Source organism: Eulemur rufifrons, chromosome 17, assembly GCF_041146395.1.
Source record: "Eulemur rufifrons isolate Redbay chromosome 17, OSU_ERuf_1, whole genome shotgun sequence".
Taxonomy (NCBI): Eukaryota; Metazoa; Chordata; class Mammalia; order Primates; family Lemuridae; genus Eulemur; species Eulemur rufifrons.
This window is the reverse complement of record NC_090999.1, coordinates 11,568,788-11,857,145: the sequence shown is the minus strand read 5'-3', so window position 1 is coordinate 11,857,145 and position 288,358 is coordinate 11,568,788. Positions and strand designations below refer to the sequence as shown.

General features: G+C 42.9%; 1 protein-coding gene across 1 annotated transcript; it reads left to right on the top strand.

Moving 5' to 3' along the window:
• Positions 1–57,023: 57,023 nt before the first annotated feature.
• Positions 57,024–264,524, top strand: MYO10 (myosin X). Its single transcript, XM_069492016.1, has 41 exons — positions 57,024–57,341; positions 102,461–102,559; positions 149,019–149,177; positions 164,178–164,365; positions 173,037–173,171; positions 174,642–174,766; positions 175,371–175,384; positions 175,507–175,591; positions 176,180–176,283; positions 183,565–183,694; positions 185,043–185,161; positions 186,060–186,206; positions 186,386–186,486; positions 186,595–186,661; positions 187,196–187,288; positions 187,701–187,769; positions 188,036–188,118; positions 190,526–190,634; positions 192,933–193,013; positions 227,042–227,166; positions 227,263–227,377; positions 232,676–232,782; positions 233,590–233,823; positions 234,828–234,873; positions 235,594–236,478; positions 237,332–237,455; positions 241,829–242,072; positions 245,870–245,965; positions 248,492–248,585; positions 249,355–249,410; positions 251,268–251,410; positions 251,675–251,869; positions 252,886–253,043; positions 254,990–255,113; positions 255,696–255,993; positions 256,952–257,159; positions 258,023–258,159; positions 259,026–259,146; positions 259,563–260,018; positions 261,608–261,799; positions 263,255–264,524. The coding sequence occupies exons 1-41, from the start codon at positions 57,321–57,323 to the stop codon at positions 263,354–263,356; spliced, it is 6,189 nt and encodes a 2,062-aa protein (XP_069348117.1). The 5' UTR covers positions 57,024–57,320; the 3' UTR covers positions 263,357–264,524.
• The last annotated feature ends 23,834 nt before the right edge of the window (positions 264,525–288,358 follow it).

The window sequence follows — 288,358 nt, the reverse complement described above, 5'->3', positions numbered from 1 at the left end:
TTTCTAACAAGTTTCTAGGTGATGCTGACACTGCCAGTCTGGGGATCCCATACAAGGGCCACTGCCTTATACACAAGATGCCTTAGAGCTGATTATTTCTCCTGAAGGAGCTACGGATAACTAGAGTGTTTCAATTACACCACCCATCGAACTGCAATGGAAGTTTCATGTTGCACAGGGAACTGTTAACACATTCTTCTGGTGCTGTGCTTTGTTCAACTATCCAGTCTATGCTTATTAAACAGACTGCAATAAAAAGTTTAGAATCTATGCTTGGAATGACATGAAACGTCCAGAACACTGATATTATTAGCATCAAGTTTTAAATGACATTTGTTTTAGGAGTTTCAAGGCTACGTTTGGTTCATCGACTTCCTCCTAGTAGCGATCATTTTATCCTTAGCCTCGGGAAGCAGAACAGTGACACAGCTTGAGACTGTGTAGCAAGCAGTGCAGGATGGAGCTGTCTATCTTCTGCCCTTTCTTAGTGCCTAGAACGCAGTAAGTGTGCAAGAAATGTCTGTGGAATTGTGAAATTGTTGGAGGAAGGAGGGAAAGAGCGAGGGAGACACAATTCCAGCAGCATAAATCTTCAAGGTCATCCGTGGGAGTCAGAACTGGGTCCTCACATTGCTGAATTATTTTGCTACTCTCTGAAATTCCCAACTTCCCTTTTCCTGGGATGAAGTCGCTCTGTGTACAAAGGTGGTTAGTATCATAGCCGATGTCCAGGAGAGGCTAAAACAAAAGCCCAAAACAAAAGCTATTTTTAACAGCTGGTGTAAGCAGGATGTAAAAGTCATTGTTTTAAAACCAAATCACCCAACAAAGAAAAATAATCTTCATGGAGCATGTTGTTTTGGGTTTTTTTTTTTTTTTCCCTGACTTGCTCACAATACTATCGCCTCATTTTCTAACTGGCCTAGAAACTTAATTTCACCCTTAGTATTTTCTTGGGTTATTATGCTTTTAAATAACCTTGAATGGAATTAAGATCCACCACTTGCTTTTTAATTTTACCCATATTAAACAGGACTGTCAAGCAGCATCTCCCTGTCAGGTTTCAGGGTCATTTTGCAAACGCCACCCCAGAGGTCCCCTTAGTCCAACTTATATGACCGCGACAGGGATGCGTCAGCAAGTTGGAGCCCAGGCCATGTGCCCACAGTGTATACACAGGCCCACGGCGCTGCCTACACATTTTGTACATTCCTTCCTGTCTGTAGCCTACGAGCTGGCCAGGTGTCAGAGGTTTGATTTCTGTTCGGTGGTATTGTTTGATTTTTCTCCTATGGGTCTGATGGCTTTTAGAGTCAGTGGTGACAGGCATTTTAGAAATGAGATGTGTTTAGAGGGCTTAGGAGTGTATAAACCATTCTGGGGATTTAGTGCAGCCATTCGTCCCTGACTCTCAGCTGGCTACGGGCCTCAGGGTGAGCCGTCCCTCAGGCGACTGATCAGGGCGATGGGACTCAGGTCCTTATTTTATCCTCTGTCTCATGAAAAAAAAAAAAAAAAGATCCTCTTTATTAAAAAAAAAATTGTTGTTTCTAGAACTTGGGATCTTATGTAATAGCTGATATTGCTGATGGCTACTGTTTATTCAGATTCCCTCACCTGTCAGAGGATGCCCTAAGCACTCTGTCTACCACGACCCCGGAAGGTTCGTATGATTGGTTCCGGGTTACGTAAAGGAAGTCATGATGTAGCGAAGCCAGGTGACTTTCTCTATGAGACTTAGTGGCAGCCAGTTCTGTGTCCAATAATAGCTAATGTGTATCGAATTCTGTATGTGAATCCCTCTATGCGTATTATTTCTTATTGAAATAAGGAAGGAAGTATCCAGGTCACATAGGGAGACTGAGAAAGCGCCTCCAGTTCCCAGTCCACTTGTGTCTTTCTCTTCTGTGACACAAAGTTTTCCGTGGAATTGGAGTTCTAGGGAGGAGTCAGCAGAAAAATTGGTCCTTAATATCAAGGCACTGTCCCTCGGTGGTTAGGTGTGGGCTCTGGAACCTGCTGCTTGGGTTCAAGTCCCAGCTCTGTACCCATCTAGCTGTGTGACCTGGAGCAGGTTACTTAACCTCTCTGTGCTTCCATCTCATCCTCTATAAGTGAGATAATAACAGTATCCTCCTCAAAGGGCTGTTGTGAAGATCATTCTAGTAAAAAGGTGATCTTTTGATCAATTATTATTTCTTATATAAAAGAGAAAAGATATAGTAGATTTTTCCTCATTTTTTCTGTTCTGGAATAAAACAAAAAGGATGTCATAGAAAATGTTCTCGTTTTCCTCAGACAGAACTTGATGAGATTCAGGTCATTGGGATCATTTAAAGAACAGGTAAGATACTAACTAAAGAAATTAGGGTAAGTAGCTAATTAAAGTCTTGAAAACACCACATAGAGATCAGGCCACATCTACAAATTCCAACTCCCAGCATCCCTAGGGTTCTGAGTCTTCTAGAAACACCAGTAGGAAAGGACAATCCAGAAGAATTGTCCCTTTAAGAGGGAAAAAAGTGAAGCTCAAATTGAAGAGATTTACTAAAGTTGGGACTGGTGTGAACTAAAGTATTAATAATTGGGCACTGGTATAAATGGTGACTTTAACATGATGACTGATACATGTATGTATGCCATTTTCAAGGCTGCATGACATAGGCTTTTGGAATAAACTGTTAAAACCAAACTAGGGGATAGTGGTGATGGTTGCACAACAATGTGAACGCACTTAATGCTGCTGAATTGTACGCTGAAAAATGATTACAATGATAAAAATAAACCCAGCTCACTCTTGTCCGTTCATGTAGAATTATACAAAGGAGTTTGCCCTCACAGCACAGATTCTCACACTCAAACGTCCAGCGAGACCTGAGCTTGGGGGTGACAAATGTTGTACAGTAGTGAGCGAATGAATCACAAATCAAACAGTTCCTGCAACTCCTCTCACATGTTTCTGGACGAAGTTTAACTGGTCACTACCCTGAGATTGCAAAATGAAGTGGTTGTAAAATGTTTGTAATTTTCTCTTATTTAGCCATATCAGTCAGGATTTTTCTCGATACTGTGCAGCCAGCACAAAATGAAGGCATAAGCAGAGCCCCGAGGCTGACAGAACATGGCCAGGGTCATCCGTGACGCCCAGTTTCCTATTTGGGGGTAGCCAAATAGTCTCATTTTATTGTCTGCTAGTTTTATCTAAAGTTGTTATAAATCTGAAACGTATATATCTTGTGCTAATAAAATGTCATTTGAATGATTATTTCTAAAACCAAAGTAGGACAAATTAGACAGTAGTTAATTGTCTCAGCAATTCATCAAATAATGATTTATGTAGTCAAAGAAGAGCTATGTGTGCTGAAACCCCGTTTTTCACCCCTCGGGATAATCGTACACCTCAAACTTGAGGCCCAGCCATTCCCCAAAACTGCAGTAAAAGGGACCAGGAGGAAACAATCAGCTCCCTGGGTCACTGCTGCAGAAAAGGGCACAGATGGAGTGAGCTCGCCTGAGATGCCAGCCTGGCCCTGGGAGCGGGGTCCAGTTGGGAAGTCTCGGTCCATGTATGAATTCTCCGAATGGGGATAATAATATTGCAAATTTAAAAACAAATGAAGAGGGAGGGTTTTGAAATTTAACTTCCATGTAGAAAAAAAAAAAAAACCCTTTCTTCCTTTTTTTCTTTCTCTCTCTTCCTTCTTTTCTTTCTCTTGACTTTAAATTTCTCTGTGGCAACAAGATGACAGCACATTTACTTTGGATTCTTCTGTGTCTCCAGGGAAGTAGGAGAGCCACTGGACAATGGGGGACCATTCACATGGCTCATTTTTTTCATTGTCAGTGCTGTATGATTTGGGGTTATTCTGTAAGCCAACGTTTGTCATTTAACTTTGCCTGGTGGTTAGGCTGGACAGATTAAATAAAGGTAATTTACAATGGGAAATGATGTCGGGGGCTAATTCTTAGTCTAGAATCAAGGGTGGCCTTGGAAAGAACTCAAAGCCCTGTCTTGCCCTATTGTAGAAGTTTCTGAGGGAAGTGTCAAAGGGGCATTTGCTGATGGGGGTGGGAGGATGGCACCATCTAATCATTGCTCTCAGGAGGAAATTCTGGGGCAGGGGGGAGGAAGAACAGCCTGATACTGCCCTGATCTCACCTGGGGGATGATGGGGGGAAGGTGTTTTCTCAAGCCTGACTGTGAAGCCTACTGAATAATCAGGCAAAGAAACCCGGGAAGAAATTCAAGCACCTCTCTACTCTTCTCCCCACCCAGAACTCTCTCCTCCCCTGGGTTGAATTAGCAAAAAAGGTAAATAAATACACTCCACTCCTAAGCAGGAGTGCTGATCAGGATGGGCCAAATGCTAGGAAATTATATTAGCCCCCGTCCTAGAGCTGGGGTCTTCCGGGGGATACAGGTGACAGTAGCTGTGGTGGTGTGGATTCTTCCTTTCCCTGAGGCCACATTTTAAGCAAACTTAGCCTTCTTTTCTGTAACTAGAGAAAAATTCTATAGTACTTATTTAGCACTCACTATGTAGGGCAGCGTTCTACCCCCACGGGACAGAAACCATCATTATCATCCTCATTTTACAAATGAGGAAATTGAGGCACAAAGTGATGGAGTTGACCAAGGTCACAGAGCTGGGATGCAGACACACATCATCTGGCTCCTACGTTTGTAACCCTAACCACCGTGCTATACACTAGGTCATCACGCTTTACTGAAATTATTTTTATTCATTTATTTCTTATTTTTAGAGATACAGTCTCATTCTGTCACCAACGCAGGGTGTAACCCCGAACTTCTGGGCTCAAGAGATCCTCCCACCTCAGCCTCCTGAGTAGCTGGGACTACAAACACATGCCACCATACCCAGCCATTTTTTCCTATTTTTTGTAGAGACAAGGTCTTACTATGTTGCTCGGGCTGGTCTCAAACTTCTGACATCAAGCAATCCTCCCAACTCAGCCTCCCAAAGTGCTGGGATTACAGGCATGAGCCACCGTGCCCAGCCACAAATAAATTGTTCATAGCCGTGTATCAGTGTTCACAACAAGGACACACTCTTCATTCCCCTTCCCTAATTAATGTTTCTATAGCACTTACCTCCGTGTAACGTATTATATATTTTTATATTTATCTTTTTTATTAGTTCTCCCCCACCACCACTAGAATGTGTGATTCACAGGGGCAGTAATTTGTGTCTGTTTTGTTCACGACAGTGTGTCACTTAAAGGTCATTCCATTAATGTTTGTTAAGTGAATGATCTATGTACACTACTCAGTACAGCTCCTCATTTACTACTGTTGATACTGTTCACAGTATATTTTGTTTACTGTTTACTACTCTTAATAAAAATAATGTAAAAACTAAAATGTTTATGGAAAATATTTACCAAGATGAGATAACCCAAGGCAAGAATGGGAAGTGACTACTATGGGACATGGGGTTTTTATGGGAGGGACAAAAATGTTCTAGAACAGGATTGTGGTAATAGTTGTACAACCCTGTGAATATATGAAAAAAGTAGATTGCACACTTTAAGTGGGAGAATTGTTTCTATACAATGCTGTTAAAATTTTTAGCAATAGGAACCATTCAGTTCTGCTGACAAAAATAGCTAACTTTATGTTAACTTTAGTTTGTTAACAATTAATGGCTTCTGGGGAATGGAGGGGTATCAGATGGTCATTTCTAGTCCACTACTCAGAAGAGACCACTTCACTGAGCTCGGCCTCCAGCTTCAGCTAGATACATAATTTTAATCCTCCTTTTTAGAAACTGACAAAAAAAATCAAAATAAATAACTAAATAAGAAACTGCTTATCGTCAAAAGTAAAGTAATTATCCATGAGAGCATCAAATAACGTACCCTTGGATGGAAATATGTCCTTCTGAGATCACAACAAATCCTGTGTGTGACCCGGGAGCCCATTAATAATACCTGCTGCTCAACTCTGTTCCCCAGCGTGTTATTAAACAACTTAGTGGAGAGAGACACCCTGGAAAGAGCCTCCCAGGACTCGTACCTTCTTGGTAGCATGTTACATGCCTATACAGACTCCTCATGAATCCCACAGTTTATTTTAACGGCCTCCCCTTGCAATTTAATGCCTGCTCAGAGTTGATGAATTGTCACCTATATTAACACACACAGAGATTCAGCATAGCATGTCCCAACACTGATACTTGGGAGCTCACTAAACGTAACACATCTTTTCATCTGATAACTTTTCAAAAGAAAAACTGAAGTCTACAAGCACTTATACAGACTATTCCAGATAGCTCCTTTGGACAAGGATGTGTTTGGATATGGTATCATTTTCCTGGACGTGCAGTGTCAGATCACTATGTTTTAACTTATGTTTTATGAAAGTTAGGTTTTCAGAAAACATGTTTTCTGAAAAGAGTGCTGTGTCTTCTAATCACTACCACATAGACAGTGCTGCCCCCGAGGCCAGCAGGTCTGGCTGTAAAAGCAGCTCGTGGTGACTTATGGACTCAGGCTGTAGCTAATTAAGAATTTCAATTAAAATATGCGACACTGGATACAGCTCCAGCACTGGCCTCTTTCTGGCTATTGTCCCCGGTTGTTAAGGGTATTGCTGTTTCAGAATCGTGGGAAGAACAAAGGTTAATTTACTGGTCCTTTTTCTTTCTCTTTAGTGTCAAAACTTAACAATTACAGGAATTGGGACTGGACTTCTGGACCTTCTATATCATTTTCAGTTTTTAACTTCATACAGAGTTAGCAGCTGTAAATGTCTTAAAGTGTTTCACTATGGTTCTCATGAGAAGTGAGGTTATTTGAGCACACCATTGAAGGCTGTCTGTCTCTGCTGTTCTCCAAAAGTATTCCACTAGGTTGTTTTAAAAGTGAGCATCACATTAAAAGATATAATTTAAATTGCATCACCTCTCCCCATAGAACGTAACTACAGCCTCCAAATTAAGCAGAACAGAAAGATCAATCATGTTTGCTTGATGCTATGATAGAGTGATTGGTCAATGATTTTCCCCTCACCTTGTTCCAAATTGGATTTTCCAGTTTCTAAGGAGAATCCTTTAAGAGGCAGCCCTCAACTTATCCTGGCTTCCTTATTCATTGTGACAGATGAACCAAGTGTGCTTAACCTCTGGTCCGTAGATAGGACTATGTTCCCCAAAACTAGTGCAAAATTTTGTGTGCACTACCTTTTTCTGGGAAAGGAGTCTATGGTTTTCATCAGATTCTAAAACGAGTTGGAAACCAGTTTGAGGATATCACTGCTCACACATGGCTAAGAGCAACAGCGTCTCTTGGAGTTTCCTTTTGGACCTGATCACTCCAGACCAAACAGGGGCGAAGGGTTTCTGGATAAATGATGGGGGGAGCCAGGCCACCCTCTGTCTCACTGGGTTAGAGCCTCTGTAGAGCCCTTTTATTTGTTGGGCAAAATTTCTCTGCTCAATTAGCCCTTACTCTAAGTAATGACAAATTCACAGTTCAGAAAAAAAGCAGCTCTTCAAGAGCCCTGACTTGTTGAACAACTTAAGATATTAGGAGACTCATTTTGGAGAGGCTGCATTCCCCAAGCAGAAAGCTACTCGGAAGCCTCCTTCTAGGAGTTAGAAGTCCAGGTGTTTTAAGAGCTAAGTGTCACTTTCCACCAGTCCATGACTTGTATGCACCATCAGTGTTGTGATAATCCCACCCACTTCTACCACCAGCGTGGATGGTCATCACACTTGTATCCTACTCATCAACATGACACTTGATATGCATCAAATTCAATCTTCAAGTGGGGAAAATGTCTCAAAAAGACTGCCCAAGGAACACTATGTGAAAAGCAGGACTCAGTGTTGGAGATCAGGAATTTGAAATGGGTGGCTTCTATGGACTGCATGTTTGTGCCCCACCTCCAAAATTTACACAGTAAAACTTTAATCCCCAACATAGCAATATTTGGAAATGGGGCCTTTAGGGAGTAATTGGGCCATGAGGGTGGAGCCCTCGTGTTGGGATTAGTGTTCTTAAAAGAAGCAGCATGGGAGAGCTTGCTTCTCTTTCTGCTCCCCACCATGTGAGGACTCAGCAAGAAGGGTGGCTGTCTGCACACCAGGAAGAGAGCCCTCACCAGACGTGCTGGCATCTGATCTTGGACTTCCAGCCTCTAGAACTGTGAGAAATAAATTACTACCATTTAAGGCACCCAGTCTATGGTATTCTGTTATAGCAGCTTGAACTAAAACCGTGGTTTGGAGATTGAAGCACAGAAATCTCTTTTTTCACATCAGCTACTAGAGTCCCAGACTCCAGCAGCAAATGGACTTCTCACGTGGCTGGACAGAGTCCAGCATGGAGCCTGAGAAAAGACAGCTAACACTGAGATTAAGAATTCCCACCATCTCCTACTCTTTCTTACCTCTCTTCTTTCTCCCTCTTAAATGTTACAAGTACAATATGGACTTAAATGTTGCTTCCAATTCTTCTATTTATTGTCATTTAATTTCTCTAGGCCTTTTAGTTTTTCATCTGAAAATAATAATGCATACCCTGCAGAGGTGCTATAAAGGATTAAGTGTAACAATGTACATAAAGCTGTTGGCATACAACTTGGCACTTAGTAAGGGCTCACAAAGGCTATTATATTAAAGTTAACTTCCAGCCAATTCCAAATTGAGCCCTATTCCAAATTAGGTGTTACCCTGCTCCTTCCTCCAGAACAGCTCCACACATCCTTCTTCCCACCCGCCCTTTTCCTGTCTAACCCTGATTCACCCTTCAGCTCCGGGTTTACATGTAACTTCCTTGGAAAAGCCCTTCTAGAAACTCTAGTCCAGATTATGCTGCTTGTGATGCTAATCCATGGCCGTGGGATATCTTGCCATTTTCTTCTATAGAACTACACACAACATTGTTTGTTTATTGCTGGGTATTCCCCCTTTCCTCTACTCCACTCTAAACTCACTGAGGGTAGAGATTAAATCTTCTGAATTGTCTCCCCAGCAGTGAGCGGGGTGTCTGGCATTTAGTGTTTGCTTAATAATTACTGGTTGCAAGAATGAGTCAATGAATGGATGAATCAATTCTTACTGAAGACTGGGCAGTTGTGTGAGCCTCAGCCTGTATATGCTAGTTGTCCTCTATGCCTCCCTTTCAGTCCCCTCCCCAAGTATTATGGGAACATTATTTCCCCATTTGAAGCTAAGACACTTGATACTGGACATCAACTCAAAAAATCCACCCACTCTGGGAGGCCGAGGCGGGCGGATTGTTTGAGCTCAGGAGTTCGAGACCAGCCTGAGCAAGAGCAAGACCCCATCTCTACTAAAAATAGAAAGAAATTATATGGACAGCTAAAATATATATAGAAAAATTAGCCAGGCATAGTGGCACATGCCTGTAGTCCCAGCTACTCGGCAGGCTGAGGCAGGAGGATTGCTTGAGCCCAGGAGTTTGAGGTTGCTGTGAGCTAGGCTGATCCCATGGCACTCTAGTCTGGGCACCAGAGTGAGACTCTGTCTCCAAAAAAAAAAAAAAATCCACCCAAAAAATCATCACATTCAACATAGATATTAGTTTGTCCTAAGTCAGTCCAGAATGTTTTATTTTCCTTGTCCTTAAAAAGGCTCTGTGGACTATTATAAATAGACACAGGTAAGCAATAGGAGACCCTCCTGCCCTCAAGCACAGGCAGGAGGCCATGCATCTGAGAGCCAGGGGTGCCTCCCGGATGTTATGACCCCCGAGCTTCCTCCAGGGTGGGGATTTTCCTCCACCGCTTCTGAGTTTGTCACATCTCAGTGTGACCAAATAATCCTCTTAGCTTGTAATGAGGGATTTTTCACCGGGCCCAATTCCCAGTAAATGGCTCAAAGTTAAAACTAAAAGTAGAGTGGGTATACCCAGTCTTTGGGTACGCCATCCGCGCATGGCCCTAACGAAACAGTGAACATCTCTTTGGCCCTTTCCCTACTCTTATCAGTTCCTTTCCCCTTTAAGAATGTACTTATTTTTTCTACATCAACATGTAGCACTAACATATTAAATGAATTACCTGGCTCTTTACTTTTTCTAGGAATAGTCTTCATCCAAGATCTATCCACAAACCCCTTGAGAAATAGCCCTCCTCTTACCTACACAAAGAAGTAATTTGAAATCTTGCTTAGTAGTATTTGACTGATTTAGTCTATATAGGAATAATGGATAATGTAGATATTAAAAAATCTATTTGGGTTAGAAATCATTCAGGGTCACTATTAACATTAATAAAAGTAGATGAAAATAGTCTAGCATCTTAGCAGCAAACTAGACTTGTAAATTTAATAGAGGTTTAAAACCCATCCAGTCTCAATTTACCCATCTTTAAAATAAGCACAATAATTTAATTGATATAAAGCAACTCGGTTCAGTTCATAAATAATAACCGTTGGCTATTGTTATAATTGTCATCGCCCTAATCCTCACTAAATACCTACAGTTCAAAGGACGCAGCCCACATGAGGAATTTGGCTATTATTCACTTTACAATATGGAATGAGTTTGCAGCTGCCTTGAGTTTTCAACTAAATAAACCACCATCCATTATTAAATTCCAAATGCTCAAACTGATCACAATTCATAGTTAGGAAACTATTTAACTGGTTGTGCAATATTTAGCAAAAAGGCACAGATATTTTTGAGGAGTTGTGGGTGTAGGAATCTAAGAACAACTCAACAAATCCACACTTAGGATACAAAAATAGTCCCCCAAATTGTCAGTGCTTTGTTCCTGCATAATTTTAGTTCTAAATTTAGTATTACAAATATTACCAGATGGCATAGATTAACACTAAGCCCACAAAGGTCACGTTCTTACAAAACATTTCTGAATTCTCGGTGGAAGTTGTGGCCACTTCAAGTATCTTTGCAGACCTGCCTGGTTTGGGTTGACTATAGCTAACAGGCATTCATGGACCTCTAATCCAAATGAGGCTGAGTGCATTAAGGCTGGAGAGAGCTGTCCTGTGTGTTAAGTTTTTATCAAGAGAAGTATGGAAGTAACATTCATCGGGTATTGGGCAGGTGGGAATAGGCAGAAAGACATGGGTATATTCACATCTAATGGGTGTGGTGTGCACTGTCTGGGGGATGGACATGCTTGTAGCTCTGACTCGGGCGGTGCAAAGGCAATGTATGTCACCTAAACATTTGTACCCCCGTAATGTTCTGAAATTTAAAAAGAAAAATTTATTAAAAACAAAAAAGAATGCAAAGACATTTTGAACCACATGACCCCATACCCTGCTTATCCTATAAAGCAGGCAATTGATACCCTATAAACATATCAACCAAGTAGTCCATGCCACGTGCCTGGGATGCCCCCCAGCTTCCTTCTCTGACAAACACGTGTTCACCCTCCAAGACCCAGCCTAAGTGTGACCTCCTCCTGATGCCTTCCGCAAGTCCCTCAGCCAGAATTAGCTGCCCTGTTCTCATTTCGGTCAAGCCTTTCATAAGTTCCTCTGTTATAAAACTCACAACAGTTACACATTTGCCTGCCCTAAAACTCTGCCCCAGTAGTGTGCTGATAAATATTTATTACCAAGCCTACGGCGAATGCCCCTTTCCTTCCCAGAAGCTAGCACAGTGCTGCAAAATTGTACATTCTCAAAAATTCTGAGCTGTTCTCATTTGCTGATAAAGGGGTCACATTCAAGTTCAGCACTAGGGATACCATGAAGTAGAGCATAGGATTGTCTTTGGGAAACTCTCTACTTTGTATATTCTTTCTTTTTCTTGAAGGTTTTGCTCTTCCTAAGGCTCATCCTGGCAGTAAAACTGATTCAATAAACAGATTCAAAGAAGACGTTAATGAAAAATCTAGGTGTTAACAAGTAAAAATATGCAATACAGTAGTCACCTTTTATCCGAAGTTTTGATTTTCACAGTTTCTATTACTGCAGTCAACTGTCATCATCACGGCTCAATGGTCCTACTTCTGACACATAGTCAGAAAGTCGATCACAGCCTAATGCTATGTTACAATGCCTACGTCACTCAACTCACTTCATCTCATCTTATGGGTTTTGTATCATCTCACATCAGCACACAAAAAAAGGGTGATCGCAATACAATAAGATATTTTGACAGAGAGAGAGAGAGACAACATTTACATAACTTTCTTCCAGTATTTTGTCATAGGTTTTCTATTTTATTATTAATTATGGTTGTTAATCTCTCACTGTGACTAATTTATAAATTAAATTTTATGATAGGTATGTGTGTATAGGAAAACACATAGTATATATAGGGTTTGGTACTATTCACAGTTTCAGGCATCCACTGGGGTGTTGGAACATATCCCCCAAGGATAAGGGGGGATGGACCACTGTAACTTAAATAGAATGCCCGTACAAGGCCATGCTTAGTCCCAAATCACAACTACTCAGTAGTAGAATTTCATGCATTTTATTTACATCATTGAGGTAGAAATATGGAGCCTAAAAGTATTTTTACCAGAATACCTCAAGTCATATAAAGCAGCGATAGTTACGCTGTATGATAGTCCAATGACTGCATTTCAAATCTGGAAACACAATTAGCTTTGTAAACCCTATAGCAGAGTAGAAGTAGAAGCTCTCCCAGTGGACTGCCACTTAACCAGCTCGTCTGGGTTAAACAACACTCTTTAATCTATCTGTAAGGCAAATTGATCAGGATCACAACACGCAGAAAGCTTGAAAACTAGTAGGCTTCCCTCTGGTGCACGACAGACACAGGTAACATTGATAAGCACACAGCTCACCTATCAAAGTCAGTTATGCTTGTACCCAAGTATTTCTATCTGAAATGGACTTGTTATTTTAATTAAGGATTTCATCAAATCCAACTATTATGAAAACGAATGAATTATCAGTGCAAAAAGAATGATAATTGTTTTTTCTATGAAAACAGCGAAATACTTTTCAAGGATGGAATAAAAACTAACAACACCTGCTGTCAAAGTAAATTTTGGTGAAACAGCCATAAATGACAAAAGGTGAGCTGAGTCATGAAAATCTAGAAGAATTATGTACTTTGATTATTTCTCAGATGCCTTTAAATTCTATGTTATAAGGAAACTGAAGTTAAAGCTCATAGATGACATATTAGGGGATATCATTTATTCAAGAAAGATGACACTGTATTCCAATCAGTGGGCCCAAACTAAAAAAAAAACAAACAGAACTCCTTGGTCCTACATCAAAAGATTGGCAAAGGAATGTACACATATATATTTTAAGTAAAAACATTTAAAAGAAATTGCATTACTCTAACAAAAGGGATTCCCTGTTCCTAACACAAAGGAATGATAAATGCTTGAGATGATGGATACCTCAATTACCCTAATTTGGTTAATACACATTGTATGCCTGTATCAAAACATCACATGTACTATATAAATATATACGGCTATCATGTACCCATAATAATTAGAAATAAAAATTTTTTTGAAAAAGGGAACTGCTTTAGTTCCCTTCTTTAATTAAATGAATATCCTCTGGTTTCATGCAGTTTCAATCACACCAGAAGAGGGGTCCTATAAACTCCTTAAATTTATCATCATCAACCCAATACTCATGAGAGTTATTCTCCCCAGCGTTTGGCTCTAATCTCTGTCCATTTCCTTATCACCTTTCTTTCTCAGATCCCCAACCTCCAAAAGGAAGAAAGGGTAGGAAGGGACTTTTTGATTACTTTATTCCTCCAAAGTGTGACTCAGCTGTGGCCATGTCATTCCACACAAACAAGACTGCTTTGGAATTGAGGAACAAGAAAGAGGAAGCAACAGAACCAAATGGCTGAGAAAGACAAACTGATTTGGCAAGGCAGTGAGGAGGAGGATGAATAAAGAAGTTGGGAAAAAAGGGACTCAGGTATACTCAAATGCAAAATAGAGATTTAATGGAAAGGGTGAGAGACTGTAATTGGAAGCCTAGAAAGAAAACAATTTTGTATTTTTTTTTTTTTTTTTTTTTTTTGGAGACAGAGTCTCACTCTGTTGCCCGGGCTAGAGTGAGTGCCGTGGCGTCAGCCTAGCTCACAGCAACCTCAAACTCCTGGGCTTAAGTGATCCTACTGCCTCAGCCTCCCTAGTAGCTGGGACTACAGGCATGCGCCACCATGCCCGGCTAATTTTTTTTTTGTATATATATATTTTAGTTGTCCATATAATTTCTTTCTATTTTTAGTAGAGACGGGGTCTCGCTCTTGCTCAGGCTGGTCTTGAACTCCTGACCTCCAGCGATCCACCCGCCTCGGCCTCCCAGAGTGCTAGGATTACAGGCGTGAGCCACCGCGCCCGGCCTCAATTTTGTATTTTGAGTGTTAAAAAAAAGCTTTAGACAAATTCAATTTAACAAAGTTTAATTGAGCAAAGAATGATTTGTGAATCAGGCAGCCCCTGAACCAGAATAGGTTCAGAGACACTCCACGTTGCCCTGTTATCTGAGAGGATTTGTGGATAAAGGAAAGTGACATACAGAAAAAGGAAGTGAGAGGCTGGGTTCAGTGGCTCACACCTGTAATCCCAGAACTTTGGGAGGCTGAGGTGGGAAGATTGCTTGAGGCCAGGAGTTTGAGACCAGCCTGAGCAACATAGCGAGACCCCATCTCTATAAAAAATAGAAAAATTAGCTGGGCATCATGGCACACTTCTGTAGTCCCAGCTACTCTGGAAACTGAGGTAGGAGGACCCCCTGAGCCCAGGAGTTTAAGGTTGCAGTGAGCTATGATGATGTCACAGCACTCCAGCCTGGGCAACAGAGTAAGACCCTGTGGGGGAAAAAAAAAAAAAAAAAGACAGGCAGGAAGGAAGGAAGGAAGGAGGGAAGGAAAAATGGAAGTGAGATACAAAAACAGCTAGATTGGTTACAGCTGTGTGTTTGTCTTATTTGAACACAGTCTGAACAGTTGGCGCCTGTGATTGGCTGAAACTCAGTGACTGGTACCTGAGTAGGTTACAGCCCATTTACATAGCCAGTTAGACTACAGTTCACTACTGCAGAGAAACCTGTAGGCCCAATCTGAATTTACAAGGAGGCAGCTTTAGGCTAAACTTAACAAGTCTCACTCCCATTTACCCAATTGGCCTCCTAGTCTTGAAGGATCGGATATAAATGGATCCTACATTGATACTATAGGCTTCCTTCAGGCTCTTCAAACTCTTCCTTTTACTCTCATTCAGTCTAATTGATAAATTACCATACTTTTGAAGTGTCACAAAAGTTAAAAAACAACATAGGCCGATTAGTACAATTGAACATAAGAAAAGTCTACTCAGGTGGACCTTAAAAAATGGAACTAAAAGTAGAAAATTCTGGTCTGAGAAAAGGCTGAACTCAGCAGCCCACATAGCTTATCTTCTTGGCTGGGGTGGTAACTAGTAAGCCAAAATAAGCTCTCCGGGAGACCTCTCTCATCCTTAGCCATTTGTCATTTGGATCATGTCTTCTTATAATCATGGCAATGCTCTCAGGAATCAGGTAACATGTGCCATTAGCCCCATTTGTCCAAATTAAAGTTTTACAATTTTTCCAACATTGAAAACCAAGGTTCCATAATTGGAGCACAGCTGATGGACAGGACCCAGGACAGCAAGCAGGAAGAGCCAGAAACTTGCCACATATTGACAACTTCCAGAACAATTCTATAAGCCTTTCTCTTCCTAATGTATCTTTTCTCAATGACTTGTTTAGGGGGGAAAAAATTTCTTTGAAAGCAATTATCCTTCATATTTCTTCCTCTTTGGTTAAAGTCTTAGGTAATATTTAGTACTGCAATTATTGGAATTTATTTTAAGAGATAGTGGACACACATATACAATTCCTAAATATCCATTTTTGGAGAAATGGCTAACTGTCCAACCAAACCTGGGCTTCCTCTCATTGTATAACTTGGTGGCTAAGAAGTAGTTGGCAACCAGGGACTGGCTTCCCAGCCTCCCTCAAATCTCAGTGACTGGAGCTCACCAGTGGAATGTGGGCAGAGATAAAAGATGCCACTTCTTCACCAAATTGGTAAGAAGCAGTGTGCCTTCTCCTCCCAACCCCGCCCAGTCTGCCAGCTTGATACAGCTGAGCCCAGGGGCCTGGAAGACACAATGAAGAGGGCAGAGCTGCAAGATATACAGAGCCTGGATCCCTGGGTCATTCTTGGAAGTAAGCCACAGAAATGTCCATTTTAGACTTTATGTGAGTGAGAAATAGACTTCTATCACGGTTGAGCCATTGTATATTTTTGATTTGTTTGTTATAGCAGCTAGCATCATCCTTTCTAAAACATTACTCCTATTCAAAATACATCACTGTCCCTAATAGTATGAGCTTAATTGCTGATCCTAAAAACAAATATTTCAGGGGAATAAAAGTCATCTGTTTATTGGGGGGAAAAAAGTTTCTAAACATAATAAAGGAGTATTTATTTTAGAAATAAAAACCTCTCTGTCTTTTCTGTCTAATCATCTATGAGCCTCAAGAACATTCTGTTGGACCCTCAAATTACGAAATTACGTTAGCACATGACTTATTCTCAATGTTTATTCAATCCTCTGCCATCATCTTCTCATACTTCTAATAATACTCATGCCAGTGACACTTTTAATACACAAGTCTCACAATACCTCAATTTCTTCTTTAATAACTTTCATGTCCATTTCATGTAAGATACCCAGTAAAGGAGGCCATCACTGGAATCCATCAATCACCAAGATATTATACTCTAATATTCCTTGTCTTCTACCTTTCTCCCTTCTCGTGTGCTGAATATATTCTATCATTTTGAAATCTAGTCCTTTACCCCAATTCATTATCCACATGTATCCTTCTAGTCATAAATGCCAAGCTTACAGTTCACCCCAGTGACTATTTTACTATATACTAAGGGCGTAAGAATGAGACACTCAGCACCCTGAGTCACAGGTCTCTACAGAGGAAAGAAAGTTCTAATACATATCCAAGATAAAACAGCGTACTTTCCCCTTACAACCTCAAAAGCTTCTACCCTTTCTCCACCTCTCTCTTTCTACCCTACAGCGGGGAAGAGTGCTTTATCCAGATGACCCCAAGTGGAGAGCAGTCACTCTTCCTGTTCCCAGGTGGGAGGGACACTGGCTCAGAGTCCCAGGCCAGCTCTCTTTCTGTAAACAGACCTGGAGGTCCATGTCTACAGCTCACTCTCTCCAGCACTCAGTGTGGTGTGAGGCAACTGGTGCCCAATATGGAATCAGCATTACTCCAAATGGGTCTAAGGTCTAGGCACATGGGACTATGTTTATGTGGGATTAGAGTAGGGTTTAAATAATTTTCTGAACCAAGATGGATCTACTCTGCATGTCCCAACAAAGCACATCAGAAGTCTTGTAAGTGGTGGTAGAAGGCATATGTCAGTCTCTGATTCTTACTTGAGGCCATATCTGATCAGGACCCCAAGAACAACAACAAAAAAAAGAACCGTAGTCCCTGACCTAATATATGGTCTCATGGGAGACACAGACATGGAAATCAACGGTTATATTAGCATGTGTGAGTGTGTGTGTATGTGTATTAGATGTGATAATAGCATATGCATTCATTGCTATGTAAACTAAGGAAAAGAGAACAGAAATTCCCTTTGCCCAGGAATTAGTGGGGAACAGGAAAGAAGAAAATATCAAGACAGGCTTTCAAGATACATAATGCCTACATTTGAGTCTGCAGGACATGAAAAAGTTAGCAGGGAGAAAGGGAGAAGGACTTACCAGGCAAAGGGAACAGTATGTGCAAAGTATAGAATCAAAGGAAATCCCAGCACTTCCAGAAATTTGCAAGTTGTTTTGAATGGGGCAATTTTTAAGAATCAGTAGTAATAATCTAGGCATTGTATGGCATTTTTATCAGAATTTTTTTCAGAAAATGCTGCATACATTTCTTTTTTGCCCATAAAACCCCCAAAGGAAATATATAGCAGAATTTTAAAAGCTATCCAAAGAATTTTGCAAAAGCCTCAATTCTCAAGCAGCATGTGGTATTAGTCTAAAAGTATTTACGACCTTTCAGGGTGTCTTGGGTCTTTAATTAAAAAAGAGGTATTAATATAATATGAGTCTGAGCCCATTTTGGCGTTGACCTGCTGACAGCTTTTGAGTGCCAGCACTCCCCTTCCCTTTCTTCCCCATACCTGGGCAAGCTGATGAGGAAGCCAGGCGCTCCCTCTTTGACACCAGCAGAAGTTCAGACCACACAAACTCTGGGATGTGCCTGGAAACCCTTACCCCGCCACCTCCTAATCATACAAAAGGCCAAGCTGCTCTCCTCTCCCTGCTCTGTCATGCCATTGACCTACCTGCCTGGGGGTCTGCCGTGCCCTCCCGAGAAATCCCACTATGTGAGTGACAAAGCTTTTCCTACCCTCCTGGTGCTGGTGCGGTGCCATCAGTATTGATGGCCGAGCCAAATTTTGGATAGGGTCCCATCGTGTCTCCCCAGGATGACCACAATGAGGTGACACTTTTGTTTCTTTTGTTTTCATGAAATACACAAGAAAAACTCATTTGCCAGGTGATCCGCACTTGTAATTACGGTACCATCTCACAAATCACCCTGACAGGCCTGTGCCTGGAAGTCACTTCCTTTGGGAAAAAGAGACCCATCTGCTGTCAACGTCCGTTTGGTTCTGGCCTATTTTACTGAGTTGGGACAATAGTAAGATGGCCCGTCCACTTCTATCTACTAATACACAAACACCAGAAAGTTTTTGGAGGCCTGTGGACAGCTCGTTAATAATGCAGGACAGATTTGAGACAACCAATCAGTCCTGAAGGAAAGCATTTCGAACGGTCTATCACTGGAAAAAAACTCTGACAAAGCAAGGATTAGAGCGGGCTCTAACCCTCAGGAGTTCTAACGTAGAAAAGAGCGCAGCTGCACTTTAAATCATCAGAGTACCTACATTATTTAGCAACTCCTTTTGTAACTATTTGCACTGCAGGTGCCATAAAAGGAGGTTAATTTTATATGCCGGGGCATTGCCATTTGGTATATGGGTGTGTCATATGATTCATTCTGAAAACCCTAGCTTGAAAGCCCTAGTTAAGATGTTTCTGTCAAAGTTAAACTGGAACAAAATACTTTTATTCCATTCCATGGTGAGGGGATACTCCGTCGTGTAAGGCAGGGAATTTTCTCATTAATATTTCTAAGCTCTGTAATGCTTCCATTTTCAGCTGGGCTAAAAATAAAAGACATCATAATAGCGCCCACAAAGTATTTCTATCAGGGCAAGAGTAATAAGCGACCGGAGAGGCTCTGCTGGGATTATCATATTACATCCACGGCAAACCACCAGCGCAACCCAGGCGACATTCAAGTTTGCCGTTAAAAGTAATATATAGTTGTCTTGTGCTGAGGTCAGACTAATCTGGATAAGAAAGAAAAATGCTCTAAAGAAAATAAAATGAAGAATGGAAAGAAAGACAATATTCCCCTTGTTGGCTTGTTCCTCGAGTTGGGGCCAGTCCAATATGCACACCCTGCTGCTTCCTGCTGGCATATTCGGGGGGTGAGAATCAATCCGCTCTTTGTAGATATTAAGAAATTGTGGAGGCATTAAAAAGGGAAACACTGAATAGATCTAATGTAGTGGGAGACAAAGGATTTAAGTGATGTGGAGGAAGAGGGCAAGAGGAGAGCTGGTCAAGATCTAGGGCGACCTGTGTCCCATTGGAGGGAACGGGGGACTTGAGGTCACCCGGGAGTCTACCCTGCAGCTCAGAGGTGACTCTTGTTTCTACTCCTATTAATTAATGTTTTGTGTCACCAACCAAATGCAAACAGCTGATATTACTTGGAACTAGATTTAAAAGGGATTTTTACAAAATACCTAAAACTCTATGTTTCTTAAATGTTCCATTTTAAATTAGTGTTTGCGGGGGGGCAGGTGTAGTTCACACATCCTATATACAGTGGTGGGAATATATTCTCCTTTGCCTTTTAAGAAACACAAACTCTGTATACATCAGGTCTAAGATATATATGTATTTTAGACTTGAGGAACAAAATTGTTTTAATGGTGACGTAACTGTGAGCCAATTTTGACTGTTAAAAGTTTTCACTCTATGCTAGAGAATAAAACAGATTTTTTTTTCCTAAGTGAACGACCAAAACGTTATTTTGCTATAGCAATAAACCTCAGCTATAAATCATGCCATGCAGGAAGTAGGTCACTGAAAACTAAAATGATATCAGATGTAGTCTAGGATTTCAGTTTAGCAAGATTATCTTTTGTAATTGCTATTAAAAAAATACAAAAACCTGTTTTTACTAAAAGCTTGGGAGAATGCTTGAGTGTTTTTAAAGCTATGTTACAGCACACAGATCTTGCCTTTAATTAAAAAAAAAACAACTATATTACAGAAAAACAGTCTTCTTTCCATGACAAGTATTTATAAAAATGCATCAGTTCACCTCCCTGATTTAGTAAAATTGTGTGCTGGATAGAATTTTGACTTTAAAGGTCATAAGTTTGGGGTGCCACAGGGCCACTGTTAGTAAGGATTTTCTATCAGGGACTGTCATGCCTTTCCTGGAAGTGCTACACCATTGAGTAAACAAAGAGAAAAGGAAGGGAGGTTTTTCTTTATAGGATTTCAGCTAAAGAAAAAAACGAGAGCATTTGAGTAGGACCACTTTACAACCCCAATAAATGAATGGCCCATTGAGCACCAAGGGCTGAGACCATCCCAAAAGGAGAAACCACCAGACATATGGCAACGCCCCACACTGTCTATGGAGTAGTCTTGCCCCATCCTCCCCAACCTCTCCAGAAAATTGAACCTTAATCTGAACAAGATTTTGGACTTAATTAGATATTTATAGGAAATATAAGAAATAGCAGATAAGATAATGTTATAGGACACCATGGAGATGCAATCAGCAAAACCCACTACGGAAAATTTACAAGCAAATAAATTACAAGGAATTAAAAAAAAAAAAAGATGAAGGGGACATGTACATAGATAATTAAGAGACATATATCCATCACAAGGTGTGCCCTCATATGCATCCTGATTCAAACAAACCAACTAAAAGATAATATGATATATATAAGATAATTGAAAACTGCCTGGAAATTTTATTATAGTTAAGCAACAATTGTTATTTGTTTTAATAGTAATAATAGCATTTTGGTTATGCTAAAAGAGAGAAAAATCCTTATCTTTTAGAGACAGAGTGAAACATTTATAGATTTTTTAAAATTAATTTTTATTTTACAAAGCAGATATTTTCTGAGATTACTTCCTCCAAGAATTCTGACTATTCTTCCCCTCCTTTTTCCCACTGCAAGCCGAGGTCCCCCTTCATCGTGTCTCAGTAATACCTTGTACATATCCCCATCTTTGCACCTGCCTGTTGTAAAATAATCTCTTCATGTGAGTGTTTCTACCACTAGACTGAGCGCCATCAGGTCCACGGTCATGCCGTAATTGGCTAGGTGTCTCCAATGCCTGACAGCGTGGTCAGTCAATAAATGAATGAATGCAGGAATAACTCATGAAAACCAACATTTTATTTTCAGCTCTACATGCTTAGAGCAACCAGGAGTTTTGAACTCCTTAATGCAAATGCTAAATGCTCTCTCATTCACAAATTACAGAACTGCAGTACCAGCTTTCACCCTCACTGTTTTAGCCATGTCCTCCTCCAAAGAGGCAACAACAGTCACCAGAGCTAACTTTTACAGCCCACTTCCCACATACCAAGTGCTGTTCTGAGTATTTCACGTTTTAAGTAATACTTGCACTACAACCCTATGATGTGAGACCTATTACAATCATTCCCAAGTTAGAGATGAGAAACTGAGGCACACAGATGTGGGTAAAGGTCCAGGGTCTCATCTTATAGAGGCAGACCTGAGATTCATGCCCAATGTCTGGCTCCAGAACATCTTTGCGTAACCATGCTCAACAGCAGGCCTAAGAGAACTAGATCCCTGCCCACAGAGTAGCTCTGGACTTCACAGAAAACGGCAACTCTGGGCCATGTCAGTTCCAAGCACTTGATTCATAAATTATCCCTTTTTCCCAGAAAACACTCAGAAATAAAGGCATCCTTAGGAAGGTAAATCGGAATACCGTACCAGAATAATTTAAGATTTTCTTCAGACATCTAGCCAATCAAGTTGCTTCACACTTCAGTCCAGATACATTGCCCAGCTGGTTAAAGAGTGTCTTTTCCCGGACTGAGACCAGATGTGGCATTGACTCCACCCATAGGACATCCATTGTCTGACTGGGTACAGAAATGGATTCCCGACTTGGCTCTTCCCTTCTCGCCTCTTGTCCCCATTGGGGTACTCCTTCTTGCCTGGAATAATAGCACAGTTAGTCAAGGTTACAAAAACACTGAACATTCCTCCCTTACTTGAGGAATTTGGGGTTGGCCAAAATCATTGTTGAACAAAATATCCAAAACAGAATGGAACAGAATTTACTCGATCCTTCCTTTTTTTCTTTTTCCAAGGAAGAAAGAGTCTGACTGACTCCAGGATTCTTGGCTCAGCCATTACTCAAGCCACAAATACTTCAGTTATCCAATGAGTCAGCGGCCTTCAACCGCACTTTAAATAAAGGCCTTCTATCATGATATTTTTCACATGTGTTTCACTCCCAATTGCATACCCTATAAATGCTAAGCTGTTGAGGCTTTTTTCATCATTTGTTTCGGGAGAAATAGGCCTGGACAGTTCTTTCAAGAGGACTATTGCTTGTTTTCTAGTAAGTCTCAAACAACAAACATTCTAGTTAATTCAACTGGTAGCTTCTTGTAGCCAATTCCAGCATTACTCTTTTTTTCTTTTTTCTTTCTCTCTTTTTTTTTTGCCTGTGTTTATTGTGGTGCAATATATATACGTAATATCTACAATTTTAGCCACTTTGAATTGTACAGTTCTGTAGCATTAAGTACATTCACCTCGTTGTACGGCCATGGCCACCCCCATCTCCAGAGCTTGTTTCCTCTTCCCAAACTGAAACTCTGCCTCGCTAAACACTAACTCCCCATTCCCCCACCACTGGGGGGTTGTCCCAAGCAACCATCATTCTACTTTCTATCTCTATGAATTTGTCCTTTGCCTTTTTGATGGTTTCCATAAATATGATAATCAGTATAAGGGCAGTGGGTTGCTTAAAAAAAGAAATCTATATCTTTTTATCTTTAATTTTGATTTTTTTAAACCTTCAATTTTTAAATTTGTAAATGACCCTCACTTTTGATTCTCTATTTCAATCCATTTGCCAGACTAGCTTAGGTTTTTTGCGGTTTTTAATATAATCAAATATTGGGCAGGAAAAGGAAGGGGCCCTAGTTTAAAAAAATAAATTTAAAGTGTGCTGGAGAAGCATGTTCCATCATCGGTTTACTGACAGTTTTAAAATTATATGTATTTTGGTGACATCTCTCTTCGTGGACATTATTAACCATAGATAATTAAGGATTTTCTAAGTTTGAGGCAGTCGATTGATTTCCGGCAGAATAGAAGCTTTTACTCATTTATCAATTTAAAAAAATAATAACTTTTTCTTTTTCTCAGATGTCTCTGAGCTGGCACATCAGAAAACAGGCAAAACGGTGAAACTGGGAAGGGAATAAGCAGGAAGAATGAAATAAGTCAAGAATGAGCAACTGGCAAAGCAACTTCTCAGCACCCAAGGGCGGGTGTTGAGGGAGAAAAGACTCCAGCTCTGTTTTCAGAGCTACGCGGGCAGAAGGCAGAGCCCTCGGGAGGAGCCCCTGCCACACGGCAGACACACGAGGGGAGCCCCGCAGGCAGGTGAAGAGCCGGCAGAGTGGGACACGCGTCACCTTGGTCCTGAGGATCAACTGTCACAAGAAAGAGTCATTTTTTTTCTCTGATACAAATAGAGAAAAATACAGTTTAAATAGTAAAATGTATCCCTATTCCCACCCCCTCAACTCTCTCATAGAGTAGAAATTTTTTAGAAAGAATCAATCACCTAGGGTTAGTGGGGAAGTGGCTCTCCAGTGAGTTCTCAGGAGCCTAATTTAATAAAATACCTTTTGCTACCATTGGTGTCTTGTTTTAGAAAACTCGGTTCACCCCCCAAATCTCATCTGGGAGACAGTGCATACACATGCTTAAAATCTTTAAACAACCTTTCTACGCATTTTGTGTTATTAAATGCATTGTGATGCATAAATAATGCATTAAATATAATACATACATTACACATGGTGGAGAGGAGGGATGTGGGGAGAGAAAGAGAGACCTGAAACGTGACCACTTCAAAGAAATCAACAAATGAACCACTGCTTTTTGGATATTGCTCTCTTGATATGCAAAATATGAGGAAAGGGGATTTTGGCCTTGGTGAAATTCTCCTTAGGATAAGAGGCCAAACGTTGATCAATCAACAGTTCCACAACCCCTTTAATAAAGGGGAAAAGATGTTCTGAGTACATTCCTAAGAGGGTAATGACAAGGGACTTTCTACCAGAACAGTCTCTGCTTGTCTTTCTACACACTAATTATCCTTCCAGGGAGTGGGGTTTGCCTGAGGTCCCTCCACCCAGACCCCCAGCTGCTTCCCTCTGAGGACGGCATTCATTTCCTTCCCGCCCAGGCCTAAACTGTGTCATATTGTATTGCCCAGGGCTCTTAACAAGTCCAGAAACAATCACATCTGTGGTGTGAGGATCCCTGGAAGGCAGAGAGGAGAAATGGTATAGAGCCCCCAAGCTCCTTTCTAATGACAACAAAAAAGCCATTGGTCTTAAAAAGTGATGAAAATCCAACAGTTTAAGAGTAAAGATGTTACCCAAAACCACCAAATACTTGCTGAAATGAAACAGAATTTTGAGAAAAAAACTCACCAACCAAACTAAAAATATGAAAACATTTGATGGTGAACGTGTACAAAGCCTAGAGCCCTTCCATCTACTTAGACAAAACACGTCGATTTTCCTTCCGTAAACTGGACACAGCTAAGCTGTTTCTGCCTTCTGGAAGTGGTTTTTTTTTTTTTTTCCTCCTTCCTTATCCTAACATCAAAATGTAACCACAAAGAGAACACAACATCTCAAATCCCAAATGTTGTTTCCCTGAAAGATCCAGCGCTCTCTCCAGCTGAGAAGTTCATCATATCCCAATTTAGTAGCCATTCTTTTCCAATCTGCAGTAAACATCGTAATAGACACAAACACACAGTACAGGTAGTGAGAAAATCACTGCCAAAAATATCACAAGCACCCCCCAGGCAAACTTCCTTTCTCTGACTTTCTTTAGTACTTCAAGGACCTGCATGCGGCTGCCTGCCACCCAGCAGAGCACACTGAGGCCTTTTATGGAGGAACGTTCCTCTCTTTCCTGCCCAAACTACTGTGTGTGTCGCTGAAGGCCGGAAGCCCATGACCTGGGCCAACAACAAGCCCTTGTGGCTCAGGGATGACTGCCCATTAAGAGGAGAGAAGAGGTCACTGGAAAAGGAATTCTGCTAAGTGTCTTGCTCAGCAAGATGTAATGAGTATCTCATTCACCACACAGAGATCAATTTTTACAACAGTCTACTGGAGAACAGAACATTAACAGATTTGGAAAGGAGGAGAAAATGTGCCTTTTCTCCCTCCCCCTATCTGCCAGCACACGTTCTGCCTTCTGGCTGGAGAGGAGGGGACAGTGCCCAGTGATTGTCTCCCCAGCCCTGGGCACCTCCTTAGCCAAGGGATCTCCACAAAGCCCCCAGCCCGAGCTGCAAGACAGAAAAGGGATTTACAAGGAATGAAGCAAAAGTTTTAAACATATTCGATTTTTAAAACTCACTTGAAGCACGTTAATAGAGAAGTAAAAAATTAACCACTTCTAAAAGCTCTCTTCATTGTATCTCAGGAAACAAGTGTAGCCAGAGACACATGTGTCTTTCTGTATTTTTTCATCTGATTTCTACTCTTCATTCTAAATTCTTGAAGGACAGAGACCAAAACTAATTGATCTGTATGGTCCGTGGGGTACTGCCAAAAACATTTGCATATAGTGTATTCTAAGTCAATCTTCGTTTGTTCCCTTCTTAAAAATCAAAGTAAACCTTTTCCTTTTCTTTCCCATTTTCTCCATTTTCTCTTCCTTCCATCTCAGTTCTTCCTCCTGTTTTCTGTCTTCTTTTGATTCTCCTTGTTCACATCCACCTCCCTCTCCCCTTTTCCTTCAATTTGTATTTCACAAGCAGACTTCCTTCTAGAATTAACTCGGGCTTTCAGAACAGATCTGACTAGTTATGAGAGAGCCAGCAGGTGCTCATTGACGGAATTGATGGTTGGATGACATTGCCATCCATTCAGACACCTGAGTCTGCTCTAGACCCGAGACAGAAGAATGAGAGGGAAAGTAGCTGGAAAGTGAAAGAGGAATGGAATTCTCTTGGGAAAGAAGTGGAATTCTGTTGGGAGAGAAGACCGGACACTTCCCCTCTGTCCTGTTCTCCTGCACGAAGAGGAAGAGGAGCGGATTGCCGTATTGAAATAATGGACAAGTCACGCCCGCCTGCAGGAAATGAGCAAGCGCATAAGAAAAAGTCCCTCAAATAAAAACGACAGGAAAAAATGGTTATACGCCAAACAAAAGTTGCCAGCTCTCCAGGAAAAACTCATTCATCAGTTGGAACAAATTGGTGCTCATCTACTTAAGGGCCTAGGAAGAGCTTTCTGCGGGTAACCTGTGCTACAAAGACCACAAGCACAAAAGACCAACAGAGGGACTTCCGTGAAGTGCCGCAAGTGAGAATGAAGTCACTTCACGCAGCCAGGCAGGAGGCCACCACCACACAGGTGCCTCCTGTATACACCCAACCATCAGAACAGATGTTACAATGTTCTGTACTGAGAAACATGAGTGTTTTACCAAAGCAAGAGCATTATATCCTGTCCAGGGAAGAAAACCTATTTCCCTTTTCTTTCGTTTTCTCATTTTAACGCAACTGATTGCATTGTTGCGTCTTCATGTTCTGGGCAGTTCCGCGAGTGGTCAGCACCAGGTATCAGGGGTCATTTCTGCCTGTCCTGCCTGTATTCCACTGCCACACCCCAAATTAGTCACAAAGCTCAGCAGAACACCAGCCTATTCGGAAGCTGACAAGCAAAATTCATTCCAGGAGGCCTGGTTTTCCCTCCCACCGACAGTTAGAGTCATTGTGGTCACATCTAGCCATAAAATCCTGCCTTTCATCCGCACTGAAAATGAGCCCATGTAGGTTGTGGTGGGGATGAGATTAAGGGGAGAGATGGAAAAAGGAAGAGTGAATGGAAAGAAAGATCATGTGTCTCCATTTTTTTTTCTTATAAGGAAGAAATGAGAAAATAAGTAAATAAGGTCCTTTCTGAAAATTCATTGATATAAACCTTTTTTCTTGGCAAAATAAAAATAAACATTTGCTAATTCTATGGCATATACCCCCACACACATACTTTTTTTTTTTTTTTTTACATTTACTCCTCTGTAATATCTAAAAGACTTAGACCACGGGCTCCACACAATTTCTCAAGTGTTTTTCTTCCAGGCAGAACATGAATTTAATTGCCATTTTTTTAAAAAAATCATATCAGCTTCACAGGTTTTCAAATGATGACAATAACTTCCAAAAAACAAATGCTCATGGAAGGAATACACTCTTATCCATTACACTGTACTCTGGGCTAGACTTTTTACTGACCCTCTGTTTCCTAAAAGTGTTTACTTTAAAATAAATCTTGGGAGAAAGTTGAATACGCTCCAGAGGGAGCCCCGCTCTGTAGCTGGTGGTAACTCATACTTTCTAAAAAGCCATGTCTCCAAAGATAAATGAAAAGTATTAATCCTGAACTACTATGACATTTTAAATGATTCCATTTTAGGCTAGATTAAGCCCACTCAGGGATCATTTTCCTTCTCAAAAAATCAAAGTGCTTTATAGAGATGAACAAATTAAGCCTCACAAATCTGCTTTTTGAAGGTGAAAAAAAAAATCACACTTGCTTACAGAAGGGCAAAATGTTGATTTTCCGTTCTTTTTTGTTTCTTTCTGGTGATAAAGGCAGAGGGTGACAGGTGGGCTTAGAACTGTGCGATGTGCTGGAAAGAAGGTGGTGGATAAGACCACTCTATCCACTCACTAGGAAATGAGCCAGGCTGCCCCACACCTTCTCTGTGCGCAGAGAAGAATGGCTCAGAAAGTTTCCCAGGAAAACCACTCTGGCTGGCAGTGAAAGTCTCAGAGTCATCGGACTCCCAGGCTTGTTGAAACTTGGTCCATTGGGTTCCTAAGGGACTTTTTCTTTCTTTCGTTACCTCAGTCTGCATTTTGCAATTCAGGGCCTTGCTGGAGGTTGCGTTTCTGTATTTCCTTGTAACTTTTAAGTTTGCAGGCTGCTCCTACCCCCCAACTATATGCAATGTATCCGTAAGAGGGAGGGAGCAAATCTTTTAGAAAATAGACCAATTGTCTTCTCATACTTTCTTTCTCTTTCCCCTATGCCCTGTACTTAAATAATCCCATTTATTCTCTCAATATTTCAGTGTCATTTAAGAAAATGCTCTAAGAAGAGTTAATATGTTAAGTGCTTGGGAACCTTGGATAAAGGGTCTAAGACGAACAAGAAAAAGGAAATGCAAGCACATCCCATAAATTGTTTCAACATCCATGCTGAGAGATTATGAGCGGGCAGAGAACAAAAGGGCCCTATGAAGGATTTAAGAGGACTTGTGTCCAGATCTACAACTGTAGAGTTGTTACAAAGGGTTCTTTAAACATTTCTGATGGGAATGAAATGAATTATGGCTAAGGAGAGGGGGAGGAGGCTGGAAAGGGCAGATGTCAGGTAAATGGAAGTGCTGCATTTCCTCGTCCACCCCACCCGCTTCGCCTTGTCAGTGAGCTCTTTTTCCCTTTTTAGTTAAGACTTGGAAGCTAATTTTCCTTTGCATATTTTGTTCCTCACCTCAATGTAATCTCATTCAGAATTGCTTCTGTTTTGATCACCCCCAAATTTCATGCATTCATGCACAAATCCATTTTCATATAATTCATTAAAAGACGTTCATTTTTGGAAGTTTGGAAAAGGCTCTCACCACTCATCATTGATGCGGTCATTGGACAAGCTTTTATACAGAACCACATATATGCCAGGCCCTGTGCTGTGGGCTGGATTTCCTAACACCCCTGAATTACGTTATAATTGGAGTCATTTTTATCGAGACCTGGGCTGCATAAAATCCATGCTAAGAATAAATCCAGCATTGTCAGTAACTAACATTTGAGAACTATCTGCATTATCATTTAATATTCACAACAACCCTTAGGAAAATGAACATCTGTTATTCTACGCTGCAGAAGTGGAAACTGAGGCACAGAGTCGCTAAGTAATTTGCCTAACGTCACGTGGGCCACTTACCCCGCTGTGTCTGAAAAACCCACGCTTTCCTTCACTGCTACCCACCTCTTTGCCAGAAATAGTGGAGAAAGGCCAGATCCTGGATCTTTAGTCTTTCAATCCAACTTGAAGCAACCCATTTAAAATACTTAGATAATTTTAAATTTCTGATGTTTAAAATTTAAAATGACCATGCCACTACTTGGCACCAGGCTTTTCTGGGTTTTGTTTATGGTTAATTTATTTGTTTTAACCAGGAAAAGGAAAAGCAGTTTAAACTCTATAAAGTGTTTTTTCTTTCTTTCTTTCAAGAGGTCAACAGCAGAATATACGTGTAGAAACCCACTGGACCTGCGCATGCCTGGAGCTGCCTCTCTGCTCACACTTCTGCACATTAATCCCGGAGTCAGGGAGCTTTTTCTGTCTAGGGCCAGTTAGGAAACATTTTAGAGTTTGCAGGCCGTAAAGTCTCTGCCACAACTACTCAGCTCTGCATTTGGAGCTCAAATACAACCACAGATAATATAAATGAACAGGCGTGGTTGTGTTCCAACAACTTTATTTAAAAAACAGCCTGAGGACTTGATGTAATCCACCCTCTACTGCACTCAGTTATATGATTATCTCTACAAGATCTCCTTTGATGTCAAAGTTCTTAACATGGGGTCCATACGCTTCAAGGAGTCTCTAAACTGTGAAATCATTTGCAAGATTTTGTTTATATATCTTTTTGTTTGTATGGTCATTTTTCAGTGGGTGAGGCCTGTCACTCTCACCAGATTCTCAAAGATTCTGTGACTCAGAAAAGGTTAAACCTGAGACCCACAGTTCCCATACCAGCTGCTGCCTGCAGGGTGAAGTCACAGAAGGGCCCTCACACTCTGCTGTGTTTTAGTTACTTTTCCCTGTGATTTATGGGCTCTGCTCACACTACACTATTATCTGCGTCCCCAAAACACCTTGCACAAATTCCTTGTCTCTGAGCCTTTGCAAATGCTTTCCAAGCTGTTTGACATGAACCTGCAATTTAATCCAATTCAATTCATGAACAACCATTTATGAAGCAGCTCCTCCCAGCCAGGCATGCGTGTGTCCTGGGACCAGGGACCCAGATCCTGGGTGGGAGACAGTCAGATAAGCAAACGTGCAACTGCAGTTTGGCATGTTGGGGAGAGTTAAAGGTACTGTCACGCTCAGGAGAGGTGTCTACCCCAGATTTGGGGGTCAGGAAATGTATCCTGGAGGAAGTCTTCATTACCCTGGGGCCTAAAGCATGCATAGGAATCTAAATCTGGAGCAAGAAGTTTGCTGAGTGAAGAGAAAGAGTGTGGGTAGAAGAAGACACATGCCAGCATCCGTAGACAAAGCACAATTGAGTCTGTGGGCACATAGAGCAGGGTGAAAGTAGCCAAAGATTAGACGGCAGAGGGGAGAGCGGTTGTATCATCTATGTACGCCACTTAAGTGTTCATACTTTCGGATAAAGACCATGAGGAGTCCTCTTATAGAGATACACGCCCGCTACTCGGTGTGGTCAGACGGCTAGCACCTTTGGCATAACTGAGAGCTGGTTAGAAATGGAATTCTGCACCCAGCCCAGACCCACTGAATCAAAATCTGCATTTTAACACACCCCAGGGTGATTCATGTACACACAGAAGTTTGAGAAGTTTCTTTATCCTGAGTAAACCCTATCCCCCATTTCAAGTGACAAACTCCTACGTACTGAGGTTTCCCAAATGGCCCAAGGGTCAAAATTCCCCAGGGTACTTGTTAAATTTACAGAATTCTGGGCTCTCCCTGGGAACTTCTTATTCAGTAAATCTAAGCTGGAGCTAAGGAATATGTTCTTCTAGCAAGCGTTCAAGGATGATTCTTAATTTAAGAAAGTTTGAGAAAATACATTTTCTGATCCTCAACTTAGCAAAATGAATTGCATCTATGTGCTCCTAGCACTTATGAATATGATTTTACATATCTGTTTTCCTTGGTAGACTCTTCCCTGTTGACTGCTTGTGTGTTGCCAGTGCCTGACACAGTGCCTGGCAACTCAATAAATGCCCAAGTGCATCTGTGAATAACCATGTCCACCACATGGCCACTGATGAGTGTGAGTCCATTGGGCTGACCAAAGGTCAAACGTGGCATTAAAACGAAAGTAGCTTCAGTTGGAATGAGCAATTCATCAGTAAGATTTTGTTCTGAATATCCAAACCAAGGTCAAGAGTATGCTCCTGTTACCAGTTCAAGCTGAAACTTTTCTTCGCTCTAAAACTGGACATTTTGTTCCCTCTAGCAGCTGACAATTAGGGTAGCTCCTTCCTGCCACCCAAGGTGACGCTCCCTTCCTCCAGCAATCACCCCCTGAAAACGCCCTCATTTCCCTGGCCTTCCAAGCCACCCAAGGACTGCGTTTGACCATTTGACCTTCTGTGACAGCAAATTCCTCCTGCTGACCACAAGACACAAGAAGAAGTTATTTCCTTTTATTTGTTCTAAATTTCCTTTTTAACCCATTGGCCTCCTATAAAGGAATAACTTTTAAAGGAGAAATTAATTCCATCGTTGTATTGTTGTTGTGGGGTAGGAGAAGCTGGTCAAGGGATGTAAAGATTTTTTAAAATCCCTTGCAGCTTCTCTGATTTAGTTTTAAATTATATATATATTTTTTTCCTGGACATGTAAATAATACTTGTTCATTTTGTAAAACAAAGAAAAATGTAAAGAATATACATCCTACCATCTAGATTGTTATATTATATTATCTATGAATAGAATTTAGTCTTAAACGGTCACATTAGCATTTTCTCCTATGTAAATGCTTTTGTCATCTAAGCCTCACGCAGCCAGAATCAGAGACAGGGCCGTGCAATGCTTCTGATGCCTGACGGGTCCCTGCCTTCCAGGCAGAAAAGTGACATGAGGGACTCGACCAAGTCAATTCCGGCTGAGGCTCCAAAGGAAGGCAAGGGACAGTCTAAACTCCCAGAAAGAATTCTTACTTCGGGAATGAACCTGCTAGGAGGATTTGTCACTCCAGGAAGAAATCAAAACACAGCTACAACAGTATGAAAAATCTAGCTCCCTTCCCCCATGTTCTTGTACTTTCTAAAATCTGTGTAAATTCTTCTTTCCCTCATTGATCACTTCTCACTCCCAACCTCTTGAGCCTCTGAAAGAGGTATTCAGTTAGTTAGACAAGTGATAGCATACTCTCTGTTTACTGTTTTACAAGGAAGAAAACTCACATGGTGATGAGTCACTTAAATTAGCCCATGGGAGAGCTAGGATTTTTTTTTTTTTTTTTTTTTTTTTGAGACAGAGTCTTACTCTGTTGCCCTGGGTAGAGTGCAGTGGTATCATCACAGCTCACGGCAACCTCAAACTCCTGGGCTCAAGTGATCCTCCTGCCGCAGCCTCTGGAGTAGCTGGGACTACAGGCATGCACTGTGATGCCCAGCTAATTTTTTCTATTTCTAGTGGAGACAGAGGGTCTCTCTTTTGCTCAGGCTGATCTCTAACTCCTGAGCTCAAGCGATCCTCCTGCCTCTGCCTCCCAGAGTGCTAGGATTACAGGTGTGAGCCACTGCACTGGCCAGAGCTTGGTTTTTTGATTGGCAAGCTAGGATCCCTTTCCTAAGGAGGCAAATAAAAGGGCTTTCTCAAGATTGGGTTTTTATGGGCATGTTTCTTTCTCTTAAATAAGAATGACTTTATTGTTTTATTCTTTAAAGGCACATACACATTGTAAAACACTTAAGTGATGAAGAAGAATGCAAAGATTAAAATATGAAATCATTTAACACCCAGCAACACCCAGAAAAACTACTGTTAACATGAAGGTGGCCCTCATTCCAGACAACCCTAGACTCATATATTCATGTATTGAAATATCAAATAAATGTTGACAAGGGTGTGCCGAATTAAATGGTTATTCAAATTAGATTATGATAATAAAGTATTTTTCATGATTTTAGCAGAAGAAAAAGGAATTCTCATGAAACAAAAGGAAATGCTAACTTCAATCTCCCCTCCCAAGATTTTGATAATTATACAATTATATTTTGTTTTGTAAAGGCTTAAAATACTTATTTTTGCCTTTGTAAGCATAATTTCCACAATTCTTTAGTATTAGTCCTATCTTTATATGAATTTAACACTAATCATAGGATTTCTAGGCCAGCATATTCTTCATATTTGAGAAAGACTGCTTCCTTTGGACTTCAATAACAACTTGGCATAAAACATCTGTGTCCTACTTTCCTTCCCTCAGAACTAGCAGGCATTTCTCCTGTGTCTCCTGACACTACCTTTGCTGTCAAGAAATATCAGGTCATATTTTCTCCTTGTAGGAGACTTATTCTCTACCTGGATGTTCACGAAACCCTTTCTTTATCCTTGAAATGCAATGATTTAATCAATATACGCTTTAGAGTTAGTTGTTCTACATGAAAATTTCCTGGCAAACAGAGTAATTTTCCTAACTGTAGATTTAGTTTTTCTTTTATTTCAGGAATATTCTCTGTTGTTATATCTTTGAATATTTTTTCTATCTCACTTTTCACTTCTCTGCAACTAGCTATTCTTATTTTGAACCATGTTTGTCCTCTGTGTCTATTACCTACTCTTTTAATAAGCTTAAAGCTATGTCTTCTCCCTTCGCATTGAATGTGATTGTCACAAGACTTTCCTCCATGTAACTAATTTTGTTTTAGGTCTGGCCTCTTCATTCACTCCTGTGTTAGTCATCGATGCTCTAATTGTAATGATTTGATCCTCAATTTGTCTTATCAGTGCTGTAGTCTCCCTTATTTTATTCAATTGTTTATTATTACATTTTTGACAACTTGCTCAACTACTTAAATTATTCCAAAGCATAATAAAGATGTTTAAAACCAGGCCTCTGAGATTGGACTACATAGGTTAATTGACCACCTCTGGCTGTGAGTGATTTAACCTTACTTGGTCTACAAAATTAAGATAGGCATACTTACTTAACAGCATGTACAAGGATATAATATGTAAAGAACTTGAAACAGTGTCTAAAACATATTAGACACTCAGTCAATGTAAGCTATAATCATAGCGCAAACATACTAGGTACATTCTCTTGTTACTTGGGTTGACAATGGTCATCTATCTTTTCCATGCTATGCCTCTTACTTTCTTCCTGTAGCACATTTGCCTAGTTGCCTGACCATATCTGTTCCTTTTGCTAATGCCTAATTTAGGCAACTCTGTTCGGAGCTCTCATTTTTCTGATATAAGGAAGGTAAATTCTCTGTGATTTGCCTTCTCACCTTTTCTGAGACTTGTGTGTTACATGTCCTTGGAGCCGCCAAGGTCTCAATGTTATGCTAGTGAGATGATGGTAGAAAAGAGAGCTCAGCTAGAGCCGACCAACCTGGGCTCTGCTCTTCCAGGTCGGACATCCCTAGTAGTCCCTGTGGCTCCATATAGGATGTGCTATTGAGCCTCTTCATACTGCTTATCTCATTTGGAAACAAAAGAACACTTGCTTAAGATAGTGTTTTAGTTTTCTATTGCTGGTATAACAAATTACCACAAATGTAATGGCTTAAACCAACAAAAATGTATTATGGTCCATAGAGCCTGTTACACAGAAGCTGCTAAATAAATCCTTGTTTATAGGATTAATCCGTCCATAACAGAGCTGATTTCATGGAAATGCCTAGAACAGTTCCATTCTGGAGGGCATCACAGAGACTACCTAGCACCAGTGTCAAGTAAGGCAGCCTTTTGGATATTCTTACCAAGGTCTCTGGTGTCATAATTTATCCTATTTCTTCTTCCATACTTGAGATAGATGAAATTTATTATATAATTTTTTAAATCTTATTTGAAGGCTTAGTCTTTCATACAACTTTCTATATCTAATTGCTTCAAACCAGGAGAGAGATTTTTTTTATTAAGTCTTGTCTTAGGGTTTACAGCAATAGTAGGTCAAACATGGAAGTATTACAATGCATGATGAAAGTGCATATTCAGTAGAGTCAGCAATTAAATGTGACTAGATTCAATATGAATTAAGACTGTCAGTTTTCCATGGAGGATGCAACTGCTTAAACTTTCTCTCTATTCTGAAAGACACCTCCTGGAATTTGTACTCCACTCCTTGACAACCATCTTAATGCCCATTTGGAAGATCATGGCTGCTGTGGACTGAATGTTTGTGTTCCCCAAAATTCATGGCTTGAAATCCTAACCCCAAATGTGATGATATTAGGAGGTGAGGCCTTTGGGAGGTAATTAGGTCATGAGGGTGGAGCCCTTGACTTAATTACTCAGAACCTGACCATGCTGCACCCTGATCTCAGGCTTCCAGCCTCCAGAACCATGAGAAATAAATGTCTTTTGTTTATAAGCCACCCAGCCTATGGTATTCTGTTGTAGCATCCCAAACTAAGACAATGGGTGTTGATGACAGAAATCAAAGGAAGAGAATCTTCTGCTAAGTATTACAGAGCACCACAACCAGTCCAGCAGTGACTTAAGAACCTCGTTTTAGGAAAGATGGAGTAGTGAATTCAGAGCACAAAATCATTCTCTTATCTATTTCCTCATGGAATGGATGAAAATTAATAAAAGTCAGCCAAAAAAAAAATTTACTGCCAACAGCCAAACAAGGAAAAAAGTACAGCCTCATGCCGTTACCTTCACAATGGAGTTGGAGGCCAAGAAAGGGGACAGAAGATTCTGGAATAGTTTTGCTCAGCCACTAAGAATATTCATCAAGCCTTTCCAGTTTGGAAAGATGGGGATGGAAAGGGTAGGTCCAGAGGAAAAATAAGAGAGAAGTTGCAGGAACCAAGGTCCTACCTTACCACTCTAGCTTTTAGCAGAGAGCAAAGGATATGTTAGGGTTTTCCATTTTCAGGGCTTATTACTGAACACTGGGGCTGAGCTCCATCCTGCATAAATCTCCATGAACATAGGCCACCCCCAATGGGTGGAGTGAACCTTGACATGGACCATTTAACATGAACTCAGGAGAGCAGAGCCCAAGTTGGTCGGACCTAGCTGAGCTCTCTTTTCTACCATCATCTCACTAGCATAACATGAGACCTTGGCAGCTCCAAGGACATGTAACACACAAGTCTCAGAAAAGGTGAGAAGGCAAGTCACAGAGAATTTACCTTCCTTATATCAGAAAAATGAGAGCTCTGAACAGTTGCCTAAATTAGGCATTAGCAAAAGGAACAGGTATGGTCAGGCAACTAGGCAAATGTGCTACAGGAAGAAAGTAAGAGGCATAGCATGGAAAAGATAGATGACCATTGTTTGGGAAGAAAAGCAACCCAAAAAATAAGAGAATGTACCTTCTATGTTTGTGCTACAATTATAGCTTACATTGACTGAGTGCCTAATATGTTTTAGGCACTGTTTTGATTTCAGTTCTGGAAGTTAGAAGTATGAAATGAATCTTTCAGGGATGAAATAAAGGTGTCAGTAGGGCAGGTTCCTTCCTTCCTTTCTTTCTTTCTTTCTTTTTTTCTTTTTGAGACAGAGTCTTGCTCTGTTGCCTGGGCCAGAGTGCCATGGAGTCAGCTTAGCTCACAGCAACCTCAAACTCCTGGACTCAAGCGATCTTCCTGCCTCAGTCTCCCAAGTAGCTGGGACTACAGGCACACGCCACTATGCCCAGCTAATTTTTTTTTTTAATACTTTTAGTTGCCTGGCTAATTTCTTTCTATTTTGAGTAGAGACGGAGTCTCACTCTTGCTCAGGCTGGTCTCAAACTCCTGACCTCAAGTGATCCTCCTGCCTCGGCCTCCCAGAGTGCTAGGATTACAGGCATGAGCCACCACACCCAGCCCCTTCCTTCCTTTTCAAAGCACATCACTCCAATTTCCATTTGTCTCCCTGTTATGTAAGGACCCTTGTGATTACATTAAGGCCCACCCAGATAATCCAGGATAATTGTCCTATCTCAAAATCTTTAAGGTAAGCACAGATGCAAAATCTTTTTTGCAATATAAGGTACCATTCACAGGTTCCAGGAATTAGGACTTGGATATCTTTGGGGACATTATCCAACCTACAACAGATACTTCAGTCAATGCACTCTAAGACTGCATTACCATTGCCATCAACCATGTCCTTCTTGGCCTATGTTGCTTTTGCCATCAACTAAGACCAAACCCTCCGCACTATTTTTGACACGAACAGCTATTGTGCGGGTTTAACCTTTGATGATCATTAGGGCTATTCTCTCTCTTTCTGGACACCGGGTAGCAGTGTTCTTCCCCTGCTTTCTGTAGAGTTAGGTGTGGTCATGTGACTTGCTTGGCCAATGTGATGTGAGATGAAATGTGTTACTTCACAGGGAGCTTTAAGAGCTATTATGAGATTTACTCAGTGGCTGTTTTCCTCTGTCGCTGTGAGCAGCAATGTTCAGATGATAGCTTTCCATGAGCCTGGATCCTAGAGTGAGGAAAATGGGGAGCAAAGGTTCCAGAGGACTCAGGGTCTTCTGGGATGTGTAAGGTGAATTAGAAATAAAACTTTGTTGCTCATGTCACTGCAATTTGGGGAGTTATCTGTTACCACTGTATAATCTAGCCCGTCTTAACTGATATAAACTCTTTCTATAGATAAGTCAATGTTAAAAATCAGAGAATTTCCCATTTATTCTCATTAAATTTCATATTTTCTGTAGTGACCAAGTCTTCAAGGCTTTCATAATGTCCAGGAATCTTGATCCAATTATGCTATATACAATGAATACTTTATCATTTCAAAATCTGATAAAATATTTTCTGTGGTTTTATCAAAATTATTCATTTGAAAAAAGCTTATTAGGACAAAGCCGAGTGCGTGAACTTATGGCATGCCACTTGAGAACTCTCCCCAGATTGATATTGATCCAAAAATAAAGCTCTTACGATGTGGTACCTATGGACGCATTGTCATTCGGCCTGTTTCTTCTTCTTAGCCATAACCATAGGATTTTCAAAATGCTTAGTACAAATTCCTTATCAGAAAATGATCAAGTTTGGCAGAATATTTCCATCATCATTCTAGTAGTCCTTTAAAAAATTAGTTTAGTATAGCAATTTTGCTCTTTAGAAATCCAGGCCAACTCATAGCAATCGATATGTTTCTTATATTATACTAAGTGTTCCTGGATCATCTGATTAAATAATCATTCTAAAATTATACAGGGGTTCATGTAAATATTATTAATTTATATTTTCTGAGACTACCTAAAACATCAGGTGTTATAAAACCATTTCTTTTTTGTTGTTGTTTATTTTTTACTTTTATTTATTTATTTTTAAATTTCACCACTATACAGTACATAAGATCATTTCTTAAGACTTGGGACAGCAAAGTAAAATTATGTTCCACTCTAGTTCTTGCCAGTGATTTTAGCTTGAGTACAAAAATCCTGAGCAAAGGCCAATGACATTGGACTTGTCATACTTGACTATATTTACCTTCTTCTATACTTCCTTTTACAATTCAAACATAGCAGGTACCCAGGCATAGTCATCCTTGGGAAGAAAAGGAGGAAAGACCCAGGCAGAAGCCCCTTTTTCTAATCTTAATCTCCATATATAGTAGCTAAAAGAATTGTGTTACTTTAGTAGACTCTTGGAGAAGCAAGTGTGGCACAGTGATTAAGTTCAGTGGGTTCTAGAATCAAAGTACCAGGGTTTAAATTCTGTCTTTATCACTCTCAAGTTTTGTGAGTTTGGACAAATTTCTCAAACTTTAACACATAGTTTCCTCATCAGTAAAAGATAACAATAAAACCCACCTCAGTGTTGTTGGGAAGATTAAAGTAGATAATCCAGGTAACTTGCACAAAATGAAGTAAGTGTCTTTAATGCTACATAAGGTTTCCTCTCATATTGCAGGGCATGGAGAGAGATAATCCCTAAATTAATTTACTGGTCAAGAGTACATAAAAAATGACCACCTATTTCTCACCAAACTGTTACAAGATATAAGCAAAATAATGAAGAGTTAAGTCTAGATGTTTCCTAGTGAGTGCTTGGGCAATTTGGCTGCAAATTCCTTTAAATGTGAGTTTACATGCCTTTGCAATTCTTTCTTCCTGACAAATGGCACTGATTCAACATTACCCAGGTTGCAAAGACTAGACACATTTTGATTACTTTCTTTGGTGTCACCTGGCTATCTTAACTGATAGGAGATCAAGAGCAGCAATCACTGCAGAAACCCAGGAAATCTCCCCATTTCTCTTCGTTTTCTCTCTCTAGGGAATCCAAGTTTTCTCTGTAAAGACATATTTTGGATTCCAAAAGAAAGAGGAGGAAAAAGAACTTTCAAAGTCACCAGTCCAAGATAGTTCATTGTTACTTTTAGGGTACCTTTAAAGAAAACAAACCTTTAAAAATTGTCAAAGGAGCAAAATACTATTAAATCTGATATTTGTAGGCTTACTTAAATTTCCATAAAATATTTATGTTAAAAAAATCTAAAAGGATGAGACATGATAATTGAGCTTATTTTTATTTTCTTGATCAGTTAAAAATAAAGTCCTCTTAAATATCCTTCAGACTAAAGTTTTTGCTGAATTTTTGGATGAAAGAAATAATATATAATCTTTCATATTTAACAATATCAATGATATAAAGTCTATTATCATTATTTTCATTTATAATTTTTTAACTATATTTGTGAGATGTTTTATATTTACTAAAAAAGAAACCTCATCTGTCATAGCCCTGTGCTCTCTCCTTTAAAAATTTTTTTTTTGTTTTTGGTATAGAATATCTGTCATTCATTTGGGTAGGAGAATGCTGAGACAGTTATATTGAAAGCCTGAGCCTCCCCGCTCTTTCATCTTTGTACTTATTTTCTGAAGTGCAATCCTTCACAAAATCACACTCAGCCCCACCTTTCCTAAAATGACACTGTGACACTTTAAAATCTGCCTCAGCCCTCCCCCTCTAACCTAACTACACATAAAACTACTGTGGTGTAGTATCGAGAAAAGTGTGCTGTGAGGACTGCCACACAATTTATAGGGCCCAGTGCAAAACGAAAATGCGTGACCCCGTGTTCAAAATGCAAGGGAAACATTACCAATAAAAGTACTGTTATAAATAAAAAGCTTTTTCCTTTCTTCTGCACTGTCTCCCTTCACTTGTCATGGTGTTCTTTATTTGCTCTTTAATGTCATTCCAAGTAAGGAAAAAATAAACTTTTAAGTTATTAGCAGGAATTTCATCGTTCATCTTTGTATCATGCCATGCCAATTTTAAATGAAAATATCAGAGCATTTTACTCATGTGGAATCACCAAATTACACACTTCACATTTAATTCCTTGTATATGCATGGGATGTATTTTGTTCTTCCAAGAACAGTGGGAACGCCACACAAAACTCCCTTGACCCTTTTCATTTCACTTCTTGATGCTCGCACCTTTTCCCACCGCTCTCTGCCTTACCGGTGAGCAAGGAAGGACTCGAGGACAAGAAACCACGCACTGCCTCATCTTTCCTTTCTATACCACTGTCAGCACGAGCACTGCAGTTGGCTAATACAGGCAAGTAGCATGATTAAGAAGGGATATGATGGAGCTCCTTGGTTTTTCATGTTTCTATTAATAAAAATGCCATTGCCTTCTTTAGGCATTCAAAGCAGTTTGGGTTTGAACAGAAGTAGGGCGTCTTGGCGTAGAGCCTTGCTTAGCCGTAGGCATCACACGCTAACCTTATGCTCACTTTGAGCCTCGCGGAACTGACTTCTGGCATCCTGGGTCCTTCTGACTTCCATGCTCAGCGGGCATTGTGGATGCTACACAAAAATGCTGCAACAAGGGGTGGCTGGAAACACACACACTGTGCATTTCTCCTCTGCTCACATGCTCCATCATCCCATCAGACTTCACTTGCAAAATGCAAGTTCAAAGATAAAACTATACAGAAATTCAAGCCTGGGCCCTTATCAACTAGAGTCCTGTGCACAAGTCACATGGCCAAGAAGCCAGGGTGCTGTCCTGTTGGTGCTCAGTGGCTGTTCATGCAGAACATCATGACCACGTTAGTTAGGCTGTAAAAAGAGAATAGAGAAGGAGGACACCACCACCTGCCCTGGGGGAATGATGTCTTTCAGTCACAATCACTTTACTTCAGGGCCTGGTCTGCAACTCCTTCTATCTTCTGCTTCGCTCTGCTCTCGAGGTGGAAGGATCCTCAAGTTAAACATTTTCATCACTTCAGTTATGACATGTGTGCACCAAATTTGTGGACATGGATTGGAAATAAATTCGGAGAGATCGATTTTGATAGTTCACAGGATTCTTTTTGAACAATGATTTAAGTGCCTAAAATAACACTTTCTCAAGTCTAGAGAAAGTTCACTTCCTTTAACATGCATACAAATCAATACAAATCACCTGAGGAACCTGCTGAAAGGCAGTGTTTGTTTTGGGGTTTTTTTTGAGATGGGGTCTCCCTTTGTCCCCTAGACTGGAGTGGGGCGACCACAGCCTTCTGCAACCTCCAGCTCCTGGGCTCAAGCAATCCTCCCGCCTCAGCCTCTCGATTGCTAGGACTACAGGTGTGCGCCACCATGTCCGGCAGAAAGGTATATTGAATGAGACCAACTCATACTAAAAAAATCACTCATTGCTTATTTGAAATTCAAATGTAACTCAACATCCTAAATCTCTATTTGCTAAATCTTGCAACTCCATCCCTAGTGATTGTGATGCAGATGAGCCGCTTATAAAATCCTAAGTTTTCATGAGATGGAGCCATTTATAACTCCCTGAAAGCTTCTGAAAAGTAGATTTGAGATTCTTTTTTTTTTTTTTTGAGACAGAGTCTCACTTTGTTGCCCAGGCTAGAGTGAGTGCCGTGGTGTCAGCCTAGCTCACAGCAACCTCAAACTCCTGGGCTCAAGCGATCCTCCTGCCTCAGCCTCCCGAGTAGCTGGGACTACAGGCATGCGCCACTATGCCCGGCTAATTTTTCTATATATATATTTTTAGTTGTCCATATAATTTCTTTCTATTTTTAGTAGAGACAGGGTCTCGCTCTTGCTCAGGCTGGTCTTGAACTCCTGACCTTGAGCGATCCACCCGCCTCGGCCTCCCAGAGTGCTAGGATTACAGGCGTGAGCCACCACGCCTGGCCAGATTTGAGATTTTTGACAGTGCTGTGTCTGAGGAGAGTGGCTCTGAAAGGCATCATGATGAAGTCCCAGAGACTTCCCTACAGCCGGCAATATTGTTCCTCAAAATATTCCTCTCTCTGTCTCTGTGTCTGTCTCCGTCTGTTTCTGTCTCTTTCTTGCTTCCACAAGTCCTCCTAGTTTCTCTCCTTCCTCATTGGATCCTCCTCGTCAGCCCTACACAGGGTGGATCCACGTTTTGTGGGGCCCACAGCCACCCTGTGCAATTTGGGGGACTCTCTTTCTAAAAAATAATACACAATTACAAGTACAAAATTAGTCCAAAAGTGAGTACTATGTAGAATAAATAAAGAAATCACCACAAATTGCAACTTTTAAAAAGCTTGTTACTAGTGAACACTCATCCATAATAATATTTTCCTACAATTTTCTGGCTGCATCTCCTTAACCACTTCTTCAAACGATAGCTTGCTTTGTAATAACATTTTCTATAGACAGAACAGAATGACAATTCAGTCTTGCCTCTAGCATGATGAAGAGAAATTTGCTTTCTATTGTTGATAGTATAGGAGAGTTTCTCTCTGCAAAGAATAAATAGGGATGTCATGAATATTTTTAGGATTGTTGGCAAATTTGGGCAGACTGCATTCAAATTTCTTTTATACAGGAGCTGTCAGATTTGGAAGAACTTTCCACAAACTTGCTTTGTTTATCTCAAACCTACTTTCTCCCCCACTTCTGGTGCTTGTCTTGGTAAGAGCGCTGGCCATGTGTTCCCAGGTCTCCTCCTGGTAGCGTCACTGATGTACCAGGCGGGAATGTTCACTGAAGCAAATCCTACACTCAGGACAGCTAGCATTCATTTAAATACAAACACAATATATTTTAAAACACAAAAATATATCCCACGTGTAATAGCTCATTTTATAGGTCAACTTGGCTAGTCCATGGTGCCCAGATATTTGGTCCAACGTTATTCTGGATGTATCTATGAGGGTGTTTTTGGATGAGATTTGCATTTAAATTGTGGACTCTGGAAAAGCAGATTGCCTCCCTCATGGGGGTGGGCCTCATGCAATCAGATGAAGGCCTTACTAGGACAAAGACTGACCTCCCCGAACAAGAAGGAATTCTGCCAGCCGAGAGCCTGTGGATTTGAACTGAAGCTCTTCCCTGGGTCTCCAGCCTGCTGGTCCACCCTGCGGATTTTGGACTGACTAAGCCTCCACAATTGTGTGAGCCAATTCCTTAAACCAAATCTCTTTCTATATATATACACATCCTGTTGGTTCTGCATCTCTGGAAAGCCCTGACTAATATGCTACTAAACTCCCCCTTACTCAGGTCTCAAAAATCCTCCTGTCTACTCCAATGTTCCCAGGATGTGGGTGAACTTTGAGTGGAAAGATGCAGCAATCTTAAGGTAAATTATTACAAAGAAAATAGCTTGTAAAAGATTTTCAAAACCATTGGAACACATTCCTAAGACCCCGCCTGGAAGTACCTGTACCAGGAAGAGGCCCTCGAGCTGAAGTCAGGGGAGTTCCTGTCCCACCTCCAAAGCTGGGGGGCTCTTTGCCTCTCTAAGGCCCTCCCTCCTAGACAGGTCACACGCTGTGCGATCTGGGGGCCAAATCCCCTCCCCTCTCACCAACTCAAAGGCATTCCTTCCCCCATCCTTCTCTCCCTTGTATCTACCCACTTCCCCTCTCAACTAGTCCATTCCCATCAGCAACCAAACATGGGTTCTCTTCCTTAAAATTGAACCTTTTGTGTTTGCCTTTCTCTCCAGGTACCTCCCCATTTCCCTGCTTTCCTTTATAACCAAACTCCTAGCAAATCTGAACTCAACGCAATCTGGTCTTCTTCTTCCAATGTCCCTTAAATCCATTCCAATTAGCTTGATAGGAAGTAAAGGCCCTGGAGGGCCCCAAGAGCCTCGGAGTCCCTGCACCAACCCTAGATGGTTAGTACCTTATTTTAATGAGAGAAGAAATAGACTTTGGCTTATGGAAGCCCTGATTACTTGGGTTTTCTGTTTCATTGTGTGTTCATGTATGGCTGGGCTTCATCTGTAAGAATCCTTAGGACATTGGGATGAGGAAGAATTCTTCCCTAGAGGATCATATCTTTTTGATTTTAGTTTTATTTTTTTGTAGAGATGGGGTCTTTCTATGTTGTCCAGGCTGGTCTCAAACTCCTGGCCTCAAGCAATCCTCCCACCTTGGCCTCCCAAAGTGCTAGCATTACAGGTGTCAGCCATTGTGCCCGGCCACCCCTAGTGTCTTTCTGTGTGTTCAAATTTCCTCTTCTTATAAGGACACCAGTCAGATTGGATTAGGGCCTGCCCTAACAGCTTCATTTTAACTTAATCACTCTTTAAAGGACCTATCTGCAAATACAGTCACATTCCCAGGTACTAGAGGTTAGGGTTCAACATATGAATTTTGGGGGGGTGAGGGAACATAACTCAGCCCATAACAGCATATATTCCAGCAGTAAACCAGAATAAGAGCTGCTTATGTTTATGAGTTCTTAGGGGAGCTTCCATGTTTTATACCAAATCAAGGCCTAAATTGACAAATTATCTTGTCAGGACCTTTGACAGGAGTTGGAAAAGTCAATGTTATGAGTTTCTGGGAGTGTCGTCCCTTGAGGGTCCCTGCGTTATGCAAGAATCTCAGCTCCGGCTGTTCCTTCACTCCTCATCAGCTGGGGAACCACTTGCCATTTCAGGTTTTGTGGTGACTCCCTTTGGGCCTTTGCAGATTCCCCTTACTTTCCTGTGAGCAGATTTATGGATTTTTAAAGAACACGCTTTGGGGAGAATAACTTTAGATTTACAGAAAAGTGGCAAAGGCAGTACAGAGAGTTCTTTTTATTGTACTGACATCCTACATTACTTTGGTACATTTGTCAAAACTAAGGAAGCAATGTCGGTATGTTACTATGAACTAAGTCCCAGGCTTTATTCAGATTTCACCAGTTTTTCCACTGACGTCCCTTTTCTGTGCCAGGATCCCGCATTACATTTAGTCATCGGGTCTCCTTAGCCTCCTCGGTCTGTGATGGTTTCTCAGTCTTTCCTTATTTTCAATGACCTTGACAGTTTGAGGAATACTAGCCAGGTATTTTGTAGAATATCCCTCAATTCGCACATTTGTGCACGTGTGAATTTTAAAGGATGCCTGTTGGTCATATCCAACACATCAAGGTGTATGCGGGAAGAGGTGCTATCTAATAATTCAACATGGTACTGGGAGAGGAAGCCTCTCCTCTCTCATTCTGTAAGCTGCCCAATAATCTGCATGTAAATTCATTCTCCCAGCTTAAGTTTGCCAGGGTTGGTTTTTCTTGCTTAATTCAAAGAGCCCGTGACTAATCCTCAACCCATAATATATTACCCATAATATATTACCACAGCCTCCTCACCCCATCCCCACTCAATACTCTTTGCCGGCAACACCAAATTTATTACATTCTTAACATTTTAGGATTCCTGCAAAACTCATCAAGACTTTCCCCATTTGCATCGTTTTCTGCGCTTACTCAAAGGCCAGTGCCAAGACCGCAGGTAGTTGTATGGCCTGCTGGTATGGCTTTCTGTGTAAATTTCTGCGCTTGTCCTGGAGCAGTGATTGGGACAAGGGTACTCCTATGGGAAGGTGGAGGCAGAAGCCTCAACAGAACTCTGTCTCAAGCGCAAAGCAGTTGAAGGGGTGAGATTGCTTCCAATCGAAATTAAAGGGCCAGGGTCAAAGAGGAGAAGGCTGCGAGGGAAAGGCCTTGCCAGGTTTCCAGCCCAGCTGTGAGGACACAAGCACATCCCCTTTGCCAGGCAGGAGAGCTGCCTCAACAGCTTTCCACCCCCACCCTGCATAAGGGAAAACTTGTCCTAGTCATTGTCCTAACAAAGAGGGAAGGGAACTGACATTTTTGACCACCCACTCAAAGCTGAAGGAAACACTCGTGCAAGGGTCCTGAGGCAGGATCAGGCTCGACGGGTAGGAAGTGGAGGGGAGAGAGGCAGGAGGCAGGTCCTGCAGGGCTTTGTCATCCTCAAAAGCAGCTGGCGTTTCATGGCAAATGTAAGGGAGTCTCTTGCAGGGTTTAAGTGCAGTAGTAAAGTGTTGCTGGTTCACGTTTGAAAAGATCACTTTAGCTGCTGTGGAGCAAAGACATCATCACTCCCATTGGCAGTGGAGAGGAGGGAGGGCTGAGGAAGAAAGGGCAGGAAGGTGGCGGAGGTAGCCGGGAAGGGAAACGCTTTGGAGCTCTGGGCTGTGAAGACAGTGGTGGGAGCTGGAGGGTGATGCGCTTTAGTTGAGAGGTTTAAAGATGGGGTCGCTAGAGCATGTCTTCTGCTGCTCAGAAGGGTGGGGAAGAAGATGACGCTAGAGTGAGAAAGGACAGGACAATGAGAAAATATGGGACCCAGAGAGATCGGGGTGGAGGTGATGATGTCTGGCGGAGCTTCGAAAGGGAAGGTAGAGGGACGAGCCCCTATGGGGTGCTTCTGTGAACTCAGGGAAGTCTGGGGTCCCCAGCCGGGCTTTCTGCATCTCCTTCCTTTGAGGACTTCCCATATGTACCTACCCAGACCTGGTCCTGAACCACCATGGATATTCTGTCTTTCCCGTCCCCACCCCTCTCACCCAGTGGTTTGTACTTGCCAGAATCCTTTCTTCTCTCACTTACTCCCGTAAGGCTGCATTGCTCTAGCTTTCAAGATAACAACTAGTTAGCCTAGTACATTGATCAGAGCAAATTATGCAAATCACCTTATCTTCTAGTTGACTAAGAAGCTGAGACCGTATAGGGCATCCAATTAGAAAACTCCTTCATTCATCTCCCTTTCCATCTCACAATCTCCTCTCTCGCTACCTCTTTGGAGCCTTACATCTTTCTTATCTTCTTCCTGCATTCCCCAAATTACTCTTACCTCTCTTCTTGAAGGATCCTCTCTGTGATGGTTGAAATCACCACTACAGCCACAATCATATCAAGTTCCTTTTTTAACGTGTGTGTGTGTGTGTGTGTGTGTGTGTGAGACAGAGAGAGAGAGAGAGAGATCTCTTCAACCAGATAAAAAGCATTTATCATGTGTTATTTTTTAAGTCCTAACCCACCAAGCGCTAGCATAATAACCCATGAAATAGTAGATGTAAACAGGTGTGTCCTCATACCAACTCACGAGAGCAGATTGTTAAATTTCCAGGAATTTTGCAAGCTGGTTGGTAAACACAGCCATTATTCAAAATTAAGTTACATAAACTTACAGTTAAATAAATTCTATTAAAACCAAAGGTTGTAAATACTCAAAACTCATTGTTTCCAAATTATTCTGGTACCCATGGCTATTATCTATGCATGCAAGGTTATGATGTCTATTGCACCTGTTACAATGGAAATGCTAAATGATGCTGTGCTAACTGTGCATCTCTTCCCAACTTTGCATTTGGTGAATCATGTTGGTAGCTTGAAACCGCCCATGGTGAGAGTATTTACCCCAAAGAAACTGGTGATGTTGTAAATCAGAGCTAGCCTCCCCAAAGAGTCAGCTGTTAAAGATTTCCTAGCATACTACTAATTGTAACCTAACTTAATGGAAGTTTAAAGCAAACTTTCCAGGTTTGTCTCCTATAGCTCCACACATGCTCTCTCTGCCCTAAGCTCTGTGATCTTGGTACCCTTTGCTGCAAATGCTTATATTTATAATATCTTTGAGTCTTTCCATATGCCCTTTGTCTAGAATGTGCTTTCCTCTTTGCAACGTCTTGTGGACTGCTCCTCATCCACTGAGCCCTCGTTCGAGTGCAACTTTCTCTGGGAATTTCTTTCCGACTGCCCTGTATTACTTCGGTAGGACTGCCACAGCAAAATGCCACAGACCGGATAGCTTATACAACAGAAATTAATTTTCTCACCATTCTGGAGGCTAAAAGTTCAAGATCAATCAAGGTGTTGACAGGTTTGGTTTCTCCTGCGACCTCTTTCCTTGGCTTGCAGATGGCCACCTTCTCTCTGTGTCCTCACATGGTCTTTCCCCTGTGCACGAGCGTCCCTGGTGTCTCTCTGTGTGCCCTCATCTCCTCTTATAAGGACGCCAGTCAGGTTGGATTAAGGCCCACCCTAACTGCCTCATTTTAACTTAATCACCTCCTTAAAGGCCTATTTGCAAATAGTCACATTTTGAGGTACTGGATATATTAGGGCTTCAATATATGAACTTGGGGGACACAATTTAGCCTGTAAAACTCCACAGGCATCACTTTTTATTTTGATATCCCTTCTAGGTTTGTGCTTACTTTTATTACAGAAATTTTCATAGTCATTTTAAAATTACCTCTTTGTAGTTGGTCTTTCAATTCCCTTAGCAGTAGAGACCCAGCCAGGCACCCCTGCCTGTAATCTCAGCACTTCAGGATGTCCAGGTGGGAGGATTGCTTGAGGGCAGGAGTTTGAGACTAGCCCGGGCCACATAGCAAGATGTCTACTCTCTACAAAAAATTAGTCAGGCATGCAGCTGTGTGCTTGCGAGTCCCACCTACTATTTTGGGAGGCTGAGGCAGGAAGATCTCTTGAGCCCAGGAGTTCCAGTCTGAAGTGAGTATGATCGGGCCACTACACTTCAGCCTGGGCAACAGAGTAAGACCTTGTCTGTAAAAAAAGAACATAGGAGAGACCCTGTATAAATCATCTTTATATTTCTTAATGCCTGACATCATAGACACAAAATGTGTATTTTTTTAATTATTCAAAGGAAGAATAGACGGATGAAGTTCTGCTGTTAGAGAAGAAATGTGTATTTTAATTGTCAAAATAAAAATGACTTTATGATTGCATAGATATCACCAAAAAATCAGAAATATAGAAGAAGGTAAAAAATAAAATGTAAATTGCCTTATCCCCACCATCTGGAGATGACATCTGTTAGTCATTGTCTGCTCTCACTTCAAGCTCTCTACACATTTAATCTTATCACAACGGAAGACACAGCCAGTTGTCTCCTAATATCTCTTCTTTCCTTCTTCTAAGTATTAGTTTTTAATTGAGTAAATAAAAATACAGAATAAGTATTACATTTCTCGGTATTCCCTGGGCAATGGAACATGAGTACCTATGAGGTGTGACAATTTCTCGGCTTGGTCCTTAAGAGACAGCAGGTGGGTTCACTGTCCTTCCTGCTGCCGAGGAAGCAGAGGCCGCCTTCCTGAACTGCGGGGCTGAGGCCCACATGGGACCACTGCTGGGAGCCTGCAAGGAGCCAGCGCCCCTGAGCACCTTGGGGACATCCAGCCCTCCCAGCTTTGTCTGTGAGAGAAAAATAAATGTCTGCCTTAGGCCACTGTGTTGCAAAAAAAAAAAAAAAAAAAAAATTCTGTAAGGTACAGATGAACCATGTCATTCTGTCACTTTTCTTTTACTTATTCATATCTCCACATCAATACATATAGATGTACTTCATCGTTTTAGCTGCTTGATAGTACGTTGCATCAAAAATGGCCACAAAGGAAAACAGTATGGCAGTTCCTCAAAAAGTTAAACATAGAATTACCATATGATCTAGTAATCCCACTCCTAAGGATATTCCCCAAAGAATTAAAAACAGGTTAAATGGATGTTCACAGCTGCACTATTCACAATAGCCAAAAAGTGGAAACAACCCAAATGCCCATCAACTGAGGAATGGATTTAAAAAATGAAGTATATTCATATAATGGAATATTATTGAACAATCAAAAGGAAGTACTGATACATGCTACAACATGAATGAAGCTCGAGAACATTATGCTGAATGAAGGGAGCCAGTCACAAAGGTCACCTACTGCATGATTCCATGTGTATGAAATACCCGGAATAGGCAAATCCACATAGACGGCAAATTAGTGATTGCTGGAGGCTGAGGGCTGATGGGAATCAGAGTGATGAGCATGGGCTTTCTTCTGGGGTGATGGAAATATTCTGGAACTGGGTGGTGGTGATGGCTCGCATAACATTGTGGATCTCCTAACGGCCACTGACCTGTATACTTTAGAATGGTGTCTTTGGTGTTACGTGAATTTTACTATCTGTCCCACAGATTCTTTGCAGCTCCTTTCCTCAAGAGAGTCTGGAATCTGGGCTGGCCTTATGTCAGGCTTTGGCCAATTAAAGGTGGCAGAAGCAACATCCTGTGACTTCTACACAAGTTCTCAAAGGTCTTGCAGCAGGATTCTAATGGAATCCTGAGACCTCCATGGTATGAAGAAAGACCTCTTGGAGAGAGTGGAGCAGCTGTCCCAGCTGTCCCCACAAGGCTCTGGCCACGTGCGAGAGGCCGTCTGACTGCAGTCTCCCAAAAGATACCCGCACAGCAGTCAAGCCCAAAATTCAAGCTACAGAATTTTGAGAAATATTAATAATACGTCATTGTTGTCTTCAGCCGCTTGGTTTTAGGTGGCTTGTTACACAGAAAAATTCATAGAAAGATTATACTGCTATGCACATTTACCATAGTCTACTTAACCAATCTCCTTCAGAGAGGCATTTAGGTTGTGCTTAGATTTGTAACTATTCTAAACAGTTCTGTCCTAGATATTCTTATATAAACAACTCTGCACTTATCTGATTTTTTCCCCCTAGTGCCCTCAGCAGCGGCACACTTGCATTCGATGGAAGCTTTAGGAAAAAGAAAATCCAAACATATTCTCAACTCATTCAAGAAGTAAAATTGATAGTGGTGACTTTTTAACAATTATAGGTGAAGAAAATAAGGCCTTGCCAAGGTTGCTAAAAAGAGCTTGCAAAAGGTCAGGTGCAGTAGCTCACATCTGTAATCCCAGCATTTTGGGAGGTTGAGGTGGGAGGATTGCTTGAGGCCAGGAGTTTGAGACCAGCCGGTGCAACACAGTGAGACCCCATCTCCACAAAAATTTTAAAAACTAGCTAGGTGCAGCAATGTATGCCTGTAATCCCAACTACTCGGGAGACTAAAGCGGGAGGATTGCCTGAGCCCAGGAGTTTGAGGTTGCAGTGAGCTATGATTGTGCCACTGCCTTCCAGCCTGGGCGACAGAGTGAAACCGTGTCTCTAAAAAAAAAGGAAGAAAATATTTGCATAAAATCAGGCCTATGGTGTATTCTGTGAATCACACCCCCAGGTGCCTCACTTAAGTGGCTAAAATTTTGTTGTTTTTTTGTATTCCTCTTTATGGCTTCCCTTTGAGTGTGTGGGACCTGCAGACAGACAAAATTTGATTAAAAAACATAACAAAAATGTGCCTCTGCCATGATCTGAACCACCAAAGTTGGTGCTCTGAGCCTCCCGTTTCCTCATGTAGTTTGTTCCCGAGATCAAACCTTGACTGTGTGCATCGATCAATAAATCTGAAGTCACGCATTTGGGACAAAGGAGGCTTGGAATTGTCCGTTGGATTGAAGGGATTCACAGTTCTGGGATAGATTCGCATATGGATAAGATCATCACAAGTTTTAGGGCAGTTCTGAATGACAGATATCCTCTCATCAAGATTTGACTGGATAATGATTATTCCATTAATAAATACAGGGAAGTTGGTAGAAGTTGATGGAAGAGTGAAGAAGGTTTATTCTCAACAGTGTGAAGTACGAGCAGAACGTCACTAGGGAAAATTCAATAGATAATTGGAAATTCGAGGCTGGGGCTCTTTTAGGCTTGTTATCAATGTGGGAATTATGTATGGAGAGACAGTAGTTGAAGTACAGAGAATTCACAGGCAGAATGTAAGACAGGGAAAGAACACATGCTGGGAATGACCACATTTTGCAGGAGGGAGGGAGAAGAGGAGCTTGCCAAAGAGACAGAAAGATGTCAATGAGATGGGAGAACCAGACAAATACAGCATGATAAATAACAGCTAAGATGGACCAGCTTCATTATTTGTGGGGCCTAGTACAAAATAAAAAGGCAGGGCCCTTCGTTCAACAATTCTTAAGTATTTTAAGGAAGCAGCAACAGAGTATTAAACCAAGCACGGGGAGCATAGGGCTCTGCACAATTAACCATACGGGTTGCACAGCTATGAGGTTGGCCCCGAAGCTAAGAAGTTAGAGAATTTTGAAAGAGGAGATGCCGAGGAGGATGCAATTTGAGAACAGGTTGTTGAATTTGATTATTTTGAGATCACAGTGACCTTCCAGAGAGTGGGGTAGGGACAATCATCAGATTATGAGTGGTTGAAGGGTTGATTGCTTGGGGGATGAAGTGTAGACAGTGAAAAGTTAGGAGTTTGGAGAGAGATGGTCTGGCAGTTCAGAGAGCAATTGGGTGAAGGAACAGCTGTTTGCAAATCGAGTCATCACAGTCACGTTTCTTGGCTTGGATAAAGAGCGGGAGAGACTGACGATGCAAGCAAGGGGACTAAACGATGGCACAAGGTTTGGAAGTGGCAAACGTGATTAACAACAGCGGTGGAGAGATGATAGCCTATGAGCCAGTCTGGAGTAGTGGAGGAGAGAGGGGCATGAAAACACAGGAAATTAGGAGAGAAGGGACATGCCACACATAGCTCCAAGCGGGCTTAATATATATCATTGCAGAGCTTTTCAGTTTTTCAAGAATTTTTATATTATTTATTTATTAAACTCAACAGGACCAGCACCACGCGCAGAATGGATTAATTTATGAAATAACATGTCATGCCTGTGTGGGATATCACTTTAGAAAGCATTCTTGTAGTTTGAAGGGACAGGGATTTAGTTAGAATTAACTACTCATGGAACGTTCTCTGATGAGGTGAATTACACTCTAGACTTAGCTCGTCTTGTTTAGAAAAATGACTGCTGGAAAAATGAGTTCTTTGAGTGTCTTATTCTTGTTTTATTTCTGTGCTTATTTTTCCATACTTAACTAATTCTATTACAATGTGAAACACTTCAGGTATTTTTCCCCCAAAATTTATTCTTTCTACAGAAATCATTCATAACTGTTTTCAGTTTCACAGGAAAAAAAATCTCTTTGAGGATTTTTGAATTGTAAGTTACAAAACGTAAAAGAAATACTTGTCTAAAAATTTAAAGAACATTTTAAAAGGTCCCTTCATTTTTGTTTGTTCAAAAAGGCAAAAACAAGGCCAGGCGTGGTGGCTCACACCTGTAATCCCAGCACTTGGGGAGGCCGAGGTGGACAATAACTTGAGGCCAGAAGTTTGAGATCAGCCTGGGCAGCACAGTGAGAGCCATCTCCGTAAAACAGAAAACCAAAAAGGCAAAAACTTTTGATGTTTTAAACATCTAAGACTATAAGTGAGCAGAAAGGATGGACAGCTGTTTAGTTAAGCATGAAAGGATTTTAGAATGGTCAGTTATTAACTTCTAATTTGTGTGAAAGAAACTTTCAAAACTTTCCCTTTCTGTAGCCAGTAATTAACCCATTACTGTGACTGGAGCAATTAAGAGGTGAGTATTTAATAAAAATAAAGATAAGGGAAAAGGCTCGACACCCTAAATACACATCAAGATTAGGAATGGCAGTAGCAGCAATAACAGCAACAACAAAGGAATTAAATTTGAATCTACGAAGAAAATTAGACAATCCATTTCAACTAAAAACAAACAAACTGTTGGCAGAGAACAAAAACAGAGGAAGATTATATTACTTAACTCATAAATATACATATATAACTCTCCTTTAATGTGGGGAAATGATTCAATCTACATTAAAATAAAATTTTGTCAATTATAGATTAATTTATGACACTAAATAAGAAACCTTGAGCTTTTTATTTTGGAAATGGAACACCTCATTAGCCTGGTATCTCTGAAAGATAAGTAAGTAGGATATTTGAGAAGGAACTTTGCCTCGGAGAACTGTACCCATCCTGGCATTAACATTCTTGAGTCTTTGTCACTCTCAGAGGACAAGGTTTAACCATTTTAGGCTAAACTGCTCTCTCCTGTGGGTAGCACGACTCCCTCAGAGGAAGCACTTAGCTTCTAAAAAATGGCAACGAGAGTGGATATTCTTAGAAATTGATTGATTTTAAAAACTTCCCTGTCTCTGTCCAATCTTGTCAAAATCCTTGTAAATTTCACAGTCCTTTTCTTTTCTTTTTAAACATAGTTCTTTTTAACAACTGATTCAAAAATACTTGAGGGTTAGATACTCTATTTAGAGTGCTTAAAATAACATGCACTTTAGCGTTTGTTCAGCAAATAGAATCTTACTGCTACAGTTTATTTTTACACCTTTTTGAGAATACGGGTGTATACAGAAAAGCTGATGAATTCTAATAACCTAAAGCAGCCATTTTCAAACTGTGCTGATTAAAATGCAAATTGAGTGGAAAATACAGAGAGCTCATAGGCCCACTTTATCTCTCACCCTCAGTGTCCCGTGTTTTTAACATGTTGGCATTAGTGTGGTACATTGGTTACAATTGACGAGCCAATATTGGAAACAGACTTTTGAAGTGACATGGCAAGATTGCCCAATATATCAGTGGCGGGGCTGACGGTGGGAATGAGGCCACACCCATACACTGTCTTGAACAAGCTCCCAGGCAATTTCTCTTGCAGAGATGTTGTGTGCAGATTAATACCATAATGACTGTAATTGTTCTGCTCCAGTATCTGATCACAAGTGGCAGCAGGACTCATTTGACTAAGTACTTTGGTTGGTGCCTGGGATTGTTAGTATTTATCCTGACTCCATCTTCATTTTCCTTGCAACCTTGGACACAAGCTTTAATGGCTGAGAGCCTTAAGTGTTGTAAACCTGTGAAACAGAAGTATAGTGTTGCATAATATAACGAACTAATTTATACCTTGACTCTTTCCAAAGGGAAGTGAGGTGGGAGCAACAATATTAATGCCGAGGAAATGTATTGGGATAAGTTACAAATATGCTTGAATTTTCATGTAAATAACACAGAAAGATGATTCATTTATTCATTCATGTTCTGAGACCTAGTCTGGGAATACAAATTTTAAAGCACAGTTCCTTCCTTCAAGGGGCTTCTATTCTTCAAGAAAAAGACTCTTATAACATGATAAAGTTTCCTCAACAGTCTTAGAAATAAACCCCAAAGAATGGGCATATTATAGCCCACTGGTTAGATAGAGCTTGTGGTAGGGTGAGTGGAATATCTTTGGGAAGGCCTCCCCTGGAAGATGTGAATTTCTGAGCTGAGTTTTAAAGGTTGAGCAGTAGTTGGCAAATTCCCTACAGGGAGCGTCTCAAACCATTTGTGGTGAAGAACCAGTCATTTTTGTTCCCCATCTGCCAGGTACCAAAATGCTGTGGTGCCAGGTATGACTCACCACGTGAGTCTGACAACACCCAAACTGGTTTATACTAGGTTCAAAGAGTCCACTGATCATGTGCTTGATGACGTGGCATTGTTAAGCCGCTACCAAAGTTTCTAAACCTTTACTCTTAATTTCTCTACTTGTTACAGACAGGCTTTATTTAGTTTAGCATTGGGCCAGGTACCATTTGAGGGGAACCTGGAAGCCTGTTATTAATAGAAAGGTTCACCCTACGGAATCCCAGTCTGCGGTCTAACGAGATCCCCAGGCGATTCCTGTGCACGATAAAGTTCGAAGAACTGACCTAGAGGAAACCAGGACTCGTACCAGGGGGTTTGATCATTCATCCATCTCAACGCCATCTGCCATCTCTGCTTCCTTGAGGTTCCGGAAAAGGGTCACGTTTTTAAAGGTGCTATGGCCCATGTCCCCTTCCAGTTTACAAAACTACATTTCCATGCTGTTATGAAAATTTCTTTTAACCTGACTGCAGGAGAGAAACTCAACCCGGGAAGGCAGCTTCCAGAAATTCTGATTCGCCTCCGTTTTCGGCTTTGATCTGGCCCCGCGGCCCGGGCAGCTCCGCGGACCGCGCTTCCTTCCCCGGCACCGCTCATCCACCGAGCCGCATTTATGAGATCCGCGTTGAGCCGGAGCCAGGGTCGGCTAAACATCAAAGGCACAAAAGCAGCCCCCAACCCTGCCCCTCCTCCAGTGCCTATTTAGTCTCTATCAGCAGAGGGAAGAGTCAAGCACTCCGCGTGCGCCTGGGTCGGGAGGCGGAGAGACCCTGGGGAGCCGCGCGGTCCTCCCCCCAAGCTAGTCCCGGAGCCCGTCCGGGTGGGAGCCGCAGAGTGGGCGGGGCCTGGGTGGAGGTGGGGGCGGGAAGCGCCGGCCGGGCGGGGCCAGACGGTGTGGCCGCGCGGAGCGGGGCAGGGCTCCTAGGGGCGGGGCTGGGGCTGTGAGTAGGCGTGGCTTTGCCCCGGTGGGGCGGGGCCGGGAGCGGGGGCGGGGCCGGGCGCCGGGCTGCAAGTCTCTGCGGGCGTGAGCTGGCTGAGCCGCGGCGCGGGAGTGCTCGGCTCGGCGGCGCTCGCACGGGGAGAGCGACTCTGGATCGCTTTGTGGCCGGCTGTCCTCCGGCCAGCCCCGAGTGCCCCGGCCGGAGCGCAGAGGAGGGGGCGCGCTCGCTAGTCCCCCGCCGCCCTCCCCCAGCGCGGGGGAAGAATGTGCCACCACCAGCTGTTCTCCGCTCGCGAGCGCTTCGCCTAGAAGTGAGGAACTTGGAGGAAGAAGAGACAAAGGCTGCAGTTGGGACGGATGAGTTAGAGACTTGGGTTTGGGCAAACAAAAGGTGAGAAAGAAGAGAAGGGATCGGGCGATGGCAGCGGGGCAGCCCCGTGGGCTCGCGTTCCTGGGGGTCGCGTCGTGACACGCATGGTTTCCCCGGACCTGCCGCTGCGCTGACTTCCGCGAGCTGGGAGCCGGACTCGGCAAGTTGGGGGTGCTCTGGAACAATGGATAACTTCTTCCCCGAGGTGAGTGCGCTCCCGGCCCGACCTGGCGTCCCGAGCCCGGGGAGGGAGGGTGGGATGTGCCCGCCGCGCCGCCCGCACGGGGCACCTTTCCCTACGCCCGAGACGGCTCAACTTTCTGGGAGTCGCCTGAAATCAACCCTCCCCACCCCCCAGTCTCCGATGAGTAAGCCGAGGCAGGTTTTGTTTTGTCCCGCGCTCCCACTTTGCTCGGCGAGGTAGGAGGTGCGTTTCCTCTTGCGCGGGTGGCTGGTCTCGGGTGCCCTCGCGGCGCACCTCGCCAGGTGAGCGCCGGGGCCCGGGCCGGGGGACACTGCCCGCCCGGCTGCACGGCTGTAGGAAGCCCCATAAAATGTTCGATGGGGACGTGCCTTTCTCCAAGAAAGGTCTGGTCTGGTATTTCCTTTGCAAAACGTGCCGGCTTCCTGTGCAGGGGTTCAAACACTTCCAGAGGAGACGGCTTAATGAAGTGTGAGAAGAGGAGGCTAGGGTTTAATCGGTCACCGTTTTCTCTGCCTGCCGGACCTCGGAGTCTAAGTTCTGTGCTCACCCAGAAGTGCGCTTTTAGGGCTTGGGGCAATTCCAGAGGGTGGTACCAAAAGACCACATGTATTTGTACTGACTGGCCTGGGCAGATTTTGAATTCGAATAGAAAGAAAATTCGTTTATGGCAAACTGGTTATTTTAGAAGATGAAACTGATGCCCTCTTTTCGGTCCTGGAGGGCGGGATCCCGAAACTTGACTTGAGAGCGCTTTTTCCCCCCTGGGATCGAGAGTTGCTGTGGTTTCTTGGCTCCTTTTCCTTTCTTGGTTGTGTTTATTTAATAAATTCTGTTTAAGTTTGAGGTTTGAAGTGGCTCAAAGTAAACTTAGTTGACTAAGAGAGTCTGATGTGACTTTCGTTGAAAGCCAGGGAATGTTTTGTGAATCCAGAAGAGTCTTGGAGTCTCCCAGCAAATCAGATGGTGCGGGTTTGCCCCTGTGTGACCCAATTTGCTTTATCTCGCTTAGTGGAATATAATATTTCGAATAACTCTGCTTTCTGGATGCGCACTTACTGTGTTCTCAGACAACTACTTACAACGGCAAAAGCAATGAATACATTTTTGTGTTACAGTAATATCCAGTTTTTCAAAATGGTGTTTCAGATGTGATATCCAGATTCATTGTGGAAGGAAGACTTGAAAGGAATTAATCATCCATCAAAATATATTTCCTCTTTTTAAAAATATATGTATATAATTGTGAGACGCTAGTATTTTCTAATCCATAGAACTTTGTTTTTATGCCTGTAAGAAGGCACCAGAACTTTTTGCAAGGGTTGCAGGTTGACTAACGGTAAAGGACCCTGGGGCTCCAGTGTGTTCCGGTTTTTAATTGCTTGCATCTGTAAGAAAACTGAGGTTCTGCCTCTAGGGCAGTAATTCTTAACTTTGGTTTTGTGTTCTGGGTCCCTTTGAAAATCTGATGAAAACAAAGAATTTGTATTCACTCTGTTTGGGGTCCCAGTCCTCCTGAGGGCTGTCAGAGCATCGCAGGGGGCCGTGGCCTCCCGTTGGGAAGAACTCTGCCCCCTAGTGCAAGTGGGGGGAACTTCAGGTTAACGTGCTGCAGTTGCTCTGTCCTGACCTCACGTTCCGGTTGGACTTTGAAGTCTCAAAGTCCCCCCCTTTTTTTTTTCTTGCACTATAGCGTAGTTTAGTATGAGACCTGGTTGTTGGATTTTACTTCAGTGATTAATATAATATTGAGTTAGCGATCATCTACTCTATCCTCTTGAAGAGCTAGCTTGTTGAATCCAGAACCAATTTCCTTTGCCACTGGTGACTTTGGTATTTCTGGGAAAGTTTCATTTATTTAAGTTATACTTTTAATTTTGTGACATATTTGTATTACAGTATTAATTTCTAATTAGCCTTCAAAGTTCCACCCTTAAACATTATCACTTTCAATGGGAAGCAAGCAGGGCTTGCTAAACTGGTGTATTAATTGGAGACACCTGACATAGATCCCCTTTCCTCTCTCGCTCTCTGTAATATCTTATAATAGAGCATCCTTTTGTTAAACTGTCCAGTGAAGAAAATATTGTCATGTCCTGTAAGAATAGAAGCAGTGAGCATGGAAGTGATGTATATTCCCAAGGACAGCTAAATTGCAGGGCCTCCTTATCACTAAGTAGTATCACTAAGTAGTCAGTTCTTTGCTGACTTTTCCCATTGTGGTTTAGGGATAATGACTTGTTGCTTATTGGACAACAATTTGAAACTAATGCTAACAATTGGTAAAAAGAAGTACTGAACAAGATGCTGCATGTATTAGCTTTATGTGTGAACAACCAAATGGTAAGGAAATGGAAGCTACTTGCAACTTGCAGCTGCTATTTAGAGCTAGACTAGGGTTTCTCAAACTGGGTACCATTGCCAGATAATTCTTTGTTGTGAGGGGCTGTCCTGTGCACTGTAGGACATTGAGTAACAACCCTCATGAGATGCTTCCCACCCCCAGAAGCTGTGACAACCCAAAATGTCTGCAGACATTGCCAAATGAACCGGGGGAGCAAAATCAATCCCAATTGAGAGCCACTGAGCTAGACCCATGAAGCAGTTGCCTAGTGGTATTAATTCCTGTGCATGTTGCAGACACTGCCTCCTTGTCTGCACTTGCCTGTTTTAAATAGGATCTTGCTGCTGGCCAGCGGGGAGCTTTCGAGGCTTGTGCCAGTCAGCTGATGCCTGCTGACTTCAAAATGTTCTCCAGGATTGGAGAAACTGAGGGTGCCAGACTCCCGTTTCAGTTTCTTCATGGTCTTCATTAGATTTTTATGGCTTCTCTTGAGTTGACTGTGCGTGCACTTTGGGGGAACTTGTTTTTTCAGTATTTCTAAGTTAAAAAGTTTACTTCAGGCAGAAACTGAGTTTAGGTATGTCTATTACCAGAAGCAATTAAAAAAAACAGCAAACTTTTCTGTTTGGCTCAACCCAGCAGAGTGGCAAGATTACTGTGCAAACTTGTTGATGTTTTGAAGTGGACGCTGTTTCCACATACTCAGGGCCAAGTACAGTGCCTGGAATACAGTAGGGGCCGGTAAGTACCAAATGAACTCGACTTTTTCGTTTTCCATTTTAGGCAGAGGTGTGGCATAATGGTTGTTCGAGCACCCTATCCTTTGAGGATTATTAATGAGACATAAACTCTTTGAGATTCAGAATAAATATGTAAACTGTACACAAATAGATACTCATAAACACAAATTAGAAAGCAGGTATTAGTGTTTAAGGGATAAATTGTCAGTGGAAAATATTCCAGATGTACCTATTTCTTACAGCCTCGTTCCCTCTGGGTTGGAACAAACTCAACTCGACAGTTGTTGGGTGGAAACACCCGCCTCTTCCACTTAATTTGACACAGGATCTTGGTTTTGGTTGTTACCTGGAGTTGTTCAAATAGCTTTTTAAGCAAGAAATAGAGTTTCCAAGCATATTTTTCTCCCCATTTTGTAGCATATTTTTTGTTTGTGATTTATTGCCATTTCTTTTCTTGTTAGAAAAAAATTGAGACATTGTTATTTTTGGCAGCCCCTCCTCCAATCAGCTCTGGAGGGATGGAGGGGAATTGCCAAGGACTTCCTTGTCCCACCAAATCCTGAAGGCAACCTCTTCGAAGACTGTACAGTCATTATCAGGAAATTAGCCGGGTCCCTTTTCCTTTTCTCACAATGGAGCTTTAGCGCCTTGCCTTTTCTGTGTAGTTCAAAAGATTTCTGTTGTCAAGTACTCATTTTTTTGCTCCTGCCATGTTGGGGACAGCAAAGCCAGGGGAGCAGCTGCAGCAGGACAGTTGTTGCTAGCACAGAGTGATGAGCTCCGGGCCAGGGCCGGCACGGAAGGACGGCTTCTCCCCCATATCATGCGGCCTGCTGTTCTGGCAGAATCAGGCACAAACCGGCATGGGCAGGGCCTTCACTGTGTAACCGGAGTGGTGGAGGGAGAGAGCAGAGTGTTTGCTTTTCCAGCTCCACTGGCTTTAAGTGGCTTCACCTTTGAGGACATGAACCTTGAATGTGCTCTTGGCTGTTGGGATTGACAGGACATGGAGTACCCTATTATTAATGAGTTTCAATATTTTGCATTCAGAGTACTGATATGTAACATTTTCATGTCACTAATTTGCAGGTGACTTTCAAGAATGAGCCACCAGTGAAATCTATATTAAGCATTGCCCCTAGCCTAACTGCCCCAATTGGCTGAGTGAAAAGCACCCTCCACCTGCCCCCTCCCCCCATCTTAGCGGAGGAGCCAGGCTCCCCGCTCACCTCCTATGGGATATGGGATCGCAGCCAGGTTATCCGACCTTCCTGGGCTTTAGTTCTCTGGCCTGTAAATGAGCACGAGAGTGTCTACCTTGCATAGTTATTAGCAGAATTTAAGATAAGATTTACAGAGCACTTGGCACATGCTAGGTAAGTAGTAACGAAAGGTTAGTTACGGTAACTATACTTAGGAATTAAGACTGAGCGGCCCTTGATGGTGAATGAAATACCAATCCTTGTGGGTGCAGGGAAATCTCCACCTTACAGCTGGTTCTTCCCCAGGATTCTTTCCTGTGCTGGATTGCATTTATTTCTTTTCTTTTCTTTTTTTTTCAGTTTGTATACTTCTGGCAGATTTTGCATTTCCAGAATTCTGTCTAAAGCATGTTCTTATTGCTTATGAAATCAAACTCTCATTCCTTAGCCTGGTATCCAAGGCCTCCTGATCCCGTAACTCACTCTTTATTGTCTCCCCACACATGATCCTGTCCTGAGGCCCTGTTACCCAGTCCCTCTCCATCCTTTGTGCGTGCGGTCCTCCCTGCCGATCGGGTGTCCTACCTGTCTGGCTCCTTTTTGAAACTGTCAGGTCTAGTTCACGGTGACCCCTATTCTCTTTCCTTGTTCTCTCTCGGTCTTGTTAGATGGAGTTCACCACTGTTAGGTAGAGGCTTTGCTTACTTTACAGACCTCTCCCCTACTTTTCAAATGAGTAAACTGAGGTTAAATATCTCATTTATAAATAAGTTTTATCACCTTATTTACACTGAAAGGTCCTCAACGTTGGGATTCAATCTTTGCATAGCAGTTATTTTCCCCAAAGGGCAGATTATTTTATGGGGGAGGAAAGATGCTTTTAATCTCGATTTTGAGGCATTTTACAGTTCTTTGAAGGCAATGATAAATATGGCTAGCGTGTATTGGATACAGTCAGCCTTTCGTATTTGTGGGTTCCATGTTTGTGTATTCAACCAATCTTGGATTGAAAATAACTAGAAAATAATTGCATCTGCACTGAACATGTATAGACTTTTTCTGTGGATTTTGGTATCTGTGGGAGGTTCTGGAACCAGTTCCCCAGGGATATCAAGGGACAACTGTACTCATCATGTGCCAGGCACCTTGCTAAACACTTTACATTTAGTAACTCATTTAAGCTATTTAACAACCCTGTCAGTAAGGTTCTTAATTATAACCACTTCATAGATGAAGAAAGTGAGGCACAGAGAGGTTGAGTAACCGGCTCGGTGTTACACAGCTAGAAAATGATAGGATTTGAACCCAGACAGGCTGTCTCCAGAGCCATGGGAAGTTCTTCACTGCCATGCTTTTCTGTCCTGTTGGTGTCATTTGCCTTAAACATGCATCATGTCTTCTATTAATAGGTTCTTTGATGAAGTGCCCTATACAGTAGGCAGTTAGTATTATAAATGATTTTTTTTCCAGGTATTCAGGAACAATAAATGATTTTGGAGTTGAAAACTGCATGGGGGTTTGGGAAAAACAAGTTGTCCATGCCCCAGAAATACTGAAAACCCAGCAGGAAAATGTTATTCTGCTTTTGAACATGCCATTAATTTTTATTTGGTTTGATTTTTACTTAGGGAAGATAAATACCTTCTGTTTCCTTGTAAAATGTGGTTTCTAAAGTTGATGGCCCCAACCTCGTGAGAATAGTAGGAAGATTTACATAATAAGGCACTTAAAAAACTAAATTTCTGAGAAGTGTTTATTGTATTAAAAGACAAGGTAGGACTCATTTGTCTCCCCAATTCTATCAACTATTGCTGTATTCTTTGAGGTTTTCTGATAGCATCTTCTCTTTCAATTAAAGGTTCTGACTGCTTTGCCAGTTTCTTTGTATCAGTTGTCTTTTATTTGTCAGTTTATTAATGCCCGTGGAGCGATCATGACAGCACATTGGATCGTTTCTCAAAGAGCATTCCTTGAGTAAAACATTTTGCTGCTTTGCTAAGAGATATTCAGAAAGTATGTCTGCTTGGCCTAAAGTAAATCTAGCATCTCATGTCATATGACATCGTGTCATCTGACTCTGCCAGTTACAGGAAAAGGTGATAGAGTTCTTGGGGCAGAGCTAGGACACGTCTGTTGACTTACAGCCAGAGCAGGGTAGTAACCAGGGAGGTGTACAACTAATAGCTCCTCCTTCACCCAGTCTTCCGTATCTGCTCGTAAGGATTAAAATTTCCTCCATATAAAAGCATTTTAAATTATGGTAATTTAAAAAATGACATAGTTATGTTAGAAAAGGTAGGCAAGGTTGAGTTTTTGCACTTTGGGGTGGGGATATTTATCTTTACCGTCTGTTGGTGCTTTAAGGGCCAAGATAAGACAAGATGTGGGGATGCTGGAATAGAATGGAGATTTTTAAGCTGGATTTTCACTCAGTATTGACTTCCAGAAGAATGCTATTATTTTTTAAAATGTCTTTTGTTTGTTTGTTTTCGGGGCGATCAGTCAATAATATGTGAGTGGTGCCATTGACAGTGGCGTACACTGTGGAGGGAGGTGGACTTGTCTGTGTGAAGAATCTATGCTTATGAGATCTACTTTGTGTGTTAAAATTCTGTTTAAAAGAAGTTCATCCAAGAGGCTGCAAACAGATTCATTATATTTTCTTCACTGTACTTTTCCATGTCATTCTTAAATTCATTTTTATCTTACCCTACCCCTGCAAAGAATATGTAATAAGTTTAGAAAATTTAGAAAATGCCATAAGCAAAAGACAAAAAGAAACTTTCTTGGTCCTGCTCTTAAAGTTTTGTGGTAAATGCTTTGTGACTCTATGCCTCTGTATATATGTTTCTTTTCAAACACACTTATAATGTTTTCCACTTAATAGTTGATTGAAAAGCTTTAAATACCAGGAAACTTGCAGAGGTATAGGCAGCCCCTGTCATTGGTGGGGCCAAGGGCCCCATATCACATATCTAAATATTTAAAAGTTATAAACCAAGCTCACAAATTGGGAACTAAACTATTTTCTATTCTACCTTGACAAATAAAGTTTCTTTAGTATAGAATCAAAAAACATGTTTAAAGTTATGGGTTTTATTGCTGCAAGTCAGCAAATATCAAAGATGAATGAATTTAATTATAGTTGCACATGTCTGGGTATTCTGTTGATGAGCCAGTGATATTCGCATGAGTAATAAATATATGTACTCCATAATATAGTTTCCATAAATCTATTTTTATTGCCCCATTTTAGCAAAATCACTAGTTATGTGACTATTACCAAGATTTTCATAATAATTTATGTTTTATGGACAGTAATGCCAAAGTGAAAAACCTTTCTTAAGTCATTGTAGTTCTTAGATTGTTCTTTTATTAATTTAAATCTAGAGAAGGCCTGCTTTTCTAAGGCAAGACAGTAGTTGCTGATATTGTCAACAAAATTCATAAAGCAATATTTAGATTCAAAAATAAAGGGTAATTACATCTGAGAGATTATTGATTGTAAAAATTACTACAAAATATTTTAATTTCATTATACAGATTGAGTATCCCAACTGAAATATCTGAAATGTGAAATGCTCCAAAATCTGAAACTTTAAAAAAAATTATTTATTTTTTATTTATATATATATATATATATATATACACACACACACACATTAGGTGTACATATTTTCAGGGTACATGTGATGGTTTGTATATTCATGTAATTAAATCAGGGTATTTGGGATATCCATTGCCATAAATATTTGTCTTTTCTTTATGCTAGGTATATTCGAATTACTCTCTTCTAGCTATTTTGAAATGCACAATTGATTAATGTTAGCTATAGCCACCCTCTTGAGCACTGACGTGCCACTCAAGGGAAAATATTCATTAGAGCATTTTGGATTTTGGATTTTTAGATTAGGGATGCTGAACCTGGTATCGTGCAAATATTCCCAAATTTGAAATGCTTCTGGTCCCAGAAATAAGAGTATCTCTTATTTCGGATAAGAGATACTCAGCTTGTATAAGTCACTATCAATTATATTGTGATTTTTCACCATTTCTTAAATAAAGGATTTCCTGAGTTCTTTATACTTTTCAGAGCTGTGTACATTATAACGAAAACTGAAAACAAAAGTTAATTCACTAAAAGTCTGTTTTCAGAGGAGCCTATAGCTTAATGCATATTGACTAGAAAATAGTCTACATGAAAATATGTTTTGGGATTATGTCTGTGTGACTTTCCTTCCTAGTCATGCAGATGTTTTTGTTTCTTTATTCTGATTTTTAAATATGTTTTTGAAATATCACTTTTGTTGCATGTTTCATATGCAGTTCCTTTTTGATTTGAGGAAAAAGTTTTCTCTAAAATTATTAAAAACATGTTTTTAAAGCGAAATGGCCAAATTAGTTCTGTTTGGGGTTTTGGGAAGCTTTTGCCAATATTATTAATAGTAAATGATAATTTATACTTAATAACTGCTCCTAGTGCAAATTCAAAATTAATATCACTTTCCACCAAAGACCATGATTTGCACTTTATTTGAGGAACTTATGCTTATTTACTTACTTTTTGTCTGTGTGATGTGTGGGGCACTCTGAAGTCTTCAGCCCGGGACAGAGGTCCTAGATGTCCAGGTGTAAGAGTAGCTCTGTGAATTCTTCCTGGGAATACATCATCGATTATATTACAATTTTAGGTTGTTGCCAGAGAAAAACAGCACATGAACATATTTGTACCTAGATCATTGCACACATGTTTATTTCTTGAGGATAAAATTTTCCAGGAGTGGAAATGTTCTGTCAAAGAGTTTGCAGATTTTTACTTGGATTATTTGGTAGCAATAGTTTTATGAGAGCTGTCAATGCAGCTTGTAGTAGGCACAGCCGAGATAACCCCATCATGATTAATTTAAGATCTCAGGGATTTTATAACTTCTTATTAGAATCTTAATGAAATGCATTGATTAGTGGAGGAAGTTAGCTCACGATACTAGATTTACACATCTACTCTTAGGTCTTATGTGAGACCCAGTGGAAGAGAGAGGCAGTTTTTTTCTGTTAATTATAAGCAAGGCTGTTGATTTGCAGACTCCGCATCCCCCACCCCCAGCCTCCCCATCCCAGCGTAGTTAGGAATAGTCATTTAAGGCCAAAGCACACTCAGAGGGCTCGGCTGTGCATTGCTCAGGGAGCCATTGGACATTTATTTGGAGAATTGTTTGTATGGGTTTTTCTTTTCATTTTTACTTCTTTGCATTACAGTATCCTTGTGAGTTAACCCTGGGCAATAACAGTTGGTATGTGGTTGCTGTTCTAATTGTGGGGATTTAAGTAACATACAACAGTGTTGGGGTGTGTGGGGGGTGGTCAGGGTGTGTTTAAGGCTGATTATTTATTAACCCTGGAAATTTGTCCATGGACTTTCCTTTGACGACGTATATACCATCGTCATTTAATACAGATTTGATTCTATGTATTTCCACCTATGTTTTGTTCTTTAAGCAAGTATTGTTGTAGTGTTGTGATCCCCTGGGGATTTAGCAACTTGAAGGCTGAAGAAACTAGAACTCACTGTTGCAGAAAAGAGCAGAAGTTCTCAAAACCTCCCTGCTATGGGCGTGGCTGAGCTAACTATTCTCAGAAGCAAAACTGCAGCCCCAGAGCGGACGTGTTAACACCTTGCCTTGGCACAGTGTCCTGACGATGGTGACCAGGGTCCCGCTGGCTGGCTTTGCTTCCCCTTTCGCCTGCTGCGGCTCATACTCTCCTGTCCTTGACCGTGGAGGCTGCTGAACAAATGGCCCTTTGCACACACCCCTTTTTTAGACTGACAACAAGTTGAGCAGTTTCAGCCTTCCCCTTACACTTCATTTTCTAGAGAGCCTCTTATTGTTTTGGATCTTGACTTACAGCTTCCAAAATTTGGGGGTGGTGTTTTTTTCATCCCTCTGATCTTTTGCTGCCACTGACTAGATTCTCTTTACATCTGATTGTCTGATGACTGTAGGAGGCCAGAGCTGAGGGCCAAGGTGTGCAGCCCTCAGATTTTCAACCTCAGATTTTTGCATGTGGGCAAGCGTGCCATCTATTTATGTCTTCTCAACCTCAGCACCCTTGACATTTTCAGCTGGGTCAGTCTTTGTTGTGTGTGGGGTTGGGGTAGCGATGAGTTGTCCTCTGTGTTGTAGTATTTTGAGCAGCATCTCTGGCATCTAATCACTAGATGCCAGAAACACCCCTCACCTGCTGGTTGTGACAAAATTGCCCCCAGTTAGGAAACACTGTGCTGTGTCTACACTCTTAGGGCTGCAGATTAAACTAGGATCTTCATAGGACTTTTTTCACGCTTCCTCATCTCTGGTCTTTCCTAATAGTCTTTCACATTAGGAAATGTGTGGAACACCATGCATTTATCAGTGCTGAATTTTTATTCTATTAGGGATCCAAACTCTCTCCATGAGGTTTCGGCATTGACAATCATTGTTTACTATCCAAGTCATGTTACATTGTTCAGCCTAGTTAAAATATTCCCAGCCAGCCGGACCCTCTGCCCCTAAGGCTGTCATTGGTCCCCCCTCTGGGACCCCTCACCCCCCAAGTGCTCTTTGAGATCCTCTCCCTAGAGCGTTAGAGAAATATTTATTATGCTGAGTAATTAAACTGACAGTTGTTCTCCATTAGGAAAAAGAAGGTTGTATTCTCTCATGAAGCTTTGGGGGTGTGTCAAGGTAAGTCATAGCTACTGTCCTCCCTCTGTGTATTTGTATAATTTTATTCTGGTATACTTTTAAAAAAATATATAGACTCAGAAATTGCCCAAATAGTGCAGAGAGATCCTTCCTGTGTACCTGTCACCCAGTGTCCCTGGTGGTGCATTTTACATAACAATAGTACAGTGTCAAAACCTTGGTGCAGTCTACAGGCCTTATTCAGATTTCACCTGTTTTACATACATGCACTTTGTATGTGTGCATATGTAATTCTAATTATATCTTCTAATGAATCAAGCATCATACAAGATATTCGTGTAACAAAAACACTTGTACCCCCTTAAATTAATATTTTGAAATTAAAAAAAAAAGTGAGTTTGAGTTAGTCATTAGTGGCGGTGGCAGGGAGGGGATCATTCCAGTAAAAGCTGTGACAAGAAAAACTAGAGTAGGCAGGGGACAGTCTGCCCAAAGGCTTGCCACTCTGCAAAGAGCCGTGCCACTCGGTCCTGAGAACGTGTGCTGCACAGGGAAGGAGCCTCTGCAGGACGTGTGGGTAAGATGCTCTATGAGGGGAGACGTGGAAAAGCGTCCCTTGGATTCTTTAGGTCACTCTGGTCCTGGGCCTTGCCTGCTTGGGAGGAATGCCCGTGAAGGGGAGCCTGGTGTGGCAGCCAGGGGAGTATTTTTCCCAGTTCTTTCTTACGGGGCAGGGGCTTTTTCTTATTGCCCACTTCTGACTGCTTCTGGCTCCACGCCTTTAAAAAGAGAGTAGTTTATTGGGCACAGGGCAAAAAACAAATAAACAAAAGCAAACAAACAAAAAAAAACTTAGAGAGACACATCCCACTCAAGAGAACTCTAACTTTTTAAATTCCCCAGGTGAGGGCCACTGCCCAGCCTGGGATCGGGCCGTCCCAGCTACCCCAGTCCTAGAACTCTCTGTCTGAGCTGCCCTAACCTCACTGCCGATTTCTGAGCCAGCCTCCTCCTCCTCCTGTCTCCATTAGATAGATCTCTCTTCTTGCTTCCTTTTCCCTTCGAAATTAAAATCTAAGCGGAGATTGGTTGGAGCCCTAGGGAGACACCCTGTATTCTGCTCTCACCACTAGGCTGTATGTCAAAGTCAAGTCAAAGAATTTCTCCACATACTTTTCTTTCGTAATAACTCCCTGTTTTATATGAAATATGCCTATTTGCTCTTGCTTTTTTCCACCAAGTATGTGTATAAAGTGTGTCTGGTGTTTCAAGTAGGTGAGCTGTTCTCTCTCAAGTATAAAAGAGATACAGACTTTTTGTTTAAATAGTTTGTATGTTTATGATAAATGTAATATATATCTTGTGTGTGTGTGTGTGTGTGTGTGTGTGTGTATATATACATGAGATCTGTCTGGAAAGTATCCAGCCATGTGCTATGTTCTTGTTATATTAACAATGGCTGGATACTTTCTGGACAGACTTCGTGTGTGTATACATACGCGCACACACATTAGATTTAGTACTGGGCTTTTAGGGTTCTGGCTGAGACAGTCACAGCTGTTGGCATGGGATATGCAGTCTCTTACCAAGGCCATGTTGCCTAAGGGTTTTTGCCCACATCTAGCAGACACGCTATTTGTTGTAAAGAAGTGAACAGAGTATTAAGTAGGCACTATTTCTGAGTTGCTTGTGGTTTTCTAAAAGACAAAAGCAGCCTCTCTACCTTTTTATACACACTTGCCATGTTAGGATAGGGTCATCAGAATACTGTTTTGTCAGTCCTAGGAACTGCGTTTCCAAAAGATTTTCATTTTTTAGGGATTCTCTCAAAAGTAGGTGTCAAGCACAACTGCAAGGATATGAAGTTCAGGTGTAGACTAAATTCTGGCATTAATTTTTTCAGAGCTTGAAAACCAATGAAATTCACCAATGAAATTTTTCTCATGGTGTCTTTTCAGGTATAACAATCTCCTTCTTGCCTTTGGGCTGATCTGGTAGGTTAGCTTACTATACTTTAGTTTCTAAAACCATGTCCACTTAAAGGTTCTCTTAGAAAAGGCCAGTGCATCTTTGATGTAAAATATTTAAAAGATGGAATCTCCTGTTGTTTTTAAAAGTATGAACCAGAAAAAAAAAAAATCTGATGAAATGAGCTCTTGGTTATGAAATCAAGAGGATTAGATTCTGCCATATAATATTTTGCATATGTTGTGAAAAGTAATTTCTGCAGCTGTCTTTTCACCAGGGTTATTATTTTCCAGTGTTTTACCATAAAAAGTTAAAACATGAGTTGTCAGTTCTAAGAGTAAAAATGGAAAGCAAAAATAGTTCTAGCATGGCTGCCTTAGGCTTGTGGATTGTGTGTAGTGTTAAGAAAATGTGCTTCTAAAATTGAAAAATCTCTTTCAAGGAGTTCAGAGGGCTCTTAAGGGAATGTAACTTTATCTTTCTTCTCATGTTATCTTTGAGATTTCAAGTAAATTTCTTTTACTCTGAGCCACCTGAGCAAGGTTACTTTACCCAAGATCCACCATCAAATGATGGGGTCAGAAATATAACTTAGGTTGTTGTGTCCTCTGAGTCTCTTAAAATCTCCGTTGTCACTTAAACCTCCACCAGATCCCTAAATGTGAATCTTCAGAGTTGGCATGCGCCTGTGAAATAATGAAATGAGATATCCTCAGAAGCATTAAAGGCTCATGTGAGGGTTTTCTTTTGCCTTGTTATGAAATGGTTGATGAAGTTGAATAGCTATTCCCTCATGAAAAGCAGAATTTTGGAAGCGTATTTTAAGAGATAGTATATCCTGTCTTTATCATAACTCAGCTTAGGAAAAATTACCTTTTTAAAAAAAATGAAATTTTTGTACTTTAACAATACTCTCTGATTCAAGTTAATGGTTTATTTGTCAAGGGAAGGAAATATGGTGTATACTTAGGATTTGATATAGTATGGGATTTTGGTAGCAGTTTGAATGAATGGAACTGCCTCGTTCTGTTCATTCAGCCTCCATGCATCTGCATTTTCATTTATCCATTTTTTAGCTTGTGCAGATTTATAGAGCACTTAACCACGGGCTGGGACTGTACAGAATGTTTTACATGAATTAATTCCTTTAATCTGCCCGGTAGTCTTTACGCAATTGTACTGTTTTCATCTCTGTTTTACATGTGAGAACACAGAGTTGTAGAGAAGTTAGGTAACTTGCCCGAGTTCGCACAGTTGGGAAGTGGTAGAGCCAGGATAGGGACCACAGAGGTCTGGCTCTAGGGAGCATGACTTTCTTTTGGGGAGGACGGCAGGGGTTCTTGGCGGTTTGTGAAAGAGGGGAAGATTCCATCTGTGTGGAAATCTTTAGGAGCGTGTATGTGTTTCTCTGTACGGAGCAGACCAAAGTCATGTAATACAAGCCCAAGAGGAATTATCTGTTTTTGCCAGCAACAGGAACAAGGAATAGAAATTTTCCTATAATTAAACAAAGCAAAAACAGACCTTCTGCTTGTTTTTGTGGTGGCAGCAACTGCACACTCCTCCTGAGTGGTCGGAATAAGTAGGAATTCTGTTCTGCATGAAGATTCAAGGAAGAGTTCCAGTGAAATGTTTGTATGTTTCCGGGCAGAACCCCTTCCGAATGCTAAGGGCACATGGAATGTCCTAAATCATTTTTCTGGACTCCGTCTGTTTTCTGGTAAACTCCAGATTCCCATGAGGTGATGTTAAGAGAAAGTGTGTTTGCTTTGGAATCTGTGAGCAGCTTGTAAATTTTGCTTGTAATCTGCCGAGCTGATGCTTCTGTCTGCCTTGAAGACGTAAGTGACACTCAGCTGTCTAGTCACAGCTTTGGGCTTTGGGATTGTTCACGTCTTCCTCACCCAAGATGGATAAAAGCGCTATTTCATTCGAGTTTAGTGATAAAAATTTTAAGAAGCCATTTTGGAAATTGACTCTCCTCCTATCCATGTACATACAATTTTAAAAGGTAATGGATAGTTTAATAAGCAAATGGCTAGCGTGGTTAGATCAGCAGATACATTCTTTGCATAAAGTGTGTAGCCTGGATGTTGCTAAGGGATGGGTACCTCATTGGGGATGGGGTTAGAGTTATGTTTCATATAGAAGAGTAGTTCTCAAGTGGGGGCAATTTTGTCTCAGTGGGAACATTTAGCAATGTCTGGAGACATTTTCAGTTGTTACCACTGGTGTGGGGAGGGCACTGCTGGTATCTACGGGTAGAAACTACCGATGCTGCTAAACGTTCTTGATTGTACAGGACAAACGTTCTTGATTGTACAGGACAGTCCCCGAAGTGAAGATTGATCCGGTCTAAAATGTCAGTACTGTCAGGGTTGAGAAACCCTGATACACAAGATTGACTTGTTTCTATGAGAGTCTACCCTATCGTACTTTGTCATTTTAATTTTCTGTGTTTTCTAAGTAAAATTATTACTCCTGAAGTAATTTCCTGGAGTGTACTTTTAGAAGTGTGTGTGTGAATGATGCATTCATCTGATTTTTATTGATTTTAATATCTTCATTATATTTAGCATAACTTGGCTATATATCTAGATCTCTAGCTATATCTTAGTTTTATTAATTCCAACATTGATTTCTGTGGTGTTAGTGAATAGTTGGGATATAAAGTCATTTATTTTCTAGGCCTTCTTCTTGAATATGAGGTTTCACATATCCTAAGAAGCAAAGGAATAGGCAATAGAAATCCTATATGTATATTTCTGAGATGGAAAAAAAGTAGAAGGCTGGCATTTAGCAATCTTATACTCTCTGCACTTCTTCGTGTCATTTGGTCATTTTAGTTAATTATCAGATACTTGGGTACCCGCCCTGATAATGCAAGAACCGCCTCTTTGAATGGGGTAAGTGAACCTTTCCAAACCAGCTCCACACCTTCTCTTTTCTTTTCCTCTTCTCCCGAATTTTGATGAGTAAGTGTATGATTTTTCCTTCTGCTTAATTTTCACCAAGCATGTTGTTTTCTTGCCAGCCACAGTAATGAATCACTCTAAAAGCTTGGTAAGGGCAGTTGAATCAGCAGGCAAAACTCTTATTTGCTGAAAATAAATAGAGGACTGCTTATAAATTCACACCTTTATTGCTCTCATCAAATCTTCAGGCAGGAGAGAAATGAAGTTGGACCATCTTAAAATTACTGGATTTAATCTATGATTTAGGAGTGAGTTCTTTTCCATGTTCCTTGCCTGTTTTCCCTTTCTAACAGGGGGAGAAAAAACGAAAATAATTTAATCTGACTTGTATTGATTTCATGGCTTTTTTTTTTTTTTTGTTGAGACAGAGTCTCACTCTGTTGCCCAGGCTAGAGTGAGTGCCGTGGCGTCAGCCTAGCTCACAGCAACCTCAAACTCCTGAGCTCAAGGGATCCTCCTGTCTCAGCCTCCCGAGTAGCTGGGACTACAGGCATGCGCCACCATGCCCGGCTAATTTTTTCTATATATATTTTTAGCTGTCCATATAATTTCTTTCTATTTTTAGTAGAGGTGGGGTCTCGCTCTCGCTCAGGCTGGTCTCGAACTCCTGAGCTCAAACGATCCGCCCACCTCGGCCTCCCAGAGTGCTAGGATTACAGGCGTGAGCCACCACGCCCGGCCTATTTCATGGCTTTTTGACATTGGAAGATGCTAAAAATCAGACATCTTTCTAGGTGAACTTTATTGTCACACCCGCTTTGTTGATTGAGAAAAATATAAATGGAAAGACTCCTTAGGACTCACAATGGGATATTTAATTTGTTAGAACAAGAGTCTGTACACTGTCCATTCATGGTGAAATTAATTTGCTAAGTGACTAATTTGTTGAGCATTAGCTGACCTTGACGTGGCAGAATTAAGGTCTCTGGAGATGGTTCACGGTAGAAATCTGGGCTTGATGGGATGGTAATGAGGTCTCAGTGATGACATCTTTACCACGGCTTGGACTTAACACTCAGGGGACTGAGTGATTCTACCGGTAAGGGACATGCCTCAAGTATTTATCACCTGCTCTGTTAATCCAGATTAATGATAAGAAATGTGAGTATGGCGAGTCATTTCTGTGTTTCATCGATCACTGCTCATTCAAGACCGATGTTGGTGGCATTCACTGTGATTCACTTGTGCCACGGGACCTCTGGAGGACTTGGCATGCTGTGAGACCAAGGCTGTCCTGGCAGCTGGGAGGACACCCACCCCTGCCATCTCTGAGACCACCATGCTGCAGAGGGGTAGTCAAGGATGCCAAGGAAGTGTGATTGATTAACCAATGCACCTTGGAAGGTCCCTCAGATTTATCTAGAAACTATAAACATCTAAAACAAATAACAGCAACAATAATAATAGAGGACACCCATGGGGCACTTATTTGGTGCCATTTGCTGTGCAAAATGAGCCCTCGTTATACAGATAGATACACAGTATCCTGTCAAATCCTCTGCATGTTAGAAACCATCGTTAATCCCGTGCAAGTTGAACAATCTGTAAGTACCTTGCAAAGTCACACAGCTAGATGGGACTCCAGGTCTCTTGGCTCCTCTTGCACCTGTGTGTTTATTTCTCCTCTCCCAAGTTGATATCTTAAGAGCTTATCACAGCTCTTATGGGCGCGTGGCTGGCCCGTCCTGAGGACTGATGGTACCCGTGTTTGGACTTTTTCTAGTGCTGTATGATATCACACTAGGCAGCAATTATATTTCATGGTTATTTTCATGGCTTGAGTACCCAATTGAGGGCTTGTTTTGTCTAGAACTCCCTCAAGTGTAGGACAGACATGTCTTGGGCTAGAAACTCATCATTTATACACAGGCAAAAGAAAAATAGTAGACTCAGCAGAAAGAAAAGGTCTGCAGAATTAACAGTGGCATAGATGGGCCATGTTGCTTTTGTTTTGGACAGCACTGGTCCCAGTGAGGTGATGGTTATGGGATGTATTGATTTGCTTTTCTGGTGGCTGCTGTTTGATGGTGTAGGCTTACCAGTAATGGCTATTAGGTTCTCATAAGGGAAGGGGTCCTGCGGGCTTCATAGGATATTCCAGCATAAGCTCCTGAAGGTCCTGGGAAGGTTGTCACAGGTTGGAATCCCGTGGAGTGGCAGTGAAGGAAAGCCACATGGCCAGCAGGTGGGTTCTGCAGAGCCGGCTGTGGGGGTGGGCGCCCTCAGCCTGGCTGCCCGCATGTTCCTACATGTCTGATAAAGCACCTTGGTCTGTACCCAGCTTCCCCTGGTGTCGTCTTAAACACGTGGTCCAGCTCATGATACCATGCTGGAACATTAAGGTCTTTATTGTTTGGTCAAGATCAGACAGAGTGCTCATGTGCCTTTGCCTTTCCTGACCCTCCTTGCCACCAAAGCCGATGTCCCCAGGTGCCTGTTTCCAGAGAGGAGCTCATGCTAGCTGAGTGTGTTGTATTGTTTCTTACCTGAACGAAATCCTCTAAAAGGTACAGAGAGTAGTAACTCACGTGGTCAAGGTCAGTGTTCCTTCTCCTGGTGCCTCTTGGCTCTCTCCTTGTCTTTTTGAGCAACTGTATCCTGACCTCCTCCCAGCCCCTACCCACCACCCCTTGTTCCCCTGTAGTCTAGGCTCTGCCTTGCCTGTTGTACTTGAACCCCTGATTTTTGACCACTTTGTTTCTGAACTTCAATGTGTACCTGTGTATCATAGTTTTAACTTGACTCTCTTGTTCTGACTCGAGGTGTTGTGGTTCCTGGCCATGCCCAAGTCCCACATTGCACACCTGCCCCTGCCCCTGCCACACTGGTCACTGCCCCGGGTTGACCCTGCTTCTGTGCTGGACTGTCCTCTACTCCTTGCCCTCCCTGGCACTCCCTACCCTAGTCACCTCCACAGTCCATGACTTGCTGCCACCCTGGGGTCCTGGTAATGACATGTCTTCTCATCGTCCTTCTTCAGCTAAACGATCACCCTGCAGATGCAATTTTGTAAAAGATTATTTCATTTACAAACCGGTAAAGAAAGAGATTCTCCAATACCAGGGTGGAACTTGAAATTGATCATTCAGTCGTGAGTTTCAGACAGCCATACAAGGAGAAGCAGGGAGTTGTAGTTTATGACGTTCACAGCAATTCGTATTCTAAACGCCTGGGTTCCTTCGGAGTAACCGAGTGTGCAGCCCTCTGCTTTGTTGCAAGTGAAAGAAGACTTGACTGTTACTCAAGATTTGGCTTTTTTAAAGAATCAATTGACAAGAATTTTAAGAGAATATTGATAGCTGCTTGTACTTTTTTGATTTAATGAGGTTTTAGCACCTTTGAATGCTGAGTATGGGAATGGTTTGTTTTATAACTGGGGAGAAAGAAATGATTTATATTTGTGTCTGACGTCAATCACAAAAGAAGGAAAGCACTGTGAGAAATGTAAGCTCCTTTTTGGTGAACTTTATTAAAACCAACGGGAAGATAGAATCGGCTTTTATTTTTCATTTTTTTTGAGGAGCACACAGAATTTCCTTGCGTTCTGGTGTTCAGTTGGCAGGTGGCCAGACAGCATGCCTATGGCTTAGGAATCATCCCAAACCAAACTAACGGAAAAAGTCTGACTTGCTGGAGGCTGAAATTCAATATCGAGGAGGTGACATGGGGTGTGTGTGTGTGTGTGTGTGTGTGTGTAGGTGGTGGGGGCAGGGTAGGAGGTGAACAAAGTCTGGAAGCCTTGCCCCTTGGCAGCTATAAATAGAATACTTACTCACTTGGGTGGCTAGGGTTTTTATTCTGCCATTTGGTCAGAATTAAGGTATGATTCAATATAGTATGTCCAAGACTGGCCTAAAAACATACTCATTTTCCTTTTGATTTGAGCCAAGTTTAATCAAGAGCACTGCTTGACAAGCCCATTAAATAACTGAAACTTCCTTTCAAAAGCTTACTCTGAATGGAGGCATTATGTACAAGATAATGCATTTTTTAAAAACCAATATTGAGACCCGGACTGTGTGAGGCACTGTGTAAAAGGTCACAGTGCGTTACATAGTCTGGCACGGTTACCTTTTTTACACAGAGGCCAGCAGCTAAGGAAGATGAGGGAAATGAGCCAGGTTGTGGGCAATAGAGAGTGGTGGGGATTGTGGTTAACTGGAGCTCACAGACCTGGGAGAATTAGGGCTCAGTGTTGCCAGGCCTTCTCTCATTTTTAAAGAGAGACCAGAAATCTAGATTTCTGTGAAATGTTCCAATTTGTGACATGTTGACAAGTAATGTAAGATGTTTTGGTTTTTACTGAGTGGGCCAAACAAAACTTGGCTGGGGCTCGAACTCTCTTTAGATGGTAAAGAAGTGCTGCTTCTTAGCCTTGGAGCAAAGGAAGGGAATGGAATGGCTTATAGTTTGCTTTGGGTTAGTTTAGGTTAGTTTTAACCTGCTTCCGAAAAGTAATTACTGCAGGGTAAAGCCATTTTGAGAGAGTGGTATCTCGGTTAAATTTCTGCATTTTCAGGTCCCTTTTGTATTTTGGCTGATTTGTGTTTCATTGGGTAATAAAAATTGGGATAGAATTTGGGATAGAAATTAGATAACCTTGACTTTTGAAGGGGTGGAAGTTTTACTTTTCTATTTTAAAAGTTTACTCAAATTCTTTGTTTGCAGGGTTGTGAGGTTTAGAGGACTGGGTGTCATACTAAGATTCTGTCGCATACTTCTGATGACTTGGCATTCTTTTTTTTTTTTTTGAGACAGAGTCTCACTCTGTTGCCCAGGCTAGAGTGAGTGCCGTGGCGTCAGCCTAGCTCACAGCAACCTCAAACTCCTGAGCTCAAGGGATCCTCCTGTCTCAGCCTCCCGAGTAGCTGGGACTACAGGCATGCACCACCATGCCCGGCTAATTTTTTCTATATATATTTTTAGCTGTCCATATAATTTCTTTCTATTTTTAGTAGAGATGGGGTCTCGCTCTTGCTCAGGCTGGTCTCGAACTCGTGAGCTCAAACGATCCGCCCACCTCGGCCTCCCAGAGTGCTAGGATTACAGGCGTGAGCCACCACGCCCGGCCGACTTGGCATTCTTTTAACAACGGAGTGCCTCCTCCATAGAGTGCCTCTGACAAAGTGTAGCATAGATAGGAAGGTTCCAGAAGCAGAGCACCTGGCTTTGAACCCTGCCTGAATGCTTGCTGGGTGTGTGGCCTTGGGGAAGCCACGTCCCCATTCTGTGCTTCGTGCTCCCATATGCAAACTGGGTTTGATCCTAACTGTACCCACTCCATAGGATTGATGGGGAATGAGATAATGAATGCATTTACAATGCTTAGAGAAAGGATGGACACATAGTGAGCACAGAAGAAGTAGTAGGATTTATTATTATTAGTTTTTACTACTAAGATGTTAATAAAATATTTGAGAGCCCATTTAGAGTAGGACATTATCATAGGCATTCTCACATCATTTACACGTGATCTTTACAACTATATGAACAAATTATCGTCTCCATTTTACAGATGTCACACTAGTTTTTATGGGAAAAGAACATAGGGCAGGAGACGTGGGCGGAGCTCTGATCCGTCAGTTACCAGCCGTGCAGACCTGGGCAAGTCACTGTCTTCCTGGACCCAACTCAGGTTCCTGTGTGTAAATGGAAAAGCTGGACTTCATCGCCTCCGAGGATGCTTTCAGCTCTGATTTATAAGCGTTTTGTTTATTTTTTGAGGTGAAATTCATATAACATAAAATTGACCATTTCCAGTGCATAATTCAGGGGCAGTCAGCGCATTTGTCATTGTTGCGCAGCTACCACCTCTATTAATAATTTCAAAATGATTTGTTACCCCAAAATAAAACCCCATACCCATTAAGCAGTCACTCCCCATTCACTCCTCCTCCCAGCCCTTGGCAATCACCAGTTTGCTTTCTTCTCTGTGGATTTACCTGTTCTGGATATTTCATGTAAATGGAATCATAGGACAGGTGACCTCCTCTGCTTGGCATCTTTTACTTAGCACCATGACATTTTCAAGGTTCACCTACATTGGAGCGTGTGTCGGTACTTCATTCCTTTTGGTGTTTGAACAGTATTCCTGAGTTGGCTCCGGTTTTATATAATGTGTGTAAAGCACATTGTAAAAAAATACTTATTTAACCATTTTATATACATAATGTGTATATTTTTATATTTACGTTGACTTTTATCTGGCAAGAAGGCCTACCTTTAAAGAGATTGGAAAAGATCTATTTTTATTAATGTCATGGTACCTTTTCCAAAGGCTCTGCTTTGTACCTCTATTTTCAATGAGTTTACCTTACAAACTTATTTTAAACAGTTTATTCTGCCCCCCCACCCCAATACTCCAGTAGTAAGAGCAGTTTACATAACCTTATCTTTAGAAACTTAATGGTAATTCTGTTCACTGAGCCTGAGGCCCATGTTCCAAGGGCCGGCTTAGCTGGATGTGCATGTGTGTGATTGAACACGCACCGTCACGTGGCTGCATGTTGATGACGTCATTCACCTTAACTGTGTGCCAGTTGATAGGAATATACAGACACTCGCTTGAAACAGCTTAAGAGAACATTCAGAGATGATTTTTTGCTTTGGTTTTAAGTGATCATCAGTGTTTTGCTTTTTTAATAAAAGATAAATTTTTATAATGCATTTTCGAGTAAAATGTAAAGCTGAGAAAAAGGAAGTCACATGTGTATATGCTGCACTCACCCTCATTTCCTTCTCAACAACTGAGATCTGGAAATGCCAAAGCATAGATGTCCCATTTTTTCCATAGTAATTACATTCAAAACCACACCATAAAGATACTTTGCTTGCCTTTTTCCACACTGAGTTGTGTATTCTGTGGGTTGCTTTTTAAAGAGGAAGTATGTGTCTCCTATGTAAATGTTGTAACAAAGTATTTTTTAATATTGTCTGCATAATCCTTTTGGATATGGTAGTACTTGGAGCTCATTTCAGGCTGGATGAAACTGTCCTCTTGCGTAAGCTTTTTGGTTTTTGTTTTTTCTCTTTTCAAGAAATCACTGTAAATGAAAATGCAGTCTCTGGTGACCTGCTGATTGACAGACTTAGTGATCAGTGGTCTTTTCTTTGGTCCTTTCTCTGGCATTTGGTGCTTTGTCCTTGGCTCTTCTGAGCCTGTTGGGCTTCCTGTGACGACACCATCCTTTTCTGGTTCCCTTTGTTGCCTTGCTCTGTAATTACAAGAGCATGTGCCCTGGAATTACTTCTGTTTGGAATCCTGGCTCTACCATTTAATAAATAAAAGTTGCAAAGAGGCAAATAAAGAACAGAAACAGAGGAAGTGAAGTTTTTTAAGTGGCTTATCAGAAATGGCCATGTTCTTCAGGGTTCTCGAATGTAGGTGTTTTTTTCCTTCTTCTCCACATTAACCTAGGGGCTTGAGAGGAGAGGGGATGGGTCAGGAGACATCGCCAGGGAAGGGCTGATGGGATGGACAGCATCTGGCACCTCTTGGGTGTGGGGGAAGGGAGTGTTAAGAATGTCCCTTTTCTAGCTTGGCCAACCCAGCGTGGGTGGAGACCCTCAAGATGGGTGTGGAGGAGGAGGACGTTTGGAGAGATGACAATGAGGTGGTTTTGGCGGAGCTGGCTTCTGGCTTCTGATCCAGCCCTCGGAAGTTAATGATTTAACAGTTTCCAGGTGGGGTGTCACTGGGCCTGAGGAAGCAGCCATCTTTTCTTTAGACCTGGTTCTCTACCAGGTGATTTTGCCCCCAGGGGACATTCGGCAATGTTTGTAGATATTTTTGCTTGTTGCAACTCGGGGCAGGGATTATCTAGTGAGTAGACGCCAGGGTTGCTGCTAAACTTCCTACTGTGCACAGGACACAACAAAGAATTACCCAGCCCAAAATGTTAATGGTGCCACTATTGAGAAACCTGCTTTAGACCCTTCTTGAACTAAAGGACTCAGGTTCCTTTAGTCCTAGGAGCGACCTGCTGGCTCCTCATCTCAGGAGATAGTGTTGAGGGGTGGGGGGCCCATTCTGGCCCCTACTCCTAGCACCCAGCAGGGATGCCCTAGAAGTCTGCTAATGGCATGGGGGCTGGGACAGCAGCTGTCCTGCCAGGCAGTAGTTTTGTTAATGGATATGAATTCTGTATGTATGACACTGTTATCACATTTGTAAAAATGCCGCCTGTAAGAAATACCGGGCCAGACACAGTGGCTCATACCTGTAATCCCAGCACTTTGGGAAGCCAAGGCAGGAGGATCCTCAAAAGAAGCAGACAGAAGATCACTTGATGTCGTTGGGTTCTTGAGGGCCATAAAATGTATTTGAAAGTGGGTTGCATCCAAGGTAACCATCTTTTTCTTTGGCAGACCCTAGAATGGAACTTTCTAGTTTTGTGGCACTTATCAGTGGAGACCTGAGATGGGTCCATGGCCCTGGCAGGCTGGGGGCAGTTGGGTTTCTGGGAGGCGGCTTTGATTGCAGGGAGAGCCGCTGGCTTGAGGATGGGAGAGTTTTCCTTCTGTTTATCCTTCCCTGCAGCTGTGCCCCTCCCTCTCTCCTGGTGAGAGCTGTAGGGCTCTGGTTCCTGGAGCTTGCTCAGTCCCACACAGAGATGGTTTGGGAGAAGAGGGCTTCAGGGTCAGTGAGGGAGAGTACTGCCCTCAGAAGACAGCAGTAAGCTTTGCAGAAAGAGACCAGACTAGGAGGTGAGGTTGAGTCTGCCAAGAACACTAAGTCCACGCTTGGGGGTGTGTCCCTGGGGGGGGTTGGGAGCCACATGTGTGTGGGTTAGGTTACAGATCATCAGACCGTCTCCAGGACAAGGGATGCAGAATGCTTTCTGTGTGCCCCACGTGCAAGACTCACGCTGTTGATAGAGGCACCGAACTGTTCTGATGTCGTTTGTGCTTTGAGCGATTTAGCCCAATATTAAACTCAGCATTCTCAACTCAAGACTATAGAGGGATACACAAACTCAGTTCTCCTACTGTGCCCTCACAACATGCTTCCGACCCCAGCTATGGGGGTGGGGGGGTTTCTCCAGCCACCAAGCAAGCAATCAGTTCTGCAGTGGACACCAGCTGGTTTCCTCCAATTCAGTTCAGTTCTGACACTGTCTCCCTTGAGTCAGATCCCGCAGGCTGAGGGCTTAGTCCCTCAAGACTGCCCCTACCTTCAGTGCCAATCCCTGGCCCCAGGTTGTTTCACCTGTGCTCCTGACTGACACAGGCTGTGAATCGCGATTCCCATACCCAACCCACTTCTTAGGTTTGATGAATTTGGAGAGCAGATCACAGAACTCAGGGGAACCCTGGCTTGGGTTTACTGGTTTCTTACAAAGGACATTGCAGAGGAGGCCAATGAACACCAGCTGAAGAGGTGCACAGGGCGCGGAGCTCCCATGTCTCTCTGGGTGCCCCACCTTCCAGGAACCTCCACGTGTGTAGCTGTCCAAAAACTCTGACCTTTTGGGTTTTTATGGAAGCTTCCCTACACAGGCATGATTGCTTAAATCGTTGGCCATCGGTTAGCCTTCAGCTCCTCTCTCCTCCCTGAAGGTTGGGGATGGGGCTGGAGATTATCACCCTCGGATCCTGCCTGGGTCTTCCCGGTGACCAGCCCCGCCCAGAAGCTACCTGGGGGCTGCCAGACCTCAGCCGTTCATTAGCATACAAAGGCACCACTTGGAAGATTCCAAGGATCTCAGGAGTTGGAGGAAGGGAGGTAGACCAAATATTTATTTCACAGTATCAGACAAGCCAGCCTATCATTTCAAATACTTTGGCTCAAGGAAAAGCCTACAGGTCCTCACTCCCATTTAAACACACAATTGCCCTTTGTATTTATGTGCACTTCTTGTGTGATTTCTCTCTCTCCGCATTTTATTATGGCTATTTTCTGTATTTATGAGTTTTGTTTCTGATTAGATTAAGCTCTTTGAGAGCAGAACCGGCCTCTGTTCACTTTGCAGGCGGTTGAGCAGTTAGTTCCCTATGCAGGCTCTAGGCTGGGCGGACTCACTGACCTTCATTCCCTTATTTAACCCCTGATTGCTGGGTGGATTCGTGCTTATCATCTGCGTTTTGTGCAGTAGGAAGCCGTGGCTCAGGAGAGCTAACTGATGGGAGAGATGGAATTGCCTGGCGTTGCGAGGATGGACTTGCCTGGGTTCAATTAATTTTATGGTATGTAAATTATGCATCAATAAAGCTGTTTTAAAAAACTGAAGAAAAACCAAACCTGTTCTACCGCCTGTTAGCTCTGGGACCTTGGGCAAGTTCTTTAACTGCTCTGTGCAACCTGTAAAATGGGAGCTTTATTAGTTACTTGCTTATAGGGTCTTGTAAGAATTAAACAGGTTGGTGCGTGTGAGATGCTAGGACAGTGGCTTACACACACACACACACACACACACACACATCTGCTGTTACTATTGTTCTCCAAGGTTACGCAGCCAGTGGGGAATGGGGAGTCTGATCTACTAGATTCTGAAGCCCGTGTCCTTGTCATTGAATCCTGTGTCTTCTTGGCCCTGACACCGTGCCTTGTCAGCCACGAGGGCTAAGTAAATATTTGTAGCATGAATGAATGCATTTGGAATTTTTGATGGTGGTGGTTCTCCAGGTAAAATGAATTTGCTGAAAGAGAGAACACACCTTGGAATGCATGAAAGAAGCAGAACCCCAGGTTAGAGTTCTGGAAAATACCTTTGCATACCTTACTTAGCCTGGGCTGAAAAAGCAAACAGCTTCTCAAATCAGTCGTTTTAAATTAACTCATGCCTGTGTGGAAAATATGGCTTCATGATGGTCTGGCTTTAGAGGCTGCCAGGGAACTGAGGAGTAGGGGTGGGGGCAGGAATCCCTGTTGCCTTCGCTGCATCTAGAAAATGAGATTCTGCGCTGGGGTTTGCACAGGCGGGCAGGGCTTGAGTGAATCAGGTGCTGGTATGTATTGAAGGGAACCCTAAAAGACGGTGGATGTCAGTAGATAATTCAGGACAGGATGTGTTTTTAAGGTGTAGCTATTATCACCTTTATTATTGGTTTCTATAAATGAGAACCTTACAATCTGTAATAGGAGTCTTCTTACCTATTTAAATGCTGTAGAGGTAAGTTTGGGAAAGTGAGTTGGATACGAAAGGTCAAGGTCATTGTTAATAGGGCAGGGCTGGTAAAAGACAGATACCCTCTTCTGGCAAAGTGCTGAAGTGGGTGGAGTTTATGCTAAAGTCTACCAGGTTCTTGGATCTTCGTTATAAATTCTCCCTCCCTCCCTTCTTCCCTCCTTCCTTCCCCAGGCACAACTCAGTGTGCTGGGATCCAGGGACGAACTAGCAGAGGTGGTTTAGCAGGGAGGGCTGGCATCAAAGGAGTTATTTATTTACACACCGATTTCTCCATCAGGGGACAAAGGTGCAGAGCCAACTCGACTGTGGTGGGAAGCCCAGCAGGCAGCGAGGGCCTCCCAGAGGTGAGGATGCCTCGGTGTTGTCGGCAGAGCCACAGGCAGCGGCTCGGGGCAGGCTGGGGTGAGACCTGAGAAAAGTCCCCGGGAGGGCGGCTGTGACCAGGCTGCAGGGGTGGGCAGGGACCAGGTCGTGCACAGTCTGTGGGCTGCTCTGGAGGGATTTTGTTAGAATAAACAAGGCTTTAAGCAAGGGAGGGGTATAGGCTTGGTGGCAGAGACTGAAGCGGGATGGGGTGGGTGTGGGGGGCTGGGGTGGGGGTTCGACCTGGGAAGTCGGTGAGAACAGATGGCCTGGCTGGCCTGCTACTCCAGCCAATTGTCACCGGATGAAGCAGCCCCCGTCTTTGAAAAGCTAATTTGCTTCTCTTGAGGCTGCTCACCTCCCTGCGGGTGCTGTGGGGAATTTACAAGTTTTTCTGCCGTTAGTGTTCCCATCAGCCACATTCTGGGCTCCAGAGCGGGTTTTTTCTGTTCAGGCACACTGCGGCGTCCAACCTCTAGCCTGTGGAAACGCCGATTAAAAACACATTTGCCTTAGGCCGCTGTTACTAAGTCTGCAAGACTCTTTCCTCTTTTTGTTATCGCATTAAAAATATCCGAGCATGGTTAGGAGGTAGAAAGGGCAGTTTTGAGGTGAAAGCCCATACTTTCTGCTGCTTGGTATGTAATTAATTGTCTAGTTTTATTTGTCTTAACCTTGAACCACCAGTAACTCAGATAACGAGCTGACATGTGCAATTAAGAGTTCAGGAATTTTAGAAAACATTGCTGCTTACACGGCCGTGAGTTTTGTACTGCAGTACACACGTATGTTTTCCTGCCTCCCTTTGGTAAAAAATGTCATGGGGCAATTTATGTACTGAGTTTCCCAGAGCTGTTTAAATCATCTTACACAGTGGACATGTAGAATTTACATTCTTGGAGCAATTCTGATTTATCACATTCTTGTATCATTTCCGAGGTAGGGAAAAGGTTTTTCTGCTTCTCTCCTCAGGTAAATGTTGAACTAAAGTAGATTGGGGTGAGGCAGGAAAGAGGATGAGTAATTCATACGTACCTTTACTGGTTGTCACTGGGGAATTTGGTACAAATGTTCCCTAAAGTACGGAAAAGCAAACATAATAAAAATATTGCATTTGTGGCTGATATCTTTGCTCATACATTTCCACCTTAGCTCATCTCTAGATTCTGGAGTCTAGAATTGAGCTGTGCGATACTTTAGCCATACGCCACGTAGCTTTTGAGCACTTGAAGTCTGAATCCAGATGTGCAGGGTGTGGAAAATACACACCAGATTTTGAGAATGAGTGGGGTGGGGAAGAATGTCAAATCCCTCATTGATACATTTTTTTATATTGATGACATGTTGAAGTGATAATATGTTGGCTCCATTGGGTTAAATAACATCATATTAAAAGTAGTCTTACCTGTTTCTTTGTAGTTTTTTTTTCCCCAAAAATGTGGCTACTAGAAAATTTAAAATGACATACATGGCTTGCATTATTTCTGCCAGACAGCGCCGATCTAAAGATGCATTTACTCTGCAGACAAGGAGGGTTCCTAGGGAACCGATAAGCGGTAAGTGTTGAGCAGGGAGCTCCAGAAAGTTTTATCTCTGGGGCCCTGGAAGCTGCTTGTAATCAGTGGAGCTGCTGTTCCCCCAAGGAGAACCGCTGTGCAACTGCCTTCCTGACTCAGCCCAGCTGCTGGGAGCCTCCCTGCCTGCCAGCAGCGCTTTGTAGAATTCAGTTTATCTCCCAGGCTGGGATTGATGAGAGCAAGAGGGCACGCACCCCTATGTCTGTAGGTCAGCTCTTTCTTAGGACAAAAAGAGTTCAAGGAGTTCTTGAGATTATAAGGGTCTGTGGAGTTTTAATCACACCCTTGAAATGCTCCAAAGCAGTAAGTGGGTAGTTGCTGAGGATGGTTCTGAGTTCTGTTAGCCACCTACGTGGTATTGGTTTTTGCTCATTTTTCTGTGATACATTTAATTTTAAACCTCTTCTGGGGGATACTCAAATGAGGGATTTCAACCCTTTCGGCTCTACCCTTCTAAGATCATGCTAGATCTGGTAGCCCAGGACAGAATGTCCCCAGGGAGAGTGGTCAGTCTCGCCTATAGATTGAGGCCACGGAGATGACTAGTGGTTTCTCTAGATTTCCAGGGTCTGTTGACAAACCTCTGTGGCACTTGTATGGAGAACAGAGAAGTTTGGATTGTGACTTACGAGGCTTTACAGTTTGCTGGTTTTAGCAAGAAAGAGCAGCACATCCGCATTCTATGGGAATCTGCAAGGAAGATTTATTGCCCTTTGAAAAGCTGAGGTGTGGGCTTACACACAGATTTACAGTGGACTCTTCCAGGGGTGCTTGCTTCAAACACCAGTAGGGCACATTTGCATATGTCTTGGAGTAAGATGTTATGGTGTTTTATTGGAATATTTGTAGTGATATGGCAAAGTCCCTAAATCATGCTTATAAAGGACACTTTTTTCCTTACAAAGGGTAAATTTCAGAGGATATTTAGTACACATTTTATTATAAGTGTATTCTTGTAGGAATGTCTAAAATAATTTTTAAATGACATGTTTTAAAATGACTGGCCTTTCAACTAAACAATTTCAAAACAAATACTTGGATTGCAGTGAGCACTAATTATCGGAGTAAATCATAACCACCGAGGTGTATACCAGCATTTTGTAGTAGATTACTCAGAAGTAGTGCATTCTCTTTTGCAGACAGAAAATCTATGTCTGTGGTCCCCAACCCCTGGTATCATCTGTGGCATGTTAGGGACCTGGCCGCAGAGCTCACCACCCCCCCGCCCCGCCCCCTGCCCGTGGAAAAATTGTCTTCCATGAAACTGGTCTCTGGTGCTAAAAAGGTTGGGGACTGCTGATCTATGTGATTTCCTTCTTTCCTTCCTTCCTTCCTTCCTTCCTTTTCTTCTCTTCCTTTTTTTCTCCCCCCCCTTCCTTGTTTATTTGGGTACCATTGGAGGGCTCAGCGCACAAATGCTTTTCTACCCTGACTGGGCCCCAGAACGATGGGGGAGCTGCTGGAGAGCCAGCCCCTGTCAGTCCACTAATGCCCATCTGGAGTGGTTCCTGGGCCTGGTCCTCGGTACTGTTGATTCTGCTGTGAAGCCCCCCTTCTAGACCATTCCCAGCCCGTGAGAGTATATTGGAAGTGTGCCTGACCATTGGTGATTTCGGCATCTGAATCATGACCTTACTCTGTAGCATCTTTCCTTCCACGAAGCCTGTGAAGGAGAGAACGTCTTCCCTGGAGTGTTGAGGCGGAGGGGCCAGGAGCTGGGACTGCAGTCCCTGGGCTTAGGAGCTAGTCCTGACTGCCCCGTGGAGCTCTTGCCAGCTGGTGTGTAGCTCCGGGTCCCTCCTTGGCCCCACCCTGTTGTACGGGAGGATCCCCTCTTCCTTAAGGGCTCTCCCTGGGGGGGGGTGGCGGTTACAGGTTATTGCGGCATGCCCTTGCTTCTAGCTAGGGCTGGGGGTGCTAGAATCCACCCCTGGGAAATTCCTTTGGGTTCCCCAGCATTTTGCTGGGGAAGGGGCTTCCTAGCTGGCTTGAGTGTGCTGGTGGTTCTTCCCACGTGTCCTCAGGTGTAGAGAGGCTTCGTGGGATCAAGAAAGGGGAAGCAGAGGCCTGATTCTTCTTGGGCCACGGCCACTGTGGTCTGGAGGGGGCCTGTCCCCATGGTGGAGGAGAGGCTGAGGGGGAGCTCCAGGGAGGGAGCCGGGAGGAGCTCTCCTTCCTTAGCTTCAGGCCTCAGGAACTTGTTGGACAGGCCTCTGACCTCCACCCCCTGGGCTCCACGTGGTCTCTGTTCACCCCAGTGGGGTCTTAACAGCAGCCCTGGCCCCTGCTTCGCCCCCCATCATCCATTCTACTGGAGGGGATCTTGACAATTCCCAAATTTTGAGTGACTAAGGGTCTTTTGAACTGAGAAACAATTAATAATTGATCCTTCAAAATGACTCGGCTACTCTGTGTGTGTGTTTTTAAACATAATTTGAAAAAGGTATATTGGATTGTAAAACGAAGTAATTTTGCCCACGTTTTATTGGTCGGGGTAGAGGCAATTTCAGTCCTTAGTGGTTTCCAGAGCTTGGCGGATTCGAGGCTGAGACTTTTTCCTTGGACGGGACAAAGGTGAATGCCTTCATTGTTTAGTTGTGTGGAGCTGTTAATAGTTTATGGATGGTGATTAAGTAGAGCTGCAGAAGCCAGTTTCCAGTGTGTCTCAGCCTACGCCGGCACTGGGCAGATCTGCAGAAAATCGGACCTTTCCGCACGAGGCTTCCTTCCTCTGCCCGGTCACCCCTCGGCACCCTGCCCTCGGGAGCCCCCTCATTCCTTGACAACACTCCCAGGCTCCGGTACTCTGTACAGATCCCCAAATTACAGGCATCACGTTTAAATGATCTGTTTAAACTCCATCCTTATCGGACTGCAGGCCTCTGGAAGTGAGATTTTTGTGCTAGTCTTCGCACCAGTGATCCTGGCATAGCGTCTGTGTCGCTCAACTGGGAATCAGTGGCCACCGCTGCTCTCCATGGAGACTTTCTGGTTGTCCACGCACCATCCTTCTCAGAGTTGGCCTATTCAACCCGCACAGTTCCTAGGAGGTAGACTGTATTTATGTTTCCCCTTCTGTTGAAAAGGAAACCCAGGCCCAAGGAGGTTAATTTGTCCAAGGCCATGCGGCTAAGACGTAGTAAAGCCAGGCAGTGGGACCCCCTGGCTTGGGCCGTCACTGAAAACCACGCACTCCGGTCTAGCCATGAGAAAAACTTCTGACAGTCCCCAATGGCTGACAGAGCAACATTCTACAGAATACCTGACTGATACTCCCCAAAACTGTCAAGGCCATCAAACAAGGCAAGTTTGAGAAAGTGTCACAGACCGGAGAAGACCTAAGGAGCATGATGATTAGATCCAATGTCCTGGAAGAGGGCCTGGGACAGAAAAAGGACATTAGGGAGAAACTGGAGACATCTGAATGAGTGTGGCGTTGAGTTCACAGTAACGTGCCTGTGCGTTGGCTCCTTAGCGTGATGCATGTGCTAAAGTAACGTCAGATGTTGACAACAGGGGAACCGGGGGAGGGATGCACAGGGGAGACTCCCTGTATTAACTTTGCAACTTCTCTGTAAAATCTAAAACTGTTCAGAAATGAAATGGTTAGTTCACAACAGCAACACCCCCACTGACCCCCTGCACCTCACTGTCACGCTCCGGATGTCCTCTCGCTCCTCACTGCCTGGTGCCCACACACCCTGGAGAGGCCATGTCCTTGGAGAAGAGTCTCCGATGTCAGCACACATTAGTGACAGTCACGGGGCTGTCGAAAGTGCTGCCTTTTATTGAAAGCAGTGTCAGTCTGTTCCCAAATCTCCGTAGAACCCAAGAGGAGATGGAATATCGAGAGAAATGAAAACGAATGTTGGTGCAGGAGTGAAATAATTTTATGTAGGTAAAATGTTGGTAGATTTTAAGAGGAACAAACAGGCATTTATGTCATTTAAATGTTTCCCGTCCTCTTCAGCCTCCCCATCACCTTCCTGTTGGGGGTGGCTCATATGTGCACGTTATTTTTGAATGCTTTGTGTCTGGAAAGCAGCTGAGGTTGTAGTTTTTGGTGGTTTGGAGGAAAGGTTGGTGCACATGTTAAAACGAGGCCTGTGCATTCTTTCTTTCTGTAGCAAGGCATTCAGAGGAAAGTTAAATTAAAGCAATGCCATGGCTGAAAGCCATCTGGGTGTGACCCGGGAAGCTCCCAGTGGCAAAGACCCCAAATATAGATACCAAGCCATAGGGTTGAAGAGCCCTATGGCTTTGAAGCACTTTGATACACCATCTCATGTGGTCCTCACTTGCTTGTTTGTCAGAAAAACTAGGTGTCAGCTCCTTTTGTGCAGAGAGGTCTTACGTAATTAATAATTGTGCTGAGCTATAGGTAGCAGATCTGGAATTTGAGTACCTCTCTGCTGGAGGAACACCCAGTGCCATCTCCACGACCTCATCCTGAAATCTTCCTGCCTGTCTGTGAGCAGCACGGTTCCTATAGATGCTCCCGAGCATTCACTAGACATTCGGCAGAGACCGAGATAAAAGTTGGGACTGAGAATGAATGAATGAAATACGTAGTCCTCATCTCACGTGTCTGGCCCTGTTGTAGGTGCTGAGGATTCAACAGCAAGTAAAATAAATCCACTTCTGCCTCCCATGATACAAATGACATAAACGTGATCTACATACTAATATAACATACAGCAAAGCACTGAAATAACTTGTTTTGGTGTTCTACGGAAAGCATATTAAAAACCAGTTGTGGGCCTTCCAAATGGGTCTCTTGATGAGTGTGAATTGCTTTCCAGATGTTTTCTGAAAGTCGTAATATTTGTGTGTGACAAAAAGTAGCTAAGTCGTAGTATTTGTGTGTGACAAAAAAATAGCTGATAGTCCTTTGTAAATGACGGATGCTTAACAATAACTTGTGTGAACTGAACGGAGTACTTTGTGGGCGTGTATTAATATACTGTGGAAGGTCAGGGATGAAGATGGCGCTTGATGGCTGAATCCAGGGAGGGGATGAGGTCAGACAGGCATCTGTTTTTCTGCATAGTTGTTTGTCTCTATCTCTCTCCCTCTCTCTCTCTTTTTAAAATTAGTGATATAATTCACACATCATGAAATTCACCCTTTTAAAGTGTGCAAATCAGTGGTCTGTGTAGTATCTTCACAGAGTTGTACAGCCAGCACCACTATCTAATGTCATCACATTTTCATAACCCCCAAAAGGAACTGCATACCTGTTAGCAGCCACTCCCCGTTCTCCCCTCTCCCAGCCCCTGGCAGCCACCAGTCTGCCATCTCTCTGTGTGGATTGATGTCTGGACATTTCCTGGAAATGGAATCATATAACACGTGGCCCTTTGTGACTGGCTTCTCCCACTTAGCATGTGTTCAAGACTCATCCATGTCGTAGCGTGGATCGGTTCTTCCTTCTTTTTTGTTGTTGAAGAATAGCCCATTGCATGGATGGACTACATTTACAGAAAACTCTTCATCAGTTGATGGGCATTAGGGTTGTTTCCACTTTCAGGCTATAGTGAATAATGCTGCTATGAACATTTGTGTACAAGTTTTTGTGCGGACATGTTTTCATTTCTCTTGGGTATATACCTAGCGGTGGAATTCCTGGGTCATATGGTAACTCTATATTTAACTTTTTGAGAAACTGCCAAACTGTTTTCCGCAGCAGCTGCACCATTCTACATTCTTACCAGCAATATAAGAGGGTTCCAGTTTCTTCCACATTCTTGCCAACACATTATCTGTCGTTTTGATTGGACTAGATTATCTTTCACACACCCTTTAATTCAAGGAGTGTGATTTAATTAAAAAAAAAACAGTAACTTTTTGAAATTTAATAGAATTCTGCAAAGAAATTAATATGGATGGGACAGAAATGAGAAATAGCTGTTTCAAGTATATTTATTTCCTACTGTGTTCTTGGGTCATTCATTTTTATGGAGTAACAACAAACTCCTGTTCTGAGTAAGTTTGTGTATTTTTTCTAAAAACAGATGGTAGCCAGAACACAACCAGGGTTTCATTAAAGATAATCTTATCAGTTTTTTTATTTGCAGGTTTTTTTTCCCCCAAAACATTATTCTTGTCGAGAGTAGGAAAGGACAATAAACTGTAGGCAATAAGAGGTGGAGGATCTCTGGCATTACATTTCACGCAGAGTGCAAACATCTTGTGAGGGGCTTTTTATTGCCCTTTCTGTTTTGTACCTCCTACTGCTTCCACTGAAAGGAAGAGTGGAATGCAGTTCTAAAACTAGCTGTTTTGTTTTGTGTCCCTTAAAGAGGGTTTCCCACTAGTTTTTGAGAGTTATTAAAATTGGAACAGTTTTCTGCATTTTATAAAGTCTGTATGCCATTGCCCATTTACCTGCTTCTCTCTCTTGCCTTGTTCTACTGCTTCTTACATTACATAATTATTTCCTGTGGAACAAAGAGACCAGATAGGGAAGGAAGAATAGGCTTAGTTTAGGCTTTTGTGCTGTTTAGAGCTAGAACTACTTTATATGTTGTCAAATACTTTTTTTTTTTTTTCTTGAGACAGAGTCTCACTTTGTTGCCCAGGCTAGAGTGAGTGCCGTGGCGTCAGCCTCGCTCACAGCAACCTCAAACCCCCGGGCTTAAGCGATCCTCCTGCCTCAGCCTCCCGAGTAGCTGAGACTACAGGCATGCACCACCATGCCCAGCTAATTTTTTCTATATATATTTTTAGTTGACCAGATAATTTCTTTCTAGTTTTAGTAGAGACGGGGTCTCGCTCTTGCTCAGGCTGGTCTCAAACTCCTGACCTCGAGTGATCCACCCGCCTTGGCCTCCCAGAGTGCTAGGATTACAGGCGTGAGCCACCGCGCCCGGCCTCAAATACTTTCTTATGCCTTGTACATGATGGGGGCGGGTGTTAAAAAATATTCTTTGGAAAGATGGGCAGAAGGATGGGTGGGTGGAAGGATGGATGGGTGGGTAGATGGTGGGTGGATGGATGGGTGGGTGGATGGATGAGTGAATGGATGGATGGAAGGACAGGTAGCTGGATGGATGGATGGAGGGATGGATGGGTAGGTGGATAGATAGATGGATGGGTAGGTGGATGGAGGGATGGATGGGTGGGTGGATGGATGGATGGGTGGGTGGGTGGTGGGTGAGTGGGTGGATGGATGGAAGGATGGGTAGCTGGATGGAGGGATGGATGGGTAGGTGGATAGATGGATGGATGAGTAGGTGTATGGAGGGATGGAGGGATGGAGGGATGGATGGGTGGGTCGGTGGTGGGTGAGTGGGTGGATGGATGGAAGGATGGGTAGGTGGATGGAGGGATGGATGGGTGGGTGGATGGATGGATGGATGGGTGGGTAGATGGTGGGTGGATGGGTGGGTGGGTAGAGCAATTTACAGACGGACAAATGAATTTTAGGTATGTTGGCTGATTCTTTAGTTCCATTTTCTCTTTTCTTTTAAACATTTGTGTTGGCTATATGATGGTTCACTAATAGATGTACTAATTTGATTTTGTTCCTTGTATGGTCACATTTCTACAATGTTTGAGATGGTCTTGGCAACCCAGAGATGTCTCAGTTCTTTCAGTGCTAAATTATATCTGGGATTATTTCTAGTCACTATAGTTTAAAAGAGTAACTGAAAAGGGGTTTTAAGGAATTGTGGGGAAAATCAGAATATAAAAATCAGGGCTGAATCAGTTGGCAAGTTGGAATCCCATAACCATGAGAATAAACTCTTTACAGAATCATGCATTCATAATTGAGGCATCTTGACATTAGCACAGTTAGTTTTGCTTTTTGCTTTTGATTGGGAGTGTGGATGCCAGTGGATCTTTGTATCTTTTCCTGTGAAACATTGGCTAAAGGTTAGTTTATTGTTGGTGACACCTTTTACCATTTGTATTCCTTTTTTTCCTCCCTTTCCACCTCCTACTATTCATAAACTTTTCATATTATCCTCTGGATGGAAGCTGCTCTTCCTAGTGGTGACAGAGTGTGACATTAGGGGCAGGATAATGGGAAAGAAGGGGGGTGCCATGTGGTCCTTCTCATCGAGTGCACCAAAGACACGGGACAAAATTGTCTGTGAACTTTAGTTGTGAATGCAGGCGGGCCTCAATTTACAAACATACCATGTTTTTCAACCGTGTTTGTGAGTTAGTTTGGAACACTACACGTCTTCTGTGGCAATAGTGTTATAAAGGATCCTTAAGCCTATAGGCAACTTAAGAAATGATGATGATGATGATGTAGCTGAAAGCTACAGATACATTGTAGCTGCAAATAGCTGAAATACACTTCTTATAAAAATGTGTAGTATTTCAGCAACACCATTAAAGACTTCTGTAGGCCAGAGAACTCACAAATGTTCTCTTGTTCATGAATCTGTAATGAGAACCTGCCCCACAGAATGATATTTAAAATCTGTCACCATCTCTTGGTAGTTACCCAACACTTGTGGCACAGTCCTTGAGGAAAAATCATGTCCGAGTTCTGAAGCAGGATGGCAGCAACGTGTCTTCTACTGAAATTTAATGGTGGCATCAGCTCTGCTGGGCACAGGCAGTTCTTGGGGTTGCCTCGACAGAACACAGACACCTACTGAAACCACCCGTGTTCCATTCACAGCCTGCATGGCCATGGCTGAGTGCAAGCTGTCCCCGTTGGAGCTGGCTGCAGTTGTTCAGAAATGCTTGCCAGCCCCAGGTGTAAAACCCGGTAGTCAGGAGACAAGGAGATGAGTCAGGGGGGCTTATTAGCTGTCGTGAGACCCCACTTTCCACGCGTACTGTATGGCAAGGGCATATAAAGGCCACCCACTGCTGTGTGAGATGCCTGGGTGTCCAGGGATGCTCTGGAGAGAGTGGCTGCTGTCACCTCTTCATGTGATTTCCAGGTCCCCTGTTGAGAGTGTCTGTCTCTGCAGGGGAGAAGTCTGAACATTCCACCTTCCCCTCTCGATTCTAAATCTCTTGGTTCTGTCCCCAGCAACTTATCCTTCTCTTTGCTCCTCTCTACATTCTGGTCTCACCGTGGCCAGGCTTTTTGACAAGTTTTGCCTTGGAGCTTGCAAGCATTTGGGGGTTGAAAGAGCGCCAGGGGTTAAGGAGCACAGCAGACAGGTTCTGTATGGTTCCAATCAGCTGCATGAAAACCTTAAAAGTCAGTTCTCCATTAAAAGAAAAAAAGAACACAGTGGACAGAGAAGAGAAAAAGAAGAGCGTTCCTCTAGCACCACTGGCAAGCCATCCGCCTCTGTGACCTTTTCGCTTATGTTTGTCAGAGGGCTTGGATTATGCTACAGAGGCCACTCCTCTTCCGTGCACACCCAGCTTTAATGATTCCAGAAGCTAGGTCTGCCCCAGGTGTACTTTATATGGGTTGATTCTACTTCTTGAGGTTGTTGAAGTTCATAGAATTCAGAGTAATGAAGTCTGCTTGCAGTTAATTAGGTCACTGCCAATGAACGGTTTTAAAAACTCCTGCAGTTTGACATGGTTCTAGAACTTTGTGTTACTCTAGAATAGAGGTTCTCAACTAGGATGATCCCTACCCTCACCCCCCAAACCTAAAGAATTATCTAGTCCAAAATGTCAATAGCACCGAGGTGGAGAGACCTGTTTTAGAACCTGGTATTATAAAAGCCATGCGTCCCTTCAAGTGGGCTTGATTAACAAGAATTAGAAAAAAATAGCATCTGTCAAGTTGGAAAGGCTCTTCTATTGCCAACAGGAAAAAAAGAAAGACTATAAAGTAGGAGAAAAAGTGCTGTTTAAATCCTTGGTGCTATAATATATTATCCATATCTAGTTTCTGGAATTCATCAAAAACAAAGACCCACACTCCGTAGGCTTCTACAGCAGATTTTCTAAGCCAGGTGACTTCCTCACTAAGTAACTTCAGGCAAAAAGAGGAAAACTTTCTTTTGGCTGGTGAGTTTACTGCAGATTTAAACAGCCACAGTAATTTATCTTATGCATTGAGAAATTATTTTACCGCTGTGTCTTTAAAAAGAGAAAAAAAGCAGGTCACATTTCAGGAGCAAATTGTGATCTTGTCCTGTGGGTGGCTACAGCATCCCAAACCACAGTACTTAGGGAGGCGAGGCGAGGCGAGCTGTCGTGGGAGGTGACAGGGCCTGTTCTGGGGCTGAGACTGGGTTGTGTGTTTGGCTAAAGAATGTTCTCTTTCTCGTGAATCTGTAATTAGAACATGCCCTGCGGCACGGTATTTAAAGTCCTTCATTATGTCTTTTTAGAGTTGTTTTTCTACCTTATTTTTGAACTTAATTTTTTCAGTCAGAGTTCAGGAAAGAAAATCAACTTTAAAATCGGAAGAGAAATATAATAGTTTTTAAAAGGGCAATAGTAGGCTGACATCTATGATAATGAGACTATCCTCTTTACGTTAAAGCAGGGCCAACAACCTTTTTGTGTGTACAGGGCCGGGAAGGTCAGTATTTTAGGCTGTGTGCAGGGACTTCCCTTTGCCTCTGGGTGGGAAGGAGCCACCGACAGTAGGTGACTAATGGGCCAGGCTGGGGTGGCGCCGCCTGGCCGGGAGTTTTATGATTTTCTTCCAGAGAGGGGGATCATTGAGCACCATGATACGATCTACCACAACCTCATCCTTGGATTAGCTTGGGCAAGTCTCCTGTGTGGTCTCCTGGACCCCCAGTCTTGTTAATGGAGAGCAGGAACTTGATGAATTTAACATGGCTCTTCAGTTTTAACACAGCATTTGGCCCTTACATTTAATCATTATGTGTTTTGGGGGTCGTAGGGAGGGTATGTTCCTTGACACCTCGATTGCTCAATCAATTACAGAAACGGGATTGGATTTTCCTACTGTGGAGTGGTTAAGAATGTTTGTGTACAATTGAGAAGCATGCAGGCTGGAAAATCAATGTTTGAAAAGTGTTTTTAAATTTGTTAAATGATTTGAAATTATTGAGGTGTAATTCCATATAGTAAAATTTACCCATTATAGGTACCCAGTTGAATGATTTTTAGTACCTTTATACAGTTGTGGGGCCATCACCATGGCACCCCGGAAGTGCCTTCTTCCCCATTCAGTGTACCTCTCGTACCTAGCTATGTCCCGCCATTTATCTACTTTCTGTGTCTGTGGCTTTGCCTTTTCTAGAAACTTCGTTGAAAGGAACCCTACAATATGTCATCTTTTGTGTCTGATGTCTTTCACTTACCATGATGTCTTTGTGGCTCATTCTTGTTAGTGAAGGTATCAGTGATTCATTTTTTCATTACTGAAGAGTTCCATTGTATAAATTTACCACATTGTGCTTATCTCTATACCAGTTGATAGACATTTGAATTGTTTCCAGTATTTGGCTATTATGAATAATGCTGTTATGAATATTTGCATACAAGACTTTAGAAAAAATTTCTTTTGAGTAGGTAAATATCTAGGAGTTGAGTTGTTGGGACATATGGTAAGATTATGTTTAACTTCTTAAGAAACTGCCAAACTGTTTTCCAAAGTGGATGTACCATTTTACATTCCCACCAGTTTCTCTACATCCTCACCAACATTTGGTAGGGTCAGCCTTTTTTATTATAGTCAGGAAATCATTTGTTGGCAATAGAAAATGGAACCTCTATGAACCTCATTTATGAAGAAAGGGATGGTATTACTTTCCTCTCTGTCTTATAGGATTGCTCTAAAGATCAAAAGAGATGGCAATTTATGTGCAAGTGCTTTGTATTGCAAAAATGTTACTGGTGATTATGTGCAAAAAAATTTTTAGCTGTGAAATTTAACACCCACGTATCCATCTCAGAGAATAAGATAAAAACTTGTCCAAGTTTTAATATAATGTGTATGTTTTGATCAAACTTGTTCCACCTGCTTATAAAGGCAATTTTTAATCAAATCGTGAGCTTTCTCCATATGCTAGGTTGCCTATATTGTGTATTAAATTATCAGCCTTATTTAACAATGACAGAATATAATGGTTTGCATATGGTGGGTAAGTTTTTCTTTCCCTCTCAAACTTGGATGGTCTGGTAAATGTCTGCCTGTGATTTGTGTTCAGATGCTTGTGGGTGGCCTCTTTTGGACCTGGGCACATGTGTTCTATTCTAATAGAATGGAAGTAGAAAGTTTGGGGGCTCAGAGAAAACGCCAAGGACAATCTATGTAAAAATATCCATGTCAGCGGTTTGACTTTGCAATTCTGATTCTATGAAAATTGCCAGTTTATACTTTTTCAAAGAACAAAGGGAGTGTTTTGAATATGTTTCCCTCCTTACCTGTGGAAGACAGCTGTTTATTATAGATCTAAGGAAACTGGCCAGTGGCCTCTAGATTTGAAATCTGGGCTGTATTTTGTAAAACTCGCTTATCAGCAGCTCTTCACACCTGTTGGAAAAGACCTTTGGACTACAGAAGCTGAACTGTGTGTTTGATCATGTAGCATTGTGTCAACAAAGGGCTTTGTAGTACTTTCAAACGAGAAGGCAAAGAGAGCCACAACTAGACGCTAAGCCAGTCAGAGAAACTGCATGCTGGAGTGAAAATATGCTCTGGGTGGCCTCTGGAAGTTGGGAGGTTCATATTAATCCTGGTGACAGTTTATATTAATTTGGTAATGTTGCATAATCCTAATTTCATTCTTATTAAAAAGTTTTAATAAATTGGGAAACAGGTACTTGAAATCCTTTTTTTGTTTGCTTGTCTGTTTCTCTTTATTTTATTTTTAAATTTCAGAATATTATGGCAGTACAAACATTTTGGTTACATATATTGCCTTTGCACTGCCCAAACCAAAGCTACAAGCGTGCCTATCCCCCAGACGGCATGCTCCGCATCCATTAGTTGTGAATTAATTTACCCATCCCCTCCACCCTCCTCCCACCTGCCTGTCACCCGATGAAAATTACTTTCATGTGTGCACCTAAGTGTTGATCAGTTAGTACCAATTCCATGGTGAGTACATGTGGTGCTTGTTTTTCATTCTTGTGATACTTCACTTAGTAGAATGGGCTCTAGCTCCATCCAGGATAATACAAAAGGTGCTAGTTCACCATTGTTTTTTATGGCTGAGTAGAACTCCATGGTATACATATACCACATTTTATTAATCCACTCACATATTGATGGGAATTTGGGATGTTTCCACATCTCTGCAGTTGTGAATTGTGCTGCTATAAAGATTCGAGTACAGATGTCTTTATTATAGAATTATTTTTTTTCTTTTGGGTAGATGCCTAGTAGTGGGATTGCTGGATCAAATGGTAGTTCTATTTTTAGTTCTTTGAGGTATGTCCATATTACTTTCTGTAGAGGTTGTACTAATTTGCAGTCCCACCAGCAGTGTAAGAGTGTTCCTATCGAAATCCTTTTTGACGAAAATGATGCCGGTGATGGTGGCAGCAAACAGAAAGCTTTAGGCTCAGGATTCTGGGGTGGAGGTGCACTGGGAGTTTTTTTTTTTCTGACTTTAACTTAATGAGTAAAAGTTCTCACCTTATATGGCTTTGAAAATATTCATTTGAGTGGGAGTGTGTGTGCACGTGTTATGTTTGGAGGTACATATTTCAAAGCTTTCAAATGTTGCAGTCTGATACGTGAATTAAAAAGAGGATGAAAAAAGTCATCAGGCACTTGGAAGTCTTTTTCTAGAGCATTACAAATAATGTGGTTTGGGTATGGAATTATATTTGTGAGAGCCATCTTAACGGATGCCTGAAGTCGATGTTGTTTTTGGAAGCAGCTGTTTGCTAATAAAGAAATCAGGACTGACAGGCGGTTGTGTCATTCTTTCCATGTGCCACCAGCATTTCTTCCCAAAGTGGGAGTCAGAGGGAGCATGTTGGACTTGTGTAGAAATGGGAACTTGGCCCCTGTTGGTGTTAATGTGTGTTCTTTAAATAGGCGCAGGCTTCAGCATTTATATAGAATACTTCATATTCATCTTTGATGCTGTTTTCCACTTTGGGGACATGGTTGAAGAACTATGGATGGGGTCAACAAGTTAAAATCCCCATGATATGGGGGAAATGAGTGCACATGGAGAGGGCCTTGTATAGGGTTTTGTCATGGGGGATGCTAGGAGAGCTGTAGAACCTGCAGGGAAATTGTCTGCGTTGGTCAGTGGGGGAAAGGGGTCTGTTCCATTTCAGTCTTGGGGTCTCCAGCCACCTTGATCTTCTTGGAAATGCTTGTAGAACCTCTTTCTGGGGCCCCAGGGTCTAGCTGGCTGGCTCCAAGTGTTTTTATCCAACTCAAGGTTGACTTACTAGGGATCCCAAGTAACAGGGGAGACAGCCGGCACTGGAAGCCCTGGCTGGTGGATTTCAAACAGGTTCATCACTGGCACTGAGGGAGTAACTTTTAAGTCAGATTTTTATATTGTCTTAAATTTTCCCTCCTAGGGGATGAGAGGGAGCAAATACATGATACGTGATAACTGGCCATTTAAAGTGACCTCTGTGTTGTTAGATTTTAATTGTTGACTGATTTATGAATGCATTTGATTTATTTATGAATTATTTCCAGGAGACAAACAGAGTCAGCACGATGTGTAGAAAGAGTGTGGGATTAGAAATTGGAGAGACCTGCCCAGGTCACTGGCTGTGTGGTTTTGGGCAAGGCTAAGCCCCAAGCTTCAATTTCCTCATGGAGGTGGGGGGTTCCTGTCTTACTGAAGGTTAGTATTCAATAGAATGTCACTGAGGCTCTTAGCACACGAGTGTGATACATCACGGGCGCTCCTTTACTGGAAGCTACTATTTTTGCTGTTGATCAACGCAGTTGAGAATAGCAAAAAGTGATGAGTTTACTTGTATGTTATTTCTCACCTGCCACCCCGCGTCAAGAATGGAATAGTAGCCTTTTCAACTAGAAATTGAACATACTATAGCCAATATATTTCAAATCTTTCACTTATTTCAAATCAAAATGGAAATAAAATAGGAATAAATGAAGTTGAAAATTTTAGAAAAAAGAGTTCAATTGAAATGTCATTTCCAGTGATAATTTTGTTACAGTACAGCCACATTAATACACTGATTCATGAGGATGTGCTCCGTTAGTGTCCTTTCTGTTGGAGTTGACGAAATTGTTGTGCAGAGTAGAAGTAGTTTAATGAGATACTAAAGCTCGGTGTTGCAGTCCATCCTATGGGGACACATCAGGCGTCATAAAGGTAATTCTTGATCATTCAAATGACCAGTGAACACACAGTAATTTCTTCAAACTTTATCACTTGTCTTTGGAAATGAACGGTTTCACGCTGTGAAGCCAAAGAAAGAGGAAATTGAGCATCGAAAAGCCAAATATTATGATATCTCATTGTTCAGTGGAGAAGTGAAAAATGGAAATGGAATCAATGCTCAGGGTTAAAACAATCTGGTTAAAGTACAATCTGGAAATTGCTATTATATTTTTTGGGCTGTAGTCCTAAATTTTGAAGTTCGTTAGGTGTCTGGTATAATCCTAGCACAGCTCATACTGGCAGAGTTCTGATATTTATCAGAGATTTCAGTCTCTCTTTTGGAGATTCCAGTTGCCATGCGGATTTTGGGACAGTAGGATGTCAGAGGAGTTGGTCTAATGTCCGCCAGGTGGGCAAGTGTATGGGGCTTTGACCTGGGAGGATGGGAACCACTAGGTCCCAAATGGTTCTCGAAGAGGGTGAAGCAGTGCAGAGACCTGGTTAGACTTGTGGTTTCTGGAGCCACCTGCCTGGGTTCAAGTTCTTGCCCAGTCTTGGTGATATTGGGTAAGTTACTTTACCTCTGGGCCTTTGCGTCTCCATCTATAAAATGGGAGTGATAATGGTGCCTGCCTTACTATCTCAAATGAGTGATCCACTTAAACTGGTTGTATAGTAGGAACACAGGGGCTACTGTCTTCTTAGTCCTGTCTTTGCTTTCTTTGTCTGGTGGGGCTCTCTCTGTGTCACATTTGTGGATAGTAAATAAAGGCTGTGGATGATGCTTCCCGAAGATTTGTTCTTTGTTTGTTTGAGAAAGACATTTGCCTTTCAAAATGTTTTTTTTTTTTTTAAAAAGGAATGTAGGAGTCATGATAATTTTGAGGGTGGTGTTTTGCCACAGAATGCAATTCAAACTCATAGTTAAATCTTGTTTGTTTTGTTTACAGGGAACACGGGTCTGGCTGAGAGAAAATGGCCAGCATTTTCCAAGTACTGTAAATTCCTGTGCAGAGGGCGTCGTCGTGTTCCAGACAGACTATGGTCAGGTGAGAGCAAGTCCCTGCAGCTTCCTGCCATCTGTGCTCTGCTTTATAGATGGTCTTACCCAAGGGTGCGCGTGCTTGCCCCCCTCCTCCCCCAAACACCTTAAGTCATGTTTCTAAGTGATAAATCACAGTGGGATTCCCACAGTCCCAGTGGGAATGTAGGATGTACACATTGTGAGTGTGTGATGGATACTCTACAGTTCTCCCAAATGGACCACAGCAAGGGCTCCAGCCAGTAGGGACAGAAGAGCACACACTGGCCCAGTTTCCTTCCTGAGTATCTTTTCCACCTTCTTGCACCTTTTTCAAGAATCAGAAGTGTAATTTGAGACAAAATTCAAATATATTGATAATTGCCAATTGATTATCACTTTCTCTTAAAATTCTTAAACTTTCATAGTGCCTTAGTCAGCGCCTTAGTCCTCTGATGGAATACCATAAACTGCGTGACTTGTAAGCAGCAAACATTTATTTCTCACGGTTCTGGAGGCCGGGAAGTCCAAGATCAAGGCACTGGCAGTACGGTGGCTGGTGAGGGTCCCGCTTCCTGTTCATAGACAGCCAACTTCTCACCGTCCCTCAAGTGATGGAAAGGGCAAGGGAGCTTTCCCAGGCCTCTTTTAGAAGAGCACCAATCCCATTTGTGAAGGCTTCATCTTCATGACCTAATCACCTCCCAAAGGCCCCACCTTTTACTGCCCTTGCATAGGGGATTAGGATTTCAACATACGAATTTTGTGGAGGACACAAACACTCAATCCGTCACACAGAATTTTGGAAATACTGGCATGCCAGTAGACTTTAGAGTGGTGGCATCCTGTCACTGTTATAACAAGACTGACTCACCCAGTTAAGCTGAGCTTAGTTATCTACCTTGCTGACCAGCTGAAGAAGCGTCTTCTGTATAGGGAATGACACTGCTCCTGTTCCCACTCTTTAGTGTAAAACGCATGAAGACCCATTTCCCTGAAAATAAAAGTGAAGGGAACACAATATAGAACAATAAAATAAAAAGGAACACAATAGATAACAGTATAATTCATTTAACAAAACTGTGTTCCTGAAAGCATTGTAAAATAGATTTTTAATGGAATTCTTTTCCTTTCTTATTGAATTATATATTATTTTAACCCCATAGCCTTTCCTCTAATTCTTTGCATAAAAAAAATTTTTTTTTTTGGTAAAAAACATACAACATTAACTTTACCATGTTAATTATTTTTAAGCGTATAGTTCACATTATTGTGCAGCAGATCGCCAAAACTTATTCATCTTGCAGCACTGAAATTCGTGCCCACTAAACACTAATTCCCTCTGCCCTCTACCATTCCTCTTTCCGTTTCTATGATTTTAATTACTTTAGATACTTCATATGGGTGGAGTTATACAGGATTTGGCCTTGTGTGACTGGCTTATTTCACTTAGGTTTCCATTTCTGTCTAGCTAAGCCTCGGTTGGCAGAGGCTCCTAACACGACTCCCCCAGTCCCTCAGTGCGACTGCCTTTGCGTCTCAGTCAGCAACCTGTGCCACGTGAAGCCCTTGCTGACCACAGTCGATGGGCAGCTCTCGGTGAGGTTGGAGTGGAATGGGTTGGTTAGGTCAGTAGTTCTGCTCATTTTCGACAGTATTTATATGGATTGTGGGTTTAGAAAGAACTAAACTGGAATAACATGTACTGGAAAACAACACTGAACCTTGACCTCTAATCTTCGGTTGGTCATCAAATACTTGGTTTTATGTTGTCCAGTCTGTCATTCCCAAATATACCAATTATAATTAGCCTGGTGATTCGTGTAGGAATTGTAGGGTTTACAGAGGAAAAATGAGGCCAGATTTTAAAAATTGGGGTCAAGCTTGGATCAAGAACTGGCACTGGCCAAAATACTGTAGTTTCTTTTTCCACTGACCTGCATAGTCCTCCCCCCTTACCTCACAAGTTCACTGTAGGACGTACAGGATAACAAGTTCAATAACTGGTCCTGGTGCCCAGGACAGGAACACCTGTGCTTTAACTGGGCAGGGACAGATTCTTGAGGGAATCAGGGTCAAAGATTTAGAGCATGGCCTTGTTCTGGTCAAGCCCATCTCTGGTTACTTTTTAAAATATTAGTTAATTTTGACTCAGTTTGGTATGTTATTAAAGGATGTTAAGATACTGGTATTTCTGGAGGAAGGGGAGAATGGCAAGTTAGTAGTGTTTAATGGGTACAGAGTTTCAGTTTTGGAAGATGAAAAAGTTCTGAAGATGGTGGTGATGGTTGTACAACAGTGTGATTGTACTTAATGCCACTATGCTGCACTGAAACACATAAGCTGATACATTTTGTGTTAGTATATGTATATTTTACCTCCCTCCCCTTCCCACAGACTCACCAAAATATGTCAGTCAGGGTTTGAGGTCAAATGGTAACTGGCAGAAATTGTCAAATGGCTATTTGTAGGTTTAAAAAAATTTCTGTGAAATTTTTACATTACCGAAATATGACATCTTAGAGTCCTTAACTGGCTTACAAAACTAGTAGTGTAATTTTCCTTTGACTTAGAGCAGTGCATCTGAAATGTTACTGCGTATGGGTCACCTGGGGAACTTGTTAAGATGCAGATTCTGACAGGCAGGTTGGGGTTTGGCTGGAGAATCTGCATTTTTCACAAGCTCCGTAGTGACATTGATGTGCTGGACAAACCACGTTGGAGTAGTAAGGATTGAGAAGATATTCCTGAAAAACACCTTAGGGTCATGGTTACCTAAAATGAAGAGCAGGAAGCACGCAATCCCCTACATACACCACCAGCACTTCTGTTTTGGAGGAAGCAAAAATAATGACAAGGAGGAGGGCTTTGGGCAAAGTTTGGAAGTTTTTTTCTGGCCCTTCGAAGCTTTTCCTCTCTTTCTCATTCTCTGTGCCCTCCCTTCCAGTGACCATTTCATCTCGAGTGTGGCAGGGGGGTTGGGCTAACTGCAGTATAATAATTCTCAAGTGGATTAAAGAGCACTTAAAAAAAATCCTCTTTAGCGTTAGAGACCCAGCAGAGCTATGCATAACTAAAATCCTAAAGTGCAACCGCAGGGACACCGGGTAGGTGGGAGATAATAGTGTTTTGTTTTGCATGAGACCATGAAAGGGCACGCTTTCTTACTTCGTTCAGTCTTGTAGGAGAATTTTGCACATTCATTCAACTGTCCTTTTTTTGCCAAGGAGATCATTTTAATGTTAATTTAAAATTTCATGCTACTCTGAAATTTAAATTTAAATTACTGTAGGTAATTCGAAGGCCACAGCACACAGGCAGGTCAGCACATGCCCTGCAAGTTAGAGAGTAGTTGTCTTCTTGGACAACACGCTTTGGACAGAGTTTTAGAAGAGCAGATTTTTAAAAGCACCATAGTTCTGCTGGGCGCAGACTCAGCTGAAAGATCAACTTTTATGAAAGGAGAAGAGGGAAGATGGCCCTGAACATTTGTCTTCCGGAACATTCAGGAGGTGCACAAACAATCACTATAGCACCCTTTAAGAACATTGTAGAATTGAGTAATAAGTTCTACATTAGACTTTTCACATTGAGAGTTTGAACTATTTTATTATCCTTTTCTGGAAAGAGTCTAATTTGATTGCTCTGAAACAGCCTTAGAATGACATCAATTTACCTAATTGTATTTTAAGGGGTAGTTAATTCAATTTACCACAGGAATTTAATCAAGACGATTACATTGTGCAGTGATTTCATTTGGTTTTCTGTTTGACTTATCTCTATATGGGGTCTTCCAAAATATTTACTGATTGGGAATTTGATCGTCCTCCTCCATGCCCCTCTCTTTTTATTTGAAACAAGTATAACTGAACTTGGCTTTAAAAGTTGTTCTCGTTTTATTAATTCACAAAAAGGCCATTGGATTGCCTAGTACTTTCAACTTGTCCCCGTCCCCTAAGAAAGTCAGACATCTTCAAGCCACACTGGGAACACAGTCCTAATTACTTACAATCACATCTCCCGCTTAGAGCCATCTCTCACCCCTTTGGGTTGACATTCTGGTTTTGGCTTGTTGGAGTTAATGTCACGGACCCAATTTTGTGAAACTTAATAAGGAGTTAGTTAGTGTGGTGACTTTTCACTTTTCATTGCTATTTTTGGTCATTTTCGCACACTTTCTGCCCTGTTCAGCTGTTTTTCTCTTGCTATTTTTCTCCCTCCACTTGGCCACCATTGGCGTCTTTTTTGTGCTTTGAATGTCTCGTGGATGTGGGCCGCCTTTTGACCTCTTTCCAACGGCCTTCTCAATATACCGTCTGTGCACACTCCTGTCTCCCGGAAAAGTCTCAAGCTTGTTGAACGCAGGGGAGTGGTCAGTGGGGGACCGCCCAGCAGGGGTCCCCTTTCAGAGCTGACTCCCACTGAAGCCTCGGGAATTGGGCAACTAGAACCCAGCTTTTTACATTTCAACTTTAAGTGGCCAGAGAAGTGAGATCTGACTGCTGAGGGGAAGTGGTGGATCCTAGATATTTGAGCAGAGTGAAAAATCTCCTCCGAGAGCCCAGGAGGCTGGAGCTTTCCCCACAGCGGGGGAAGCTGCATTCCAGGCTTGTCACGCAAAGCCCTCTGGGCAGCTGTGGAGGGGCCATGATCCCACTAGCTCCTGCGTGGAGCCCAAGAGGGAAGTGAGCAAGCAGCTGGCCTGGCCCCCCAGGTGGGACAGCCAGCAGGAGGGGACCACCTGGGGTCCGGAGGGGAGCTCCACCTCCTGGGAAGATTGGCTGGGCTTTGAATTGTGCAGGGGGTGAGGGGACCGGCATCCAGGCAGCTAAACTTGTGAAGATGGAGGAGAAGGAATTTGGGGGCAACATTTATAATGCAAAAGAAGTGTCCCTAGGACACAGTGGCTCTTTAGAACCAAGCTCTGGCACAGAAGAGATAGATTCTTTCTAGTCAGCTGGCCTGGACATAATTGCCTGGCTTTTATGTTTTGTTTTGTTTTGTTTTGTTTTTTTAAATGTATATTCTGTCCCCTTCTCAGCTTTTTTTAATCTTCTTTTTTTGTGTATGTGAAGGAGAATATTTTCATTTACTGGGGACATCATACCCATTTTTTTCCTCAAGAGGAAGGGAACGTAGGGTCATTTACATTTGGGTTCACAGCGCCTCTCAAGTCTCCAGTGTCCCATATATGGCAATTGCCGCTTCCAACCAAATTAACTTCTGGGTTCACCTGGACCATGTGAAATTACAGTTTCTAGAGGTCTTGAAGGGTTGGATATTGGCAGTTATGTGTGATTCAGCGTAACAGCTTGTTAATGGCCCTTCATTTTAATTTTGTGATTTAGCTTATCAGTGATCTGCTTATGATTTAAAGATGGGATTTTTCTGATGGCTTACAGGAACGCTCAACAAAGTAGCAGATTTTTTTGCCGTCTAGTTGAGTGGCAAAGCATATTCCTAAAATAGTACGCCAGCTTTCATCCTGTTGCTGTTGCTGTGTGTGTACATTTTCTAGCAGCTGTAACGTTGGTATTCCTTCTGGGGTTTTCGCTTTTTCTGGTGGGTGTCTAAAGGGTTTGCTATGATTAGTCTCCTCTGCAAATACCCAAATTTGAGTTGAAAGAAAAATGAATAAATACACAATTTTTTTGGACTGGAACTTGGGTTTTCCTCTACTGTTCTGTGTGTGTTTATTGGGATAAATTGACATTACGTAAAACTTAGCATTTTAACCATTTTAAGTTTACAGTTTGGTGGCATTAATGACATTCATCGTGTTGTGCCATCACATCACTATTTCTAAAACTTTTTCACTACCCCAAAGAAAAACTCTGAACTCATTAAGCAGTAACCCCCTTTGTAATTTATTTTTAAACTACTTTTCTCTTGCATGTCTTTTCTTGTGCTGCTTTAAAAAATAACAGCACATTGGAAATTCTGGTTTGTATCTTTTCTTAAGGAATAGATCAAGGAAGATCGCTTGAGATCCCGCTCTGGATTCCTGGAATGGAGAATCCAGTGGTCCAGCTTAGGTCCCGGGACCGCTCAGCCTTGGCCACATGCTGTGCATGTAGGGGTGGATGGTGCTACCACTGTGGATGGATGAGGGGCCTTTCTCAAGAGGAAAGTGACTTGCACAGCCATCCTAAAAGTAAGGGGAAATAGGGGTATGCTGGTGACAAGTGACAGATAATTTTTAAAAATTAGATGTACACTCTTTGGCTTCTTTTGTTGAAACTTTAGTAGGGCTCCATCTGTTTCCTTGGAATTCACTTCAATCGAAACAGTGCAGCTGTATTAAAAAGATAGCGCTGAGCCGTGAAAGCTCTTAAATTCTCTTTGTTTTTCCCACGTTTTGGTATTGCTCCTGGAAATACCCCTCTCTGAGATGGACATTAAACACCAGCTTACGGAGTTTCTTAGAGTCAGAGGTCTGTGCTCCGGAGACTGACACCACTGGGACTTTTAGTCTTGCTTTCAAGACCAATTAACATGCAACTTGTCCAACTAACTTAGTTTGGAGCTAAAAAATGTTTTTACGCTCTGAAATCCATGTGGTTCTGACTCTCTAGACCTCTTCCAAGAATTTGGTTTGGCATTTTGTGACTCAAAGATGGAAAGTCAAATGTTTCCATTAATTTTCACTCTGGGACTATAGAAAAAAAAGTTTGCTTGTTTATTAGTGCACTTAGCTCCAGGAAAAACACGTGCGTGTTTACAAATCCGCGCAGCTCTGCATGGAAGGCTCACTTAATGCGATCTGGGAGGAGACTCCGCTCAAGCAGGCCAAGCCCTTGTTCTTTCTCCCACCGGGAATCTGGTTCCTGCAAAGATGTGTCCACCTCCCCGGCCTTCATTCAGGGATGAACGTGCTGATGTGATCTTCTCAGAGAAGCCACCTCCACTTGAAAGAGCCACCTTATCGATAATTTTCTGTCTCTCCTCACCCAGGTTTCTGAGAAAGGGGACTTGTCACTGCGGCGTTCCTAGCACCCAGAACCAGAGCCTGGCCCAGGAATGCCCTCAGTAAATACTGAATGGATGAATGAAACTCCATTTGTAATCAGCACGAAGCCAAATAAGTCATTGGAATGCTGTGGGCTTTGTTAAGCACGTTATTTTATGACATTTTAGTAAACAGGTTAACAAGTCTTAAGGGACTACAGATGACCAAAACGAAAAAAGAGCTGCAAATCATAAGAGTCATGGTGGGAGTTTCACTACGTTACTTCTACCCTGGTAGTGTGTAGACCACCATAGACCACGGGACCAGAATGAAATAAAGAGGGTGGAAGAAAGACTTTCTCAAGGGAATTCTTTTACTTGATAGACTCTAGACACATAGAAATTGCATTTTCATTTCTTAGGGGGAGGGGTGGGTGTGTTGACTTTGGTTCAGGGTCATTTTTCAAAGTCTGGCATTTTCAAAACCTGAGATTGTTATTCCATACACTTCAACAGTCACACTGAAACAGGAAACAGTGACAAACATTATAAGCTACCTTTCTGTCCTAAGGAATGTGGCTGTGCAAGGTGTTGCAGACTTTAAGCACGCCGAAGGTGTACACTGTATTCCCAGCACCGATGAAAAGCCCGCTGGTAAGACCTCCCGGTCTCTGGGGCCTGTTTCCTGTTTCTTTAAGTGAATCCAGCTTACTTCTGACCCTTTTTTCCAGAGCATGGCTTTTGTCTTCCCATCTCAGTCCCTTTGGACTGAACAGGTGGGTTCCTCCCTGCCTGGCTTCCCCAGAGGGTTGGGTGGATGGGTGGGAAAGGGGATTAGATCTCTGTTGGCAGCATTTACTGGCCCTGGCAAGGCTCTAGCTGAAGACGCACACATTAGCTACTTTTGCAAGGAGAGCAACTGGCCTCTGCCTGGGTCATGACCTTCTTTGGCCTCCTGCCCCGCTTTGGGCCCACTTGTTGATTTTTTCCCTTAGTGGATTTTCCTGGACTTTGGCCTCCTTTTTCCTCCCTATGTCCACTGAATGTACCTCTTTTTCCCAACCCTTAGGGATGGTCTGTTTATCTGGACTCAAACATGCCTCCAACCTGCCTGAGCCTCCCATCTTTGTTTGACGTCCAGATTCCAGGCTCAGCTTCTAGGTGGCTTGGTCCACTCACACCTGTGCAAGCCTGTGGCATTTCCAGTTCCTTCCTGCAACCAGCGAGGCACCTGGTCTTGCAATGCTAGTGTCCGGGCACAAAGAGAAGCGCTGATGTCTGGTGCCATTGGCCCCACTGTTGCTTTTGATTTTGTGTTTCATTTTAAAAATTAAATTGCTCACATTTGAAAAGAAGTGGGATACTATCATGTATTTTTGATACCCAGGAATACTGAAAATAATCAACTAATTAATGCCAGGTGCTAAGCTCAGGCCAGTCAGCAATTTATGACTGGAAGACACGAAATAAAAAACTGGTTAAATCAAACTGAATTCTTTTATTTTGAATGCTTAAATAAATACTATAGCTTTATTATAAGTAACATTTTGTGATAAATGTGAAGACCTTGTTTGGAAACAGAAACGACTCCAATTATCTCTGGGAATCAGATACGGCATCATTTACTGCCGACTGCTGGGTGTGATTTCAGTAGAAAAAGCAGAGGCAATTTGTTGGATTTAGGCAGTTGTCCGTTTGGGAATGAGTTGCATTCCATTCTAAAAATTCATTTATAGGCCTGTTATTTGGAACAAATTTTTCCAAAGACTCAGATATACATGATGAATTGATTATCCAGCTGGTCTACACAGACCTCCTCGGGCATCCACAGCGTGCCCGGAGAGGGCTGATGCTAGTCCTCTATTGCCTGATTCTGACTTTAGCCCTGTTCAGATTCCAACCTGGGATGCCACCGCGTGACAGTAGGGAATCCCATCCTTGCCATGACCCCCTCCCTGGTGAGCGGTGGGAAAAGGGGCACCCCGGTTCTAAACCATGTCCTCCTCAAGGTTGATGAGGATGAAGACCTCGTCAGGGTGGCCATTTCAGATGGGGAAAGGGAAGAGGATATTTGCTGGGTGACATCTCTCCATCTGGCACCATACCGGTGCCGTTCTGTTTGTCCTGTTAATCCTCAGAACTGCCCTGTGAACCAGCCACACTGCAGTGACACGGCAGTCGAACTTAGGTGTGATGACAGGTCCAAGAGTCCACGCTTGGCCTGCAGTCAGAGCCAGAGCTGGGGTTTGCCTCCCGAGTGTGTCATCTCTCCACTTGATCATGTTCGCGCCTCAGGAGGGGCGTGAATAAGGCAGGGTCAGACTGCTGGGTGGTTGTTGGCTCCTTTGCTGTGTTCATTCCTTTCCTCTCTGTGGGCCCCAGGCAGTTAGTGTACTCTCCTGTGCTTTCTTGTCATGACATTTATGCTCTCTCAAAGTTACTCTTCAAGATTGGCAGGTTCCCATGCCACCTCTCTGCTTCCCTCTACTTTGTGGTAGCTTTTTTCTTCATTTGGTTTAATTGCTCTAGGGAAACAGAAGGGTTTCCTAGGCTTGTGTTCAAGTCTTGCATCCACCATGCTCCCTTAGGCACGGTGGCCCCCAGCCCCGGCTACACGCTGTCATTCACTGCGAAGCTCTCCCCGACAGCCTTGGCCCTGCCCCAGAACCAAAATATCAGAATCTCAGGTGAGGCTCAGGCCATGGTGTGTTTTTAAAAAAAGCTTCCTGGGTGCTGTTTAATGAGCAGCCAGGTTCAGAACTATGTCATGGACTGAATGACCATCGTATCAAAACATTACTTTAAAAATTGTTGAAAAAGCACAACTTTTGCAGGCTGGACTTAGAAAGTGCCTAGCATTGCTTAATAGCTAGGCCTTGGTTTTTCCCAGGGAGCTTCTTTTTTGGCCATCTTTTCTGTGCAGTAGCTCCTTCTGTCTGTCTGTCTGTCCACCGGCCCACCCATCCATCTGTCATCCGTCACTGGACCCTTGTCTGCAAGGGGCCCTGGAGTTCATCCTTGTGCTCTCTTCAGAGCCTCGACCTGCTTTTGATCTTCCCGTCTCCCCCTTCCTTCTCCCACCTTCTCACGGGACACTGTTAGAGTGGGATGTTTGGGTTGAAGCCTCCCAGCTGCTAACGCAGTGTTTCTGCAAGAGTGAGTCTCTGGCCTGCTGCTTCAGAATCACTGGGGCCCTTGTGAAAAAGTTCCTTGGCCCCTTCCACGTTGCCTGAATCCAGCTCTTGGTGAATTGGGTCCTGGAACCTGCATTTAACAAGCTGCCCAGATTTTATTCACACTGACTCAGTGGGTACTTTGATCTGAGGTGAATTGGAAAGTTCTCCTTCCTCTTCTCAGCCGCACTTCTCACCTACTTGCCATTTACTTCAAATGGGGCTACTCCCTGCCCCGGCGGTAGTGGCTCTGGGGGGAGGCCAGCCTTCCTCATGGTATAAATCTTCAGAGAGGTTTGAATCTTTCATTTTTTCCCCTCTCTCTCTCTTAGGCTCTTGCCCCCTTTTCTTTCTGTGTCTGAAACAGAACTTGATGTTTGGACACTTCTTGGGAGAGACTGTGAAGGTTTTTCTAATTTGTGTTTAGAGACATCCAGTGGTGAAGCGGCTTCCCGAAGTCCGGCCGTCAGTGGTCTTTGGGTTCAGATAACTCAGTTAAGTTCTATTCATGTTCCCGAGGGGAACCTCGCCTGTTTGTATCTCAAGGAGAGAAGGGGGACTAGGGCCTGAAGGAGGGGCAAGGCCTTGGGAGCAGGTGGGACAGGGACACTGCTGAGGAGAGGACAGACCCTGGGGGTGGGTGAGGGTGGTGTCTTGTGAAAGGCGTCTTTGCTATGGTCTGAATGTTTGTGTCCCCCTAAGTTCTTATGTTGAGATCCTGACCCCCAATGTGATGGCATTAGGAGGTGATGCCTTTGGGAAGTGATTAGATAGATCATGAGGACAGACCCCTCATGAGTGGGATTAGTGCTCTTATGAAAAAAGCCTGAGGGAGCTTGTTTGTCCTCACACCACATGAGGACACAGCTAGAAGGTGCCATCTATGAGCCAGAAAGCAGCCCTCACCGGACACTGAATCTCCTTGTTCTTGGACTTCCCAGTCTCCTGAACTGTGAGAAATGCATTTCTATTGTTGAGAAGCCACCCAGTCTATGGAATCTGCTATAGACCACGGCTGGCTTGTTTCCTCCACTCTCCTCCCGTGGAGCATCTGCCCTCCTGGGCTTGGACTAAAGGAGAGTGCAGGGTGGAGAGCTGGTGTGTAAATCCCAGGCAGCCCCCCCCCCCCCAACTGGGGAGAGAAGGAAGCTTACGCCCAGTGGATGCCCATTCTGGTAACTTCTGCTCAAGGAGCTTGTGTTACTTAGAACTGCAGGGAAAGTGTGAACTTACGGCTTTTATTTCACACCATCTGATTGTGCTGCCATTTTAAAGCTAACAGACGTGTAAAAAATTGAACTCAATGGTTACTTTGGAGGGACTGAGCTTTCAAAGGTATTGGAAATGCTCAGGGTATTGTTGTGTATGGTTCATCAAGGCTGTAGGTTTTACTGTATGTAAATGAAACCTCCATTTAAAACAAAAGTAACACCTGCCTTTTCTGAAGGCAGCTGATTATGAAATGACACATGTCACCAACACAGCATTCCTGGGTAAAGTTCATGCGACAATTCCAGTGTTTAACTTCACGGGGGCAGCGAACCACAGCCTGATTTGTACAGCCTACAGTTTCTTACATTTTTAACTATTTGGAAAAACTCACAAGAAAAAGAATATTTTATGACACATGAAAACTATATGAAATTCAAATTTAATAAAGTCGTATTGGAACACAGCCATGCCATTCATTGGCCTCTTGTCTGTGACTGTGTTCGCGTCCGTTGGTGTCTTCTGGAAGGGCTTTGCTATGGCCTGAATGTTTGTGTGCCCCCAAATGCACACAGCCAAGGACTAGCAAAACCTCAGGTATTGACCATCTGGCTTTTTGCAGAAAAAGTTTGCGGAGCCTGAGCTAAAGGCTCATTTCCCCAATTACTTCTGAAATGATATTTAGTGCTGCAGGGGGCCGACCTTGCAGAGGGTTCCCATTCTGGGCTACACATTGGAATCCCCTGAGGAGCTACTAAATGAGATTCCTGGGCCACTGTGCCATGCCAAATGGCACAACTTCCCTGGAGGTGAGCCCAGTACTGTATTCACAGCCAGCACAACCAGCGTCGGGAGTCTGTGTTTGAACCCTAATGGATTGCTAGATGATCCACTGGTTCCAAAGCCCTGTCGTTTCCCCAGTGAGGGGCAGTGCCTTGCCCAAGAGGGTGAAAGTAGTCTGCAGTCAGTGGCAAAACTCATGCTTCTTGCTACCTGTAGGGAGGGCAGTGGCTCTCAAAGTGGAGCTGACATCAGAATCCCGCGGAAGGCTTGTTAAACCACTGAGTCCTGGGCCTCAACCCAGAGTTTCTGATTCAGCAAGTCTCAGGTGGAGCCCGGACCTTTGCATTCCTGACAAGCTCCCAGGTGCCTGCTTCCTGCTGGTCTGGAAGCCACACTTTCAAAATGGGTTTGTAGGGGTTGGCAGACTGTGTGTGGATTTTTTTTTAATCCGTGTTCTACATAAAAGCATCTGATACACCATCTTCCTCCCAAAGCATATTCTTTGAAAACACAGATGGTCGCTCACACAGCCCAAGTACCTTTGGAACTGCCACAGCCTTAAAGGAATCATTCTTGAGCAGTGTTGTTCTTAGTTGTAAATGCTACCAACACCTGCCAATGGTTTAGTCTGTAACCAGGTGTTGTTTTCTGCGTTGGGTTAATGGGGCGCCACTTCCAGGCACAGCAAAAATAGGACAAGCCTGTGTGTTGTGTGTTCATTACAGCCCAAAACATTTCCAAGGAAGGTCTATGCGTTCTGGAAGTATTTCAGAGAGCGACTTGATGGTGCTTCTGCACTTCCAGAAGTTGCTGTAGAGATGCTGACCCCCGTAATGCTTATTTTTAGTATGGAAGAGCAGTTCAATTATAAACTTATCGTTTTTGGTGTTAGGCTGATATATAGTCCTCATTTTTAAGCTTTATTTATTTCTATTACTATTTAGAATCTGCTGTTAGAACTCCCAAAATTTCCATAGGTGTCCAATATGCTCTTGTAGTCCGTTGTCTGGACCGACTGGCAGAAAGAAACCAGGAAGAGGCCCAGGCTACCAGGGCGAGGCAGGTGAGGCCCTAGGGTAGAAAATGTGAAGAGACACTCCCTGAGGGTCATGAGCTCCCCCCAGCGTGGGTGCATCTTTAAATTGTGCACGTTTGCACCTGCGTGCCTCACCCTAGGGAACCTGGAAGCTTGAACGAGACTCCCTGGGACAAGCGGCCCCGTGTGGGACCCAGCTCGCCTCTTCCACTTGCTTTGCTTGCCTGTTTCCTCCATACCTGTAACACACAGTCTGAGAAAGGACTCATGTTGAACAGTTCTGTCTCTGGTATGTTTTCAGATATCTGTGTCAACGCACTTTTGTGAACGTGTTTAGGATGGGATGGCTGCAGTGCACTTTCCCACGTGGAATACGATGGCTTTGATTATTCCAGTGAATTTTTGAGGGAAAAAAAGATGAAGCCTTTATAGCAGGCTTGTGCAATCTCACATAAAACGATCATATTATGTGTGTAAATTCAGCCTGTGGCCTGTATTAGAAGTTCCCAATGCAGTTGCTTCATTTCAGAGGTTGAAGTCAGTCTTTCATGTAGCTGCTGTCTGAGCGTTCCAAATGGTTCTGGGAATCATTCTGAAATAATTAATAGTAGTCTTAAGTCTTCCAGTGAGGGTAACAGGGTAGCTAACCCTTGAGAATTCAGCAAGTATTTCAGTCTCCTGGAATGATCTGCTGTTCTGAAATGTATCCATCTTCCTGCCGTGTCAGAGTTCATCGTGCCTTGTTCCAAGCATCTGCTTTTGCTTGTGCAAACAGAGCTCATGACAGATGTTAACTGGCTGAGCAGAGAGACAGTCACTCCTGTGACAATGGGCCGAAGCATATGCTGCCCCCAGGTTCAGGAAGGCTTTGTAGCAAAGGACTCAAAAGAGATCAGGCCTCCGGGGAGCGTTGCCAGCGTGCCTTCGTAAAGGGCAAATCCTGTCCGATTAACCTAATTTCCTTCCCCAAGCAGTGATAAACCAAGGAGATTAAAATTGCAGCCATTTCAACTTTAGCATTTATTTCTTTTTACGATATTAAGATATATTTGTAATTAAAATTTGAAGACGGTTCATTTAAAACATTTATTCTGCTTTATTTATTTATTCTTCCTCTACCAAAAGGTCACAGCTTGCCACGGAAAATGGTACCTGGGCCTCGTGGACATTTGGAGGTAGCACTAGTGAATGCAGGTGTCAGCGTCCACATCCCCACATGTATTTTGTGTGTTCCCTGTTTGGGACCTTCTCTGCAAGGGCAAGATGATGTAAATACCGTAGAGAAAATAATTCCTGCCGTTTGAGGAAAGCCATACTCAAAGTATCCATTATTGGCTCGTTGCTATCTTTGATGCAGATTTTAAAATAGTTTGCAGATGTTACTTTTAGCTACAAGAGCAAAAGCAGCTGAAGCCACATTTTAGCACCTAAGATTTGATTAGTTAATAACTTTCATAAGTTTGAGCTGGGGTCTGCAATGAAAATGAATAGTTTTGGTTTTTTTTTTTTTTTTTTTTGAAACAAGGTCTCACTCTGTTGCCCAGGCTAGAGTACAGTGGCTTCATCATAGCTCACTATAAGCTCTGACTCCTGGGCTTAAGTGATCCTCCTGCATCAGCCTCCAGAGTAGCTAGGACTATAGGTGTGTGCCACCCCACCCTGCTAATTTTTCTATTTTTTGTAGAGACAGGTTCTTGCTCTTGCTCTGGCTGGTCTCAAACTCCCGGACCCCAAGTACAGGATGGTACGATAGCAAATAAATGGGGTGACAGCCTTTGACAATATATAGCTGGCTTCTCATCTGTCTGCGAAAAGAGCAATACCATAGGTTTTACACTTGAGGATTGCCAGGGCTCATTTTTCTCCTGCCTCTTCTGTCTAAGCAGGTTAGAGGCTGTCCTGAATATTTCCTTGCATGGGTGAGATTTTGTGTTATCATCTTGACCCCTGAGAGATAGACGGTGACCACTGCAGCTTGCTTCAACATTTATTTGGCAACACTGCGGAAGTGTAGCAATGTTTAAAGAGAATGTATAACTTTGAGAATGACATGATACATGATCATGAATTTTTTTGTTATTTTTAAGAGACAGAGTCTTGCTCTCTCCCTCAGGCTAGAGTACAGTGGTATCATCATAGCTCACTGCAGCCTCAGACTCCTGGGCTCAAGCGATCCTCCTGCTTCAGCCTCCCAAGTAGCTAGGACTACAGGTGCACACCACCATGCCTGGCTAATTTTTTTATTTTTTTGTAGAGGCAGGGTCTCACTATGTTGCTCAGGCTGATCTTGAACTCCTGGCCCCAAAGGATCCTCCTGCCTTGGCCTCCCTAACTGCTAGGATTGCAGGAGTGAACCACCGCACCTGGCCGTGAATTGTTTTTATAAGGGATCTTTGAAGCTCTCTTTTTAAGTAGTGTCTAGTCATTGCTTATGTCAGGTCTAGGGTGAGGATCGTCCCATTTCATTTCTAGTTCTCCCCTTGCTGGTCCCCATGTGGACAGCGTCCTGCTGTCACTCCCCAGCTTCTCTATGGTTGCCTCACAAAGGCTTTTGAAGAATTCCTGGAAGAAATTCCCGGGAGGTTTACTTGGGTCATTTTAATCGAAGGATTTATGGGGCATCTGTTGAACTCAGGGGATTTGGGGCAGGAAAATACTTCCCAGATCATTTAGTTTTGCTGTGTCATTTGACATGTGACCAGAGTTGGGCCAGACCACTTTGATCCAGGTCACATAAGAGAGAAAACGGAATCGGGAGAAATGAGCTCTCCTCGTTTATGCATCGGGCCTCATTCGGTTTTGTGGGCTATGTTCTGCTTGAGGGTGATGAGGACCAGCTAGTCCACGTCTGGGAAATAATACAAACGAGCCCTTCCGTAGTCAGCCAGCTGCTTAGGGAATCACGACAGGAATTCACAATACCATTAAGAATTTGATTAGTATGTGAAAGCCAGAGGCAAAAAAGTAATTTAATTTTCTTGTATCTGCATCCCAGTTAACTCTTGTGAATGAATGCATTTTGGATAAAACTGAAAATAAGACCCTAACTAATGAATGAGTTAATTTGCATATGCATAGAGAGCAGGACTTTTTCTATACATTAATGACTAAGCCAGTGTATACAATATTCATAGACAGCAATAAATAAATGTCATGGTGACCTAGAGAATAAAACTTTTTGTCACTTTGTGACTTTTTTTAAACCTATACTCTCAACTGTGTTACCCTTTTAAGTTATGCATAGACTTTCTTTTTATTGGGCTTGTTCAGTGTATCTGTCTGTCCATCCATCCATCATCACACCAGTGATCAGCAAATCTTTCCTGATTTCTTCAACTAAATTAACCAGGAATATCATAATTCACATATTAATTGATATTATTTTCTTTTAAGTTTGCATTATGTGGTTTGCTCTTCTGAGAGGACCCAATGTGGCAATTAAAAGAGGAATTGGGGCCGGGCGCGGTGGCTCACGCCTGTAATCCTAGCACTCTGGGAGGCCGAGGCGGGTGGATCGCTCGAGGTCAGGAGTTCGAGACCAGCCTGAGCAAGAGAGAGACCCCGTCTCTACTAAAAATAGAAAGAAATTATCTGGCCAACTAAAATATATATAGAAAAAATTAGCCGGGCATGGTGGCGCATGCCTGTAGTCCCAGCTACTCGGGAGGCTGAGGCAGGAGGATCGCTTGAGCCCAGGAGTCTGAGGTTGCTGTGAGCTAGGCTAACGCCACGGCACTCACTCTAGCCTGGGCAACAAAGCAAGACTCTGTCTCAAAAAAAAAAAAGAGGAATTGGGAGGACAGTTTTGCATAGTCCCAAAGGGCCACTGACCCCCAAATTAGTTCTTGAGCACTAGTAGGAGATCACCTATGTGGAAAGTGCTTCTCCTAAACCTTACATTTATAGAATTCTCTGCCGTTCATAAGATATTTCATTTGATCTAATTTTGATCCTCATAACAACCATGTGACCCAGGTTTCCGAGTTTTAAAACGTTATTGGTAAAGATCTGTTGATTGACACTTTTCTGTTGCCCAGACAGAAGCAATTTCAGGCTCCATCAGTGCTGGAGACCAGACTGCCCAGGACAAAACCTGGAGCCAAGTAGCGTAGCCGGGGGTGACATTCCCAAGGCCTGCGCTCTGGGTTTCAGTATAACTTTTTCTTAAAAAGTGTGAAATCCTGCAGAAGAACAAACAACAAACAAAAAAGCCACCAGCACATAATAGCTACTTTTTCATTCTCTCCTTGAAAGACTTCAAGTTTGGAAATGTACAGTTGACCCTGGAGTAGAAATAAAGTTTTTATGCTATCTACTGTTTTAGTTAGAGGACATTTTACGTGGCGGAAAAACCAAGGGTGAGCTACTTACTCCGCTGCCGCCGCCTCCAAACTTTTTAGAGCGATCACCTGAAGGCATCAGAATTGCCATTAGGTGGAACTTACCAGTACATGGCCTTTTCCTCCTCTCGTTCTCTTGCCAATGTCCATTTCCGGTCTTATATTCTTTAACTTAGAATCTTTTATTTTTCTTTCTAAAATTAAAAAAGAATACATGAGCAGCTGGAGGTCGGAGGGTCAGGTTGAATACATCAAGGCAGTGTAAGTAAGAAGTAGCCGAATGAATTTATGGGGCTCTTTGATGAAGACATTTTCCCCAGTATTGCTGGGCTGGGCAGAATGGACTATAAGCTGAGGGATAGCAGTGTAGACCAATTAATTTTTTACTTGTCTAAAAGCATTCCTTTTTGTCTTATGGAAATTCCAGGTCTAAAATTGCCATTAGCATCAGACTCGCTGAATAAATAGTTTAGATGTCAGTCTTCTATGTTACTTTGTGTAAAGAAAATCTAAGCCATCTGGGCTTTTTGTGCTTTTATTGTGCTGGCTCTAAAGACAGGGCAAAACGGCTTTTGTTTTTGGGTCAAAGCAGATGTACGCATCCTGCCATCTTAATTTCTTTTGTATGGGTTGGCGTGTATTTTAGCTGCTTGGAAATGCTGAAAAGATTTCAAGCCAAGATGGGGAAGAGCAAAATAAATTGATGAGTTTGTTTTTTTTTTTCCCCACAATTAAGGGTACTAGTTCAAATATTTTGTGAACAAGTATCCTCTGAAATAAGTACATTTACTTAATATCATTTGGATGTTTCTCCAGGTTTGTTGTTAAGCCGTTTCTTTGGCCAGATGTTTCTCTTACATCTGAATCACGCAACTGGGGTTTGGTTTCAGCATACATAAGAAGAGAATGTCAGAACCTGAAATATCTTGGTACTATATGAATGTAATATGGGGAATAATGTTGTGGAATAACGTTTGCTCTCCCAATCACAAAACCTTGCAACAAATTCTGGAAACGTAGCCTCCAAATTCCACCTTACCTTGCTTTGCTAACCTGGGCTTTTGTAGATACACACTTTATTCTGGCGGCAGAGACACAGACTCTGCTACTAAGAAGCATTTAGTCATAACTGACTGTCATGTGACTCTGTTACTCTGAAGATTGTGCCTAGAAACCGTCTTTTGAATTTATTTTTAGTTACCTGTGGGAAAAGCCCTTACATTACAAAACAGGGAGGGAGGATTACATCTCTTCTATTGTCCAGTAGCAGATTAGGCTGCAGCAATCGGCCAATGCATGTCATGTGCAGATTATGGACTGAGGCTAGTTTTCAGTTTCAAAATGGAAGGGGAATGTGCTTCAGAAATAATCAATTCAAATAAGGAATCATTTGCTGTTTTTCTAGTTGCTATTATTTTGACCTTCCTGAGTAATATTCATATTTCCAGATGTGTAGTTGAAAAAACTTATATGCTCACAAATTATGCTGATGCTTGCAGCAAAACTGAAGCTTCCCCAGGACTTACAAACTAAGGCACCACTAGCAACCATGGCACCTGCCACCAGCAGCGGTGGGGATGGTGCTGATGTAGACACTGGCCTCTTGAATTGTCTGCCGGAGCCTGGCCCTTCTGTCCTTAACTGGGACGTATCAACTCCAGGTGTTTTACTAACAGCAGCCACAGCTACTAGTGTTTCCCAAAGCCAAGTCCTAAATGATGTTGGGAGAAGCGGGTGGGGGATGGGTTAAATTAGCTTTGGGAGAGGCTACATCATCATCATCATTTTTATTTTTAGGAATTTAGAGTGGCATTTAATCTTAATTTCAGCAGAAAAGGAATGTATTCACTTCTTTGCTTAATTATGCTTTCCAAACAGCAAGAGAAGCTGTTCAGAAAATTAATGCCCATGAACATGTATTCACTTGGGAAAATGCTGGGCTAGATGATGCTTCCTTTTTTGTGGCTGTTATTTTCATGTGGGTTTGTATTATCAATGTTAATCAGCTAAGCTGGGCTGGGTGGCATGCGCCTATAGTCCCAGCTACTCGGGGTGCCGAGGTAGGGGATCGCTTGGAGTTCAAGACTAGCCTGGGCAATATAGTGAGACTCTGTCTCTTAAGAAAAAAAAAAAGGTTGATCAGGTAATACCAACATTGTCTTCTCTAGGATATGATTCCTATATGAGTACCGTTCAAATATTTTACTATTTTTAAATAGCATTTTTTATTTTTTTAGAGACAGGGTCTTGCTATGTTGCCCAGGCTGGAGGGCAGTGACTACTCACAGGCATGATCATAGCACACTGCAGCCTCAACTCCTGGGCTCAGGCGATCCTCTCAAGTAGGTGGGACTACAGGCTCGCCCCACTGTGCCTGGTAATGTTTAAGTAACTTTTAATGCTCTGTTCTTACATCTGTGAAATGGTGATGCTAATACCTTTTGGGGTTGGTTTGAGGGATAGGGAGTGGAAGCACAAGAGAGTGCTTTAATGTGCCTGATGTGAAGACAACACCTGCCATGTGTTAGGACTGGTCATCCCAAACCCAGGCCCTAGACAGTGAGAATGACCTTCCCCACGATTCGATACCAACTGTGCTTATTATGGACCTGTTGGTGGCCATCCGGCTTCTCTTCATCCTGTTTTAGCTACTTTTGACAGCAAAGAACCAAGGCTTTGGGTGTTAATCAGTGAAGCCTGTGCTCTTTCATGGTTACCCAAATCTGAGAGATTTTCTTTTTATGGTGATAGACTTTGTGGAGCCAGGTGTTAGCCTTTATGCTTGGGTGTGGGAGGGAAGGAAGAAAAGGGAGTTGGCAAATCTATTCTAGAGCATTTTGTCTCACACCCAGAAATGACTGTCACCCTTGAATGAGTTCAAGGTGGTTTTTAATGTTGTAGAACGCTTGGTGTGAAGGAAACTTCATCCAAATCCTGTTTAGTCTTATGACACTTCAAGACAGTCATGTTATAATTAGTAGCTTGTCTTGCCTGTAGCTTGTCTTCCTGTTTGGTCTCATTTCACTTTGAAAGCAAAATCAATATCCAGCCCATGAAAACAGTTTGCCAAGATCAGTCAGCACTTGATGTTCTTCAACACCTGGATACCCTAGCTTCGTGCGTGGTTCCCAGACCTTTGTATTCCTGCATCCAGAAATTCTAGGAGACCAACATGAAGCTGTCCCATTCTTTTTTTTTTTTTTTTTTTGAGACAGAGTCTCACTCTGTTGCCCAGGCTAGAGTGAGTGCCGTGGCGTCAGCCTAGCTTACAGCAACCTCAAACTCCTGGGCTTAAGCGATCCTCCTGTCTCAGCCTCCCGAGTAGTTGGGACTACAGGCATGCACCACCATGCCCAGCTAATTTTTTTGATATATATTTTTAGCTGTCCATATAATTTCTTTCTATTTTTAGTAGAGATGGGGTCTCGCTCTTGCTCAGGCTGGTCTCGAACTCCTGAGCTCAAACGATCCGCCCACCTCGGCCTCCCAGAGGGCTAGGATTACAGGCGTGAGCCACCGCGCCCCGCCAGCTGTCCCATTCTTAATTTTGCCAGGCAAAGGCATTTAATAACTCTTGTCATCACTTTAATTTTAAAAGACAGTTTTAACACACTGAGAAAAGGACATAATCTCAGAATAAAGGACAACCTTTTAGAATTGAAGAAATTGAACTTTATGAAAAGCTCTCTTTATTGTCTTATATTTCTCATTTGGTTATTGAAAATAAGTCTCAGTTAAGTGTTGGGAAATTTCTGCTGCAGATAATTCAACAGTCGGGCTCCATTACCTACCAGGAGATAGATAGATGCACTCCCAACTCCAGGTACGGTTCCTGGGCCTTTTCTCAGGGAAGGGTTTAGTTTTGTAGCTGGCACTTTAAATTATTCTTGTTTCCTTTACGGAAGGATAAGTTTTTTGAACATTCTAATACATCAAGTTAAAGTATCAAGAAATAGGTTTTGATAAGATAATTTAGCTCAGTTGTATTTGAAAAAGGAAATACATATGTATCTGGAATTCCGTTGTTTGAATAAAATCTTGCTGGAGAGTTTACAAATTTTACAGGCAGTGTAGGAAGAGGTGGACAGAAATCCCCCCATACCCCACATTTTCTTAACTGTGGTTTCTGTGAAACTTTTAGAGTTCTGTAGATCTTGATTTGAAAACTATTGCTTGAGAATAATCTATAGCACTGGTTCTTAATATTGGAATGACTTTCACCTAGTTTCACAGTGGAGTTTACAAAAACTAGTACACAAGGTGAAACTTAGAGTTAGGAGTTGCATGTGGATTAGGTACTGGAATCCTATTTATACCAGTTTATACCAGTTTTGTGTTCTAAGGTGCTCCAGGGCTACCTTTGATTTTCAAAAAACAGCCAGACATTCAGTTCTGGTAGATTAATTTTATTAGTAAAGAGTTAAGTTGAATAAATTTTTTTGCTTAATTTTTTAATATTCTTCTTTTCTTACCATAATTACTTTCGTAACTGGCTGTTTGCCCTTTTACTTTGTGACTGTAGAAAAAGAGAAGAGCCAATTAGATACATGCTTGAAGAAAGTGTTGTGGATAAATCTTGAGGCCGTTAAGGGCTGTGCTCGTGTGCAATGTGGACCTGAGAGTAGGGAAATGATAATGTCTTCTGTGGTTTATGTAAGATCCTCAGAGATTGGTCCTGAATTAGGTAAATAATTGATTCTTCAAAGAAAAAAGAGTGGATAAAAATTGTTTGGAAGAAAATTATTTGCTTAGTAATATGATTTGAGAAATCAGTTTAGGGATACTGAGCGAACGCTGGATGGAAAAATGGGACAGAGTTCTGCAGGTTTATTGCGGAGTGGGGGGCAGGCGGGAGAATAGGAAGACAAAATAAGTTGATTGTGATTTGTCACTAACTAGTCAGCAAGAGATTGATTCATTGAGTGTCAGGACAACTGCTTATCTTGTGCCTACTTTTCCCACTTGTGTGTCAGTCTTTGTGCTTGTTGGGAGAAATTATAATGATGTAATATGGGTTAAGTATTTGAAGTTCTTATACAACCATGTAATTATCATTTATTAGTGTCTGCATTTAACCTTCCCAGGTTAATGTGTGCAAACCAGTTTTAATGCTATTAATGAACTTCAGAAGACCCAGAAGCTTTTTGGTTCAGTGTTACCTTTCCATTTCTCATGACTGTGGGTCACTCCTTTTTTAAAAAAAAATCTTTCTGTAATTTACCCATTACTGTATATTTGAGGTGCTTATTCTTCGAGAGCAGTGGTCCCCAACCTACTGGTCCAGTCCGAGGCCTGTTAGGAACCAGGATGCACAGCAGGAGGTGAGCAGCAGGGGAGCAAGTGAAGCTTCTTGTATATTTACAGCAGCTCCCCATTGCTCGCAGCACCGCATAAGCTCCGCCTCCTGTCAGATCTTCAGCTGCATTAGATTCTCAGAGGATCACGAACCCTACTGTAAACTGCGCATGTGAGGGATCCAGGTTGCGTGATCCTTATGAGAACCTAATGCCTGATGATCTCAGGTGGAGCTGAGGCAGTGATGCTAGTGCTGGGGAGCAGCTGCAAATACAGATTATTATTAGCAGAGAGGTTTGACTGCACAATAAGTATAATGCACTCGAATCATCCCGAAACCATCCCCCCACCCCCTTACATGGTCCCCGGTGCCCAAAAGGTTGGGGACTACTGTGTCAGAGTCCAAATACTTAATGCAGTTTAAAAATACTGTTACATTTTAACTCAATTATTAGCAATGGATAGGCAAGAGTGATGGGCTTAGTATTGTCTAGGAAGTTAGGCAGGGGAGTCCAGGACCTTATGAACGTATTTTGGAACAGGAAGCTCTAACATGCACTGGAGGTGCCCACTAGCCTGCACTTTGGCCTGCTCCCATAGATGGGCGGTGGACTCTCAGGCCTGCCTGCCACATGTTAACCGTGGGAACTTGGCCAGGGTATTTAGGCTCTCTGGGCCTCAATTTTCTCATTTATAAAATTGGGAGAAGAATAGCACCTTCCCAGAAGACTGCTTGCCAGATACAACATAGGTATTCGTCAGGTTATACAGATAAGAATTGCCATAATTATATGTATGTATGTATGTATTTAGACACCCACACACGTGTACAAGATACAAAAATATTAGAGTAGGTTATTACCATAGAAAGCTAGAAAATAAAAGATTCTGTGCTGTGTGGAGGCCAGTGCTGGACTGGGCTAGCCGGGTGTGGTTTCGGCTGCTGTGAGGCCTGGCAGGGGATGGGCAGGTGAGTGTGTGATGAGAGGCTCAGGGTGCAGGGGAACAGGAAGGACGAAGCAGGGCCAGCAGAACCAGGATCCATAGCAGGATTTCCAAGGAAACAAGCCTTGACAGCCTCACGGTGGAACCAGTGGGCCGACTGTCCACTGCGAGCAGTCGTCTTGACAGCAGCCTGCGTTTCTAAGGTCCTTAACCCTGTGCGTTGTAACCACTCCTCTGATGCTTACAGCAGCCTTATGAATGATCGAACGGGGAGTTAGCCTTACCTCCCTTGGACAGCTCGGGAAAAGGAAGGTCCCGAGAAGAGGTCTGTCGCGTGTCAGGCCACATCCCACAGTGAGGGGCCTTTCGGGGGCTGCAGCCGGGGGCTGGCTCGGAGCTGATTTCCCTGGCAGAGTTGGTCTCCCCCTGCCTGGAGCCCCTGTGCTTTGATTGCAGCATCTTTTCAGGCACTTTCGAGGATCAGTTTCCCCATCCGCTCTTTCAGTACTGTTTCTCCTTTGTCTCTGTTTCCATAGCTTCTCAGGCAGTGCCGGTCCTGGAGTCAATACATTTTGAACAAAAGAGCTTTTAGCAAAAGGCAGGCATGTGGACGACTTAAACCCCCATCGCATGAGTCAAAAATCACACTCTTACCTAAACTTCGACAGGCCTGGAAACGCATTATCTAGATGTGCTTATCCACGGGAAAGGTTTTCTATAAGGTGCTATTTTCTGAAGTTTTATTTTATACTGTGAAACCAGGAACATTCTTGCCACCTGCTTTTCTGCTTACTATTATCCCGCCAACCCCTCCCCCGCAAGACTAGTCTCATGCTTTTTATGATCGAGTCCTCTTTGTTCAGTTATCAGATATTGTGCTAATCTCAGCAGGAAATATTGTGGCTGGGCCTGGGTGTGGGGAACTTAAGCTAATATGTTCGAAAAAACTCCAAGGCCCCGAAACCCCCCCCCCCCACCCCCGGCATCTAGAATAATGAAGCCAGGACAAAGAGATCATGGGCTTTATTATTAGACACACTTACAAGAAAGCTTATTAATGGAAAACAGTTTGTGAGAAGAGTTGGCAAACAAGTCAGCTGCCATTGTTAGAAGTTCAAATAGAACGTGGCTTTGTTGAAGGAGAGTCTGAATTGGTTATTAGTGTCTCAGACCACAAAGGCTGCTGCATTTTGATGGTCTATGGAGCTCATGAAACATAACCGTCCTTTCTGTCTCGGAGAAATGTTAAAAATTAAACATTTTCAAATGAAAATTAATCTCCAGCTTTGCTGTTTTATGCTCTTTCATGCATAATTTAAAGAGTATTAAATTTGCAGAGATAAATTTTGTAAAAGACATTTTAAGCCATTTTTTTTTAAATCTGGAAAATTCTTCAAACTATCGAGTTTTTGCCTGCTTAACAGAATTGTTCAAGTTGTTAGTAGTTTGTTCTGATCTTTGTATGGAAATATTGCTTCCATTTTAATAGGAGTAGCTTAACTCACAAAATAATTATCCTTTTTTTTTTTTTTTTTTTTTAATTTTTTTTTTTTTGAGACAGAGTCTCACTCTGTTGCCCGGGCTAGAATGAGTGCCGTGGCGTCAGCTTAGCTCACAGCAAATAATTATCCTTAATATCTCAGTTCTTCTAACACACAGTGAAAAGACCTTAACGACTATAAAACTGAATTCATTCGAAAATTTGCATTGTTTCTGAATATTTTTTTCTGAATCTGTCTTCAGGATTACATAAGCAGCTTTCTAAATCGCCTCTTTAAAAAACCTTTTTTTAAATTTTTTTTTTTTTTGAGAAAGGGTCTCTCTTTGTGGCCTAGATTGGAGTGCAGTGGAATGATCATAGCTCACTGCAGCCTTGAACTCCTGGGCTCAAGTGATCCTCCTGCCTCAGCCTCCCAAGTAGCTGGGAGTACAGGCGGGGGCCACCATAGTTGGCTAATTTTTAAAAATTTTTTGTAGAGATGAAGTCTCGCTGTGTTGCCCATCATGGTCTCGAATTCCTGGCCTCAAGTGATCATCCCGCCTTGACCTCTCAAAGCACTGGGATTGCAGGTGTGAGCCTCTGTGCCTGGCTACTTTTAAAAAAAATTTTGAACAAAGACAGCCTTCTTTATGTTGAATCCATTTCCCTCCGCTTCTTATATATTGGTTTTAGCTTTATTTGTAGGAACTAGTCAATTTAAATATGGGCTTACAGGGCTGGGCAATTGCTTGAGGGCAGGAATTTGAGACCAGCTTGGACAACAGTGAGACTCCATCTCTATAAAAAATAAAAGGTTAGCTGGGTACGGTGGCGCCTGCCTATAGTCTCAGTTACTTGGGAGCTGAGGCAGGAAGATCACTTAAGCCTGGAGTTCAAGGCTGCAGTGAGCTATGATTGTGCCACTGCACTCCAGCCTGGGCGACAGAGTGAGATCTTGTCCCCTTACTTGCCTCCAAAAGGGCTCACAGCTTGTTTTTTGTTGCACTTTATTAATAATTGTAACATACACTCTGAAGACATATATGCATTTATATATTTGATTTAGTGAACAGTTTTCCAGTAGCAGCTCTGTTCCTGGTATTCATAAGTGCTAGAAATTACAGTACTTTTTGCAATGGCTTGTGAGAATGGAAAGAAGCAAATGCTACTAGTACAGTGTAGAGCAAAGGATTTTATAGAGTAGGCATGCTTAAACTCTTCTGTTTGTTCTATATTTTTAATTGCCATGTTGCAGTCTACTGGTAGGAAACCTGTTCAGAGATTGTCAGAGCTGTGCTACCCCTGTTCCTTTTCATCTCTTTCTTTTTTTTTCCTTTTTTGGACCCAGGCTGGAGTGCAGTGGTGCGATCATAGCTCACTGCAGCCACAAACTCCTGGGCTTATTCGGTCCTCTTCCCTCAGCCTCCCCAGTAGCTGGGACTACAGGCACGTTCCACCACACCCAGCTAATAGACTAATAGATGGGGTCTCATTATGTTGCTCAGGCTGGTCCTAAACTCCTGGCCTCAAGCGATTCTCCTGCCTTGGCATCCCAAAGTGCCAGGATTACAGGCATGAGCCACCACCCCCAGCCTTTCTCATCTCTTATACATACTGGTCAGCCCATCTTTTACCTGGCTGTCCAGACTCTTACTTTCTTCCTTCCTTTTCCACTAAACTTGTAACTAAAATACAGATGCCCCTCGACTTACAGTGGGGCCTCTGTCCCAACAAACCCATCATTAAGTCAAAAATATTAGTCGAAAGTGCATTTAATACTCCTCACCTACTGAACATCATGGCTTAGCTTAGCCTACCTTAAACATGCTCAGATCACCTACATTTGCCTATAGGTGGGCAAAATAGCTAACACAAGGCCTATTTTATAATAAAGTGTGGAATATCTCATGTTACTTATTGAACACTTTAAAATCATATTGTTCTGGTATCACTGTAAAGGCAAAATATGTAAGTTCGAAACATTGTAAGTCAAGGACTGTCAGTACAAGATAGCCTCCTAAAGCCTTTTCTCCCAGCCTTTTTCTTTCCTACACATGCACTACTGAGTCACCCAGGCACATAAATCCTGAAACCCTTCTTCTCTGATATTCAGTTGGTTAATATCCTGCAAATTCTATTCTTTTCACACTGACTGTGTCCTAACTTAAGACCCACATTTGCCCATGACAACTGTTTCACGCTCCTTCCTGGATTCTCTTCCCTCATCCTGTGACACCGGGCTACCTAGGCGTAGCATCAGTAATAATAATGGCAGCTACTGTTTGTTGAACACAGCCGGGGACCACACCAAACTCTTTGTAACTGTTATCTCGTTGTCCCCTGAGCCTTCTGCTTGATTATCTTCAGTGTCATCTTGTGCAAGCAGCAGGGGATTTCAGATTGTGCTTCAGGGTGCAGGGAGACCTTGGTTTCAGGTGCTGTTCATCGGTTCCCATGTGTCACCTGCATCCTTGTCTTCTTAGCTGCTTGCAAAAATCCAGTTTATTGTCTCCACCCTAAACCTTTACCATGTCAGAATCTCTGAGGAAGGGCCCAATGGACCGCACTGTCCACAGATTCTACTGGGAATACTTTGACACAACAGGCTGGAGGATGACCCCCACCATGTCTTGCCCCAAACTGGCCTCTGTTCTGGGTCCTGCACTCTGACCCCAGGTCCCCAGATACTGTGCACTGATTCTAACTAGCTGTTCAGGTGAAATTGTAGAAACTAATTCAAAAAGCAAGGTAGCAGTGCTGATTCTATTTATACATCATAGTGGCTATAACACTAAAATGCATTGTGGGTTGTCTCCTGCTCAGACACAGTGTGAGTATTAAACCGATGCCATTTCTCTGGGCTTTCCTAGGACACACTGCCACCCACCCACCCACCTGGCCACCTGCTGTCCTGTTACTTAATTTCCTGTGCTACTTTGGTGTAGGTATTCACAGTACGGGGACAGGAAAGTTACTATATGATGACTCTTAGTCTAGTGTACTGACCAGTGTTTATCTTCCAGTTTTTGGAGAAGATGTCTTTTGTGAAAACCTATTCAATATGTTGGTGATATTTGATGCTGTGAAGATTATTAGTTTTCAAATGGCATGTCTTCTTAAAGAGGTATGAGCTCTGAACAAGATTCTTAGCCTGGAGTTAGTCCAGAATTCTGTAATCCTTGGTAGTTAACAAAAAGTATAAAAATTTCTGGAAGTTCAGGTTTTACCTTGTTTCTGTCTGAATAAAGATTGTATTTGAGAAATTGGTTGTGTGGAACAAAGCCCTGTACTAATTCAATTCATGTGACATTTTATTCACAACCATCATAGAGAGAGGAGAAATCTTGCAGTAGAAAGTAGTGTGGGAAGACCTATTGGCATATATTTCTGAAATATAATTCTCAATCAACTCCATTTAATGATTTTTGAAGGATAATCTATTAAGTATTTATTAATATGGCTCTACTAATAGATTAAAGAAAGATTTTTTTCCTATAGATTAAAAAAATATTGATCCTATTCTCAGGTACCTTGCTACCTTGCATGCAAACAAGTTGGATTTCCTTGCACGATGCCTTTTTGCCTTTTAAATTTTTTTTTACTTCAAAATATTATGGGAGTACAAATGTTTTTGGTTACATGTATCAACTTTGTTATGCTTGAGTCAGGGTTATAAGTGTGCCCATCACCCAGATAGTGTTCATTGTACCTGTTAGGTAGGTTTTCACCCATCCCCTCCTCCCGTCTCCCCCATGCTTGATTTCTGCGGAGTTTTACTTCCCTCTGTGCACATGTGTGCTCATCACTTAGTTCCAATTAAGTAGCCAGTACATGCGGTGTTTTTCCATTCTTTAGATACTTCACTTAGAACAGTGGTCTCCAGTTCCATCCAAATTGTTGTAAAAGACCTTAATTCATCCTTTTTCATGGCTGAGTAGTATTTCATAGAATACATATGGAATCCACTCATGAATTGGATGGGTACTTGGGTTGATTCCACATTTTTGCAATTGTGAATTATGCTGCAATAAAAATTCGAGTGCAGGTGTCTTTGATAAAATGACTTCTGTTTCTTTAGGTAGACACTCAGTAGTGGGATTGCTATACCAAATGGTAGGTCTACTTTTAGTTCTTTGAGGAATCTCTATTCTGTTTTTCATAGAGATTGTACTAATGTGCAGTCCCACCAACAGTGTATAAGTGTTCCTTTCTCTCTGCATGCACTCTGGCATCTATTGTGTTTGGAGTTTCTAATAAAAAACCATTCTGACTGGGATAAGGTGATATCTCATTGTGGTTTTAATTTGCATTTTCCTGATAATTAGTGACATTGAGCATTTTCCCATGTGTTTCTTTGGCCATTTATGTATCTTCTTTTGAAAAGCTTCTGTTTTTTTTTTTTTTTCCCACTTTTTAATGGGGTTGTTTGTTTTTTTCCTCACTGATTTGCTTGAGTTCTTTGTAGATTCTGGTTATTAGCCCTTTATTGGATGTATAGCTTGGGAATATTTTCTCTCATTTTGTAGTTGTAGATTTGCATTGCTGGTTATTTCCTCAGCTGTGCAGAAGCTTTTTAATTTAATCAGGCCCCATTTATTTATTTTTGTTGTTGCTATTATTGCCATTGGGACCTTCTTCATAAATTCTTTGCCTAGGCTGATATCTAGAAGACTTTTTCCAGCATTTTCTTCTAGAATTCTTATGGTTTCATGTCCTACATTTAAGTCTTTTATCCATCTTAAATTAATTTTTGTGAGTGATGAGAGATATGGATCCTGCTTTATTCTTCTGCATGTGGCTATCCAATTTTCCCAGCACCAATTATTCAATAAGGCTCCTTTTCCCCAGTGTATGTTGTTGTCTGCTTTGTGAAAGATCAGTTGACTGTATGTGGATGGTTTTATTAATATATGCTGGGTTCTTTGTTCTGTTCAATTGGTCTATGTCTCTATTTTGTGCCAATAGCATGCCATTTTGGTTACTATGGCCTGGTAGTATAGTTTGAAGTCTGGTAATGTGATGTCTCCAGATTTGTTCTTTTTGCTTAAGATTGCTTTGACTATTTGGGCTCTTTTCTGGTTCCAAATGACGTGTAGAATTATATTTTCTAGATCTGTGAGGTATGACGTGGGTATTTTGTTGGGATTGCATTGAATCTATGAATCACTTGGGTAGTATGGACATTTTAAAAATGTTGATTCTACTGATCCATGAGCATGGTATGTTTTTCCATTTGTTAGTGTCTTCTGTGATTTCTTTCATCAGTGTTTTGTAGTTCTCTTTGTAAGAGATTCTTCACCTTCTTGGTTAAGTATACTACTAGGTATTTTATTTTCTTTGTACCTGTTGTGAATGATATTGAATCTTTGGTTTGATACTCAGCTTGACTGTTATTGGTGTATAGAAATGCTACTGATTTTTGTACATTGATTTTGTAACCTAAGACTTTACTGAATTTCCTTATCAATTCTAGGAGTCTCTTGGTGGAGTCTTTGGGGTTTTCTAGATATAAGATCATATCATCAGCAAAAAGCTATAGATTGACCTCCTCCTTCCCGATTTGGATACTGTTTCTTTCTTTCTCTTGCCTGATTGCTCTGGCTAGGGCGTCCAGCACTACGTTGAATAGAAGTGGGTTCACCACTATGGCTCCACTGTGGTCCCTTGAGGGTGTTGATGTGTTTTGATTTTTCATGTTGCCAGGGTTCTTTTGCTGGTTTCTTCTCATCTGAAACCTTTTTTCTCAACTGAGGGCTAATAGGTTTGCAGAGCGCCTGTTCTTTGCTAAGAACTCTCCTACAAGCACCATCACAAGATGGTGCTTCCCCCCTGCTACTGTGGAATATTGATGTGGCAGGGGAGAGACATGTGCACTAGAAGCCTGTAATGCAGCTGTTCTGATTTGATCTGTTCACCTGTGATTTCCTCTGTTCAAGCCTGTGCTGAATGCTGTTTGTACTGGGTGTTAGGCTGTTCACCAGATAGTTATAGTATGGTTGAGTTTGGGGCTGGGCAAGACTTTGTTCAAGGAAGCTGTTGTGGGGACTGCTCTGCCTGGGGTCTCCCTGCAGAGGTGACAGCAGCAGCTGGGTGAGGCTATCCAGCCAGTGGCTGTTAGTTCCTGGGCTATACGCATTTGCTCAAACCAGGTCCCAGTGTACTGGCAGCTTGATGCTTGGGGGCGGGGGCGGGTCGGGGGTTGGTCCCTGGCAGGTGTTGGACTTTGGAGCAGTTCTTGCGGCAGTGGTGTAGGATCTGGGGTGGGGTCTTGGGGCCCAGGTACAGCATTGGGGTGGTGCCCCAGGCCTGGCAGAAGCTCTGGAGACACAGAAGCAGAACCTTGGGCTCTGGTGTGTGGCCTCAGAACCGTGACTGGAGGACCCAGAAGCAGTCTTTCTGAGCAGGGCCTCAGCCAGGAGCAGGGCCTAGCAGGTGGCGGGGCTGATCTGACCTGGAGGGTGGGGTCAGGCCTGAGCAGGCAGCAGGCAGTTGGGACCTGGAGGGTGGAGTCAGGGCCAAGCAGGTGGCAGGCTGTTCTGTAGGCTGGGAGACTGGGTGCCAAGTCACATGGGCAGGGGTCAGTTCCAACTGCCCAGGGACCTCGGAGCTCTCCCCGCACCCCCAGGGTCCCCTGAAACAGTTGCCTCCCAGGCCAGAGTCCACGTGCGGGAAAGGCGCTTGGGTTCCAGTCACCAGTTACAGCTTAGAGGGGGCTTCCATTGGTCCGCTCCCTCCCCAGCCTGGTGGGGGCAGTGTGAAGGCTGCAGCTGCAAAGCTGACACCCTGCACCTGAGAGCCCAGGATGGCTTTAGCTGCTGCCGATCCCCACTGCACCTGTTGTCTCGTGCAATGACTCTGCACAGACTCCAGGCAGGTCCCCCATCTGTAGCAGCAGAGAGACCGCTCACAACTTGGCCACAGGGCCTGCAGGCTGAGCATGGTGCCCCAGCGCTCTGTCCTGCTACTCTTCCCCGAGAGTGCTTTGATATTTTCCAATGTATTGCTCCGTCACCTGTTTTGTTCCCCTACACTGAGTCCCACGCAGCTTCTCTGTGGGTTCACAGTGTTCCTTCCGAGAATAGCTGTCCGTAGGTAGGCACCTGCTCCCTATCTGCTCCTGTTTCCTTGGGCGCTGCAGGTTCGTGGGCTGCTTCTAATCCACCATTTTTCCGCCTCCTGATGTCTCCTGATGGTGGCTTCAGGATAAACTCTTCCAGTGGCAGCGTCTGGACCCCACGCCTACACCCAATGGCAGCCTCGGGGGAAACGTTCCTGGGGCGGAGAAAGTGCTTGCAAGTTCTTTGGCGCGGACTTCCTTTCCTGCTGTGGTCCCTTTTTGCCTTTTTGTCTCCACGGAGTAGCATTGTGGAAAGAAAGAGTTAGGGTGCTGGGGAGATTTAAAAGAAGTCCTGTAGCAGTGCACATTCACCTTACGTTCTGAACATCCGTCAGTCTCTGCCGCCTGCCTCTTGATGTCACGGGCCCTTGCATGTAGAACAGAAAAGTGGTGGATGAACACTGGCTTCATGCCTGGGCAACACAGGACAACAATAACCCGCACTAATTTGCACTTGTGAAGACTGTTGGCCTGAATTATTATGAAGCCTGAGGTTTATAAGCAGTTTAACTCTGCAAAACACTCATTATATTATAACATGGACTCTGAATTGCAGGAGCTCTTGCAGACTGCTCTTATTTTGGCCCAATGAGACATTCTTGCTGTCAAGAGTAGCAAGTATTCATCAAGCATTGACTCTGCAGCAGGGATTGTGCGAAGTGCTTTGTGTGGCTTAGGTCACAACAGCCAAGAGGCAGATCCTTGTATTTTCCACACTTTCTAGATGTGGCGTGAGGCACAGAGCAGAGAGGCATCTTTTCGAAGGCCACGCAGCTTTGATATGAACTCAGTGGGATACCAGAGACCCCTAGTCCTAACGGTGACGGTGGGCACGTGGCACCTCCTAGCTTTGAGGTTGACTCATCACAGTTACTGTATGTACTATAGGTTAAGCAAGTGATTTGCTAGTGACTTATCAAGACTTTGAAGTATTCTGCTTACATTGCAGGTGTAGCCTTGTGTACCTGTATCCACCTGATTTGGCCACACTAAAGACACCCATGTTTGTTGAGCTGACAGCTTTTAGGCCAGGGCATTTGGAAATGTGCGGGTTTCAAAAACTGAGGCCAACAGCATTTAGGTGCCAGGGCCTGGGTTCTGCACACAAGCAATGAAAAACTCCCTTGTCCTGATGCTAGAAGTGCACTTGTATTTTGGAATAGGTGCTCAAGATGGAGGCTCCCTTGTTAGTGTTGCAGTTCTTTACTCAAATAGGTCTAAAAGCAGAAGGGATTGGGTTTGAGGCAAGACGGTGGAGCATCAGCGGTTAATGTAGAAGACCATCAGGGGACCAAGGGGTGGGGGGAGGCCCCCAAGTTAGAGGAGCAGAGTAGAAGTGACACTGCTTGTCCTGTTTGAGGTGAACTTGGGTGTCCTCAGCCTGTTGTTGTCGGCCCCCATCTGTCATCCTCTCCCACGTTCCTGGCCTCGGGCCTCCTTGATCAGCTGAGCTTCTAATTTTTGCAAGGCAGATTCACTTGTCCCGCTCAAGCTGACCTTCCTCATTCTGGGAGTTCTGGTTTTACCTAATTTCTGCCCTGGTTCCTTCATGTCCCTTTGGCATCTGCCTTTTTATCAGCAGAGCAGTGATCAGAGTGACACTTGAGGGGGACTCCAGCTGGTGAGTTTCAGCACAGGCACAGAGATACTGCAGGTTTACAATCACACAAACTTTTTGGTTTCCCAATGCATAAAAGTTATGTTTATACTATATTGTTGTCCCTCAAGTATGAAATACACTTATGTCTAAAAAACAATATATATACCTTAATTTAAAAACATTTTATTGCTAAAAAAAATGTTAATGATCATCTGAGCCTTCAGTGAGCCATAATCTTTCTCCTGGGGGAGGCTCTTGCCTGGGTGTTGATGGCTGCTGACCCATCTGGGTCGTGGCTGCTGAAGGTGGGGGTGGCTGTGACAATTTCTTAAAATAAGACTGGCAGCAATGAAGTTTGCTTATCGATTGACTCATGAGAAATCTTTCATGAAAGGAAGCGTCAATGCAATGCTGTTTGATAGCGTTTTACCCACAGTAGAACTTCTTCCAAAATTGGAGACAGTCCTCTCAAACTCTGCCCACCGCTTTCTTTTAACTGTTTATATAATATTCTCAGTTCTTTGCTGTCATTTCAACAATGTTCACAGAATCTTCACCAGGAGTAGATTCCACCTCAGCAGCCACTTTCTTTGCTCATCCATAAGAAGCAGCTCCTCATCCATTCAAATTTTATCATGGGAGTGCAGCAGTTCAGTCCCATGTTTAGGCTCCAGTTCCAACCCTAGTTCTCTTGCTATTTCCAGCACATCTGGAGTTACTTCCCCTGGAATCTCGAACTCCTCAAAGTCATCCATGAGGGTTGGAATCGTTGTCTTCCAAACTCCTGTTAATGTTGATATTTCAACCTCCTTTTATGAATCACAAATGTTCTTAATAGCATCTAGAATAGGAAATTCTTTCTAGAAGGTTTTCAATGTACTTTGCCCAGATCCGTCAGAGGAATTCCTTATGTATGGCACTAGTTATAGCCTCATGAAATGTATTTCTTAAATAATAAAATTTGAAAGTCGAAATTACTCCCTGATCCCTGGACTACAGAATGGATGTAGTGTTAGCAGGCATCAGAACAGCACGAATCTCCTTGTACATCCTATCTCCATCCAAGCTCTTGGGTAACCAGGTACGTTGTCAGTGAGCAGTAACATTTTTCTGAGCAGGAAGTCTCAATAGTGGGCTTAAAATATTCAGTAAACTGTGTTGTCATCCAGGTTTTGTTGCTCCATTTATAAAGCACAGGCAGAGTAGATTGAACATAATTCTCCAGGGCCCTAGAATTTTCTGAATGGCAAATGAGCATTTGCTTCAACTTAAAGTCACTAACTGCTTTAGCCCCCAACAAGAAAGTCAGCTTGTTCTTTGAAGCTTTGAAGCCAGGCTTTGACTTCTCCTCCTCTCCAGCTATGAAAGTCCTAGATGACATCTTCCTCATTGTCTTTGACCCTGGCAAGTCAATGAAGGTGGGGCAGTGTTGATGAATGAAGATGCAAACCACTGTAGGTGTGTTATACTGAAAGTAGCAGTGGGGAGTTGAGTGTACAGCATTTTTGTCTGTAACAGTGGAGGACAAACTGCTCTCTAATGGGAATATTGACCATTTGGTAGCAAGTGAGGGAGTGCCAAAGTCCTTTTGTCCTAGTACTGTGTTTTGATTCTATCGCACTGTAAAATGGAAATTTGAAGAGATACAATCTTATAAGGGTGCACTAGAAGGAAAGGATCTTTGAACTTCCTTTGGGAGAGCTCCCTGTGGGATGGGAAGCTATGCAAAGAGTGATGATATTGACGAAAATATGCCCCTGTTTATCTCTCCTAACCTTTGCTCTTAGGAGGTTTCAACCGGATTCCCATCAGTTTCTCTAACACGCAAGTGCTTTGTCTCTTAGATATTTAGACTAGATTTCTGGTGCAGAGTGTGCAGGGCTTTTATATCCTTTGCATTCATAAACACTTACAGAGAAATAGCAATTCCTTGTTGGTACTTTTGGAGTGACGAGGGGCACTGTACAAGCTTATGTTGATCATGGTCCATATCCTAGGAAAACTGTCTCAGTGCATTTTTTGTACTTTATTAAAAATACTAATACCTTTTTAAAAGAGACTTTTACCCTCCTTACATAGTAACCTACTTTTTTTTTTTTTTTTCAGTCTTTCCTCTTTCCAGCCTTCTGCCTTTTCCTAGCTCTTCCATTAATTCAAGTAGCATTTTCTTGATATTTCTACAGATGGGCTTGGCAGTGGGAATGGGGTTGGTGGACAAGGAAAGTATGGGAGACAATTATTTCATGCTCCAAGCTGTACTGCTTTGTTATCTCCTGGATGACAGTTTCTCCTAATTTTTATACCATTAGTTTGAGCCAAGCTGACCTCTTGCCACTGTTGTATATATTTCACCAAACAGCCAAAAATGGTTTGAGTTTGGAATCCGGAATCATTCTGACTCTATTTTTGTTCACTGGATTAATAAATACCGTGCATGTTGTCTCTTCATTCATACTTGACATTTGGAAATGTGTTCCCATGTCATGGGCAGCATGGGAAGCACACAGTGCTTAAAGCCAGGGTTCATACCTAACTGATTTTTGACTCTGGTTTAGAAATCAGAGATAAATGGATGCATATTTGGTTGGAATGTATCTTTTTCATGTCACACAAGGTCAGCCAAGGAATTGCTGTCCTATTACTCAGTTTAAGACAATTTCAAGGCAGCCAGTAAATGAAAAATGTTTGATTTACAACTCGGCCTTTGGAGTTAGGTTTTAGATGATGCATCAAGGTCCACATTCTATGATCTCAGCACTGTAGATGAGCAGCTGATAGTCATCCCTTTAGCAGACAATTATTAATATTAAGCAGCTACTGGTTGCAGACATTTGAAGAGGGAGTGAGATCCCAGAGGGTTTCGTCCTGGTCCTCACAGATTGGGCTGGGCCAGTACAAGGACGGCAAGCGAGAGGCGTCCTCTGCCCCCTTGCCTGCTGTACACCAGGATTGTCTTGCCCTCCTTCCCCTCGGCCCAGGTGCAGCCCGAGATTGTCATTGTGCTGCCCAGGACATCAGCCACTTGGACACCTGAGCTGAAAGTTTTGCCTCCCTGATTGATTATCAGGCAGAAGGAAGGAAGGCAAGATTACAATGTGGGGTGGTAAGTGGCCTGACAGGTTTCTGTCCAAGGTGCTGTGGGGGAGAACGGTGCGCTGCTCAGGCCAGGCATGGGGGGGGGTAAGGTGCAGAAGAGGGGGACTAGGCGGGCGGGGTCACCCCAGGAGAGTCTCTCCCAGCAAGGCTCTGAGTCAGTCTGATACAGCTGGGGTCAGCCCAGCCGAGAGGCTGCAGGGCTGCCCAGAGACGGCATTGTAGAGAAAACGTGTCAGGGAATTGGTACTTTATCACACAAGTGATTGGGAACAAACTGTGATAGAATTTCAATCAGGGTATGATCAGATTCCATCACTAATGACAGTAACTCGACTCATTGAAATACTTGAGTTGCTTACTCGGTAGCACAAACTATGCAAAATTCTCACTACGAAGTGTGGGTATTTTGCTTGTCCTCATAGATGGTGATGCTGAGGATTGGAGAGCAGAGTAACTCGGGCAAGTTAAGATTGCTCAGCCGGTGAGGCACAGAGTGGAGTTCATTGCCATCAAAGCTCGTGCTGTTTGAACTTGAGCAGTTTCCCCTTAAAGGGGAAAAGTTTCCAGTGGGTCCTGTTTTAGGAAATACCAGCTAAAGAGACCATTCTCATCTCTGAAAATACCTTTCCATTCTAAATTATCAGTGCCAAGAAAAATTGTCATTAAACCTTGTGCAATATTTTTTAAAATGCCATTAAAATTAAAAACTTTTTTAAAAAAGTTATCTTGGACTTGAATTTGAGAAACTTTGATTCATTCCACAGGAAACTAGAAGCAGAGAAATGAATTTGGAGGCAGTTGTAGGGGTCCTGATGAAAAGTGTGAGGACCCAAGCTGCGTCCGAGGCAGGAGGAAGAAAGGGGGAGAAGATGGATTCTAGGTGGTGTCGGCTGTCCAGTCACCAGGACGGGGAGAGCAGACGTGGTGGCTGGCAAAGGGGAAGGGCTTTAGGTTGGACCGTTTCTGGCTTGGGGAGCTGAGAGTGAAGGTGTCAGTCCCTGAATTAGCTGCAGGGTGCAGAGGAGGAGATGAGTTCTGTTTTAGTTTGTTAGTTAGTTTGTTTGTTTGTTTGTTTTGAGATGCTTGTGAAACATTAAGGTTTGGGGAGTTGTAGGAATAGAGGTTCTATAGCAGAGTTCAAGTTCATGCTATTGTCATATTCTGTGAGGGGGTCTGGGCTGATGACTGGGAAAGGAGGGATCTGAAAGGGAAACTTAAAATTAGAACAGAGACCAGGACATCAGGACGGGGATAAAGGAGCCCCAGAAGTGAGAGCTCATCCACCGGTGGTTGAGGGGTAGGAGCCAAGAATCAGGGTTCCTGGGATGATTTAGTCCTGTCCCTGCTTCTTGCTTAGTAGAATTTCTCTAGGCTGAAGCTTATTGTGCTTTAAACCAGTGGATTACAGGAGAAGCCCTGTTTTTCCTTCTAAGAGCTGTGACTCTTGGTTTTGTTTTCTTTAGTTTTTGTTGTTTTGAAAGCTGTTCTACAATGCTTATTTCTTAAAAATGTATTCATTCTCTTGTACTTATCCAGATATATTCATTGGTAGTGATTTTGATTGGACCGATTTCCCTTTTTAAGCCTAGAAATGTTTAAAAACTTTAGAAAATAAGGAAAGTGTCATAGAAAAATGTAAAATATTAATAACACCTATAAGCTTGCAACCCATTATTGGATTTTTGGTATATTTTCTTCCAGTCTTTTGTTTATGTGTATTTCAAAACTTTTTAAAATTAAACTTTTTGTTTTGCTATAATTGTAGATTCACATGCCTTTGTAAACAATCCTCCAGAAAGATTCCATGTCTCCTTTACCCAATTTCCCCCAGTGATAATATCTTGGAAAACTAGACCTCAATGTCACAACCAGGATATTGACATTGATGCAGTGGAGATCCAGAACATTCCATCTGCAGCCGACCCTCCGGTGTCCCTGTAACAGCCACTTACCCTCCTGCCCAATCCCCTCTTTAATCTGTGGCAACCACTAGTCCCTTTTTCATTCTCTGTAATTTTGTCATTCCAAGAATATTATATAAATGGAATCACACAGAATGTCACTTTCTGGAACTGGCTTTCACAGCCTTTGACTATTACAAATAAAGCTGTTAAGAATATTTTGTGTACAAGTTTTTGTGTAAACATAAGTTTTCATTTATCCAGAATGAATGTCCAAGAGCACAGCTGCTGGTGGGGGGTGTGTGTGTATTTTTAAAAATATACCTAGGATTATACTATGTGTGTGCATACTGTAATTTTATCATATATTTATTTTAGTGTAGCTCCCTAATGAAAAAACATTTTCATATACAGTGATCCTTTTCTGCACACTAAATTCTTAAATGTGGAAAGACTGGCTTAAAGGATTTGAACATCTTTTTTTTCTTGATAGTTTTGGCCACATAGTGGCATAAGGAACAAGAAAGCTTTTTATACATCTTAGCAGAACTGGAACAACAAGGGTGATTTTCTTTGTGCAGTAGATTTTTCCCAAAAAAATTGCACATAAAATTTTTTCTTGTGAATAAAAAAGTAGTTTAGCATTGAAGAGAAATCTGGAACCAAGCCTCCTATAAAATTACAACTCCCGGCCTTGCATATAAATGCAGATTTGAGGTCTAGTTTTCCGTAATATACAAATTTCCTAGTATATTCTTTAGTATGTTTGCATACATGTGTTAATCAATCCTTCCAACTGTGCCAACTCGTAAGAGCTAACTTTTTTCTCAAGTTTCCCAAGAATGGTCAGGGTCCGTGTATCATCGAGGTCTTTCTGGTCGGCGAGCAGTTGCCGTGCAAACGAGCTCCTTGCGTTTGGCACCTTCTGTTGTGTGGCACGGCCCTGCACCTCCACTGGCAGATGGGTTGCTCCCGCGTTAGCTTCCTGGGTGTTTTAGACTTCTCAGACTCCTAATCCTATCGGTCTGCCTGCCTGCAAACCCTGCAGTGTCATCGGAAAGGTTTGAGATCCTTGGTTAAGATTCAGTGACTGATCTGCCAGCAGCATCATGGTGTCATGCATATCGTCACTGATACTTCTGGACGTGTATTATTTGTAGCAGAAAGAAACCCTCCCTTGGGGGGACAAAATTGTAGTGATTGCTTTTAGAAGGGGTTAAGAAAATTCCTTCCTAGGAAGTTTCTAGCAAGTGGGTTTCATTGACTTCCATTTTCCAGTGAGATTTATTCTTTGTATCTTGTCTCTAGAAAAACAGTCTCAATGTTGTGCTGCTATTACAGTTGTCCATGACGATGAGATGTCCCCTCTTGAACCGCTTATGTGGGTTTAGTTCCATCAGGTCCGAGGCTGGGTGCCAGGGCAGGGCACGGATTCCTCACGCCCCAGCCCTCCTGCCCTGCCCCTGCCGCAGCCACACTCAACTCCAGGATGCCCTGCGCCGCCTGCTCACCTTTGCATCTGTTGCCCTCCTGGCTGTGGCCTGTCCCACAGGACTTGCCCTCAGCGTACCCTGGGCATGCCGTCCCTTACAGCCCCTGGCACGCTGTCAGCTGGGCCTGCTTGGCTTTCAGATCCCTCCGGGGACCATAAACTCTAGGAAGGGAGGGGCCGTTTCATTCATCTCATTCTCAGGGTCCAGTGCACAGCCAGGCACGAATGACTGAGGGAACTTCAAAGAGAGCAAATAAATGAAAAATAATGGAATAATTTAATGAGATCAAGCCTAGTCCACCGGAAAGGCGACACAGAATGGGCTTCCCCTTCCCTTCTCCTCCCCTCTCTCTCTCCGTCAAAGGGCTCTTGGCGTTCTTCCCTTTTGACTCCATTCCCAGGGTCTCGACCCTGGGTGATCTCTTGTCCTTCATATTTGTGATTTCATCACACCACACTCTCCCTGTCTGTTTAGAAGAGGAACAACCCAAGAAAAGTACAGGACTAACTGCATAGTAGCCCAGCGGGCCAGGCTCTGGGTGAGGCACGCTTCCCCCATCAACTCTAATCTTCATAGCATCTCCGCAGTTGGAGAGAGCAATACCTTTAGTGTCCACATTTGCAGATCAACTCAGCCTGAGGAATGTGCCCGGAGCTCACAGCCAGTAAGTGGCAGAGCTGGAATTCAAAAGGCTGTCTTTGAACAGGTGTACCTCTAAGGTCTGATTCCACCACATGTGTTCTTCTGTGACACCCAGAAATTGAATGCTACCTGTGCTGTGTCCTGTGGGGCAAGTTTCCTAACATCTCTGATCCTCTGGGAATTCATCCTTAAAAAAAATGAGCAACCATATTTCCTCCCCTTCTGAGGTTCAAATGAGGTCACAAGCAATGTGCCTGATGCATGCAGCCAGCACTTAATAAGGTGCCCGTTCCCTCTACCTGGCCCTCTTATTTTGTTTTGGTACACAGATGATACACTGGGCATTGAAAGCCTGATGACAATGTAAATGACTTAGTCTCACACGCTAATTTGAGTCTTTGAAATAGAAAATAACAATCTTTGTTTTATCTGCGTTTAATAGTTGGTTATCTAACAAACCCACCCCACAGAGGTTAAAATAACAGAATATTTATTTGTATAAACATCATTTCAATCCCCTGTGCCACAGTAATTAGAATGCTAAATCTCTGACAACTTCGAGCTGAAAGCAAGGTGCTGTTGCATTTTTTCCTTGCACGCTGGGAGAGTAGACATGTATAAGCTTGTTTGTGATGAGATTCCAACGTAACTTTCTGGTGGACTTTACGTTTTTGTGCCTCAGATACTTTCTCAAGTCTCATGAGGCAGCGGCAAAAACAGCAGGGTGCAAGGGGCTGGGCCAGGAAGGAGCAAAGGAGTATTCTCAGAAGCAGAAATAGGAGGGACCATATTGCTTGAGCTTAATGCAGTGCAATTATAGTAGAAAATACTAACAAAAGTGTAAGCTCACCCCGTTGCCTAGAAATCATCACCATCGTCATCACCTTTCTTAACTTGGATCAAATAAGAATCGAAAACTACATAATATTGTCATGGTGATTTTTATTTTCTTCTATTCAGTGTTTTTATTTCTTTGATTGTTTTTAAAAGACATGCTTTTATGTTTTATATAAAGCTTTGCTTATAGGCACTGGCTCATTATTATCATTTTTTCTAATATCTACACAGACATCTGGCTGTTTGGCATGTCAGGGCATTTCTCGACAATCTCAACCTTGGCACCGTTGACATTTCGGGCTGGGTAGTACGTTGCTGTTTATGTAGCAGCATTCCTGGCCTCTACCACTTAATGCCAGTAGCATCCTCCTCTTCATCCCCAAGTTGTGACAACCAAAAATGTTTACAGACATTGCCAAATGACCCTGGAGGGACAAAATTGAAAACTGTTGCTCTAGAAGAAATTCCAGGCTAATGTGAGATGAAGATGCCTTCACTGAGAATATCTCTATCCCATCTGTCGATCATGTTAGGATTTTTTTCATTTTTATTTCTCTAAGTTAGGTTTAAGGAAATCTGTATATCACTCTACACTGTCTCATAAGCATGGTGGTGGTTTCCTTGCGACATACGTACTATCTTAAGGTTAAAAATACAAGGAGATTGGCTGGGTTCAGTGGCTCATGCCCGTAATCCCAGCACTTTGGGTGGCCGAGGTGGGAGTTTTGCTTGAGGCCAGGAGTCCGAGACCAGCCTGAGCAAGAGTGAGACCCCCATGTCCACAAAATAGAAAAATTAGCCAGGCGGAGTAGTGCATGCCTGTGGTTCCAGCTACCTGGGAGGCTGAGGCAGGAGGATCACTTGAGCCCAGGAGTTCAGGCTGCAGTGAGCTATGGTCAGCCACTGTACTCCAGCCTGGGTGACACAGCGAGACCCTGTCTGCAAAATAAATAAATAAAATCAGCAGGGATTGATGATGGCTGGCTGTTTTTTTAATCCAATTAATTGACTCTATGTCTTTTCGTTTTTCATACAGAAGTGGACCCCTGTGTTGGTCACGCCTTCTCTGCTTGTTTTTCCCCTTTGTTCTGCCCCCTTCCCCGCCACGCTAATCCACTCACCTTGTGACCAGTGGTTTGTAGGTCTAGAACAGGAGCTATTTGTTCTGAGGCCCCATTTTCTCTAAGTGGATTTCCTGTGTATTAATCTTCCATATTTTGCTCATTTCTTTACTCTACCTCCTTTCTCCTGGTGCGTGCTCCACTGAAGTGACCCAGTTTTTTTCTCAGTTCGGTTTTTAGAAAGACATCTTATTTCAGTATTGTGGCCCTTGTTTCTTCCAGGAAAAGTCCTGTGAAAAGAATTCTGTTCTTTAAACCTAGAATTTTTTCCCCTGCTGTTTGGGAATAATCTGTACAACAAATACCCTGTTAATTGTTGCACCTAGACATGACTTTTGATAATTTAAGAGGCTCTCGTTAAAAATTCTTCAATAAGGTTGTGGGTCTTACCAATCCTTTGAAATCATTCCAAATTAAATCAGGTGTTCATTCAACCAATAATGTATCAAGACACTAGAATGCAGGGGGCTGGTTCTGTCCCTCACCTCCGTAGGGTTTCTCCTTTGATGTCACCCTGTCAGTGAGGCTGTCCCCAAATACCTGGTATAAAAACACCTCCCTCAGTAGCCCTTAGTCACCCTTTACCCTCATTATATGAGACGTTCATCACCACCTGTGATACTATGTATTTACTTGTATATTTGCTTTTTACTTTCTGCCCCTGAATTGGAATGTAAGCTCTATCCCCAATGCCTACAACACACCAGCATAATAAATATTTGCTTGAATGAGTGGATTTTCTAAATTTTTAAATTTACCAGACACTTATCTAGCACAGTCTGAATGCTAGGCACGATTCTAAAATCTTTACAAACGAGAATCCGTCACTACATGGACCGTTATCCTCGCCTTTCCTGCACAAATGTATTTTTCTCTGCTATTCCAGTCCTCTTCCTCGAAATAATCATTTTCAGCAGCTGCAATGCTACAATCTATCTTGACATGTTTCTTTTTTCTGTTCATAGCCTCCTGTTTTGTTGGTGTAACTATTATCTCCCATCATGATTCTGTCTCTACAAGGTCATGAGAAGGAATGGTTCTAGTTCTCTTGATTTTCCCACCCCTGGAATGGGCACAAGCCCACATTTTATACACAGTGTGTTCCTGAGAATATGATGAAAGGAGGTCAAATGTACAAAGGTGGGGAACTCTATTTACAGCCATATTTTTAGTGACTACATGCCCAGGTCTGAGCTGTCTACTTGAGTTTATGCATCGTTTTGCCATTCCAAGTGCATTAAAAAAGACAATGAAATGTTTACATATGATGTAAATATTAAGTCGTACACATATGTACTATGTATTAATTTATTATAGGGTGTGTGTGACTTTTTTCCAGAAAGCAGAATCAATATAAATACAGACAAATATTCTAAATCATTTCTGTCTTCAAATTCTGGATTTCTCAGTGTGCTCAGTGACTGATGGTGGTAAAAGAAGTTGTTTGCTTTCATGCTGGGAAGGACTTGAGCAGGTGATAGTTGTGCTGGTTTTGGTGCCCTGTCTTACCTGGAAGAACATTTTGGAGCTGAGCTTGAGTTGTGTTGGCAGGAGCTTCGAGCCACAGGGTGGGACGAGACCCCCCAGGAGTGTGCAGGAGTAGGGAGGCCACACGGGCCCTTTGATACACTCATCAGCTGCCCAGGAGGTAGCCGGGCCAGGCAGGGTCTGCCTCTGGCCCTCGCACCAGCCCTTTCTATGAAGTCCCAAGTACCCTGCCCAGTTGTGTTGCTTCTGAAAACCTACCTGGACTGGCATCCCAGGAATGTGGCTAGCTGGGGAAGGGCAGAGGGTTTCAGTTCTTTGGCTTCTGGGAATTTCTAAGCTGCCCCAGGCTACTTCTACTCTTGGCCTCAGTTTCTGTTTCTTTAACTTTTTGTCTTTGTGTTTATGATGTAAAAGGAAAGGTCTGCATGTTTCTTCACTCTTGAATGTCCTGTCCCTTCTTCTTTAACACCTTGTTAATCTGGGGGTGCGCGCCCCCACCTGCACTCCACCCAGCCCTGCAGGGCTCTTGGCCTCTCTGCCAGCAGGCAGGGCCACTGGGGCTGTCTCCTCTCCTGGGGCAGGTCTGGGCCCAGGAAGCAGCTGGGGACAGTGGCTTTTCCACAGGAGAGGTGGGCGGGTCCCTGCCCTGGCCTTGAGCAGTTTCTCAGGATCGGTTTTGACAACTCCTGTGGTTTATGTGGCAGAAATGCCACTGCTGAAGTTTTAATTTTTCTCTAGAAATATAAAACATGTCATTTGTCATGGCTTATGAAAACCTTGGGATTGGTACTTCTGCATTGCTTAGTGTGTCATTCTCCTTTGCAAAAACATACCATTTGTTGCCATGTAGGCAGCTGGTGGATATTTAAAAATAGAATCCCCAATCAAAAAGTGCTGCAAATATGATTCCAGAAAGTTATTTTGTGTGCTCGTATGCACACGAGCGTGTGTGTGTGCGTGTGTGTGAGTGAGTGAAAGTGGAACATTTTTCATATTACTAACATCCTTGCTTGTTTTAACTTCTTGGCATTTTTATTTTACTTAAAGGATAATTATAATCCAACTAGTTTAAAAACTACCAGACAGTAAGTCAGTAAATATCGAGTAGAACTCTGTGATCAAATGATTTTGTCGCTGCACAGCTTGTGTGTAAAGCTTGCTCCCCAGATGGAGCTTCCCTTGATACGGTTAATCCCGTCCCAGATCACTGACCACAAAAGAGCGGCTAAGTTCCATGATCCGTCCCGCAGTGTCGGAGTCACCGCACGTACGTGCTGCAGCGTGTATGTAGCGCTCGTTGGTGGTGTTCGGAATTTTAAGGAAGATAAGTTGTCAAGCAAACAAAGAAACCAATTTTATTTTAAATCTGAAAGAGGATTTGTTTTGCCTAAAGATCACATGCATGCTGTGTATCACAGTTGACAGGAAATACCGTTCAGGGATATTTTCTAGACATTCCTGTGATGATGTGCTCCAACCTTTGAGCAGATACGTGGACTACTTACATAACAAATAAGAATTTATGTAATAAAGTACTTAATACTTTTACATTATTTAAGTCGTAGAACTTTGTCATGAAGCTTTGAAGTTATCATATGATCCAATATGAAACATCATGTAGGGAAACCAAATTACTTTCTAAAAACTTAACCAGTTTCTTAACTGTTAATGATTTATATCAATTAGAGAAATATGCAGAGAAGTGAACTAGAAGTGTATAATTTCTGTGATTCTGAAAGGATGGTTAGTATTTGAACTAATGTCTTTTAGGAATGTATAATTATTGTCAAGATAATTGCTTCCTTTAGAAATATATAGGTGACATAAAGAAAATGAAAAAGTTCTTTGCAGTATATTTGGTATTGCCCAATTCAGGATCTTTTTGCCAAGATTATACTGAGATTGTATCGTCAGTTTGGGAAACTTCTGGGAAAATCACTTACTGCTAATAGCTAAATAAATTGAATCATTTCTCTCCCTCAGGTATTCACGTACAAGCAGAGCACGATTACCCACCAGAAGGTCACTGCCATGCACCCCGCGGATGAGCAGGGCGTGGACAACATGGCCTCCTTGGCAGAGCTGCATGGCGGCTCCATCATGTATAACTTATTCCAGCGATATAAGAGAAATCAGATCTATGTAAGTTCCTTTTGTAACGCCTTTAAAAAAAATCCATGAAGTTTTCAGTGAATGCATATTTTTGGATTCAAAGAGTACTTCCTGCCTTTTGAGAACCTCAAGTTAACCTAAATAAAACTATGTGTTCAAGGGTTTTACCAAATTAGGAACTTGGTTCAATAACTCATGTTGTCCTAGTATTTATTGCCTAGATTTTATTACAGGGGATTTACTTTCTGTTGAAGGGTCTTCTGCACCTTGAGGTCATTTGACCTTTCTTCTTGTGAATACACTCTGTTGTGTTGCGTTTGTAAGTGTTCTGTGACACAGAGAAGTCACGTGGAGTTGTTTGACTTCTTCTATTAAGGGCTTGGGGAAAATGTTGACTTGCAGACATGAGTACCTGAACTGAAGCTTTTACTTTTTCTTGATTTTTCTCTTTTTATGGATTTTCACTTATTTCTCCCCTGGGTGGAGCCCACCCTGGGAGATATTTGCAATCAAGGGAACCTAGCTTTCTAAGTTACGGGATTCCTGGTTTGCTAAGTGAATGGAGAACTATGCATAAAAAGTAGTCATGCACATTTTTCTCTCAACTTTTGTGAAATGTGACCATACCTATATTATAAAGTCATATTTAAAAATCAGTTCTATAATAACTCATTTGACATTAAAGTACAGATATTACATTCTCTGTCAAGGTGGATTGACCTGGACATTCTATCCCTTTTTCCATCTGCCTGTTTGCAAGTCTTAATAGTTAACTGAAGCAACTGCTTATACGTTTATTTTTCTTGTCAAGTTCAAATCCATAGTTTTCTTAAAAATCCAAAATTACAATACTTTCAAAACCCTTGATCTTTTAGTAATTTTTATTCTTTAGGAGTTGCATTTAGATTTACCAGTGTGTTTGTGATTACGATTACTAGTAATAGCAGGCTTGAAAGTGGATAGTAGGAGCTGAAATGCAGGGCATGCTTAGTGTTCAGGTACCTCCAATTTATCTCCCCTGAGACTGGGAAAGAAGAGTTAAGAAAAAAGAGGAATTAGATATTTGTGGGTTTGCTGCTTAATTTTCCTCAGCTTAAAAAAGAGAATGTATTTGCCCTTTTTTTCGACATTGTAAAAATGTCATTTTTGCCAGATAATGCTTGCCAAATGTTTTCAAACAGCCCTGTCGAGAGAAATTCAATCATGTTGTAGTCCTCTGACATGCTGAGCTTGCTTACCCTAAGTCTTTAGATTAAAATATTTTCCATATGTTCAGAAAAGGTAATGTTTATACATGTTTATATAAAAGTGGCTCTGTATTCTGTGTTTTGCATGTGCTGGCAGAATATGCATTATTTATTCCTCTGTTTCCATCTCAAAAATCTCCTTGTACGTGACCAGTGAACTAACCGTCTTCTTCCCATAGAACACCCGCTACGCAGGTATCCATGTTCCCACTGCCCTGTGTGTATGTTTTTATTATTAAGTATTTGACAGTGTCATCTAACTATTTGTTTACATAGCGATTTCCTTGCTAGGTTTGTCAAGGACTTATTTTGTCTTCTTTGAGCCAAGGACGCTGCCAGGCGCTGGTAGTTAGTTATGCAATAAATGTTTGTAAAATAAATGCCTTTCGTATAACAGATAGTCTGTTGTAGTTGATAATACAATGTGAAGCTAGACTTTAAAAATGTTTGTTGGTATTTGTCTCTTGTAGATACGTTCAGGTTGAGTGTCTCTAATCCAAAAGTTCAAAATCTGAAATGCTCCAAAATCCAAAACATTTTGAGCTCTGACATGATACTGAAAGGAAATGCTTGCTGGAGTATTTCAGGTTTTTGAATTTAGGATGCTCAACTGGTAAGTGTCATGGAAATATTCCAACATCCAAAAAAATTTGAAATCTGTAACGCTTCTCTGGTCCCCAGCATTTTGGATAAGAAATACTCAACCTGTATTTCCAAATTCATACTCTTCTGTCTTTAAAGAAAAGACATAAGTCATGTGTGTTTGTGTGCCTGAGAGAGAGAGAGAGAGAGAGAAAGGTCTCGCTATGTTGCCCAGATTGGCCTCAAACTCCTGCACTCAAGTGATCCTCCCACCTTAGCTAGCCTCCTGTGTATTTGGGACTATAGGTGTGCACTGCCAGGCACAGCTAGACACAAGTTCTTATTACACATTTTCAATAGTCAAGGAAAAGTAAGTCAATTAGAAGGAAAAAAACTACTCAATAGGTTTAAAAGACAGAGCCTTTTAAAAAGTCTTTGCTTTTCCTCTTTCCATGATAATGTTGTTAAACCTGATAGCTCAATTGCCCAATAAATACTGTGACTAAGATCTTGGTCTTGGGGTGATAGTTTTTTTTTTCTCTTTCGAGGGAAAACCACAGGATTTTTGTGCATCCAATTTGCAGCTCAGTTCAGTTAATTATGCCCTTGTATGCCTTCCTTTTGAGATGTGCATAATTGTATTATTATCTATAGAGCAGCCACCATGATTTTCTTATTACCATTGAAGCTATTTGCAGGGGATGCCAGTACCTGCCAGACTCCGCTGGCATGGAAACAAGACCACCGCCTGTCAGAAGAGCCACAGCTCCCCATCTTGTATCCCTGCTCCGAGTGATGCCCGTCTGTATCTTTACAGGACAAAGAAAAACCAACTAACTGCATGGTACCTTGGGCGTTGTATTAGTTTTCTATTGCTGGCATAACAAATTACCATACACACACCAGCTTGAAACAACAAATTTATTCTCTTACACTTATGTAGGTCACAAGTCTGGCTGGGGTCTTTGGAGGCCAAAATCAAGGTGTTGGCAGGACTGCGTCCCTTTCTGGAGGCTCTGGGGGGGGTGTGGGATCCATTTCCAGCTCATTCTGGCTGTTGGATGAATTCAGTTACTCACCGTTGTAGGACTGAGGTCCTTGTTTTCTTGCTGCTGTCACCTGAGGCCTATTTCCAGCATCTAGAAGGCACCTACATTCCCTGGTCCCTTGATATATGGTTCCCTTCCCTCATCTTCAGGGGTAGTCACCATGGATCCAGTCCCTCTTGTCGCTTCAAATCTCTTCTTCTCCTTTCTCCTCTTTCCTGCTCTCTGACTGTAGCCAAGGAAGGTTGTCAGCTTTTAAGGACTCATGTGATTAGAATGGGCCCACCTGGGCAATCTCCCCGGGCCGCCTGGGTAACCTCCCCAACTCAGGGTTCATAACCTGATCACATCTGCAAAGTCCCTTGGCCTTGTCACATCACCTTGTCACAGGTTCTGGGGTGAGTGTGGGTGTCTTTGCAGGGGGGCCGTTGTCCTGCCCACCATAGGTGCCCTCCTTTGCATCATGTCATTGAATAGGGACTCCTGTGATGTTTCCCCCTGCTGGAGTCTGGATTGTCTATTATTTGTTGACTTTCTGTTCCGAGTTGGCTGCTGACAAGTTGACTCATCTCCAGGTAGAGAGGTCTCCTGTCCTCTCCTAAGAAGGAACATTAGCTTTTTCTCCTTGGGGGCTAGTCTTCTTGTCTAAGGACTTTATTAGAACCTAGTAAAATATATTTTTTTCCTAGCTTTTGAAATCCTCTGTTGAAATGGGGTAAAAAGCGATAGAAAGGTAAAAGCACTCAGAGTAAACAAATCAGAGTCGATCTACCCCTTTTCTCTACTAACCCCTTTGGCTCTCTATTAATAATTTAATCTTTCTGAAAATCTGTTTTTTAAATTTATATTTTTTAAGAGGTCAGATACCATCACCCTTTCTAGCTGACAGGGCTGTTTGAAAATAAAATAAGTAAATAAGTGGAAGCTCTAGAAACTTTAACCTTTTGCACCTTTCTCCCCATTTTACTCATCCCATACCAACGAGAGTTTATTTAGAAAGCTCCTGCCTTGACTTTGATGCGTGTTGAGGGGGATTCAGAAGAGGCTGACAACATCATCCCTAGCTTCAAAGCTTGCAACTTAGTGGCGAGATAACACCAAGGCCAGCTCACGGCACACAGCCTTGAATAATGGAAGCAAGTCTCCCACTGAGTGCCAGGTTGTGTGAGGATGACACAGATGCGGTTGTGACCCTGTCTGTGAAGCCCTGAAACCTTAGAGCTGGGCCCCTTCACTGTTCCTGTGGGTGTATCCCTGCCCCAGGCTCGTCCTTGAGGGCACGGAAGCCACACAGACTTTGATGTCAGTGTCTTAGGTCCCAGTGATTGAGCGTGGATCCAACACCAGGGTTAGAGCAGCGCCACTCTTTCCACACTGCCCGTGCCCTACAGCTGGAGTCCCTTCCTGCAACCCCGGGCTCTTTCCACTTTGCCCACCCTCTGGGGACTTCGACTAGAGTCCTGCTCAGCACTCCAGCTCCCAGCTCCCAACCCCCGGCTTCCACCCTGAACCCCTTGGGTACGGGCTTCCTGCCAGTGGGGCCGTAGGTTCTCCTGATTGTGCCCCCTCCTTGGAGAGGGTCTGATGAGAGTTCCAGCCTCCTCTGTTTGTTCCAACTACCTGATAAGACCTGGTGAGACGAGTGCACACACCTGTAAGTTCCTAAAGACTTAAGGAGACGGGGGCAGGGTGTGTATTTGTGGTGCAAAGAGATAGCCTGTAAGTGGGTCAGAAAGTCCGTGGAGGGAGTGACAGTGACGACACTACAAAGGCGGGTTAAGAATTGGTTAGGAGAAGAGGCGAGTGGAACACCATACACGAAGATGGAGATGGAGGTGAGTTTGGTGTGACGGCCCCACTCCATTGGGAGAAGGTCACCTTTGCTTAGGAATCAGATGTTTGTTGGGGAACCTTAGATGGGTGGGCAGGGTGGGGTTAGAACACCTTAAAGCTTTGGTTCTCAACTAGAATGATTCTGCATTATGTGATGGTGTTTTTGGTTGTCATAGCTAGAGGCACAGGAAGCTGATGGTGTCCAGTGCATGGGGGTCGGGGTGCTGCTGGACGTCCTGCAGTGCACAGGGGCAGTCCCTTGTGACAAAGAACTCTCCAGTCCAAGACGCTGGTAGGAGCCGAGGTGGAGAAACCCTCCCTTACCTAAAGCTAATCTGGAAACTTTGGGGTTGATGTTAACGGTATAGAGATCCCACTGTCTTTGTTAAAGGCTTTTGAAGGTAGAATTTTCCTGAGAACAATTCTAGAAGAGTTGAGAGGGAGATGATAAGAGGTGGGACAAGAAAGAGCAGATGGGTGGGGAGAGTGTCGCAGTGATTCTGTGGGGAAGAGATGAGGGTCTGGGCCCCAGGCAGAGATGGGTGGAGTGAGAGAGCAGGTCGTGAGCTGGGGGCGGGCGGGGGGCGGGGTGAAGACGCTTAGCATTGCTCACTCCAGGCCTTGTCAAGCCCGATGCCATGAAAACAAGGCTCTTACAGACCTGGTTGCTCCTGAAGGAACGTGAGACAAACGAGTGCATTTCAGGTGCCTGTGTTCTATGGCGTCTTGATCATCTCAAATTGTTATGTACCCAGCATCTAAACACAATGTTGACAAGGGCAGATGAGGTTTCTGTTGTGCTGAAGGTAAACTCCATGTCCAGAGCACGGGGACTGCCATCTCCGAGGTGTGGCAGTTTTGTTTTCTGCCGAATGAAAGAGAGAAGCACGTTCCCTCCATCCCAGGGATCGCCGAGCTCCTGGTCAGCTGCGTGGAGGAGACTCCTCCGCAGTCTCCGAGGAATGGCTCCAAACCACATCACGGGGGAGCCGCGGGGAACGGCAGAGATCGCCTGCAATTATGGTGTCGAGGATGGCTCCAGAGGAAGCCGTTCTCTGTTCCACCCAGCCCTTTGGTTAGTTTGTTGGTTTTATGGAACAAACAATGCAGAGATCGGAATCAAAGGAGCCCATTTTTAAGCAGTGGGGCTGTGTCTAAAGATAAATGCTTCCGTAAGCACAGATGATGCTTCACAGCTAATGTATTTTTAGGTGTTTCAAAAATATCCTCCTTCGGTGAGGTGGCATTCCAGCCTGAATCTGCAAATGTGTTTGATGTTGTTCCTGAATTAACTCTGAAGCCCGCTTCTGTCGAGCATAACGTGTGAGCAGACAGCAGCCAGTTAGAGGCTTATTGATTTGAGCAGGCAGTTGGCCTGAGTTCACCTGCGGGGAAATTATGGGCTGCTTGCTGGGTTAGGACTGGGCAGACCCTGCCTTGGAGTATACTGTGTGCAGGGCATGCAAATCGAAATCTGTGTCTCATTTCCTTGGGTTGAGTCCAAAGTAGACTTTTTTTGGTTCGTTTCCATCCGTTTCCGAAGCTAGTGTCAAGTAACAGTGTGCCTTTCGTGGACGGAGGATGGCTGAAGTCCGGATGGTTGGTTAGCGCAGTCTTGGCGTGGGACTCGGACCGGGAACAGCTGAACGCGGTGCGGTTTGTCAGGGGTTTCTTGTTTTTTGGGATTTTTTCTTTTTTCACATGAAATCAAGACTCATGTTGCCAAAAGATGATTGTAACCATCTGTCTGACTACATGTATTTTTAAACTTTACCAAACATTTATGCTCTGGAGTGGCGACTTCCACATCAGCACATGAGAGTGGCAATTAGGAACTTTGTCTTCTGTGGATTTTTTTTTTTCTCTCTCGTCTCTCTTTGGGTTCAGATTCCTTTCAACAAGGAGGAAATTTTAGTCAGAAATTCACTCAAAGGAAGTGGAAATGCCAACATTTCTAAATTTAAGAGCTTGACTTCAGCTAACAGTTTATCTGCTGTGATGGTTTTCTTTTCAACAAACTCGAATGCTTAATGGATTTTTAAAAATTGTTTTCAAATGTTTTTACTCATTTAATTGGCCCATGGCAAACAATTTTGTTATAAAGTACACGGATGCCATTTTGCCTGGTACCGGCCCCGTGCTAGGTGAGGCTCAAGGATGCAGAATTACTCCTATTTACCATAATGGTTTGTTGAAAGATTGAATAAATGAAAGACAATTAATTGGTGAACACAGACGCAAGTAAACCTTTGACTACAGCTCAGGGTAACAATGAGTGTGATAAAAATACTTACCTGGGAGCACAAAGAATGAACATCAGCATGAGGAAGCGAAGAGAGGGTCAGAAAATGCTTCTGGCCAAGGCACTAGCTGCGCTGAGTTTTGAGCATTTGAGGGGAATTTGGCCAAGAAGGAGGGTGTCTCTCCTGGCAGCGGATCATCTTGTGGAAAGACATGAAGCAGCGCGATGCGTTGGTATTTAATATCCAGTGCAGGACACTGTGGACACTGGAACGAAGGTTGCATGCTGGTGGCTGGTAAGGTGCTTGAGAACAGGAGAGGAAGGACTCGCTCTGTGCAAGTTAGTGAGCTTGAGCTGGGTTGTGAAAGCTGTAGGGGACAACCTTACACATGAGTTTTGGGGAAATTCACTCGGCCTCACAGTGGTAGATGAGTGCAGGAGGAGTCAGGTCTGGGAGGAGAGGTAACCAGTAAACCAGATGGGAAATGAGAGGTTCCCAGTCAGGGAGAGTTAGGGTATGAGATACTAAGAGGTAGAATCCACGTGTTTTATTGGGTTTGGGGGGCAAATAGGCTGAATTTCTATAGGATTAGTGGATTACCCATTTGGGTAGACCATTTGTCAAGAAGAAACAGGTGTTTGGGGGAGATTAGTCTTGGCCATGCTGAGTTTGAGCCGTCTAAGAGACATCCAAGGGAAGATGTTCAGTGGACCATTGAATATACGGATATGTAACTTAAAGCCAAAGTTGCCCTCGGGGTAATGGTTTAGGAAGTCGGTCATTGCCGTATTTAGCTAAGATGATCGAGAGAGAAGGAAAGAGGGGAATGGTGGGTGGGAGATAAATCTGGATAATGCGACTCCTACTTCCTAACAATTTTTCCCCTTAGGAAAGTCTGCCTTGGCACTGACTTTAAATAATCAGTTTCCCTAGTGCATTTCAAATTACTTATCTATGTCTAGCTTTTCAGGGACCACTTGATGAAAAGCAGTTGTGGTTTGAGCTTCATTAATAATAACAATAATAAATACTTCTGATTTGTGTAGCACTTTCTCACAGTAATCATGTAGGATGCCTTGTAAGTACTCATCAGAATCTTGGGCCCAGAGTGTGCCAGGGGAGGTATTAACAGTTTCAGGGCTGAGGACTTTTCGGACCAAACCATGTCTAGGTGAGCTATTCCTGTGATGGAATTGTGACATCCCACCTGCAGTATGGGTCCTTTTGTATCTACAGTTAGACTGTATCAGAGGCCACTGGGTCATTTTAAGTTTTCTTAGTTACACTTGATTTAAAAAAAATTTTTATTGCATGTATTTAAGGTGTACAGCATGACGTTTTGGTGTACATATGCATAGTGAAGTCAAATGATCCTTGGTTTTTTGGGGGGGTGGTGATAGGGAGTTAGAAACTAAGTATTATCCCCCCTTTGAAAACCTTGAATGGGTGGATTTTGGATTGAAGAAGTGCAATGAGTTTCTCCCACCATTTTTAGGCAGTACGTGCTACAGCTGTTCCAAATTATTAAAATGGGCAAGGAAATGTATTTTTGGGTGAGTTATGTGGAACTTTTCTGACTAGAAAACGTTTTTATGTGCTTCAAAATAGAATGCACTTTCTATTTCTGAAAAGCCGTTATAATGACCAGGCTATTTATTCTTGTGGAATTTGGAATCCAACATGAGGAAACCGGTACCTGGCCCGGCCTCATGGCGGGGAGTTGCGTGTGTCCGTGGTCTTAAGCTGCATGGAGTCACCATGGCCATTTGTGGGGCAGTAGTGATACCTTTTTATAGAGTGAGAAATGATATAAGCACACTACGAATGTTGTCTTACGGCTCTTAGGATTTGTCGCCACACTTCATCTTCCCTTCCCTTGATACTCGACAGCGAGGCTCTCCCCGCCCCCTCTCCAACTGCCACTGCTACTAACATTGCATGTGGAACTTGCTTACGAGTCCGTGAACCTCCTAAACATGCAGCCTGCGTTTCAGTGACAGAGTCATGCATGAACAGTGAAGAGTGAGGTGGGATATTTAGGATAGTGGGGGCAGGGGGTGGGGAATAAGATGTCCTTGATTGTAATTATTTTTGCCGAGGAACCTCTGAGATGTCAAATAGTTTGCCGTTTCTACTGGGAACTATTACTATGGTTGCTGTTTTGTTTTACACCTCTGTTTTAGCAGGTTCAGAAGTGCCATTGGCACATACATGGGCGCAAACAGCAAAAACTCAATAGTAAGTAAAGATCCTAACATGGGCTGAGGCTGCCCCACCTCCTTGGGTAACCTGTTATGAGAATAACTTGTTAGGACTTGGGCTGTTCTATCACCCTTTTGGTGATTGGATTGAGGTGGCAAGACCATGAGGGAAATCGTGGCGGACACAGGCTTTGTGGAAATGTAGCTGAAGCCAGGTGAGGCCCTGAGCAGAGTGGGGCAGCGTGGGTGGAGGGAGAGGGTGGCTGGGTTCTAGAGGAGCACTCAGGACTTGGACGACATTGGCCTCTGGGGATGAGCCTGGCAGAGCTGGGCAGGTGGGTGGGTGGTGACGGCGTGCGCTGTGCATCCACAGTGTGGCTCACTGTCCAGTCCAGCTTCCCGTCCTCGAGTTCTGGGACTGTAGGGACAGCATTTTACTGTCCCTTTGTTCCTTTGTCAGCTGAGGCAGCAGCAGTGACCCTGCCTGCCCATCACAGGGTTAAAGCGGAACAAATGAGGGGTGTGCTGATCTGTAAACAATCCTCTTGGATTACCAACTGTCAGTTAAAGTTGTTTTGGAAGCCTGTGGGCTTAATTGTCATTTAAAATCCTGTGAAGAGGAAGAAATTTCTGAAGCTCAGAAACTTTTAAGCAATGACTGAGGTCATTAGTGAGAAGGTAAAATAGTAAAACTTTGTGTATTCATGATTTAAGAGTCTTACTTACCCAAGTAGTAAACGGAGGTACGTACTCTAAGGGAGACTTTTTAATTAGTGAGGCAAAGTTTCCTCTGTAATCTTAAAAAATAAAAATAAAAAATCAGGTTTTCTCTCCATACCAGCCAGACACACATTTTACATTATTCTTTGCCTTTTTTTAAGAAGAGATTTCAGATTATTGAGATTTAGCTCCAATTACGTCTGGTCAACGTCCCTGTTGGTATGTAGAAGTGTATTTGTTGAATTTAATGCCGGCCAACTAATAAATAACATATTTATTAATTGTTTAAACTCTAATGAGATTATTTTCTCCCTGAAAAATCTCAATGCCTTTTGTTCTCCCCGGTACTCAAAAGTCTATAATTTGTCATCAGAGCATTTTTATTTCTTAATTTGAGTTAAAATTTGAGGGTGGGTATCCTAAAACTTTTTATTAGGGTTAAGGAGCATTATACTTCTTATTATTTACCCCTCAAGTCTGTGCTTGCTTTTAAATCTCTATTCACACTTAGAAAAAGAGGGTGATATAGTCTGTCCAGCACCAAAGTTCTCAGTATTACTTAATAGTAATTTTTTCCTTTTTTTAAATTAAAGAAGTTTTAATTGTGGTAAAATACACATAACAGGAAATTTATACTCTTACCTATTTTAAAGCGTACAGTTTAGTAGTGTTAAGTACATTTATATATTGAGTAATAATCTCCAGAACGCTTTTCATCTGCAAAACTGAAATTCTATATTCATTGAACAACATCTCCCTGTTCTCCGTCCCCCAGCCCCTGGCAACTGCCACTCCACTGTCTCTATGAATTTGACCAGCCTAGATACCGCGTATAAATGGAACATACAGTATTTGTCTCTTTGCAACTGGCTTATTTCACTTAGTATAATGTCTTCCCGGTTCATCCATATTGTAGCATGTGTCTAGATTTCCGTCCCTTTAGGGCTGAACGATTCCATAGTATGGGTATAGCACATGTTATTCATCCATTCATTTATCAGTGGACACTTGGGCTGCTTCCACCTTTTGGCTTATTTTATACAGAATATTTTTTAGACACTGTATAAAGTTTGAGAAACCATTCTTGACTCAGGGGAAATATGCAAAAGAGAACAAGAAAATGCTTGGAGAACATGAATTTACGGAAAATCTTGAAAACAACAGATCCAGGACATGTTATGAATGTATGTTAGTTTTCACTTTGTTTAAAGTATTAAATATGGTCTAAATTTAGAATTTTTTTTTTAAGAATATGAGTTTTGTATGTTGGAAGCCCCAGTCACGAAATGAGAAGGACCACAGTAGTAGCACCTACATTCTTTGGAAGAGTCACGTTGGAATATAGCCAGATAGCATTAAATGCTTGATCTTTTAAAATCAGGTGCAGCTGTTTATTTTATACAAAAGTGCTGTCTCTCTACCCAACAAGGAGAAGGATCCTGATTGTTTTTGAGGAATTTGAGGGAATTCAACTCATGTTCTGACTTAAAGATATAAAAATGGATCATGGGGCATGAAGGATGGTCATGAATTTGAGGCAGGCATCTTCTAAGGTGCTCATACTTTAATTTATTACTTAGCTTAAAAGGCGATAAGTTTTAAAAATTGAAATGCAAATCATTTTTTAAAAAAATGTTTTTTTATTAGATACATTGTATGGTGTGTAAAATGAAAAGTAGAGTAAAAGTCTGGCTTGGTGCTTTGCATTAAATTATGCAGCAAAATCACCTTTCATCTGCAAATACTGTTCAGCACCTTCAGCCATCCCCCTGACAGAGCAGACCCTGGGAGGAAAAGTCTTTAGCCTTTTATTCCATAGGAGATTTGGGGCCTCCCTCAAACGTTGCCACTGGTGGAGAATGCAAGGCAAGGTTGAGAAGGGGCAGTGTGGCGCAGTGAGGCAGGTGGGAGAACAGCGGAAGCAGAGGAACCTGGGGTGGTTTTAGCATAGATTAGATGACAGTGTCTTCCTCATTCGCTGTGGGCATTGTGTTTATGGGCTGAGAGCCTGGATGAGTCCAAAATCCTCAAAAAAGATTAAATCAGTCACACCAATCCGGGTTTAAGAACACAAGGGCTTGTACTGTACCCTTCAGAAGTTTCCCATCAAAATGGGGAAAATTGAGGCTTTCTTGCATAAAGCACTAAAAGTCCTGTTACAAGCAATATTTATGTGCAAGTTTTAATTTCTTGACAATGTGTGATAATAAAAGCCTGTGTTTTCTTCATGGAAACTCACTCGGCTGACTGGCGGATAAGGAATATGTCTTCACCATCTTGTAGTGAGAGTCACACACGAAGGTCGGTAGTGTTTAGGAAAAGCGCACGGCCACCAGAGCGTGGTGCTCGTTAGCCAGGACTAACGTGTTCCTATAACTAAACCAACTTTGATAGTTTTGCTCTTTTCACTCTCAAACTATGTGCTGTTTGAGGCCGTTTGTTAAAGTGTTCTGTTTCATGCCTTGCACGATTTTCTTCTCTCCTGAAAGACAGTGGCTTAGCACTGCGGTCCCCAACCCCAACCCCCAGTACTGGTCCATGGAAAAATTGTCTTCCATGAAACTTAGGAACCGGGGCTGCACAGCAGGAGGTGAGCAGCTGGTGAGGGAGCAAAGCGTCATCTGTGGGGCTCCCCATCACTCACATCACCGCCTGAGCTCCGCCTCCACCCACCCCCAACCCTGATTCCGTGGAAAAATTATCTTCCATGAAACCGGTCCCTGCTGCCAAACAGATTGGGGACCACTGACGTAGTACTCCATTGGTCGCACCAGTGCAGTGTGGCAATGACTCTCCATTAAGCAGTCACTCTCCATTCCTTCCTCTAGCTGTTCCTAGCAACTGCCAGTCTTTCTGTTTCTATGGATTTACATATTCTGGGTATGTGAACTTCATGTCTGACTTCTTTAACTTAGTTTGTTTTCAAGGCTCACCCACATTGTAGCATGCATGTATCAGTACTTTATCCCTTTTTTGTGCTTAAATATTATTTCCGTATATGGATATTCCACATCTTACTTATCCATTTATCTGACGATGGGCATTTGAGTTGTTTCAGCCTTTTTGCTATTGTGAATAGTGGAGCTGTGAACACAAGCGTACAAGAATTTGAGTATCTGCTTTCAGTTCTTTTTGGTATATACGTGGAAATGGAATTGCTGGGTCATATGGTAATATCTTTTATGTGTTTAACCTTTTTTGGGTTCAGATTATTTCCAAAACATATTACAGTTTGGCTATCCCTTATACAAAATGCTTGGACCAGAAGTGTTTTGAATTTTGGTGTTTTTCTCCCATCAGATTTTGGAATATTTGTATTATACTTACTGGTTATGCATACCTAATACTGAAAATCTGAACTGCTCCCGTGAGCATTTTCTTTGAGCATCATGGTGGCACTCAGAAAGTTTTGGATTTTAGAGCATTTTAGATTTTGGATGTTTGGATTAGGGATACTCAACCTGTATAGACTTATTTACATTTGAAAAGTTATACTGAACATATAGTACTTTGCTTGATGTTCCTGGCAATTACTATGAATATAAATTATTACAAATTGCCATAATATGAGATGGATACTCTCAGGATGTTTGGACTTTTTGTCTACATTTGCTTGATTTGTCTTTTGGATTTCTTTTTCCCCTGTGTGTGTGTATGAATGGTATCTTTTTGTTTCCAAATTTCCTCTTCTAATATAAGGAAACCAATTAGATTGGATTAGGGCCCACCCGAAGGGCCTCATTTTAACTTAGTTACTTCTTCAAAGGCCCTATCTCCAAATAATAGTCATATTCTTAGGTACTGAGGGTTAGGACTTCAACGTACGAATTTGGGGGACACACATGAGCCCATCATTGCCCACAAGGCCCTTGGCACGGTGCACAAGCTCCGTGGCCTGGTGGTTGCAGCACTCTGCTTCTACCCGTCTGATTTGCCTTCTCAGTTGTGTTTGAGCCTGGAAACCAGGTAACCAGACCGAGTTAGCATTTCTTGCAGAAGTACAAGCTAATAGTTATGTTCATAAGGAGAGGGCCCCAGGCATTAAGGTTTGGTAAGTCTGTAGTCTCGGTTTTGCTGCTTTGAAGATGTTGCTTAATTGCTAGCCTGATATTGTCCCAGATCAGTAAGATTGTCAGTCATCTAAGTTCCAGATAAATTATATGACACTTCATGGGGTGTTGAGATTACTGAAAGAATACTTAGCATTTTCAAGATGGTCTTAAAAGCTGTAGCTAACTCTGTATAACATAAAAATTGCCATTTTGGCTATTTTTAAGCGTACAATTCAGTGACATTAAGTACATTCAGTGTTGTGCATCCACGGCTACTAACCACCTGCAGAACTTTCCCATCAGCCCAAACAGCAGCTCTGTACCCATTAAACCATACTCCTCCTTTTCTCCTCCCCTACCCCTGCTTACCTCTCTTCTGCTTTGTGTCTCCTGTCACTTTTTTTTTTTTTTTTTTTAAGTCAGTGTCTTACTTTCACCCAGGCTGGAGTACCAGTAGTGCGATCGTAGCTCGCTGTAGCCTGGAACTCCTGGGCTCACATGATCCTCATGCCTTGGCCTCCAGAGTGGCTGGGACTACAGGTGCACTACTGTGCCTGGCTAATTTTCTCTCTCTCTCTCTTTCTTTTTTTTTTTTTTTTTTTTAATTTTTATTGTAGAGATTGGCTCTGGCTATGTTGCCCAGGCTGGTCTTGAACTCCTGGCCTCGAGTGATCCTCCCCCCACCTTCCTGAAGTGCTGGGATTACGGGAGTGTGCCACCGTGCCCGGCCTATTGTCACTTTTTTAACCCTACTGTTTCATCATAGCCACTTGCCGAGGAAGGAGGTTGAACTGGACAGTCCTTCCTCTTAGAGAAGGAAGGAATTAGGATTAGGGAGGTCAGTGGGGAGCAGGGATTTCGGCCGGGCTGCCTCGCCATCTTCCTTCTCTTGTACACCTTTCACCAAGAGCCCTTTTTGAAATGGCTTCGTTAGTTTTTACGGAATGTCAAAGAGTTCGTACCCAAGAGGTGCAGGGACAGTGTGTACAGGGAAAGGACTTCTCTTTCCGGTCAGCGCACACTCAGGTGGGTTTTGGTGAAGCGAGGCCCCCTGCCTGGAGTGCACGTGTCACCAGCCCTGTGTCTCCCCGCCCCTGTGCTTGCAGACCTACATCGGCTCCATCATCGCCTCGGTGAACCCCTACCAGCCGATCGCGGGGCTGTACGAGCGCGCCACCATGGAGCTGTACAGCCGGCGCCACCTGGGCGAGCTGCCCCCGCACATCTTCGCCATCGCCAACGAGTGCTACCGCTGCCTGTGGAAGCGCCACGACAACCAGTGCGTCCTCATCAGGTAACCGGCCACCGCCAGGCTGGCGCAGAGCTGCGAGGTTCGCTTCGGGACTGGGACGGCACCTGAAACGTGGCGGGTGGGGGTTGGGCAGAACCAACAAACCGGGGGTCCCCCAGGCCTTCGCCACTCCCAGCCCCAAACCTGCTTAGAGCATTGGCGACAAAAAGCTTTTATACCTACCTGAATTTCTCGGAGGGGGTTGTCCGTTTGAATAGCTTGGCAGCCACAGCTTTCAGAAGATACCAGGAGCTCGCTTAGCAAAGCAGGCGGACCACACTGCTTGGCTCCTGTCTTCAGAACAATTACTCCATTCTGTTCCTTCTTAAACAGCTTTTTCATTTGCCTTAGTTATTCTCTGGTTTATTCAAGTATGAAGGCAGGGTTCTTCAATCTATTTAAGGAATGCTTGCATAGTCGTTCTTTCAAATTTAAATGTTTTATGTATTCTAGAATAAACGCTAGTCAAAATGCTTGTATATTTGAACAAGGTTTCTTTTTTCACTAGTATTAAATATAATAAAATTACTCTAGATAGAATCTCTCAGATTTAAGAATTTTTAATAATTGGGTGCTCCAAAACTTTTCCTTTGAAATAGCTACAGAAAAGGAGCTTACTGTGTGTATAGTAAGGGGAATTATACATGGGCGTGTTTATTGCAGTTAATCCTTTTGGTGGGAGAGAAGGTACTTGGCATGTCTATTTTAGCGAGTCTTCCTCAGTTTTTAAAATAAACTACTAAAAGCCCCACTGTCAAAACCTTTATTACTAAGAACTATCTAAAAAAGTAGAATATATATTTTTTAAATATTTCTTAATTTTTAGGCCGGGCGCGGTGGCTCACGTCTGTAATCCTAGCACTCTAGGAGGCCGAGGCGGGTGGATCGCTCAAGGTCAGGAGTTCGAGACCAGCCTGAGCAAGAGTGAGACCCCGTCTCTACTAAAAATAGCAAGAAATTATCTGGCCAACTAAAATATATATAGAAAAAATTAGCCAGGCATGGTAGCGCATGCCTGTAGTCCCAGCTACTCGGGAGGCTGAGGCAGTAGGATCGCTTAAGCCCAGGAGTTTGAGGTTGCTGTGAGCTAGGCTGACGCCACGGCACTCACTCTAGCCCGGGCAACAAAGCGAGACTCTGTCTCAAAAAAAAAAAAAATATTTCTTAATTTTTATTATTCAAATTGACCTCATCACGTATATTCTAGTGACATCCTATTGAATCTTCTTATTAATTATTTATATTGGAATCATGTTCTAGAGATGATTATTATCACACCCCTGGATGATATTCAAAGCAGGTGTGAAAGATTTTGACATCTGTTCGAGATGGCTTTCTACTCCAACTTCTGGCAAAATAATTATTGTATTACTTCAAGAGGAAAAGGTTATTTGGATTTGGGGGAAGGACAATAAAAAGACCCCTCCTATTCCCCCTCCAGATTTCTGATTCAATGGAAGGAAGGCACAGAAGACATATGGAGAGCCATATGTCAGCTTTAGACTTGCAGCCAATTGGGCTGACAACCATCGCAGCCCCAGATTAGACGGACACACAGACCCACCTAGTCGTGGGTACAGCCAGGTAACCTGTAGCCACGATCACTGTGGGAAACCAATTCCCAGATGGCGAACAGCAAGCCGGAAGCGCCCAAGTGAGCCTGCTCAGCCTTTCTTCCCAGTGCCCCTTAGAGAAGCCACCCCTGCTCCTGTGGTGGCGAAGGAGACCTGCCCGGGTAGGCCCCTTGCTGAAACCCCAGGGAGGAGAAGTGGAGAGTGTTCCCACTGTCCCTGGTGCCAGAATGAAGATGGGTGAGAAATAATGGCTGGGGCTTGCTGAAGGGTTATGGCGTGTTGGACACTGTGCCAAGAACTTCTCGGGCGTGAACGTATTGAAACCTTCTGACAGCCCTTTGATGGGGGTGCTCTATTACAGTATCTACAGGTGCCACACACAGAAAACAATTTTCAGGGAGTGTGTTCTTCTTACTGGCAGTTTATCTTTTTGGTGATTCTTTGCATTTTGAACAAATGTCAATTACATGTATATGGATAGCTGATCTCGCTCACTCGCTCTCTAAGGGGAGGGAAACATGGGCAGTGCACTCACTACTCTTTATCACTTTAATGGTGCTAATGTGTTGGGATGTGGAAACAACTTGGTTGGAGGGATTGTCAGTGTATTCAGTTAAGCAAATAGGCGTCATTAAAACCTGCAGTTAATCAAAATGAAGCTACTTGCTTAATAATGGAAACAGAGCTTTTAAGACTCACATGCCCAATAAAATAACTTGATTTATGACCAGAAGCAGCATTTGTGGGCTCTTTTAGACTTCATAAAAGTTCAAGCGTTAGAATTTCAGATCATTATTTCAACATACAGAACATACTTTAACGAGATTAACAGGAGAGAGAACTTGATCTATTTTAAGAAGATCAAATTGGTGTCCACACTTAGGTACTTTATATTTGCCATTGATAATTGCTTGTGTTTATTACATCAGTGGAAAAAATGTGAGCATGACTAATATATCACTTGCTAGACAGAGCAGCCTAAGAGGAAAGCAAAAAATCAAGTGAGATCATTGTGCGTGTGTGTATATATATATGTGTGTGTAATAAAACGGAAGGGGGTTGGCATTTTCATGGTATTTAAAAATGGGGGGAGGGTGAATCCCAAACAGAAAGTTCCCATTATATGTAACGCTGATGTGAAGAGTAGCTGTATTTATCTAATTTAACTCAGGAAACAGGGAATTTAAGAATAGATTTCTCATTAAAATGTGTTTTGGTTTTAAAAGATCTCTCCAGAGGTTTAGTTTTAGTGGGGGTTGGGGCTGTGAGAAGTAAGAGAAAATTGAGTATAAGAGGAAGAATTGCTGGGAACAGGGACCCAGTTTAGATTTCCTTGGGAATGATCTGCCCCCTGGTGGATACAATGTGTGTCACTACTTTTAAAATACTCTTATGCCATTGCCTTTAAAATCAGAAAATAAGCCTATTTGGAACTAGGCAGGACTCCATGGGTTAATTTTTCTCCCAGTTTATGAGCAAACATCACTTAGCTAAGGTCTCCATCTGCTTGGTGGCAGTGCCATGTCTCTAGGCTTCTAGTCTAAGCTTCTGTCTTTGATCTCATTTTCAAGATTGTAGCCTCTTAAGGTCTAATTTTGTTTCACCACTTTGTGCTCACTTAAAAGCATGCTTATGCTATTATAATTTTGAATATAAATATATAAAATATGTAAGCATATATAAAGCTAAAACTCATCTGAGAATTTTTTTTCCGTCTAATGAGGTCAGTATTTTGTTGATCTAGTATATCTGACATTGACTTTAGTTTTTCATACCTTGTCTAGAATACACAAGGTTTAGTTTATTATGGTCTTTTCAGTATATATGCCCTTCTAAGGTACACAGTGTAGGCAAGGCTCGTGGCTAATTCGTCTTGCAGCCCAGTACCCAGGACAGTGTTGTGTAGAAGACCAGAATTCAGCAGCTGCCAATCAAAGGGTGAATATACAGAATGACTGTTGGTTCAGAATCTCTGCTTGCTGTGTGTGTTTTGGTTCTTCAAAGCTGGAGCAATTTCTTTTATACCCTGGAATGATAATTGAGTGTTTGGTCTTTTTCTATTTCTAGAAATGTATTGAGAAGTGATGGCATTGGAACACTGAACAAAACTTGGGTCCTGGGTTAGAAAGACACCAAGCACAAGACAACAAGGCTGGGACAGGCTCAGGCTGTCCTGTAAAACAGCAGATGAAGGAGGCCGTGTGGGAAAGGCAAAGAAGAGGCACTGTTCATTGAGCGACTCCTCGTGTCTAATCCTCAAGGGGTCCAAGAGGCATTTTCTTTAGGGAGACTGAGGCACAACTGTTGAGTGACTTGCTACAGTTAGTAATAATCACAGGATTTGAACTTCAATCTCTCAGACAGGAAAGTCTTTATTTTCAGAGCAGATTCCTACTTCCTGGTACAGCTTTACACCATAAGAGCTTTGTTTGGCTTGCTGAGACCTTTGGACTTAATCCTTTAGGCAGTAGAGAAGTTTCCTAAGTCTTCTAGCAAGTGAGGGAGTGATCCTATTTATATTAATATTTTGAGAAAATCATGTGAACCAGGGGAATTTGATTCACAGGAAGAGGAATATTTGATTGTTGGGTGCCAGCAAAAAGTATTGGGTAAAGACCCAGAGAATATATATATTTTAGGCTTTGCGGGTGAGACCACCTCTGTCGCAACTACTCGATTTTGCCCTGGCAGTGCGAAAGCACCCACGGGCAGTATGCAAACGGTGGGCCGGACTGTGTTCCAATAAAACTTTATTCATAGAAACAGGGAGCAGTCAGAGTTGAGGGGTATAGTTTGCTGACACCTGCACTGGATCTAGAAAACGGCTAAGAGACAGCCTGTCCAGTGCAGAAAGGGTCCTGTTCATGTCAGATTCCCTTTCCTTCCAGTGTGTTCTGGACCCTTCCTCTCTGCTTTCCCGGAATGTTACTCTTTGAGCTTTGCTGCCTCTGATTTTTTGACCTCTCTCCTCTCCTGGATCATTAGCATTATCATTCAAAAATTTCTAGTTCATTTGGTTCCAAATCCTCCTTAAAACAACCTTTGTCTCAGCAAGCTGCCCCACCTCCTCCACCCCACCTCCTTCACCCCAGCTCCTCTCTCCACTCGCTCTGCTTCTGGATTTCTGCCGAGTTCTCTGGCCACATCTTGGCTCCTTGGTTATTTTTCACCTCTTCCTTTTCTAAACAACCTGCCCTTTCTTCTCTGAGTCTACATGACTCCCAGATTTATGTCTCCCCCAATATACCAACTTCTTTGAGTCCCAGACTCAGGTCCACGTGCCCTTGAGGTATCCCCATGGAGATGTGTCACAGGCACCTCAAGGGTGGCATGTCCTAAACTCAGCGGAATTTTCTCCCAGAAATGTGTTCCTCCCCTTGTACTTCCCGTGCTCAGCCAGTGAGCCCTGCACCCTGCCGTGTCCCAAGCCTGAGGTCTGGAAGTCACTCTTTGATCTGGAAGAGAAGTCATTCTCTTTTTTTCTTCAAATTAAGGTAAACTTAGATATAGTGAAGTGTGCCGATCTTACGTGTCTAGTTCGTGAGTTTTGACAAATGTGCAGACCTGTGCTACCGACACCGGATCATCATGCCGGCAGGCTCTCTGGGGGCCCAGGAGTCATCCCGGACCCCTCCTCATCATTTCCTGACCACCCTCCTGCCCATCCTCCCTCCATCTTTCTGGGCATGTCCCTGCTCTCTGCTGCCTCACACCCCATCCTGAATCACCCTTCTGCGCTCCCTGGCTCCTCCCTCGTCTCCCTCTGTTCCTTCTCCATACATAGTTTAAAACCTTAGACCTGATCGTGACACTCTCCTGCTTAAACACTGTTCTGTGACTTTCTCTCGTGCCTGCGAAAAATTCTCAAAAATTTTAATATGACCTATGAGGCCCCACATCAGTGCTTTAGGTTATTTTTCTTTCTTTTTTCCATTTTCATTATTATGGTTACAAAGAATTTTTTTTAAAACCGTATAAGCTACTTTTAGTTTTTGTCTCTTGGCGCCCTGAGGCGTAGGGCTATAATTACCCTGGGCTGATGAGAAGTAGAGTGCAGGCAAGGAAGGAGGAAGAGGAGGAAGGTTAGACCAAAGTGTTCTACCTACAGAGAGTCTTGTTACCTTGACCTTAATGTCTGGGACATCTGGCATATTTCTAGGTTTTGGCAGTTTGTGAGTTATTTAATTATTTTTATTCTTTGCCTTGTTTATGTGACATTTCCATGGCCCAGTATATGAGTAGTCACCACTCATCTCCTGGTGCCGTTTTGTCTGGATCGTGTGAAACTGACTTCCAGAGCAGCAGTTCCAACGAGCACGTCCTTTGAGCAGCATGTTGGCACCCAAAATGTTTTGGATTTTGGACCATTTCAGATTTCGGATTTTTGGATTGGGGGTACTCAATTTGTATATTGCAGATATTCAAAATACAAAACTCAAAACACTCTTGGTCCTAAGCATTTTGGATAAGGGCTACTCAACCTGTATGAGAGATTGGCAGAGGCTGATACCCATGACTCCGTCCATCCCCAGTGATATTTTTTCTCATTGTATCATACGTCTTCGAGCGTCTGCTTTAGGGACATCTTTATGACAGTGAGAGTCTCGGGTTTTCTTTCCCTTGATCACGTCTTTGTTGTAGAGTTTGAACGATACATTCTCCAGGATTGTATTTTATCCACGTTATGTCAGTCAAGGTAGGCTAAGTGCCGTAACAAACAGCCCCAAACCTCAGGGGCACAACGCAGGAATGGCTGTTTCCGGCTCCTGTAGCAGCCCCTGGTGGGGACGTGAGGAACTTGACTCTGCCCTGCAGGCTTCCCGTCCCTGGGGCACCCAGATGTCAAGTGGAAGGGGAAGAGCCCGAAAGACCATGAAGGAGTTTGAGCCACCAGGCACAGACGTGGTTTGTATCCTTGCACAGCTGTCCAGCTGGCCACATCCAGTCCCCTGTTCCTCACTGACTCTGTCTTTCCTGCAAGGGAGGTTGGAACATGGTCGACCTCTGTGTGCCGGAGGGTACAGAGTTGGGTTTGGGGAACACATAACGTTGTTTCTGCCTCATTCATTTCAACCAGCGAACTTACCCCTTTCATTTTTGTTTATGTTTTGAACAATTCAGTCACCAACAACTGCTAGCTAGATATATATTTTTTGAAATATGGAGAATTATTTAAATTTGTCCTTGAAACTCTCTTTCTTAGTTTTGATGCTACTCAGAGTGCCTTGTTGTTGAGTCCTTCTGTGAACCAGGTGCTGAGCTGTGCTGGTACCAGTTATTCGAAGATGAGAGCCAAGCCCTGTGCTAGGAAGATTCTGGTTCTGATAAGGGAAACCTCAAACCAAAGCTGGCCTAACTTACCCAGGCCTTTCATTATGTCATCTCAGACAGCACCGGGCAGGGCAGTTGGAGGGTTGTGAATTCAGCCTCTCCCCTTGGGCTTGTCTCTGATTTTCTTGCCTTTTGCTTTAGGATCTCAAGATAGGTGTGGATTCTCCAGTATCGGTTGTCTGCAGCAAGGGGGCCATTTTTGCCTGGGCTCTGTGGGTGCTTGTGCGTGAGTGTGTCTGCGCACAAACCTCCCCGGGAGCCCACAGCACCCTTGACGTTACGGCTCTTTGGCTGGAATCATGACACTGGCCTGTGGCCACGCCTGTCGCTTGCAGAAGAGAGGGAATGACTGTGGTTGGCCTAGACCAGCGGAGATGCCCGTGTGTCCCCGGCACCCAGCCTGGCATGTTCGGTGTCATCTCTGAGTCATTTTCTCTTTTATCATATGTGATTAATCATTCACCACATTTTCAGTAAAATTGCTCTTTACTGATAACATCTGAGGGCTTGGAGCTCCACAGGCCTTCTGTTTAGGACTCAAATGGGACTTGTCTGCTTCTCCCACCACTTGGCAATTATTACCATGCTACCTGGTGATGGTGCTTGTGTGCTGTGCTGTTACTCATCCCTTCGGTTCACTTTTCTTATAAGTTCCCGGTGTTTTTGCGGCTTCTTTCTCCCCACAGTACCAAGCATGGCACTGTGAAACTGATTGGGTTTCTCTTTCCAACTCTCTCACATGCCCACACCTTCCTCTCCAGCTGGGCTAGACGTGCCCAGGACCCGGCCGCCGTAGGCATAGATGATAGCAACTGGTGGAGACCCCTTGAGTCCTGCTAGAGTGCTGCCCCCAGAGCTGCGTTCTCTACAGCTGACCTGGGTGGGGTCCGTCCTAGCCTTCCTCCTCCTGCACTTGCCCCTGAACCGTCCAACCCAATCTGAGCCTGTCTCTCTCTGCCGCCTCTAAGCCCGGAGCACCCGACCTAACCAGCCACAGATCTCATTCTCCAGTAAGGTCTTTCCAAGCTTATCTGGCTTCTTGCTTTAACTCATCTTATCACCTTACCTAGAACCCCTCACCCTCCCCCTTTGCCAGATGTTTGCCAGCTCCTAAGGCGTAACTCACCCCTTATGTCTCTGCTTGGACTCCCTTCCCTCTGAACTGCTTTGTTTACTTTTCCTTAACTATCACTAATGCTTGACCTCGGCAGGACTTCGGAGTCAGACAGACCTGGTGTTAGGGTCCAACTTGTACACTCAGCCATTGCCTCCCTCGTGGGGTTATTGTGGGAATGAAATAATGTAGTGTGGTCGTGTACCTGCAGGTTCATTGCCTTGTCCCCTCAATCGTGTTTGAATGATCGCATTTTTACAGGCGTTTACCTGCTTTAAGTCTCCCAGAAAGATACTGTTAATGTGCTTGTTCATGTAACAAACGTTTACCGAGTGTCTGCCAGCAGCCAGGCACCGCTGGGGTGTTTGGACACACAAGGACCCCGACTCTTGCCGGGCTGACCTTCCCTTAGTTCTGTTACCTCCTGTGCCAGAAGAGCTACGTGTGAGGCCGGAAACGGGGTGGCCCGTAGGAAAAAAGACTTTTACTCGATTTTTAACTCTGCTCTGTTAAAACAGGCATTTTTATCTCCCCTTTCCAACTTTTCAGCAGTTATTCTATTGAGAAATTACAGAGCCATTGACCAAAGCTATTTTTGTGTTTTGTTTTTTTTAATTCTACTTAGAAGCACAAACTTCTGTGTTTTGTCTTTCAGTGGTGAAAGTGGGGCAGGCAAGACTGAAAGCACTAAATTGATCCTCAAGTTTCTCTCAGTCATCAGCCAACAGTCTTTGGAATTGTCCCTAAAGGAGAAGACGTCCTGTGTTGAACAAGCTATTCTTGAGAGCAGGTATTTCTTTATCCGTTTTCTTGTTTCCATCCGATAGTGTTCACGCTCCGCACGGCATGGCTTGCTTAAGGAGAGTTAAAATTAGTTGGTCCAGTTTCTCTTTTTCTGGACTTGTCTTTCATAGTTGGTAAAGGAGAGGGCTTGGCGTGCACGTGGCACTTTCTGATAACTTCAGCGGCAGCCCCTTGCGGTAGGCGGCGCCCTGACCCCTCCTCGTTGGGCCGGGTTTGCGGTGGGGACTGAGTGTTGCCAGGGGTGTCTGCAGCCTCCTCCCACCGAGAGCCCTTGACTGCAGCTGCTCCTGCGTTTGCAGGGCTGAGGTCAGATGGGATGCTCACATCGGAGGGAGTGGGAAAGGGCAAAGCTGACCAGAGGCCTGGCAGCAGCAGGAACGCCGCCGACCCCGGCCACTGTGCGAAAAGCTGAGCTGGAGACAGCAGGGCTCAGTTCCCTGTCCAGCCACTTGGAGGCTTAATGTGAACAGGGTGGGCTCTGGCAGAAGGTCAGTGATCTACCAGGGAGCCCCAGCGCTTTTCAAAGACCACTCGGTATTGTCTGAGTTGTTATTTAAAATGTATACTTGCCCGATGCATGGTTTGTGCCTTATAATCCTTTAGAACGGGTAGGGACTTCGCAGATTCTATTATTTAGAGTTCCATTTGGGTCGGCAAACTACAGCCTGGTGCCTATATCCTGTTTGTTTGTTTTTAACATTCAAACACTTCATTTTTTTTTTTAAATTGTGATAAAACATACCTAACAAAGTTTACAGTTTTAACCGTTCTTCAGTGCACAGCTCAGTGGCATTGAGCACATTTGCACTCTTGTGCGGCCACCGCTACATCCGTCCGTGGAACTTCATCTCCCTCCTGTTGTAAGTTTTTATAAACAAAGCTTTGTGTAGGAGCCCAGCCACACTCACGGGTACCGTTCACAGCTCTTCTAAGCTACGGCTGCAGAGCTGAGTAGTTACGACAGAGACGTGGCCTGCAAAGCCTAAAGTGATTCCTCTCTGGTCCTTTAAAGAAAGCGTTTGCCGACCCTGATCTAGTCTGACTCCATTTTACAGTTGGAAAAGACACAGAGAAGTTAAATAAGTTGTCCCCAGGACCTAGAACAAATGGTGAAATTTCCAGAACTGGAACTTTGTCAGGTTCTAGAATTCGAGTAGGGGCTGTTTCTGTGCAATCCCAGGGTCGCTCGTATGCAGGGACCAGCCACTGCAGCTCCTTAACTGAGAACATCCTTTGCCCGCACAGCCTCGCTCTCGCTTCACTGGGTACGCAGGATAAAGCCGTTTCACAAGGGTTTTGAAAACCTGTCTCTTCTGAAAACACACGTAGTCACCTTCGGTCCTTTTGGCTTTGGATTTTTCTTGCAATTGTATATTTTGACATTGGTGAGAAATTCACTTGCTGCCTTCTGCTTCTCCCTGATTAATGCTGTCTGCTGTCCTCACTTTCTCCACAGCCCCATCATGGAAGCGTTTGGCAACGCGAAGACAGTGTACAACAACAACTCCAGTCGTTTTGGGAAGTTTGTTCAGCTGAACATCTGTCAGAAGGGAAATATTCAGGGCGGGAAAATTGTAGATTGTATCCTGTTTCATTTAGTTCTTACTTATAGCATGTGATTCTCTAAGTAGAAACTGTTCTCGCTTATCCTAAGGACCGAAAAAGAACGTGAGACATTTCTTTCTGCCTAATTCTTCCCAGTTAGTGCTCTAAGGCTTGGTGGCCCCGGCCTGTAGTCCCAGCTACTCAGGAGGCTGAGGCGGGGAGTATGGCTTGAGCCCAGGAGTTCGAGGCCTGCTTGGACAACATAACAACAGCCCCATCTCCTAAAAATAAAATAAAAATTTTTGAAAATTATTCTATGAGACAAAGAATGGTATTTCTTTTGGCCGTCTCTGATATGTCCATCATTTGAAAAATTGAATTCCTCGTTTAACATCAGGTATTTGTTTAAAATCAGTTCTGTCAAATAGTTTGGCAGCTGATAGGGTACCACGTGTCACGTTTGGGATTGGATTTAGAGGAAATAGTCTATGTTTTGTTTGTCTTCTGGCTCTAGAAGTTTCACTGCCAAAGGAACAGGAGCTGTAATTATTTGGGTAACAAAGAATAGAAAATTGAAGACTAATTGAGCATGTCACGTCCTCGTTTTATTCCTTGACTTACCATTACTTTTCACATGAAGATTTATTAGAAAAAGTAAGTATATGTGATTAATTCACAGTTTCTTTCTTCCACAATAACAATTTTCAGAAATTACTGGTTTGTGTGAATTAAGCAGAGAAGACGTTGCTGACGAGAAATCTGATTTATCTCCACAGAACCGAGTAGTAAGGCAAAATCCCGGGGAAAGGAATTATCACATATTTTATGCACTGCTGGCAGGGCTGAAACATGAAGAGAAAGGTGAGTGAGGGGGACAACAGCAGAGAAATATGAAGTGGCAACTCATTTTCCTTTTAAAAACCATCAGTAAATGAGCAGACATCTGTTTCGATGTTGTTGACATTCCACCAATTGCTGTGAAATGTATATGAGAATACCAAAAGATGCTGAATTCCTTTTTGAGCCAAATAATAGAGGGAGAAAATTACCAATAGAAAAATGTTGAAATTTTTAGAGTCTCGGTACATTTTTAATTTAAAAGATATTTATCAAAAATATATTGTAGCTGATTTTACTTTTAAACCACACCCAAATGAAGCTAATTTCTAAAAGTTTGATCTTTAAAGAAAAAATGATAAAAATTGGATACTCATCGATTTTTTTTTTTCCCCCTAGTAAACATTTTCTACCATCCTGTTGAGTTTAACTTAATTTTTTCTATTTTACCTAAATAGTAATTAAGAGAGAACTTTACTATCTCAATAGTGGGCTGTTAGGGGTATAGAATTATGTATATACTTTGTTTTTTTATATGATAGAGTGAAAACTCTTTTGTATTTTATCTTATCTTTGCCAACTGTGATGTTACATTTTTCTTTCCTTCTGTAGAAGAATTTTATTTATCTGTGCCAGAGAACTACCACTACTTGAATCAATCTGGGTGTATAGAAGACAAGACAATCAGTGACCAGGAATCCTTTAGGGATGTTATTGTAAGTTACTTTTTAATTTTTCCCTATTAAGGATGACTGATTTCATTTACTTTCTGTTTAAAAAAAAAAAGAATTAATTACATTTGGACCAATGTGTAAGAATAGGTATTTCCTCCTTGTTCCAAGTCATGATAAAGAATTTCTTCCAGGCTGGAAGGGAATTTGAGGAATCCTCTTTCTTTAGAAGACGAGTGAATGTCTGTGTCATTCAGGGCAGATGGGAAGTTCACTTGGAACAATGTGTTCAGAATGTATACCCTCCGCCCCAAAAAACAAAAATATCACAGGCTTCACACCGGAGCAAGCAGATCTTCCATTTTTGAGCTTACAAGTTAGATTTCTTTTGAAAAATGGATTCCACAGCTAAAAACAAATCTGCTAGCCGTTGGACCAGGTGACGGCTAGGGTTTCATCCAGATCTCATGGCCTCGTTGTGACAGCCATTTCTGACCATGTAAGCAGTGGTCATCTTAAGACTCTGAATCACGGCATGCCGCGGTCTCTTGCAGTTCTGGAATATGTCACGAGGGCTTTGTTATAAGGTGTCTGCCTTTAAGAAGCCTGGTCGTGAACATTAACAGCCCCGCCTGATTGAGTTTAGCCAGGAGATCTCATCCTTGTGGTGCTAATTCCTTTGCCAGAGTCCTTACTAGGAGAGCAGGACACAGTGCAGCCAGGGCTGATTCATCATCGTTATAGTCATAATCATTATAAATGCGGCTAACATTTATCGAGTACTTACTATTCTGAACTTTACGTGGACTTTTCTCTCTGATCGCGCTTGCCAACCCTGTGAGGGTAGGAAGTGTGGTTGTCTTCATTCTAAGACTCAGAGAAGTTGGTGAGCGGCCTCCCCTCACCCAGTGCCAGTTACACAGTCTAACGCCAGATCCCACCGTCTCTCTTCTCTCGAACCTGTTAACAAAAAGCCTCTTACAGACAGCGCCTTTTGGTGTACACCTGAAGAGGCGTGGGATTTGGCCCTGTAAATTGGATTTTTTATGAAGAGCTCTTCCAAGTATTTTGAATTATCTGCCCCCTAGACTCTCTCACTGCTCAAACCTTCTACCTTCACAGTTCATTTATCATTGTCTCTGCTGCAAAGAATCACGTGTTAGAATAAGTACTCATTCTTAGTTTTGATGATCAGGGCAAAGCAAGACTTGTCTCAGGATTTTTTCCCTGATTTCATTTTTCTTGTTTCTTTCTTGAAGCTGAACAACAATGATTTGTGTTCAAAGGATTCAGACAAGACTAACTATCCAAGGCATCGTCTCACTGCAGGTCCCATAGCCGTGAGCTCGCTCTCTGGCCACTAGGGTGCACTTGGCAGTGAGGGATGCCTGTCCTGGGAGGGCCTTGAGGAACCACACACTCCGTGGTGTTACTCTCTTTTCCTCTTGGGGCACCATCCGCCAATTCAGAACTGCCCTTTTTGTTAGCTACAAGTAAACTTTTGGAGTTTGGCTTAGTTTCAGTGATTGCTAGCTTTTATTGTTAAATTGAAATAATAGGTTTTGGCACTTCAAATTTGATCTTATGACAAAAGGATATATCAATTATATAGAAAAGTAGAGAGATTTATACATGAAATTGACATAATGAATGTACCTAACAAACTTACTCTAGTGTATTCTATTTATAGAATATGTTTATAGATCCTTAAACATTTAATTTGCAATTACTTTTTAGTGTTGGCTCCCCAGAAGTATCAGTAAAAACTTAGCTGATATTTATTAGGGTCATGAGTATGACATTTTTGCTATTATTATTTAACCTTGTACTAGAAGTTCTGAGCAATGCAACAAAAAAGAAAGAAACAAACAAACAAAAATAACTGTGCAACTTTTGGTAAAGAAGGAGGAAAAAATATTCCTTTCTATATACAGTATGATTCTCTCCCCCCAAACCTAGGAGAATCAAGAAGTGGGGAATAGTTGAAATAATTTGTTATCCTCATAAAATGAAATCCATTGCAGCAAGTACAACACGTATTATTAAAACGTATTTAACATATTATTAAAACATATTTAATAATATGGAAAACTTTGCTTATTATGTAAGAAGTGAGAAGGGCAGAAGACAGCACTATATAATCCTTTAATTTAAAAAAATAAGCACTTTATATCATGTCTATATTGCAACTATATGTGCAGAAAAAAAGACTGGAACAAAAATATAGCAAACATGTTATCTCATGTGGCAGAATTCTGAGATTTTATTTTATTCCTTATCCTCTCCATGTTATAATATTTTTACAATGATATATCAACTTCGATGGTTATGTGATTACTATATGATTACATTTCTTACATCATAATTTGTATAATACAGGAATACAATCACAAGTGTCATTATCAATACCAGCTGGTCCACCTTATGTAGCATCGTGCAGCCAAGAGTGACACCGATACAGCTCACAAACAACACTAACCTCTTCTGGCTGAGGCTGATGTTAATACACTCACCATATTTGAACACTTGCTGTGTGCCAGGCACTGTGTCAGGCACCAGGGAGACCACATGAACAAGTCAGATACAATCCCCACATTCTGCTGGAGAAATGGAAAGGATCAGACCAGATCACACTGTTGTGTTTTATGCAGTTTGTCTCAATATTTTCTTCTAATATTAAATACCATTTAAATTTATGTCTTCATACTTTAATTTCATAAAGCTCCTTTTCCCAGATGTGGTGGAATCAAAGGAAAGAGACCACATTCTACTAGGGCTCAAAGATAGTTTGTTTGCAGAATGTGTTAAAACTTTAGTGGAGATAAATTATTTGTATGAATTATATATGAAAATGTCACTTTCGGTGTTCATTTTTAGCCACTAAAAAAATCATTATTTTTTTTTTATCAGTTTTGAGGTCAACATACTCTGGCAATAGGACCTTTTAAGAATTTTGATTATTTCATTGAGAATTTGCTTTATGTGTAATGTTTTTTAAAATTCATCATTGGCAACTATTAACATTGATATAAAGTAAAGACTATACTTTCAGGGATCATTTTTATAGTTCATTAATATATAGAAGTACCTGGGAAATATTCTGAGCAGCTTTGGGAGAGAGCTGGTTTTTCCTGGGGCAGAGGCAGTGAACCTACGCTAAATTTTATAGTCATTTTTCATAAGCCTTCCAAATTGCACCATAAGTTATTCGGTCAGGAGGACAACTAATTTGTTTTATTGCCTGCATTTGACCACCAGGATGCTGGCTGATGAAATGTGTATGAGGTAACAGGAGTCTATGCTGAGCGATCATCTATTCATTCTCTTACTCCACAAATACTGAATGTTTACAACAAGCCTGGTGTGGACCAGGGCTGGGATTGTCTGACTCCATAGACCTTACTGAGTGTATCCATGGGTTTTGAATGGTGCATGGCCATGTGTGTGTGTATGTGTAAATTTATTCATCATGAGTTAGATTTTATTAAGATTTAAAGGACTGACTTTGTACTTCAACTTTGCCAAACTTGGAAATATCAGTCTCTTTTAGTCTTGAAAAACTTGGAAGCATAAGCAAATTTTATGTTACAAAACCTTACGGTATTTTTAGAATAACATAATATTACGTATTAAAACATAACATAACATAGTAAATTATTATCAGATTATTTATTTGTAATTCACTGGACCCAAAATAGCCTCCCCTTCCACCCTTTCTTTCAGTCATACCATTTGTTCAAGATCCATCTGAGGTCCCTTTGCCTTTGTGGCAGTGACTCTTCTCTCTGTTTCTGGTGTGACCAGCCGAGCTCCCTTCATGCATGATGGTTGGGATTATATCACATATTTATCAAACCTCCCCCCACACACATGCACACACATATTCACAAGCATCTTTTTTTTTATGTGCTTAATAAAGACGTTCATTGCGAATATTTTTTATGACTTTGTGTCAGTTTTATAACTAAATTGCTGCTTAGCACTTCTGAACCATACTGAGAATTATTTCCCAGGGTTTTTTCAGCCTTGAGCCATGTAGTTCAGATGATAAAATAATTATAGTAAGCCTTAAAGTGGCTACTCTTGCCAAAGGGGTGGAGATTGCTTACTACAAAGATTGTAAATAGGACAGTAAGAAACAATAAATGGAGGCTCTCGCTGGGCTGGCTGGCGGTTTTAGCTCACACGCCTGTGCTGGTGATAATTGGTTGCAGACATTAAATTACCCCCTGGGACAATTAATGCAATCACCACTTATCACCACTGCTCCTAACTAATTAACCAATCACTTGGCGTTAGACTTAAAAGCAAACCAATCACAAATATATTAATATAGTAATCACATGGATTCTGTTCATTTGCTTTCTCATCTCCCTACACAAGCTTTGTATGTATTTTAAGAACTTAACTAAGAATATTTTTTTTATGGATTATGTGTCAGTGCTTTTTATTGGAGTTAGAAATTTTCCACTTATGGAAACTTATTTTTTAAAATCTATTTCCTTTTAGTATTAGATAAAGTCCAGGTCAGTCACTTAGTCAAGATTTTCATTTCTGTGATCATTGTATAATTGGCTTAGAAAATTTTTATAAACTATCTTTGAATATGTCTTATATATATAAGGAAAACGTTAATTATAGAAAGGGAAAATAGTAACTTATACACAACATAGTTACTTTGTAATTATTTTGCTGATGTCAGACATGGTCTTAAACACTTTTAAAAGTCTTGAGAATAACAAATTATTCAGTATTTCTTAGCCGTATTTCTTTACTTTTAGCTTTTTAGAGTAAGTCACTGATAAATACCTTTAAATTTGAATAATGATTTTCCCATAGGCTTTTTTTCTTAATTCGTAAGCCCTTGACAAATAGTTCTTATTCTTTGTATCCATTTCTGTTTGTACCCATGAAATGATAGTCTTCCCATCTTTAATTATGTAATTCATGGTCTTTTAATTTTTTATAATTGACTTTATTGAGATATAAAGCACATGTAATAAAATGTTCCCATTTAAAGTACACATTTCGATGAATTTTGAATTTACACACCTGTATACCCCCAACTATGATCAAGATAAAAGACAATTCTATACCCCAAAAGTTCCTCTGTGCCCCTTCTTAGGCAATCCCAGCCACCCATCCCAGCCACCCGAGGATACCACTGACCTAAGTCCCTCTAGTATAGATTTGTCTTCTCTAGAGTTTCATGTAAGTGAAATAATACAGTATGTATTCTCTTGTGTCTAGCTTCTTCCGGTAATCCACATCACAGATACCAGTCTTCTTTCCTTTTTTTGATATTCCATTGAATAGACAGCCGTTTGTTTATCCATTCACCCATTAATCTTCTCACTTTTTGTTGTAAAATTACTGCCAACAACATTAAAAGATGTGATAGAACATACTGTTCATGAGCCTACCAATACCATGAACTCACAGTTAACCCTCACAGTAACTATTACAACCATTCTCAATTTTGTAAATTTTCTTCCTAGTCTGAATTTTTAAAATAATTATGATACAAAATATAATTTTTTACTTTTTATATAAAACTATAATAGATATAATTGTATTTCTATGTAATGTTCAAAATTTCCTTTGAAAACTATAAAATATTCTTATGTTTATTTGCTATATTTGTTGTCTAATGGTAGGATAGTTAGAATTGTTTTTTTCTTTGAAAGTGTTATTAGGGTAACCCTGTAGAGAATATTTTATAAAGCTTTTGTTTTGTGCTATTGAGATTTTCCTTGGAACAAATTTCCAGCATTGAAATGATTGGAGATTACATAGATTTATCTTTTATGTCCTTGGAAAGTAATAGATTTAGGTGGATAATAGCTTCCTAGGCCTTGAATCAGTTGGGCAACCCTTAGGAAAATTATTTAATCTCTCTGAACATTGGTTGTTTTGTTTTTTCAGATATTAAAATTATAACTTGTACATATGTGACCTAGCACAATACTGTCACATAATTACATTGTTTTCCAAAAAGATTATACTTATAGTACTGACCAGTGTATAAATGTCCCTTTCCCACCCATCGTTAAGGTTATCATTCAGAAGTTCTTTGCTAATTTAATAGAAGTGATCTCAGATTGACTTTAATTTACAAATGTTTGATTTCAAGGAAGGAAATGCATTTACTGTGGATTTGCGTTTCTGCCTATGAGAAGTGCCTGTTTTATTTTCCGTGCTCATGCATCTTCTCGTGGAGCTTTTACTTGTTTCTCTCTCCACTGTTTGCCTTTTTTTTTTTTTTTGGCAGTATTGCTTTTTCCTTGTAAAGAAATTAAACTTTTTACATTTTAAAACCTGCAGTTGTTTCCTTTTGCAGTTTCTATTGCTTCAAAGTGGGGCATGGTTTCCTTCTTCCCGGCTTCCTGTGGTCATTGTATGGGTGCGAGTGCTCTTTGTGGGTCGTTTTCATCATCGCCAACAGTTCTGCCCTCTGTTGTGTGTGGGTGGTTTTCTTTTTCTTTTTAGTAGCTTTTTTCCTCACGAGAATGTGTCCTCCATCACAATAGAAAATCAGCAAATGTGAGATATGATTCAGAAAACACCTGGCTGAAGTTGTTCTTGTTGGTGACAAAGTCCCCTAAGTGTCTGTTTTTATTTTTCCCCAAACAACATTATGTTAACTTCCACTCAGTATCCTGAGGCTAAGATAAGACCTTAAAAATCCTTTGGAGAAATTTGAAAGAGAGCTGTGATGAATGTCAAGGGGAAGACAGAGCCAGATCTATTCAGATTTTCTATCAGTGCCTATTATAGAAGAGCAAAAGGCTCTCCCCTCCATGGAGTTCCTGACAGAATTCTGTTCCCCCTGTTGGGTTCCCTAAGGGACCCTATGACAAGACATTTAACCACTAAGATAAGACCCCAAAGTTTACCCTTGGAGGAGTCTCATGAAATGCTACCCCTTGCCCCTTCTCAAATCCTGCCTCTGAATTTTTATGTGTAAAGAAAACGATAAATGTTCCATATGCTTTGATAGCTATAGAAAAAAATATTTCTTTATCACTGCTATTACGGTGACTCCCTGAGGTAATTGCTTTACAGCATAAATAGGCTTGTGCATAGGGCAGATATGTATATTTATTTCATTGATTGGGTTACCTCTGAGCACCCTACAGCTCTTTATCTCTCTTTTCTCATGTGTACCTGTGTAAAGTCTTTATCATTTTAAAAGCGAGTGGTTACGCCTCTATTTCTTATTTCCTTGCCTTTAGAACAGCACCCAATAATTTTATGGTCATGAGCATTCTTTATTTTCTTCATTGTGAAAAAAACAACATACAATTTAATATATTTATCCTCTAGACGGCAATGGAAGTAATGCAGTTCAGCAAGGAAGAGGTTCGGGAGGTTCTGAGGCTGCTTGCTGGCATACTGCACCTCGGGAACATAGAGTTCATCACTGCTGGAGGGGCACAGGTTTCCTTCAAAACAGGTAAGATGCCGCCTGCCTGCCTCCCTCCCTTCCTTGGCTTTTTTTCTCCTAGAAAATTTAAACCTCAATGATTGGCCTTCTACAGAAGAAGTGTTCCGACCCCTGGAATAGAGATCTATAGAACTTTAACTGTATCTGATGTAAAGTGTCAGTTAGTAAAGGGTCACAGCATGTGAAAAGTTACTACTGAATTGGGATAGGGGCGATATTCTCGTTCTTACTAGGAAAAGAAGGAACATGGGCCAAATAAGTGGAAATATGAGCAACGAGGATTTGATGTAGGAAGAAATGTGCATCAGGCAGCATAATGCTTTGCCATAGTTTATGGTAGTTATTGAGTGCTGGCGCATAGAATAATGGTTAAGATGGTCAGCTTTGGAAGCCAGAATGTTGGGTTCATTGCCCAGCCTGGCCACAAGCTGTTTCCTGTGTTACTTATCCGCTCAACACTAGTGACTTCTCACCTGTACCGTGCCTCTAAGATTTGATGTCAAGATAAAATGTGTTAATACACATCTAGCCATGTCACTTGTCATTTTCCAGTTGTAATTTATGTATTTATTTTTAAAACTTTTTTGATGGAAGTCATAGATGAGGTCATGGCAGCTGGGAATTAGATCAGTTCAAGTTCAAAATGGTTCTAGAGGAACCCAGGACTGTAGGTCAGTAGTTCTCAAACGTTTGGTCCCACTCAGTACCTCTTAATCTTCTCACAAGTCATAGGGTCCCCAATGAACTTTTGTTTATGTGGGCCATATCTGTTGATATTTACTGCATTGGAAGTTAAAACTGAGATATTTAAAAAACATTCATTAATCATTTAAAAATAGCAATAATAAACCCACTGCATACTAAAATAAATATTACGTTTTTATTTAAAAGACTACTTTCCAAAACAGAAAAAGTCAGTGAGAATAGTTATATTTTCTTATCTTTTTGCAAATTTCTTTAATGTCTGAGGTTGTCAAAGACAGCTGCGTTCTCATATCTGCTTGTAATCTATTGAGATACCTCATGTTGTGTAGCCTTTGAAAAACTCTGCTGTATGCTGGTGAGAAAATGAGAGTGAAAAAGCAAATAACATCTTATTGTTATTAATGAAAACAGTTGCAAACCGCTGACAGGGTCTCGGAGACCCCACAGGCTTACCAGATCACACTTTGTCCAAGCACCAGGTTCTATGCTACTAACTAGAGTTCATGGCAGGAGTGAATAACTTAGCAATATAATGTGGGTCCCGTGAATTCTGCCTGAGGGATTCAGGAATGTTCTCTGCTTGTAGGAGTCGCTGTGTGTGGTTAGCCTCCTGGGGACTGTGGGTTCACCTTTGGTTATTCTTCACTTTCAGCTTTGGGCAGGTCTGCAGAGTTACTTGGGCTGGACCCAGCGCAGCTCACAGATGCTCTGACCCAGAGATCCATGTTCCTCAGGGGAGAAGAGATCCTCACGCCTCTCAACGTTCAGCAGGTGCACACCCTTTGCCATCACAGCTTGTCTTAAAAGATACCCCTGGGTTTTCAGATCCATGGCTTGGATCTGAGAAAGTAACTACAGTGAATTGTTGGAATGACTTTGGTTCATGATCAAAATATAGAAGTATTGGGAACAGACAACACTATTGAATTATGGTCTGAGAGACAGTGTAGCCTGGTGTGTAAGAAGGTGGGTCTAACACAGATTGCCTGAGTTTGACTCTTGATCCTTACACTTACTACTGTCTATTTATTCACTGTGCCTCAGTTTCTTTCTCTGTAAAACTAGGAAAATTATCATACCTAATTCATAGGATTCTTGTAAGGATAAAAGTAAATATATGCTAGGTATTTAATGTCTGATGTGGACTAAACACTAAATAAACAGTAGCTACAATAATTGTCATTATTATAATGAATGGAAACAATGCAACAGTATGTTGTATTTATTTTTGCCTCTGCTACTGCCTTGAGCCAACTTCTGTGTGTGAGCCCTCCTGTGTGTTTCTTAATTGGATAAGTAAAAATGCTAACCTTCTCATGAGCAAAACCTTTATGTGTACAAAATAGAACTGAAAAGATGACAATAAAAAAAACTCAGTTCTTAATTATTGTTTTAAACCTGAAGACATTTATACCTGTATATATAGAGTCAGATTCTTTCCTATAACTCAATGTAGAAAGTTGAATTTGGAAGCCCAGTATTTAAAGGAATTCGTGGTGACTCTCAGCATAAGTAAGTGAGCTCCAGTTTGTCCTTTCTTTATATATCCATATTGATTTACTTCACATCCGGGGCCCAGTTTCGTGTGTGTCTCCCAAGTAGGGCAGGGATAGACCCGCCGGCCTGGGATGCCCGTGGTCACCTGGGCCTGCACGTTCCTGTCCCACAGGCAGTAGATAGCAGAGACTCCCTGGCCATGGCACTGTACGCACGCTGCTTCGAGTGGGTGATCAAGAAGATCAACAGCCGCATCAAAGGCAAAGATGATTTCAAGTCTATCGGCATCCTCGACATCTTTGGATTCGAGAACTTTGAGGTAGGTTCCACGAGTGGCACACGTGAATTCTGTTCCGTCCATTTATGAGTTGCTGTTAAACTAATCTCTTGCAAACACTGATATTTTTCTCTGCCGAATATTTTTTTTGGTCTTTTCTCCACTTTTATATGTAATTGTGAGGTCACTAAAGATTTCTATTGACTGTTTTCCCCCTTTAGGTTAATCACTTTGAACAGTTCAATATAAACTATGCAAATGAAAAACTTCAGGAATACTTCAATAAGCATATTTTTTCTTTAGAACAACTAGAGTACAGCCGGTAAGCACTCAGGATTCCGTTTCAATTTTTTTAAAAAATCAACAACTAAGTCTCATAATTTTTAAGTGCTATTTGAACTTAACTTGGCCCTTTTAAATCTTTCTACAGGGAAGGATTAGTGTGGGAAGATATTGACTGGATTGACAATGGAGAATGCCTAGACTTGATTGAGAAGGTAATGTATTTTTAAAGAATGGGTACAGTCCCAAGGGTGTCCAGCTGGACTGATTCATATTTATGGGAACAAAATAACTTGTGCGAACACGTACATCAAAGATGTGAATGTTTAGAACACAATGGGCCATTTGGAAACATAAATGTAAATGTGCAAGGTTGAATTTAACTACTTGGCTACTTCAAGCCTATTGTCCCATTGAACTCAGTATCCTAGACTCACCAGGGTGTGAATTGGCTTCCCTTAGATTTTAAGTCAGCAGCAAAACCATGGCAGTACCAATAGTAGATTTGCCAGTTGTAAAAGTCTTATCCACAAAATTGCAATGGGTTCAGCTTTTAAAATCGATTTATATAGCATTTAAATGAATTGGATTTCTTTATAGTGTATCATTTTGAATTTTTTATTCCAAGAAATTACTATACCTTTTCTTTTAACTAGTCATTTGATAGAGAGTGAAGAAGGAGCTCTAAAATAGTTTGAGAGGCATACATTCACCTTTTAATTCACTCAGTCTTTTCTTCCCTCTTCTAGAAACTTGGCCTCCTGGCCCTTATCAATGAAGAAAGCCACTTTCCTCAAGCCACAGACAGCACCTTATTGGAGAAGCTACACAGTCAACATGCTGTATGTCCAAACCTGCCAATTCTTATCCTGTCTGAATAGCAAATCTGTGGGTTGAGATTACATACAAGATGTGTCAGTGCTGTTGGCGGAACTGTGCCTCCCACATTTAATTTTTTTCTCAAACCAAAGCTGTTCTGTTACTAGAGCTAAACTGAAATAAAGGGTTCGATTTGGGGCTACTTGTCGGAATATGCCCAAGTTTATTGTATGAGCAGAGAGCTTAAATTTTTAATGTATTGTAATGACACAGTCAAGAGTTCCATGGTTTTGATAAAGTGTACCATATGCTATATCCTAAAATTCTGACACATGGCAGGTTTTGAAATTGTTTTCACTGTCCGTTGTATTTAATTTTCTTCGGAAGTCAAAGGAAATCAGTGAATGAAATAAGGCTTTTTTTCTCTTTAATTAGAATAACCACTTTTATGTGAAACCCAGAGTTGCAATCAACAATTTTGGAGTGAAACACTACGCTGGAGAGGTAACTTCTTGTTACGATGGTTATTCGTATTTGCCCGTTTGATATTTGGAGAAAATAGTAGTTTCAAAAGCTGATCATAAATCTATTAACATGCTCAGCTACTCAGGAAGCTGAGGTGGGAAAACCCCTTGAGCCTTAGAGACTAATCTCTTAAAAAAATTACTAAAATGATTTATTTTCATGGGCCTAGCTCTGAAAGGAATTGCTTATAACCTGAAACTATTCTTTCGATCAATTCTCACCTCTCTCTTATTTTTTAAAACTAGGTGCAGTATGATGTCCGAGGTATCTTGGAAAAGAACAGGGATACATTTCGAGATGACCTGCTCAACTTGCTAAGAGAAAGCCGGTATGTCAGCCTCCTCGCCAAGAAGTCATTGGCCAACAAATTAATGTTTGTGCAAATGCTTTTAATTCAGAAACATAGAGCATATTACTATTATGTGAGAAACTTGATGTCATCTTCTGCAAGCAATATTTCATCAATAAAATCACTCAAAAGATATAAAATAATAATAGTAGTGCTGACTGCCATCTAATGAAGTACTGAAATAAATAGCAAACCCATGAGGAAGATGCTGTTATTAATCCTATTACACAGATGAGGAAACTGAGGCTTGGAGCAATTATGTGACTTGCCCAAGACCCCTCAACTGGTGACCAGAGAGCTATAGAGCCCAGTTTTGATCTGGTCTGCTTGGCTCAAGCCCCTAAGATCTTAACCAGTATAACCTATTTTCTTTATAAAAAGCTTAGAGGTATATGTTAAATTGATTTTAGCCTTGGTGTTATAGGACCCATGTGTCTCTAGTTAGTATAAGAGATGTCAAGGAAAATAAATAAGTCTTAAATTCAGCTAAAATTACAGATTTATTACACATTCATTTATTCATTCATGAATTGTAAAATCACACCATTAAATCAATAGTTAAGGAAAACATTCAGAAACTTTTAATGATTAGTTTAGCTATTTGTATGTATTAAACCAGGAAGGTGTTCTATTTTTAGGAGGCTTTGGAGGGAGAAAGGGTTTGGAGAAAACCCTTCCCTTGAAGCTGTCAATATTTGCATCAGATCCAATGGGAATCTATGACAGAAACGAATTTTTAATATCCAGGGAGGGAAAGTGGGAGAACTGTTACAAAGCTGTAATTATTTTTTTGTTTGTTTTGGGGAGCTTTTTGGATTTTTTTTTTGTGTGTGTGTGTGTGTGTGTGTGTGTGGTTTTTTTTTTTTGTTTGTTTGTTTTTTGTTTTTGTTTTAGGAGACAGGATCTCCCTCTGTCACCTGGGGCCACAGTGCAATGGTGTCATCATAGCTCACTGCAACTTCAAACTCCTGGGCTCAATCCTCCTGCCTCATCCTCTAGAGTAGCTCTAACTACTGGCACTCACCATCATGTCTGGCTAATTTTTTCTATTTTTTGTAGAAACAGGGTCTCACTCTTGCTGGTCTAGCACTCCTGGCCTCAAGTAATCCTCCGGCCTCAGCCTCCCAGAGTGCTAGGATTACAGGTGTGAGCTACAAAGCCCAGCTGAAAGCTGTAATTCTTTCAGAATTGTAAATACCAGATGGCCACCCTGTCACTTAGCTAGCTATGAACTGGGGCAAAGAGAGCCTGTCTAAAATATTAGCTTAGAAACTCAGAATTTGAAGCATTTGATCTTTAAATTTATTTAAACTCTTCTGTATGTAGACTCAGTATTTACAACATTATCAGCTATTCTATTTTTAGGTGAGTTTTCAGGCCTGTAAAAATGGTGGACGTCCACAGCATGCCGTCTGTCAATGCAGTTTCATAGTTGTTAGACTTCAAGTGATACATTTTGAATAAAAGCCCCGTATTGATTTTCAACAGAAGCAGTCTGTCGTAGTGAAAAGATCTCGGGCCTGGAGACCAGCAAGAGGGAGTCTCGCCAGTTGCTCCTGTCCCGGTGATAAATGGTTTTGCGATTGGCTTATAGATCTTTCTGTTCCAGCCCAGGTTTCCCTCTGCAAACCCAGGAGCTTGGGCTGTTTGCGGATGCCCGCAAGTCCTCCCTGCTTTTCCTGGTGACAGCTTTATAGCCCATAACGTCTTCCAGGCAAGAAAGAGAAAAAGTTGTTGGGAAGCTTTTTACTTTTATTTTATTTGCTTGCTATGTATCAGGCACCATGCTCTCAGCCTTTTGTATGCATTTTCTCATTTCATTCTCACCCTAGCATTGAGGGATAAATTGGAAAATTATCCCTATTTTCCCGATGAAAAAACTGAGGCCTGCAGAGGGATGAAGTGCTTTGCCCCAGCAACACAGCTAGGAAGTAGTCGAGGCAGGATTTGAACCCTCGTCTTCCCTACCCCAGAGTTAAAGTATTGCTCAGAAACACCTTTCTATGGGTTAGCTGCTTGGATCTTCGCAACGCTGTGAGATGAACAAAACAGAAATCTGACTTCTGCAGGCGAGGAAACTGAGGCTACAGAGGCTTAGGTGGCATTCTAGGAGGCACAGCACTCCTAAGTGGGATGCCAGCCTGGGTCACTGTCATGCCAGTCTCCTTCTCTGCAAAACTCTGGTCTCTGATACTGGCACGTGTTTTTGGTGCCTGAAGCTCTTTGGCAATGGTTGGTTGGAAATCTTTGGAAGCTATCTAAGTTCTTCCAGGCCTCAGTGTGTTACTTTCAATTATCAGTGGGAAAATGCACCCTAATTACAGTAACCTGGCACCTAATTATGGGTGTGTACACCTCATTATCCTCCTGCCTTGGCCTCACACAGATTCGACTTCATCTATGACCTTTTTGAACACGTTTCAAGCCGCAACAACCAGGACACCTTGAAATGTGGAAGCAAACATCGGCGGCCCACGGTCAGCTCCCAGTTCAAGGTTAGTCTCCACTGCCGGCTTTGAGGAGGCCATCGTTACTATGAAGTTACAAATTGAAAAGAGGAGATGGGTATATGTGAGGTCTATGAGAATATTTATTTAATTTTGTTTTATATCGTGCTTTTAAACCAGACAGTGCTTTAGATATAAAATAAACTTTTTCTGCCGAGTCAGAGGGAAACATGTAGACCCTTTTTTAAAAAATAAGAAATAGTTACTTAATCTAAGCTTTCAAAATAACAATCTTCTTAAGGCCAGTTGAGAGCACTCTGACTTGTATTTAGAAGCTCAGAGGGTGTATTTCTAACCGTGTATGGATGGTTGCATTTTTCCCAGGTGTATTTACAGTGTCATACCTGGGAATATTGACCAAACATTTAATTAAATAGATTAATGACACTTGTCTTGTCCAGATGTTCAGAATTCAGGGAAAATAAGCAACTTTCTTATTTGCATTTTAAGTACGTAAACGTTTTATGTAGTTTAGAGGTAAAGCATATGAAGTCCATTTCCCTAACTTGTCTGTTTTATCTTCAAGTGAAAAATCCCAGTAGGAAGGGGAAATGGAGGCACGTCCATCTGCAGACACTTATTAAATCTGCCCTCTGCGAGGCCGTCTTTCACTGGTTTTTCCCGGGTGGTGCACGGGGCCTGTCTTACAGTGTGGGGAGATGAGCCGGGTCTCACCACCGTGGCTGGCGGTGCTGGGTGAGGCAGTATGAAGGGCGACTTGACCCAGCTGGGATATCCTGCTGGTGGCCACCATTTATTAGTATTTCTTGTGTGCCAGTCACTGGGCCGATCACTTAATAGGCATTGTGTTGTACACTCCCCACATAACTCTATGAGGAAACTGAGGTTTACAGACAGGTCCCACAGAGGACTGAAGCTAGGGTTTGAAATGAACCTAGGTGTGTCAAATTCTAAAACCTAGGCTCTTAATCTTCCTGTGGAGGTGTTCAGTTTTTTTTTGTTTTTTTTTTTTCCTAGAAGGTCAGTTTTACCTGGAGTTGTCCTGAAGGGTTTTGTGAACGGTTGAGATTTAAACTGGACTGAGGGTGAGGGCCAAAGGGTGGACAGGCCTTCCAGGCAGAGACAAGGACAGGAGGAGAGTCGAGACAGGGGTGCGAGTCCTCAAAGGGCTGTTAGGAGACAACAGAACACCAGCGAGACAGGTCACCGTGTGCGAATTTAAGTCGGTAGCAGAACAGGAAGGGCTGTGAATGCCAGGACGTTTTGTCCTTTGAGAAATCCGAAAGCTTTCTGAGCCGGAGAAGTGACTAATCAATGTAGTGTTGTAGACAATCCAGTTTTCTTCAGCAACAAAATTTTAAGAAGAAAAAAGAGACAGAGATGGAGGGAAAACCAATGGATTAAACAAGACTAAAAGATATATCAACCAACTCCAATTCATGAACTGTATTTGCATTCTGATGCAAAAGAACAAACCATTTAAAAATTAGGAAATTTGAAACAGATGAGCACTTTAATATGAAATGTGAGACCATTGCACATTTTAATATTAGTTTGAGAAATTAATGTTAAATCTTTGCAGGTGTGATGATATTGTGGTTACAAGTTTTAAAGTGTTGTCTTTAATGATAATACTGAAATATTGATGGGTGAAATAATACGATATCTGGGATTTGCTTTTCCACAAGAGGTGGGTGTAGTGTACGTGGGGACAGGGATCAGATGAAATGAGATTAGCCGTGAGCCCACAGCTGGTGACAAGGACTCATACACTTCTGTTTGCTTTGGTAAATGTTGAAAATTCTCCATAATAAAAAAGAACTTGAAAAAGAAAAGAAAGTAGTATTATAGATTGATCTGGAATCTGTGGGCCTGGTGATTTACAGGTAAAAGTGAGAGACTGCAGCTCAGAAACCAATGAAGTGCTGGCATAGGCTGCCATTTTGATAGAAATAATGAATTAGGAGGAATAATTGCAGTGAAAGAGTGGCTACTTCTCAGCTTTTCTGTACTAAACATTGAAATATCTTAGGGTTGTTTTTGTTTGTTAACAGAATGTTTTTTTTTTATGGTACTATTTCAAAGGAAGTGATAAATGAGTTTTGTATATTGTGGAATAATTTCAGTTATAAGGAATTATAATATCTTTTGTTTTGTTTTATGTTAGAATGCTAATGTAAAATGAAAAACTTTAAGTTACTATTCTTATGATTTATATTGTTTTGTTTTTTATTCTTGTTTCTGATAAGTGCCAAGGGTGCTAAGAAATTTAAAGAATGACATAGTAAGAGTCTAAATCAACATATACTTTTTCCTTTCTAATAGGACTCACTGCATTCCTTAATGGCAACACTAAGCTCCTCTAATCCTTTCTTTGTTCGCTGTATCAAGCCAAACATGCAGAAGGTAAGATTTATGACAGTCCTCAGCTGAGAACTGGTCTTTAAGGACACAGCCTCCTGGGGAGTGGTTACTCACAGATTTGGTTTCTCCAAAGTCCTTTCATTGTAGATGGCTGGAAATGGATATGACATTATTATAACCTGACATTAAATGAAAAAATGAAAAAAATTCCCTTTGTCCCTTTAGACTTTTAGTCTGCTTTTGAATAATGTCATTAATCCATAGGGAAATCTACTTTAAAAGGAAACATTGTGATGCCTTCACTTTATTTTTGTGTTAAGCATATGTTTTAAAATTCTTAGAACAAGTTTCAGAGGGAAATATACCTTTTCAGAAGAAATATTTGATGTGTTTTGTGGGGTTTTTTAAGTTTTCTTTTTTATATATACATTTTTCCCCCCCTTTGGTCTTTCTTTTTTTTTTTTTTTTTTTATTTATTTCATCTTATTGTTATGGAGGATACAGAATTGCAGGTTACATACGTTGCCCATGTACCTCCTTTCCCCTCAAATCAGAGAAGTTTTCTTTTTTAGATTTATTGTTAAACATGATGAAAAGGCTTTAATCTAAGTAGTAGTGCTAAATTTTAAGTACTTGATAGTTCATTGTAACTAATTAGAAGACAGTTGTGGTAGTTTTAATGTCTAGGCTCTTTGATTTTAGCTTTTTAATGTCATAACCTGATTAGAAACAATGTGAGTTTAAAAAGGAGAAGCTACATAAACAAAATATAATATATGCAGTTGCTGAAGGGTAACTTGCCTTAAAGTGTTAACAAATTTAAATTATTTTGATTTGGCAAACATTAGCCTCTTGGGAACCCTTCCTATGAGAGAAAAGCCCCACAAAATAGTAATTTCCAGAACTCCTCATGTCGAAGAGCTAGATGCTGTCCTCCTGAGGATTAAGATGAGAAATCTGATCTCAGCTGTTCCCATGAGACTCAGGTTATAGCCTGGCAACTTCGCTGATGCCAGATCTTATTTTTTATATTGTTTACTAATTGCCTTTGACTTGGTAGTACGTGAATTCCTCATTTACAGTTTAAAGATGTGTACTCACAAGAACCACAACGATGAATTCTCTGTCTTCCAGAGAGGCAAAACTGGGCATCTCTTTACGAAAGAGTGACCTGTTCAGTTTGTTACTTACTGTGAGGTGTGAGGGGGAGAATTTGGCATTTGTATGGCATGAAGTGGACAAGACGGGTCTTCCGTAGACTATCTGTGCTGACTTGACTTAATGTGCACCATTCTGGTATTTTTAAAAGTACCTCATCATTCCATTTTCCAAATTTCTGTTAAAATGCTTAAGGTTATCACAAAAAATGGCAACATAAACAATACATAGCTTTTTTTTTTTTTTTGACACGATGTAGGAAACTAATAATTAGGAGATCTCTTTCTGTACATAGCAATATGCCACATAAACCGGTTTCTATTCCACTTGCTGTGCTTTAGAAATCCCAATGGGCAGTATTTACCAGGCAATATAAATGGGCTTGTGGCGTAGACTCCCGGGAGCTGTGCTTCTCTAGCGCTGTTACCATTTTTATAGTAGGGGTGATAATGCCATGTTTCATCCTTCAGATCCTTCAAATGCACAGGTTATTTTTTTCAATTTAAAGTCTCGGGTACTGGGAGGCGCCTTACAGTTTCTGGTAAGCCATAGTTCAACTGGAAGCTTTTTTTCCCCTTTCTTCGTGGTATGAGACGTCATTGTGCAGTTTTACAATCATGGGCATCTTAGATTCCCACCTTGACAGGGCTATGAGAAATTTCAGTGTGAAAACCTCAGTCCCCCTCCCCCCCCAGTGTTTTGTTTTCTTTCCTGGACGGCAGAGAGGTAGTTCTTCCTTCATAGTGTAACAGCTTTTGAAGTGAAGCCTGCTTGAAAACACTGCAGCAGCCAGAATATTGAAGACATTACCTCTTTTTGAGGTTTGCTTGCCATGCTGAGATCTGATTGTACCTAATTGCTTTGGTTTTTGCATTTTAAAAACGATCCAGTTCAGCCTCATGCTGCCATTTGTGCCGGCCCCTCTACATCCCCTGATTACTGCAGGCGCTAATTAATGACACACCAAGAGATGGACAGTTGAAGACTTGGAAGAAAGGTCTTGGTGCCGTTTTAAAGGCACTCAGAAAGTAAAGGCACGGCACAAGAGCAGACTTGTCTGGGGCCTAAGATGTAGGTGTGATTTTAAGTGTCAAGATGCTAATGAGCATATGGGAAGACTGTTCTGAATCAATTAGCATTCATTTGGTTCCATTGAAAATATCGGATTACTGATGATGTGCTGTGAATTGTAGATAAACAACCCTCATTCAGAGTTTGTTATAATTTTCTTCAGTCCAATGATAGATTCTTCTAGAAATTCCCTAGGGAAAAATCTTGCCTTCTTTCTCCCCAGAGATGGGGAATGTGTATTCCGGCATAGAGGAATGGGGCAGCCTCTCTTCACCTCATTTTCCTTTCCAGACAGTTCATCAGGAGGGCTCGGAGGGGGGTCGTATTGAAATCTGTGTGTAAGTTGCTATTTTGTGCATTATTCAGGATAAGGATCATGGGTTTTGGAAAATTCTAGAGGTTTTTGGTTTTTTGGTTTTTTTTAGATTCAGTGACCAAAAAGATAAGAACAGTAGCTGTAAAATCCGTTTACCTAGATAACTGTGGCATGAAAACAACTGAAGTACCTGTAGATGCTTTTGTGCTTTTTGGAGCATGTCTGAGACCCCCACGCTGGCCCAGTGAGTGGGAGCACGCACCCCCCGCAGCTCGTAGGACAGGCTGCCACCCTCCTCGGCAATTATTTTAACCCCAGAATGGGCATCTGGGCCTGGGCCTAAAGAATTTAGAAATCCTATGTGGGTTTTTGTCATTTGGGTTATTTGTTAATTTTTTTTTTTTTTTTGGTTGTTATTTGGGTTGTCTGTTTTGTTTTGGAAAAGCAGGTCCGAAGAGAGAGTCTATACCTGGAGTACGGGAACACACACAGAGTCAGCCATCACCACATGTGGGCTTTTTTGTTTTTTTATAAACAGCCTTTTACAAATCTTGTGTATTGATAAAAGGCACATCACCAGCCTCAGTGGCGAGTCCCCGGGGCGCCGGTTATGAAGCAGATAGAAAAGCACGCGGTGTGAGAGGCGCTCGTCTGCAGCCAGGCCTTGGCCTTGAATGGAATCCTCCACTGAGCTCAGAATTCTCGGGGTTCACAAGGGGCAGACTTCTCCATTAGGTGGTTTTTAGCTGGTGAGGAGGCCTTTTAGCTTTTTTCCATTGTGATTTGCTTGGGCAGTAGCAGTAGCTGGACAGAAGTGCCCCAACCAACCGCAGATTTCGGTGTGATAGACAGCCTGCCTCAGAATCTCCCCCCATCCCCAAGGGCGTCCCTGCCTGGTATTTTAGCAAATAAGTTCTAGTTAGAAAAGTCTCTCATTAACATTCCTCAGAAAAGCCCTGAGGAGGCTCAGGACAGAATTAAAGAAGGGAACTGACTGATAAATATCAGGGAAACTTCCTAGGTGTGAGAACGGTTGTGAGCCCAGAGCCTGCTTCCCGCAGGGCCAGCCAGGGCTGTCTCTTGGCTTTCCTCCCTGTTCTGTCTTTGGTTTTGCTGTGACAAGGACTCGGGTTCTAGGAGGGAAACATCCTGGGTTCCAGCAGTAGCATCTTTAAATTTTTGAGGGCCAGGTGAGGTGGCTCACGCCTGTATCCCAGCACTTTGGGAGGTCAAGGCAGGAGGGATGCTTGAGATAAGGAGTTGGAGACCACCCTGAACAACATAGTGAGACCCTGTCTCTAAAAAGAATAAATAAATAAATAAATAAATAATTAGCCAGGTGTGGTAGTGTGAGCCTTAGTCCCAGTTACTTGGGAGGCTGAGGAGGGAGGATCACTTGAGCCCAGAGTTTGAGGCTGTAGTGAGCTATGATTGTGCTGTTACACTGTAGCCTGTGCAGCAGAGTGAGACCCTGTCTCAAAATACACACACATATATATACATATATATGTATATATATTTAGCTTGACTTAACAAGACCCTCAAAGATTCAGTCTTCTCTAAAAACTCAAGGGCTTAGGTCACCTAAATTTCCCCTCAACTAGGGGCTGATGGAAGAAGGCTTCTAGCACAAGTGGCCTCTTGGAGTACGGTTTATCTAAGGCTGTGGTCCCCAAACCCTGGGCTGCGGAGGTGTATTGGTCTGTGGCCTGTTGGGAACTGGGCCGCATAGCAGGAGGTGAGCAGTGGGCAAGGAAGGGAAGCTTGGTCTGTGTTTATAGCCGGTCCCCATTGCTCACTGCACCCCGCCCCCAGCGGCCCCGCCCCATCCCGGGAAAAATTGTCTTCCATGAAACCAATGGACCCTGGTGCCAAAAAGGTTGGGGGACCGCTGATCTGAGGGAGGAGGGCAGGATGTCTACGCTGAGGAGAGCTGCAAACCAGGCCCCAGAGGAGGGAAACCAGAAGGTCTGTGGTTGCACTTCAGCCGCATTCGCTGGAAAGTGGAATATCAAGTGAGAGGAGGAAGCTGGAGATGTGTAGTTAGCCAGACCGCAGGGGGCTTTGTCGGCTGTGATCTTGAAGCCCCATCTGTCCTCTGTCGCTGTGCTTCAAGACAGGAGGACGAGTAAACTGTCTCACAGAGAGGCCTTCTTTCAGGGACTTCAGAGGATGTCAGCACCTTTCGCTTAAAGAGACCTGTATCCCTCTCTTTCATGGAGCTGCGTTCTACGTTCTACGTGAGGCTCAGTTCCTCATTCAATAATATCCAGACAACTCCTGAGCACACGCATCAGTGAGACGTTATAATGCAGTGAGACGTTATAGTGTTTCTGTAATGTGACAGGAGCCTTTTGTTTTCACAGGCATAAAAATCTGATGAATGAATTTAACGAATCTAGCACATTTAATCCTAGGGATTTATATTTGTGTAATCCATGTGCTGTTATCTCCTTTTATGCATCTTATTTCTCAGTAGCCTTAGTAGACTTTCTTTTCGGCAACCCTTCACATTTCTTACTAGGATTAGGTCTCTCTGCCCTAATCCTATTGGTGAATAAGATATCCCTTAGATACACACAGAAGTGCTGGCCGAGCACAGCTCTGCAGAGCCTGTCTTTTCCTTGGTGCCTGCTGCGTAGCTCAGTGGCCAGGCTGCCGTAGTGCTCAGTAGGTGTTGAATTGAATTGCTCCTAAAGGTGTTAATACACTGCAGAGATGCTCATGGGGCGTGAGTGCTCAACTTTGCTAAAGATGAAGACTTGTGCCCTATCTTTAATTCTTATTGCCACAGGTTCCATTTTAGTTTATTTAATTTATTTTGCTTTGGGCATGTTTTTCTCTTTTGATCGTCTTTGATTTGTGTAGTTGGGAGTTACCCTAGGGATATACCAACAGGTTAGTACTGGCGCGATATCCTTAACCTGTATAAACCTTTTTATGCTGATATGTAACTTTGCCCTGTCTACCTCCCTCAGCTGACCTCTTCTCAGACACGGCCCTGATAGGGGTCAGGGCCCTTTTGGAAAAGCCAAACGCAGCACCAGGGGCTCATTCACAAACACCTCTTCATGTGGGGACTGGTGCTCCATACACCAATATACCCATCTCTAAATGGGTTGCTCCCCCGAAGGCCTTCGCTGTCTGCCATGACTGGGCGAGGAAGTCTGGGTGTGAGATCTGCCACTTGACAGGGGTTTAAACTGAAACATTAAACGTTGGATTTTTAACATTTTGCTTGAACATTCTGGAATTATAGATCATTTACTCAGTGCAAACATTATCTATTGCGTATTTCATTGACTTTAAAATTCCCTGCATACAAAATGCACCGTCGTTGACCTGTTGGTGTGGAAGCAAAGGCTCCCCCTATTAGGCTTTCTTATCACTCTTGCCTGTTGCTTTACAGAAAGTGTGAAATGGAGTCCTTAGTCCACCACAAATATACACCTTGCCACTCTGTTTCCAGGCCTTTCTGCAGATAAGATAACAGTTCTGTTTCACTGATGGATCTGTAGTGTAGTATTTTGGCTACACTTATAGGACAGCTGGACTTGGTGTGGGTGGTGCCAGTAGTGTCCATAATTTGCAAAGATAGCATGAAAAGCTATGATGAAATTCACTCACATCCCGGTACTGGGTTACAGCGTGGTGGCTGCTTGGATGACAGCGAGTCTGAGACGCATCGGATTTCAGGCATGTCCACATGGGGACATATTTGCATTAACAATTCATGAAATATGGTCTATTCTGTCTTTTAAATGTCCCGCAATGGGATCATTCTCCCTCTTCCTAAGTAACCCTTAGAGACAGAGAATTTACCCTTTCCTTTGCACCTAATGGCAGCCTGTTGCTTTCTTTCCTTCTTTTTTAGAGCCCTTACTATTTATGGGAAAGATCTTATTTGCACTGAATGAAATCTGCTTTTCTGCATCTTCCATTCACTGGTTTTTACTGGCCATTTGAGATTAAAGTGAAAATGTCAGATATTCATTCACATGAGTGTGTCAAATATTTTAAAGCTCTTAATAAGAATACATTTTCCTGCTCCAATAAACAGCCTCCAGAGCATAATTTCATCTCAGAATTTTCATTCAAACAGCACATTATGCAATATGTTCTCAAGGCTCTTCTGGGCCATTGGGGTTTGTAGAGCTCTGCTTGCCTTTTTACTGAATGTGTTTGTTTTCATGTTGTTTATTTTTTTTGTTTCTTCCTTGGTGACTATTTTCCCACAGCCACGTTGACCGCTACCCTACCTGCCCCCAGCCCCAGCTGCTCCCTGCTCTCCCTCCGAGAGCCCGCTAGGTTACCTGCAGAGCCTGGGTGGCTCGGTCATGCATGTTCTGCACCAAGGGCACAGGAGGCCTCACACCAACCCTGCCAAGGCACAGGGAGTCAGGGGTGCTCTGGGTCCAGCACACTGTGATATACACCATAGTCCTGTTGGCGTGGGAAGAGGATTGCAAAGCTGCCCGGGTGCAGGAGCCCATAAATCATGGGATGAAATAGATCAAAGGCGTACGGCCTTGTGTGGCCGGGGGATTATTTCCTTGTCTCTAATGGCTTGTATTGACAGTGCTGACATAGGAGGATGGTTATATGTATTAGATGAGATCATGTGGACGTGAAACAGCTGTATGTTACTATATGCAATAATGCATACAGACATTGTACATTTAGGGTGGATAACACACTCAACATTTTTACAGCTTACTTCATCTTCATAAGTTTAACCTCAAATTTAAGCTGAATCACAAGAAAATCTAAGACTATTGTCAAACCTTTTCTCTTTTGAGTTTAGTTTTAAATCATATACCTCTGACAGACTGCCATACATAGCCTTTTAAATTTTTTTTAATTTCCTTTAGTTTTTGACATCATTATGAGATAAACGTTTTTATTTCAATCTTTAAAAATTAAGACTTTAATTTTTAGAACGTTAAAAATTTGACAGCAAACTTGAGCATGTGTTAATACAGAGAGTTCCCGCATTACACCCCCAAACACAACACATGATTTCCCCTTTTAATAACATCTTGCATTAATGTGGTACATTTGTTGCAGCAATGATAAACCAGTATTGCTACATCATTTCTAAAGTCCAGAGTTAACATTAGGGGTCCACTGTCTGTGTTACACGGTTCTTTGGGTTTTGACAAAGACATATTGTCCTGATGTGTCGAAGTGCCAAATGTTCATAATCTGTTCATAATGCGAGGAACATTCATTTGGAGTTGTATTTTGTAAGAAAGGGGGTAGTTTCTGATTGGCCAAAGGGTGAAGTGCTGAGAGTGAAGTTTCTATTGCACGCAATAAAATGTGAATGCTGTAGAAGAGATTAATGGAAGACCAAGGAGGGCAAGAGCATCAACTGGGAGCTAGAACTTTTAGAATCATCCAGATTGTCAGCTTCTTTGACTCCTTCCTACATTCAGTGAGTCTTACACTCTTGGGATGGTTCCATTTCCTCTGCAAACTTACTGGAACGTGCCCACTTGGCATTCAGGAACCTCAGTCATTCTTCAGTTCTCAGTTGGTTTGACCATCTCCTGCAACTGGAGCACCCATGGCCAGCGTCATCTTTGACTGTTGAAAATAACTCCTACAGAACGTATAAAAAGACAGCTTTACCTTTGGAGGAAATTTTAGTAAGGGAAGCATTAAAGCAACCATTCTTCTGCCTAAACAAAACAATCCCAGTAAACCCCTCAGTGGTCACTTCCATCCTGTTTACCGAGTTGGCATGGCAACTATTCAGCAGCTCTGTAAAGATCAGGGTAAATAGCCATCAATGAAGCTCAGCTCGAGGGCGGAGTGTTGTTCTGGGGGTGTATTTTCCGAGATCAAGACTAAACTGCTTGATTTTGTCCTGGAACATTTTCTTAAAAAAAAAAAAAAAAGTAGATTATCTTTTAAAATCAAGAATCTTAGGGCCCTCCAATGTATTTACACATTTGTTGGTGTGTGTAAGATGCTTAATTTGCTCCTACAGTCAAAAATATCTTCAGCAATTACTATCTCGCCAGCCTTGCCAGACTGGACTTCCTTTGAGTAGAATCAGGAATGAATTAAGCAAACACAGCCCAAGACACCACATAAAAGGCTGGGAACACCAGCGAGCTGAAGAAAGCCCGTTTTTGTGTCTGTCAGCTTAGATGCTCGCAGCCCGGACTGCTAAAGATGCAGCCATTTACAGTGGACAAAAACTGAAGGGGGGAGACGAAACCCAAGGTAGGGGTTTTTATTTTGTTTGTTCTACTTGAAAGTTTCACGTACCTTGCCACGATGGTGGTGGAGTAAAATTCTGCAGAGGTCAAACATGAGAGGAAAAGACTTTGCCGATTCTCTAAGAACCAGAAGTGTTTAGTTTCTAAACAGATGGGTAAGTGCTGATTTTGATTGTATGTACAAATTTGAACTATTAATCCTTTGTAATAATGAAGAACTTAATCCACCGGTCCGTTAAGGCATTGATAATGCAATGTATTTTTAGGTGGAATTCACTTTTTATAGGAAAAATCATTTTTAATAGTAGGTCGAAAAAGGAAATTAGTGGTGGTTTCTTTTGTTTGAACTTGTTATCTCAAGGTATTTTTCTTTAAAAGCTTATACATTTCAATCATAGAGCTTTTCCCTGCCTTGCGCTTTGTAGAAATTTTGAAGGAAATCTGCACAAGAATAATCTCTTTTTAAAGTTACATTGTAAACCGGTTTGTATGCAAATATGGAAGTGTGAGACGTTACGGGAGCTGAACGGTCATCTGTTGAATGTTATGTGCTTGCTTCACACATGCACGCACATGTCAGAATTTTATAATCGCCTGGAAAAACCTGATGAGGCGCATTTTGTTGGGATTCTCTTATTCCCCAAAGTAGAGATCCCCCCAAAAAGAACAAAATAGTGACTGAAATGTTAATCTCTGCCTCCAGCAGAACACAGGACGAGTGTTCAGGGACGTCTATTCAGTTGCTAAATGTGTCCTGCAAGGGAGGAGCTGTTCTCATTGTGAAGGCCGCCTTTCATATTAAATTGAGTTACATTTGAAAGAAAGGAATAGTCATGTGGCTGGCTGCTATGTGGCTAAATCCGCTTTCATTAAACAGATAAAGATTTCTGGTACTAAGTGCAAACCAAATGCCTGAATGTTTTGTTTTTGCCATCAATTTTTAAAAGTAATTAATCTGACATACACTTACTACCCTCCTAAGAGAAAGGTGAAGCGCAAGTCATTTCATGGTCACCTACCGTGTATTCCTACCTCCTTGACAACGTTAAACTGGGTTTTCTCATTCCTCACTCCTGTTTAGTTTAAATATGTGGATCCCCAGCTCCGGAACCCCGTTGCTATTTGCAAGAGAGCTTGGGTGACAGAGTGCAGAGATATTTTCCTCTTTCTGAGGATGCCACAGCATGCTAAAGGATGCGGATGGGAGGATGATGCAATTAGAGGGACCCCAGCCCCTCCCTCCTGGGCGGTGCCGACTGCTAAAATGGTGTCCCCATCCCTGCAGCCTCTGGCGCTGTGTTTTTTACTGTGGCTCATCGTGATGAACTTCGGGAATAGTGTCCAATCGGAATGGCAGCCCCACGCCCATGTTTGAGCCAACCCAGTCCCCGCCGTCCCTCTATCACATGCAGACTGAGATTTCTTGGTCCCCCAGCATAAGTCGCCCTGCGATAACATTCTCACAAGCAGCCCCCTCAGTGTGTGATTGCTGGTAGTGACCGTTCTAAAGCCCACAGTGCTCACCCAGCAGCTGTGCCAAGGACCAATTCCCAAGTCCCCGTCAGCCTCCCAGCTGTTACTCCCCTTGAAGACTTGTCTGGAGTAAGGGGGCCAGGTCTGAGCCTGGGGGCCGGACGTCGGGGCTGGGGGTGGCTGGCTCACTGCTTCAGCTCAGGGTCTAAAGCTCCCTGGGGTTTCCTCTCATCCCTGTAGATGGTCCCCTCTGCCTCTGTCTCTTCTTTTCATTGTGTTCTCCTTTAACCTGGGGGGAGTCTTCTTGTTCCTTTCTCAGGCCACTTCTTTCCCTGACACCCAAAAATACACAATAAAGAATAGTAACAACAATAAAAATGACACCACATTGTTACTGGGTTTTGCCTCCACCCCTCCCTGATATAAAGGCTTATTGATTATAAAATATTTGAAAAATATGTGAAATATTTAAAAATTTATAGTTGCCCATAATTTCACCATCCAGAGACAATCTTGTTTACATTTATTGTATATATACTTTTTTCCTTTAGATTCTGTTTACATTTGTTGTATATATACTTTTTTCTCTAAATTGGGATCATAGTTACCTTAGTTTTGTAACCTCTTTTTTTAACTTAATATGTCTTGAAACATTCTTATGCATTTTTTGTGGCTATAGGATTCTGTCAATGGCTATACTTTCAAGTAAGATTTCTATTATTGGATTGTTTCTTTATTTGTTGTTGCAGACAATGCTGCTGTATTATTCATGTGCACAAATACTGTTTCCTTGTTTCAAGTAAATTCTTGAAAGTTTACTTTCCAAATCAGGATGTGACATTGTTATGACTTTGTATACATATAGACATAGCCAAATTGCTCTTGTTAAGGCTAACAACAAACAGGGAACATTTTGTGCAGTGTATACAACAATGGATATATGGCCTTAATATATAAAGAGCCCTTACAAATCAATAAGAAAATGGCAGATGTTTTAATAGAAAAGTAAGTAAAACATATAAACAAGAAATTTTCAAAAGGTAAAATGTGAGCAGAAAATAACCTCCCATTCTCATTCTCAGTAGTATAATCAAAGAAGTGAAACTCAATGAGGTAATTTTGCCAATGTGAGGATTGAAAGGGATTTTTAGTTTTGTGTTGCCTTTTTTTTTTTTTTTTTTTTTTAAGAGATGCAGTCTCACTATATTATCCAGGCTGGAGTGCAATGGCTACTCACAGACACTATCATGGTGCACTACAGCCTCGAACTCTTGGGCTCGATAGATCCACCTGCCTCCGCTTCCAAAGTAGCTGGGACTACAGGCATGCACCACCACTCCTGGCTATGTGTTGCTTTTTAATAATACTTCTAGGAGCCTGTGACTACTTGAAGGAACTGTCATTAATATACTCTGCTGCTGGGAGTTTACATTGTTGCAGCCTTTTCTGAAGGACAATCTCACCTTTGTTTTTCTTTTTAACTTTTTCTTGCCTCCTCTGGGAGATAATACAGAGATATAGACACACACACACACCCTTACTGCAAAGGGAGGGGAAGTCGGGGTAAAAAAGAACGTGACTGGGCTCTCCCCCTCCCCCCAGCAATCTTCTCTTCACTGCTAAGCATTTTTAAAAGGAGTCCGTGACTCTTTTCTTATTTCCAATGCTGTGCAATCAAAACTGCCCTTGCCACCTTTCAGCTGAAAGCTTCCCAGTGTGCTTTTTCTCTGCCCTGCCTTCTTAATCCCCACCCCCTACCCCCAGGCCTGGGACACTGCAAACCACCCCTCCCTCCTGACACCTCTCTGACCAATCCCCCCACTCCCCTTCCCGGTCTTGACTGGTTCCTCTAGATGTAGGCATGGGCTAGGTTCTGCCCTCACCTCCTCCCTTGCCGGCTCCTAAAGGAATACTTCTCTCCTTCAGCTCTGCGCTAGGTGAGTACCCCTTCACTGTGTATTTCCAGCCCAAAACTCTCCTCTGAGCTTTGCCCTCATAGCCTACTTTAATTAGTAACCCACTTTTTTTCCTCTAGATTTTCTGGTTCTGCGCTGGTCTGCTTCACCTGTCTGGCACTTTGAATTGAAATGTGAATAATTAAATTTCACACCCCTTTCCTTCTGACTCAGCCACCTCTCAAATAGATGATTCTTGCTTAACCATTTCCTTATTTATCAGGTTAAGGTAGGAGGTTCTCAGCCTTGATACTACTGACATTTTGGACCAGACAGTTAATCCTTTGTTGTTGAGCTTTACCCTGTGCTTGGTAGGATGTTTGGACGCCAGTTAACACCCCCTCTCCCAAATGTCTCCGGACATTTCCAAAGGTCCCCTAGGGAGCAAAATTGCACCTTTTTCAAAACCACTGGGTTAAGGTGTCAATGCTGATTATTTCATGGTTTTTATTCTTATTTTTCATTTGCTCTCAGTAAAAATAGCATCTACATACAAGTGAACTTTTATTATAGCATTTGTTGCTGCTTTTAACCATGTATTTTACTAATAAGCATATGGTGAAAATAGAAAATTGTATACCATTAAACATTTTCCAGATGTATTTAGTCATTAAGTTTAACATAAATTGTTTCCTTTCCTAGTAAGTAGTGTTAGGAAATGTAAAGTGGGGGGGGGGGGTGATACAGTCTGCTTTGCACCATTGTGTGATTACTGTGTGCTATCCACTTTCTCAGATGAATGGCTGCCCCAGTTTCAGCTACTCTGAAAGGATAAAACAGCTCATTAAAGTGTGCCAGATGCTTCATTTGTCAGTATTTCACTTAAAAGGGAGTACTGTTTAGCTTTGGAACTATACTGGGATATACTCAAAGTTTGCCTCCAAAAATTAAAGAAAAATGGTCCTGTAAAGCTATTGTGGCATCTTTTCCCCTCCACATTTATGATGGTGGAAAATTCACTAGCAAATGAATGTTTTAGATCTCTTCAGATAAACATGAACATGAAGTACGAATAGGCATAAGAAGTCGGGATATCTGAGATTTCAGTTTTTGAGCCGGTAGGCAAAGGACCACGGTTTGAATATGAACTCTTTTAGGCATACTTTGGCGTTGTTTTCTTAGGGGACCGCATAGTTTAAATGAGGTTATTATAATACTTAAGTAGAGGACTAAGACAAAGTTTGCTGAGCCAAAAAGAAAGAAAGAACTCCCACCGGATTATGAGAGCCAAATGGAAAGCATTGTTACTATGTTAATTGTGGTTTTAGGAATTGCAGAAGGAAAATTAGCCTACCTTCTTTTTTTTTTTTTTCCTCTTTCTTTTTCTTTTCCTTTTTTCTTTTTCTGGTATTAACTCTGAAATGTTGACCTATGCATTTGATTCACTGACTGCATCACGATTCCAGTAAAGTTTGAGCTAGTCAGTTTACATTGTACCGCAAGTACACACAATTGCAGCTCTTGGAGGCTTTTAATCAGAGGTACCTTGCAAATTAGGGCAATGAGGTCCTGTGTGGAGGTGGAAGGGCAGGTTGGACCTGGTTGTGACATCATTTAACTTGGATTTCCAGGGTTTTCTAACACAGCCTGCAAGCACTCAGGCCAGATATCAAAGGAACAAAGAGGTGCACATGCTGCAAAGCTCTAACTGCCTGTGTTTTAGACCAGCCGCTGTTGCAGCCTCATTGCATCAGCAGATGGGCCACTTCTATTCAGTTGCTCCTGTTATCTGGGGCGTGCTAGAGGTGTTTCCTGGTTTCCACAAACGAGGGGCCTCTGCCAACGTCCGCAGAGTTAAAGCCTTTTCCTTCCCATGCTTAATTAAAAAAATTAACCACAATACAATTGCCACTTGTTCATTACTCACCTTGCCTCTTCACAGCTCATCCAGTCTTCTTGTCCCAGCATGTTGCTATAAAGCGTTTATATGATTGAGAAGACGGGTGGGAAATATTCAAAGAGCCTTTACGGACTAGCCCAGGTGCACAAGCCTTTTTTGTTCTTTGTCAGGTCATTTTGGTAAAGGGGCAGTTTGCATGCCTGAAACACAGATCGCGCTCTATTGGGTGCTGTGGGAACTAGAAACGGCCCTAACCTGTGTGCATAGATCAGTAGAGACGTTTAAGTTGAGAGTTAATTCTATTGAGCGGTTGGGTGCCAAAAAATATAGGAAGGAGTGAATTGCTGAGCAGATCATTTCTAAGTTCTGTTTTCACCGCCCGGCCTCAGGTCATGGTTCATGAGGCCAAAACATTGATGGGGGAGATGCACAGGCTGGTCCTGAGGGTTCACCAACACATGATGTGTCATAGTAACGTGTCCAAACAGTGTTCACTACTGTGACTTGTCCCACGATTTTGTCATGTAAATCACAAAATTTAAACTCTACCCTACACATATCCCCACTAGCATGGTGACTCTATAGCAATTCATTTAGCAGGGCCTGTTTTTTTTTATGGGGGGGGGACGTTGTGTTTTTTTTTTGTTTTTTTTTTTTAGCCTATTCTGGGGCTAATGGCATATTTTCATAATTCTCAAAGAACAAGTTGATCCTGTTTGCCCGGCGAATAAAGCCACCTGTCCTTTGGATGATACATGGTTAAGATGATACAACAGGTTACCCTTTAAACATTTCTGGAGTAGGGTGATTGGTGAAGCTGTATCTGGAAGCCGTGCATCACGACAGACTGAACCAAGTTGTGCAGTGAAAGCCGCCTGACTTTCACCCGCCACGGGTCATTGGTCTGTCACTTAAGTACTCAGTTTTCTCATCAGGGAAGTGAGGACAGATGTCACCCATTTTGTAGGGTGGGTACAAGGATTAACTGTGAGCTTGTCTGTAAAACTCCTGGCTCAGACTCTGGCACGTGGTCACCACTGATGGCCATGGTGGCTGATAAACAATAGTTGTCATATTCATCATATGGCAAGAAGCATGAACTCCTTCATTCTCTTTCTCTTTTTTTAATCTCTTTTATTTTTTAACATCGTGATTCATCTGTGGAATAGTCTTAAACCTAAAACTCTTTCGTACTAATTCTCGGGCTCCAGTATCTTGGAGAAAAGTGCCAGGCTGCAGATGAAGCCAGTGCGAGGCGTCACACATTGGACCCTTTCCTGAAGTGGGGCGCTGAGGGGTGGGAGAGGGGCACCCAGACTTAAGCAGCTGGCGTCACATGGCTTAGAAGCCTGGCCTCACAGTCTGGGTTGGATGCCACGAAGCTGAGCCTTCACCGCCTGGCGCCCACCTCTCCAGGAGTCTGGTGTGAAGAGTCCTGGAGGGGCCCCCAGGATGGGAATAACCTGGCCTTTGAGTGTCTCCTGACCTCCCGTTTCCTAGCAACTCCCCACTGCTCGGTGGAATATTTTGTGGTGTTTCTAATTTTTACTTAACAGATATTGGCTGTGATCTGAGGCTGGCTAATTTCCCATTATGACTTGCAGGCAGCCACTTTACTACATGAATAAGCAAGAGAAAGGACTCCTAGGAAGCTGAGCTCACCAGTAGCCCCGTCCCGCCAGGCCTTCGTGCCTTCTGGAAAGCAGAATTTACCAAGGACTTGCCAATAAATTACCATTTATCTCAGAGCAGACGGCATGGAGCAGTTTTCAAGGAAAATTCCCCTTTGATTTTTTTTCTCTGGTATCTCGGTATATATTTGTGAATATTTATAAGTCCACTATATCTTCGATCACAGAAGTAACTCTTTTCTTATCTGTACATTTTTAAGCAAATGGAGAGTGATCACTTCATCCGAGTTCCTTCCTGTAGAAATGGGATGATAGAGTGGGGTGATTTCTCAGGCCCCTTCTAGCACCCCACTGACCAGAACCTGCTGACATTGTGCTCTAATATCTGACATGTTTGGTGACTGGGTGTTGGATTCACATTTTTCTGAGTTGCCATTTTCACACTTTTTGTGACAGTTCAGACTCCTCAGTCCTAATTTGGTTCTTTCTTTATCTGTCTTGGAGAACCATTGCTTTTCTCTATATCGTAACCGAAATTCTCGTGATTATTATCTAGACACAGACTTACACGCCCCCGGGGGCATATCTCTCAATGCTGTTAGTGTAGCATTATAGAAATAGTCGCTCTGGCGAAGCGTTGTGAATCTCCCAGCTCTGGACCTCGAGGACTCCGGCCGCCCAGTGTGTGCAGCTCTCCTCGCCATCCTCCTCCTCTCCTGCTCTTTTTCTCGCCTGGCATCCTTACTGCGGTGACACAGCTCTGGCCATTGTAAGTGCCACAGCTATTTTAGCATTTTAATGACGGATTTGGGCCTCCTTGCCAGTGTCTGCAAAGAGAGACAGCCGCCCTCCTAATTTGTATTTCTCAGCATGATTTTTCGGAGCGAGTGTGAATAAAGGGGGTGGTGACCTGCTCAATATGGTGGACGGAGAATTGGAAATAGAACAGCGATGAATGGAGCCAAGATTGAGGTTTAGTTCAGCGAGATAGAAAGGTTTCATTAGGTTCATTAGATAAAACGGTGACACATTACACCCAAGAGGGAGGCTGCCCTGTGAGGGTTTCCAGATGGGATTGATGCTGAGGCCTGAACCTTCTGCCGTCTGGCCAGGGCGTTTGGTCCGATTGGGGACAAATCTTTATTCCCTCCATACCGTCCTCTTTCTCTGGGTTTTTCTGAAAGTCTCTTTCAACGTATTTTCAATTGACTCTTAGGGTCCATTTTTTTAATGTTGAATTACTAAACCCCTAATTTTGAATTCACACAGCCTGAAATGTAACGTTTGCCCCTCGATCCCACCTCATCCTTCCGAGATGAGTGACCTTGCTGTGTCCCTCACACGGACCTCTCAGCCCCGTGTTGCTCTTGGTGTCCCCATCAATCCCCTTTGGAATTTCAGTTTTTCCTTGCTTCATGTGCTTTACTGGTGAGCTTTAAGAATTGTTTTCTAATTGCAGCATAGCACATATATAAAAAAGTGAATGCTCCAGTCGTAAGCATCCAGCATTGCACGATCCCAAAGTGGACACGGGCGTGTAACTGTGTCCCCAGTGGGGGAGGGGTGGGGAGCCGTACAGCCCTGAGCCGGTGGCCTCTGTAACATCCCAGGGCTCGCTGGCCTCTGCTCCCTCCCTTGCCAGCCTTTACTTGGACAGCGTCCACGCTCTCTCTGTCTCACGTTCCACAGGCTTGCTGGACAGTGCCAAGAAATGCGCTGTGATCGATTCTAGGACACCTCTGTGCCAGCCTGGGAAGCGGCCTCCCCACTCATCAATAACTCCCCCGACCCCTTCCCACACCCCTGGACCCGATGTCAACCTTCCCACGCCAGCCGTGACCTCACCTGCCATTAGCCAACGCGCCCTCCCTCCCACACCTTTGCTCTCAGTGCTTTCCCCTTTGTTAGATCTCACTGTATTTTGAGCGCTGTGTTCCTGAGACCCCACCCAGGTTGCCTGGGCATTGGCCGCTTCAGGTGAGCCCATCACCTGCTGATTCTCGCCGTGGCCAGGGAACCTGGGCTCCTGTGTTCTGTCTTTGGTTCTGACTTACCTGTCCTGGGTTTGAACTTGCCCATTGCCCCGTGATGTCCATCTGGCTTTGGCGTCACGTACCAGCTCATGTCACCACTGCTGAATTCCGTTCCATACTGATTTGCCTTCTGAATATTTTTGAGCTCACAGTATTAACCACTAAAGAATTTTAAACTGTACACCAACCTTGCAGTGTCTCTACAGATCTAGATCTTACTGAGGGCTAAGCTCCTTTACCATGGGGTCCCCTACTTCCCAGGGGTTATCCATCCCTTACTCCACGGGACTTCTTCCATCTCCCAGCAGGCTGTACAGGTATGTCACACACACCCTCAGTCTCCCTCTGGGTGGGCTCCAACTCTCAGCAGTAGGACAGAATAACTCTGCCAGCAGTGGCCTGTGCATAGCACACTTAATAAGAAACATTTGTTTAGAGGGACCGCAATGTCAGGGCTTCAGGTCAATGGCATCTGCAATTCTCTTGGTCCTTTCTCTTGGTTGCAAAGTGGCTGCCATAGCTGCAACCATCACATCCTCACTGTCATTCAATTTTTTTCAACAAGTCTTTTTTGAGTACCTGTTACGCTTTTAGGACACATCTCTGAATAAAGCAAACAAAGATCTTATCCTCTTGGAGGAAACATTAATCCTGGAAAAAATCAGGGTTGGGCTAAAAGGGACTCTTCTCGGAGATTCCTCTCCTTTTATGAGAAAGGAAAATCTTTCCCAGGAGCCCCTCGGCAGGTTTGCCTCACACCTTCCTGGCTTCTCTGCTTGGTTCTGGGGCCAGGACTGGGTCCCGTGGCTGTCTCGCTCCATAGGAAGCTAAGGAAGTGAATACCTGGCACAGGTGAATGAGTTTGCAGAGTTGGCTTTGAATGATCTCACCCCCGGGACAGCTGCCCTGAGTCCAGTTGCAGTTCCTTCAACAGGGGGCAGTTGACGGCCCCCACCAGGAATAGAACTTCAGATGAAGAGCCAATTGGGGAAGATGGAAAGAGAGAATTTCTATACAAAAATGTCTGGGTTTTATCTTGTGTACAATTTGGAGAATTTTTAACAGGGACGTGATATCAGGTTTTCTGAATAGACATTTTATGCTTATGACAGTTTTGAGGAAGGATTTAGGTAAATACACTTTCCCTGTCCATTGAGCCTGATTTGATGTTAAACAATGGAAAGAGAAAGAAGTCTAGTACTTCTGCAAAATTACTGAATAATATTATAATAATGGTAGATTTGTATACACACTAATATGAAGAAATATTTTACAAGCACTACTCAAAATTGACATTGGTACCTTCAAGAACAACACTTCTCAAAAAAGGCAAAAGAGCCTTTGGTGTCGGTCTCATCATAGATGAGCACCTGTTTGGGGCCACGCTTGGAGTCCTCTTCTGGTTTTCCTGCAAAGACAAAGATCACAGCAGCTGGACACAGGTCCTAGTGCCCAGTGGTTATGTGACCTTGGGCAAGCCACTCCGCTTGTATCTGTGTCACTGCATATTTAATAGAATAATATTTCTGTCTTGCCCACTGGCCTTAATAGGACTCTTTGAGATTTGATTAAGATAAATGAAAATCCTTGGTACATACTAACCCATATTTACATATTAAATGCTGCCAGGTGCGGTGGCTCACACCTGTAATCCCAGCACTTTGGGAGGCTGAGGCGGGAGAATTGCTTGAGCCTGGGAGTTTGAGACTATCCTGGATTAACACAGCAAGATCCCATCTCTACAAAAGGTTTCTAAAAAATTAGCCAGGTGTGGTGGTGCTTGCCTGCGATCCCAGCTACTCAGGAGGCTGAGGCAGGAGGATCTCTTGAGCCCAGGGGTTCGAGGCTACAGTGAGCTATGATGGCACCACTGCACCCTAGCCTGGGCGATGGTGCAAGACCCTGTCTGTCTTTAAAAAAAACAAAATTATATGCTGTTTCACTTTTAATTCAGGAAGGAGACCATAGCTTTCCTTCAGTGTTGCACATTAAACATCAGCTCCCCCCTTGGAGATCCAGGGGTCCCCCGTTGCAGGAGTGGGTGTCAGGGGAAAGCCCCCAGGTGCCTTGTCTCCAAAGAGGGAGTTGGTGTGTGAGGAGTGAAGCCTGGGGCCTGCCCTCAGGGTGTCCTGAGAAAGGGCTTGGGAGGGGAGAAGGGAAGCCCGCAGAGTGCGGTGGTCCTCGCATGTGGCCATCCACGAGGAGGGAGAGGAGGGCAGAGCCAGAGCCGCAGGTGCAGGGGTGGTCAAGGCAGGAAACCCGGGAGGAGTAAGAATGGAAGGAAGAAGCTACGCCGGAGGGCCCGCTTGTGTTCTTAGAGCTCAAGGAAGCATTCGACCAGGTGTTCAGATTTTCAGGCCGTTTGTGGGTTTTGGAAACAAGTCTGTGGCAGGGCACAGTGGTAGCCGAGATTCAAATGAGTGAATGTCCCACGGACAATTCAAGGGAAGGGCTTGTACTGAACGCTGGAGAGCTGTTAGGCACAGCCTTCCCAAGCATGTCCTTGCCAGTTCTTGGGGAACAAAGGATCGGTGTGTGTATGTGCCCCTTTTGGCCTGTTTAATCTAGCTAATCTGGCGTTGTTACAGATTGCCCAATGTTGTTCTTTTTCATCATTCCCATAGGCACTGAAGATGCTGGCTTCAACAGTTGAGGAAAGCAAAAAAACAAACTTGGTGTCCTAGGAATCATGGGGGTACCTCTGGAAACTAAATATGAATGTGTTAGGAAAAATAAAATTAATATATGTTGCTTGAGAATCAATGTCTTGATCTTGAAAGATATTTCATATTTTATTAGACATTAATGGAAATTCTTCATGTCTGATTTATTTGTTCCGAGTCATTAGCCTCATGAGAACTCTTCATATGGGGCTTTTTATTTCACGTTATTTCCGTGAACATTGTTTTTCATCTTTGAATAATAGATAACGTTTTTGGTGAGAAGTAATATGTTTTAGTCTCTAAACTAAAGAGAACTTGACAGTTCATTTATATAGCACATGCTCCAGGTATCATACAAATGCAAATAGAGTTATAATTTTAAGCCTCATTATTCTTTTACTCTTTAAGTCCTTAAAAAGGCCCTAATTTCTTAGAGCAACACTGTTGAGTAGAAGTATAATGTGAGCCACATAATTTAAATTTTTTCCAGAGCCACATTTAAAAGTATAAAAAGAAATTAGTTTTTGCGAAATTAGTTTTAACAGAATGTATTTTTAATTCAGTATACCCAAAATATTGTTATTTCAATGGGTAATATATTTCAAAATTATCAGCAAGATATTTTACGTTATTTTTTTCATACTGAGTTTTTGAAATCGGCAAACTTTCTGTAGCTGGCAAAATAGTAAATATTTCAGGCTTTGCTGTGGTATCGTGGAAGTGGTTGTAGACAATGTGTGGCTGTGTTCCAATAAAACTTTATGTACAAAAACAGGTGGCAGGCTGTGGTTTGCAAACCCTCGCTCTAACTAAATGTGTTATCGTCTGTGGGTTTTATTCCTCAGAAGTTGGTTTCTATTTTGGTCTGCTACCAAGATAGCTATTGTGAGGAATTTCATTCAGGAATATTCAGGAAACATGTACCAGGAAATAAACTCCATTGCTAAACAATAAATACTTTGGAACTGCAGGAACTCCCCCACTCCTGCACTTGAACCTTGCAGGAAGAGCAAGTTGGCTGGCATGCTGCCTGGATATTGAAGCTTGGCTGTGCCAAGTGTGAGCTTTGTGATGCTAGACAAGTTAATTAACCTCTCTGTGTTTCAGGTTGTGCATCTGTAAAATGGGGATGATAATAATACCTACCTCATAAAGTAGCTAAAATTACATAAAAGCTAGCATAGTACATGGCTTACAATCAGTCCTTGGTACATGTTAGCGTTCATTATTTCTTCTGTCACTAATGCTGCTGCTAGTAAGTACTGCTTGTACTGTTACTACTAGTAGTATTAGTACTGCCGTTACTACCACCACCACCACCACAGAGATTCATACATACAGACCACTCTATGTACCTGAACAGAAGCATGTTGACTTGATGGACCATCTACAGGTGATCATAGTGGCCATTCATGTGGTGTCACTTTGGACTGGAACTTGTCAGTCAGTAGAGGCACTACTGCACTCGGGGAGCTTGACAGGATTTGCAGGGATTCTAATATTAAAAGCCTTGGGTGCCTGTTGCTCCTCTGTCCTGGCAATTGCTGTGTGATGTGGCTCAGAGCACTCGTATTCTTTGACCCTATTTAATGAAAATACTAATAGCTGCACTATTATGTTCTATTACAACATAATAGAAAATTGTCAGAATTAAATCACTAGTCTTCTCATTGTCAATAAGTACTTTCTGACCGATAGATTACTATGTCAACTAATATCAATTGGAGATTGACACTTTATAAACTGGGAGCTGAGCGAGTCCAGGAGTGTGATGTTTTCTACAAAGGAAAAGCCTGTCCCGCACAAGGCACCTTATTAGTAATAGCATTTCCTTAGAAGGAGAGCTGGGAGGGAGACAAGAGGTTCTAATGCTTTGCATTGGAGTGATCATCTTCTAAACCAGTAGCCATCAAAAAGTACAGGACTGCAGTCACCACGGAACAGAGGATTCTTGGGGGACAGGGGATGGTATTGACAGGAAACTCTCTGGTATAGGGACTCCATGGTTCTGCTTTTTTATTTCTTTTCATTCACTAAAAATTGGATGAGAAAACACCAAAGACTAGAAAACAATCTAAATGCTCATTATCAATAGGGATCCAATTAAATGCATTCAGGTAATGACATACTGAGCAATTGTGACAAAGAAAGTGCGAGACCTCTATGTCCTGGAGAACTATCACTAAGAGTCTGTTAGGTGAAAGCAGAAAAATGTGGCACATGTTTTTATTTGCATTTTCATAAAAACTGTGTTTATCTGTATGCACCTGTGAGCAGGTATGCACACATACCCTTGCACACTGTTGTTTGTGCGTGCATAGAATGTGTCTGGAAAAAAGGCACAGGCAGCTGGTAAGAGTGGTTTTCTCCAGGAGAGCTGTGGGATTTTTAACAACAACAAATTAGTTAATGGGGGAAAAGAGATCATTGTCATCTGCCAATTTCTTTTGCGTCTATCCTCGTTAAACTCTGTACTGAAAAGTTACTTCATTGCTACATCTTACAGCTGAACCATTTCTCATGGAAACACATTCCAGTCATGTCATGTAAGTAATTGCAAAAAATAACCAGGTGTTGAAATGTGATTTGGACATGTTCTCTAGAAACACATTTTGAGGACCACTCGGACCTTCCAACTGACATCCTTAGAATTACAGTTGAGCCAGCCTCGTGACCCTGGCGTTTTCTGCTGCCGTTTTCATGAAAGTAAATCAAATCTAGTAGGACAGCATTGGTTTCATTTAGGTTTTCGTGCAAAATTCTCACTCTCGACAGTGAGAAACCTGGCTCCCACCATATGACACCCAATTATTTAATTGTTGAATTACAGTATATGTGTACAGTATCAATCAGCGACATACAGCACAGCACTTACCTGCAGTTCTTTTTGCTTTTAGTCTTCCCCCATACATTCCCAAAGTTATGTAAATCAGGATCTTTTCCACCCACCCCCTACAGTGAGGGTAACTCATACATTTGTAATACATTTAGATTCTCTTATGACAATCTATATTATTTCTTGGTTTTCTCCAAGGTTTACTCTTGTGTTTTAATGTTCTACAGGTTTTGACAAAAGCATAACGTCACGTGTTCACCCTGACAGTATCGTACAGAAAAGTTGTGCCACCCTAAAATTCCCTGTGCTTAGCTGTTCATCCCTCCCCCAGCCCCTGGCAACCACTGATCTTTCTACTGCCTCTGAGGTTTTGCCTTTTTCAGAATGTCATATAATTGGAATCAAATAGTATATAGCCATTTCTAACTAACATCTTTCACCTAGTACTGTGCACTTAAGGTTCCTCCATGTCTTTTTTGTGGCTTGATAGCTTTTTAAAGAAAAATCTGTGAATAATATTCCATTGTAAGGATATACCATAGTTTCTTTGCCCAGTCACCTATATTGAAGAACACCTTGATTGCTTCCAGTCTGGGGCAGTTATAAATAAAGAGGCTGTAAACACTTATGTGCAGGTTTTTGTGTGGACCTTAGTTTTCAGCTTAAATGGGAAAATTGCTGAGAGAGCAATTGCTGGATCATATGTTAAGACTATGTTTAGCTTTGTAAGAGACTGTCTTCCAAAGTGGCCGTACCATTTCACATTCCCGCCAACTATGCATGAGAGTTCCTGTTGCTTCACATTTTTGCCAGCATTCGGTATTGTTAATTTTCTGGATTCTAATGATTCTAATAAGTATGTAAGGGTCCCTCCTTATTGTTTTAATTTGTGATTCCCTAATGACAAGTGATGTTGAGCATCTTTTCATGTGCCTGTTAGCTATCTGTGTGACGTGTCTGTTCAGATCTTTTGCGCATTTTTAAGACTGCATTGTTTTCATAGTGTTGAGTTTTAAGTGTTCTTTGTATATTTTTGATATAGTGTTTTTTCGGATATGTAGTTTCCAAAGTTTTTTCCCATCTGTTGCTCGTCTTTTCATTGTCTTTACAGTGTCCTTCTAAGAGGAAAAGTTTTTAATTTTAATGAAATCCAACTTAACAGTTTTTCCTTTCGTGTACCATGCTTTGGTGTTGTATCTAAGTCATCACCAAACCCAAGGTTACCGAGATTATCTCCTATGTTACTTTCTAGGAGTTTTATAGTTTTGTGCTTTGCATGACATGCATAAGTCTATGATCCACTTAGAGTTAATTTTTGTGAAAGTTGTAATGTCTGTGTCTAGATTATTTCTTTATATGTTGATGTCCAATTATTCCAGTTATTTTTTTTGGAATAATTATTCCAATTATTTTTTTTGTTAAAAAATAATCTTTTCTCAATTAAATTGCCTTTGTTCATTTGTCAAAAATCAGTTGATTATAGTTTTTTATATATATGCATAGTTATATAGATGTGCTTTTAAAATCAAGTATCATTTTCATTTCTTGAAAACCTGTGACAGAGGCAAACCTGTTTAGTGTTAATTAAACAAATATGTTGGAAACAGATGTAAACAGAACCATAATTTTATTTACACAATACACCAGCATGAGTATATATCTGATATGTCAAGTCCGATGCCAGGCAATTTAGTGAACTCAGAAATTCATAAAATTCAGCTCCTCTCCTGAAAAAATGTATAATCTGATGGGGAGTTCACGTGGATATGCCTAATGGGTATCCAGAAATATATGATGTGAAAAAGAGAGTGATCAGGGTCACATCATAAGGCTTGTCACAGCGTGTGACAAGGGGAGAAGAAGGTCACAGATGGCACCGTTCTGATGCAGTCGGGAACAGTTTTATGGAAAGAGGAGCATTTGAGAGACACCTAAAAGACCCATCAGACCCAACGGTTAGAGATGGCAGGAGAACATTTCAAGTGGAGAGACTAGCTTCAGCTGAGATGAAGACAGGATATGATCATTTTAGTCAAGAAACAACTAGAATTATCTATAATTGGACTAAAACACAGGGTTTGTGTTAGGGGTGTCTTGACTGGGAAGGTAAATTGGAGCCATACTGTGGGGACATTGAATGTGAAATTGAAGCCTTTGTCCTCATTCGGCATATCCTGGAGGTTTGTGAACAGGGATATGATATGACAAAGCTAAGCCTGAGAAAGGTTTGCTGTGTGTGTGCATAGTATTTATTTTCAGATTTTTCCTTTTCCATTAAGTATTTGAGGTAGTGTGGATCTGCGGTAAGCACGACGCTCCCAGCTTTCACAGTGTGAGTTTTCCTTGGTTAGGGTGATAACCCTGCTCAGTCCCAGGAGGGGCGTGGTTGAAGGCTGTCCTTGGTGAGGGAGAACTCTCCATACTCTATAATCTGACCTCCAGGACTGACTCACCTCGCCAGGATGGCAAGTCATGTAACTGCTTAGCTTCCTGTTCCCGACCCGAGGGGGGGGTTGCCTCTTCTCTAGCAGAAATTAGTTTCTGCCTGTTTTCTAAAACTGTGAAACTTAACAAGTGGCAACAACTGTGTAAAATGTTTAACAGCCCAAGAGTGAAACGACTGATGTAAGTACAAAGAACTTTTGTCAGTAGTTTTATTGAATTTTGTTTACTGCCTGTTCAAGGTCAGGAAAATTGTATTGCTGCTTTAGTAACCGTGCTTTTGAACACTGTCCAAAGCATAGTAGACTTATCCGATGATATTTATGCACCACTCTTGAGAGTTTGTTGCAGCAAAGAAAGCAAAGACTGAGATAACTTGCAGAGTCCTCTTTGTGAATTAGTAAGAGGTGGGCATGGGAGTCCCGTGGTAAGCTTTTCTCAGGAACTGTAGGGCTGGGAATGGTATTTTATTAGCGTAACATAATTGACTTTGGGCAAGTGCCTATGGAGTCTTTAAATTCTTAAGTAGAAGGGGCGTTATCAACAGGCAAAGTTTGTGTTTGAAGTTGAACGAGATAGAGATGTATCCCATAATGGTAATGCAAATACAAATTTAACAACATATTAAATCCTCTCTGTAAGGCCAGTTGCAGTCCCCACCCCTCCCCCCAAATAGTTGCTTATCAAATAAAGAATCATGCAGTGGCTCTTTTTACTAAATAATCAACATGTTATCTGTTTCTTAGTCTACCAGGGACTAGTGCTTTATAATATGATAACTATGTAATGAGTCTCTCAGTTGCAAACCTAATATATATGTAAATAAAGTTTAAAGTATTTCACATAAAGTAGTTCAGGATCCATTTAAAAATATAACGTGGAAAAGTAGAACTCTTTAATTCATGTTAAAATGTTATACCACTATCTTTGAGAAATAATCTATCAATGTGGGGTTTTTTTTAAGTCTTACAAGACAAAGTTTAAAAAATTAAAAAGACTAATAAATTAGGATGTTTTTAATTGATTAAAATAATAATTAATACTTAGTTTTACATAATCTCTAAGACATTTTGATCATATCGTTTTTTTAGACTTTGAATAAATTATCTCCAAAATAGGTAGGAAAGGACCCATTCTAGAAATAAATTATAACTTGTGTTCAGAAGCACCCAGCTTGTGTTTGGTATTTGTTATTAGAGCAAAACTGGTCATTATGAAATATGTTGTCATGTGCGGGCGCATTGTGAGGGACGCGGTGCCACACGTTGTGAGTGGGTCCCCTGCCCACTGGTGCTCAGACACCACCCTTAGCAGGTACCCGAGGAGGAGGGAAGAGATACAAGGGGAGCCAAACCCCAAGTGGGTCAAAGAACATTTGAATTCTTGGTCAGTTATCTGAGACTGAGATGCACAGATAGCCTGTGATTGTCTGTCTATGATGTAACCGAGGTTGGGTTTGTTTGGAGCTTGCTATATGATTTTCCAGATGTCTTTCATTCGCTGGTATGTCCATAGGCAGATACTTGGCTGAACTCACAATGTAGCAAACTAGTTTCTCATCTGTGTTGCCATGGCCCTTAAAATTGTGATTTTAAAATCACTTGTATTAGATGAGGTCAACATCTAATACAATTTAGGAACCTAAATTGGTTCCTAAGACCCCTCCTAGTAGTGAAGTATTCAGAGAACATCTTTGTGTTTCCAGAAGATGGCTTGCTACTGGGACGATATGATATGGAGCATACTCTATGCCTGGATTCCACCTGAATCTTTTCCCTAAAGAAGTTTTCATTCCTCTCAGAATTATATGCTATAGAAATATACCCGAGTTGGTTTTTTTTTTTTTTTTTTTTTTTTTTTTTTGAGACAGAGTCTCACTTTGTTGCCCGGGCTAGAGTGAGTGCCATGGTGTCAGTCTAGCTCACAGCAACCTCAAACTCCTGGGCTCAAGCGATCCTACTGCCTCAGCCTCCCGAGTAGCTAGGACTACAGGCATGCGCCACCATGCCCGGCTAATTTTTTCTATATATATTTTAGTTGGCCAGATAATTTCTTTCTATTTTTAGTAGAGACGGGGTCTCACTCTTGCTCAGGCTGGTCTCGAACTCCTGACCTCGAGCGATCCACCCGCCTCGGCCTCCCAGAGTGCTAGGATTACAGGCGTGAGCCACCGCGCCCGGCCTACCCAAGTTTTATAATATGTCAGTAGGAAAATAAGTTTGGTGCATACAAGTTTGATTCACTTACTAGTTTTCAGGAATGTGAAGTTCTTTGAGGCTTACTTTCCTACTTGCTTTATTTCAGCAAATATTAAAACTGGTTTGAACAAGTCATTTGACCTTGTTCACTTCCAGTTTCCTCATCTACAAAATGGAATAATATTACCCATCTAAGCCACCCATCAGGGTTTCTGTAATAAAGTGCGATATGAATTGAAGGATTGCTATCCATTCTTCTCACACATGAACAAAGAGCATGTGGTTTGCTGCAAGGCTGCGAAGCAAGGATTTGAAATTCCATGTGTGTAATCAACAGCAGAGGTAGAATAATAGAATTTGAGGATAGAATAACAGAATTATTTTTAAAAAAATTATTGTCTCTAAACATTTTGATGGTTGTTATCTTAGACTTCAAACATAATATATACTTCTCATGCTTCTTAAAGGAATTGAGATCTATTGATTAATATCTATAAAAAGTCATTCAAAAATGAAGGCAAATTAAATACCTGGTTAACGGTAATTACTGATGTTGAGGATTAAGTTTAACCTTGAGCTTTCTTTCCATCAGCCAAGGCCAAAGGGAGTCTGATGCATTTTCTACTGTTTTTTACTTTTGGTCACCACATTTATTTTTGGTTTATTTAATCTTGCCTTAATTCATTCTTCTTTGGCAGAAGGAAGGTAGGGCATAGTAAATTACAGAGACTTACATAGGTCTCAGTTTACAAAATCACAGTCAGATGTCAGATGTGCTGTTTCTGCTAAAGAAAATCATTGTTTCCCTTCAAACCAATTTTTTTTTAAAAATTTGGTCTCCTGGATCCATGTTGAAGTGACATGTAGCAATGGAGGATGGCAGAGTGGAATAAGACTCAGTTATGCGCCAGCTTCACCTCCTTACTTAGCCTGCCCCTCCCGCTCAGTACGGTGAACAGTATTATTGTTCTCTCCACGAGACCTCAGGGTGTGGCGAGGCTCCCACCTGAGCTGTGGTGTGGGATTGCCTTGCGCTGCAAGTGCTTAATCAGCATGTGCCTGACTTCCGCCTTCTGGGCGTGGAGAGAAGAACCTTCTCCCTCAAGCCCTGGCTGGCCCTGGCCAAACCCAGTGACCCCTATGTGGCTGGCTGGATTCCCACCCCCTTCCTGGGCTCTTCTCAGGATTCCTTGGTTAGTTTTTATGAGATTCTCAAATGCTGAAAAGAGTTAGAATTTCAAGGATCCACAGATACCCTCACTCTATTTTCTTTAATTAAATAAGCACAGATAACGTTCAGGGCAATGGGATTCCTTCCTGCATAAATGTGTGTATTTCTGTCCTTGGTTGTAAAGCCCTTCCCCCTGGTCTTTGTGTCTTTGGTTGTCATCACCTTTGTTACCCTTTATTTAAATTTTAAGCTGCAGGAGGTGAGGTTTGCACATAATTGATGTTTGTGGAAGCTTTTGTGTGTCCTGTCATTGATCATTTGTTTTTATCTAGGCATTCTGAAATCTTATTTTTTCAGATTGTAGTAAAAGAATTTTTTTTTTTTTTTTTTTTTTTTTGGACACACAGTCTTGCCTGGGCAGTAGTGGTGTCATCATAGCTCACTGCAGCCTCAAACTCCTGGGCTCAAGGGATCCTCCTGCCTTAGCCTCCTGAGTAGCTGGGACTACGGGCCGGGCCACTACACCTGGCTAATTTTTTTTTTTTTTTTTTTTTTTGGTAGAGATGGGATCTCTCTATTGCCCAGGATGGTCCCCAACTCCTAGCCTCAAGTGATCCTCCCGCCCTGGTCTAATTATTTTTGGTAGCGTTAAATTACCCAAAGTGTATCATTTAAAACGAGATAGATTTCATCCTGTCTCCAGGATGCAAACTTTCTCTTGTACCCATCCCTTCTCGTCCAGATTAAATGGCTCACTGTCAGCCTGGCATTTGATATACTCATTTTTATTTTTAACACCTTTTCTGAGATATAATTCACCTACCGTATAATTGACTTGTTTAAAATATATATACCATTCAGTGGGGTTTTTAATATTCGCAGATTTGTGTAACCATTACCATAGTCAATTTTAGAACATTTTCATCACCTCAAAAAGAAACCCGCTCACCCTTTAGTTACCCAGGCCCTGTATCCCTGTCTGCTCTAGCAGCCCTAAGCAACCACCAGAATCTACTGTTTCCGTAGACTTCCCTATTCTGGATATTGTGTATGAATGGAGTCACGTGATACGTAGTCTTTTGCAACAGTGACGTGCTTCTTTCACTTAGCATGATGATGTCAAGGCTCATCCAAGTTGTAGCACGTATCAGGACTTCATTCCTCTTTATGGCCAAATAATGTTCCACGGTGTGGATTTATTCTACATGTGTTCTCTGCATTCATGGGCGTTGGGTAGTTTCCACTTTCAAGTACCCTCACAGGCAGCAGCGTCTTGTCTCTTCTCCCTGCAGGACCTCCAGAAGCCATTCTGTATCTGATTGTTTTCCCTTATTAAAAAATATTATTTTTAAATGTCTTCAAAGATACATAGTCCTACAGATATTTTCATGTCATGTATGTGACTACTTCTTTCTTTTAGTGCAATCTGATTTTTTCCCCTTTTTCTGAGCTGGCTCTTCCCCACCCCACCACCCAAAGCAGTGTCTCCTACTCAATAACACCCTAGCCTGTGTCTTTCCACGTTCTCTTTGTTGTCATGCGAACATCCCAGAGTGTACTTACACAAACCTAAGTGGGGTCGCCTACTACACACCTGGGCTATATGGCACTCCAAGGCTTACAAAACTGTACAACATGTAACTGTACGATACTGTGGGCAATTGTAACTCAATGGTAGTATCTGCGAATCTAAACATAGAAAAGGTGTAGTAAAAATATGGTATTTTAATCATGTAGGGCCATTGTCATATATGTAGTCCGTTGTTGCTGGAAATGTCATTATGTGTCACATGACTTTATATTCATACACATATACATAGATAGAGCAGGGGTTTTGTAGGGGAGGTGTCTTTTTTTTTTTAATTAAAATGAGATTGTTGTGCCTACTTTTCTGTGGCTTGCTTTTCTCACTCAGTAATAATTTATGAAAGGTCCCAGAGTCACCTGATGTGTCTTCAGTTTAGTCTTATTTTTTAGGCTGCGTAATACTTTATGGTGTGGTATTGGAATATAGTCAGCCATCCCTCTGGGCATGGTCTTGTTTCCAGTGTTGGCACTGCCACCAAGGGGCCCCGTGTCAAAGCCTGTGCGTCTCCTGCTCCAAGCCTCTCTATCTGAGCACAACGACCATCAAACAAGCACTGTGTCTATCTTCTGCCCAGGACCCTCCCCACCTCCCCCGTTCTGTCCCTGCTTGAGGACTGAACCTGCCAGGGTCTTTTTCCACCTCATGGCTTTCGTGCTGCTTTTTCTCTGCATGGGATGTCTCTTCTTTCCAGCATTTGAAGAGTCCAAGCTCTGGTCTGAATCCATGCTATTCCCATGTCCCTCTGTGTTTTTCTGTCTCTTGTGTCCCCAATGAACTTAATCTTGAATATGGTTTAATTTAGGCTTTCTACTGTATATAAGTAGTGATGTTTGGTGTACCTGTCACCCTCCTAAACTTCAGGGTCTTTGGAAATAACATCCGGCCCCAAGCTTTTTTAAATCTTCCCCTAAGCATGGATCATGAAACCTTGCATATAGTAGGTGTTTAATAAATATTCAGTAAATCGATCAAGCTCAGATTCCTTTGACTAGAATTGCCCTGGGTTAAGGCTGTTCCTTCCAAAATCTAACTAGTTTGTCGCCATCAAAACTTCACTGTTAGCACACTGCAGGCAGTCTTTGTTGGAGGGAACTGAGTTCTGGAAAACTAGTTATCAGTCAAGACTGGAGTGCCTTAGTGAAGTTTTGAAAGGAAAAATGCCTTTAAGTCATTCCTTGTCCAGCCTCCAGCTGTGTCATCTTTAAACGTTCAATTCACCCGAAAAGGAAATTGCAGCTGAAAAGAGAACCACCAATGGAAATCCAGGTTCCCCGCTCTGGTGACGGGGGTGGGGGGGTGGGGGTGTTGCCCAGGGCGACAATCAGCCTATAGATCCCCTTCCCCTGGTTAAATTACTGGGAAGGGGCAGACATACAATCGCAATGGGAGCCTGGAACTCGTGGCCTCTCCCAGTGGCTCTCTCCTTCCCCTCCCTGGGCTGTATCAAATCCTACAACCACACCACACTAATTAGCCCGAGAATGGAAGGGGTTGTCATGGCGACCGGGCACTTTTTAAAGCACAGGAATGGTGTTCATTATTGTTCCACGTCTTTAGCTGTGGGGAAAAGGTCAGTGTGGCAGTTGGTTTCCATATGAATTTTGGCCCGAGAGCCAAACTGAAGGTGGAATGTCCCTCAGAGAGACGGGAAGATGGTGAGTGTGGCTGAACTTTTTGGATGGGGAGGCCTTTTTAGTAATGTCTTTTAGAGTGTTTTAAGAACTCAAGTGCCGGGCTAAGGGATTGTGCGGATTCTGTTAAATAGACACTGGAAGAAAAGAAACAAGGAATAAAAAGAGTGGGTCAGGAACAGCGAAAGCTTTGGAGATAGAGAGAGATACATAGATTGAAGTCTTTGAGCATCAAATGATTAAATATTAAATTTAGAAGGTTTCTCTGATATTATGAATTTAACAAAGTTGAATAAGTCTGATACTTTATTCGGTGTTCGTTTTATATTAGCACTACACCAGTCTTTGTGGACTGCTAGTGGTCAGATTATATTAGCAAATAAATATAACAGAAGCATTGTAACCAAATACCTTTAGAACAGTTACCCATCCCTATTTTTTAATCCAGAAATACAGTGTAAGAGTCACCAAGGGTAATTTTGTTTTCATGTTTTTATGCTTTTCTTACTTTTCTAAGGACAGTTTAAATGCTCAAGACCTAAAAACCAGAGAGCCACAGTTCTTTGGATGTTTGCCCTACTTTGTTGGCTGCACTCAGCTAGAATACTGCTAAGTAAAGACAATTTGACCGCAGTGTTTGTAGAAGAAATTAAATATGAGGGAAGTCAGCCTGCTAGAGCTGATGGCAGCTATTCCATCAAAAGTTGTAAGGGAGATTTGCAAAGCATTCTTTAAATTTATTTTTTGCCGATGTTGAAAGTGGGCAGAGGAACATGGCTTTAAGCCTAATTTTGTGTTAATGACTGACTGCATTTTTAAGGGTCACAAATTAAGCCACTTTGCATTTTTTTGTACTTTTTAACAGTGACATCCTTTGGCACTGTTTTCCAGTTATTTTATTCACAGTTACTTAGGATAACAAAATACAGATCAATCAAAGAGTGGATTAAAAAAAACAAGTCACCATCCAAAAAGCCGTGAATGGGAAATGGCCCACTTTTTTGCTTTGCCCTGAAAAACTCTTGTCCTGGCACCAATGCCAGTTTGAGAACTGAGTAGATAAGGGAACACATTTCAGAACGTTAAGTCTTGGTTTGATTTCCTCAGTCTTCAATTTGTATGTTCTTGGGCTCACTTTATTTAGTGATCATGGTATGGAACTCACAATAAATGGGGTATTTGACTAGAAATTGAGCAAATTTAAATTCTTCTTCATTTTTGTCTCTTTTCTTCGCTGGGGCTGGCACTGTTGCCCCCCTTCTCCATTCTCGTGTGTGTGTGTATGTGTGTGTACACGCATGTCCCTAACTGGAGCACTGTATTCTTTAGCTAAAAAATGCCTTTAAATGCCTTTAAATTGAAGTTTAAAATGTCAAATAAAGTGATACTTATGTGACACTTTAGATTCTTTGCGGAAAAAAATCAATTGAAAAATGGTGGTACATTTATGATATTTGTGAGACAGAAGTTTGAACAAGGATATTAATATGAAGGAATTATTGGTATCTTTTGTATGGTAATGGTGTGGTTATATCGAAATACGACATATACTAAATAAAATATTTACAGACAAGAGGATGTGATGGCTCAGGCTTTCTTCAAAAAATATAAGAGGAAGGAGTAAGTAGGTAGGGCCGTGGATGGGGCAGCGTCGCCGTGGGGTGATGGAACGGAGGTGATGGGTCCACGGGAGTTCACTCTCTGTTCTGTATTTCTGTATAGATTCAAATTTCTTGTACGTGTACAGGGGGTGTAAAACAGTGGTGGGTGGCCTTGCTGACTCACGGTGTCTAATTCCATCTTATTTGTGTCCCACCTTTTTTGCACGGTTTAGATGCCAGACCAGTTTGACCAGGCGGTTGTGCTAAACCAGCTGCGGTACTCGGGGATGCTGGAGACCGTGAGAATCCGCAAGGCTGGGTATGCGGTCCGAAGACCCTTTCAGGATTTTTACAAAAGGCAAGAGGGAGCTGAATGGATCCTGTTTCTTTTCAAAGGGATTGGGGAAGATGGACCCATAGCAGAAGGTGACACTGTGTGTTTCTTATGCCACAGGTATAAAGTGCTGATGCGGAACCTGGCTCTGCCCGAGGACGTCCGAGGCAAGTGCACGACCCTGCTGCAGGTCTACGACGCCTCCAGCAGCGAGTGGCAGCTGGGGAAGACCAAGGTTCGAATCTTTTGTCTCCCTGTTACTGTTTTGTTTGAAGTCCTTGACTTGTCAGGGACTCTGTTTCATTGAAGAACACACTGAAACTTCTCATCCTAATTGGGGGTGTGTGTGTGTAGCCAGGCAGTCAACAGATGTTAACAGATGATTGATTCAGTGTCCTGCAAGTACTAGGCAGCCCCCTATGTCTGGGAAGTGAAAACCCAGACCCTTCTAACTTTCTGTAATTCAAATGCTGGCTGTTGTCCCTGCAACCACAGCAACTATTGAGTGAGAGAGCAGCAGACAGTCTGAAATCCTAGAGGTTGCAGAAACTCGGTCCAGAAAGTGAAAAGTAAAATCCACTTTGGAACATGCCGCTGTGATGGCAGCCCTTAACCCCGTATTCCAGACGGGAGCTGGGTAGTGGGCAGTCTGGCCAGAACACCAAAAATTAGCCATCAAATTAGTTGTCTGACCTCTTCTCCCTACATCAGGGAACTGCCAAAAATTTCGTTTGACTTTTCACTCTTGTTCCCCACCCACCTGTAATAACTTATCACATAGGAAGGAGAGAAATGTGACTTTGGACACAGAAATGCAGGCAGCTGGGGGTTGGCCTCTGAATATACCTGTGTCCTGAAAAAGCAAGAGCTGATCCCTGTGCCCCTACGTGTAGTAATGCAAAATCTGAGAAGTATTTTAAAGTTTTCATTTACAATATGTTATTTTTAACCAAGGAGTTTCTTTGTTTAAAAGAGGGAAAGAGAGAGAAGGAGACAGGAAGGGCAGGAGGGCAGGAGGAAGAGAGAGAGACCTGTATCTTGCAGTTTGACCAACATGAAATGGATGACATGTACTTAGGCATCACCCCACGGCCACTCAGCAAGGGAAAGGCATGATGCTCTGGAGGAATGTTTAACTGCCGAGGGATTTGAGATATAAACGTTTCACAGGGTAGAGAGGACATGCAGAGGTATTGCATTCGCTCTCTATTGCCATGTAATATGTTACTGCAAACTTTGTGCCTCTAACAACACACATTTATAATCTCACAGTATCTAAGGGTCAGAGCTGGAGCATGGCTGAGCCAGGTCCTCTGACCAGGGTCTCATAAGCCTGCAATGTCTGTGTCTTGGGGCTTCATTCTTTCTGGAACTTAAAGTGCTCCTTCAAGCTCACTTGGTTATTGGCAGAATTCAGTTCCTTGTGTTTGCAGGGCTGAGGTCCCATTTTGTTTCTGGTTGTTGTCCAGGGCCTGCTTGCAACTCCTAGAGGCTGCCTAAGTTCCTTGCTGTGTAGCCACCTCACAACACAGCAGCTCACTTCTTCAAGGCCAGCAGGAGAATCTGCTGCTCCAGTCCAAGACAGACGGAGTCTCATTTAATGTAGTGCAACCACAGAAGTGACATCCCATTGCCTTTGCCATATTCTGTTGGCTAGAAGCAAGTCACAGGTTCCACCCACACTCGGGAGGATTGAACAAGGGCAGAAGGCACTGGGGGGGTCACCTGAGGGTGTACCTGTCCCAGGTTGATAGGTCTGTCTCCTGGGATCTTACTCTCCTGGGATCTCACTTCTGCCTTAGCCAACTCTTCATTTAGGTCTTGGCTTAGATGTAGACTTTGACAGGAATCTTTTTTCTTTTTTTTTTCTTTTGAGACAGTCTCTCTGTTTCCCTGGGTAGAATGCAGTGGAATCATCATAGCTCACTGCAGCCTTAAACTCCTGGGCTCAAGCAATCCTCCTGCCTCAGCCTCCTGATTAGCTGGGACTACAGGTGCACACCACTACACCTGGCTAATTTTTCTATTTTTAGTAGAGATGGGGTCTCACTCTTGCTTAGGCTGGTCTGGAAGTCCTGAGCTAAAGTGATCCTCCCACCTCAGCCTCCCAGAGTGCTAGGATTACAGGCATGAGCCACCGTACCTGGCAGGAATCCTTTTTTGACATTCTTCATTGCACCCCTAAACTGGGTTAAACCCCCTCCTCTGTCATCTCAGGCCATCCTCTTCTTAGCCCGGTTGTAACACCTAACAGGCTGTCATGCTATCTTGCTGTTGACTTCTCGTAGTCACCCAGTGGAGAACGTAGAATTAATTGTTTTTTCTACACAGCGCGCACAGTAGGAGCGCAGTCAATATCTGTTAAGTGCTGAAAAACCGTAAGGGGTAACACAAGGATGTTGTCGTATATTTATTCACTCAAGGAAAACTTTCTAAAGAAAATGGCTCAAGTGGAGCTCTTGTTGGTGCAATATAGTCTGCTCTGATTTTTTTTTAGTCAAAAACAAATTGCATTCTCTATAAGCTCATAATGCCCCCTCCTAGCTCACTGCCTTGTACAGTGCAGTAGCATCAAAGATTGTTATGACGCACCCCAGACATTAACAGTCTCTTCTCTGAGCTCCAAGTACCAATCCAGCTTCATTTCCAGCAGAGGACACAGAGACATGGGTGTTGTCCTCGGTTTACTGTGTTGCTGGAAGATAAGACAGCTACATGCAACAGATGAGCTAAATCAAACAACACCATCTCTTTAAGGAGTAAGGAGACAGCTTCTCCAGAAGAGAAATCCCTGTGGATTTGAAAGGATCAGGGAAGCATTCAAGAAGAGGAAATCTTTAAAGCGCAGTTAAGTTTTAACTGGTGAAAAGTTGAAAGCAGAAGTTGGATGGAAGCTTATCAGTCCCAGAAACATTAGGAAGTAAATGCAAACATTAAAGCATTTAAACTGTCCTCTAGATGGCTTTGACCTTGACCAACATTCCGTTTAATTATTTGCTAACATTTGTTTCAGTGTGTGTTGCCACCAGAAGGTCTTTACATTTAAAGCCTTTAACCGCTCGTGAACTTCCGGGTCTTCTGGCAAAGGCATTTCCGTGGTACTTACACAACCGAGGGAAATGTGGCCAGTGTTGAAAGCAGCAAATTAAACATGGCCCCAGGTCCTAATTGGCTGGATGATACAGACCTGTGTAGTCCTTGCAAGGCAAGAATTCTTACCTGGAGGACGAGAGAAGCATTTCTAGAGCAGGGAGGCTGCCTGTGCCAGGCTCCGTGGAACAGCCTGTCCCCGCGATTGTGATGTCCTTCCCCACTGAGACGTTGCATTTAGGGTGGCTGAGGTGGGCAGCCACTCCCCTCTTCTTCTCTGGTTTTGACTTTTCCTTGGCCTCAAGGACTCCTCCAGACCGGAGACTTTCGCTTTGCTGACCCTCTGGAACTCATTGCCAGACCTTCCTTCCTGCATTCTATGGCAGTGAAGCCTGTGGGAGGTATTAATATTTTTATAAAGACAGAGTGCTGGAATAATCCATAGGATCTTACGCTGTCTAAGATGAAGGTGAAGAAGAGCCACATAAAATTGTTCATGTTGGATACTGAGTCAAGTTCAGCCAAGCAGCACCTGAGCGGGTCCCGGCCCTTTCCTAACTTGCTCAGCAGGGCCTCGTTCCAGCCGCTGGGTCACACTGACTCAGTCTTGGCCGAGTCCTGGGCACACGGTGACACGACACAAGGACTCACTGCAACACTGTCCACATGTTGTCGCACAAATTAAGGATGAATGTTCTTAATGAACCAGATCAGGTCTCTAACAGCGTTTTCCTCCATTTATTTGCCCCTCAGGTTAGTGAAGGAGACTGTAGGTAAAGGTGTGGAGTATAATGTAACAGGCGGAGCAGAAGAGCTGTCTTGTTATTAAAGTTTACGCTAAAGCAAGTATTTCTCTGATTCCGATTCCAACCAAGACATTCTTTTGACTTGTGCTGGTAGAGAACACCTTTGTTCCCTCATAAAGGTTTCCATTTGTTCACCTCATACATGTGTCGCTCATGAGAATCGACACTCTTGTTGCCTTGTGTCACCACCACAACTCTTCCCCGAGGGTTGACTTTATTACTTTTCCTTTTAAACACTCACAAGAGCAAAAGCATTAGAGTAAAATATGTAATACCAAAAAATAATCTCAAAGAGAAGCTTAAATATTTCTTTAAAGTCCAGTCTTTGAAAACTGCTTTTGATACCCGGTTTTGATAAATAGAGAGAATTCCTATTTCTGTCCATATTTAATCATTATCACACCCAGCAGGCTTCATACTTGTATCAACAGAGCATATTAATTGCAATTATAGGGAGAGGACTGTATGAAAAGCTTTCCCAGGAGAATTATTTGTAGTAGAGTTTTACCCAAAGCAGGGATAGGTATGGCTTCTGTGAGTCACAAGGTCGTAGGACTCTATTTGCTTTTTTGCCCAAATGTCATGGAGGAGACAGAGCAGAGAGTCTGGAAAAATGTGCCATTGAGAAAAATGGAACATAATGCACCACTACAGGCAAGAATGACTCATGGGAGCATAAAGTAAAAAACTGTGGAGGCACCAAAATGCCTCTATGCTGACTGTTAACAAAAAAGCATAAAAATATTGGGCACTAGTTTTTTTAGGGAATAATTCAAAACTTCTTATGCATGTATTAAATCTGAAATGATAAAATTAAAAACTACCTTGATTAAGGGAGGGTCCTAATATTTTCATATCTTTTCAAAATCTAGGAATTCTGATGCAAAGTGCCAATTAGCAGACATACTTACCTTATTTGACAGGCGTAAGATTGAGGTGCCCGTTCCCAGAAATCGGCGAGCAAACAGCTGCAATTGATTTAGTTCCAATTCTGCTGTACTTATGACAGCTGGACCAAGATGGAGCTGAAATAGTTCAGTTCTCATTTCAAACTCGGTTTTCAGAATTATATTCTTAACGTCAGTATTTTAGGTGCATTTAAGCTGTTGAATCCAAGATTCTCTGATGGTGATCACTTAGTAGGCATGAAGAGAGGGTTTCCATGTGACAGCAAAATAATGTTTTAGAAATTTCCTGGAATCCCTCCCTTCCTCCCTCTTCTTTCTGTATCTCTGAATCTGTTACTACTTAGACTTAATGTAGAACCAGTACTAGTCCATGAACAATTAATATTTGTCCCAGCCCACAATGAGATAAATGTTTAGAAACTTTGATAGCAATTTGGCAGTCATGCTTATTGAATCTAATGATAATAATAACCAAAAAATGGGAATTGTATTTATATATCCTTTTTGTTTTTCCTATCTTGTAATATATCTTTATCGGATTTGCAGCTACATTAGCCTATCACAGATGGGACGTTTAAAAAGCCCTATTCTAGAAAGCTTAGTTGTGTGAGTTTGGAGCAGACTTAAGGAGAGAAAAACCTTGCCCCCAAAAGAAATCTCTGACTCAGAAATGCCTTCCTTCTACCAGCCACGTTCTTTGCTTCTGACATGTGACTCCCTCCTGGGCAGGTCTTCCTTCGAGAATCCTTGGAGCAGAAACTGGAGAAACAGCGGGAGGAGGAAGTTACCCGCGCGGCCATGGTGATTCGGGCCCACGTCTTAGGCTACTTGGCACGGTAAGGACTACACCGAGAGGACAAGGCATTAGGCACCAGGAGGGGTCCTTCCTCCATGTGTGTCCCCAGCGGAGTAGCCTGAGTCGTTTGCTTTGAGAGGAGTCCCAGGTCAGGCCGCCTAAGTAGCCGTGCCAGAAACCTAGTTTGCCTGACCCAGGCAGAAAGTAGGAAAGGGTGCTCAGCATTTTTCGACGCCTCAGTTAGAACAATGGCTACATTCGGGAACTCTGCTGTGATATTTAAATCGTTTACCTAGTTCCTCTGCATCACGTACTGAAGCTGCTGCAGCCCCACTGTTCACGTTTTGTCTGCTAGAGGCCCATTCTCCAGCTGTTTGCAGAATGAGGCAGCTTCCTCTCCTTTTAGTTTAGCATTTTCGTTCTGTCCATTGTGCAGAACATCATGCCACATGAAACCCCACTCTTAAACTTTCTGAAGTACGAAGCTATCCTGCTGTGATTTTTTTTTTTTTTTTTGTATGAACACAAGAATATTTCAAATCCATTTTGGTCCTGTTTACCCAACTTCCTGCCAAGACGATTCAAAGTCTACATTAGAGGTTGTGTGTTTATTTAGCCAAGATAGTGATAGGGTTCTTACTTTAGTTTTCGTTTGTTATTATTCTTTTGTTTTTCTTCTGTTTTGTTTTGACCGGAGGGGCCTCCTTATTCTCTCTAGTCTCCATAATGAGGGTATAATTCCAAAACTAGGTCCTCTTCCTTTGTCTCGTCTCCTTACTGTGAGCTCATTTGAGTAGCTCAAGCCTCATTACCTCAGCGGCTAGTCTCGTTTTCTTTTCCTCTTCAGAAAGCAATACAGAAAGGTCCTTTATTGTGTAGTGATCATACAGAAGAATTATAGAGCATTCCTTCTAAGGAGGAGATTTTTGCACCTGAAAAAAGCAGCCATAGTTTTCCAGAAGCAACTCAGAGGTCAGATTGCACGCAGAGTTTACAGACAGCTGCTGGCAGAGAAACGGGAGCAGGAAGAAAAAAGGAGACGGGAGGAAGAAGAAAAGAAGAAAAAAGAGGAAGAAGAAAGGTATAGTATCTTTCTTGCTTGGAAGAAACAAAAGGATACATTTTGAGTTTTATGTTCAATGTCTATCTATGCAGCAAGAATTCCCAGTGGATACTGCAGAACCTATTATTTGAAACAGTAACTCTTGGCAGCTAGACTATAAAATTCCTTGGCAGCAGGGAAGACTCAGTTCTCTGTATATTTTTATTCATGCGTAGATTAAAATAAACCCAGGAAGAGGCTCTGACCTTCATGCTTTCTGTCTTTTTTTTTTTTTTTTTTGTTGAGACAGAGTCTCACTTTGTTGCCCAGGCTAGAGTGAGTGCTGTGGCGTCAGCTTAGCTCACAGCAACCTCAGACTCCTGGGCTTAAGCGATCCTACTGCCTCAGCCTCCTGAGTAGCTGGGACTACAGGCATGCGCCACTATGCCCGGCTAATTTTTTCTATATAGATTTTTAGTTGTCCATATAATGTCTTTCTATTTTTAGTAGAGACGGGGTCTCGCTCAGGCTGGTCTCGAACTCCTGACCTTGAGCAATCCACCCGCCTCGGCCTCCCAGAGTGCTAGGATTACAGGCGTGAGCCACCGCGCCCGGCCAATGCTTTCTGTCTTTAGCAGAGCTGTTTTAAAAAGTTAGATCTGGCCAGGTGCAGTGGCTCACGCCTGTAATGCCAGCACTTTGGTAGGCTGAGGCAGGAGGCTCACTTGAGGCTGGGAGTTGGAGATCAGCCTGGGCAACATAGCAAGACCCTGTCTCTACAAAAAAATTTTTTAAATTTAGCTGGGGATGGTGGCATGTGCCTGTAGTCCTACTAGGGAGGCTGAGGTGAGAGGATTGCTTGAGTCCAGGAGTTTGAGGCTACAATGAGCTATGATTGCACCATTGCACTCCAGCCTGTGTGAGAGTGAGACCACGTCTCTAAAAAAAGTAATAATTAAGAAAGAAGTTAGATCTCTCTGAAAAGTGGTTCTAGGATTATTGTTATTATTGATTTTCACTTCTTTTTTCTTTACTATTTTTAGAGAAAGAGAGAGATTGCAAAGAGAAGCGGAGCTCCGCGCCCAGCAGGTAATGAATGCTGTGACAATTTGGCCTCTCAGTTCTCTGCTTCCTTCCCACTTCTAATGCTTGGACTCTAGGATTCAAAACAAATGGAGTAAAAAAATAGAGGAAGAACAACTTGAGCGGAAATGTTCACGATGCAATTTCTGATCCATTGCAATTGGGTAAAGCTTGTGAATGTCTAAGATTTTAGTGTGAATCACAATAGCATAATTTCTCTAAACCAGTAGAACCAGTGTGTTAGTTTGCTAGGCCTGCCATAACAAAACACCACAGACTGGGTGGATTAAATGATGGAAACTGAGTTTCTCATAGTCTGGAGGCCGGAAGTCCAAGATCAGGGTGTCCTCAGGTTTGGCTTCCGCTCAGGCCCCTCTCCTTGGTTTGCAGGGGACCAGCTTCTCCCTGGGTCCTTCCATGGTCTTTGCTCTGTGCATATGTGTCCCTCGTGTCTGTGTCCTAATCTCTTTTGATAAGGACACCACCAGTTAGCTTGGATTAGGGCCCACCCTAATGGCTTCATTTAATCACCTCTTTAAAGGCCCTATCTTCAAATACAGCCGCATTCTGAGGTACTGGGGGTTAGGACATCATCCTGTGAGCGTGGGGGACCCAGTTCAGCTCATAACAGCCACATCTCATCCTGGTTGCAAAGGTGGGCTGGGGGACGGCGCTGGCACTTTTTGTCATGAAGCATTCTAAAATCTACCTTCCCTTTCTACCCAGGAGGAAGAAGCCAGAAAGCAGCAAGAACTCGAAGCCTTGCAGAAGAGTCGGAAGGAAGCGGAACTGACCCGCGAGCTGGAGAAGCAGAAGGAAAACAAGCAGGTGGAAGAGATCCTCCGCCTGGAGAAGGAAATCGAGGACCTGCAGCGCATGAAGGAGCAGCAGGAGCTGTCGCTCACCGAGGCCTCCCTGCAGAAGCTGCAGCAGCTGCGGGACCAGGAGCTCCGCAGGCTGGAGGAGGACGCGTGCCGCGCCGCCCAGGAGTTCCTCGAGTCCCTCAACTTCGACGAGATCGACGAGTGCGTCCGCAACATCGAGCGCTCCCTGTCGGTGGGCAGCGAGTTTCCGGGCGAGGTGAGCGAGCTGGCCGGGAGCGCGTGCGGGGACAAGCCCAACTTCAACTTCAGCCAGCCCTACCCGGAGGAGGAGGTGGACGAGGGCTTCGAGGCCGACGACGACGCCTTCAAGGACTCCCCCAACCCCAGCGAGCACGGCCACTCGGACCAGCGCACAAGCGGCATCCGGACCAGCGACGACTCGTCCGAGGAGGACCCGTACATGAACGACACGGTGGTGGCCGCCAGCCCCAGCGCGGACAGCACGGTGCTCCCGGCCGCAGCGGCGCACGACTCCGCGAGCCTGCACAACTCCTCCAGCGGCGAGTCCACCTACTGCCTGCCCCAGGGCACCGGCGACCTCCCCTCCCCCGACGGCGACTACGACTACGACCAGGACGATTACGAGGACGGCGCCATCACCTCTGGCAGCAGCGTGACCTTCTCCAACTCCTACGGCAGCCAGTGGTCCCCGGACTACCGCTGCTCCGTGGGGACCTACAACAGTTCGGGCGCCTATCGGTTCAGCTCCGAGGGCGCGCAGTCCTCGGTGAGTACCCCTGAGTGTCCGCCTTGGACGTGGGGTCAGTTATCCCCAGCCCTGGTGCATCCCCAGGGAATTAAGACATTCCCCCCTGGGATGTATAAACATTTCAAAGCCGTGGTCTTAGAGATAATCTTAACCGCCTTTCTCTTTCCAAAAGCCATGGCATTTGTAAGTGGAACTTTGATGTGTCCTTTGCAGTGAGCACAAAGCCCAGAACCGAATTGTGCCCATGGCCTGACCATGTCAGCTCCTTTCGTGGAGCCTTTAGCTTCTCCGTGTGGCACGTTGGGAAACGAGGCACACACCAAACTGGAACCAGCCTGGCCAAGGGCATCTTGGAGAAATTTCCTTACTGGAACTTCAGCATCCACATCGCAAAATATTATTTCTTATACTGGTTGTGCGGGAGGGATCTTTGGGGCATAAATACCCTCTTTCCAGTTTCTGGATTTATTTGTCATTTGTTTCCTTTTATTTTTCCCCTTTGGTCACGCATTGAATACTCTCTTGACTTTCAAATGCTTGGAAATATTTTTAGCGTAGTAGTTCAAAAGAGGTTAACTCTTGCATGGTTTGATTAAAATTACAGCCTTAGAGAGCAGTGTGTATTTTAGGATAGACAGCCTTTGCATTAAAGTGCATCTTGTGTTTTATATCTTAGTTCAACTGACTATTTGACTTTAAAGGTTGGTATTTTGTAATTCTGGATTCCTTTGATTGCCACGCTCTGTAGTGTTGTTACGGATCAGAAGTATTGCTTCTTTTCAGTCATCTTTGTTTTCTCAATGGTGGGTATTTCGTTACTTGCTTTCTGTCCTTTTTGCTCACGGTTGGTTCTTGCTCTCTCCTTGTCCAGTTTGAAGATAGTGAAGAGGACTTTGATTCAAGGTTTGATACGGACGATGAACTTTCCTACCGGCGCGACTCTGTGTACAGCTGTGTCACGCTGCCGTACTTCCACAGCTTTCTGTACATGAAAGGTACGACTGCAGCCGCCCCGGAGCCCGGGTTGCGGGGAGAGCAATGGAAAACTGAATGGAAAACTGTTGTTTTCCCTGAGCTGAGTGACGGGGACTGGGAAAGTTACTCTACCGACCACTCAGCTCCGTGTTGGGCCACTAAGGGGAATGGAGGACACCGTGCCACACTGGTGTTACGTGGCTGTAACGTGGGTGACGTAATCCTACCAGGATGCACGTAGCTTTGACGCCCCTGGATTTATACACAGTGGGAGGACGAAGCGTTTGCAGCCACTGCCTCCATTTCAATCTGTCTCTCCTCCCTGCCTCTCCCTATCTCATCCATGTTTCTTTTCATTTCTTCCTTCCTCTCTTTCTCCTTTCTGCTCTCTTCTCTCCCTTTCCCTCCCTCCTTCTCTTTCACTCTAAGTCTCTCTCACACACACGTACAAACCAGTGTGTGTGCTGCTGCTGCTATAATTGGTAGAGACCCATAGCTTGCTTAAACTGCTCACTACACCTACTGTGTGATGAGAATTTTCATTATATATTTTAATTGCTATTAAACTTTGAATGTTCTGTGTGGAACCTTAACACGTGGAGCCTTTGAGGCATACTCCTTTTGGAAGATTATTTAATTAGGACTTCAGGCTCATTCCTTATTCATGTCTTGACTCTGACTCCTAACTCAGCGACAGGGATCATAAGAAACTGCGATCATCACCAGTGTTTGGCAGGAGTTTTACATGGACGGTCAAAAGAGGGACCACCTTGTTTCTTGCATGGCCCTAGACTAGATGGGGGAAGAGTCACAAACTGGGGTGTGGGGCAGGGGTACAAGAACCTTTGTCCCCAGGTCTCCCTTTTCTTGCTTTCTGCCATCTTCAAAGTTTTTAAAATTTTTCTCCAACTTTTTTCTTCACTTTCCTTTCTACTGCTATCTTTCTTCATTCACTTGTCCTCTTCTTCTTCTCTCCCCTCCATGAAAAACTCCTTTATTCTGTGTTCCCTTTCCCTGTTTCTTATGTTTCTTTGCTTCTCTCTTCTGTTGTCTTATTTATCTTTTTTCTTATGTCTTTCTTTTGTTGTCCTTAGTATTTTTTTCTGTTCTTATTCACTTATAGGTTTTTTGTTTGTTTGATTCCTTTTTTGTTATATCTGCTCCTCTTCTAAAACCTGGCTCTTGTGACTTATATCCATCATTTGCCTTTCAAAGTTCTGCCCTTCTCAGCTCAGGTCCCCGGGGTGCTCATGAAATCCCCAACAGGTCTGGTGCAGGGGAGACTTTTTTGTTGTCCGAAATCACGGGTTGGTGCAGATTTTTATAGAAATGTTGGAATGAAAAAAATTGAGGGAGTCTAGCCAAGTGATGTAACCACCATCGGACTACCTGACAAGGGAAAAAATGTCATCACAAATCAGAACCTAATGGTCCAATAAGTATCTAATCACAGCATCAAACATTTCTCAGCTAGAAGCCATCTGAGCTATTTTTATTATTAATAGATTTCTCCTTCTCCAATCAAGTTTTAGTCCCTGAAATTTGCTTTAAAATTTTCTATAATAGCCAGGCGTGGTGGCTCATGCCTTCAGTCCCAGCTTCTCAGGAGGCTGGGGTGGGAGGATCGGTTGAGGCCAGGAGTATAAGACCAGCCTTATCTCTAAAAATAAAATAAAACTACCTCAAATGTCACTGTTTTAATGTGTGATATTGATTTATTGCATAGTTGTATAATTAAAACAAGATTAGGAAAAAAGTAAAGATATTCAAAGTATTAAATCAGAGTTCAAGAAGGCAAGCTGGTGAGGTTCTTGGCATCTCTTAATGAAAGAAATTATTGTATAAATGCAATATCATTTAATCTGTAATGAGACTTAATAAATTAGGGCCAAAACTTTTCAGAGAAACCAATGAAAAAGAAAATACAGTCACCAGCTTATAGGAGGTCTGTCCGGAAAGTATCCAGCCATTGTTAATAGAACGAGAACGGTTTGCGAGACATGGATATAAGCTGACAGCCAAGGAGAGTGGACTGGGATGCGCATGTGTGACCACGTCACTGTGTCACTGTACTAGTCAGTGGGGCACTAGGTGGCGTTGAGTGAGCGTGTGTGCTGTGTGGCTGTAGCATTCTAAATGACTGAGCAAGTAGAGCAACGAGTCTGCGTCAAATTTTTGCATTAAGCTTGAATATTCCTCCGCAGAAACTATTTGGATGATTCAGGGGCAATGCAATGAGTGAGTGCAGCGCAAATAAATGTGTGGCATAAATGCTTCAAAGATGGCTGAGAATCTGTTGAAAGTGACCCACATTCTGGAAGGCCTGCAACAGGCAGAACACCTGAGAGTATTGCATGTGTGTGGGTTAGGTTAAGAGATGCTGGGAGAACTGTGTGAGGACCCAGGGTGCCTACTTTGAAGGGGACTGAGGTGTCATGATCCTGTGTACAGTGTTTCTTATATCTAGTATCGTCTTAAATAAATGTCACCGTTTTTCTTATTACGTGGCTGGATACTTTCTGGACAGACCCATATTTTATGGGTGTATATGAGTTTCACCAGCTAAACAACCTACTAAAGGTGTTTGCAATTAGGAAATTAATAGCCCTGATCAGATTCTCTAAATGGTTAAGTGTCAAGAGAGTACCTGGAATTGTAGAGGGAAGGGCATTGTAGAGGAATTGTAGGGAGTAAGTGCTATTAATAACAGATTAGCAACAGATTAAATAAACTATCGATGAGGGCTATTGTGATGACTGTTCTAATCTTTGAATCCACTGTGAGTAAGCTTTATCATTTAAAGACGATAAGATAATAGAATAAGTTTGCACTACATTTTCCTCTGGGCTTGTTTTAAGAAACCCAGATTAAAGTCACAAATCAAAAAACTAGTAATGGCCAGGCACGGTAGTTGAAGCCCGTAATCCTAGCACTCTGGATGGCTGAGGCAGGAGGATTGCTTGAGCTCAGGAGTTTGAGACCAACCTGAGCAAGAGCAAGACCTCATCTCTACTAAAAATAGAAAAATTAGCCAGACATCATGGCACGCACCTGTAGTCTCAGCTACTCTGGAGACTGCAGGGGGATCACTTGAGGAGTTTGAGGTTGCAGTGAGCTATGACACCACTGCACTCTACCAGGGGCAACAGAGTGAGACTCTATATCAAGGAAAAAAAAAAAAAAAAAAAAAAAACCAACTAGTAATGTTTCATTCTAGCAGTGCTTAGCAAGTTTGCTGTTGGCTAGGAAACAGCTCTGGAGCTTGGCATGATCACCAGCAATGTCTCAGCTAGGGACATTGTGAGCAGGGAATGCTTTGGATACAAGGGAGAGCCATCTATATAGTTCAGCAAGCAAATGCACTATCTGTCCTTTGCACACTGATTGCAAACCAGTGGCATCGTGACTTCATTTGTTCCAAAATAAGGCCTAGATCTGTAATTGTTGAAGAAATCTGGAAAGGTCTGTTTCATATTTATTTTTCAATCTATAAAAGGAAAGTATTTTATTAATACTTTAGATAGCCATGTTTAAGTGTCTCTTATTTTTATTAGTAGTTGATCAAAAAAATAACGGTTGGGCACTTTTGTAATAGGAATGGATTTTTGAATGATGGTGGTAAGATGTCACTCTTGAACGCCCTTGGAGAATCTAGAATACTAAGATAAAATTACCTTGCTGGAAGAGTATAGAAATATTTTTTATCCTATAACATCTGTATTTTCTTGTCTAATTTCTCTCAACCAAAAGAAGTTTTCCACTAGATAAACTGCAGCTATATTTTCTATTTTTTTTAAGTTCAATCACAATGCAGTTTAGACTGTTGCTTTTTTTCATAATCTCAATCTTAAACATTATATCTATAAACCATTTTCAGATGATGATGTTTTTTTTAAAAAGATGTGTTTATCCAAAAAGCCATGTTTTCTTTTCCTATGTAAGTTAGGCTTTATTGGTAAACTCTGGAATTGCTGATAATTCTTGTTCCCACATTGATCAAATAAGGAAGGAAACATAAACTTTGACAGCATTTTAAAATAATTTCCCCTCTCTGGGCATTTGGAAATGCATATGAAAATGACTGACTCATTCCTGGGTTAGAGTGTCAGTTCTTTACTTGCCTTTCTGTTAGCTCCTTACAAAAATGTCTCAGCTAAGTGAGTAGGAGCTGCCTTGGGTAAGAGGAAGGGACAATATTCTTGTGTGATCAGCCAGCCTGGTTTGATTATCTGTCCAGTGCACCCTGAACATGAGCTCAGGTGCATCCTTCACTGGGGGGTCTCTGTTTCAGCTGGGGATAAAGATAGGCCTTAGGACCTGCTCTGGAGGTTGTTGTCCTCTGATTTGATTGACTTTTCTTAAACCTTTCTCTACCCAATTTTGGGGAAAACAGGTGGCCTGATGAACTCCTGGAAGCGCCGCTGGTGCGTCCTCAAGGACGAAACCTTCTTGTGGTTCCGCTCTAAACAAGAGGCCCTCAAGCAAGGATGGCTTCACAAAAAAGGCGGAGGCTCCTCCACGCTGTCGAGGAGAAATTGGAAGAAGCGCTGGTTTGTCCTCCGCCAGTCCAAGCTGATGTACTTTGAGAATGACAGTGAGGAGAAGCTCAAGGGCACCGTAGAAGTGCGGACGGCCAAGTATGTCGCTGGTGCCTGGGTGTGGCCCCTGTGGGTGGTGCTCTGGGTGGCTTGATCATTTACGCCAGTGGTCAGAGGACTGCACTGTGCAAGTTCCTTACAACAGTAGCCTGGGGTGGGTATTCAGTGAGTCCCGATAATTCAGCTCAGTGGATTGAATTATTAGGGAACTGGGAAGCAAAACTTAATCTGTGAGTGACTTGCTTTTTGTGATTACACTCAGACGTGTGGCTTTCATTTGGAAGATGGCCAGCTGGACACAGAAGTAGCCCATTGGAAATGAGATTGTCTGTTTGCAGGAAGAATGATGTGAATGTGGAACAACTGGTTGAGAGTCTTTTTATGGGTTAACGTATCACTTGCAATTCCTCAATCCAGCTGTTGCCAACAGATAAATTAGCTAAATTGGAAGCAGACTGACAGTCTGGAGGTGTTTTTTGAAAGAATCATTTGTCTTCTACCAATGTTAAATATGGTAGCCACTCCTATTCCCAGCAATGAGAGGAACAGGGCTGGTCTTGGAATCCAACACAACCCCTTTTTCTGCCATCCCAAAGCTTTGGACTATTGAGGGCCTATTATTTTTATAGAAAATTAAGTGATGTTTTCAAAAAATTGTTAGAGGCAGCTGGTTTTCTTGGGCAACCCAGATACTAAGGCTGAAAACTTGCTTGACGATAACCTGTAGGTATACTCCACTCAAAACTGAGTGACCACAAATATTTAGAAAACTGGTAAAATAAGTTTTGAGACGCTTGAAGTCATGAGACTCGAGAGTGAAAAATGTTTCTAATCAGCCAGCATCAGCAACTTCAGAAAATTATTCATTGGAAAGTGGAAAATTAAATGAGGAGAGGAAAGTCTTTTATGTATTTGATTTTAAGTGCAAATCATGTCTGTGCAGACAGCGGAGTGTTGGACTTTTCCAGGCTGCCCCTTTGGGGTTCATTAGGCAGAGGAGTGGGTTTGTGGGAACTCAGGTCTGAATCCTGCAATAACACGTGTTCACAGCCAGGCTCAGCTCTGTCGCCTCCTGCCACCTTCTCCCAGCCCACATCCCGTAATGTTCTCCTTATTCATCCTATAGAAGGCGCCACCAACACAGAGAGGCAGCAGGTGGCGGCATTGGTATTGACTCTCACCAGAGTAAATTGGTGTATATTTCTTTCGCAACTCCGTGTGTGTGCTGCTTGATAAAGCTCTGTTCTTCAGGTACTCTGTCACAATTACCCTGCATTATAGAAACAGGAGCTCTTACTCTGCCATTGCTGTCACATGCTGTGGAACAGGGACAATGAGTTGTTAGGGTTTTACCCATTAAGATCCTGTTTTTCCATTTTATATTTCGAAACATTTTATTATAGAAAACTTCAGTCGTGTACAAGAGTAGGTAGAAGAATAAAACAAAACCCATGTACTCATTATGCAGCTTCCAGGGGCCGCGCACCCGCGGCCAAGAGTGTGGCCTCCACTGTCCTACCCAGCCTGGTGCCCCAGCAAACTTCTTTCTTTTACAGCAAGTCTCTGACATCATGTAATTTCATCTGTAAACATTTTAGTATTCATTTAGGGATTCTTTTTAATACATAACCACAATACCATTATCACATTTGAAAATAATATAAATTTCTTATATCACCCACACTCCAGCCATTTGCCTTATAAATGGAGGTGGTAGCGCTCTTATCGGTTTGGGTTGGTTTTATAGTTTCATTCTTCAGGAATCCAAGTAAGATCTAGACTTAGTCATTGCTTTTCAGATACTCAAGTCTCTTTTATTTATAGATGCCCTCTCCATCTAGTCTTTCACTTGCTCTCTGTAATCGAAGATGCTAGCTCATTTATGCAGTGGTTGCTGGACTTCACTGATTGAATATCGGTGCATTAACAGGTTCCTCTTCCTAGTTTATTTCTCTTGAATTCTAGCTGTTTTGAAATACATAGTAGATTATTGTACTCTGTAGACACCTTATTGGTCTGTCGAACACCAGGTCTTGTTTCTTCTGTCAAACTGTATAGTTGTACCCATTAATCAACCTCTCCTCATCCCCCCCAGCTGTTTTAATTAATTTATTTTTCCAAGTATCACCAGGAGCTCATGGATGTTCTCACATGAAACGGTTTGTAGCCATTGCAGCTATTCTCAGGGATGCTCACATTAGCCCCATCTTGGCCAGGAGGAGCCTTTTCACGTTCCTTTGTCTTTTCGATGTAATCCCGGTGGTTTTAGGTATCTCCTTTGCTTTGTGATATGGCAAGATGTTTCCTACCTCCTTTTAAGATGCAGGCACTATGAACAGATCTCCGGAATGTTTGCTTTATTATTTTGAACTTCAGGCTTGTAGGGGGAGTCCTGAGTTAGGACCCAGCTACATTGCTGTAGCCCTGACGTCATCATCCTTCCCTTCCCTTCCCTTCCCTATCTCAGGGACGCATTTTAAGAATACAAAACCCTGGCCCCAACCCCGGGGGGGCCTTCCCTGGGTTCTGAGGGGCCACTGTGGTTCAGAACCACCACCTTACGGCTAGATCATAAGGTCTCACCCCCTCCACGAGGTGTCCAGGTTCCCGAGAGGGAAAGTGGTCTGTCCACCCTGACACAGTGAGGACAGTCTTCCCTGGGGATTATGGACCTGCCCAGGAGGCTTCGTTGCCAGACCCTGGGGTCACTTCTCTGCTTCCGCTCAGAGGAGGTCCGCAGACCACTCCTCCTCAAATTCCATCTCAATTTTTTAAACAAATATTTTATCTCAGTCTAATATTTATTTTTTCTGGCTGGTTAGACTGTTTAGTTTTGTTGCCATAAAATAAATGTTTCATTGTGAACATTTGTACTGCTTTAGTTATCAAGGCAAGCTGGCTTTATCCAAAAGACCCTTCTTCATCAAATGTATTACCATCTCTGGTCTGATCCTAACATCTGCTAGTGTTTTACCCTGATTTTGTTAACTGGGTCCACCAATTTTATTCCTCTAATGTTGTTTACGGAGGATTGGGATGAGATCAAGATGGTCTTAAGAACCTTCTCTTCACCCCCAGAAGCCCTAATGGAAACAACAAGTGTGTATCAGGCAGAGTAGGTCGGACCCTGGCCAAGGCCTTAAACTGCGATGGAAAGCTGTGATGAGCCAGGGAAAGGACTCACACCACACCAGGGCGCCTTTGGGGTGTCTTTCCATTGCAGAGGAGTGGGTGCTGCTGCCCCAAGTGTCTCTGGGCCTGAGCGGGGGCCGGCATTGGGGGGCCAGCGTGAGGGAAGAGAAGCCCATCGCTAGAGAAGGCAGGGGAACACCAGAGAGGAGCCTGGCTCCCCCTAGAGGGAATCTTCATCATTTCTAAAGGAAAGAATTGTGGGTTCAGTCCTCCTCTGTATGGTTCCAGGACCACCACCCCATCCCCTACCTCCCACGGATACCAAAATCCTCAGATTCTCAAGTCCCGGATATAAAATGGTGGAGTAATTGCATGTAACCTGTGCATATTCTCCCATATATTAAATCATCTCTGGATTACTTATAATACCTAGTGTGATGTAAATGCCATGTAAATAGTTGTTATATGGCATTGTTTTCTAATTTGTGGGGATTTTATTGGCTTCATATCTTGCTGCACTGCTGGTTGAGTCCGCAGATGTGGAACCCACAAATGCTGAACTCACAGATACAGAGGCCGACTGTACACAATTTCTTTCGTAACCATTTCCAACTCAGTCATTAGTTTCATGAACTTGCCTTCCTCGGTTATTATTGAGAATTCTGTGCTCCTAATGTGCACTTGTGGCTTTTGCTCCTGTGCAGAGAGATCATAGACAACACCAGCAAGGAGAACGGGATCGACATCGTCATGGCCGACAGGACCTTTCACCTGATTGCGGAGTCTCCAGAAGATGCCAGGTGAGGTCTGCGCTGTCGACTTCGTCTTACCCACATCCTCCCTCGTGCACAGGTGTGAGCATCACACAGAGCACTGTTCACCCTACTGGCTTTGAAAAGGTGTTCATTGATTTTCTAGTTGGGTTTTTCTATTAGGACGGTTGAAGAACTGAAGGTCATAAGATGTGTACTCGTCCCTTGGGGGATACTCGCCTTGGCAGATGTGTTCAAGTACAGTACGAGGTTCGGGACTTCTAGCCTCATACGCCTCTAGACAGACGCCTTGTTATCTCGGCTCAGGCACGCATTGTCACTAGCAGCGTGTGCAAACTGTGCAGCCACGTGAAGCTGAAAACCCACCCTCTGGAGGCTTCTGAGCTTTGAAAGTGGACAGCTTGTGTTCGCATAGAGATCAAGAGAGCAGAGAGCATTAACTGGTGGCTGTTTAAATAAATGACAGTGCCGTGGCCTTTGGAGCGTCTTCAAGTTCTCAATATTGAAGGACTCAATAGAAAAGATATTACCTTACATAGAACTTACTATATTTCAGGCAATATTCTAAATGTTTCACATGTATTAACTCATTTAAGTCTCATGACAGTCCTGTGGGATAGGTACTAATATTATTACCCTTATCTGCATCTGCAGAACAGGCGACTAGGGTACAGAGAAAGGACAGTATAATATGTAAGCTCAATTCAGTCGATTGGATGCATTAAGTGTCTTATATTTCTTTCTTAAGAAGCTTTAATTTTTGACTAAGATTAGGGGACAGCGGGGTCCTTCATTGGCTAAGTAGAAAAGGTGTCTAACCTTTGTGGACCTTGGGTTTCCATGTTGGAGTGCTGGAGAGACACAGCACAAAATTAAGGAGGATTGTTATTTGTTCTTCAGTGTGACACACCACAGGGTCACATGATGGATATGACAAGCCAGAACGTCTGTCCCTTCTGTTCCTGCTGCCTTGTGAGTCTGGAGGGTTATGTCTGAGGTGTCAGTCATCTGCTCTGAGCAACTCTAGGGAATATCTTTTGATTTATGAGGGTAACATCCAGTAGCCTATATTCTTCAATTCTCAGCCCAGAAATCATTAGAACCTTCTCGTGAGTTCTCAGGACCTTTCACTACCCCTTGCTCTTTGAATGTTTCTGGGTTGATACAACACCATGGTAGCAACGTTAAGGGTGAAGACACCAGAAAATAATTCTTCCCATGGGAGCAAACTAAAACCCTGCTTGTACCATAAATTCTAACACAAACTGGAAAAACAAGCAACCCTGGAATTACAGCCCATCATTCTGTCTGGGACTCCTAGAGACCACATGTGGTTTTTTGTGGTCTGGGGAATGCCCACAGCTTTTGGCTGAATTATAGGCCCAGCGTTTGGCAGCTGCCCTGTCTGTTTTGTGCCATAATGAACCTTCTAAATTTAACATTTGGAATATTTATCCAAGTACTTTTTCCCCTGACTAGTGGAGCCCATTTTTAAAAATATCTTTCAGATTCTGAGTTATACTTGATTCAGGGGAAGAAATTTAGAAATTTAAGAGTATAATCTATGCAGATTGAAAGTACAAGTTTTATGCCTTTGTGTGTGTGATTCCATGTAATCCTACATCTTCAATGTATTTTTTAGTGTTTGATTTGGGATATTTTTGAGCTTAGTGAAACAATGACTGAAGTCTTGTCTTTTGGTTAACCAGAATTGTTGGAGCAAATTCATGATAAGATGTTTCCCGTGGTCTCCCAAAGAGTCTGTATATATTGAATATTTTCAAGCTCTTGGTCATATTTTTCTCCTTCAGGAATCGCAGGAGATAGATTTTAGTGCTTTGCTGTAAATAATTTACATGGCCTTCCTTTATATACGTGTGCTGTTTTTTCACTTGAATATCCCATTGCATGCTGAGTACTTTCCCTCTGCCTTAAATAGTGGGCGTGTGTGTCTATGTCTCATGAGCCCCCACAGAAGAAGGACGCCCTAGCATCTCTCACATTTTGTAGTTGCTCAATTTGTCAAGTGGTTAGAAACCCCATCCTGGGAATGCATAGAAAAATAGACACCAAGTGGTCGTTCTGAGATGGTACTCTTACATTGTCAACCTTCTCACTTTGAAATTTACTTTTTTTTTAAAAAAAAAAAAAAAAGTGACTGAATGTACCCTAGGTTATAAACAGGATCTTCAGTAAAGATTCTTGTTATAAGTGTTTTGGGTGGAACTGAGGGTTTCATTATTTGCTGCCAATTTCTCAAGGAACTCCTCCTCCTCATCATGAAACGTCTGTAAAGGTCTGTGGGACCCGGAGCGAAAGTTCTTCCATTGACCTAAAGTTGGAACATACGGTACTTATAGGTACTTTGGCTACTTCTTCTAACTCTACTCCTTGGTCGTGTAGAACTCACATTTACCCACGAGAATTAGGCACATTGAAAGCAAAGGTGCTCAGAGGAGATGTCACTTCACAGAGGACATGGAGAGGGGCGCGTTGCTTTGCAGTGCCGAGGTCGGCGGCTCCCTGACTGTCATTGCTCTGTCTTCCCCGCAGCCAGTGGTTCAGCGTGCTGAGTCAGGTCCACGCGTCCACGGACCAGGAGATCCGGGAGATGCATGACGAGCAGGCAAACCCTCAGAATGCCGTGGTGCGTGAGCGTGGCTGGGGTGCAAGGGGGCACCCTAAGGGGGCAGGGGCAAGAGAATGGTGATAGCGAGAACGGGGCTGGGAATTTACAGTGTTTTTTATTAAGTAAAAGTGTGATAAAGGAGATAAACAGGACCACTTGCGTTAAAAATCATGCATGAAAGCAGTAAATTATAAAAGATAATAAGTAGTAATACTTGGTAATTCTCCCACCTCAAACCTTTAAAAGCAAAAAAAAAAAAAAAGATCCCAGTTTCTATGCTGTCATGGAAGCACATTATACTTTTCTTCAAAGGACTTGGTGAATTCTAAAGTGAATACTTTCTACTTCACTCTATCCAAAACACATATACAAAGTCATAAAGTTCTATTTTAGACATAAGGTTTTATTTCCTCGTAAGAAAAACTGAAATAAAATCTCTTAGCAGAGTAAGTATAAAAATCTAATGAAAGGTCACATATAAATCAGAAAATTTGCACTATCAAAAGAAATTCATAAACACTCTTCACTGAAGATATTTTAGGAACAAGAGCGAATAATTAATTCATAAATTTTCAAATAAGTGGACTGTAGATTCTGCCCTGTCCGGAGGCTGTTTGCCCTTATTAAACGAAAGGAACCTTTCTTAGATAACTAGTATTTTGCAGTTAACTGAAAAAAGGAGCCTTTTCTGTTTGCTTGCTCGTGGAGTTGTAAGCTAGGGATGTCACTATAATGTGCACCTACTTGAGTGGTTCTCGCATTCAATCTGCTTTTTGCTCCTTTCCAGGGTACTTTGGACGTGGGACTAATTGATTCCGTGTGCGCCTCCGACAGCCCCGATAGGTAAGCTCAGACATGGCTTTGAACAAAGGTAATTAAGGACCTGCAGGTGCCCACAGGTCTCTGTGCTGCGGGGCCCACTCCCCGCTTACTGGGCTGTGGAATCACCCCAGGCTGTGTGTCTCACCTCGTCAGCCCCAGCAATCCGAAGTCCTCCTGCTTAGTGCTCAATATGACATTATCCAGAAGTCTTCCTCTCCGGCTGTCATTGGAGTTCTGGGGACAACAGTGGAAACTTAATTTAGACAATTAAGAAAACACATAAAAGTAAGATTTTTTTATCTGAATACACAAACTTGGGATTCATGTGGGAAGAAAATGCCTGTTTAGGAAAATGGTGTTGCAACATGGGGGAGGGTGTAGTTCCCCTTTCTGAACTTAATAATGAGCTGGCAAAGGATTTTGATAATAATGTATATGCTGAGTATTACTAAATCAAACCATACACATTTATTTTCCTTGACATTTCTACTTTCTCTATACCCTTAAAATAGCACGTTGTGTGTGGGTTTTGTTTTTTGAAGGCAAATCATCTTCAGAGATGGTCTAGGAGTCTTTGTTCCCAGTGAGCTTTGTCTTTAGCATCTCTCTTTTTCTATGCTGCTTGTAAAGTCTATTTCTGGCCTGCAGCAGACTTTGAGAAAAGTTGTCCTAGGACCAGAGTAAGAATCAATTGACTTCCGCCCTCAGTAAGATAGCCAGAAAGTAATGAATGCATTAAGAGGGACAAAAAAAATAGTGCGTACTTGGCAGAGTTAGAGTTTGGAGGTCTCTGTCACCCTGCCATTGGCAAAGGCTCTTCTGAACCATGGAGCCTTTGTTTTTTAGTAGTCAGCCTGCACTGTCCTACACCTGGCTTAGGAATCTTTAACACGTCCATGTCATGTCGATAATCAAGCCCAGAATCTTCATATCCTGGTGTGTATGTTCCTACCTTACCTTCCTGACATCTTTCTTCTCCCACCCCGTTCACTCCTCCCGGCCAGGCACGTGATGGTCCATGCTTAGAATCTGCTTTCATCCTCAACTGCCCACCTTTATCCCTTCCTAACTATAGAAAAATCCTTTTTTTTTTTTTAATAATTTTTAATGGGCACCTCAAAAAGTTCAACCTTTTTGCATAGCTTTCCTTGTCTCCTGCGGTCCAGTACTTCTTTTTCTTGAATTTTCTCAGCACTTAACTACAGTGACTATTTGAAGACTTGCAAGAAAAGTTCACATTTACCAGCTTACGGGGTTCAATAGAGGAATTAGTACACGCGAGGGCCCCTCAGAGGTTCAGCCAGTGCCAGACAAAAGAGGTGAGGGAGAGAGTAAATTTCCATGATCACGTCATCCGTGACTGGGAAATGCACCCCTGTTAGATTGCTTTGGAAACGGGGACCCAGGTGGCTTTTCAAACAAGACATAATCAGCTGTTTAAGATGTTCCACCTACACCTATTTACCGATCCTCTTTTATTGCTGGTGTCAGACATTTTATTACCTACCCACAGAAATATTATCCAAGGCAGAAAGAAATTGACTTTGGAGAAGCATCAAAAAAAACTTTTCCCCCGTGGTCACCTTATTTAGCCTTCCGGGAACTGAGTTCCATCTGGAAAGTTTTGCATGAAGAAATGTTTTCCTTTCCAGGACCTTCAGAATGAATGTGTTGCTCCAAGTTTAAAGGTTAATGATGCATAAAATAAATCCTACAGAAATGAGCAAGGTTTGCCTTGATATAAAATACAAATAGCACAGCAGCGTGTATCCCCGTGACCCTCTTCCCCAGGAAGAGGGCATTTAGTCTTGGTTCAGACGGAGGTGATGCCAACAGTTGGGCTGAGAGGCTTTGCTTCCTTCCCCCCTTGCCACGCAGACCCAATTCGTTTGTGATCATCACGGCCAACCGGGTGCTCCACTGCAACGCCGACACGCCAGAGGAGATGCACCACTGGATCACGCTGCTGCAGAGGTCCAAGGGGGACACCAGGGTGGAGGGCCAGGAATTTATAGTGAGAGGTGAGCGCCTTCCATGCTTCCTGTCTCTTCATGAAGCCTTATTTGCCTTTGCATAGACATCTGCAGGATTTTTATTTTGAGCAGCTTTTCAAAGTCTTTTTGACTCTTGACATTTTTTAAAATAATCAGATAAGAAATGATCCTGGCCATTTTCTGGCAAATAGGTAGAAACGCAGCCCAGATGTGAGCATTATGCAAATGATTGTGTGGTATTCGGGGTTTCTCTTCGTACTTTGTAATTCACACTTTCATCTTCCTTTCTAGGATGGCTGCACAAAGAAGTAAAGAACAGTCCAAAGATGTCTTCACTGAAACTGAAGAAACGGTGGTTTGTGCTAACCCACAATTCCCTGGATTACTACAAGAGCTCAGAGAAGAACGCCCTGAAACTGGGCACCCTGGTCCTGAACAGCCTCTGCTCGGTCGTCCCCCCAGACGAGAAGATATTCAAAGAGACAGGTAACCCGGCCGCGTGCGTGTGACCGGCTGGGCCCCGGACTCCGGGCCTCAAATCTTAAAAGGCCCGGGCTTGTTCCGAGCAAAGGATTAAGAGTCCTACCTAGTGTGTGTACTTTGTTTCCCCCCAAAAGAAGCCCTGGTTGATTTATCTTCCGAGACTGTCTGTGGTTAGCTGTATGAACACTCAGTATTCATGCCATAGTAAAGAGATCTTAATTTACGGAGTTGTAAATAGAGTCTTAAAAGGACAGGAAAGTGTAAACAGACTCAGGTCATCCTACGGGAGGCTCTGTTTTTACATACCTGTATTTTTGTCTTTTTCACCCACAGAAGATAAATCCTGACTGTCAGTGAACTTAGCCTAGTAGCATAAGAGGCAGACACGTGAGCAGAGGGTTTTTCTTTTTCAATTCGTGGTACTATAGAAGTATTTCTAGAAGATTGTTTGTTTTGATTTTTGTTGATAGTGCTGTTAGTTTGTTTATTAACATAGTTGCTCCATTCCTGTCGTGACTAGGTGACGGTTCAGACAGCCTGTCTCAGAACACACAGATTGCTGTGCATAAGTGTTTTCTTCTGAAGAGACAGACTCAGAAAAGGAAAGGCAGAAACAGGAAGTGAGAAGGAAAGTCAGAAACCTGAGGGAAAACGTTTCACTCTTGTTCCAAGGCCCAGAGAGAGACATTAGCTTATACCCATTTTGTCTTGCAGAGCAGAGTTACAATTTACCTTTATACGTTTAATTCTGGGTTTATTGTAACAAGGGTTGTCTTCCCCTCTCAGCTGTAAACTCCAGTGCAAGGGACACCTGTTTTTTGATCATCCCTGGATACCCAGTGCAGGGCAGGACACATGTAGGAATTCAGCAAGTTTTTGTTGATTGAATGATTAACTTAAAGGGACGAAGGTCAGAGACACCATAGGCTTCTAGGAATGCTGAGTTTCTGGGACTTTGGCGCAAGAACATCCCCGTGGTCCCCGAGGCCAAGGTCAATGTGCGTGTGCTGCTGTTGCAGGTTATTGGAACGTCACCGTGTACGGGCGCAAGCACTGCTACCGGCTCTACACCAAGCTGCTCAACGAGGCCACCAGGTGGTCCAGCGCCATTCAAAACGTGACGGACACCAAGGCCCCGATCGACACCCCCACCCAGCAGCTGATTCAAGACATCAAGGTAAGACAAGACAAGCCCACCAGGCTGGCTCTGTGCTCACAGATTCTACCCTTGGAGCATCAAGACCTCAACATTAGTTGAGCTTAATTTTTATTCTGTAATGAAAACTAGTGTTTGGTTGATTTGGGGCTTGAGTACCCTACTTTTAGGAATCTGAGGTTCCAGGTGAAATTTTACACCAAAAATGTTGTCTCTGCGGAGGTGCTAGGGGCAGCCCCACCTGTTGGGCTCTGTGGGCAAGAGGACATTGGTCTGCAGTTTACGGTGTAGGACTCCCTGCCCGCCCACGGGGACGTAGTGATCTGTGTCGGGAACCTGTGTCCTGCCGCAGGTTTCACCTCAGCCCCCCTTGGAGACCTCCTAGGCGACACACAGTAGTTCTGCTCTTACTGCACAGTTTTTAGACCACGCGAGAGGATTCAGAAAGAACCCAGATGGGCCTAGAATACTGGGGATTTCTGTCAGGCACATCCAGGCTCCCAGAAAGTTTAGTTGCCCAGTGAGTGTGTGTTACACGAATGATTGACTAATTCGGCAGCAGCCACGAGCGAGGAGTCTTGCCCTCGGTTTGCAGGAATGGAAAGGGAGACGCGGCTGTTCCGGCCGTGTTGCTCACGGAGCTGCTCGGTCCCCGTGCAGAGCCCAGTCACGGGAATTATTCCGGCTGCCGTTTCCACAAGTTTCCTGTGCAGGCAGCTTCTCAGGGCAAGGGACAGAACTGAGGCTATGACAGAGAAGATGCTAGAATGATAGTGAGGCAGGCATTTTACTGAAGGACATCAGAGGAAATTAGCTACTCGGATCCAGGAGGCAACTCTGCTTTTGTGGAGGTGGGAGAGGGTCTAAGACCAGTGGTGTATAATTTCCCACCAAATTCAAGTTGGCCTCCGGATGCCAAAGTGATACGTTTTCTGGGTATTTGGAGCCAGTTTCCAGCAAGCTGGTGATTCTCCAATACTCCAGAGCTTTCCATGGAACCCAGGGTGCTGGATACAAATAATTTCAGTTTTACCCTTAAAAAATGACTTTTTAAAGCTTTCTTTTGAGAAAGGAATAAAAATTTCACATAACACCAAACTTGCTCTTCAAAGCTATATCTTATCTGTTTTTGTATTCTCTAATTGATTTAAATTCAGACATTAAAAGAGTAAATAAAATTTTCCAAATATGAAACAATACGTCTTAAGAAATGAGTCAAGTTACCCTAAAGAAGTACATACAATATTTTCTTAAGTAATTAAAAAAAATTTTTTTTGGCTTTCTGTTGGATGTTATTGAAAAGGTTTTATAGTGGAAATGAACTTAGCATGATAGAATGATTCATTGCCTCTCCTCCAACTTTTCTGTTTATTTAAAGGTCTAAAAGTAACTTTGGCTTTTTCATATCCCAGATTAACATTTTAGGAGTGTAAATACATGATGCAATTCTGTGAGAAGCTGTCTTAAATTTCAAGGGTGGAAGGGCAGGCATGCATGTGGAAGAATTGTCTCCCCAGTGACGTACTGTCACATGTAGTTTTCAGGTGCAGAGAGAATACAAAAGGACAGTTAAAGAGGTGGCAAAACGTATTTTTAAGTGAATTATAGATTGACATGATTGATGGCTAAAAAGAGAAGTTTAAATTAATTTTTTTAAGGATATACAACCTCCCGACGGGGAAGGGGGTGGTTAAATAACTTAGGAAAATCTACGCACACAAAATGAAGAGAAGGAGCTATAAGAAGAATGTATTTTTGTGATTTGTCTTCAAACGCAGATTGTGGGTATCTTCCTGCTTGAAATGATCAACTCTAGATTCCTCTGCCATTACTCCACCAGGCTTAGGGATATGAGACTTTGGAAAAATATTCATATGTAGGAAAATACGGTTAATTTTGTTCATTTTGGTATCGGCTTTTCACGGTAAGCTTGCTTTCTCTCTTGTCGTGGCTCCCGTATTTTCAAGGAGAACTGCCTGAACTCGGACGTGGTGGAGCAGATCTACAAGCGGAACCCGATCCTCCGATACACCCATCACCCGCTGCACTCCCCGCTCCTGCCCCTCCCGTACGGGGACATCAATCTCAACTGTGAGTCCACAGCCCTCCTGGACTGCTCTGCAGAGACCGCCATGTTCTTTTCCCTGCTAAGTCTTTAGCTCTAACATAGTAGCATTTATTTTAATTCGAAGACTCTTAGTGATCATGAATGGGGAGAAAAAGATAAAATATGGTCATTGGTCATTCCTGAGGCAGGGATTTTAGAGTGTGGTTGTAGCAATGCAAGGATGGATTGTTGCGGTAAAAGAAAAGATTTAAAAGGAAGTCAGCAAACGTCAGCACTGCCCATGAACTCAGAGTAGCCTTCAGTATACTGCACAACCAGAACTTAAACTATTTTGCGTTCCAAATATGGAACCTATTTGGCAACAGATTAACTTTTAAGTAAGCGTTTTATGTCATAAAAAGTTCAATCATATAACAAAACATTGTCACTTACCCACCTCCGCATTTTTAGAGCTTTGTTCAGCTGACTTAAATATGTAGGGAATGTGTGGGCACCGTATCATGAAGTGGCTATCTTTCACCATTTATTGTTTCTTTTATCCACTGCTCAGGTTATACTCTCTCTAAAGCCCTTGTGTGACTTCTGTGTTTATTTGCTTGTCCTAGTGCTCAAAGACAAAGGCTATACAACCCTGCAGGATGAAGCCATCAAGATATTCAATTCCCTCCAGCAACTGGAGTCCATGTCTGACCCTATTCCAATAATCCAGGGCATCCTACAGACAGGGCATGACCTCCGACCTCTGCGAGATGAGCTTTACTGCCAGCTCATCAAACAGACCAACAAAGTGCCCCATCCCGGCAGTGTGGGCAACCTGTACAGCTGGCAGATCCTGACGTGCCTGAGCTGCACCTTCCTGCCAAGTCGGGGGATTCTCAAGTATCTCAAGTTTCACCTGAAAAGGTAAAGCAGGCGGGAATGTGCGGTGAGCTGGGCAAGGGGTGGTGTGATGGGTCCTCGTTCAGATAAAAAGGCTCTTGAACAAAGACACCTCGAGGCCAGGCGAGGTGGCTCACACCTGTAACCCCAGCACTCTGGGAGGCTGAGGCGAGAGGTTCATTTGAGCTCAGGAGTTTGAGATCAGCCTGAGCAATACCAAGACCCCATCTCTACTAAAAATAGAAAAAATTAGCCGGGCACAGTGGCACGTGCCTGTAGTCCCAGCTACTCAGGAGGCTGAGGCAGGAGGATCGCTTGAGCCCAGGAGTTTGAGGTCTCAGTGAGCTATGATGACTCCCCTGCACTCTAGCCGGGGCGACAGAGCAACGCTCTGCCGGAAAACCAAAAAAACACGGAAGACATTTCTAGTGGAGCAGGAACCGCCAGATCAGACTCTTAGGTCACCTGAGCAAGCTTAGAGAATGCAGACACCCTTTTTCTGTTTAAGCCACACAAGGTTATTTTCAGGGACCCAGTCACTTTTGGTTGTAGCATCCTAATGTGTAGGACATTGGATACATTTCATTACCACTACTCTGTTAAAATAGGGGGAAAAAAAAACAACATGGATAGTTGTTCCAGATCAAACAGGTGGAAATAATCTGGTTGATATTTCAATTCGCTATGGGAAGACAATATTCCTATGACAGTGTGAGGCGTGACTCTTTCAAATATTGACAGTGCTGCGGAGGGGAGCTGGCAGCAGAGGTGCCCCCAGTCAGACAGTGGCTCTGTGGGGTGGATTTTGTGTTTAAACTAACCCTGCACAGACTGAACTGGGCCCCTGCCAGGAGGTCACTAGTGCTCTGTTCACCGCTGGGGGCCCGTTCACCGTGCTGGTCTGCACAACCTTGACACGGCCCAGCCCCCGGCAGCCAGCCCTCCTCGACCTAGCAATTAACGGTCAATGTTTGTCTCCTAGGATACGGGAACAGTTTCCAGGAACCGAAATGGAAAAATACGCCCTCTTCATCTATGAATCTCTTAAGAAAACCAAATGCAGAGAGTTTGTGCCTTCCCGAGATGAAATAGAAGCTCTGATCCACAGGCAGGAAATGACATCCACGGTGTATTGCCACGGTGGAGGCTCCTGCAAGATCACCATCAACTCCCACACCACGGCCGGGGAGGTGAGGCGGGCGCCGCTGCTTCTTGTCCTGTTTGATGCATTGCTGCTGATACGCCCGGGTCAGGAACGTGGCGCATCGTTTATTGTTTGGCTAGCATGCACGGTTGCAATTTTCATAGTACAGCTGCTCAATGAACAAGGGAATAAGTGTAACGCGCAACCAACCACATGTATAGAGAGACAGAGATATGTATTATGATGAGCGGAAACACAAAGTTAAACTCCTGCCGAAATATCTGAGACATAATCTTGCTAATCTGAGAAGCACCCGAGTATCTAGTGGAGATTGCAGACCTGGCTCAGGTATACCCACTATGATAAGAGTTTATTGTATTGCTTCTGCATCAAAGTGTTTCTGTTTGCACATGATTATCCAGAATGTTGGGTCAGATGCACGTATTCTTTTTAAATTTAAACTTATTATTAGAAAATTAACTGACGAAAAAAAAAATAGTGTAATAAAATCCTCCCGAAAGGCTTCTTGTGTAGAAAAAATGTCATCTGAAGTCACTTTGGTTTCTTGGAGTTCGTGAATTTATCAGATAAAAGACAGGGCTTCAGTTTTTTATCTACTTTTCCTGCTAATGTGGGTTTGCAAGACATCAGCCCAGCTTCTGCCCCTACTGATGAGCAAAATACCCTGTGTTCTTTCTTAGCAAGGAAGAGATACGACTAATTTCAAGGGAATAGGAGAAAAACAGAACCTTTTAAATTCTGGAATGACCACATATGATGGTTTTTGGGGACTGCTTGGAGCCTTACCTGTGCGGGCAACTCCCTCCAGGTTCAGATGAAGACACGTTCTAGAACCACGTGGTGGGACCACAGCCTGTGGAGCTGAAGCCCCCCTGATATGTCTTCCAGGTGGTGGAGAAGCTGATCAGAGGCCTCGCCATGGAGGACAGCAGGAACATGTTCGCCTTGTTTGAGTACAATGGACACGTGGACAAAGCCATTGAAAGCCGAACCATTGTGGCTGATGTTCTAGCAAAGTTTGAAAAGTAAGTTCCTTTTCCCTAATGTGCCGGAAAAGTAAATAAGAGAAATTAAGAGCCAGGTTGAGGATTTGAACTTCCGTTGCATTTTTGGCTTCATTGTGTATTGGAGTTAGTTTTATTTTATACATGTTGAAGCATGTTTAATCTTCTGTTTCTCTCTGTTAGCTGTTTTTCTTGATTCCTAGATAGTGACGATCTCATGATTTAACTTGTCAGGGGTCCTATACCCTATTCTTTCTCCCAGTCCCCTGTAGTGCTCATTTTCTTGGGATTTCTTAATTTTTAGGTTTCCACTTGTCATTAGCTTTGTAACTAGGCTAATGGACTCAAGCCAACTTTCAAACTCTTCAAACTACATTTTATTTCTACAGTATAAAATGGACCTACAATATTTGATCTATGATTTCACATCCCATATGTAGTACAAAAGGTATTTCTGCGTAGTGTAAACACAGCAGAAATACAAGAATATTCATGTCATTTATTATAAATGTTATTGTAATTTCTTTGAGGCTTCGTAAAGAAAATAAAGAAATAGGCTTTGGGTTTTTTTCTACTTATAGATTCAGTGTAATGCTTAGCTAGTGCTAATTAGAGTGGCCCTTGTTAGCTCAGTAGTCAACTGAGGCTGCCTGTTTGTTTTCTTAAGTTGAGACCAGAATGCAAGGTTAGATCCGATCTCTGGGCACTCGGATAAGCCTCCCTATTCTTGTTCTGTTTGCTCCCCCATGCCTTTGTCCACGCTGTTAGCCTGGACAGAGTGTCTGTACCCTTAGAGAGAATATGCCATAGAAAGTCAGCTCCCTGCGGGTCACTGAAGGCCCCTCTCTCGTTTTGCCTTCTGAGTCTGTCCTGACTTCTGTCCATAGGCTGGCGGCCACGTCAGAGGCTGGGGACCTGCCGTGGAAATTCTACTTCAAACTGTACTGCTTCCTGGACACAGACAACGTGCCAAAAGACAGCGTAGAATTCGCATTTATGTTTGAACAGGTAAAAGAAACGTTCAGAGACAGATTTCTTTGCCGGCAAAAGAAAGTGAATTCCATTAACACAACTTATACATTTACTGCTAGTCCTTAGATTTCTCAGCAAAAACAAGGCTGGCTGCTCTTTTCATTCTTTTGTAGAATGAAGCTTCTACCCATTTTATTTGAACATCCACGCTAGGAAGTGTTCTAATTGGTGGGAGAGAGACCACAAGGAATAAAATATGGGACATGTGTCAGATAGTATCTGTGCTGGGGAGAAATTTAAATTTGAAGCTGCAAAGGGGGTTAGTGTGCAATTTGCACAGGGCAATCTGGGAAGGCGACAATTTGAGAGCAACCCTGATGGGTGAGCAGGCCATGGGGCATCCTGTAGCACAGCAGTGCCTTGACCTGAAAGCTGACATCCGCTCCTTTCAGGCCCACGAAGCCGTCATCCACGGCCACCACCCGGCCCCCGAAGAAAACCTCCAGGTTCTCGCTGCCCTGCGGCTGCAGTACCTGCAGGGGGATTACAGCCTGCACGCCGCCGCCCCCCCTCTCGAGGAGGTCTATTCCCTGCAGAGGCTCAAGGCCCGCGTCAGCCAGTCCACCAAAAGCTTCACCCCGTGCGAGCGGCTGGAGAAGAGGCGGACGAGCTTCCTGGAGGGGACACTGCGGCGGAGCTTCCGGACGGGCTCCACCGTGGTGCGGCAGAAGGTGGAGGAGGAGCAGATGTTGGACATGTGGATTAAGGAAGAGGTCTCCTCTGCTCGAGCCAGTATCATTGACAAGTGGAAGAAATTTCAGGGAATGAACCAGGAAGAGGCCATGGCCAAGTACATGGCCCTGATCAAGGAGTGGCCTGGCTATGGTTCCACGCTCTTTGATGTGGAGGTGAGAACGGCCGCTGGTGGTCGGGGAGGGCAGGGTGCCGGCGTCTCGGGACGTGGCTCACGGCCGAGTCCATGTGGAGGGCAGGCGAGATGGAGAGCTTTGCTCTCTCACCCTTTTTCGTTAGAGCCCCCCAAGTTTTACCATTAACACCCCCATCTCCCCAGAGTTTTTGTCCTTTGTAGTAAATGCTTCTGTAATATTAGGAATGAAGGCAAAATTAAGATGTCATCTATTCTTAATTAACTTCTACTCTTCCTTATGGAAGCTGTACATCTAATTTTAAAAAAGGCTGATAAAAATCTTCATGTAAGAAATAAAACATCTTTAGAACTATATATACAAATTAGAAACTCTGGATATACTTGCATTTTACTTTTTTGTTTTCCCCCCACACCCTGTTTAAAGGGAAGAATTTTTATTTCATAATTAAAATTTATCCATTAGCATCAACCCAGTACTGATTTTTTTTTTTTCTTAAGTAGACCATTTATTGAAAAGAAATTTTACTGATGGTCTAGATAAGGGTTTGGCAAACTGTGGCCTGTGGTCAAACCTCACCTACCGTCTTTTTGTAAATTAAGTCTTATTGGAACATAGTCAAGCTCGTTCCTTTAGGTGTTTTCTCTGTTTTCATGCAGAAACTGCAGAGTTGAGTAGTTGTGAAGAGACTGTATGGCCCAAGACGCCTAAAATATTTACTATGTGGCCCTTAAAAGATAAGTTTGCCAGCCCCTGGTCTAGATTAGCTCCATTTTTCTTATGATCACAATAATACAGCGTGTTATCTGGTGACTTTAAATTGAGGCTCTGTATAAATCTAAATATTGATTACATACTCTGAGATCCCTTAGTGGCTTTTCATTGGTTACCGTTTTTGGTTTGGTTGGCTGCTTGCTTCAATTATACTTGTTTTTAAGTATGAAAAAAATCAAGTGCTTTGTACGATGCACCTCTCTTTTCAGCATCCCTGACTGATCCCCCTCCTGTTTGTACTGGTCCAGATCAGCCCCGTGTTGTTATCCTTGCAAATGGGCTCCTGTTTTCTTCCCTCAGTCTGCACAAGGAAGCCTGTAGTTAAACCAGTGACGTCCCTGTTGCTACTCTGTATCCAAGGTCCTTGCAAAGAGCAGCCGGCACGGCTCGGCATAGACTGATTTGAAGAATTCTCCTCTGAGATCCAGGTTTTGTGTTTGAAGAGTAACCATCCCAAAACAGCACTGGAGGCAGAAATAGGGAGAGAAGAGTGGACCTGGCCCAGGCTTGCTGGGGGTCTTTGTTAAGCTCTAGGTCACTTCCTTGTAGCTAATTCAGATGACTAGTAGTAGAAAGATGCCGAGAAGTGAATAGTCAAAGCAAGATGTTAGACTTTGCCAATGAGGTTTTCTCAAATGCGTGAGATTAATTAAATCGTTCAACCAAGATAGCCACAGAGGTGCCACTTCTCGTTTTTCAGTCCCCTCCAAGCATGCGTGCGCGTTGAATGCATTCAGTGCTCTGTGCTGGACGCAAAGCCTGTCGGATGGTTTATACGCGTTGTGTTTCTTCCTGCTTTGGGACTGAACTCTTACACTGACTCTCCTGCCCACCAGTGCAAGGAAGGCGGCTTCCCCCAGGAGCTCTGGCTGGGTGTCAGCGCAGACGCCGTCTCTGTCTACAAGCGTGGGGAGGGACGACCGCTGGAAGTCTTCCAGTATGAGCACATCCTGTCTTTCGGGGCACCCCTGGCAAACACGTACAAGATCGTGGTCGACGAGAGGGAGCTGCTCTTTGAAACCAGTGAGGTAAGAGGCAAAGCGAAGTAGTCTTTTCTTGCATGGCCTTGACAGAACAGAAAAACAACACCCCATTTCCTGATGCCCTTGACCAAGTCGCTCTCTTTGAATATTTCTCTTTAAAACGTGAAAATACGATGTGGTGGTCCCTCCCCAGGTTCCAGTTCCTCAAAAGCCAAAATCCAACAGCCCCAAATTTCTTCTGTATACCTGTGCAACACAGAAATTCGGTTTCACTGGATCAGGGGTTCTTAGAGGAAAGGAAGAGAAAGGGAAATGATGTAGACGGCCAAGAAAAAGTGTATAGTTCGGCAGTAAAACCTGTGGAAGTTAGTTGACGATTATGGCAGAGTCTCGGCTCTGAGACTGAGCTCTGGCGGCGTCTGCGGAGCAGGAAGGAGCCGAGGGGCTTGGCCACTCCGGGCATAGCTAATTCTGGGCCACAAAATCACACACACTAAAAAAGCCTCTAAATAGGTGGGCTCTCAGCTCCAATATTTAAAAAATGTGATAATAATACAAGCGGCCCATTTTGGCCCCCATAGAGGGAGCTGCTGGCCAGCGCAGGTGGTGTTGGAAATGAGCTGCCCGCTGCGTGACGCGGGGGGCGAGGAGGGCGTCCGAGGTGCTGGGAGGGTGGGCACAGCCGGCTCAGCAGGCTGACCGGGAGCTGGGCAGCCAGAGGGTCCCAGGTGTCAGGCTGCAGGATTTGATCAGATCCAGTAGACAACAGGGAGCTTTGATCGCGTGTGACGTAACCACAGTTGGTTTTACAAACAGCAGTGTGGGGTGGGGTTGGAAGGAAAGAGAGAGCAGGGAAATGGAAGCCAATAGTGATGGTCTCACAGGGATCCAGGCCAGCCGTGAGGAGGGTGGGCCAAAGGGGTGGCAGTGATGGTGGCATCGTCGGAAGGAACTGATGGGAGAGCCTGGCGTGAGGTGGCTGGCGTGGAGCAGAAGGGGCCTGGCGTCCGGGGAGCTGGCGCAGCTCTCCCAGCCCCTGAGGGCCTCAGTTCCCTGTGGCTTCAGCTGCACCCTGAGCTTTGACTAGTATTAGATGATCCAGTCTTTAAGGCTGTGCTTATGGACCGTCGTTTCACACTGATTTTGGGTGGGCATAGTAATCCCAGCTCTTGTGATACCAACTGACTTCAGTGTCCTCGGGTAGGTTTGTTTTTTAATGTGCAAAATCTGACAATTCACATCAAGCAAAATTGCCATTTTTGTGTGCAAGAACCACCAGGTGGTGCACGTTGTATTTGGAAAAGCCACAATTCCCCTGCTGTCTGACCAGGAATAGGGAGAAGCGCTCAACTCAGCTTCGTACAAAACTTGGGCTATGGATTAGCATCAAAAGCTGCTGGCTTTTGCGTGGAGGATGGACAGAGAACATTTGGTTGTTAGGCTGGGCCCTTTGCCCGGGCAGAGGCTCTTGACCATGTCTGTTCTGCTCGGCCCTGGCAGGTGGTGGACGTGGCCAAGCTAATGAAAGCGTACATCAGCATGATCGTGAAGAAGCGCTACAGCACCACGCGCTCCGTCAGCAGCCAGGGCAGCTCCAGGTGAAGGCAGGAGTGAGCCCACGTGTCTTTGCTGTCTGAACGCATCGCCCTCCGCTGGCCTCCTCCGGCCTCCCCTGGCTCTGGTGTGCCGAGCCCAGCCGGGAGCAGAGCTGCCCAGGCTTTCTGGAAGCCTCTGGTCGGAGGGAGGTGTCTCCAAGGGTCCTTTCGCCCTGCCGACTTCAATGATCCTGTATTAAGCTGTCAACCTTAACAGTCTGCACAATTTCCAAAGCTTTACTACTCTTAGATGACACATGCCTTAAAAAAGAAAGAGGGGGAAAACCACGCTGCCGCCAAAGCAGCCAGAAGTGCCTTAACTTGTGGAACCAATACTAATCCACCTTAGCTGTGCTACTGAAGGGAACTGCTTCCCCCGCTTTGGCGGAGACTTACAGAGCTTGGAAGGGGGGCCTTATTCATCTCTTATGCACTAACCTCCCGGCCTGATTTCCCTGAGTTTGAGGGAAGGTGAGGGAGCGGGGAGGGGAGGCCGAGAGCACGAGGGGACAGTGTGTTTGAGTCGGAGTGCTGCTGGCAGCCTTCCTGGCGGACCTGTATTGACATTTTTCTTTTTTGTTTCATCTTTTAAGTGTACGTGCTTGCCTGTGCGTGCATGTGTTCATAAACTCAACACTTTAATCATGGTTTCATGAGCATTAAAAAGCAAAGGGAAAAAGGATGTGCAATGGTGTAAACAGTCTGTCTGTATATTTTAATAGCGCAGAGTTAAGAATCTCAATTGTTACTTTATAAGGTGGTTTTCTTAACAACCCGGAATCCTGGATTTTCCTGTCTTTGCTGTATTTCGAAAAACATATTTTGACTCAGTTAGTTTTGTTTTACATGTAGCAAAGTCTGCGATCTGTGTCTGCTGTATTATAAACAGATATGTGGCCTACAATATAACTGTATTTATAAACCACTCTCCAACACCTGGCTCCAGTGCTGGTTTTAGAAGAATAATGAAGTCATTTTGGAGTCTTTCATGTCTAAAAGATTTAAGTTAAAAAAAAATGTTTCTTTGAAGGTTAGCTTGTATCAACCACCCTGGGTAGATTACAGATATTACCATGTTGACTATGGGGGAAGGTGCTGCATTCCTGAAAGGTATAACACGGGAGCAAATCTTTAAAGGACCCTGATATTAAATGCTGAGGCTTTAATAAAATACACACATATTTTATTCGAGGTTTATAATGGTGGTCTGGACAAGACACCTGTAAATAAGTCAGCATTTATGACCAGAAGAAGAAGAATCTGGTCCTGGACTTTTATTTTTATATGGAAAAGTTGTAAAGACTTGGGCCAACTGAGCCTACCCACAAAGAAAAGAAATCTGCCTTATCCCTTATGCACAACCATGGGAAATTGTTGTTGGCTCCCAGAAAGTCTGACAATAAAAGATATTAGCTAACATGCCGTGTGTTTCCTTGATCGGAGGTGGCTCCAAATACCATGGGGTGGGGGCTTGTTTTGCTTTTGGTTTTTTGGTGTTAATGCTTGCGGTTTCAGAGTGTCTGAGCGTTGGGTTTCGTGTACTTGCTCACCAGGGCTAAACGCAGACCTGTAGCGATCTCAACTGTTCTATTAGCTGCTGAGTGTGGCACCAAGACAGCCGAGAAGGTAAAAGAAGGACTGGTAAATGAATCACACGAATCTGAGAACTTGAAATGTGGTTATGTCAGACAGCCCCCTATTGCCTACCCCAAAATGTGCCTGCTTTTGAAATCTGTGATCCTAGAACCTGCCTGCACCTCCCTGTGGAGTAGAACGTACAGGTCTGCAGTCTGGTTTTCCATTTACCCAGAGGCCCAGCCCAGGAGATGGGGACCTGTGGAGGCCCGGAGGCCGGGCGTCAGGCATAAGCGAGCGCCAGTTCTCTTGCAAACCAGATTGCCACCTCTGCTCGCGCCGGGAACCTGCCGCCTCCAGGGACCAGAAGGAAGGCGGGCAAACACTCAAGATATTGTGTTGCTGTCCTTGTTTTCACTTTAGGCCGGGAGAGAATTTGGTAGACACACCCTACCCACGCTCCCCACGCAGGATTCCCTCCCTGGAAGGCTGCCCCACCCCAGTTATAGATGAGGAAACAGGCGAGAAAAGGCACAGTGGCTCAGCCGAGTGGTCAGAGCAGCGCCACAGCTAGAACACAGATTTACACCTGAGCCTTTGCGTGGCAGCAGCTTTGGTTTTGTTTTAGCCTTTTATTTAGAAACTACAGATTCAGAGAAAGTCGGAACAGAATGTGCAAGGAGGCCCACTTGTTTCCCCCGGTGGGAACAGCCTGCGTCGTTGTGGAACAGCATGTGTCACAGCTGAGTGAGTGACAGTGAGCTTCCTCCATCCACAGTCTACTCAGTTGCCCTGGTTTTACGTGCTCTCGGTGTGTGAGATGTCAGTAGCTTTGAACAAGGTCAGTGAAGTACGGCCGTCCTCGGTATCCATGGGGGATCGGTTCCGGACCTCCCCCCAAATGGTTACCAAAGTCCTGAGATGCTCAAGTCCCTACCAAAATGGCCTCATATTTGCACAGAACCTACGCACATCCTCCCGTACACCTCAAGCCATGTCTAGATTACTTGTCATACCTAACACAATGTTAGTGCTATGTAAATAATTGTTATACTGTACTTTTTTCTAACTTGTATTTTTCTTGTTTTTTTTTTAATTGTTTTTATTTTATTTTTTTAACATTTCAGTCTGCAGTTGTATACAGACCCTGTGGATAGGAGGGTTAAGTGTAATTTTGAATGTCTATTTATTACTGAGGATGACATCAGTGTAAACAATGGAATCACTTCAAACTTGGACAATCCAGTTGTATTTTCATTGGTTTTAGTTTTCATTCTTTTGGAAGAGAATCCACATCAGTAATTTTTTTAAAAAAAATTCAAATACTAGAAGTAAAAAATTACTTTTCCTCCCTGCCACAGCCTCTCCAATTACCCATTTTTCTTCCCCAGAAACAGCTATTTTCACCACTTGAATATTCTCCCAGAAATGTTTTAAATTGCCCAAGCATATACTCATATATATATATATATATCCCTGTCCTTGTTTTTTTAAAAATATATATGTATATATAAAATCATAAACTCCTGTACCTTGCTTTTTTCCCAGAATAGTATTTTAGCTCTCATTCTGCATTAGTACCTATAGAGTTGCCTTATTCTTTTCAACTATTATACAGTCCCCAGGACACATTTGTGGGGGAAAAAAATAGGCCACCTACTTTCTCTCTAAAAATAGTTCAGAAATCTAATAAGGCAAACAATTATTTAGTTAGCAGACTTTTTATTTAGATAGCACACTAAGTTGAGGTCAAAAATATGTCATAATAAAGTTCTGTAATAACTACATCATACATTGGGGTCTTTGCTAAATTCTAGAAATACTTGTGCCCATTGGGTATAAAAGTAAGTGCTTTAAAGACTGAAAACACCTACCCACCAAGTGCTTATACTGTAAAAGGACGTCAAAACAAAAATACACAAAACTGAATTCAACCAGCACATTTATGGCTGTTTCATTCAATTGATCAGAGAAACATCATGATATGCTGCAAAAATATTGGACCTGGATTCTAGGTTTGGCATTGACATTTTCAAAGTATGTAATCTTTTAGGTCAGGGGTCAGCAAACTACAGTCCAGAGGCCAAATCTATCCTGCCACCTGCTTTTATAAATAAAGTTTTATTGGGACAGATCTATTCCCATGTATTTGTGCCACAGTAACAGAGTAGGAGGCAACAGAGGCCTCCTACAAAGCTGAAATATTTACTCTCTGGTCCTTTATAGAAAGAATGTGCTGATCCCTGTTAGGTAATTATAGAAGTATAATGTTTCCTTTATAACCAATTGCCTGCTATGGTTAGAAGTTTGATTCCACATTTTATGCAAGGAATATAGTCCCGTTTTGAGGTTGTTCTTGTGGTTTTTGTCCCCTATTTTGAATGAGTCCCCTCCCTCCCTCTCTGCATTTCTTTGTCAGCACGAACTGGCTCAGCATCACCTCTCATTTCTATTTGATCAATCAGCAGATTGGTTAAAGCTTCTCCAAGACAGAGATTCTATTTTCCCTCCACATGCCCCAAGAAATCCAGCATCATGCCAGCCTGGAGCATTTTAGGGGCTCAATTTAGTCATAAATAGTGAAGAAGTCACACCCCCAAATTTCAGCAAGTTTATTATGGTGATCAGACAAATGCACGTGAAAATGCTAAATGAACACACAAGGTGGAGTCCTGTGCATATCAGGAAGTCGTGTTCCAGGTGCCCGCGGCAGGTGGCTGAGATAGCCAGGGGAGGGCTCAAAGTGGAGACTGGTGGGCCCTGAGCTGACCTTGCAATACGGCAGGACTTGGGCTGGGAGAGGAAGGAACTCCTGGTGGAGGGCCCAGAAGGAATACAGCACAGGTGTGGAGTTGCAGGTGGGCAGGGGCAGGTGTCAGTGGGGAGGTCAGACGCTGTGCTAGGGCTCTTTTGTCCTAGCCCAAAATAGCGTGTTCATCGATCTTGCGTCCACCCTTGTCCCACCCACACCCGTATATTCTATTCCCCACAGCCTAGATACCCAGAGAGAGCTTTATAAAACATAAATCCACATCTATCCCTCTCCCATGCAAAACTCCTATAACTTTCTGTGCCACGGAAATATAAATCTCTATGCCTGTAGAGCCCCGTGTTTGCTGCCCCTTCGTGCCACACCCGCCTTGTCTCACGCCACTCTCCACCTCTCCCCCATTTCAGCCACATGTGGCCCAGCAGCCTCGTCTCAGTCACGCTTTCATTGAGTCCCTGTGTCATCAGTCCTCCAACCTATAGTATTCTGCTGTGTATTTGCAGTGTTTGCTGATTTCCATGGTGTAAATATTCCCACCCTGGTGAATTTCAAGCTCCAAGTTGGTACCACTGAATATGGAGGTGGCACGAGACGCACAGTCAGCTCTGGCAAGCTGGTAGGTGCCAAGTCCTGCGCACCACTGACAAGACACATAATAATGGGGAGGAGATGATCTTTATTTTAATAAAAAATTGGCATTTACTTATTCAGAAGAAAATCTCCGAATGGAGTGTAAAGAAGATACTTTGAAAGCCCTAAGCACTGTGCGTGGGGGGAAAAGTAATGTGGGAAAATTGAAGATGTTTTCAAAGTATAGAATCTGTTCCTATTTTTAGTTTTCCCAGGGACTTCTATTCTCCCTTTCAAGTAATAACAGGATTATAGTCAATAGCAGTTTGAGACGTAAATAGGGTCTGCTACCCCTGAGGCATCCAGACGTTTGCGTGGTGGGAACCGGTTGCTAGATTAGAGTTCTCATCATTCCCTCATGCATGCTGGGGAAAAAACGAATAATTCCTATAAATCTGGTCTCCTGGGGGAATGGTTCTCTAGGAGTTCACTGAATGACTTGGCACTGAGGAAATTGAACAGGCCTCTTAACAGGAGATCAGATAACCCCAGGGATCAACACCAATCATCTCTATTAAGCTGCTCAGAGCTTAGCTGGGAGTAAAAGATATAAGCCTATGAAACAGCAAGGCACTTTTGACACAGCAAGAGTGTGTGGACCATCTGCATATGTGTTGAAGGGTCCAGAAAGGAAGTGTTCAAAGAGGAAAGTTTTGAAAGAAGGAAAATATTGAACCAAAAAAATGCAGATTTGTGATGTGGAGTGTGAGCACATGGCAGTGTGGCGGAACCAATGAAGGATGAAAATTCACGAGGCAAAATGAGCAGCATGTGGACTTCTGAAGCCATTCTTTCTAACACTCTGAGTTACCGCTTTGATCATCTCTCTGATGTCATCAGTGGCCTTGGTTTCCATGTGCTCAGCACGTACGTTTCAGGCCTGGGGCCAAGTGTGCTGCCACCAGCATCTCATTTTGCCCTCACAGTAGCCGTGATGTACACGCTATTTACAGTCTATTTAAAAATCTGTTTTACAGTGAGGATATTGAGATTTAGAAAGCAATGTATTTAATTTGCTTTCACAGCTTTTCTGTGTAACAAATCACCCCCACATTCAGTAGCTAAGATAACATCCATTTATTCAGCTCATGATTCTATCTGCCGTCGGTCTGAGCAGGCTCACCCGGGCAGTCTCTCCCTGCTGGGCTCACTCATGGCTCTTCAGTTCACCTGCAGCGAGGTCAGCTTTGTTGATCTTGCCTTGGCTTCTTCCCTGGGGGCCTCTGATGAGATGGTTGGTTCTTCTCCGTATGGTTTCTCACCCTCCAGCTCGCTAGCCTGGGCTGGTTCACAGGGCATTTGGCAAGGTCTCAAGAAAAGTAACGAGAACAAGCGAGCCCTCTTGAAACTTCAATTCAAAACCGGTGCAGTGTTAATTCCACTGCATTCTATCTGTCCAAGCAAGACACAACGCCAGACCATAGTCAGGAGGTGGGGAAATTGACTCCATATCTGGATGGAAGCTGCTGCAAAGCCACTCAACAAGAGGTTGGGGAATTGTGGCTATTTGTTGTAATCTACTGCCCTTGCTGAAAATCACAGTATTACTATGGACAGAGAATTTAGATCCAGGTTCATCTGACTCCAACATCTTGCTCTTCATCACAAAACTATACTAAATCCAAACACTTTCTGTAGTTTTCACTGGCCTCCTCCTATGTCCACACTCACCGTATGTGGCATAATTTAGCACGATCTCATCACCAGCTTCCTCAAATTAGACACACACTTTTAGCGCAAACACTCACGTGCCCACCGTATTATTCCCTTTCCCAAGTTTCTGCTCATATTCTTCTCTTGCTTGCAATGGCATTTCTTCTTATTCAGATTCTCTTCATCCATGATAATCTATTTCAAGTTTTAATTTCAACACGAAGCTGCCTGCAACAGAGACTTCTAGCCATTCCCCCATAATCTGGCCATTCTTTCCTCTTACCTTTTAGCAATAGAGTTTCTCTACATTTTAGCTTGCAATAAATGCTTGGCTACAGGATACATTTCCCAGCCTCACTTGCCATTTAGTGTGCATGGTCACTTTAAAATAAAACATGTTGCAACTTGTTGTTATCTCTCCCATAAAAAGGTGAGGTCTAATTTTTATGAATACGGACGAGCCATAGTGATTCACTTCTAATGAATAGAGTAGGGTGGAAATGATGCTGCATGACTTACAAGCCTAAGTCACAGAAAGTGACTACCCTACCTACCCTTTCTCTTGGGACGCACATACACTCTGAGCTGACATGTAAGAAGTCTTGTTGGCTTGAAGTTGGGGTGATGAACAGACTATTTAAGAAGGCCACATAGAGAGAGATGCCTGACATGCCCCAGGTGTACCATCCCTCAGCCATTTGTCTTCCCAACCTCCACTGTAAGATGTGTCAGGGAGTCTTCAGACTAGGGGACTATCCACCCTCCCCTAGCATGGAGCCCGCCTACCTTATGCTGAGGGGAGCAAAGATGAACTCTGCCTGCTAAGATCTGCCCAAGTTGCAGTTTCACTAGTGAAATAAATGCTGTTGTTTTAAATGGCCACTAAGTTTGGAAGTGGTTAGCTTCACAACAGTAGATAACTGGAACATATTTTGGTACTAGATGTGGGCTGCTGCTGTAACAAATCCTAAAAACTGTGGCTTTGGGACTGAGCAGTGGGAAGAAGCAGAACTTAAGAAACATGTTAGTGAACCATAAAGGACTTCAAAGGGGTCATTAGCAGAAGCTTGATGACCCCAAGGGGTTGCTCATGAGGATGTAAAGGAAGGTGAGGAGAAGAAAGGGGTCTTTGTAATGCAATGGCAGAAAGTTTAGCGACACTGTTGCCTGTGGTAACGTGGGAAATAGAAAATGTACCGAATGAACTGGATGTTCTAGCTAAGGAGATTTCTAGAGAGTGTTGAAAGTACCACCTGGTTTCTTTTTGTTGCTTACAACAAAAAGGGAGAGAGAAGCTAAAGAAAGAATGTTAAATATAAAAGAGACTGGACTTTGTGTGTTGACAATAAAATTGTTTTTTATTCCCAATGTCTCCAATTGACAAATGATTGCTAAAATTAAGAAATGATTTCTGGAAGATACAAAATGCATTGCACTGTCAAGACAATATAGTCTGAAGATGAATCCAAAGGTGTGACTGTAAAACCCTTTGTTAAGTTCTTGAAAGAATTAAGGTGGTGGCTCAAACAGATGAACGTTCCTCTAGGGATCGTAAGGGTAGGCCTCGCAGATCCTCTCTGTCACACAGTTTGGGCTTCCGAGAATCTTGAGGGAACTATTCCACAGCAGCCTTTCAGGGATCCAATGTAGAGAAAGATTGACCCTGACAAACGTAAGTGAGGCTTTTGTTTAGTGGAGTGAATTCCAATAGGGTAAACACTAAACTCAAAATTTTGTAAGAGAATTGTATTGAAACAAAGATTCTACAGGCACGATGCAGGCTAAAAAAACTAATCTGATGCAAATGTGACTACATTTTATAGGGGAAAAAAAAGGATGACTCAGAGGATATATCTAAGAACCCATGGAGAATGATTCCCAGTTGGTGGATCTGAGCCCTGATGAAGGAACTGGCAGCATGTGTTCAGCTGAATTTCAGAAACACTGTATGGACTGATGACTGCCATGCACCTCCTATGTCCTCCCTTTTTGAGTTAGAGTGTGTCTGGCAGTTATTTTAATGCCAGTCTCACTATCGTATGTGGAATGGGGGCGGGGGGACAGAAAACATGTCTCTTTAGTACACAGATCTTCAGATCAAGAAAATGTTAATCAATGAGCTATCCCAAGGAACTACATCCAAGGAGCCTCACCCACATGGGAACGTGATTTAGGTGACAAGATCCTGAGCCTCAGGCCTAAACCTGATGTCTTCATACATGCAACTTGCAGTGGATTGTGGGAGGAAGTGAGTATATTTTGCCTAAAGGAGAAATGTAAGAAATTTGGGCCAGAGAACCGATTTCGGTCTGTTTAAAATAGCGGTCCTCAACCTTTTAGGCACCAGGGACCGGTTTCATGGAAGACAATTTTCCCACATACCGGGGTGGGGGAGTGGTGGTGCGGAGCTGAGGCGGTGATGCGTGGCCCATTTCCTAACAGGCTACAGGTTGGGGACCGTGGTTTTAAAACATATTCACAAATTCTTTGATTCTCCTCCCATCAAAAGGTGGAGTCTAACTCTCCTCTCCTTGAATATGGTGACTCACTTGTAACAAATAGAATGTGACAGAGGTAGTACTGTGTGCTTTCCAAAGCTCCGTCATAGAAGGTGACACTACAGCTTTGGCTTGTCTCTTTCTCTCTGGGGACATGTGTTTCTGGAGCCCCAAAGCCAACAAGCTGGAGAGACTGCATGGAAAAGCCACACAGAGAAAGATGCCCAAGGAATCCCAGCTGTGCCAACTCTCAACTATGTTTTACCAACATCACCCACCAGACGCTTCACGTGACTCTAGTTCCCAGGCTGCCTGGCCTGATGCCGAGGGGAATGGAGACGTGCTTTCCCCATTGAGGAGGCTCCAGCCACTTCAGTAAGCCAAAAAGAGAAAGAAAGGTGTGAGAATGGAGAAGATATAAACCTATCATTATTTGCAGCTGATATGATGAAGCAGCTAATTTGTTGGCTGATCAAGTTAGATTTTCTATTAGAATTAATGAGTGACTATAGTAAGATTACTTGGTAAAAGGTCAATATTGTTAAAAATCTGCATTTCTACGTGGGAGCAACAATGAACTATAAAATACAATTTTAAAATAGACATTAAATATTTTTAAAAATTTAATGTCTAAGAGAAAATGAAAATCTAAAGGAAATATTACATCCTCTGATTCAAACCCCATGACTTCTCCTTCCTCCTTCAGCCTGAATGAGATGTGAATTGATCCACAAAATACATGAAATGAAAAGTGGAAATTACTACGATACAAATAGCCAATCATAAAAGCAAAAATGTGTCAGAGATAGAAGGGAAAAGGAGTATGTAACCCAATTTCTGTGTTATACAGCTGAGGAAGCTAAAGCTTCATAAATCCTACTTTGATGGTCCTTCTAAATTATGCTGAGTGTAAAACAGAGTAAGAAAATCTAACTTCTGGCCAGGTGAGGTGGCTCACACCTGAAATCTCAACACTTTGGGAGGATGAGGTGGGAGGGTCGCTTGAGGCCAGGAGTTGGAGACCAGCCTGTGCAACATAGTAAGACCCTGTCTCTAAGAAAAAAATTTTTAAATTAGCTGGGCATGGTGGTGTGTGCCTGTAGTCCTGGCTATTCAGGTGGTTTAGGCAGGAGGATCACCTGAGTCCAGAAGTTCAAGATTGCCGTGAGCTATGATCATGCTGTTGCACTCCAACCCTGGGTGACAGAGCAAGACACTGTCTCTAAAATAAATAAAATAAAAATCTAACTTCTAATAATAAAATACATCCCTTCACTATAAAGAGAAAGAAAGTCCCATTTATTGGTTAGTAGAGAGCTTTTGCTTGAAATGTTTATTTTGTATTTTAAACCAGCCAGCCTTCTGTTATTTGGTAGAATCATGAATTTTTTAAAAGTAAATTTCTGCTGCTATTCCACTAGAGCATGCCACCTATCTAGAATCATCCAAGTGTGAAGCACCGTGATTGCAAATTGATACCTGCTGTTAAGAGCACCACCCCTTCTCCTGACTCTGCACAAATGGTTCTTTGTCATTCAGGCCTCAGCTTAAAATGCCATCTCTGGAAATGCCTTTCCTCATCACCAAATATAAAACAGCTAGTCCTTATTGCCTCATCATGTTTTAAATAGCACTTGTTGCTAAATGATATCTTCTTATTTGTTGAATGGTATATTGCATATCTTCCCCAGTTAGAATGGAAGCTCCATGAGAGCAGAAATCTTTTCATATTTATAACTATCATGCTGTTAACTAGAACTGTGTCTGAATGTAGTGGGTTCTCAGTAATTATTTCTTAGATTAATGAAGGAATACATTGTGACTTTCAGTTGGGGGCCACCCCAGCTGAGATTCCCTACAGAACAGAGCACAGGCAGAGCTGTACTGCAGATGCGCTGGGAAGTGCGATCCCAGAACCTGTGAACGTTGCCTTATGGCAAAAGGGACTTTTACAGGTGTGATTAAGTTACGGATCTTGAGATGGGGCGATTATTCTAGCTTACTCACGTGGGCCCAGTGGAGCCACAATTGCCTTAAAAGAGGGAAGCAGGCGGTCAGAGTCAGTGTAGGAGAGTTGGCAGAAGCAAGAGGATGGAGTGACGGGAGAAAGGGACCCCAGGCCTGGGACTGCCAGCAGCCGCTACGAGCTGGCGGAGGCATGGAGCCCTGGGGAGGAACCAGCCCCGCCAACATTTGATTTTAGACTCTCACAATTTGTTTCAGGATTTTGACCTCCAGAACTGTAAGAAAATTAATTTACATTGCTTTAAATCACTGCATGCATGATAATTTGTTACAGCATCAATGGGGAACGCGCCCTATAGGCTAGCTAGCGTGTTATCGAGGTCTGTGGCGGGAGGATCCAGAGGCTCCAAGTACGCAGCTGGTCAGTCTCAAGGGGTGGAAAATTGGAGGCCTGTGCAGAGTCACTTGGCCATCTTGGTGCTGAGGTGGACCATGCTGATAAGAGCCCAGGGGACAGATGAGGCCAAGGGAATCTGAGAGGTACATAAGATATGCAGAATCCAGGGGCCTATATTTAAAACAACCGCTTTTATTAAGAAGGTGTGGACAGGGAGAATGTGTATATGTTGGTTGTGTTAACATTGCCTTTTATTATCCAGTTGTCCCCCGGTAGCCTTGGGGGCACTGATTCCAGGACCGTCCACTCCTCTTCCTGGGGCACGTGTCTGGGGCACCGTCTTTCTCGGCACCACCCTTCTGCCGGAGACTTCCTTCTCATAAACAATCCATCCAGTGCCCCAGCTCCTTGGTTCTCTGACCTCCTTACTTCCAATAGTCTCCCCCTTCCAACCTTGAGCATCCTGTTCCCAAACTCTTTCATTTCCATGTGTTCTCAGCACACTCCCCCTAGTGGCGCTTCTCTAACGATGCCACCCCACGAAGGCCTCCAAACCAGTGAGGCCACCGCTTTCTTCACCTACTGCTTCTCCCTTTCCCCGGTCCACCCTCAGCTCCCTCCTAGGCCCTCCCTCCCCTACACTTGTCTCAAAAAATCCCACCTACCGATAAAGCCAACTCTCCAAGTCTGTCTGTGATGGTTAATTTTATGTGTCAACTTAACTGGACCTCAGGATGCCCAGACAGCTGCTTAGACATTGTTTCTGGAAAAGATGAGCATTTGGATTGGTGCGCTGAGTAAAGCACATGCCCTGCTCAACGTGGGTGGGCGTCACCCAACCCACTGAGGACCTGAATAAATGAGAGCACAGAGGCAGAGGGAGATTGGCCCCCGCCCTCTGCTGGACGCTCCCGCTGGTCACTGATCCCCTCCCGCCCTCGTGGGTCTCAGGCCTTTGAGCTGTGCCACTGGCTTTCTGGGGTTTCCAGCTTGCAGACGGCAGCTTCTGGGCATCTCAGCCTCCATCATCATGTGAGCCAATGCCTTATAATAAATCTCTTTTTGGATATGTATCTAGAAACATATATACATCTATATAATATATCCTATTGGTTCTGTTTCTCTGAGGAACGCTGACTGATACTGTATTTGAGCAGCTGGCTATCGCTGGAGAGACACACAAGCTTGCTGACTGACTCTCACTTTAGGTTCATGACCATGGTCTTCAGAAGCCAGTGGCCCCTTCACATTTGTCTTCCCACCCTTCCATAGTGAATTTGGTCTCCCATGGTATCCTGTGCCCAAGACCGATGTCTCAAAACTCCTCTCTTTTTAAACTTTCTACAGCCTTCCTTCCCATCCTTCATTTCCTATTTCAGTGTGAAAACCCAGGGACAGACAGAGAACACTGGCATCTTCTTGCTATCCCATCTTCTAACTTACCCCATGTATTCCCGGGCTTTCATGTCACACAGGTGTTGGCTTTCTCTCCCCTGAGCTTAAGGTCTTTATATTTGATCTCCTACTTGGTGTCTCCACCTGGAAGGGTGTTAGGCATGTGAAGTAAAGCGTGTCCAAAAGAGAATGCTGGATTCTCTCTCCCCAGACTTCCCCTGTCTCATTCAGCTGTTATGACTCATCTGAGTCCTCTGTGTCCCTGCCACTCCACACTGAGTCCTCTAGCAAGTCCTGCTGGCTCTACCTCCCAATGTATTCCAAATCCAACCATTTCTCAGCACCGCCTCCACCACCATCCTCTCATTTTGTGACTACTGCATCTCCTTGCTGCCATGCTGTTTCTTCTTCAGGGTCCAAAGATGAAAACTGGATCAAGTCACTTCCTGCAGAAAATCCTTTATTGGTTTCTCATCAACACTGAGAATAAAATCAAAACTCCTTGCCCTGCATCAGTGGTCCCCAACATTTTTGGCACCAGGGACCAGTTTCATGGAAGACAATTTTTCCACGGGGGATGAGCCGGGAGGAGGAGGTGGAGCTCAGGTGGTGACTCCGAGTGATGGGGAGCGGCTGCAAATACAGATGACACTTTGCCGCCCACTGCTCACCTCCTGCCGTGTGGCCCTGTTCCTAACAGGCCGTGGACCGGTACCTGTCTACCGCCCGGGAGTTGGGACTGTAGCCCTGCATGACCGTCTGCTCTTGCTCTTCCACCCCAGCCTTGGCCTGCTCTGTGCTCCTTATTTTCTCCTTGTTGTTTCTTGAGCACTTCAAACTAGTTCACATGACTGCCTGTGTTACCTTATTAAGTCTCTGCTCAGAAGTCACTTCCCTGACCACCCCGTCTATTAAAGCCCCCTCTTGCAATGTAATTCTCTTTTTGCTCTATTCTATCTTTCTTCATTGCATTTAACATGTGTTGAATGGTCATGTTAATGAATGAATTCCATGTGTTGTCCCCTCACACATGGACCCTGAGTTTAGCAGTGTGATTTGATTTGGCCGTTGGGACTTTAGCAAACGTGGCCCAAGCAGAGGCCTGATGCGTGCGTGCACGTTAGGGCTTGCCTTTGTGACACCCCAGCTGCCACATGAGGAAGGCTGAGCTAGGAGAGGCCACGTGGGGGTAACTGTGCACATCAGCCAACAGCCCAGCCCCAGGCTGACGTGTGGGTGAAGCCATCCAGCCCCTGCCAGTTGGTGACAAATGTGTCAACAAACCCAGTGGCACCACATGAACCCACTGAGATCTCTAACTTTGGCTCATTAGAAAAACCCATCTCCTGAGTGTCAGTCCCAAGTGACCACTGGACATGGCCAACTGAACCTCAACATCTTCTGAACTGATGTTCTTTTTCTCCCCCCAATTTATCTTTCCTCCTCTATTTCATATCTTACTAATGGCACCAAAATATAATCAATCTTTTAAAGGTGAGGTTTAATTTTATGTATCAACTTGGCTAGGCTATGGTGCCCTGCTGTTTGGTCAAACGCCAGTCTAGACATTGCTGGGAAGGTATTTTTTAGACATGATTGACATTTAAATTGCTGGACTTTGAATAAAGCAGATTATTTTCCATGATGTGGGTGGGTCTCATCTAGTCAAGCGAAGACATTAAGAGAAAAAAATGAAGTCCTCTGAGGAAAAAGGAATTCTGTTTTCAGACTGCCTTTGAACTCAAGACTACAGCATCCACTCCTGCCGGAATTTCCAGCCCGCCAGCTACCCTGCAGGTTTTAGACTTGCCCACACTCACAGGTGAGTAAGCCCGTTCCTTAAAATGTTTCTCTCTCTCTCTCTCTCTCTTTCCAAACACACACACCACCACCATTGGTTCTGTTTCTCTGGAGAACCCTAACACAGGGGTTATCTTTGACGACCCCTCTCTGTCACCTTCTAGCATCCCTCAGTGACCGTGCCCTGTTGTCGCAATCTACCAACTGTCTCCAGCATCCACCCTTTATCTGTCTCCACTTCCTCTGTTTTGTTTTAGGTGCTCAGCATCTCTCACTGGGACTGTCACAAATGTCTATTAACCAGTCTCGCCACCTCGTCTTCTCCCAAACCACCTGCTGTTCCGCCACCAGACTTATTCCAAGGTAAGCATCCGACCGTGTCCCTTGTCTCCAAAGTCTCCCCTTGCTTCCCATCTCCTACAAGGTACAGCTCAAGTATCTCAGTATGGCATGAAAGCTGTTTATTAACTAGCCCATGTTAAATTCCCGGCTCCATCTCTCTTACTCCTGCTACAAGTATCCTGCCTTCCAGCCCTATTTAACTTGTCCATCTCCAGATACGTCACGCTCATTCCATACCTTCATGCTTTGGCACATGCTGTTCCACTTGCTTGGAATCCTTATCAGTTTGTCTGGAAAACCTTCTGACCTTCAGTTGGAGCCGTGGCTCAGAGGTTCTCTTTGTTCTGAAGCTTTATGGGCTTGGTCATAATTTTTAGAACATGATAAAGATGTTTTCATAAACCTTATGTAATATATTGAAATTAATGTATTTGTCTGTATTTCCCAAAAGACAAGGGACTCTTTGATGGTCTCTGTATCTTATTCATAATTGGATCCCTGGTGCTAGTGTTTTGTTTAGTTCATACCAGCCACTCAAAAATGTTTGTTGAGTCAATTTTTATGGGTTGGATTTTATATCCCTAGAAGGCAGAAACCATATTGTTGTTCATCTCTGTATTAATGTCACTCCTCTCTTAGGCTCTTGTTCATAGTTGAAGCTCAATATAAGAAGTTTAAATTTAAAAGATCAGCTTCAGTTCTCTGGAGAAAATAAAAATATTTCATTTCCTGTTGCTACCAGACATGTCAGTCATCATGGGATTCCCTGCTGGGTGGTGTCACAGTGATTTTAAGTCAACCAAAGTTCATGGAAAGGAGAAATCACGGTCACTGAGAGTCACAATCGTGGTGAACAGGAAATAGAAGGAAACTGTCTTTTAAAAAAATTTATGAGAACTATCTCTATTTCCTATTCTCTCACGTTGTCTTCTGAAAAACATTTTTTTTGTTTTGTTTCAAAGATTTTCAAACCCACAGAAAAGTTGAAAGAACAGTACAATGAACACCTGGATACCCCTCACATAGATTCATCAACATCTTGCTGCACCTACTTCCCCTCTCTCTCCCCGCTGGCCCCCACACTTCCCTTTTGCTGAAAGCCAGTGGCTGTCGGCTTGGCATTTCACCCCTAAATGTTGCATCTTGCATCACTCAGAACTAGGACATTCTCTTACATCACCATAACACCATTATCTCACCTAAGAAAATCATTTTGTTGTAAATTCAACAAACTCACCTAACGTATGGTCTGGACTCAAAGTTCCCTAATTATCCTCCAAAATGTCCTCACTAGCTACTTTTTGACTCAGAATCCAATCAAAGTTCACACCTAGATTTGGCTTTATTCTCCCCATATTCTGCCTCTGTTCTTTATTTTTACTTTTTTATTTTTATTTATTTTTATTTTATTTTTTTTATTTTTTATTTTTATTTATTTATTTTTGTTGTTGTTGTTGAGACAGAGTCTTACTTTGTTGCCCAGGCTAGAGTGAGTGCCGTGGCATCAGCTTAGCTCACAACAACCTCAGACTCCTTGGCTTAAGCGATCCTACTGCCTCAGCCTCCCAAGTAGCTGGGACTACAGGCATGCACCACTATGCCCAGCTAATTTTTTCTATATAGATTTTTAGTTGTCCATATAATGTCTTTCTATTTTTAGTAGAGACGGGGTCTCGCTCTTGCTCAGGCTGGTCTCGAACTCCTGACCTCGAGTGATCCACCCGCCTCGGCCTCCCAGAGTGCTAGGATTACAGGCGTGAGCCACGGCGCCCGGCCTTGCCTCTGTTCTTGACATCCAACCCTTTGAAGACCCAGGCCAGGTGACCTGCAGAGTATCCCACATTCTGGAGTCGTCTGACTGTTCTGTCAGGATTTGATTTGGTTCAAATGTTTCTAGCAAGTTTTGTTATGTGATATGCTTCCCATGGCATCAGATCAGGGGTGCACAGGGTCAGATTGCCCTGATACTGGCCATGCCAACCGTAATGGGCTGCAGATAGGGTGAGATGGACAGATCTCTCCAATGCAAAGGCATGCTGTGCCTTTGTTAATTCATCAGTAACCTGCCAGGTTGGGTAAACAGCCTTTCCCTCGACACTCTTTTTTCCCCAGTGGATCATGTCATTCACTGATGATCATTGCTTGTATCAATTATTTATTACATTGAGAATCACAAAATAGTGCTTTCCTAAATCTAAAATTTAGTCTACGCACACTAGCTTACAACTTTTTATAAAGCAGAGCGTGTTCTTTCTCTCTCTCTTTTGAGAATCACTATGGAGTCATGAAATTTTTTTAACTCAATGCATTAGAGTCATTTACCAGGATTATTCTTTTTGATCCTTAAAATCTCTCAGATCTGGTCAGTGGGATTCCTTTTGAGTTGGCTTCTATGTCCTTTTGACATGGACTATTAAATAGTCTGTGAATGTGTCTTTGCTTTCAGGCACACAAGATGTTCCTAACTCAGACCTAGTGTCAGCCAATTCTCTCAGCATCCTTGGTTCCTTTTGCCAGGCAATAGTATTCAGAAAGCAAAATCTGGTCCCTAAGTGAGCTTATTGCTATGGGGTATCATTCCTTCTAGGCTTTTTCAGTGGACAGAGCTAGAATATCAGATCATGATCTTCTACTTAATGATAGCTTCAATTCAAATCCTACACAACAGGCGTCTCCATTCCTCACCCACATTCCCCGTTCTAACTCCCTTCACTGAAAACTCTCATTAGTTCCAAGAGCAAGAGGCAAACACAACACTCAGTGATCTGGGCTTGGAACTTCTCTGTGGAGACTGGGCCTCTCCCCTGGCGTAGCGGCAGAGGAAGCAGAAAGAAGATTGGACCCCAGGTAGGCTGCTGCCAGGGCCTTCTTGCAGTGAGCAAACCTTTATACAGAAAGGAGAGGGAGGACCCTCAGAAGGGATGAAAATTGTCCAATTAGATGTTATGAAAACATGCACCTGTGACCCAGTTCTTAAGAAACCTACCCGTGAACTTTTCATATAAAATAAGCTTTTGAAGATTTTCTACTGAGGAATAAATTAGGGACAAATTTGCAAATGACATGTTTCTAACAAAAAGCTACTTGGCCCACTACCCCTGGAGAAATGTCCCCTTTAGCTATTTCCTCTGAACAGAGTTCTCTGTAGAGTGTTGTGGTTAAACCACCCCTGCCAGTGAGACAGACAAGTTTCTCCTTCTGACTTTGTATACTGCAGAGAATTTTTTTTTTGAAATTCAATTATGCAAACTTTGGTGTGAGTTGCAACAATTTTCCATGTGGTACAGGTTTTCTCAAGAGATACTGGGCAATCCTTACAAAATGGCTGGATGTAGAATCCAGATTCCCACGGAGATATCCCCCCCCCTGGGTCTCAGAGGCAATGATTTCAAGTAATTCCTACAGCAGTCTTGAGATTAGGTATTATTACTATTTTAAAGATGAGGAAAGCATCAGTAAGTCTGTGCTGTAACATAAAATCACGTAGCTACTATTTTTTTGTTGAATCTAAGATGCTTACGATTTTAAGGCACATTCCATTCCCAGCTACATTAAAATGTGGGGGGAAAAATCAGTGAAACACAGTGGTTAGCGGTAGGCCTGGGATCCAATTCAGATGTTCATAGCTAGGAAATCTACTCTGTTTCCATTCCATCAAGGGTTTGTGGAAGAGGAGCGAGCAGAGCTACCGAGAGGAGAGGTGGGGTCGGAGGATGTTGAGAAGACAGGAAGCGTTTACAGTGAGGGCAACAGTGTGGATGTGAAAATCTGCTTGGAGGGTAGACTCCGTGAAGAGCTAATCTGGTGATAGCGAAGTGTTCAGATTAGGGAGCAGCGTGAGACACGGCCTTTAGAAAGAGATTGGCCAGACAAACAAGTGCTTTAGAAGGTGGCTGGTGATTATTTAGGTTTAGCAGTTCTAGGAAACTGGGCATCGCTGTATGCACGGGGGAGGGGGGGGTCTGTTCTATGTTGAAAGCTGTGTTTACAGGAGTAGTGCACCTGTGTATTGGCACAGGAGATGAGAGGCTGCTGAAGTTAAGACGGGCACAAAGCCCTGAAGCTCACACAGGGATGGCAGCCCTGAGACTGGAGGGTGAGGGCTGGGTGGGGGTGGGAACACTGAAGGGGGGAGGTCTCAGAGACTGTTGACAGCCTGGAGATAGACGGGGAGCCCATGTGATTTATCATCCAAACCAGACACCTCTGAGAAAGTGAAGTGCTATTAATAACCACGCCAGACAGCAGGCATTAACCAGGACTGTCTGGGGCAAACCTGACATGGTTGGTTACTCCAGATGGGACCAGAATCCAATCTTCTCCAATATTTCTTGCCTTGCCGACTTCGGGCTACTGTAGCTCATAGGGTCGCTGTAAATGCTACCTCTTGTGCAAGGCCAGTCGCTCTGTGATCGTCCCCTGTGCCCGCTAACAGAGGTTGTGGGGAATCACACAGCCTCTCGTAGTATGAGGCTGTGCTGGGGAAACTGACAAGCCAACGTTGGGCAGAAGGCATGTGATACTCCTCTTCACCACAGAGAGAGGAGTGTGCCAGGGCCGGGGTGTTCTCTGGGACCCACTGGGGTGGACATGCCTGGGGAAGGACCCCCTCCGCTGCAACTCTCTGTCACCTCCCTCTTTTATAGGACAAGAGTGAGAACAACCTTGTCAATGGGAGACTAGTCTATAGCATATTAGATGCCAGCAGTTTGCGGAGTTGTCTGGGAAATCCAGCTGCCCAGTACCTGGGGAATTTTGTTACCCAATCAAACTGGGGTCCCCTCACCCCGCACAGTAAATCCAGACACTGATGCTGAGATCTGTAGTGGGAGAAAAGGGCATTTATTGCATGGTGCCAAGAAAAGAGAAGGGGCAGCTAATGTTTAAGACGCACATTCCCCAATGGCTTATAAACAAGGGTTTTTAAAAGCAGGGGCACCTTTCAGGGGTACATTCTGTCTATGTAAGTTGCAGGCAAAATTGCAAACCAATACATGGAGGTTCTACATTGGTATGGCCCATGGTTGTCGCGGTATCACTCTCTCAAGTCCACACTGGAATGAACAAAGAACAATGGTCAGAGTTAAGTCCTCAGTATTCCTTTATCTGAGGTCTATGTGATAGAATTTTCCATATGGTGAGGGTTTCTGAAAAACAACTCACAACATATTCTACTATCTTGTCGTTTCTACAGGGAACCAAGCCACTTTGTGAACTGGCTTGCTTGGGAGACTACTGTTACTGTCTTGGTTATCAAGTTGCTCATTTATTAATACTTTTTAAGGCTAGCTAGGTGCCTAGAATTTCCTTTGAAGGGATTCAAGATTTTTCCTTTATTTCCATGCCTGGGGGAGCCCAGCCGGCCCCAAGAGGAGTCTCTTCTCGGTCTCAATTTGAGGGCTCTTCCCAAGTTGGTTTTGGAAGGGAAACTGCTGAGCCTGTGGGACCCTGGGTTTAAGTGCATCTCCTCTCCCTGGAGAAAGAAAAAGGGCCTACAGCCCCAGCCAGGACCTTGTCCAGGCAACCCAGAGTGAGCTCCCATAGCTATTTTGGACGATATTTCTGCTTGTGACACCAAAGTACTTTTTGTTGTTACTTTTGGGTTACTTTTTGCTGTAAGGATTAAAGCAGAGGGAACTTCATTATATGCCCAGTGAAACTGGCCTGTTGGAGAAATTTGGCTGTCTCCTGGTTTCTTCGTAGGTCAGATAAACAACTCGGCTTCGGTTCGGTGATGCGGAACCTCAGCATGTGTGGCTGCATTTCAATCTTGAGTCCGGTCTGTAGGGCCTTAGTGCAGGAGCTCATCCCAGAACAATGGCCTCGTACAAGTTTTATTTAACAAGAGGTAGAGAGAAAACATCAATTTTCAATGAATTACGGCAGGCAAATATACTGAACTGTGAAGTATTATAAACATAACCCTAATATTTCCTTGATGGTTCAGAAAGCACCTGAGTCTTGCAGTGCTTACGGGCCCCCATGAACTCCTCTGGCTGTGCCGCAAACACGGCTGCGCCATGTATGCATGGCCTAAGGGGACACGTGTGATGCAGTCTATGGGGTGTGCAGCCATTATCACGGCCTACACAGTCACCAGATTTTGTGCCTAATTTCTGATGAACTAAAATTAGTAACAGGCGACACACCAAATGCACCCCTGGAAGGGTTGTTTGTGAGATGTCACTTTCAGAGCTATTCCATTGCATTCCACTAATCTAATTTTAGCATAGAAAATACCCCTGGAGACTGGAGGCCTGATTTGGAGACCTGGATTTGGAGACAATTATACCACAGTTTTGCTTTGATGATGGAAGTCACGCTGGAGTTCCTGGGACCTCAGGAGACTGCTGTTTTGAATCTGTCACTTCCTTGGTAAAAACAAAGGAACAAAAAAAAAAAAAGAAATCCACGAACTTCAGGAACTCTCTACTTCTCACAAGATCATGTCTAAACTCCTGTGACTGATACTCAAAATTTTCTTCGATTTGATCTGTTTATCCAAAAAGTCTTATATACTCTGCCCCGTGCAGTGGCTCTGAGCTGGCCAGGGCCTCTGGACTCTCCTGGGTCATGCCCTCTGGCACTTTCCGGCACAGGCCCTTCCATCTACTTGGATCTGTCTCTTGTTCAGGGCTCCTGTTGGTCTGTGAGCTATAGACCCCTGTATCCAATGACCTAAGCGACATCTCCAAAGATACCCAAAAGCAGATCCATTTTCAAAAATGAAACTCATCAGCTTCCCTCCCAAACTGGCTCCTCCACCTCCCCCATCCTAGTGAATGACAAGGTAAAAGTCCTCTATAATGTCTCTCCTCTGCAAGGCTCTATTTAACCCATTGTCTGGAAATACCTTTCTAAAACAAAAGGCAGGTCACTTCCGCCTCCTGCTGCAAGCCCACCCATGGCTCCCAGTGCTCTCAGGACAAAGCAGAAACTCCAGGCATCACACAGGAGGGGGCCCATTGTGCCCTGGCTCTGCTCAAACAGCCCTTTCCTCTGGCTCAGAACTCAAGTTTTCCTCCGAAGGCCAGGCCGGCTTCTCTCCCGCCCCCAGGCCATGCACATCATTCTCCCAAGTTCTCTTCACCTGGCCCCTTCTTCGGGCTCTTTATCCCTTGTCTACATCCTAAGCACCATGAGGCAAATACATGGTCCTGTTCATCTTACCAGAAGCCCACAGTCAGCCTTTCAAGAATGTTTAATGACCAGGGAATGAAGAAATGAAAGATTCCAAAGTGCAATGAGGCAAAACTAGGATCACAAAAGGGGCGGGGTGGGGTGGGGAAGAGGCTGCAGACTAGGACCAGAGAGTGTTTGGTCTGCTGGCTCAGGCGCAACTGATGGCCTGTTGGGAAGGGGTCATCTTTGCTGATCATACGTGTGTTTGTGTGTGTCTGTTTGGAGAGATAGATAGGTGTCTTTTGGGGACACACTCATATTGAAGTGTGACCTTGGTTCTTTTTAAATAACCATTTCTGAAGCCTTAAAAAAAAAAAAAACCTCTTTTGTGTATTAGGGACCAATACTCAGACTGGGAACCCCAGCTGGTGTCTGGGTGGCCACCGTCTTGGTGTGAGCTTATTCACTTCTGTTAAGCACGTCCCTTACAGAATGCTTGTCAAACACGGACTATTCTAGTTTGGATATTTCAGGTTGTACATGCACGACAGACATTCACCACAAACAGAAATAGTGGACTCCTTGTGAGAGCCAGGCTCTGGGCGAGGCCTTGGAAACCAGGTGAGAGGAGGCCGCCACCTGGACAGGATCTCCCTTTCCATTGGTGCTGTGTTGCTGCTCTTGTGTGAAGCTCTTTTTCATCTGTGCTGACAGTGAACTGTCTAGGCTTAGTGACAAAAAATTAGGGAAATTTAGCAATAAGGAGTAAAGAATATGGCAAGAAGAGGAGGGTAGAATTGCTTTAATAAAATTATCAACACACAGAAAACTATCTGCAGGCCCGATAAACAATACAACATGTACACCTGGCTCCTTTCGTTCAAGGGATCACGGACTTAGTGTAGGATTCGAACATGAAACATTTAGGGGAAAAAGTAATAATACTGGGGCATTTCTCCCTCATTCTAAGGCTTAGCTTGATTTTGCCCTAGGAGACCTCCTGTAGTGGGAATTAATTATTCATTATTTTTCTCTCCTGTTACAAGCTTTCTACATACTGTTAGAAGAGGTGAGTGGCCTCTTTTAGGGAGTTCGTATGTGTATTTGGACTTTCTTCCCTGGCGCTGTGCTATTTTCTAAACTCTCTCTTAGATTCACTGGCTATGACTGTTTTTACATTCTGTTTTTCTTTTTTTTCTCAGACACACTCCCAGTTTCCTTGTTTTTTTCAGATATATATTGTCAAATCGTCTAGCTCATTAGTGTTAATCACTCTGTTCCCAATAGACAGCAATAAAAACTTCAGAAGAGAATCTTAAACAGTATGGTTGCCACCAGGAGTTCAGGAACATAGCATGTTCTTGAAACTAGGAGACAAGGTTTATTGCAACTACTGTTAAGCATTATTTTTCTGTTGTCTTAGCCCTGAATAAATTACTCAAGCACCATAAAAACCATTAGATAAAGAAAAACACACCCAGCAGCACCCATCTGTGTCTATGCCAGCGTCTACTCCTGTCACATGATTTGTTTGCCAGTAATTATTAGGGATCAGAGGTGAAAAAGACAGATAAGAGCAATTAGTCTGGCCTTTTATGCAACACAGTTTATGTAGCCTTTTTTTCATAGTGATTTTAAGAGAGAGAGAGAGACAGAATAGACTTTACAATGCAGAGCCGTGCACAGGGAGATTTAGCATTAAACAGAGATAGTAAGTGTTGCAAACCACACATAGCAACTGGAGCTTAGCTTTTATGTGTCTTGGATGCCAACAGCTTTTACTACTTCGACAGATCCTGACAACAATAATTAGAATTCAGGGAGAGCAGGAGGCATGTGACGAATCTTGCAAACACGTTTCTGGAAACACATCAACACTAGTCTGAACAATGGGATGCCTGGCCCTCCTTTCCTCTCCATTCTCCTTTCTGCTGTGCCTAGAGACAAATTTCACCCCTGGTTGTTTCAAGTGCCTAACAAAGGCCAAATCACACAATAAAGGCATCATTTATCTTCCTAAATCTCCTCTGGTAGGGCCAAAAGGAAGGACCCACACCTGGGAAAAGATACTCTTTCTTTAGTGGATAAAAAACCTGAATTGTTTCCATGTTGCTTTTTCATTGACTCCCAGGTAATTTTCCATTGGGTTGTCCGAAGGATACTCCAAAAAAGGTAAGTCAGAAATGCCAGATACACTGTGTGCCTTCAAGTTAGAAACCAAACCTCCTGTCACCAGTGGACTATTCAAGGCCTTGGTGAATGTATTATGTGTAAGGAACTCCATGCCTCCTCTCACGTCCAGCTGCCAACCCCCTCTGTACTTCCCATACCATTCCATTTGGAACAGATGCCCCAAGATGCTGCCTGAAACCTCATCCATCCACTCCTTCCCTAATTTTGGACTCACAGTTGAAGTAAGGAATCTTTTAGCACTTGTGACAATAGTTATTGGCTCCTCCTAGGACTGTGGAGTTCTGTGGGTGCTATGCCGTATCCACAGAGCTTAGCAATGTGTTGCGTACACAGTAGGTGCTTGATAAACCTTTGAGTGACCGCTGGGAATATAATCTCTTGGGGTTCGGTAGACATACAGTTAAGCATACACGCTGCAATGAATGTACAGATCAATGCATTTTTACATAAGTATACACAGGGGTTTATAATGGCCACGCAGAGGAGCATTACAGACCATGTCCGCAGAGGCTCCCTGGATGCAGGGGTCTTTAATTGCTCTGGGAATGAGCCCGTCCATCCGGTGCAGGCAGGCTGGTTGCCCGTAACAGGCTATGACATGCCCTGATTCATCCACGGATGTAACGTTCAGGATGGGGGAGGGGCATTTTATTCTAGAGAAGAAGATGG

Excerpts from the sequence above, each read along its gene's own strand:
- MYO10 (XM_069492016.1), top strand. The coding sequence starts at position 57,321 with ATGGATAACTTCTTCCCCGAG. Across the intron at positions 233,824-234,827 it reads AAAAAAGAGGAAGAAGAAAG|AGAAAGAGAGAGATTGCAAA; the intron begins GTATAGTATCTT and ends TACTATTTTTAG. Across the intron at positions 255,114-255,695 it reads CGGGGACATCAATCTCAACT|TGCTCAAAGACAAAGGCTAT; the intron begins GTGAGTCCACAG and ends TGCTTGTCCTAG.